This window comes from Thermobia domestica, chromosome 2, assembly GCF_964235325.1.
Source record: "Thermobia domestica chromosome 2, izTheDome1.hap1.1, whole genome shotgun sequence".
In the NCBI taxonomy this organism is placed as follows: Eukaryota; Metazoa; Arthropoda; class Insecta; order Zygentoma; family Lepismatidae; genus Thermobia; species Thermobia domestica.
The window spans coordinates 124,560,077-124,848,158 of NC_137455.1; the positions used below are offsets into that span (position 1 = coordinate 124,560,077).

Sequence of the window (288,082 nt, forward strand, 5' to 3'; positions counted from 1 at the left end):
CATGGATGACGGGTACTTTAAGTGTTATCATACAATGCAACAGGTAGCCTTGAATTTTACGTCTAAGCAATGTACATTACTATAAGAGCGGTATGAGCATTAAAATAGGATTTCTCGAAAAAAAAAAATTAAATGTTAATGTCGATGAAATGTGAATGGGACCATCTGGTAAGAAACGACAAAAAAAAATCCAGTAAATTATTTAATCACACTGTTTTGATCTTGTTGATCACCTGATACCTAAGGCATGGTGTACCATCAAAGAGTTTGTTGCATATTATGATGTAACATCGTTATACCCCTGGGTAATGGTACGTAAGCCATTGCCTATAGGTAAACCAAAAATATACAAGGGGCCAGACTTTCCACAACTGAAAAGTATTTAGGCAATAGTCAAATGAACCATTTTGCCTCCAAAAGACTTATATTTTCCAATTTTACCATATACGTGTAATGGACGGTTTATGTTTGGGTTATGCCGTTCGTGTATGGAACAATTGCATACAATGTGATTCCAAACGTGTCATTACTAGTACGTACTGTACCCCTGAACTTCATGTAGTTTTACAGCTCGGATACAAGATTTTGCAAAATTTTGGAATTCAAATTATCCAATTAGTTTGTTTAAAGATTATGTGAATTCATTCCTAAAAATGAAACATGAATCTTCAGGGTGGTGTAGAAACTAAAAATGACAAGGAAAAATATATTGCAGACTAATATTAACATGAATGCATTCACTTAACGAAAAATAACATTCAATCGAACCCCGGTTTGTTAAATCGTTATATGGGGACAGCTAACAGATTTCTTGCAATTTGTAAGTGCAGAAAAATTTTTAAGTTACCCTTAGGCGTTACAATGTGAGGTACAAACTGTATTACCCAATGAAAAATTTTCAAATGTTACCCTTGCAACATTTTATCACAAGACCATAATTTTATGAACTATTTACTATTGCATGAACATCTTATTTTTCACGGATCGCTTGCTAAGCAAGGTCCTTATTTTTATTGGATCGTTTGCTGTGCAAACTCCTTATTTATTTAACCTCTCCTAATTAATTACTCGAACATTTTATGTGAGCCTACAAATAATTCCGAAAATATTAATTATTTATATTCTCCTAATAAATTAGTCGCAAGAGCAAGTTATTTTTTATGGATTGTTTGCTAAGCAAGCTCCTTATTTATTTAACATCTCGTATTATTAACAGATTCGTTTTCTACGAAAACTCCTAAGAGCAATGTTTGATTGTGAGCCTATAAATAATTTGTTTCCTTTGGAATTTTAGTTGGATCGTTTGTTACTCAAACTCCTTATTTATTTAACATCTCGTAATATTCATTGGATCGCTTGCTAAGCAAGCTCCGAGGAACTGTGTTCCGAAAAATACTAAAATGTGTAAGCATACCAATGATGTTTCGAACTGATAAAATTATTTATTCTATCGTAATTAATTAATTACTCGAACATTTCATGTAAGCCTACAAATAATTCCGAAAATATTAATAAATTAGTTGCAAGAGCAACTTATTTTTACGGTTCGCTTGCTAAGCAAGCTCCTTATTTATACTCAAAATCAACATAGCAAGCATAGAAAGATAAGAAAAAAAAAACAAATTATCAAAGAGAACACTGAAATCATACTAAGGATATTCAAAAATTATACAGAAAATCAACATAGCAAGCATAGAAAGATACGAAAAACCAGAAAATGAAAACAGTGAAGACATACATCTATACTAAGGATATTCAAAGGAAGCACAGAAAGATACGAAAAACCAGAAATGAACCATACATTTGTACTAAACATACTCAAAGACTATACTGCAAATCAGCAAAGGAAGCACAGAAAGATATGAAAAACCAGAATCGTGAAGGCATACATTTGTACTATGGATATTCAAAGAGTATACTATAAATTAGCATAGCAAGCACAGAAAGATAGGAAAAAAACAAAAGAGAACAATCAAGACATGCATGTGTACCTCAATACTATACTGCAAATCAATATACCAAGTCCAGAAAAAAAAATGAAAAAGCGGTAAAAATTTTATGTTCTGCCTAATGTTTGTGTTTACCAAAATGTCCAGTAGGAAATGTTTACATTTATTAACTGTTATCTATTACCTAATCCGTTCACCATGCACCCTTATATAGCATATACTAAATGCTAGCCGTCATACATATACTGTATATCATTAATGCATGGAAAACACATTAAAATCCAACCTGCATGTTTGTTTTTTTTTTAAACAACGCCATCTGTACACATAACATTGACATTAGTGTGTATAAGACTGTGCCTGTGTGTACATGTACCATACCAACTTACCGAGTGTTGTTTGTTTTTATAACCGGCAATACCCCGCGCAGTTTCCGGCCGGCAATATTTTACGCGCCCCGCGTCGCGAAACCTTTTTCCGGGCGCAAATACCGCGCGGCGCGCACCGGTCGCGGTAAAAAACGCGCGGCGCGTACCGATCGCGGTAAAAAACGCGCAAAAAAAGGTATTTATTTTAGTAATATCATTCATTTTACCTATTCATATAAAAATATATCCTTTAATAAACATATTTCCAAAGTTTGAAAAAAATCGACGCCATATTGTTTATGTAAATTCATTAATTTTTTAATTTAAAGTTACATTGTTCTAATCTGTATAGTAGTGTTCATTAGGTCGTAACGATTAAGAAAATATCTTTCTTTACTTTCTACGACCATTAGTTTGGCCAAAAAAGCGAAAAAATAAAAAACTATACTTTTGAAACACCCTGTATAAAATCGAAAAAAAATAAAAAGTGTTCAAATGTATCATGTAGGGTGTCTTTCTATATAGATTTTCACCTGATAAATCGATTTCTGTTGTCCATTTTATCCTACGATCAACCGTTTAGGAGTTACACTCATTTAAAATTATTTTCAATTTACATTGTTCTAATCTGTATAGTCGTGTTCCTTAGGTCCTAACGATTACGAAAATACCTTTCTTTTCTTTTTACGACCAATAGTTTGGCGTAAAAACCCAAAAATGTAATGTGCCACCCCTTAAAAAAACGAGCCGCCACTGTTAGCCCGCCAAAAAATTGTTCAAGTTTATCATGTAAGATGTCTTTCTATATAGATTTTGACCTGACAAATCGATTTCTGTAGTCCATTTTGTGCTACGATCAATGGTTTAGGAGCTATGCCCATTTAAAATTATTTTCAAGTTACATTGTTTTAACTGAACTTGTAGTGTTCCTTAGGTCCTATCCTTCAAGAAAATACTTTTCTTTTCTTTCTACGACCAATAGTTTAGTGTAAAACGTAATACCAGTCCACCCCCTTCCCTTGTAAGAATTTTAAAAAAAAATTAAAATTGATCAAGTTTATCATGTAGGGTGTCTTTCTATATAGATTTTGACCTGACAAATCCGTTTCTGTACTCCGTTTTGTCCTATGATAATTAGTTAACGATTTATGATCATTTAAAGTTATTATACGGAAAAATCTTAGTCTTTTACCATCAGCGCCATCTATATAGTTATAATTGTTAGTACTATACATGCTTTTGTGCGGTTAACACCGAATCTTTTCGGTCTACTATTATTTGTAGAAACGGGAATGCCTCATTCGTTTACCGAGAAAAATATTTTGTCATTTCCCACCATATTTAATTTTCGCACATTGATATTCAGATGTTTCCTGAAACGACATTTGGTAAGTCCAACTTTATAAGAATTATAGAGAACAATATATATATAAATAAATGAAGACAAATGTCTATCAATAAATGTTTATGCATATATCCTGTACTTGAAATTCTAATCATATATCTTATTTTTAGTTCGTAGTAGTAATATCATTTGTACATTTAAATATGTATATTTTAAAGTATTATGTGTCCTGTTCATACATTTCAGGGTTTTATACTAAAAGTAAATTTTCAGTTTTGAAATCTTTTTTTTACCCGTAGACATCATTTTGACCTCTATAGGTATATCTAATTATTGCACTACTAGTACAATTTACCTCCTTCATATCAGTCTGATGAATAAGTAATTTTACATACATATCTTTGGATAGCAACAATATGAGCTAACTGTTGTGTTTTTTCAAGAGAACACTTGTAAAATATTCTAATGTTACACCATGAGCACACAAGCCTAATGATAGAGTTACTTTTATCTCTGTCTCTCTCCATCTAACATACATTTTTTTCTGTTTCTCTCTCTCTCTGTGTAAGTTTCTTTGTTTGTTCTATATGAATATCTAATCATTATTTTACTTTCTTATTTACATTGAATGCTCCCTAAAATTTCAAAAGCTCTATCTGAAATTCATTTGTGTCCCTAATGAAACTCAATTTAATATGGACATCTCATTTATCTGTAGGGCATCTAAAAATTTATTTTGGTTTAATCCCTGATACCTTTTCACACATTTGGAAACAACAGATACGATTTAAAACTTCAAATTCCATGACAGACAATAAGAAATTTCTCTTTGATGTATGGTTGCAATGAAAGAGTGTTTATTTCTATTAGTTAAGGTTCATTATAGCACTATGGTGACCCTATGATGATTTGGGCCATCTTTGAATTTTTTCACAGCAATGAGTCAGTGATACACTGTTTACGTTCACTCTGTAATAAAATATTTCTTTATGATTTACAAGCCCTCCATTTAAAATTATTTTAAAGTTACATTGTACTACAGCTTTGGTAGAACTTTCAGCTTTGATGATGTTTGCTCAGTGTCAAAGCGCTCATTTTTCTATTCCTACACACCAATCAAATATGTCATGACAAATCGTATGTTTGGATTATGTTTATAAATTGTAATAAACAAAACACTATGGTGTTCTCCTCTTTCTTCTTCATTCCATCATTTTATGAGAGCAACGTCTCTCATTTACCCTACCAAGCATAATTGTGGGACGTAAAACTTATGATTTCATTGTAGTTTTACTGTTTCAGGTCCAGGATTCGATCCCGACCCCCCACCAATCATGATATACGTAAACTTCCTCCCACTTTCTTTATTCCACCATTTCATGAGAGCAACGTCTCTCCTTTACCCTAGCCAACATAATCGTGGGACGTAAAACTCAAAGATTTCGTTTTCTCCCACTTTGTTAGCTTTCTGTGTACAGCGAAGCAATATAAGAGATCCACTTGTCTTAATTATCAGTCTTTCTTAGCTTATAATGCATAATTGTTGGACGTTAAAGTAAAATATTTTATTTCCTTTGAAAAGCATGCAGTAGAAACACGTCTCAGAGGAAGGAAATGTAAGCTTATTGGTTGGAATTTTAGTTGTATTCATTCTTTTAATCTATCGTATCTTTTATTCTATCGTTTGTTACTCAAACTCCGAGGTTGAACACCTCATGGTACCTCAAAATGTAGGTCCACGTCTCATAGTATCATGGTGCTAAAAGGGATGCTACGCTACAATCTAATTCAGCATTCATTATTTTTTCTGTGTGTGCGCTCATATTTAATGTGTCTTAAAAAGAACGGGTTTAAAAAGAACTCCTCCATCGCTAAGCAGTTAGCGTGGGAGACCTGTGTTCATTTCCCGGCAAAACGGTTTGGATTCCATGACAATAATTAGGTCTTCGTCTCGCTGTTCAAAAGGATGGTAAGTTTCTCAATGACACCCCCAACTCATAGAATAGATATCTAATATATACATTTACATAGTTATTATTATTGAAAAAACAGCTCCACTCTGTGGATCAACTTGTACTAATCAAAATTTTTATTTTTGCAACACGAAGATTATGGCTTTTTTCTTTTCATTATTCATATCTCTTCGTGTTCTTTTAACAATAACAAATAGACCTTATTTTTCTAATAAGACAGCTTATGTTCCATTTGCTTTTTTATACATCAAGCTATCTCTAAAAACCAGTGTAATTTTTTCGTGTTGAATGCTAAATTTCAGAGCCCTAATCTTATAAGTTCCCCTACTCAGACTAATTTTTTAAGAAATGTTCACTTTCCTTTTCGTCAAAAAGAATGAATGACCCAATGATATATACTTACAGAGTTCTAAAAACCTTGCCCACCCCCACTCTCCGTTGGTCACTATGCTTGACGTTGGGGTAAAGGTTCAGGTAGAAACCGGTGTTGCATCTATTTCTTGAATTCTTTCATAGTTCAAACATGTATATATATATATATATATATATATATATATATATATATATATATATATATATTTGTTATTAGCTGGTTGATAGGGAGAACGAAAATCTTTCTCATTTTGCTGGAACCCAAGTGAGTGGGGGAATGGCGGAAATTTTACCAAGTCTGACAAGAACAACTTGTGCGTACGCTCTCTCTCTTTCTTTGTAAAAGAACATGAAGGAATAAATAAGCATGAAAACCTGTTTCAAACTTATCCCAAAAGATATTTCCAATAACAGTCATTTTTTATTTATTTATTTAAAAAGAAAGAAATAGATTATACTTTTACGTAAGATGATCATTTGTTATCCAAATTCTACATTTTTCATCGCCTTTAAAATGATATTCATTTTAGTTGATAAATCATAATCCTATCTTATGTCTGAATTCAATTTTTCAGTATTAAGCTTCTAATCGAAATCACTGTGTCTTGTTTTACATATCATTAACTGGACATTTAATGTATATTAGCACACAATTCTCTGTGTTGAGTTACCTATAATTCGACTTAGGTTTCATATGTATGCAAATCAAAACAGCAATAATAATAATAATAATAATAATAATAATAATAATAATAATAATAATAATAATAATAATAATAATAATAATAATAATAATAATTTTGGAATGACTTCAACGGTTCAAATTCTGTTAGCTGTAAGGCAATATGTTATGTAATTCAATCATTATAATTGGTCCTCCTGTTCTTCTGCGTATGTCTGTTGATTCTATTACAGGATTTTCAAAATTACTTACCTTTAAGATCTGTTAGAGTCTGTAAATAAAAATATTTTCTTTTCTCTTAATGTCTGTGTCAGACAAACTAATTTTACATTGTACATTGTAACTGATACATGATCAGAGAATAATAATAATAATAATAATAATAATAATAATAATAATAATAATAATAATGTGAATATTATAAATATAAGTTCATGTCTCAAAATACCAATGCTCTTGCTAAAAAATCACAATGTGAATAAAAAAGGAGAAAAAAATACACTTTGCTTTTAATTTCTCGATACAACTTTAATTCTTTATATATATATATATATATATATATATATATATATATATATATGAGTATGTTTTACATTTTTAAACTCTTCGTTTTTTTAATCGAAGGCGCTCCATGGCCTCGATTCTTTTCATGCTCATAATAATTCTTTTGGCCTCTTCGTCTTCCAATGGGAAGAGGTCCCACAAAGATTCTTCGTCTTGTTGTTGTTCCCTTTGTCGTTTTCTTTTCTCCCTCTCTGCTTCTTCTTCTTGTTTCTTTTCTTCTAATTCTTTCCCTCTTTCTGTGTGTGTATTTTCTCTCTCTTCTGTTGTTTCTTCTTCTTCCTCATTTTCGATATCAATTAAAATACAGTCAATATCATCGAACATTTCAATGGTACTGATTGAACCGGCCATCCTATAGGGAAAAAAAAAAGGAGAAAATTATTACTAATTGAAATTTTACAAGTCTATAGAATCTAAGTTAAGTATCCTTATGACTAAACAATTATTAAAATAAAGTAAATCCGATTCTCAACAATAGTATAATCTAAGATTTAATCCAGCCTAAAAATCAAAACACATTTTTTTTTCGTTTTCTTATATTATAAGCGAACTTTTTACAAATAGTAATAATGACATAATCGTTCACCTCTGGTGTTTAAGTTTAATCCCACTAGCGTCGTGTGGTATACAAACATTTTGCTCGTAGTCTTTGGCGTAGGAGACCCGTGTTCGATTCTGGCGGGAACGGTACGTATTCAACATAGGGTCACGTCTCGCTGTTCAAAGGGATGCTAAACTAAAAATCAACAATCATTTTGCTCGTGAATTTTTCAGCTTTCATGATTGCCATGGATAGCCTAAACTTAAAATATATATCCAGGGTTTATTTCTACAATATATATTAGCAATGCTGTAATATAAATCTAGTTCACACCTAACCAAATAGCGTGTATGTCTTTCATACACTCGTCAACGAAAACGTATATGTTTTTCTAACTCAAATGAAACAATTTTAAAAATATCATCAGCTTTTCACATATCAAAGCTTATGTTGGAGTAATAATAATAATAAACATTTTATTTATAGTGTATTCAATTGATTTCTTTCTAGTGAATGTACTCCTTCAGATTAGATACCACAACAACGCACTGAAGCACATTGGGTTGCCTAGCACTTAGGGACTATGCAGATTTGAACCTTTTCTCTGCTTTTTTGTATGGTCAAACCTGATTAATTAGAATTACATTAATAAGAATTTGATTTTAACAGCCAGAATACAATAATAATATTTCCCATCGATAAAAAAACTCCAATCTTCAGTATCCTAACCAAAATAAAATGATGTAATTTCTATTCTTTTCTGTAATCTAATTTCTCCATATATATATATATATATATATATATATATATATATATATATATATAATGCTCCCCCAACAAAAAAAACTTCTAAGTGTGTCCGTCAGTCTATACCCTTTATTTCAATACTAAAAAATATAAATAATAATAATAATAATAATAATAATAATAATAATAATAGTTTAAGCTACATATGTATCAATAGTAGAAAATCGCTTTTACAAAAAAATCAAAGTATGTTCCAAAAAATAACCCAAACGTATGTCTAACCAACACTTCTATTTAAAACTTGACAATATCCCAGCATAGTACTTTTCAAGTCATATGTTTAAATAAATTACTTATTACTCTAACTAAATCATTATGTTAATAGAAGAACCAATTCTTCCAAAGAAATTTAGCAAAATTAATGTATTTTGAGTAAATTACTTAATGTATTCGATAAGGTTCTCGCCTTTTCTGTGAACGATCTCTTGTTCAAGTTCTGATATGTATATTCATTCATTCAATCAAAAATAATTCTTAAAACTTTTCATGGACCCCACCAAAAATTAATTTCTACATATATTAATAAAAATTTCGTAAATATATATATATATATATATATATATATATATATATATATATAAAGTATTTCTCTTCAAGTTATATTTCACAAAGTTCGGCATTAACATCTCTCTCTAGCTATCAAATGTATATGTTTTTCGATACCCTACTATTTTACTGATAATCCATATCATGGACATAAATTTTCTAATGTTCCTCATACTTTTTAAAACTATTAAAAAAAAAAAAAAAAAAAAAAATCTATATATGTCATATCATAACGAAAATTGGAAAAGATTTCATGAAGCTCTACTGGATAGGGTCCCAGGTTCAATCCTAGCTCGCACCACTTATTTAAACAGATTTAAATTATTTTATAAAATGTAGTAAGTTCCCCTATCCTATCTTTTCTCATATATTTAATCTAGCGTTTTTACTCATCTTAAAAGTTCTGACATAACACGTATAAGAGCTGTGCGCCCAAACTACGCTCACAATTACATACAAAAATAAATCCAATCATATACGTATGTACCCGAAGCTAATCGCTTATATATTTTCAAACTTCACACCGTTCTTTAGTCTGCTACAAATATATCAATTCCCATAAAACATGTCTTGCTACAACATTCCTACTCGTTTCTTGTAATATTCAAGAAAACAGAAATACTTTCTATGTAACACCATTGTTTCTAAGATCCCATATCTATTCTAATAAGACAAATATTTATAAAATTTTCCGTGTACGTGACAAATAAATCGCCAATATTAAACTTTGAACATCGACACCCGCAACATGCATATTCCACATCGTATCTTTTCCCTCGTTTACTAAAACAAACACTATACTTTACGAAATCTAATTTCCCTAACCCTATCCAACAATAACTTACGCTCAGTTATAATTGCAAGTTTGCGGTTTGTTCTGTATACTCGTTATTTATTAACCTCTCGTAATAAATTACTCGAACACTTTGTGTGAGCCTATAAATAATTCGTTTTCTACGAAAACTCCTAAGAGCAATCTTTGATTGTGATCCGTCAAATAAATAAATAATTCAATTTCTGTTGAAATCTCATCAGAACAGCAATGCTGTCATCCGTCAAATAAATATGATTGTAAACCAATAATTCAATTCTTGGTAGAAAGTTTCAATATACTCAGGTCCCCGTCTCATTTGGACTAGTTGTTAAACAAGCAAACAATTTTAAATTCCGTTTTAAACCATGTTTCGCGTATCCCCTTTGCTCAAACCACTGCTACATTTGATAAATTTATATGTCGTTTCAACGATATTTATCTTCAAATGTCCATAAATTAACAAAACGAAACAAACATTCCAACTAAATGATTTGATCATCTGCATATTATTATTTTTATTGTGTTAATAAATTGATCGAAAGAGTAAATATTTCCTTACCTGATACTTTTTTCAATCTTCAGTGAAACAATGATGATAGTCCACCCAAACACTTGAAATAGTCCGTCGTGGAAATTAAACTAAAAAAAAAGAAACAATTTATTATTATATTTGAATAAAAATATTGAATAATAACAAAAGAAAATGTTACACTGTGATGCTAATATTCATATTTTGTACGCAATACTTTTCCTCTTAAAACTCAACTATCAATAATTCTCAGGTTAAAGTTATCATTTCGCAAAGATAAATTAAATCTCATCTTATTAAAATGAATAATTAACATTTTCTCGATAATATTACTAATATGTATATTTATCAATTTTCTCGATAATATAAATTAAATCTCATCTTATTAAAATGAATATTTATCATTTTCTCAATTTAGTTAAATCTCATCTTATTAAAATGAATATTAAACATTTTAACAAGGCAAACAGAGTTTTATTTCCATGTGTATATATATATATATATATATATATATATATATAATTAAGGAAAAACAGAAATCAACGTACCTTTAAATATAAGTAACGGTGAGAAAAATTTCTTATCAAACTGCAGCACACGAATAAATGGGTAACTTCAAATATCAGCACTCACAAGTAAAATACTCCACTTCTTTAAACCTTGTTTATATATATATATATATATATATATATATATATATATATATATATATATATATATATATATAACATAACCACGCTAACTTCGAGGACAAATTAGCTTCTTCTTCTTCTCTTCTTTTTTTTCTTCTTAAAATCGTCTCAAAATTAAGTACAAAAATATCGTGTTTACCTTCTGCAAATAAGCATACCTGTTCCTTTAAAACACAGTAATTGTTAAATACCATCCAACTGCGCACAATAAAAGAAAAAAAATATCATCTGATACCTTTTCCTCTAAATCCATACCAGTGTCAAACCAAACAGAAAACCTAATTTTTCTCTAAATACATTACCGCACACATGAGTAAACAAAGGTCTTCCTTCGTTCACAACAACGAAATTCACAGTTGCAATCTGTTATTGGGAGGGTCAACAGGATACGTTGGTTGTAAACACCACCTGTCTATACCAACCGTTCACAAGCTTGGATTTTTTTTTTTTTTCAAGTAAGTTTTCATTTTAGAACCTGTACAAAAAATATCTCTATACCTTACATCATTGATACAACATTTAGCTATCATGCATGAGATCCATACTTCGATTCCCGATAACAAACAACATTCACTCCATGATTTTCGTTGCCTATACATAATTGAGACCACGTAGCATAATCGCTAACGCTCTTGCCTTCGGTGCAAGCGGTCATTGCTTCAATTCCCAGTGGGGCACTCGGTCTAAAAAGTGTAATCGTTAACGCTCTTGACATCGGTGCGAGCGGTGTCTGATTCAATTCCTGGTGGTGCATTCGGTCCAAAAAGTGTAATCGCTAACGCTCTTGACGTTGGTGCAAGCGGTCCCTGGTTCGATTCCAGCTCCCGCCAATTAAACTTCGTGCTGGACATGATCCATATGCGTTAGTTTTTCTTATAGCTCCCATTTTCATAATACCACCATATCATCACCGTGTGTACTCGTGTATAATTCACATGTTCAATTCCCGCTGGGAACAACACTCAATCGAAAAGGTGTAAAATCTTTCTCATGCCAGTTGTCCTCATAAAGGGTTTTTTTTTCTCATTCACATCATGCAAATGTCTGGGGGTGGTACCTAACTTATAGGTCCCAAACCGCTTCCCCAAATCCTTTTGTCCTTTCCTTTCCACGGATTGTGTGCTCGCCAAGGGCTCCTCAAACGTTCAGAGTTAAATGTCCTTAAATGTTAAAAGCCCAAAAAAAATCTAAATCCTAACCTAACATGCCTCAAAAATTGTAATATTTCATTTCATTTATTAAATGAGTACAGGTTTCACGCAATCTATTCTTACATATGTTAATGAAACTAATTATCTCTCTTGTTTCACAAATCTATGATTAGTCATTATCCATTCTGGTTTGTTTATCTTTTCATAGGATTAACTTCTTATACAATAAAATTGATTTTCATTTATGTAACTCTAATATAAAGGTTCCATGTTTCGTTTTGCTATCATATAATTTGTATTCCAATCACAACATTTAAAAATCGCTATGGGTTTACCTTCATAACAAACAAAATACATTCACTCCGTTCAGCTACAATACGTTAGTTCGATTCCGGGCTTCGTCAATATAGTTTATTCATATTCTCTTTTTTTCTAGATTAATTTAATAATAACTAAATGCAACATTACAATTTACATTGAAGTTCTCCATAACCATACGTTTTTAAACACGGAAATTCTCCCAACCTCTCTTCCCTTATTTTTTTTTTCAAGTTAAAGCACTGTGGGCGGGGTAATCTACAGCTGCTACAACAAGTCGGTTCCCATGGTCAAGTTACCAAAACTTTTACAATAACAACAACATATTAAAAAAGCAGAAAAGAAAAAAAGAATTGTCTCTTCTAAAAGTAGAAAAAAATATAGCATGCATTCACGTAAACACGGGTAGTCTATTTTTTTCTCATGGTTTTCAACACACACACACACACACACACACACACACATATATATATATATATATATATATATATATATATATATATATATATATATATATATATATATATATATATATATACAGAATCAATAGGGCTTTTCAACATAATAGAGGGATTCTCATTCTTAGAACGGATACACATAATAGTTCATTCATATTTTGCCTCTCATTCACGTAAACAGGATGCAGGGTAGTCTGTTTTTTTTTTCACATGATTTTTCAACACATATGTACATATATATATATATATATATATATACTCTCTTGGGGTCTTGTCAACACGAGCTCTCTTTTCATGCATGATTACATCTTTCTATAGGTTAATATATAAGAATATCATTGGAACTCTCTTAGAGCCAAAACATCTCATACATGCTTCACTAAACAGCAATTATCAATCACACAAAGTATAAAGGTTCTCTTTCTCCCTATATCTCTCTCTCACTCACTCTCTCTCTCTCTCCCTCATATTATACTCAATTTTCAATACCCCACCACTTACCTCATCTCCTCTTCAATTCAATCATCCCATTGAATTTTTTGTCCACCTGGGGTTGTTTTTCACCTCAAATTACATTATATTACCGGAAGTATTCCCCCCCTCCCGCCTCTATAGCGCATCAGATCATTATATACAATACAGCTGTGTTTATCTAGCCTCAACCTCACCCCTCCAAACTCTATTTACTCATATACTCTTCATTGTTCATCCATCAAAATTTTGACAGTCAACATCTTGCTTATAATCTACTCGACTCATGGAGAACAGAAACTTCATCTACCACGCCTTCGATAGGGAATCTTGTGAATAAATTATCAATTAAAGCCTGATAAACTGAAGATTTCTTATTTGCTTAAAAATTTAATTTTTGTAATTACACACGAAGGTTTGATGCATTACGAAGTTCCCTCTCCCGTCTAGAAAGCGAAAGAGAACGTGGTTCCTGGAAAGTGTTCAGAGGTGAATGGGAATTTCTCTCCTTCTTCCCCTTGAATTACCACACTACTGTTTGCCATGTGCCAAATTACGATGAATTTCAATTAAATTATCATAGGATAATTATTTCCTTGTTGAATTATCAATACTTTTCAGTGGAAAAAAGGATGAAATTTCAAAGTTCCAAATCAAGGTAAGTAGACCAACGTAAAGGGAAAAAAGTGTAAAATTTTCCATATAATTATGCGTACAATCCAAACTTAAAATTTCCGTGTAATTAAGCTTACAGTACAAATTTTATGCCTATTTTAGTCACAAGTTTTTGGGTTGATTGCCCTGTGCTGTAAGTGCTCCATATAATAAACATAAGCTTCACCAATTATTATAGTAGAAAGCAATGGATATATGAAGCCAAGCACTGTAATTTTTTGTTTCTGATTTTTTTTTCTTAAATAACATAGATCGTTTTCGATCATTTTTACAAACCAACTCACTACCAATTTTCCATATATAGAAAGTGCCTCCCTCCATAAAGGAGAATTTAAAAAAATGCTAGGACACATTCTGTTTATTTTCAATAAAGAGTTAATACACTGAATTTCAGCTCAGTAAGTATAACGGCTTGCGAGATACTAATTTTTTTTTCCGCAAAATTTCGGATCCTCACCCTCCTTAGGATATGTAGCTATTATAATGAAAGCAATACAACATCCCAATTTGGATTAAGGCCTAACTACATACCAAAAGTAATTTCATTTGACTTTGCAATTCGGCCGTGATGATCAGGCACACATAGTTACATTCAATTTTTATATAATAATTTATATATTATAGTGATTCAAAAATGTATTTTTTCCGGTAGTTAGCTCCTCTAAAAACTCACAGATCTCGAAAGCCAAGTAGTAGTAGAAGTCCTATTGCTATTATTACAATTAAAAATATCAATATCCAAAAGTGCCTGAAGTTCTTTTTTCACTTGGTTAGATATACTCACCTCAGGTAAGTAGACAGAAACAAGTGGAAAGGAAGGGAAATGAAGGTCTTGGAAGTAAAACGAAGACAAATTTACCAGTCTTCAGAAGATACTGTCTAGAATGCAGTGAGCAGAGAGGGTCGGTAGATCATACTGAGTCGGTGGGTCGCAGTGGGTCATGGTGGGTGGTGGGTCGCAGTGGGTCACGGTGGGTGGTGGGTCACAGTGGGTCATGGTGGGTGGTGGGTCGCAGTGTGTCACGGTGGGTGGTGGGTCACAGTGGGTCACATGCCGTTGACCCACGACCCACTGACCCACTCAGAAAACTTGACCCACCGACCCACTGACCCACTCTACCTCTGGTTCACACAGCTGATGTTGCCAAAGGCTTCAGTGATAGACTGTAGCTTCAAGAGGATTCAGCACCCATGTTCTAGTTCACACGACTGTTGTTACCAAAGACTTCAATGGAAAACTGTAGCTTCAAGAGGATTCAGCATCCATGCTTGTAAAATTCACAAAAGACCTATGATCGGAATTGAGTATTTCAGAAGCATTTCAAGAGAAACACAAAATGTTTGCAAAGAAATATTTTGATGAATTGGCTACGGATAGTAGACTAGATGTATCGGAAGATACACTTCGTGTCACTGTATTTTATCCTATTCTGGATGTATTGTGTCACAGCTTAGCACCCGTTTCCACGGAATGACTGAAGTGCTTAATAGCTTTTCTTTTCTCACCCCAACAACATTGTTGTCTGTATCTGAGGAAGAAGTTCAGAAATCTGAATATGACTTTGCTACAAAGTACAATAGTGATGTAAGCTCAGATTTTCCAAGGGAAATACTGATATTCAGAGATTATAATAGGGCTAAAATAGGTAATCTTTGAAAATAGCTTTGTTCTTAGTGGAGAATGGGTATTACAACTTACAAATGTTACAATGTAATTTTAAATGGCCTAATTCTCTCAATGATGATTATAATGTCGTGTTCTGCCCGAAGGTAGGTGTTTGATCCAAAAATCCCTGGGGAAGGTGAACCCATGGTAATTTACCGTTGCCTTCTATGGGATGATGATGATGTACTAAGGACGGGACCTACAGCTTAACTTAGGATCCGAACCACTTGTGTCTCCACCGGGAATAGAATTCGATACCCCTTTATTACAAGGCAACGAACTTAACCACTCATTTATTGGGGACACAATCTCTCAACACTGGCATGTAATATAATTTATTCATGTAGGTTTTAATTTACTGAAAGAAAATGCATTCAATTAATTCTTAGTAAACCGTTAAGTCATTTTTATATTTTATAATTTTACTTGCACTATGATTGAATTTATTAAATATTTACTCTTATCATTGTAATAATAAAATATGGAATTTTAAAAAATCTGAAATTTTGCCGTCCCCAAAATTCTGCCGTCCTGTGCTCGAGCGCAGAATAACACTTACCTAAATACGGGCCTGTGTGTAATTTTTCTAACAAATCTGTGTATAAGTGTGGCTTCTGCTGAATCCTCGATCTCGAAATTAAAGTTCATAAAGAACGAACTACTTGAAAAGTAATACCTTACAAAAAAAGGTTAACAAATGTTGCTATATTAAAAGTAGAACGAAAAAAAAAAAACTTCAAGACTAATCATAGACGAAGGTTGTTTCATATTTTGCTGATGCTAAAGCTAGGATAAAAAGCTTTCTTAAATGACTTAAAATTTTTGTTGTATTGTAAGGTACCTTGTACGTTTGAATATTTGAATCCATTACAATAAGTTTATTTTGAAATTGTTTCAGCAGTTCTGCAGCATCCCTGATATTAATTTTTATTTCTTAATCATGATTTTCTCTGTAAATAACGTGCAAAATATCATTTCTTATGTTTTTTTGTTTTTCTTTTAAAAAAATCTGTGATTAATACCTTTTTCATTTTGACTAATATTGAAAAGACATTTCACTTACTTTGCACGATTGATATGGTACTGTGCTTTTTAAAAGCCCTGTAAAATTATCGTAAATTGTGAAATGCTGTAGTATGTAAATATAAGTATTCTATCTTATGTTATTCTATTGTTTAAGATTACTTTGGAGAAGGTTTCATGGGAGTCGCGAAGATAAGCGGAAGAGATAAATGTAATTAGAATCTAATACCATAAAATAATTATTATTTTGAATTTTGTTCTGATAGGCATATTTTTATTTTTATACATACTGTTTAGAACAAAAATAGGTCTACTAAACATCTTCAACAGGTGCAGAGTGTTTAAAATTAATTTAAATGAAAGAGGATCGAATTACATATTTGTAATATGAGTAAACTGACCAAATTTGGTTTTAATCCATTCGCTCTTAGAAAAGTTACTAGAGATCCACTATATACAAGAAATGGTTTCTACTATTATACAAATAGATGGATATCGTAAGATCTCCGCAATATATGTAGACCCTATTAAAAATCCCACACACGCTTATTACAAACCAGAAAAAGGGGATCGCTGGCAAGAGGATGTGATAAAATGGAGATCGTGATAGGAATTAGGTTGAGAACCACTGCTTTGGAGAGAAGTATTTCTGTATATATATATATATATATATATATATATATATATATATATATATATATATGTGTGTGTGTGTGTGTGTGTGTGTGTGTGTGTGTGTGTGTGTGTAATATTGTTTACTGGTTTTACTATTATATTGAAAAATTCGTTCGCTTGTGGGGAGCCTCCAAATATCCTCTTGTACCGGGGCCCCGAAGAGTTTTGTTACGGCACTGGCAATAGGTACTTCTTTTGAGTAATATAATACAGTATAGTGAAATTACAATTAAAGATACAGAAAGTACTTAAAGTTATAAGTTTGAAGAACTTGATTTGCTGTGAAATACGTACAAATAATTAAAAAGAAGAAGAAGAAAAATCACTTACACAATTTTTAAATGTTGAAGAATTTTGAAAAGTAAAGGATTCATTGTAATGTCCCAAATGAAAAAAAAAAAAAAATGATACATTTGTTGAAAAGTGCAGAAGGGAAAGGATCTGCGTTAAGAGCATTGGAGTAGCAACTTGCGTTTGTTTGTTGAAACATGTCAGAATGCACATTTCAAGAGGAAACAAGACGACAGATAGAAATAAACAAAGGTTCAAGCTGCGCACGAGTTCTTCAAGCTACAACTTCGGCAGCCGATTTTTTTTCCACTAAGCCTCTTCAGTTGTGGACATAATTTTTGTTAGGTTGATTTTATAAGGACCCATTTTCAACAACAGAAACCAAGCAGGTAGTACTTCTTTCAACAGTAGTTATCCTTTATTAAGTGGTTTAAACTAGTAACAACAAATAATCAACTGGTTAGTTATTATTCCTTCCGTGTTTACTTTTCCCTGCTTTACGCAGTATTAGTTTTTTCTTTCTTTTTAAAAGTAATTTATTGTATTAAAAGTAATTTATACACATGCAAATTAAATACAATAAATTATTTTTACATTAAAAGCTCTTGCCTATTTGATTGTCCTTTGTAAGCTTTATTTTAAGGTATAAGCAATGGCTTTTATTTAGGAACCATCCTGTTATTTAGTTGGTTAACTAACCAAAATAAATAATGGGAGATTTGTCAGAAGATGTACAAGTCTACAAAGGATTTGAATTTTTCCTATCACGCCGAGTTAAGTTACTACATTATATTTTAATATTTTGCCCCAGAATTAGTTATATACGTACTAGTGATGAGCGCAAGAGTCTTGGTCTTGCAGATTTTGCAAGAGTCTTGCATGCAAGTCCAAGACCAAGACCAAGACCAAGGGGTGCAAGACAAAGACCAAGACCAAGACCATACCTGCAAGACCAAGACCAAGACCAAGACTCTTGCGCAAGTCTTGCCCAAGTACCGGCTCGGTGGTAGAGCAGTCACGTGTGGTTATACGGGTCCTTGGTTGGATTCTAGCTTGCGCCATTGGAACGTTTTGGTGGGCAAACATCGTGTACGTGGGTTTTCTCATGGTTTTGATGTTTCCTCCTAGTTTCTTCATTCCACCATTTCATTAATTTCTCATCATTACCGTCTCCCTTAGCCTCGATGCATAATCGTGGTACGTTGAACTAGATATTCGTTTCGTTTCAAAACATATTAGTGGTGTTTTTCTTCCAATACTAAAGAGAAATGTAGTATTGAACATTGGTAATACCGTACACCATAGGTGTCGACTACATGGGTATAGCCTTGGCTCCGAGACTCAAGCATCCGTTGGAAATTTTTAATGTGTGCTCATAAAATTAATATCGAAATAACATTTTCATGACATTGACAAAAAGTTAGTACACGTGACCGCAAGTTTGATTTCATGGATGGATGCTTATACGTTGAATAATTGTTTATCAATATAACTTTTAGCCTCCTTACGACACATCGAAGATTGAGCGATATAACATTATACCACAACAATAAATCTATATTACAAAATTGAAAGTGACTATTTTTGTGACTAGTAATCTCTTGAACCATCCGACCGATCTCGATCAAATTTCAACATGGATGGAGTTTGGGCCTGGGAGTGTTTTCGTCATTTCACTTTGACGGTAAAACTTAGGGGAGGGGAGAATGGGGAGTTATAAAAGAATAAATAAAATTTAATAACTTGAACCAAACGAGCAATCTCGATCAAATTTTTAACATAGATGAGGTTCAAGCCTGGAATGTTATAATGTCAGTTCACTTTGACGGAGCAACGGAGGGGAGGGGGAGATGCACAAAAATCAATACGAATAAAAATAAAAGTGGCTAAGTTTGTGACTCAATAACTCTTGAACCGATCTCAATCAAATTTTTAACATGTATGAGGCTCTTTCCTGGAAATTTTCTTAGAGTTTGTTTCACTTTGATGGTAGAACCTACGGGAGGAGGGGGGAAGAGGATATATATATATATATATATATATATATATATATATATATATATATATATATATATATATATATATATATATATATATATATATATATATATATATATATATATATATATATATATAAAACTTAATAATTCTTGAACCACCCGACCGAACTCAATCTTATTTTCAACATAGATGAGGATCGGATCTGAGATGGTTTCTGTCATATCACTTTGACGGTGCAGTTTAGGGGAGAGGGAGAGGAAAGATATTTGAAAATGATCGACATTAAAATGGAATCTATAGTTTTGGGGATCGCTGAGATACACAATGATACTTTCGGTGCTGTTTAAATCAAAATTCACTCCTGTAGCTTGGCGAAGGGGAGGGATATATAAAAATTATCGAAAATGACGAATATTAGTATCGAATCCATAGTTTTCGAGGTCACTGAGTTGAATACTGAGATTTCCGGTACCGTTTACGACCAAATCCAGCCTCGTAACTTGGGGAAGAGGGAGATACATAATAATGATCAAAAATGACCAAATATTAGTGCCGAATCCATAGTTTTCGGGATCTCTGACACGAACAGTGACACTTGTAATGCCGTTTAAATCCAAATTCATCCCCGCAAGTTGGGGAGGAGGTGGAGAGAGAAACATAAAATAATCTAAAATGACCGATATTAGAGAGCGCTTTACTAATAGTAAAAAGTGATTGACTAACAAAATATATTATTATTATTATTATTATTATTATTATTATTATTATTATTATTATTATTATTATTATTATTATTATTATTATTATAGTTTAACCCAACGAAGTGGGTACTTGATGCTAGTAATCCATATTCACAAGTGAGACTTCAAATAACTTGGAGTTTGATGCCGTTATTTTGTATTTCTAATACAGGTCAACAGTATTTATATAAATTGAGTTTACACAAAAGACATAGACAGTTGAGTCGTTTTCAGTTTTCATTCAAAATATTCTAAAATATTAAGAGGTTTGATTATAACAGTTATTATTTTAATTTTCTCTCCCTCTTTTTGATCAATATTGCTAAAGATATCATCATCTTCATAATAGCTATTCTGCCATTATTGGCAGGTTATTTGCTTCAACAGACAAGGTTCGACGTTCGGTGGTCCTCAGCTAGTCTCTTCGTCTTGACGTAGCAATTTTTTGTTTTAATACCTTCCTTCAACTAGTCTGCTTCGCTCCCTCCCTCTTTTTTCTTCCACAATACTCTCTAGCACGTCCCTCATAATACAGTTCCTCCTCAGCCAATATCCTAACCAATTCCTCTTCCTCCTCTTAACAATATCTAGAATTATTCTTTTTTGCTCCTGCTGCATATTTCTAACACCTTCTCATTCGTTTTCGTTCAACACAGCTAATTCTCTTTTTCTTTTCTCCATGCCCATGTTTCAAAAGTCTGCAATTTTTTCATCGCTTTCGCGTAATGTGAATGTTTCTGCCTCATAGAATACATATTGGAATCAGTAATACAAAGTTTTAATATTTAATTGGAAGTTTGTTTAATACAAGGATTAGCTAATCGTAGTTGAAAAGAAAAATCTGACGTCTTTAGAGTGTAAAAATAAGTTTGCAATTCATGGTATTTCAATAAACTGTGCCGTCTGTTTTTCCTTCATGTGTCTGAGGGGTAGCCTCCCCAGTTTGGGAACTAGTGGAGTGTTGGATCTGTTAAAAAATAAAAGCAGATTACGAAACGTTGTGATTTAGACATATCTTATAAGTAGTGAAGCGTGGGCACCCATAAAAAAATAAAGGTCATCAGCTATGTTGTACACTAGAAACATACATTGTATTTCCGTTACTACTGATGCATTGTAGAGTTTATAATCCCTTATATCCATAGTAAAATTTACCTATGAAAAGCTTGAGATTTCTTAAATGCAAGACTTGCAAGACTCTTGCATGCAAGACCAAGACCAAGACTAAGTGTGCAAGACCAAGACCAAGTCCAAGACCACAGGTTCCAGTGCAAGACCAAGACCAAGACTCGATGTGCAAGACCAAGACCAAGACCAAGACCACCCTGGTCTTGGTCTTGGTCTTGCATTTGCTCACCACTAATACGTACTTTTAATATAGGAAAGTTAAACCTTAAAATGACTCGTAACAGAAAAGAAAGAAAGAAAGTTAATTTTTGTTTCAACACATTCTTTGGCGGCTCTTAAGAAAAATCGCCAAAAATCGTAGTTGAACAACCACCTGAAATGGCGTCATCAAAATGGCGGCCACACGACTTGAAGATAATCCATGGTTCAAATTATTGAGTTAACACCGTTTTTATATCGTTCGTGCCATATTTAAATATGGCGGCTATTATCTTAAAACAAAGTACTATGAAACTGCCAGATGCACAGAGAAACACCTTGACATGCACGTTATAATGTAAAGTGTCACCGTACCAATATTATTTTTATATCTTGAAAACTAAGGGAACTAATTCATTTTGAGCAGCACAAGATGCTGAATTTTGAGCACTTACATTGCGCTGAACAAAATAATATGCGAAAATATTTTTACGAGTAAAGACGAAAAACTTTTGGAAAGTTAATTTGTGCTTTAATACAATCTTCCATTCTATAGCTCCTGAAAAACCTGTCGAAAATAAAATTTTTGTAGTGATCTAAAATGACGTCATGAGTATGGCGACCAAATGTCCGCGTCCATTTATGGAAATACCGTAATATCTCTTCACGGAACTTAAGCAGAAAGTTTCTTCTGGTGCCAAATTAAAGGTAATGCACGATGTAAGTGATGTCAGTTAATACTATTGCCTTACATTGCCGCCATTATATTATATGGTATTTGTCATATTATATATATTTTTTTAAATTTTAATTTTAATACTCGTATATTCGGTGCATGACAGACAACTATGAAACTATTGAATATATCGAATAACACTAAATTAAATGTTATAGAGCAAAGTGTCGTAAATTTTGGAAAGGTAATGATTGGTTTAATGCATTTTTGTGAACCTCTGTACTTCTTTCAAAGTTTATTTATTTTTTAATGACAACCTTGTTTGAAATTTAGAAACTTAAATGCGTTTAGGTGAACCACAACAGTGACATAAAATAATCTTGTTATCGCCAATTTATTTTAAATATATTTATATTTATATATTTCTTGGTGAGAAAATACAAATACTGTATGTTAAGTATCTGTATTATTTCCTCGCAAATTTTAATAGAGCTTAATTTTAGTAGAGCAAATTTTAATTTAAATAATCAAAGTACCTTTTAAAAATCTGAACTTTGTAATGGTACAAAAGCCTGATTTTTTTACAAAATGATTTTACTTTTATAATTGAATCAGTAGTTTTGAAAAGGTCATGAGTCAGAAAGGTAAACTTATGGGAAAATCGAAAAACTGTTTAACTTTAGAAAATCCTAATAGACCTTGAATGATTGACCTTTGCTTTGAAAAGGTTGTTTTCTTGTCATTGTACAAAATGAATAGCTTGTGAGTAATTGGTATTCCAAAATTAATAAATAAAAAGTTGGACTAAAGCTCTTTTCAAACCAAATGTGAAATAAGTGAATATTTGATATATATTTTTGTTTGTACATCATTTATTAGACTTATGAGTAGAACAAATGCAATAAAATGCAAAGTACGTACATAAATATTATTCATAATCTCTTCCTCCTTCAACTTATTTCGTTATAGCCCAATTGACAATTTGTTGGTAGAATTTAGTAATTTCCTCATTATCAGGAATGTATTTTGGGAGTTCTTTGATATCTGCTGTCATCCTGGCGTTGATTGGTCAGTCTGTAGAATAAGCTTTCTCTATCAGTAACGGTGATGTGACTTTCAGAAACCCGGTGATCACTCGAAATGAATGTTCTGTAAACCCATCGATGAACTCTTTTGTTTTCACAACTTCAGAAACCGAATGACAGTATTCAAAGTAGGAAAACTGAGACACACAGAAGTTAACCTTCGGATTTCTAGAAACTGCTTTTCCCAATGAATCGATTGACATCGTTGCTTTTTTTGTACTATTTTGGCCACCATTTCTTGAATTCTAGTGCAAAGTTCTTCCCAGCCGCTGTGACAACAAATCTTCCAACTGCAACTGGTGCTTGGTCTATCATTTTTGTATATTTCGTTGGGGTGTAGAAAACGATCTGCTTTGTTCGTTTTCTTTTTGATAGTGCTAAAGTTCCTGTCGGAAGAGAAACATGAGTGTCCTCGCATTGGAAAGTACAGAGACCGTTTTCCCAGCGATATTGAGATGTTTGGTACCTTTAATTTTACTAGTTTTTATCTTCACTTGCCTGTATGGTTTCCTATTTCTCACACCCTTTTTACGGTTTTATTTTTATTTATTTATTTATTTATTTTTAGAGAGAGAGAGAGACAAAGCAATATCATCTTCACCAGACGACGCCATTTTGACAACTGGCAACACAGGCTTCTACTTTGAAAAGAGCATCAGTCACTCACTCATGCCTTTTTCACAGCAAACGCAGATATGCCAATACTAGGGTTACCAGATCGTGAAAGTGAAAAAAGAGTACACTTAGCAATGACTCTTAAAAAAAAAAAAACAATATAAATGAATAAAGTGTAACTGAAATTTCAGTGTAATAATAATAATAATAATAATAATAATAATAATAATAATAATAATAATAGATAAATATTATACAAGTTTCCCATAATTTATATTTAAAAATAATTGTAATAATGAGTTTGATAACCAACAAATGTTCAATATTCTTTCCACTAAAATACAGTAAAGCTACGATTATCCGCGGAATTGGGTGGCAAAGGATTACCGAAAAAGACAGACTAAAAATAAGATGCAAACACGAAAAAAAAAAAATATTTCAACATAAAAACTATTTTCTATTGTACAAAAAAAACATAATAAAACTTTTAATATATTGTACACTACAACAGAAACCTTTGCTCTACGTCTCAATCACTAAAATAAAGAACAATAAACAAAGGACAATACTATTCTGTAAAAAAAAAAAAAAAAAAAAAAAAAAAAGTTTTGAGTTACGTCTTTTTAAAACAAATCAGTCACTCATCTTTGCTTCTTGCTTTCGGAATACCTTTTCGCAGCACTCGAGGATAATCGCGGCTTTACTGTAACATTTTTTAAATATTGTAACTTTGGATTGACTGCGATAATGACTATATCAATATTAAAAGGAAGGAAATGAAATCCTAATTAAAATAACTACGATTGTCTACAATATTTTAACCACATGCTTAAAACAAAGTTTTACCTTACAAATTAGCTGTACTTCGATGAATTTCTGACTTTCTGAAGTAACTCTCTGTCCTTTAAGCAAAGTTCATAGAATTGAACGCAACTAAAGTCTTTGAAGTTGTACTGAGTCAACAATAGGTTTTTAACTGAATCCACTGGCAGTCTATTTCTTTCTTGTGTCCAAGGGCGCCCATTAGGGGGGAAAGGTGGGGCGCTCGCCCCCTCCTAGTGGAAATTGTACTTGGGAATATCGAAAACCCAATAGAATTTTTACATTAGTTACAGCAAAATTTGAAACTATATTTGAAACGTCGCTTATACTTTCCCCCCCCCCCTTGGAAACCACAACATGGGCATTCTTGCTTGTGTCCACTGTGATTTCATTAAACTGAAAATCCTTTCCACGTTGGCATTGTGAGCAAGTATTGCATAGAAAAACTGACATATCTTCAAAAGTTCAGAATAAACCGATACTTTATTAACACTGAAATAGTTCACCCATTTTCCTTTTCCGCCAGAAAAATTTTCAAATTCGAAAGTTGATCAAACAAAAGGGACTCCTCAATACTAATGCCTTTATCCATCATAAATTCTACACTTTTCTCTATATCTGTCCACTGTGGAATTTTATGGAGCTCCATCCATTGAAAAATGTGAAACTGATCAAAATTTTCAGTCCATTTCTTCAGATATTTTAAACAGCTGTCATATACATACAATAATATCTTTCTTAAAACTAAACACTGATGCTCACTTTCCTGGCTCTTTTTAATCACTTCCTTAACTTTTAATGGCAAGAATTCTGCTTCTTTTCTTTCTGTTATTGTCCTTTCCACGGAAGTGAGAATGGATATGATTTCCACAAGTGAGTTACTCTCATTTTCCATTGCCTGAATGTTATTATGAAACACAAACATCAATGAATGAAGAAACCAGAGGTAACATTCATTTAAAAGGTTTTCAAAAAACTGTTTTAGGACAACAGAAGGATGTTCTAGGGAGAGGAAATATGATTTCAGGGCTGGGAACATCTCGAGTATTCTGTTGATAGCAGGGAACAAGGAAAGCCATCTAGTTTTGGAATGATAAAGAAGTAGTTTGTATTCAATGTCGACAAAAGATGAAAATTCATTTAATCCTTCAGTTCGGACGGTGTAAGTTGAAAAATAGTTAAATATCTTGAACACAGGGCTTTCAATGTCAATTGCCCAACCATCCACACCATGCTGTACACAGTTATTTAAGATATGAGCAGGGCAACCTACTCCTAAAATAGTTTTATCAAGAGAAGTTTGAAGGTGATAAAAAACATTATTAGTCCCCTTCCTATTTAGACCACCAAAATTGCTATTGCAATTGTCCCCACTGAAAGCTTTTTTAATGCATTAACCACAACTTTCGAAATTGCGTCAGACTTTTCATCTGGAATTGATGTAACATCTAACAGTTTATGTGACATACCTGTATTCCCATCAAAGTACTGAATCAAAATAGGACACATCTTGATTGCTCCGTGATTGGAAGTGTCACTTGAAACTCCAATATATTTTATATTTTGAATGTTGAACTCATTTGCTATTATGTTCAAGGAATGAGGAGCCAAAACATTATTTACTATAGCTTCTGCTTTCGTTCTTGCTAAGGAAATGTGGGTGGCAACTGATGAGTCACTGAAAATCGGCTTAAATAATTTCGTTGAACAATCACATGATTTGTAGCTTTGGTGATGAGCCACAGTGTAAAACGCCAATGCAGCCTCTGCTGCCAATACTTTATTTTCTTCTGTAGTGTCTTGTTTTAAGAAGAAATTGTCCACTGTTTTAGATGAACGAGCACTACGTATGTATTTTTTGTGTTTTTCTGAAGATAAATGTCGATTCAAGTCTGCGCGACCTTTATTCGCTATCGATACGACGGAATTAGGGCTACTCACTTCATAGCCAATTTTTGTCTTTTTAAACACGGGGAACTCCTTCTGTAAATCGTCATTAAATTTGCACTTTCGTCGTGACATTTTATCTACCACTTTGATTCAAAGCAATTGACACGAAAAAATCCAAATAATAATGCTCTTGCTGTTTAGTTTATCACAACACCAAGTCGTCAACGCACAGTCAGGAACTAATTGGCGAATTAAAAACGATTGTTCAACTGCTGCCCAGCGTTGTTACCCAAACAGCAGATCATTACATCACTACGCTAACAAAATTATGATCTTTCATATATAATTGTGCCAAAATTAGACTCGCTTTCTTTCTTATTATATTTTACTTAATAATAACTTCGTTTACCCGGATATATTGAATTCAGAAAAATTCGAAGTTTTATTTCCTGTACACGACGTGTAGGAAGTATCAGTATGCGTATTTCATAAGGATTTCATTTCCGTGCAAAACTGGTGACAATCTTGAAACCGAGAAAATATGTGAAAATCAATTTTATTTTTTGGGGGGACGCGATGCGGCTCAAAATCACGACTTCTGCCAAAAGGAATTTGTTTACACTCTAACTCGTTGCTTACACAGCTTTAACTAAATAAATATGTATTTACATGATTTCAGATTTTCTCTTCAGCCATTATGTACGTTTCTGACATTGAAATAAGGTTATGAAATCCGAAATCAGACTCAACAATCGAGGAAGCTTAAAGATGCTATTTGTGTAGATGATATGAAATCGAACGATATATGCTCATTCACAGACATCTGCGTCCTTAAGGAAGGCCAAGAACTCGGCAGTCGTTTTTGTGCTTACTGAACGCCCCTTTTGATTTCTTACTCTCCGCTACAAAAACTGCATTTCCGTGTGGGTGAGAGAGAGAGAGAGAGAGAGAAGGAGAGAAATAACATTTTGGTCTCAACTAAGGTAAAGTATTATGCAGGTCTACGCTATGCCAGATGCTAAGACTGTTCAAGTTATGCTATGTTTCGTATAACTATGCTAGGATTGACAACGCTGCTAATGTGACTGCAGATGCATTATCTTTCTTATCAAATACTCTCTCTTTCTTATCAAGCACTTTTTAAAGAATGGATCACTGCTTGACGTAACAGTGATTTTATCATATGAGTAATTTTTCGTTCATTTATGCTATGCTAGGATTATTATTTTTGTCACTACGAATCGTTTCTTGATTTTAAAATTATATCTAATAATGAACTACAATATAACAAAATCCCTGAACACATAATTTGTACATACAGTAGGGCTATTTGTTAGTTAGCATGTTGAAATTCACATCAATTATTAGCCCACGTAAAAAGAGTACAAAAGAGTACTTCACTGAAAAAAGAGAGAGTACAAAAGTACATGCCTTGAAAAAGAGTACATGTACTCTTAAAAGAGTACGTCTGGTAACCCTAGCCAATACCTATATATTCTAATTTCAAAAAGGTACTCATATCATTTCCAACTTAGATGGTGCATCTACCTTCACAGAAAAAAAAAAAAAAGTGTACTCAATGCAAAATCGCTATTTTATTATTCATAACCTTCTCAAAACTACTGATTCAATTAAACAAAATTGTTCTTTCTTTTTTTAAATATGTTTATGAGGATTTTTTTTAAAAGAAAAACAACGCTTCACAGTTAAAATATTGGATACATGTAACAAAAATTTAGAGAGCATTTACTTAATTATAAATTACAGTAGGTAGCCTCCAACAATTTTCTTTTAACTCTTTTACTACTTTACCGGTGATAGGTGCTGAAACCTGCGGACTCTAGAAATCACAATTTTTGTTTATTCTATTTTGGTTGTAAGTGGATTGCTATCAATATAGAAAAACTCAACTATAATAGTAGTCACTTAGTATGGTGACCTTTGGTTCCTTTTTTTCGCGTCACTACCAATCTTCTCGTTTGTTTCTTACTATTATTTTAATTTATTATTTCTTGAATTATATCAGAACATAACTTTTGAGAAAATCAGGGAATGACTTCTCACTCCGATTGATCCTAACCAAAGTTTGCAGTCCGTCTAAATAATAATTTCAATTCTAGTACATATCATGAAACAACTTTCGGAAATTAGACGAGTTCCAGCTTCTCGACTCGAGAGATCTCAACCAAATTTCGAAATTTGCCGATCACTTGAATAGGTAGTCGGTTACCTTTGTACAAATTTTGGGTCGAGCCATTTCTGGGAAAAAAATAAATAAATGATTATGAAAGATAAGAGTTCACGAATGGTCGATTTGTAGAATATTATGATTATGGGATTCACTAATATAATTTATCTAGGGGACCTCTTAATTTTGGGGTAGTACAATCAGTAACGTGTCTGGCTGTTCTTCACAAATGCAGTTAATTTACCTGACATAGATAGGCCGTATCTCTAAGCTAGAAGAGAAAACATAGGATGACCATTTCAATCCCTGAGGCTAAAAAGGATGTAATCTAGATGGAAGGCCATACATACAAGAAGTGAATATTTATGGCTTCATTACGAGGATTCCGAAATCGGCGCGATACCAACGGCCTTAATTTACAGAATGGGCTTTGGAAACTGAAACAAAGGTTTGAAAAATGTCTTCACAGTTCACTCCCCCCTCCCCTCAAAAAAAAAAAAAAAACTTGCTTCGTGTTATGCATTGAGTTAGGAAAATAAACATATCATGCATTTTTTTATTTTTACTCCCCTAACAGGTTGATATATGCTCACGAGCCCATATATTATATATAAATTTATATATATTTTATATATTATATAAATATATAAAATACATATATAAATCGGATTCCACCACCTCAAAGCCAGCTAATATTCTCCTTTTAGACTTCCAAACTATGCTATGCATAAGTGTTGGAATTCTTATAGAACGACTATGCCCATCCCTCCGTCTGTATGTCTGTTGATATAGGTATCACAACAAAAACAGTAAGAGATATTGAAACGCGATTTTTGCAATCGATTCAGCGTACTAAGAATAGATTAATCTTCTCTTAACCCTTTATTCAAATTTCTGCTTTCAACGTTTTTCCCTTTAAAACGAAAACGATAACAGATAGCGAGAAGCGTTTTTGGTACAATCTATTTAGCGTCTCAAGAGAACACACCACCACTAGCCGCATCAGTCTACCACAACTGGAAGTGGTTGAAATTTACTAGGAATTCCGACAAAAACGGTAAGATATCGAAAAGTGGTTTTCTTGACACTGATTCTGGGCCCCAAGAATGCGTTTTGTCTTTAATTCTATCTATGTCTTCAAACTGGAAGTCGTGAAAATTTGGGATTTCCAGTTACAACACAGATTGCATAATTGATAAAACGAAAATAGATTACGACAAGCAGTTTTTGATATGGATTCAATGTCTCAAGAATATGTTTCACCTCTGATTTTATTTCTCTATTGCAACAGAAAGTGATAGAGTCAAGTAATACTTCCCAATTTCAGTATTAATCTCTATAGAGCAAAAACAGTAAGATGCAGCGAGTAATGGCTCTTTGATATGGATTCAGTGTTCGAGAAACAGGTTCTATCTTTGATGCTATTCCTGCATTTCAACCATAGTTACAGACGTACCATTTGACATTGAGAATTGAACTCCCATAGTTTAGAAGACTAACTGTAAGTCCTTATTGTGAGTCAAATTTCCTGTATTTGGAATGCAATATAGCACTAGTAACAAACAATAATTATACGCAAACTATATCTTTAACAGCCTATTTGGACATTCAGCATACACTCTTAAATATAGAAAGTAAACATCTATCGTAATTAGTTATGTACAACCGAGAAAACTAACGTATGTTTTTCTTTCTTCTGTAGTTCTTGAATTTCTCCATTTAATTTATTCTTTTTCTTTCAAAGCTTGAAGTTTTAACACCTTTTGGCGCTCTCCAAGCTTCATTATTACTGAAGATAATTTGCTCTTTTCACCTTCTTTCTTCTCACCATCTTTTTGAGTCTGTCTTGATCCTTTGAGGTGTTCTTCATAGCTTTTATAAGTAGCTTAATCTTTGATCCTTCTATGAGATAGTACAATTTCGCAAACTTTCGGCATATTTTGTAGCATTTTTCTGACTTATTTTAATTTCCCTGACTTTCAAGATCAGTGTGAACCCTGTATACAAAGTGTTGAGCACTGCCTGCATAAGTTATAAGTATATGAGACATTCGAAGATTGTTAGCAATAAGTATCCACGACAGTTCACACAATTAAGCGATTAAAGCTCACGATGATTAAAATGAAAATCAATGTTTTTTCATTATTATTATTATTATTATTATTATTATTATTTTCTTATACAGAAAACATGATTATGTAGCTTAATAGAAAAAATTAATTTAATGTTTCACTCTCTCACTACCTTAATTAAGTTATATATATATATATAATTTTCCGGTGCAGACTTACGTCCTATTTAGCTATATAATTTATCATAATTATAAATAATAATATATTAGTATAAATAGGTACTTTTTTCGAGTTTCTTATGTAAACTATTACAAAAATTAAATTTATCATAACTTTGCGAAATGTACTATATAGACTAATAGCTTCAACAAATGAAAACTAGCAATTTACACACACAAATGTTAATTAAACTTAAATGATAGTTTACTATCGAAAAAATCCGTATATTGTTTGTTGTATCTTCTATAAATGATGAGGAACAAGATGGACGACATGTTCAGACAGTGATTATTACGGATATCTAAATTCGAAGAAACTAACTGATAATTTGTATATGATAGGATTAGTATTATAATAATTGTGATTCTATAGGTAGTGTTCAGATTTACATTAGTGTTACAATAGTCAAACCACAATAGTATCCATAAACAGTAGCGTACGGTAAAGTTTTATTCGGGAGGGATTTGAGAAAAGTTATATACTATTTAGACAATGAGTAACTTAATAGCATACGACTTAGGTTGGACACTATCATGAATGTAAACTTTCAATAAAATATATATTCCCTACTTCTATCATCCCTAAATACACAACGTATTGTCGGATATGTACTGTTTGTGAGTTAAATAGCAAATTTTATTCAAATTTTCTAGTTATTTAAAATATTCTGCTTGTTTATTTTTCTAGCATATCTTACATAAATATACCTTACTTACAAACTGATAACTTTTAAACCTTCTAAAAAGGACTTTTCCTTACATTGTTCAAACAAAAGGAGCAAAAGTTATTACGTATGCAATATTGCTCTTGCCTTAATCTATAAAATGAATAAATCACGCCGTGTTGTTTCGGTAAACAGTAAAACCACTTATTCGAGATTTACTACAGGAATTTCTCGATGAATACTTAAAAGAGTCGATATTGGCCCATTGTACTCAGCGGGTAGCTTGTCAGCGTCTTCAGTAATAAAAAGTTTCTTTCAGGTGAAGCAGTAGGCACACGTGCACCAGCCAGTAGATTTGTAACATTTCCATGCATTACGACATTGCGTCAATACTGTTCGAAGTAATTCATTTTGTACATTGTCGTTCCACTTTGATTTCCATTGTTCAAAATCAGAAAGTATAGTTATGGGATAACGTATTTTAAGCATCTTGGTAGAACTGTGTGCACTTTCTATGTTCAGTGACAGAGGTATTCTTGCTAAACGGCTCGGGATGATTCCCTGAATATTTGTGAGGATGTGTTTGCAGTTTACAAACTTCTCAATTCTGAAATGACAATCTAGAAATGGTATGAAAACTGATTTTTTATAATATTCTTCTAGATCAGATGCGTTATTCTCCCCATTATACTGGCGAGAAACAATTCATGGTGTTTCAAATTGTAACGGACAATTTGCGTTCTTCAAAGCAAAATTTGAAATCACAGTCTGTATTGGAACGCCAGTAATAATTTATGAACATTGAAGCATCGTCAACATGTTGACATATCTTTGCAAAACCCCAAACTGGATTGAAATTTCTAATTTCAGCGTTATGCATGATTCATAAGGATATTATACCTACAGTACATTAAGACAAATACACATGATCAAAAATTCTACATAAATAATGAATGTGATTCAATAAATAAATAAATACATAAACTTGAGCTTGTGAGATACTACGCTACATGCAATTTTTGAGTTCAAAACAAAAAACACATATGTGAATACAAGGAGTATCATTTATTCAATTATATAATGATCAATAACTAACTAGTCATTAACGTCAACAAGAAGAGAATATCATGCTTTATGTACTATACATTGAAAATATTGATACTTTGCTTTTTAAAGTTCTAAAATTTTTTGAGGAGGTTTCGACCTCCAGAACCCTATATACAGCACGCCCATCTCTTAAGCAATTCAAATTTTCGGATATAATATTCTGATTTCGAAATTGTAGCTGTATTGAGTTATATTAAAAAAGTATTATTTGAGTATATATGTGTATGTATGTGTGTGTGCATATATACGAGATGTTAAATGCTAGATTTTATATCCCCTGCTCTTCAAAATTTAAGATTTCATATTAAATTCACTATAAATCGAACGATAAACAAATATTGAACACTGAAACTGTTAATATATTTAAGTTATTAAACGTAATAGATTTATAATTTCCTTCTTCGTAATATTAAGACTCTCCAAGACGCTATAATGCAAAGAATATAGTCTTGTTATAGCAATGGGGTCTGTTAACTTCTGATTTCGCCTTGAATAAATTGAAATAATAAAACAAAAATATCATTGTAACAAAATATTAAGAAAGAATTATTTAATATAATATATGGTATAATTGAAAGAATATTTCAACCAATCAGACATAGAAATTTCTAAACGAAATCTCTACATAAAAACCACCGCTATCTTGCAATAAATAAATACTAAGAAATGCTCAGAATTTGTGCATAAATAACCAAGATTGTGTGCCGATACAACGCACAATCATTAAATAGTTATTAATGAACAAAAATAACCATCTATACAACACATATAATATATAATAATCAATATATCATTGAAAGAGACTACTAATTGGAATTCTATAGTGTATTGCCCTCATTAGCATACGCAGAATTTTACCAAGAGGAGGAGGTGGTTCAAGCTTCCAAGTTATATCGTTTCAGAGGAATATATATATATATATATATATATATATATATATATATATATATCTTAATATAGTAAATGTTTATTAGGATGACGCAAGTGGGACTGATCTCATTCTCTACTATTGAAACAAAGATAGAAGTTATGATACACATCTCACCGTTAGATGGCAGCAAAACATTCTTCAGTGATTCACATCTACCGGACAAACTTGAAACATTGACAGTGTGTGATCCTTTACGCTGTTTACCAGAGTTTATTTTTTCGTATGTTCAAATGAGGAAGGGGTTACAGTTCAGAACCCCTCCTCCTTCTCGTACGCTGCTAACTGCTTTTTACAGTTGGTAACTTAAGAGTGGACACCCACTTACTAATTTCTTTTCTCAGAAACTTAGGAATCTGTGAGTAATACGAGCACAGTTTCTCACGATATGGGAATATTATCTTTAAATTGTAGAAATATTTTCCCAGAAAAGATCTTAAGAAAAGAAACAGTGTAAATGAACACCCACTTTTGAAAATGATCATATACATGCTATTTACTAAAGCAGGCGTTGTGGTTAACTAAGTTTTCATCAACAATGTTTCTGTTTCTAGGTAAAGTTCACAAGTATGAGTACAAAGAACACATTACCCTAAGCTGATTGAAAACGTATTAAAGTTACAATTTGAACACAAATTTTGAAAGCACTTTAATTAGCAAAGTATTCCGACGATTCTCTGTATGAGATATTGTAAGTTTCGGTCGTTGGATCGAATCAAAATATTTAAATTGAAGTGATGTTGGATATAAGAAAGAAACCTACAAATAGGCAAACTTCAGAGAGAGGGAGAGAGTAGGCGAGATGGTTTTGATGATATATCCTAAGGAAAGGGAAAAGAATGAGCAAGTAGAAGCAAACACAACAGAAAGAGATTGTTTTATGGCATGTTCCTTGGCTGTTTGTACGGTTCTTATCTCTTTAATTTGTCTTCTGCTTGTAAATGGATGCTTTCTCATGATTTCACCAGAAAAAAAAAAAAAAAAAAATCAGCCGCCGGGAAACAAGTTTATGAGATGTTCTTCCTTTCATGGAACACAGCACAGCAGTCGGTTGAAGAAGGAAAAACTCAAATGGTCACGAATAATGTCTTGCATTCCATAAGAAATAACGGAGTTCGAAAATAAGAAAACATAGGTAACGTCTTTATATGTAGCGCAAATATAGGTCACAAAACTGCCTTTTAACTTATGCTATCAACATTTCGTTCATGTTTCTGCAAACTAATTACAGTATTGCTAGTTATCAACTAAAAGAAAGGTGACCAAACAAAGCAATTTCTACTGGTCGGTTTATGTTTTAACATTGAAAAACTTTATTTCAGCTTTTTAAGGACTTAGCCTCAGCACTCATAAGTTAATGAAGCAGAACGAACGAAACCCAACTCACTAATCGAAATGGTATCGAAATAGTATCGAAATGGTAATTTTTTCTTGATTTACACAAAGATACTAGAGTAACATGCATGTGTTGTTTCGTAAACACAATCGAATATGTTATATAATTTCTTGGAATCTTTTAAACTAGAAATATATTCTTTCATATTAATGGATAATAATTAGAATTGGTTAAATAAACAAACTATGTTGCATTTGAAACTTGTTTATTAAAATATCACCAAAATAACTGTATATACTTATTTACATGCAATAATATTAATAATAATACAATAACAAAACACTATCGGAGTCTTTTTTGTACTCTACACATAAATATTTTAAGTTTTCCTTCCTTAAGTAATAGTAAATCGTATAAAACCATTCTTCAATTTTACTTTTCACGCGTGTGCGTGAATCCTTGCGATGACGTGTGCCAATAATAATAATTTCTATAATATAAAACAACCAAAAAGTAAACATCTTTCTTCTATATAACACAATATTATTGTTTACACTGGGATTTGTTCATTAAAAAAAAAAAAAACCAATTAACAGAACGACAATAACAGAAGAAATAATATTGATAGGTTCAAAAAGAAGAAAATGAAACACAAAGATCCTAACCTGATTACTAGAAGATTTTGTAGGAGCAATTTCCAAGCTGTGAACCAGTCAAATCCTTAAGCAAATCCTATTATCTTTATTGTTTCCAAACAACTGCCTGTATTACATTGTTATGTGTCTTATCAGTTACAAGACTATGATCACGAAAAGTACATCATTTGCACAGACAGGCTACTGTTCTTATACTGTATTTCCACTGGGTTTTAATAATAACAATAATAATAAGAAGAAATACTTAATATTTTACAAAAATAATATAAATAGGATTTCAATTCATGCCAATATATATTTTGCTTACTTTTCTTTTTCACATCTTGTTGACTCAATTCAAATTATTGAAACTGCATGATTCCATCTGTTTATGTGGTTTACACACCTTAATTTAATAATTAAAAAAGGAGGAAATAATACCATGTTTAACTTATCTGCATCGATAAAATATTGAGCAACACTAACGCACTGGCATTTACTGCTATAGAAGTTTTGAATATTAAAATGGTTTGAAATACGTACGTAACACATTTCTGTTTACAATAAGCCACGAAATATTAATCTTGAAATTCAGTCAATAAACTGAGCAGTTGTACATCTAGCAGGTATATCTTACTCTCTGGTATTTGAGGTACCTTGTAGTGATGTGAATATTAAACTTTTCTCATATTCGAACAAAATAAATATACAGAAAGATGTAATTGTTCGAATAGTTTCGTTACGAATTCCTAACGAAAATTCGAGGAAAATTACTTTTTGTATGATGTAATGTAACAAAGAAAAGTTAAAATATTTTAATTATAATTCTGTATAATTTTTAATGTTCACTATTCATCTAAATTATCTTTGAGAAATGGAATCTCAAAGACAAGACGGACGGAAAATATAATGCTCAATGACTGGTAGCTATACGCAAGGAATTTTGTAAATCCTTAGAAAATACAAAAAAATAGTATAATTTGTAACCTTGCAACTGAAACATTACCTCTGTATAGAAGTAATTTTCAATTGATAAACTTTACGAACAATATTTGCAGTTTTAACAGAAGGGTAGAAAACAATAAGCCATTAAGCTTTTTCCAAAATAGTAAATGTGCGTAAAACTAGGAAAATAATCATTTTGAGTATAAATACTAGGATTAGAAATGTTCAGAATTGACTGTTACTCTAGCTATATAAAGATAGACAGTACCATGGATACCAAAACTGAGGATCCGGATGGCTCTGTTGGATAGTAAATTATAGCTTGTGCATTTTGTTCAATTGGATAAAAAAGAAAGTAAGGTCTTTCGAAACAGATTTATGGAGTTTCAAATAAGATTCATTTGCATAATTTAATTCGTTTTGTAATTTAACTTAGTAACTTGTTTCGTAGTGTTCAGATTTATGTTTGATAATGCAATTGAACTATGTGTCCTGCAATTTGTTTATGTATTATTGACATTAAGATTGTTTTGCAATCAAATCGTTGTTGCAAAATATCATATACTACCGAGATACTTTAATTATTTATTCATTATCACCGTCTCCTTTAGCCTAACCGGCATAACCATGGGACGTTAAACTTAAAGATTTCATTTCAATCTTAATTATTTATTGTTAAAAATTAAATGTTATACTTTATCTATTTTACTGCATAAAACACGTCCGTCAATTTCTTGATGGTATAGAGACCATAAAATTAGCTACCCACCAATTCATTTTACTTCCTCAACTATCAATGTTGAATTCCATATTAAATCCCCCACAGTGCTTTTTATTAAAATGAGAGAGTTTGAATTTTATTTTACATTACATATGGATGATTGGAAGAGCTTCAGTATCTTATCCTTGCCACATTTACTCGCAACGTACGGAAATGTAAAAATAACACTTGATTGGTATTTCAAACAACATAGTATTCCAACATTAAATTACAATACATTACAATAACATAATTCTGCATTGTTCGCTTTGGTTCTATGTCTTAAAAGTACAATAGGTGTTAATAAAGCCTAGGAAAATTACTGAAAACAGTTAATGCGTTCATTCTTTCCTGCATAATTGTAGTATCACAGATGCTCATTACGTTTTGAATATTTTAGAATCATTTTTTGAAACTATAGCAAGTAGTTTTGAATAGTTTGAATTGTTCTTGAAAATCAGTGCCCTATGCGTTCCAATTCCAGCTACGACTTGATCTGATTCTCCTTGGAGATTGTAGAAATATTACGATTAAAGTAGATCACAAAATTGTTCGCATGCAAAATGAGTACAAACCAAACGAATTGCATGCCTAAATCAACATTGAATATGAAACGACGGAGACTTCGGCAATCAGATATAAAAGTAGAAAGCAAATTTCCAGATATAGTAGAATTTTCAACTATTTAGAAGAAGCAAACGTTTTTGAAAAGACCCATCACACTGTATAAAAATAATTAAAAACACACACACAAAATTTGAATACAATATATACATAATTAAGATAATTTGGCAAGAGCAAATAGAGGATTCTATTTATATATTACAACGAATGAACACAGGTAACTGTAAATCATTTGAAAGGAACTTTTATGGCGGGTTTTAACGTGAGCGTCAATTTGCTCCAGTACTTACTAATTTTACCTTAATTGTAGAATTTAATTAAATGTCTATCGATGCTTTTCAACCAATATAATATTGCAAATATAACAGTGACTTGGTGCCAATGTTATTGGATTGGGTTATAATGCGATAATTATACACTAACAAATTTTTGTACTTCCTTTATTACAATGGAAACTAAATAAAATGTTGAGGTTCGTTAAATATTTTATTTGAAAATGGTGATGACTTTTGGTCGTAGTTAACGATAGTTTTCTTTACACACCATATATAAATTCTTTATGTGAATGAAAAACACAAATATATCATACCAAGACCATCTTTTCAATTATTGAGAAAACTTACTTTAAAATTGGTTTGCCACTTTAAATTCTTAAGTAACGTTTCACTGAATATAATTACTTGAAAACAAGTTGAAATACACGTTTTTAACATTTTATAAGTATGTAGTTTCAATTTATAAACTAGTTTCAAGTCTTAACAAACTGCATATTTCTTATTTTGATAATTAGAATTTTAAATTCAAGTTTATGGAAGTCGATTATGCAATCGATAGACATTTGCAATTTCAATTTCTTCCCTTCTTCCTACATATACATGTGTCGTAGTAACAGGAATAAATTATAAACTATTTGTTCTTCTAATAACTATACCGGAACAAATGTTGAGCACACATCAGCAAGGGTTCATGTATGTATATATATATCATTTCTTGAGTTCCTGAGATGAATACTGTTGCGAACAGACGAGGTAGACAGTTCGGGAGTGGACGAAAGGCCATCAATAGGTGACCAGTTCAACCTGCAATGAAAATACAAGAAGCAAAGAATTAATTTCGTGTTTATATTATATATTTAGCCAAGTGTTTTATATATACTTCATACAAGCAATTAAAGCGAAGTCGATAAATTGAGAACAAACCTGTACACATTTCTAGCAACTAGAAAGTTCTCTACATTTAAAGAAAGAAAAAAGAAGTACATCGACAGCTTTCCTTTGCCACACACACAGAAAATTGACATTTATTAGAATGCTTATCTAGAACGGAATGGTGACTTCTAGCAGGTCTGACTTATCCTGGAATCTTTTGATGTAGTTGAATTAGACCGAGACTAGGCCAAAATTGATGCTACTAAATGATGCATGCATTAGGAAAACAGAAAGTAATTTATTCCGTAAGCGATTATTACCTGTAAAATCAACAAGTAGGAGTAAAATTAGTGGGAAACTAAAAAGCGAACAGGGGTATATTCAAAGCTGGATGGGAGTTACCATAATTTGATGGATTTGTTTATTTCTTTTCCTAGCGTATCCCCATCTTCGATGAAGAAAATGTAGCTTTCCTATTGGATCTAAGACAGCAATTTTTAACTGCCTTAAGTCTGTGGCACACTAAGATTTCAATTAACAAGGGCATTTGGACTCTCATATAATTCGAAGTTAGAAATTTAATAAAAAATAACACTGTAATATTTTTGTTTAATTTCATTTTCTAACACGAATATAATACTTTTCAATCTAGCTTCTATTATTTTTTATAATTATGATCATGCAAGATATTCAAAGTATAAATAATAATATTTAACCCATTTAAGTGTGTTTGATTTTTGTTTAAGTCCGAATGGCTGATAATCAACACTCACTTTTTTTTTTTAAGCATACACTTTTAAAAATAATACAAAACCAATTTCCTCTTGTCTTACTTTGTACTTCAATCATCAGTCATTCCTCGTAGGGGTAAGTAATTATACTTTCGAGAACATCAAACTTTGTTGACTGATAAACACATTAAATGAAAGGATCAGTTATATAATGATTACATGTAAACGCAGCGACGCAAATACAGTACCGGAGCTTTAACGGGATATCGCTGTTTCGTGTCGTTGCTGTTATGTGGTGATACTCATCTGCTAAATAATGGAGCGAAACTAAATCAAATGTTTAAGAAAATTTTTCAATGGTTTCACTCAAGAATGACAAAGCGTTTGAAATTAATGTCTGAAAGTTTTTATCCATTTTACATTGGATTTTAAGCTTAAAAATTTCATATTTTACTCGATTATTACTATGGCTCCTTAGAAAGATTTTTTTGTTAATTAAAATAACATTTCATTTTGGACACAAAGGGCTGAATTTGGATTTAAACGGCATCGGAAGTGTCACTGTTCGTCTCAGAGACCCCGAAAACTAAGGATTTGACACTAATATCGGTCATTTTCGATAATTTTTAAATATCTTCCTCTTTCCTTTCCGTAAGTTGCACCGTCAACGTGAAATGATAAAAACTATTTCAGGCCCGAACCTCACCTACGTGGCAAATTTGCTCCAGATCGGCCTCGTGGTTTAAGTGGTACGAAGTCACATAGTCACTTTAATTTATATATATATATATATATATATATATATATATATATATATATATATATATAGGTAAATATAGGTGTGTCGTTTTTCCTTCTTTTTATCGAAAATGTTTACGAAGTCAGTAAAAAGCCATTTGATTTAGCTCATTTTTAAGAAATCACAGCAAGATTCCTGCTATCGCTGCCTTATTTCTCACAACTTCAATCTATTTTAATTAAATGCTTTCTTTTTATTATCTTAAAGTAACTAAGAGAAAGAAAGAGACATGATTCCTCTCAATTTGTGAGCATCCAGCTTCTCTTGCTTCGCTCTTAAAATATTTTCCAAAGAGCTGATTGGTTTCAGTTCACTGTGAATGCTAAAGGATGATTTTACTGTTGTCAGTGAAGCAGAAACCTTTTTTTCCCTCTTTTCGTTTTGTTTCCAGAGCACTGAGAGAGAGCAGAAGGCAAATCAAATAGATGGATTCTTGTTCCTCGTGAGTGACTCAGACCCCCAATGCTTACGTTCTTCTTCAAGGAGCTTCTAATCAACCCACAAGGCCAGGCCAGGCAGGCAGCTGTTCGACTGCAACAGGCTCCAACTGAAAGCAAAAGGACTTGTTTCTCATCTCAACTAAACTGATAGTTTTCGGATTAACTTAATGCAGAATGCATTTGCGGCTTCTGTTTGGGAAGAATTTTCTTCTTTCCCTTTTAAGTGTTCAGATATTTTAAAAAAGTCAGACGGAGGAACACTGCAAAGAATTGATGATTACCAGACTTCGTGCAAGCATCCAGAAAGAAGTGACACGAATGTAATAAAAAGCTGATGAGCAAAAAAGCAATTATATTATATGTCAAATATTTCTACATAAAATTCGCAGATACAATCCAAAGAACATTTTAACATATAGTTCAGCAAATTATCAATTAATGAGCCATTTTCGCTGACGATTTGAAAAAAATGAAATCTTAAATGGCATATCCTCTCTCTCTCTTTTCCAGTCTCTAAGATGGAGTTCCAAACTATTCTTAGTTTCACTTTCAATTTCTATCATGTTGACCTAGCATCGTAAGGTAGCCTTGATACTCAAGCTCAACAGACAATACGAAGACAAACGATTTTGAAAGGTATACATGATAACTAATAAAAATCAGCTCCAACTAAAATTCCGTACAATTGCTCTATTTACAAGATATTTGAAACATGAGACTCTAAGTCCAAGTCAATAATAATGGGGTTGGGAAGAGAGTCGGTCATGAAAGACGAGTCAGAGCCTTTCCATTAGAAATAATTACACTTTCTGAAACGAGACATCACTCTCATAACGCCTTTTCGGGACGAGACAAGCCCCCAATCTTCTCTCGTAGGCAATTCTAGTGGGGAGCAAAGTGGTTTTAGACTATGGCTACAATGCAGCAATGCACAAATACCTAAATCTAAGATCAGGAAGTTCAACTTGCCCATATCATTTTATATTTTTATGTTTAGGTAAATAAGTACAAATAAAAGAGCTTCTCTTGTATTCTAACCTAAAAATTACCTTAATTCCGTACCCGATCCTAGCATATAGACCAGAAGGTGATGGTACAGCTATCGAAAATTAATCAGGGACAGCCAAACAAGAGAAAGGTACTTAAAAGAAAATTACACCTTTTTGTCTCATACGTTGTATATCTACGTAAGTTTCCAGCTTTCTACATTGGAGTTCATTACCTCTTAATTCAAAGAGCTCCCCAACTGTCTCATGATGCTTGGTCAACATAGAAAATTCTTAGCCCTAACCGAAATCAAGCTCGGAACCACACATGCTAACCATTGAGCTACTAGGGACACTATATGTGCAGATCACGAATTTCCACCTGAATATTAAGTTGTCAATACGAAAACAAACGATTTTGAAAGGTATAAACAGGCCTCTTATTTGTTCGTATTCAGTTGTGTTGCTGTTGAAATTTCTCTCACTTATCAACGATCAAACTAATAGAACAGCAATAATAAATTTATACTGTAAAGTCTCTTGTTAAGCCATTAGAGACAGAAAGGGGCGTACAAAACCAAATGGACTGATTACACTGGAGCCAATAAGTAATAGTCCCCAGCTCATTCTAGCGCCAGTAACGTCGTAAGGAGGAAACTCGAGGCCTCGGAGAAAACTAGGTCGTGCTGTGGTACGAATATTATTATCAGTAGTATAGATCTCCGTTACACCTCTCTCTCGTCAACACATCTATTTCCACATACCATACTTCAATCTCGATTTTTTATGTCATCCCTGAACATGTGCTGCCTTAGACCCAAGCCCATGTGCCCCATTTTACAATCTTGATTTTGATGACGTAGACAAAAGAATGTAAAATATGATATACATATTTATATTATATACGAACTATAGTACTATAGTATTTAATATGAATATATTAAGCACTATAGTATGTAAATAAGCAAATTAGTATGTCTTGACGTTCTAACAACTGAACACCCTTCAAAATTCCACAGAGAACTGCCCCATCATTGCAGGCGGTCATGCTTCCCAGGACACAAGATAGATTGAAAAGATACTAATCTAATACTTAAAAATTAAAAAAAAAATAAAAACTACTTTTTAAAAAATATATGAACCGACTTCATAAAAGAAACTAAAAGGCAAAAAAGTAATGAAAGCGCTAAAAAGCAGACAACAATAATAAAGCGTTTAAAAGTAGAAAATAATTTATTGCTATTTTTAACAATTTGTTTAAGTCGTGCCAACCCAAACATGGAGACATTAATTTGTTCTGCTTGTTGTTATAGATAATGACATAAATTATTTTCTACTTGCCTTTTAGTGCCTTTTTTGAAGTCGATTGTATTCTTTAATAAAAAGTGAATGAATGTCAAATTAAACTTTTGCACTCCTCCTATCGGGAATCGAACCCGGAATCATATGCACCAAACTCACATGCTAGCCACTACATCAGCGAAAAAGCTTGTAGAGGCTCGAGACAAACATGAAAATAGAATATTTCATACATTACAATGTTCGCTTTAGACCCTTCAAACTCCTACACCAGGGGCGTCATTTAGAGGGGAAGGGAGGGGCAATTCCCCCCTGAGTGTGAGATTTATATAGATTTTATCAATAGAAAATAGTAGTAAGTCAGTGAAAACGAGAAATTTTACTTATATCAAGGGGTCTTGCCTTCCCTTCCCGGAAAGCCAAATCTGAAATGTCGCTACTGTCCTACACGCTTCGATTTCTCTCGTTCAAATTTCGTATTTTTACTAACCTCAGTTAGTACTTTACGCATATATATATATATATATATATATATATATATATATATATATATATATATATATATATATATATATATATATATATACACCATGTCTAGATCCCCATTGTTGGGTGAGAAAATTTATTTGTGAAACCTTGCAGTATCTCAGACGCTGAACAGATGCACTTTAAATATTGTTTCCTCGACACAATACAATGCCTGTTTGAATAGTTATAACATAATTACTCCTAATACAAATAAGAGTGTATTTCCAATTTCCGTGCCTCCAAAGTGTTGGCATTCTCAAGATATGCAAGAAAAACACGATTTATCAAATAACCTTCTCCGTGAATCAGTGGTTAATGTTGTGGCATCATAACTGAAGGTTTCTTGGTTCGAAAACTATGAAGTTATAAATTCTTCCTTCTCCATGTTAAGATTCTCCTCTCACTGTTTAATTATCTGATGCTTCAAAGAAAAAGTTGTCCATCTCAATTCGAGAACTGTGGGTGTAATGCTCACAGGTTTTGCTGAGAACTTATGATTTTTATTATGTTTCAAAAATTACAATTTTTCTCAGAATATCGATCATTTGTTTCTCCAATTCAAAGTTTGCATACGTGAATGTATCCCTCTCTGTCCCCATATTTGAATCTCTTTCTCCCTTCTTTCTCTCTCTTTCTATGTCGTCCGTCACGAATTCACATGACCTGAGATCAAATGTACGACTTTTAAAACCAGGTGTAAGCATCTACCAATGGCCATCGTGACTCCCTTTCGGTTTGTTTTTAGGAAGCTGCTGTTATTTAAGCACTTCAAACAGAACATAGACGCGAAAGTCAGTAAAACAGTCACTTTCGTTTGGAAATTTCGATCTCATTTTTTTTTTTTTTTCAATGGTCGACATATCACAGAAAAAGTGCGTGATATTCTAGTAAAAGTTTAACACATTCCGGACGGACTGCGAGCATAACTCGCAGTGAATGTTTTGTCCCTGTAGACGGGCTGCGAGCTATGCTCGCACCTCGTTTCGTGCATTTGTTAATCGTGAGTACGTGGTTCAGATTCCAAGCACTAGGTGGCGTGTGTGTTCAGTTTTTGTCACAACTGAGCTGTAATTACACCTTTGTAGGAATACGCGGTTTTTGCCTATACTTGTGAAAATGGCGAAGAAGTTGTTGAACTTTTTCACACAAAGGCTAATTACCTGTGATTTTCGAATTTCCATGTTTACATAACAAGCATCATTGTTGAAACTCGCACATTGTGTATTTTGTGGCTTTTTTCCAACTATAGCTTACATATTACATGCGTATAGGATATTTTTGTAGTTTTTGTTACATTGTAAAAATTTTTCTCGCTTTGCGTAATTGATATATGTATATATGCAGTAAAAAGAAAATATATACCAAGTGTTGAATGTTACACACCTGTGTAAAGGGGAAGTTTTGTAGTTTATAAAATGGTATAATAAATAGCATTGTGTTGAAAACTGTATTTTCTACGAATTTTTAAAATATGCCAAAAAACCGTCGTCTACAGGGAAAAATCAGGTATTAAAAGGTCCGTCCGGAATGGGTTAACAAGATTGGCATGTAAATAGCTAGGAGTTGACATCGCGAATGTCCTGCTAACATCCTCCTCCAGGGTTAAATCATTCGGAGAAACCTGGCTAAAAAAGTGTTCTTACCCCCCAGCTGTATGCAACCCACCTTACTTCGTCGAATTTCTGGTTGCAGTATATTTTAGGATGTCTTCAGGCGCAGGAATTACTTGCTTTTTAAAAATTAATTAATTAATTAATTATTACTTTTTCAATTTTTATATGTATAACTCTTCCTTGGGAATAGCTTATCCGATCAATGAAAACGGCATCGAAACATGACCAACGGTTCTCGAGATAAATATATACATGCAAACATACACACGTACAGGTCAGAGAACTTTTCTTTTTTTTAAGTCGGTTAAAAATAAAATTCAGTGCTTTAATTTGATGTTTGAATTTTCTAATATGAATATTAGATGCATTTATTTGACATTATTCTGAAAAATACATTTTATTTCACTGATTTCTTTAAGTTTGATAAAGGAAAGAAAAGGTAACTAAATTTCGATGGAAATGTATCTTCTATACGCCACTTTTTATACTAGCGATACACTATATCACCATATACTTGTGTTAAACAATTAAGGATAGAGATACTATATTTCAAAAGTGAAAATCCGAGACATTATGCCTTCATCTTTAAAATGCGCGCAATAAAAGGGGCAAAGTTGCATTCACTTTCTTCCACTGGTGTAGTAAATATTAAAAAAAAAAAAAAAAAAAAAACTAAAACAAAGTATTTAACTAGAAATAAAACTCAATATATTGTATATTGATATAAAAAAATAAATAAAATTCACATATTGGAAGGCAACAACAAACTTCAAACTTCTGATCTCTAGACGGACGTAAAGAGAAATACCGGCAATATTACAATAAATGTTGCTATGGATTTGTCAATTATGCTTAATTCCTTTGTGTTTTAAGCTGCTATATCCATAAGCTGAAGATTTTTTTAAAAATCTATTATTATAGCTAGTATTGAAAATAAGAGTACAAACAATCCACTTCATTAGAGTATGAAGTATTTCTTAGTCTTCAGATTTCCTTATAGTTGAGTGGGTGACATAGCTATTTTAATTGCGCAGTAAAGCGTTTGAGACTTGCAATCAAATCAACGAACGAATAACAGCAACATGAGGTCATACGAAATTAAACGAAAATAAATTTATTTTACATTATTATATTCCCAAAACCAATAAACGATGAAAAGTTTAAAATTATTAAACACTCATATACTTTGTGATTTTTACCTCGTGATTTCTCCTTGTAAATATTCTATTTAAAATCAACAAAACGATACAACCACAAAAAACAACGTCCTACGCAAACGGATTTTTCAGTGGCTTCAAAGTGATAATATCAAGCTTATTCAAGGTAATGGTGTCCAAAACATATTAGTTAAAACCTTCAAGGTGTCTATTTTAAATTAAAAAAAACATATTTTCCAAAATAAACAGTGCCTTGTTAAAACTAAAACAGTTTTTAGTAATACTATAAAACCAGGCATTTTTAAAAATTATGTTCATTCAACCTACACCTGCTAACAGTGTGGTATGGTACATTTATTCTACATCCAAAAAAACCACCCAAAACTAACAACGGTAATGAAAGGCCTGTGTTTGTAAGTATAAGCTTTGCGCTAATAAACTTTTGCATAACATAAATGTCGTAAAAAAAAAAAACTACAAAACATTATAAACACACAAAAGTATCAAAAATTTCTCCTTAATAAACCCCTACCAGTGTACTACTTATATTTCACATCATAATTTTGTAAATATTGTTTATACCTATATCATTTACATTTATGGTGACAGTTTTAATAAATACCACAAATATATAACACTTGTCATTTTATTAAAATTCTAACTACTTAACGTAACAATTTATTGTTGCTTTAAACTTTTCATCGTTTATTGGTTTTAGGAATATAATAACATTAAACGAAAATAAATATATAACTTACTTTAAAATAAATAAATAAAAATAAATTAGATTTTAGAAACGAAAAACATAGATTGTTGTATATACATGTTCTTGATGTGTCGTGGTAGTACAGGTCATCACTTGAAATTGAAGAAAAATGTATTAAAAAGGAAGAAAAACAGATTCTGGATATGTCCAGTTTTTGTTCTCTCTCCTTCAAATATATTTAGAAGTGAAAATTCTGCAAAAACCATCCATAAGCCAGTGTGAAATTGTTAAACAATAAGTGTGGAAACAAGTAGTAGGCTATAACATAATCTGAAAGGTGTATTTTGAACTTAACAGCATTGCCAGGTGGATCATCTAAAATGTGGATTACTATCTACACAGTATATGGCCACACTCAAAGGCGCCGATCCTGGGGGGAGGGCCGTGTGGGCCCCCTATTGTATTTATGAATATACAATATTTGGCATAATTTGAATGCAATTTGTCTTAAAATCCTCATATATATGTCTTAAAATACTCGATATTTACTTTTAGAACATCTAATCGAAGTTTAAGATAACTCTTAAAATATTAGAAATAAACCCTCTATTGGTACATATACAACAATTTCAGCGCGATAGATTTGAATACAAGAACAAACTTAATCTCAAAATAACCTAATTCTACAGTTAATTATAGAATATTCATGTGAAGATATTCTATCTAATATAGTGTAATAGCATAACTTGAAATATACGGATTATCTTTTATTATAACAACTGTATTGTTATATTTTTGCTGATTATAACTATCCCACATTACGTACCAATATCATGTGGAGGGTTCCTAAGAAGCGGAAAAGAAGGTTGAAGATGTTTAGATATAAATAAATCAACACTGTCACAGGCTGTATGTTTACGATCTACCTTTATCCCCAGTGCCTTATGGTGAAATTTTGAGTAAGCAATGGTAGCAGAGGCGGCTCGTGAGGGACATCACACTTGCAAAAATTAAAGATTTTTCTCTTGAAACTAAAAGAAGAAGGCTTTATTAGTGTATTAATTGTTACATACAGCAATTAATATATTAGTCAACCTTTATTGCCTTAATTTCAAGCGACAAGACTTTTTTTTTTTTTTACCAATGTGACTTTCCTTGCGAGCCGCCTCTGAATGATATGAAACTTGCTAGTGTTTTCTCTAAATCCTAGTTCCTAACACCAGCTAATTCATAATTAGCTAATCGAGCTTCCGTAACGTGTCCTATGGATTCAATGTTACATTGTCGAAACAGTTACTCGCAACAACTATTCAGTTCCAGTGTCAAGGAAGGAAAGCGAACGAACAATTTTGAAAATCACATGGAACAAAATGAATTAAAGAAATATTGATATTAAGTGTGTGAGAGCTTTATTTTTAGGTATGCATTGCTTACCTTACATACATGAGATAACCGCCGCTGATTCTCACTCTCCCTGCATCTGTTAACTATGGTAGACAAGAAATACTAACCTTATACTTTATGAAGAGAACCGAAGTAAAAGAGGAAATATTGATATTACTGGACGTTGAAGAGGTTTCATTAAAATTATTTAAAAACGGGAAACGGAGAAACTCCCTCTGTTAAAGAAATAGCCTATGGATCGCCACGCCATCTTTGGGGTAGTGGGGGGTTTTCCCCTTACAAACTGGTTTGGAGTTTGGAGAAGATAGTACTCTACATAAGCCCTATAACGTGGACAACAAAAATGTAATAATTTGAAGAAGAAAAAGTTCTACATCACTCATGTTGGAATTATATTTCTGTAACAAACCGACTGAATGAAACATATGTTTTCCTCCCTTACAATTCGATGTTGGCAACTCTACAATGTTCAGCTGTTCAAACAAGTCACTCAACGTAAAGTCGATTGCTGAAAACCATTTCACCACTCAACCAACAGATGTCTCTCACGTCAAGAAGGTAGAGGCAACACAGCACAGCAGCAGGCGAACTACTTTAGATAAAAAGAGTCTTGGGGGGGAAAAAGGGAATGGAAAGATTGAATTGGAAGCAGGGGTTGGTTGGTTTCTGTAGCAAAAGCTGCCATAAATCAACACACTAAAGATTATTTTTAAGAGGAGCCGTGAAGAACGTCACACTACTCTGCCAGATTCTGTTTCCAACTCTCTTCCTTTTCTCCTCTTGTGTCTGTTTATTTGTAAGAGACGAAGGAACTATCATTTGACTTTCTCTACTGTCGTGTTCTCACAGGAAGATTAATTGTACACAGTATTCAACACCTGTAGATTGTACTTTCAACATGTAGTAAAAGAAAGGCACAACGCCAACAGCATTTTAAGAAGATTCAAAACTAATTTCAGCTTCGCCTGCACAATTTGGCAAACATTAAAAAGTATCAAAATCTACACTGAGCTTCAGCCAAGAACCTATTCGTCAAATAGGCTATCTATGAATTATATTCATTGATGTTCGTAGCAGAAACTATTTTTCTCCGGGAGCAGCAAGTTCGATCTAGGAAAGCAAAGCATTGTCTACAGTATACCGGTATCCACTTCATTTCAATTCATTAATTATTTGGGCGGGAGCTCATGTGGTTCGGATTCCACGTTAATCAGTAGGTCCACGTCTCATATAGCCTCGCTGCTGAACGGGACGTTAAACTCAAAATCAACTCAACTCATTAATTATTTGGCCATCATTTATTCGTGTTTCGAGTGAAATGAAGATTTTTATTATTATGTAAATAAATATTTTTCAGGGGAATAAAGATCATCTTTGGATGTATAGCCGAGTGTAAAAAAAAATACTATAAATTTTACAAGACTTGGAAAAATAAAATGTAATTGTGGTTGAAAAATTCCTGTTCGTCAAAATATTTTTTCCACCTCAAAATGCAAGATGTTCTTTATAGACAGGAACAAACAGTATTTGTAATTGTTGGACTGATATTAAATAGTTAAATTACAATTTTGAATAAAATGTTCTGGAAGTAGAGATACAGAGTTGCCAAATTCTGAAATACCGCAATGCTGCCACGCTTGTATTTAGAACCCTTCTCACCTGGCTGATATTCCGGCCTGAAAGCGTATAATAAACATAATGATAAGAAACAGAATCATGGTATACCAAGATTTAACCATTTAAATAACTCAAAATGTGACATGTCCGCTTAAGTGTTAACATATGATAGCTTTCGATAAGGAACATGAGTTGAAATGAGTCTCTGAATTTTCTGGAGGGAGCAAAACAAGGGGGTGGGAATAAATGAAGCATTTGAAATGAAATGAAATCTTTGAGTTTTACGTTCCACTGTTCTGCCTGCCAGGCTAAAGGAGACAGTGATTATGAGAAACGAATGAAAAAAGTGGGAAGAATCGGCAGAACTCGAGAAAACCCACGCACACGGTGTTTGTCCACCACAAAGCTCACCTGGCGCGAGCTGAGATCGAACCAAGGATCTCATGAAATAAAGCATTTGAATCTACTACAATTTTTATTTCAAGAAACGTATTTGTAGGAAGAGCACGTCTACATTAAGTTTTTTTCTGGATTTCAAAACAATTTTCACAATAACGAAAAAAAAAAACAAGTCAAACTTTGTGCTGTTTAACAGTATTAACATTTAGTGAATGCTATGAAACGAAGTACTCATTCACTCTCTTTGCAATGTTATTTAATCACAGAATAAATATACCTCCGTCAGAAGTTACTACAACGAATCATAACTTAAAATATCGTTATTTTACTGTGAAATAGAAAAAAACAATTCCTGAAAGACTGGTAAAAACTTTCCTGTTATCCTAACTGAACTGGTAGAAATATTTGACTTGTTATTTTTACTATTTAGAAGTACGTAAATGAGTAATGGGGCTCCAACTGCGGGTGTCGAACATGGGTTGGCTTCGTGACCAGGTACCAGGAAACTTTTCAGCTTGATGAAAGCGACGACTGCCTGTTGCTCACACCAGAAAAGAAACTTCTCCTTTTTTCCCTTTTGACTAGCGCTTGGGACAACCACAGAGCACAAACGCAAACGTGGCAACGTCGCTGCATCATAAATCATTGTGGAGGGGAACAACGAAGACATCTTAATCCAAGACTTGAGTCTGGTCGGGGCGGCGGCAGAGGGACCGAAGAGAAGAGGAGTAACGGCGGTTAACAAGGGGGAACCCGGTCGGTCACTGCCCAACCACCCACCCCCAAGGACCCACTGGATGACTCGCACAAGGTCACCACTCGGTCAACTGCAATCTTGAATGAAAACAAAATACTACCACAGTGTGCGTACGCTCATTGCTGGTTTACAGTGCTTTTATTAAAGTGAGACGGTACTTGCAAACAAAAGTATACTACAGAGGCTTCACTGTGAACGTGATGCGTAAGTAGGATGAAAATATATAGCATAAAGCACAATGCGCTATTCATAATACCGACGAAAATCTTTTCCTTGATGACGGAGCAAGAAACTTCTAATGAAATTCCTATAGCGGATACAAGATTTTCTTTTATTAGAATCACACTAGTAAGCCTTATAAGATTGTGATGTTAGTGGAGTACGTCGTTGCTCTACGATAACTCTTGAACGGAAACGAATTTTTGAATTCTGTTTCTTAGAGTATACAGGTAGAACGATTATCTCAGCCGGATTCGTTGCTGGAATCAAACCGTTAATATATTTAGGAGTGACGGTGGCTATTCCATATGGGATACTAACAGCTTCAACTCTGAGTATAGATACTACATACGCATATTCTTTTTTACTACTCTTTAGAAGAGTTTATTTCTACTAGCAACGATAAACCAGTAAATTAGTTTACTTCTACTTGCAGGTTCCTTTTCAACACTGAGACTATAGAAGACGTGCATCTACACCTAACACAGTGGTTCCCAACCGATGTGTGGCGAAATTTTAGAATTTAAAAATCACAAAGCATTTAATAATTAGTTAAAAATCAACTTTCAGTGAGACTGTACCACGTCAATGTCTTCAATAATAGCAACAATGCTTAGTACTACATAGAGTTTGTAGAAATTTATACTCTTACACAATTATAATTTATGTTATTATTATTATTATTAATAATAATAATAACAATAAACAAATAAATATGTCGCGATGTTGTGGACGTTCTGTAAAATGTATCGTCACTCGAAAAAGGTTGTTAATCACTGCATTAGGTAGGGGTAGTCACAAGGAAGGAAAAGCAGAAATATCATAGGCATAGGTGGCGGAATTGGTGTCTAAGGAGCTGGATCTGCATTTTTAATCTTTCATGCCATTACAGTATTGCCTCCGAAATCCGAACGAAAAATTCAAGCAAACAACTCAGAATCCGACCACTGCGCTAGTTAAAATCTATTATAATCGTGGGTTGTCCATATGAGTTTCTGCGAACGTTTCCCCCGAGCGCATGGACATACCTTTGTCGTTCAGTTCGTTGTCGAAAGCTTTAGTGAAAGTATCTCGTGTGATTTTCGCTGCTATTTTAATGTTTTCAATTTTATTAGTTTACATTTTTATTCAATTACTATTTGGTCTAGGAATTAATTCGTGCGGGTGGACAAGAGATGGCGCAACGAACGGAGCGTCCCACAGTTCCGTGTATCCACACATGTGTTGCAAACCCCTGTCATTGGGTATCGTTCGTAGTATAGGGCAGTGGATTAAAGCTTCAACAACACCAGTTTGTAGTTAAGTGAACATGGCGCAATTTGTGCCTGATAAAGTGTTTTTGCGGGGTGTCCTGCTGCATTACTTTAACATGCAGAAAAGTGCGACTGAAAGTCATCGTATTTTGGTGGAAGTGTATGGTGACCATGCTCTAGCTGAGCGAACGTGTCAGAAGTGGTTTGCACGGTTTAGAAGTGGTGATTTCGGCTTGGCAGACCAAGAGCGAGCTGGACAGCCAAAAAAATTTCAAGACGAAGAATTGACAGCATTGCTCGAGCAGGATTCGTGTCAAACGCAGGAACAACTTGCAGCAGCATTAGGCGTTGATCAAACAACAGTCTCCAAACGCTTGAAAGCCATGGGAATGATTCAAAAGATGTCACATTGGGTTCCACATGAATTGAAAGACAGAGACGTTGAAAGACGAAAAACCATTTGCGAATTGCTGCTTCAACGACAGAGCAGAAAGGGGTTTCTGCATCGAATTATTACGGGTGATGAGAAGTGGATCCATTACGAGAACCCTAAACGAAAAAAGGCCTGGGTGAAACCAGGTGAACCAGGTCCATCACAACCAAAACGAGATATTCACTGTGCAAAGGTTATGCTGTGCATATGGTGGGATATGAAAGGTGTGGTGTACTATGAGCTGCTGCAACCGGGTGAAACTATGAATGGAGAACGTTATCGACGACAATTAATGCGTTTGAAGCAAGCTCTGGCCAGAACACGACCAGAATGGGAGAACAGACATGATAAACTTATTGTTCAACATGATAACGCTCGCCCACATGTCGCAAAACCGGTCAAAACCTATTTAGAAAATGTCGGATGGGAAGTTTTACCCCACCCGCCGTATTCACCAGACGTTGCTCCTTCAGACTACTACTTGTTCGATTGCATGAACAACGATTTGATTGGACAGCGGTTTACTTCTTCAGAAGATATCGAAACATGGGTCTCTGACTGGATCGCTTCCAAGGATGAGGACTTCTTTCGCCACGGAATCCGTACATTGCCTGACAGATGGGCGAAAGTGGTGGCTAGCGATGGACAATATTTTTCTTAAGGTATTTATGTATTTTGTGTTTGTACTACAGCTTCAATGTGTGCGTACCAACCGCACGAATTAATTCCTAGACCAAATACTATTAATTAATATTTTACATTAAAATTCAGTTTTTTTGTTAAAGTCATTTTGAAAATTCAAGTTCATGGAATCTACAAACGGATTAACTCATTAGTGCATGAAATTTCCTAGGGATATTTTTTTTTTGTACAGTTTGTTATTTTAGGCTAGGATTACAACACTTTAAACATCTGTAACGGATTCTACCTGAAATTTTAATTGTAGTAGCTGGGAGGTGCCATTAGAAAAATCAGATCACATGCATAGCTACGATATATTTTATCGATATTTTTAAAATAAAAATACTTTATTCTTCATAAAACATTAACACTTGGTTACTTTGGTTAACAGTTTTAGTTGTTGACTGCAAATCGATATTTCTTTATCACTGATGTTATAAAGCTACTGTCCTTTCAATAACAATGGGATTCTTTGAAGCATTTGCCCTGCTGTAAACCTAAGGTTGCCAGCTTGTCGGGACAGAAATAGCATCGCGGAACAATATTCTGTCCGTAAAAGTTGTGGATGTGTGGAATTCAAAGATAATAAATACGACTTCCGATTTTCGATATGTACTAATGTCGAAATCCAGTTTCTATTATTTCAAAGGGGAAGAAATATCTTGATACTCGAAAGGAGTTCTGGAACTGATTAAGTTCGAATTCCAAAGTATCACTGTATGTGCAGAATATACCAACTCTCAATATCAATGTAAAATCACCACCCATGAACACAAACTAAAACAATCAATAAGAAAGCTTTTCTTTTTCACACTATGTTCAAAATAAATATTCATTAGGTCTTACATGAGAGAATGATTGTAATAACAATACAAAATGTGTTTCTCAATATGAAGAATGTTTCTCCAGTGTTGTTAAATGTGCGTTTTGAATGTAAAATTAAGGAAACTTGGTTGATAGTAATAAAAGAAAGAATTTCGTTGTTACTGGGAAACACGAGAAGCACGTGCCTGAAACAGGATTAGAGCGGAAATACAAGGAATCTTCTTCCTTCCGACCCAACCAACCCGTCATCAAACAGTGCAGCTGTTTGAACAAGTTTTAGCATGGTCATTATACTGTTTGCACCCTCTTCACAAAAGCCTTCCTGAGTCAATATTGACACTCCCTGCACACGTTGCTTCCCTGCTTCATCTCACTTTGTAATTAATCTCACAACACCTCTTCACAAAGCTTCTGTCAACAACATGTAATGCCTTCACACAATCCGAGGAAAAAACTTCTGGAATTCTTGATTTCTTCTTACGAGTCCGGTTGTACAACATTAGCTTTCAAATTGCTCGTAGTTTTCTCACGTACAACCACTACAGACGAAATACCAACACATAGTGTGTATAGTGAAATTTCTGTATTATTTTGCTAACTATGAATTTGGTCATCTGTTTTATTTAGCGACTAGACCAGTGGGGAAAGCTAATATAACTTTATTATTTTTACTAGTTGTTTCCTCAAAGCCTTCGGCTCGCCGTATATTGATAGGTTAAAATTGTGCTTAATTAAAAAGTTCTAGTTGTTTACAATTAACTTTCTGGTCTTAAAAATAAACAGCAAACCACGTTCATGTTCAGCATTATCACTAGAGACCGGATGTTAGGCAAAATGCCTATTCTTTAATATTAAAGATATGATCAAAAATAACATTTTAAAGTTTATATAGGGAATTATAGTTTCGATTTAAACCAATTTTATTTTGCCTATTTTGCCTATTTCGACCTTTACTGCCTAAATAATTGCTTTAGTGCCTAATGTTGCCTATTCTATGCATTTTCTTCAAAATGAGCCTTCATTGGGAAAATATATAATTTATATAACATAAATAATACATACATATATACGTGTATTAGGTGTTTGTAAACACAAGCACGTGGTACGTTATAATATATACACAGGGTGAATTTCAAAATGTGCACATACTTCCGAGGTGTTTAATGATATCAAAAGAAGACAAAAAGTTCTCTTGTAGTTTGTCGAATTCCGTGTCGTGTACGAGTGATAGTGATGCCAACTTGGAATCGAAAATCGAATCTTGACAATTGGAATGGAATAGATAGATGTGCACATACATTGGGAGGTGACTCGTGACATGAAAAGAAGACAAAAAGTCCTCTTGAATGTCACGAATCACCTCCCAAAGTATGTGCACACATTTGTGTCTCGCTCCAATTGTCAGGATTCGATTTTCGATTCCAAGTTGGCCCTCCTGTCACTCGTGTACGACGCGCAATTCCACAACATGCAAGAGGATTTTTTGTATTCTTTTGATGTCACGAATCAACTCCCGAAGTATGTGCACATCTTCCAGGTTCACTCAGTATATATGGAATGCATAACAAGCTTCGTTTTTATATATACAATAAAAGAAGATATTGAGAAAGAAGTATGTTTCTATATTCTTTGAGCATTATTTATGACTTGAATCTATTTTTTTTAACGGTATTTAGTATTTATCTTCATTATTTCGAGCTACATTTTAGTGCCTGTTTTACTACCTATTTTTTAAATTTTTAGTGCCTATTTGCCTGCCTATTTTCTAGGTTTTTAGTGCCTAAACATCCGGTCTCTAATTATCACTCTCTATTTTCAAATACTTGAACTGAAGCAATACAGTTTAAGTAGAAATTACATTATCACAATGTAGGTCTATTACTGGATAAGTACGCAAATACGAGTATAAATGCCAGAATCTAAATATGGTTACGTGCCTTGTCCTATTTAAATGCCGAAATCTACATATATATACATATATGGTTACGACCCTTGTGCTATTTCAATGCCGAAATCTAAATATAGTTACGGCCCTTGTTCTATTTTGAAATAATTAAATTGAACAATGCAATTTTTAAGTTGCAATTAAATCGTCACAATAATTTTAAATCTGCAAATTGTCTGCACGTTGACGACGTCTTATTGGCGTCTAAGTGCGACTGTAAACTATCAGGAATTAGCGTTACTAAAAGATTGAACCGCTTCCTTTTTAGAGCAAGGATTAATTACATCAAAGAACTTCGCTCAAGAAAGTAAATTCAGCTAATGGCGAAGATAATTTCGGAAAAGGTTAGTCCAACTTTAGACAAAAAGGGCTTTACAAATGTTTTTTTTTCCTCTCTATTTTAACGAAACTAGCTTATCGAGATTAAAAATATAAATAGAAACTGAATAGATGAAAACCATAATTATTAAGGATTACCTACTTCATATAATGGATTCAGTTTCTGGTGTTGGTAGAAAATACTTTTTTTTTTTTACCTCTACTATACAAATAGTGATAATAACGGCACTCTATTTTAACCATTTCCTAATTTGCTTCTTTTACGTTTCTTTGAACTGTAATTTCTAGAAGGAAATTTAGATATAAGATTGGCCATCCTGTAAAAGGTCTTCACAGCTACGAGTAGATGGAGAAATTCAACTGAAAGGATCGGTAAGATCGAATTCCGTAGCCTTGCAACCTTCAGTATAACTTAGAATATGTGAATGAACTTATCAGGTTTCATTTTCAGAGGGGATGTATCTGGATAATCCCCACTAAACATTCGTATCACAATACCCGAATTTCCGAGTAACTTCAATTTTGAGTTATCAGGAGTTCTTGGGTGTATCTCACAATTTTAAAATTTGGTAAATGTGGTTGCTGATTTTGGTCATTGGGTGAACGCCCTAGCCTCACTGGAATATCGCTTTCGGTGAGATCAGTGAAGTCTAGCAGTGCCGGGTCTGATCAGAGGAAAGATGGGTGACCGTTCGTGCGAATAATTATCTGTTCCGAGTTATTTCTGTTACCTCTAAATGGAGATAACAAGTTTATTCGTATGCTTTCTCTGTTCAAAACTTTGATTGGCTATTTATTGATGCATCAGTCCAACGGCGCCGACTGCATATCAATAGCGGGACGTGTTAGCCTATATCTTTTCAGGAAAGGTCTCGATATTTGATTATTTTTTAGTTAAAGTCTTTTATGAACACTGTCATAAAGGGCTATACTACGATAAAGTACTATAATGATACTATCCGGTACTATAAGGATAAGTAGGTGTTGCCCTAGCTCAGTCGGTAACACGACTGACTTAAACACAAGAGAAACGGGTTCAAACCCGCATCCAAATTAAAAATCTTGTCAGTGCGCCGCACCCACAAGATTATTTGTGTGGGTGCCGGAGCCCCGGAGCACCCACGGAATAGGCGCGCATGCATCAGCCTATTCTCACACGAGGAGGAACAAGTTATGCACACGCATTTTGACAATCCTGTGTCGCGCAGAGTAGGCTAGTTGAAGTACGATAAATATCTGAAGGTTAAAAAACAATATTTTTATTAAACATACTCGATTGCAGTATTATTAGATAATCAGTATTATAATTCTGTCACTTATAATAATTTAGTTTTATATCCTTGGTTGATAATAAAAATAATAATTAAAGTGGTGAACTCTTTTGGGGAGGAATGTTTCATGTCTGTGTTTACTGCAGTTTAGAGATAAGGCCGAACAGATAGATCGTGTTAGCATTGCAGAGTGGGTTACATGAAAGAAAGAAGTACCCAACTGCGGTGTCGATATGTTGACCACACATCGCCTCAAAGGCATGAGACTCACAAACCGGCTGATAGGACCTGGGCCCTATGGGCTCTTACGCCAGTTTTATTTATTTATGTATTTTGGACATTCTTTACCGCCATTATACTTAAATTTATATTGCAATAATGTGTATCACCACATTTTCAATATAAAGTATTATAACTAAAGTCATACATATGAATGTAAACTAATTATTCATGACACTCCTCGATGTGTTAGCTTCGTACCCCTGCTTAATTACATTTGATACAGGGTTAGAAGCTGCGATCATTTAGGCAGAAAACATTTGAGTTGTATATACAATTTATGTAGAATGTTCTGGACACAAACTTACTCTCTTTCCAGGTCTATTCAATTCCAGTAACCTTTAATTAATTAACTTTTCAAGACTTCCTTATTTCAGTCTACGCGTATCCACATTTATATATATATATATATGTAACCTGCGTATAGGCCTATAACATGAAAACATACGCTTTTACTTTTAAAATCTGATACTGTTTTTGGATGGGTAAGGCAAGTTTCACGGAATATGATTTCCATGCATAAGCTCCTCCCTTTGCATGACTTACCACCACAAAAAGAAAAGAAGGAAGATGCAAGCTGTTCATCCAGACGTGGCTAGAATGATTACCAGATTTTTCTACCGACAGAAGGACAGACGATCATATTTCAGATTGGCAAAAGATAAAATTTCAAAATATTCTTTCCCATGTGACTCCCTGCATCTTAAATTTTAAGTTGGTTCACAGATGTTTCCCATCATCACCTATCACACAACACTTAAAGAATAAAGAAAAAAAGTATCCACATGTTTCTTTACTTCTTCACACTTTCTCACAAGTTGTTACATATACAATGGAAACGTCAAACTGAAAACTTCGATTCAGTACTTTTTTTCTTTTTCCGAAACAAGCTTTGACTCCACAAGGAAACTTTAGGCACTTAGAATTATCGAATCATGAAAAGCTTATCAAACAACATTACAATGTTTTAAATCAAATATTTATGACAGTTATGACTTTAAAACACAATTGATAATACCTTATTTATACAAACAATATTACAATACAGAAGGTTGTTTCACGTTTATGGAAATGAATTCGATCTGTAGCAGCACGCGTGAACACGACTGAGAAATTATTGGGGGAACTTCGATTGATTGATTGATTGATGAGGTTTAATGGGGACGAAAATGTTAATGTTGACTTGCAGGGGAGAGCTACATGTTTGCCCTTTTGGACGTTGGTTATAATTTTATAGCAAAATAAGTACACAGTGTGAGAAAAAGTTTTCCCTGTATTGGAGAAAGAGATCAACGCTGTGTTGAATCGCAACCAACAACATGGCCATCCCTTCCGCTGCTGGGCCCTCAAAAAAAAAAAAAAAAAAAAAAGTATTGGAAGCCCGAGTGTTTCTCCGATGTGGACCAAAAAATACATTTCTTGGTGTGACAGGAGAACTTATTGTTTCAAAGAACGATAGGGAGAAGGGCAATTAAACGTTCCGCCGCGACCCTAAATCGTACAATTGCACAAGAAACATGCTCCATATGCTCCACCCCTCACATATCATATATCGAACGCTGTACGAATATCATTTTGTAGCGGACAGAGGAAAATTTGTAGTGATTCAAGACGAGGCATGGGAGTATATTTCGGAATGTGATAGAAAGAGGACTATCTTCTATCGTCCCCTTGAATCCAGTTGTCGTTCTGAATGGATATGTGAATATGTGGGAAACCTTCACGCGGTTTTATGATTGTTGGTGGTTATTGCTATAATGGCAAACTTATGCTATGCAGAGTGTTTGGGGAGATGAAGGCTAAAACGAATGAGCTTAGAAAAAAAGACTAAAACCAAGGAAGCTTAGAAAAAAGGGCTAAAACGAATGCAATTTATTACCAGATGAACATTTTGGAGGACCGCCATGATACTTCAATTCTATATGGCAGTGACATATTTCGCGTTGTCACTTAGAACGACAAGGCATTCGGTGAAGTCAACGGTCACATACAACGAGCGGACGGTACGTGAAATGGGAATTCATGCAAACCATTTTACAGACATTCCTATGAATTCCTCTGGTATAACCCCCATGGATTTCTGCGGGTTCTCTTTGTTGGAACGAACTTAGGGCCGTCAGCAGCCGCGCCTACTTGACGATCTTTGGAAAGGTTGTCAGGCGGAATGAAATAGACTTGACCAAACTGTGCTTCAATCTCGTTTCCTTCAGTGGAAACTGAGGCGCAGGGCGATAGCTAGCAGACAGGGCTTGCACATCGAATACAACCGCTGATGGCGTTGCAATATTTCTTAAGCTGGTAAAGGTGCCAAATTCGTTCCATAAACTCGAAACGACCTTCTGTTTGTAATTTTTACATAACTTATAGCGGTACTATGAGTTGACATGTTGAATGAAATTGTGATCACAGAAAGAAAGAAAAAAGTTCATTTCATCAAGAAAAGTAACTCTCAGCTAGGCATTATGTAAGAAGACGTAACACAACTTTAACGCCAGTCGAAACCGAACTTAATATAGCCTACAAGACTTAAGGAAGTTCACATGTCAATGAGTATATTAGCAAATCTCTCAAAATTCATACAGAAATATGCCTTAAAGAGACTTCAATTTATTTTTTTCCTGTTGAATTTACAAGCATCAAATGACTGACAAATAAACATACTTGTTTTGAAATTCTCGATGTTGTTCTGGATTCACGCTTGAGAATAGATACTGAGATTTCGATGCTTTGACCTTGAAAATAGATCACTAACTAAAATGTATATACTGACATAATGCGAGCATTCGAGAAGCAGTAGGGCGTTAAATTCCTCGAAATTATTCACGAGTAACCACTACATTGATCTAGTTATCAAACGAAATTTATGAGCTCTAGGTCTGTAGACTTATTTATGAATAAATAATAAAAGAAAATTTACACTAAGATCCATCCTACATCTGTTTGTTCCAAGTTCTTTGTTTACACATGTTTTGTTCATCCTACGATACGTATTACATACATGGTAATTGCATCTCCTAAAGTGGTATAATGTCAGTAAGAAAAACAAAACACATCTACCCACAATAATAAAGTACAATTTCAAGTAGTTCAACTCTCTGTTCTCGAATCTGGCATGAAATACTACGCCTAATGAAAGAAGCAAAGAAATGAACGGTGATGAGAAAGACAGCACCGTAAATTTAATAACAGCTCTCCCTCCCACACTTTCTGACGTTCTATTTCATTAGACGTTCACCGCTCCCCTACAGGCAGTCAGTCAGCCGGCGAAAGAATTTTCGGTCCTTTATGACACCATAAAGACTGCCTTGCATAAAATAAACACCTACATCATCCAACCCAGAACCCGTAACTCATCGCGTAACTTGAAAAAGACTCTTGTCCTTCTCCGAATAAGTGAAACCACAAAATGGCTCATATATTAAAACGATGTTCTAAACAAAGTTATCAAGTGCTAAGCCTTCCGGCAGGTCATACAAGCTTCTACAACTCAACGCTAAATAAAGACAACGCCTTGGTACTAGTCTTCAAACAGCGTAAGTAAAGAGAATGGACGGGCTCTCGATGAATTTCCTATCTTCTTCTTTAATTTTCAGCCTGATTAGTGATCTGAGTATGTTTTGCGATTCTTTTAAAATGTTAGGACAATCTATCCTCATCCAATCCAATTCAATTACTTACATCGGATCATTTTCTTTAAGAAATCCATAGGGATTTCAAGTGACTGACTAATCAACGCCTACGCCAAACTGCTTCAATAGGAAATTTTGACAGTACGTAGGATATTTGATGTACGATACCATAAAGGAAAAACTAAAATTTTATATGGAAAGGGGGGGTTGCAATTATTATAACAATATTCTATATCTCGAAATCCCTTAAAAGCCTGACTTACTAAAAATAATACAAAATTTACCATTTTTTTCTTTTGCTTGTTTTTCATAAGTGAAAGCATATAATGAAATGCAACTTACCACAATCATAGATAATATTATTCTACAACAGAAAATATGAACCTGAAGAACTTTCAGTGTTGCCAGAATAACATCTCCCCAAAAAATCTAAGTTAAGGCAGCGACTAGAGGAACGAACTCAATTGCATTTGATTACGTATCATGTTGTTTTGATATCCTGTGAACAACTTTTTAAATAACATTATTATTTAATTTTAATAACTGTATATTAAAACTATTTTTATTACAAACTAAATACAACTATTATTTAAAAAGTAGTTCACAGGATACCAAAACAATATGATAAGGTAATCAAATGCAGTTGAGTTCGTTCCTCTAGTTGCTGCCTTAACTTAGATTTTGGGGAAGATGCTATTCTGGTAACACTGTAATTTCCATGGATGGCAACACTGAAAATTCTTCAGGTTCATATTTTCTGTTGTAACATTATTTATGATTGTGGTAAGTTGCATTTCATTATCTCCTTTCACTTATGAAAAACAAGCAAAAGAAAAAAGGGTAAATTTTGTATTATTTTCAGTAAGTTAGGCTCTTAAGAGTCTTCATCCCAGCGAAATTAAAATACCGCTAATTTTACAGTAATTATGTGATATCTTCAAATAGATAAAAGATAATCGAAATGTGGAAAAAGAGCGCCCTAGACAATATTATTTTACATGGGAAACCGTTATCACGACTCACTTATCTGCTTTCGATTTCGAGCCATTTTGAAAATCAGCATTTATTTTCGCGTTTCTAAACGGCTGAAAACGGAAAGCCACTAGGTGACTTGTGGTAACGGTACCTCATGCAAAATAATATTGTCTAGGGCGCTCTTGTTCCATATTTCAATTATCTTTTATCTATTTGAAGATATCACATAATTACTGTAAAATTAGCGTTATTTTAATTTCGCCGGGGTGAAGACTTAAGACTAGAGACATGAAGTTTGCTATTTAAACTTTTTATTTAAAATGATCAAATACATGTGTCTGCATTTTTGGACATTTCGTCTAGAAGGGAAGTAAAAGCGGTGGGGATGGTTCACTAAGATGCCCATATGGGGTGTTCGAGTTTCGTGCAAGGATTTTGAGTTCAATTGAATTCTATCTGAAAACAGAAGCAGAAGGAAGAACGAAAAATATAGTAACACTTGTGGCGTTTTGCTAGTTACAAAGATATTTTCCAGAATAAAGAAAAGAATGCTTCCACGAAGACGTAGGTGATCTGTCTATCTCTATATATTCTGGTTTTCCTACATACAAAAAAAAAAAAATAAATAAATAAATAAATAAAACTAAAATATTTATAAAATAAATATTACTTATACAATAAATAATTAGCAACTCGTTTGCCTAAGGCAAAATTGTATTGCTTATTAACTCAATGCCTCATTTTGCAGTGCCTATTTCCGAGAAATATAAATTAGATTCCAGGAATCTGAGATTGCGACAGTAACTTTTTTTTCGCGTGGAATGATTACTGTTTCATAACATACTCTTCCCTCCTAAAGAAATAAAAAAAAAAAAAAAAAAAAAACTTCAAACCCACTCTATAATTATTCTGAAATGCTTCCAAGAAAGAATTATTTTGAAACAAAAAATCGCATTCTACTGTAAAATAATGTACTTGCCCTTGCCGATAAGCTGCAGATGATAATTTAAAAACACAACGTATGGTCTTCAAAAGTTTAATGAAAACTGAAGTATTTTGGAAGTAAGTGTACATCTCGCTTCTTAACAATTGAATTTCAAACATAGCATGATGCTGTAACCGTTTAACTGATGATGAAAAGTAGATAACAATCGGTGTAAATGGGAATAAAACATTTCCGATTTAACTAGTTCAATTACGCACTGTGTGATGTACCAGTCATTTCCTCTGACATTATGATAATGCATTTAAGATAAGTTGACAGGCGCTGATTTTTATTAAAAATGCTGCCTTTGATCTATACCATTTGAAATTGGTGTATCTACGCAATAACGTTTCTTTTCTATTTGTAGGAAATTGTGTGTACTGGTAACCTTCTTATACATACAAGCTTGACATGTACGTTTGCTTGCTTGTCCTGTATACAAATCATGTCATCAGTTTGTCGTACCACTAGGTAACTGCAGAAAAGAGATCTGCACTTACAGTCTATTCTAAAAGACTATTTAAAATTTATACATATTTTACTGGATCAAAAGATTCAATATATTTCAATCAAAAATTTTCTTGTACGCCTTATATCTGGAGAACTACATACAGTGTAGCCAAACCCAAACTATCACTTAACTCAGTATGATGTGCTTATTCCGTTAAAGAAAAAAAAAACAAAAAAAAAAAAAAAAACGAAAACTCGATTTAGGGTCCGTTCAAAAAATGTGTGGCCCCTGATCCAAAAATTAACTATTGGCCAAGATCGCAATCTTTTGATACATTTTTGATCATTCCTAAAATTCTTGTATAAGACATATCATATTATACCTATAACAGTGAATTATGTCGCCTGTGAGATAGACAACCCACATCATCTCACTGAGTTCAGGTTGCCTACCGTTCAGTCTGTGAGAAAGGAAAGCTACTAAATATACAGAGAATGAATTAACCTTAAAAACTTACTAAAGCCTAACTTCTCATAAAGACAGTTCCTTATGAAGGCGAAAAACAGCAAATAGTATATGCATATGACTTTCTACAAAATCTATTATGAATTTTACTCCCATTAAACCTTATCGCTATTTACAACTACGGTGTCACGTGATATTTGAGAAGAATATTTTATAGATTGAAGTGAAGTCATTCGAAGCATGTAATGTCTGAAACTATCTGTCGACTGTCCTTAACTGAGCTGGAATTCAACTCGTTATTTTTTTCAGTCATGTACGATTATACGAAATACTGATGTGTCACACTTTTCGTATAATGACTGGTAAAAGTACCTTTCAACACTAAATTTTCTATGGAGCTAGTAATTCCAGAATGAATTGACCAATTTCAATACTGTTTCCAGTGAAGTGTGGAAATTACTTCTTTCTATGAACAGAGTTCTTATTGGATAATTGGTAAAATGAACTTTGTGACTTGTGACGATAAAATACAGTATATGGAGAGCATTATGGTGCTTCTAATGTGTTTCTAACAAACACGATTATATCTTCTCTCTTTCCTTCTCTTCTCCTCTAATCTAAGATTCCCTTTCTCTCTTGTTGTCTGCGTATCTATTGCTAAATCATTGCACTGAAAGATAATTACAAGGTCAATGAGAGTGTATACCTCTATCTAGGTACATGGTCCACGAGCTAGCTCGGCCTACCCCGTATAAGGACACCTTTTACGTTTACTTCGACAGTTAATATATATTCAAATTGATCCAACAGTTCTAAAGCTACTGACAAGGAATAAATAGTAGAGTGCATATGCGTTTGTTCATAAATATGTACTACAACAAAAGTTGAAGTAAAGTAAGCTATTCACAAACCATGTACCGTATCACTACTTCCAATTTTACACTCTGAACACTGTCAATCGGTTAAGCAAACACCATAGGCATTGATACTCACCTAAGTCACGTAACGCAGTTCCACCATAGTAATACCACTGATAAAAGAACGAACACTGGGATCCCTGAGATTTGATGGAGTGAAACACCAACATTTGGATTATCTTGCGGAAGTGCTTCCACTATTTCATTTGTATTGGTGTCACCAACTGCTTTATTGAAACATAGTCTATCCATATTGTTTCTAATTTGTGCACAATTGTACTCTTCTGTCCCATCACATTCACAATTATTTAATTTGGCTGACTTTTCTTGTCGCCGTAAAATTGAAATGCTATTGTTACAACGATGAGTGCATTTTTTACCATGAAACATTGATCTGCAAAATCGGTGGTAATAGTCCAGTGCTGTTGAGCACAAAGGGTCCGCTGCACATATCCACTGCGCAACTCGGCAAGATACAACTGTCTCATTTTTGGTTGCGGTTACCACTTCCGGGCGACAGATTTCCACTCGTCTTTTCGCTTGCATACAGAAATCATCCATACATTTACACTGTAAAAGAAAAAAGAAAAGAAATTAGCCACTATTAACAATCATGATATTATAATGTCAATAACACGATAAGAAATCATTAGTCCATTATTCATCTGAGTACTGAAATGCAGAATTTGCTTCTCTACATACATATATATCTAAGTGAATTTAATAACAGATGGCGATAGTGCAGCAACATCACAGCTTGCTGTAGCATTCACTGAAATATTTGGAGAAGTGCGAATTCTTAAATTCAGTGCCTCTGATCCATATTAATTCATATTTTTCAGTAAAATAATAATAAAATCCTTTATTACATGTTATATTTACAGTTTTGTACAATATTTCGCTTGCTCCATATAGGTGAAAATAGAAGAGCGTATATATATAACACGTGCTTAGTTTGTTTTGAAGTCCTTACCCCTAGGTGGATTTAGCTAACTCTGCTCATGCTAGTCCATCATTCTTCGTTTGGCATGAAACACGTTTATTTTTAATACAAACATTTATTGATCATCTTGAGAATAATCCCAGGAAGTACTGTTAAGTTTTGAGCATTACCTAGTACTCTAGACCTAACAATGACTTCTAACCATTATATTGTTTCAGATAAAAAAAAAAAAAAAAAAAAAAAAAAAAAAAGATATCAGAGGGTTGTGTGACAAACATCATGCTTCTAATCCATCAACTGCTCAAAACTAATGAAGCAATTTCTCGTACATTAGGTAAACTGAAAAATATGTATTAAAGAGTTTATGAAATAAATTTAATACTGTATTAATGAAACAAGCGGCCAACCAAGATGTAAAGGGTCAGAGTTTAATGAACAAATAAGTGAAACTATCTTTTTGTTTGTTTCTTTTTGGAGTGAGTTTTACAGAAATTGGGGCCAGGTGAAATGTTGTACAAGATAAACATACATAAATATAACGTGTAGTAAGGAAATGTTGAAGTTAGGTTTAAGCAGGAAATAGTATCTTACTATCATGAAAGAAAATACCGTACGTATTATACTAAGTTTTACGCTACCAAAAATACCCAAGAATGTCTTGCTATGCTGTATAGTGCGTTACTTGGGGAGGGAAAGGAGGATCTTACAGAAACAAATATACAGAAATAAACCAGAAAGTTTTGTTGTCCAAAAATTCATATATTGAAACAATAAGTAATTCTCGGTGCAAAATACTACAAACATAACCATATGATTAATATTACTACTCATACATTACAAAATACAATTATTATAATAATATTTGCAGGTGTTCTGATAAATGATTGCTATTCGTTGAACGAAAAATTTCATCTCGAGATTTATATCGACAAGATTGTGTATACACACATAATTTACAATATAGCCCTACTTGATATTTCACTGTGGAATACAACAAAATGAAACCTCGGTTAGAGAATGCTGCCCAGCTATAGGCGATATGGAGGGGACTCGACTTGCTTGTTAAACCTGTTCGAGAAATTGAGCTACCAAATAAAGACGCAGGCGTTTCTGTAGATGTAGCTGGCAAAATTACGGCCGTTAATAGCCAATCAACACGTAAATGATAAGCTTAACTAATTACGAGCTCGTTGTTTAGTGCCCTGTCCTACATCGAATGACAACATAATATTTCCTTTCCCTGTAGCTTTGCACCAACTTAGTATTATAAAATTCTTAAAGTATAGGTTAGTGTAAATGAAGTAGTACGCCACTTATTGGTTTATGCATTCTCTTCTTTATTTTTATAATTAAAAAAAAAAAACTTTAATGGCTTAAGAGGTTTACATCTAGCCTAGATACATTTTTTAAAAACTAACTAAAGCTGCCTGTGGTGGGGTGTTCGTAACATTATATTTTCTTTCAAAGATACTATACTAATACAATTTATAACTAATTGAGACTGTTGACCAAGATACAAAGATCCTTTAAGTACTTTTAATCGTAAAAGAGGGAAAGGAGTCTTTGATTTGATTATTTAATTTTCATACTAAATTATTATTTTGTTTATGGTATGATGCCATACCGTCCTCTGCTGAAAGAAAATTAACCATTTAGCCAAACTATATGTACTACATAAATATTGTAGTTTCTGACAATAGAAAATAGCAATGGACTACAATATGGCCTTCCAAGTAAGACCTTTAGACTTATTCTACACTACACTCTCATTGAATCCATTTGTTTCATAAGATGTCTGCCACAGCTCGTTACAGTAACATATAAAAACAGTTATCCTATTTACACAAGATGATCGGAAATGGTTGAAATGCAGACTAAGGATTAACGGATAAATTCCCTAACGGTGGAACGTAGATTTTTTCTCCACACAAATATGCATTCTTGACGAGTATTCTATTTTCCTCATCTCGAAACCTTTGGTCCGCGGCACGAAATATTTCAAACCAACGACGGACGCACTGGGCGTTCAAAAGTTGAGTCTACACCTCAAGTCTTCACCACTTTTTGGTAGTGTTTCTGCAGCATCGTGTCTCAGATTGAACTCATGTAACAAAACTACTCGTAAATTACAGTGATCTAGGCTTATATTTTGCTCGTCGCACAAATTGCAAAACATCTCTTATGATATGTGTGCGGCTATACATCTTCCGGTTGCTCTTCTACTGGCTGCCTGTTGAGGTAAGATTCAACTTATATTATTGCATCGCTCCGATTAATTCAAAATCTAGAAGGAGTACATGTGGACTCTGTGCGTATTTCCGCTCTTTATTTCAGAACACTTCAATTAATATATCTGCAATCCACAAGTCTACTAAGTGCCCTTAAAATAATAAACTTCAGATGTGTATTCTAATATGAGGCCACTAAAGTACAGAACATTAGAGATTTCTTTGAAGTTCTATTCTATTCTCTCGCAAAATCTTCTGAATAATACACTCAAAATTTCACAAACTTGAAATTTAACGATACAAACAATTAAATAAGACTAACTTTAAAATACCGTAGTTCCAGGCCTACTGATCACAGCACATCTTATTCAACAAAAGAGATTAGATATTTTTTTCTTGGATTAATAGGCGAACACTCATGGCTTTTTCCCAGAAAATTGTGTCCGAGGGAGAAAAATGAAAATGTGAGGAGTGCACTGACAAGTAAACCTTACGTTTGGGTGAATCGAGTTGCTGACTGAGACACATATGAGAAAGTAGTACTAAATGTGGTCAGTGTTTCAGTGAAGTTGTAGGCGCGAAGCTCCAGGGGTTTAGGAGATACAGCTACCAGAACATCACATGGAAGTACAGAATAGTCTTCATACAGTTGGAGGTATAAGCCCCTTAAGACCTCTTGTAACGACAAAAGGTAAATAACAAATATATGGGTACATATTAGGACTAGGAAGAAGTCATATAGTAAGGGTATACCTGACGGCAGCCATCTTGAAGTCCGCCATTTTGAATTAAGGTTAAGTTTGTAAAATAGGAATAGGGTCATGTGATACATGATTTAAGGCGCAAATTTAATCAGAAGAACAATGGTGACGTTAAGTTTGATTTACGTGCAATTGGTAAAAAGTTACAGGGAAATCAAATATTGTTGCAGCATAAGTATTAGTCCTTTACCCCACCTTGTAAATTTTGTGTTAATGATAATAATTAAATAAAAAGCAGGTGGATAAATATTAGGTCTATGGTAAGAGTTGCCTTGATGGCGGCCATGTTCAAATCGATTGCCTTTGTCAGATGTGCTCACTGTGAGCATAGCATTTGTGCAAGTCATGCACTCTTTTCTGAACTAAATATTGATTGTACTAATTGAGGACTTTTCTGGAAGAAAGACCCAAGTTCAATTATGACTCAATTCCACTTTGGTCATTTTTCCTTAAATTAGCAACTAGTTTATGCGATAACAAATGCTGGTTAATGATAAAGCATAAATGGTTATACCGTTGGATTTATTGTAAAATTTGCTATTAATAAGGTGTCACTGTTATGCGTTTTGTTTAAAACTTTTGTCTGTTTCAAAATGCCGAATTTGAACATGGCCGCCATCAAGGCAACTCTTACCATAGACCTAATATTTATCCACCTGCTTTTTATGTAATTATTATCATTAACACAAAATTTACAAGGTGTGGTAAAGGACTAATACATATGCTGCAACAATATTTGATTTCCCTGTAACTTTTTACCAATTACGCGTAAATCAAAATTAACGTCACCACTGTTCTTCTGATTAAATTTGCGCCTTAAATCATGTATCACATGACCCTATTCCTATTTTACAAACTTAACCTTAATTCAAAATGGCGGATTTCAAGATGGCTGCCGTCAGGTATACCCTTACTATATGACTTCCCCCTAGTCCTAATGTGTACCCATATATTTGTTATTCACCTTTTGTCGTTACAAGAGGTCTTAAGGGGCTTTTATCTCCAACTGTATGAAGACTATTCTGTACTCCATGTGATGTTCTGGTAGCTGTATCTCCTAAACCCCTGGAGCTTCGCACCTACAACTTCACTGAAATACTGACCACATTTAGTACTACTTTCTCATATGTGTCTCAGTCAGCAACTCGATTCACCCAAACGTAAGGTTTACTTGTGAGACATTACTTGCTAAAGAATGTGCTACTCATAAGAGTGACATACTGTATAATCACAATCTAATTTATCTTAGTTTCAGAGAGAGGAAGGGGTAGACATTAGCCAACTCCGAAAGAGCAAAGCACTGCCGCAAGTATGCCTGGAAGAAACATTGATTGTCACCATATGAAACAAAGGAAGATAAAATAGGCATGGAATGAATGAATATTAACTTTTTCTCATCTCATGATTCTTCTTTACAGCCTAAGAAAGAAAATGAATAACATAGATCTACCTGCTTGTTTTAGTTTGATGTCCTAGGAGTCTGATGTGTACGTTACTGGGACTAGTATATACAAAATCATAAGTCGAGCTCAGAACCGTATACATCAAAACAAGCACCTTAATCACTGCTCAGAAACAATCAAGTAATCTATGTGTAATGTGAAAATAGGAGATATGGAAACAATTTAAGCATTTCTGATAGGATTATTATTATTATTATTATTATTATTATTATTATTATTATTATTATATTATTATTATTATTATTATTATTATTATCTGTTCTTCTTCTTCTTCTTCTTATTATTATTATTATTTAAAATATCTTTCATGCCAGATAAAGTATTGAATATTGCTCAACTTGCCAACAGAATGGATTAAATTTCGATTACATTCTGACCAGATTTTCCTAAATAAATTTATTCTATCTTTTGCATCTCAGTGTAAATAGCGATGAAAAAAAAGAAAACTAATTACACTGAAAAAGAAAACTAATTAATTACTTGTTGCTAAATGGCTCGGTGAAGGAGGCCCGTGTTCGATTTCCGGCGAAGTTCATGTTCGGATCCCATGTTGAGCTCTCCACCCAAGTTATCTCAGTTCTGAAAAGGGACCCAAAACTTTACAACTTCCTATCCCTCTTTCTCCTCTTCCTCCTCCTACACCTATTAATACCACCACCACTACTATTACTATTATTACCAATAATAATAATGATGATGATAATAAGCAGTGTTAGTTCTAACATACTCATTTGAAGTAATAAAATGGGCAGAGCGAACTAGCAGATCTCTAAATGAAAACCAGAACAATCTTCACAGAGAACAGAATACTACATCCAAAGTGTCATTATCAAGAAACGAAGGAAGTCAAGGACTAATCAACATTGGAAATTTACATTACAGACCAATGCAAACAGTAAGAAATTATTTCTATGGAAAACAAGAAAATTCAAAATTACAGAGTATGCACCATCAGACCAGAAATATACCACTTCACCTAAGCCAGACGGAAGAATCAAAAGTAATATCAACATTACAAACAACAGAAGACTTAAGAACACAACAGAAAGAAAAAACACAACATGGGTGATTTCTGGAACAAGTCAATCAGCAACATGTAAATAGACACAAGACATTTCAGTGAATGGAAATAGGACACTTATAGCCAGAAACAGAAGGCTTCATGCAAGGAACAAAACATTAGGTAATAAATACAAAAAATACACCCTGAAAACCATCGTTATATGTACAAGATGACAAATGCAAAAGATGTCAAATATATCAAGAAATATAACATATGACAAATGGATCCTCAATAACAAACTGGAAACAATGAAGATATGACAAAATGGCGAAAATCATACATTAGGAAATAGTAAAGAAACAGAAAATATTAGCAGAAGTACTGTATTATACACACCACCTGGAAGTCATACTAGAAATAGACAAACACAAACTTTACGGGGACAGAATAATACTAACTGATAAACAAGTACATCTAATAAATATCACAATATCAAACACAACAAACCTGCACAAAACGCATAGGGAAAAACGGAAAAATACAAACAACTAGCCTAAAACATAAAAGAACAATGGAAGACCAAAAATCTGAAAATACAGCAATAGTAATATTAGATACTGAAGTAGTCCACAAGATGAAAAATGCACTTGAAACAATTAAAATTAAAGAAAACGTCATACAGATGATACACAAGAGTGTAATATCGGACACCTACAGAATTATAAGAAACTTCCTGCAAAAGAGGAAAATAGAGAGAAGAAATAATATACTTGGAAAAAATGAAATTAAATCTTCCACGTCCCATGCTTATGCCGGCTAGGCTAAAGGAGACGGTGATGATAAGAAATGAATGAAATGGTGGAAGGAAGAAAGTGGGAGGAAACGAAAGAACCCCGAGAAAACCCACGCACACGGTGTTTGTCCACCACAAAGTTCATTTGGCGGGGTATGAGATCGAACCCGGGACCCCAAGCACAAGAGGTGAACGTTCTACCACTGAGCCACCGCGGCCCCCGAGAAATGAATGAACTGATGGAATGAAGAAAGTGGGAGAAAGCGGAAGAACCCCGAGAAAACCACGCCCACGGTGTTTGTCCACCAAAAAGCTCACTTGACGCGAGCTGGGATCGAACCAACGACCATAATATACTTGGATAACCCATATATTACTATATCACCTGTTTAGATGAAGAGTGAAGAAAAACACATCATAACAATAGACTAACATAGAGCAAATACTCGTCAGGAAAGCTATCAAAAATTAGCATAAATTACGGTAGTCCTTCCTACAGAAAATAGTCGTACACATACACAGAACTAGTAGTAACATACATTAATTTGCGTGATTTAAATGCAAAAGTACGTTTCTGTCATTTGACGAATCTACATCTAAACTTCTAGCCTTTTTAATAATTATGTGATAAGCTTTTTTTCCTGTTGCTTTGACAGGACAAAAAGAAAGAAAAAAGCATGCTGCCTTTTTTGTTGAATGAATTATATCTCTTTGCAACTCACGTGGATGTAACACACACACACAGAGAGAGAGAGACTTTCAATGTTTCCCTTGTCATTCTTGTTCAGGGTGTGTCCATATAAAGAACAGGTGTGAATACAAAACTATGTCTTCAACATTACACGCTGTCGCAATGTCGTTAAATTCAATTCTTTTACTTTTTTCCCCTCTCTCTCTGGTTTTCGTACTAAATAGCTCAATTTGTCTTTTCCAGCTACTTTTTCCATGGTCGTCTATAAGTCTTCCTCTTTGCTATTTTTATGCAGATTTCCAATACGGATATTTATTTGTGGAACTGTATTCTTAACCTACTGAACCTGTTTCAACACACATCAGTAATAATAATAACAAATAAAAAAAAATCGCGTGTCCACACGCTTCTTTATTCAACATAAGCCAAATCCAAAGAAACCTGTTGTCACTGGATTTTGTATCAAAAGATATTTATTTGTTAGACTCCAAAGAATGAGGTAATATTTCATAGTGATATTTCTTTACTTCTTTGCCACTATTATTCATTATCATAGATTTAAAATCTTGTTTACATATTTCTTCATTTTTTTCATCCTACGTTAAGCATACAAGCTATAAATAAGTCATAACTGAGCATCATTTAAAGGTAGATTCGATTGCTTTCTTTGGCGATTTTTTTTCCAAAGTGAGTACAGAATTTATTATTTCTTCTTACCGATTTTTTTCCTTTTAGTATATTCTCTCCACAGTTCCAATATTAGATAGTTTTTGGTCCATATTTGGTTCAACCTTTCTCCTTTAAAGTGTTAACCAATCAAAACTACGTCTCGTCGTCTTAACAAGTGAAAGTACACCGCAAACTTGATTGTATGATCAAATTGCTAATTAGAGCAATTCTAATGTTCTTTTAGAAAGTTTACACAAACAGCAAATAGGCTATTTTAGGCTAAGATATGTTTACCTTAAAACAGTTATCAATGTCCTATCCTCTTTAAAACAACCATTAACACTTAAGTACTGGCAATAAACTGCATACTATCATCTCTTGGAAGGCTATGCTTTGACAAATTTTTACGTCATCCACTCAGTGATCGAATTGGGCCGGTATTTGTTGATTAAAGTTGTACATCGTCCTGATTAAGCCTAATATAATTATATACAATTACTAGATTAGGCCTAACGAACTTGTTTCTCAGGCTTCCTTCTTTTACTACAAAACTCTCATGGAATATACATTAGGACTCACCAGGTTAAGAAATGGCGCTGTGAACGCTAAGTATTGGGGAGTTTTGCTCTCAATTTTTATTCAATTTACTATTTACCAGTCATTACTTTTGACAATTTTATTGTTTGTTACAAGTTTAATACACTGTTTTTCATTTTCAATATGTTCATGCACCTCTTATCCTTTCTTACTACAATAACAGTGTGATAAACAATTATATTTAAAAAAGGAAACTTCGGCCATTTTGGCACGTGCCATCTCAGTCATATTCTTATTTCAAACAATTTATTTAAAACAAATTTAGTGAAGCAGTCCACAGGGCTCTAAGGCCGGGACTTCCTTTATAAATCTCCCGAAAGGGAGATAACTGGAACTGGAACTGGACTCACCAACACTGATATTAATAAAAGCTTCAACGTCTCTCAGTTATTTCTTCTAAAGTATCTTTCTTCTTCTTTTAAAACCGAAAATGAATAATACTAACTACGGTCGCCGCTGTACAGCTCTATCAACCACGTCACTAAATTGTTTTGTCCATAGATTGTTTTCAAAATATTAAATTGTTTATACAAACAAAATAACACGGTCAAAGCCGAAATCGTCTGATTTCGCACAAAGTTTTCCATCAGTAGATAATGATTAAAACATTAATATTCTGACACTGGATGCAATTATATTAAACCATATACGACAAAATAAAGCCATTTCAAAACTAAATTTGTCAAGATTAAAATGTTTCCAGGTATAAAATGATTTTAGAAACGATGTGATTCTGAATTAATCATCAAGCGCCATCTTGATTGGACTTCTGTTCCAAAGTATCTCAACAATTTCTATATTAATACTTAATCATGTGTTAATGTGTTGATTATACTTTGTTGAGCACTTTCCGCTCAACTCTTTATCCATTCATCAATAATCATACCAGCTGCATAAGATGGGTCTATGCATATATGCATACCAGTGGTAACTTATTTCCGATTTGACCACTGCATCCTCATTTTCTTAATACCAGGAACATTTTTTGATCTCATACGAAATGGTCTTTCAGAACTGTTCTTAAAATCACCATATTATTGATATTATACTGGTAGTGACAACACTTGTTTTATATTTTCAAATTTTCCTCTAAATTGTCACTTTTAATATAGGCTACATAATGATCTGAATGTAAAGGGCATTTATTCTTATTCTGACAAAGTGTTTTCTAATTTGAGATAAATATTTCTATTTCAATTTTTTAATATTTACCTTTTATACTGTATATAACTTTGACAACAAACAATTCAAAACAAGTAATTTTGTCTAGGTGTCACTTTACATTTCGATTGTTTACATTGTGTTTTCAAGGCTAATGATGTTTTGGTTAACAAATCTTAAGTAACGAGTTGAACCTCTGAAGCACTGGTCATAAGAAACTAGACTAAGTTTCCCAAACTGTGCACCGTGCTGCTCTCCTGACTGACGTACAAAGGCGTAGAGGGAAATATCGTGAAGGTTTACTGAAATGAAACTTAACCTATGTTGTTTTCAAGCTCGACTATACTTTTACTGATGTAGTGTTTGTCTTTCCAAAACATGTACTTATAGTTTCCACACAAAGACATTATTGTAGAGAAGAAAGCTGCTCTCCATTGTGAATACTGGTGATAATAGCAAGGGCTTAATTCTTTGTAATGTTGGCAAAATTCACTTCATTTACAGCCCGCGAGTGGCAGTTAATACATTTCTGCTATTAGCGTTAGTATAATTGCTAATAAGAAAAGTTGGTTTAGTACGTAATTCAACTATACTGAAGCTTTTTTTTTTTTTCATAATTTATTCGTGAATTTAAAATCGTGGAAAACTAAGAACTTCGTGCACCGAAAGCGTATCAGAAATATTGAGCAGTTTGAATTCAACATTCTCTCCCTTTCTCCCGCATACCTCTAACCTCTAACAATACTTTTTCATTCAAACGTGTACTCGCAAATTGAATTTATCCTTAATTCAAATTATAGGTAACTATATCAACTACAGAATGTATTCTTGTTAATTAAATGATTCTGTTGTACTATAAGCAGGAGTAACACGCTCTAAATTTAATAACATATCGATGTTAAAGTTAGCTGATTAGTTCATATAGATAGACCTTTCCAGGCAGAACTGATTTTAATTATCGTTCATGAAATATATACGTATTATGCTTATTTAAAAGTTTACATACTTTCTAAGAAGTCATAGCATACCTCTCGGGGTACGAATATCCCAGGTTGGATATCACTAAGCCAGAATAATCTGGGCTTCCTAATCTCGGTACTCGACGACGTACATACTAATACTATAAGAAATACTTTAGTATGTGGTCTACACATCTCTTTGTTAAGGAATATTTGTCAGTCAATTATAACATCATTGATGACCGGAAATTTCAATTAAGACTTCAAGTCAAAGACTACATCGTCATTTGTTGCACAATGTAAGAAGCTATTGATTAGAATTTTGCTATGATCTTAACTGCATTTCTTCAGAAAACGAAGCTGATAGAAGAAACTAGTTAATTTATACAAAGTGCCAAGTTATAAAGCTATTTTATTTCAGAATAATGTATCGCTTACGATAACTGCAGCGGCCATGATTCTATCGTATACTAAGTTAATTTCCCTTTTCCTCTTCTCTGCGAAGAAATGATGTAAGAAAGAAAAAAATATTAGGAAGAACGCCACGCCATCTTGATTAAGTTGTTCTGCCTTCAGAAATGGCTACGAGAAAGAAAGGGCTGCAAATGAAGTTATCTCGCAGAAGACGAAGAAGGCTTGTCTGCTTACAAGTAAATACACTTCATTAAAGTTTTGCTGCAAGTTGGTATTCAGGGCAAAATGACATAGGCTGAAGCAAATCATTCTAACCTTCGCGTAATTTATTCATTTTTTTTTTTTTTTTTTTTGTCTTTTCTTCTTCCCCTTCCCCCCATGCATATAGATATAAATACAAGTTAGACACTCTGTGCTTTGCCACAGGCTACATCAAATTATACAGCATGCGTCAAACTCAGTCACGGAAAACGGTACAACACGACTTAGCGAAGAAATCCCATTGCAAAACAAAAGATATTTTGTTGTTTTTTAAGTTTCAGAAACAAAACGAGAAAGAATGCACCAATTTGATGGGAAGAAAGGAACATAAAATAATTGTCTCCTTATGTTATTATAAGCTCACACGATGTAATTACACGAAATTCACTCTGATTGTTTATATAACCTTGTAATTCGCTAATGGAGTCTGCTTCTTAATAATTGTTCGATCTTGTGGGAACCAGGTAGCTTGAAAAGTAAATTTACTATCACGTTCGTAAGAATAGATTTTTTAAACATTGGAAACAAATACTCCTAATTAAGTTCCCTTCATACATTTCTCATGAATTTCGGAAACAGCACACATCGCCAGAGAAATTCAAAAGGTTTGGATGCTGTTACACTAAGATACACTCGAATCTTAAACAGAGTAATTTTCAAAACTAAATTCATATATCTTAAACTGCTTATCTTCGTTACAAACGATAAACAGCTAAGGAAATAAATACACAAAAATGACGGAACTTTGGTATAGGTATATGTATGAAAGAAGAATCTTAATCTGGTTTATTTTTGTCGTATACCGATAATATTGTTCTACTCTGCAAAGTTTACTTGAATATACAGGTGGAATACCGTGTTTACGCGTGTATAATGTGCATCCTGTTTTCGATGGGGCAAAACAATATATATACGAACAAGACGCAACATACTAATTTAAAATCAAGACATTATTTACAAATTTCAGAAGTGTTGAACAGAGCACATTTATCAGTATTTCCTTTGGTGAAATAATTATTCAACAATTAATTTTAATTCGCATCCTCGTGTTTGTTCTGAGATGGTGGTGCAATAAAGATGCATTATGTATTTCTAATAAGGGAAATTTTGATTTTATTTGTTCGCTAATTTAAGATAAAAACATTTTTTTGGTCATTTTGGCAGAAGACACAGAATCGAGTAATTACTGAGCCTACGATACGTAAACTTATCATTTCTTTCATAATCATTCACTTGCATCTTGTAGTACACAGAGCATAAGCATGAGACATAGAACGAAAAGGTTTTATTTTCCTCTCCTTATTTGAAGATTTTATTTTCTCCTATTGATCAATCCTCCCTTTCCACTTTCCTCTGGCATAAAATGTTAGCCTGGATGTGAATAGTGGTCTTGTTTCACATTTTTTCATTTACTGCTCATTTCTTTCTGTATTTTATTTATTTATTTATTTCCACTCTTACTTCTGTCCTGTCTGATGAAGCTTCGGTGAAAGAGCTTACATATAGTTTTCTTCTATATCTTTTTTTAAATTTATTTTTTAAAAAGTAGTTTTAGTATTCTAAATTGATTTATTGTAAGATGCACATTACGAATTACTTGAAAACATCCTCCAAGATCTCAGCAATATCAATTTCTACCCAACGTAAGAGAGACGCTTTTATGGGAAACATATGTAGAATCGTAATTTAATAATTATACATATATAATAATTATATACTGAGTATAACCTACACAGTCATGTATAGATTATAGATTAATGCAAATTAGCGAACAATTTTATCGTGAAATCTACCTGTTGTATACAGTGACTTTGTAAAAACATGCGTGGTTTCATATAGATGTCGGAAATTTTCCATGTGTACGACGCAACCTAATTTTTGGGTATAAAAGTTTGAAAAGAAAAGAAGGGAAGAGTGCATGCGCGTAAATGCAGAATTTACAAATGGATCGTTATTTGTTAAAACAATGCCAGTCACTATTTTAAGGAATTTGTACGGAAAGGGTTATTATTTACTGATAGAACACGGTGGTTCTCTTATTCGTAAATGTTGTCTTTCAATGTTGTTTCAACTCGAAATAATAGTCGTGTCCATTACAGACTCAAGAAAGTACGAAAAATAAAAACATTTAAAATATTGATTTGTGTTATATTAACAAATACCGATTCGAAAGCTTTATATTGTAACATTTAAAAATACATAGTTAATTATAGACCACTAACTATCACAAATCTTACAAACATTTTGCTTCTAAATTGCTTACATACAGAAGCACGCTGTGATACACAAACATGTTTAGAAGTAACACAGCAAGTTGATAATTCTGAGGTTTTACTTGGTTATTCATTTGTTTTTAAAGTTACCATTAAATTTCGTATTGTTGCAAAATACTTTTACCAACGTATTTTTCTATTTAACACAACTCATTAGAAAAAGAAATATTAAAATAATATTAACCACTCTTACTAGTGACATACAAAACTTAGTATTCTAAATAATTTGTTGCATTGATCCATAATCTACACATGATTAAATTGATTTTTATATATTATGATAAAAAGGCCTTGTGTCCATCTTTAACACAAACTAAATACAACTTTCTTACAAGGCTGTCTATAATCTTTATTATAAATTAACTAGAAATGTTACTGTTTCGGAAGTATATCACTTCCTTCTTTAGACTACTACTCCAACTGAAATCATTTGTTATTTATATTGTTTGTTATTTATGACTTCAGTTGGAGTAGTAGTCTGAAGAAGAAAGTGATATACTTCCGAAACTGTAACATTTCTAGTTAATTTATAATAGAGATAGTTCTTATAATTATTAAATTACAAGCAAAACCATTTCTCTTACGTGGAATAAAAAGTGATATTGCTGAGATTCTAAAGGATGTTTTCAAGTAATTTGTAATATGCATCATACAAGAAAAATTAAAATACTATTTTTTTTTTTTTTTTTGTTTACAAAAAAGAAAAGAAAACTATGTGTGATATCTTTCGTAGAAGGTTCATCCGACAGGACGGGGTAAGAGCGGTAAATAATAATAATCCGTTTACCAAACATTGTTAGGGTCATTGGAAAACATTAAAACAACCATTAGAAAGACCTAGGTGCAGATGGGAGAACAATATTAAGATGGATCTCGCAGAAATAGGAACAAATTAGAAACTGAATCCACTTGGCTAAAGATAGGAGCCAGTGAAGGGCTTTTGTGAGTGCAGCATTGAACCTCCGGGTTCCATATGCTATAGAGTTAATTGTTAATAATAATAATAATAATAATAATAATAATAATAATAATAATAATAATAATAATAATAATAATAATAATAAGACAGTAAGTGATAAATGTAAATCGAAAGCACTATTGACATTCAGGCTCATATTATATGCCAGATTGAAAGTGAAGAGAGAGGATTGGTAAATAGGGAAAAAATAAAATTTTTAAATAAAGGTTGAAAAATAAAATCTTGTAGTTCCACATTTATACTCTGTGGCGTACAGGAGTCGACGGATGATTAATGGAAGTATATTATTATGAAGCAGTTTGTGGTATGAAAATGTAAGAGAAAACGGGAGGAACCTGAGAAAACACACGGAAACAATATTATTCACCATAAACTTACATGACTTGGAACTGAACCAGAGACTCAGACCAAAACTGTTAGTATACAAAAGTACAGGAAATGTATTATTGGATAAAAAAATCTACATAAAATATATAAAAATAAATAAAATATGTAAATTACAAATAACAAATATAAATAAATCTAAAATAATGGTATATATGTAGTGAAGCGGAGTGGTTTATAAACAAATCAGGGGTAGAGTTCGTGGATGGTAATGCAATTAACATTCCATTTCTGTCTGAAGGGCATGAAAAAGCCTGGAGATAAAATTTTGAGAATACTTGTGCGGAAGGTGCGGTTAAATGCACTATCGTGATTGGCTGTGTAATCTGGCACAAGTAGCTACGGAAGACGTTGTTCAATCTGTGATTGTAGATGTAAATCGAAAGACCAATTAAAAAGAGTATTCCCAACGCAGAAAATTGAACAATGGATGTAAACGAAATTACAGTAATAACAACTACAGGAAGGAGAGAATGTCTGTGCTATCTTTATTGTGTATATTTCCATTTATTTATGTTTACTCTTAGTCTTCTAAATTTCCTAAATTTATTTCTGGCATTTTCTTTTTATTGATGGTACCCGACTTCCACTTCTTACCGCCATACACTGTACAAGGGGTGGATGGGAAGTCAATACCTAATTTTAAATGGTCGCAGTTTTGTAAACTTTTAATAAATTCTCAAAACTAATGTTTTATATTGTTCTAGATTTCCTGACAATCCATGAATAGAACAGCAGTGAAACCTAGCGTGAGTGAGCGAGTAACTAACAAAGATGATGGAGAAACTTATGAGGGCAGGATCGCGCTAAGATAATTAGCTTTTCGTTTTGAAGTGTGGTGGCAAAGTGTTCATGGACCTCGCGCTTTACACTTCATCCTATCACAATCGCAAATTGCAATACAAAATTAATGACAATTGGGTGTGTAGTAGATGGAAGAAGTAGACCACACGAATGGCCTACCAGAAGTCCTGACTTCATGCCGTATGTTCTGTGAGGGTGGGCCAATGACAAAGTTCACTGAACAAAATCACGCAATTTGGAAGACCTAGAGGACCATATCAATCTTAAGAAATGCTCCTCAGAATTTCCTTCAAAACGCAATGTCGATTTCTCCGCTATCTTCGTTAGCTACTGGCACATGCTAGATATCAATGCCGTTGTGCTCTGATTTCTCAGGGAACATAGAATAATATAAAACATCTTGAGAATCCATTAAAAATTCACAGTACTATGGGCAATTAAAATCAGCTCTTGTGACTTCCCACCCACCCTGTATAATTTGTATATTTATATGTAAGATGTGTAATAGTTAACATCCTAACTAACAAAATTTATGCTTAAAAACATCATGGAACAATGATTTCTTTGGCGAAGTCAAATTCTCGTGACAGTAGTTGAAATAAGTAATTTCCATTACATTGTGAGACATTGTAGATCCATAGCGAGAACAAGTCATTGACATTGTGATTAAAAAAAAAAAAAAAAAAAAAAAACCTACATGCCAGAACGGAGCATACTATCTCAATATGGAGGTTTCATGTTTTATTTCATGTTCCATCAGAAGACCTCCCGCATCGTATCTTGTTTCTCACCTGTTTGCTCGTTCTGCTTTGTCTACAGTTGGCTTTAATATGGCGAATGAAGCCTTTGAAAGCAAGAAGAGTTTGCTCCGCACATGATAATCTCCAAAAGTGCTGTAAAGTTCACCTTTCCTTTGCCACGCTTGGTCTAGTCTAGTCCATAAAGGCAGAGCTGTTGCAGCTCCATCTGATAAACGAGTTAAAACAAGAGAACTACGACCCAGTTTATAATCCCACATGAAGTCCATAAATAGATTTCCTTGTCTTTACTACTAACATATGTGTAAGTTCTCATGAAAATTAATGGAAAAGTGACATAACTTTAAAACTGAAGAAAACTGATCCAACAAAATTTTTACAAGGTGTGGATGGAACATGATATTTAAGATTTGATAACACAGGATTTTAAATTCCGTGAAAAGGAAATCGTCTTCATTAAAAGTCAACAAACTAGTGACCTTTGCATCCAAGACATGCGAAAGGAACTACTTTCCTTTGAATGTTAAGTGTCACTTCATTATCCTGCACTATTTTTTACATACGACTGTTCCAAGTTTGAAAAAGGTGAGATTACAACATTATGAGCGTAATGGCCTGTGCAGAATTTCGTCAAGAGAGACGGTCCAATCTTTGAAGTTCATATCATTTCAGGTGTATTGTAAAATATTCTGCTCAAGAGGATGGGATGGGGCTAAAATAAAAAAAAAAAATAAAAAATAAAATAAAATAAAACTCTTCCGTACGCCACTGTATGAGGAAGTTATTTACTACCTAGGTATATTACAGATGCTCGAGCAGCAGGTTAAAAAAAAAAAAATCATACTCAAACTTACTGTTTTTCTGGGTTATCTTCCAGATCTGATTTTTAAAAACTGTAAGATTGATACTATATTCTGATCAGTGCTTTCTTGTGTGTGACAATGTGCCGTGCTGGCATCTTTTTCTGTTTATTTTTAATTGTTATTTTTCTACCCATTTATTTTTTTTATTTATGATATGATATTCTTTTTAAATTTAAATCCATTTGAAGACTGCAACCAAAGTATATTATCAATCTATGTATTAAAATGGTCTAGGTCTATATGCTTGTGGTGAACAAAAGTTTATATGTTTGTCTCTAATCTTTTCGACAATGAGATCTCGCAGCCAATGAGAATGAGTAAAATAACATTTACGGCGTGTACCGATAATCCTTCCCCCCTCTGGGTTTTTTCCGAATCAACTGATTTATCCGGATTTGTTTTTACCGAAGGCTTTTTACTTAGAGAAAGAATTGAGAATCATTGTTGTCACTAATGTTGCCTAGATTCATTTTTTTTTAGAACTCTTGTCTCGTCTCAATTCTCGAAAAGCTTTTCTTTCGCCTCGTATCAATGTTTTTCTCGTCTCCTTTTGTAAATTTATATACAAAATTTATCTCTTGATTTTTTTTCTTATTTCGTCTAAAAATTATCAGAATCTTCCGCATCACGAGGTCCATAAATAGTATGATATAACAACATTTAAACTATATTTAGTGTTGGAATGTAATGTGCAATAACTTGCGTATCTTTAATGTTGATACATACTCTTTATTATGTTCGTACGATCACTTAGCTTTTATACTTTGAGTCTTGTAACATTAAACAGTGTTTGAGACCTAACACTTGAATGAACTAGTGTTGTCCACCAGATTCGAAAATATATATATATATATATATATATATATATATATATATATATATATATATATATATATTATAGGTCTTGTTTCCCATTTGGGACACTACCTACTAATCCTAAAAGCTGAATTGTGAATAAGACTATAACATAGTACATTACCCCAACATTGTTTACTAAACTTAGCTTTCTGATGTACACCGCTTGCAACAACTTTAGTTTATTTGGTATCACACCAATATTTTTTTTTTGTAAATTTTAATACGAAAAACTCAGGGAAATATCAATCAACATACACTGACTTCATCAGTGCTTAATTAAGCTTTTTCAGATTCAAGTGCGCACCAAGGAATTATTGGTGGCAGGGGTCCAATACTACAAGCCACTGCTACGTCTGTGTAATATTGAACGGGTATTATTCTGCACCCGAAATGGCGATAAGTACTCGTAATTGTTACGTACTTCCATCTATATATTCAGAGAAAATGATAGAATTAGATTGTTTTCATAAGAAAAGAAAAGGTGTAGGTGAAGGGTAAGATCAAATCTTTATACTACATCAATAATATCTGTGCTAAACAAGTATAGTTTTATTAAGAAATGAATACTGAGTTAGAAAGTTTTGGGGCGCCGGACCCAATGGACTCCAGCGTGGTTGTGCCACTGGTCAGATTGTCAGAATTACAATTCTATCATCCGACTAAACTAATACTACACTGATTAAAACGAAATGAAATGTTTAGCTTTACGTCCCATGATTATGCCCTTCATTAAGTCTAAAAGAGACGGATGATTAATGAAAATAAATGTTTATGAAGTAATGGAAGAACCCAACGTGTCGTGGATCGAACCAGGGATCCCTCACATTAGAGGTGAGCGCTCTACCACTCAGTAACTGTGGTCTCCCTCCCCCGTTGCACTGATTGATATGCTCCATATTTTGCTAGAACGCTTCTGGTTCACATTTACTATGTCAGAATTGAGTAGAACTTATATTGCTAAATTGTATTATAATACTTCTATACGTAGTCTGATTTTATGTATGGTATACTGAATGAAACACATGTATGTACATATTTGAGAAAAAAGAAAGAAAATAGTTTACGGTAAATAACTGAATTCCATCGTCTAAGAAACTAATTTAACACGTCTTAGCTTTATTTACTCTGCCCTTCCTTTTTTATTTCTTTCTTTTCAATATTTAATAGGTATAACAAACATCCTCTTAAGAAGACTAACCGTATTATTTCCGTTTAACATTACATTTCTCAGCGAATAACACGCTACTCATTAAGGAGGAAAAGACTTATCTTTAAAACTCTCAAAAACTAACCAAGTCGATTTATTCTAGTACGTTACGTTATATACACTTCATACAACTCAGTTCGTTCGACTCATTACCCAAAACTATAATCACTCTCATGATTAACTTGCGTGAAATAGGATAGAAGGATAACGACGATGACAAATATTTGGAACCATGAAAAAAAAAAAAAAAAAAAAAAAAAAAAAAAAAAAAATCTACAGCAGCAGAAAATTCGTCATGGTAATTGCAGCGTTCTTCTCGCCATCCAACCTATCAATTATATCAGTACTAGTCCCTCCACTCACAAGTAATTGCAAAAATTAAGGAGGGCGTAATTTGGTAGTATATATTTATTTATTCATTCTCTATCTATAGCCCATTTTATATATATATATATATATATATATATATATATATATATATTTTTTCATAAAGCGTTAGTATGAGAGCTAATTTGAAAGAGGTCCAAGTTTTCCTCCAACTCTACGGTTTCATGAACCTTTTCCAAAGCTGTTGGTAATTAATTACACTTAACAGCATCCGACGAAAGCTTTTTCAGAGTTCGAGGAAGAAAGAGGAGGAGAAAACAGACAACAAAATCTCTCAACACGAAAGTTTCGCTTTTCGCTTACATGTCAAGAACATTTATCTGTACAAAGGTAGTGGACACTCTTGTCAAAATACCGTATTTAATTGAATGACAAACGCTACCGCACGAATGTCCGCAATGTAGTGTAAAACAGCCAACTGTAAAACAACAAATGTGCTGGCTGGTTTGTGTCAAAACGATTCCGAAATATACAGTGTATTTATTTATTTACAGTAGTACAACACACATGTTGCACATATGTAGATCAACTAACAGTACATGTCATATTGTATTATCAATATCCATCACTATAAGCTTATTTAAAAATTCTAAACAAGATGATTTTTACATTAAGTAAATAAGCACTTTTGAAAATTGATCACAATTGCGTCTAAGAAACTGTAAGCGCATAATAAAAGGCACTGTAGTGCAAAAGGTGATGCAATGTAAGAGTTCAGATTATTATTATTATTATTATTATTATTATTATTATTATTATTATTATTATTATTATTATTATTATTTATGGATTATTATCAACAAATATATACCAGCGTTTTATTTAAGCGGTATCGCATCATAGTTTGCTACACAAAATCCTAGAAATGCGATGCAAACGAAAAATTATATCGCAAAATGCGATGCATCTATGATCATAATTTATTAGTGTGCTATTTTCGCAAAAAAAAAAAAAAAGTTTATTATTATCTTTATTTTATGTATGACAGAATGGTTCTCTTTCGATCTTACATACAGTTAAAGCCCAGTGATTAGTCTTCTTGGAAACCCGACGTTTCCCTTTAGGTGTCTCTTCGCTCTCAAGAACACAATCTACTACTGACTACAAACCAAATTATTGGAAACAGATCGTAGAATTTATGACAAAGACCAATCCACTTCGACGCTTATTCTATTTATAAAGAAAGTGGCTCAATCGACTCTCCAAAACCAAGACTCGAGCTTACTTTTCAAAACCTAGATTACTAACTACAATACGAGGTTTTAGCAGTACTGTTTGCTGCCTTCCTATTTTTTTTTTTTTTTTTTCATATTTGATCATAGTATTGGCATAGAAATATATATCTATCTGTTTTGCTATGCTTGCTTATTTTACATGGAAGTTAAGGAGAAAAATTAGTGTTCGGTTTAAAATGTTTAAAATACGGAAAACGAATTAGAGCAGCAATTGGCTACTGGACTTTGTGTGAATCGTGAAAAATAAAGTTGACTTTGTGGCGTTATTCCAATTACCCGTTTTCAAGTCATTAGGGATTCATAAACAGAAAAAAATATATTGACACATTTGAAAACAGCTACCAGCTTAAACAATCTATAGAATGTGAAAGTTAAAACTTCTTAAAAATATAATTGCTGTTACATTTTCCTTAACTTTGCTTTTCATTATCACGCTTCTTTGTGATGTATAGAAAATGTTTACTATTTCAATGTATGAAATAATAATAATATATTATAAAAATGTTTTTCTTGGCTGCCGAGAGTGCGATGCAAAACTTACAAATTGCGATGCAAATTTAAACTTGTTTCGCATTTTGCTACGCAAAACAAAAAATATTTTTAAAAAACGCTATTTTTTATATATGTAATAAAACCAGATCTTTCCCACAACGTTTTAAAATATACATAAACGTAATAGTAACATTTATTTTATGTCTGACAAATACGTGGCCTTAATAGGACTAGTACATAATTATATTTAAACATGAAATTCCGCAATAAAGAGTCAGATCAAAATGTAATTCAGAATTTGTTAATTTAATTAAATTTTTATTTTCAACATGAGTGGTTCAATGTATATACTTATGATTACTTGTCTACTACATTCATGCATTATTCTCTTTAATCGCCTCCACGGTTATTCACTGTTATTTCCGGTTCTGCTCTTGTAGATTTTCTGTGCATAATGATGAAATATAGTTAGACTTCAAGCATTATATTCAGCGATGCGAAATAGCTTTTAATGTGACGAATTCGCGTGACTCCAAACAGTTTTTATTATTGTTTCACATAATCGTACATCACTAATTCGTGTAATACAATTGTGTTTACTAATATACATATAACATTTTACCCTCTTTACAACTAACTCAACAGTTTCATTTACAAAACAACGACAGCAACAAAAGAGGATATTTATTTTAATTATTTAATATTGGACGTGGACATCACGACCCAAGTAATATTTATTAAGCCTTTATTAAGTTATATATGCTTTAATATTAATATTACACATATTTTAAGGTAAACAAATTGTAATAAATATTTTTAATATATTTGTGAATGAATTTAAATTATTTGTGTATTACAAACTAGTTATATTGGTAAAAATTGTTAAACGAACAGATATTTAAGAGAAACTGTGAAGTTCAGTGATTAAATATTTTCGAATTGGATTGGAGATCAAATATTATTTGCATTTTGTAAAAAACTTTTTGACAAACAATAATTGAACTTTGAAAGCAGGAAACAAACGATTTATTTTACACACCACAATCCTCTGTAGGTGCGAATTAAACAACTTACAAAGAGTGAAAAAGTGGCTTGACTGGACCGGGACTCTAACCCGGGACCTCCGGCATACCGTGCCGATGCGTTAATCGGTTGTTTCCTCTTTTCATTAATATATATGAAATCACAGCCGTTAAAGGTGTTCTCAATATATGGACACTGGATTGTCCAAGCACAGTAACTTAGGCTGTGGTACAAGCCATGTGGTCTGAGTAGAGAGCACCGACTGCAGGAGTGGGAGAACGTTTGCCTGTTCTGAAAGCGGACCGGGTGGCGAAGTGGTTAACGCATCGGCACGGTATGCCGGAGATCCAGAGTTCGAGTCCCGGTCCAGTTAAGCCACTTTTTCACTCTTTGTAAGTTGAATAATTAAACTCATTTAAAATACGAATATACAAAAGTAGAACAATCTAGATCATTACAAAGTCTTAAGCTACATCACATTTTAAGAACGTCTTGTGTATTGTTGAACATGTATTATTATTATTATTATTATTATTATTATTATTATTATTATTATTATTATTATTATTATTAACAAGAACATGTGGTTTATGCATGTGGTTCAAAACTAACCTTCACGCATATCAAATAACTTATTTTATAACGATACAAAAATTGCTTATAATAACTTAATTCACGATGAGGAAATTAAAAGAAACAGACATGCCATAAGCAAGTATATATTTGTCTGCCCTCCCCCCCCCCTCTCTCTCTCTCTCTCTTTATCGCTACATGAAATCATAGAGCTATGTTTGACAACCGGCTGGACATTCGCTAACGTCTCCATTACATAATTTGACACGCTAACTGTAAATTGGAAGGCACTGCCATTCATTTGTAGAACAACAAAGGGAGTGGGAGAGCCGTGCATAATAATTTGAGTTTTATTATTTCCTGTGCAGATGCCAAGAGTTTCTACATTGCTTTAAAAAAGAAAAAAAAAAGTTTCTGTCCGAGACGCTCTGTTTTGAGGGGTTCTTTCTAATTGACTGATTTAGTGTTGCCAGGTCTCACGTAAAACTAATGAAAAACTTCTGAAAGGCGGACACTACATATCACATCGTATACCCCTTACGTCCCGTTTTTTGTATGCTGACAGAGCTTGCTGATTGTATGTTCCATATATTATCTTCTACATCGCATTGTGTATCCATTCTTTTTTCTCCTTTCGTAAAATTATTTTATCTTATTCTATTGAGTTTTCTTTTCTGAGTGAAATCGCATGGATATTATTTATAGAGTACGAAACTATTGACCGAAATTACCAGAATTTCAAAGAATACATAATCAAGGGACTTAGGACGAAATTCCCAGAGTTTCATATTAATAATCTATAAACATCAATCGATTGGAATTTTCTTTTGCTAAAACCTTTGTTGCTGTTGTTTTTGTAAATTGAAAAGTAATGTTTTCGCCTAAACTTATGTACTGTACAACTGCAATCAAATCAGTTGTTTTATTCGGAAAGTTAATGTACAAAGAGATCATATAAGACTTAAGGAACTTTTTGAACCTATTATACAAGATTTCTAATCAGAGAAGGGGTTTTTATATCATTAGTCAGATCAGAAGGAGTTTTCATCGAACTTCTGGAGTCTAACACTGGCTGTTAGGGATGTCCAAAAGAGGGGAAAAAGAAGAAAGGAAGAAAAAAGGAAAAAGAAAGAAAGAAAACTCTAAGGTACAGAACGTTCCGTAGTTGATGTCGGAAGTTTTATATGTGCACAAACACTGGTGAGATTTTTTTTAGAAGAAAATTATTTTATTTATTTATAGGAAAGAAAAACACATTACAAAATATTAGTAATACAGTAACGTTTCTGTATATGTTTGTGCTTTTATTTTTTTTTCTTTTACTCTCGCCCTTATTTCTTTGAAAAATCACAGTAGAGATGAGAAAAATGTACAAAATTGACCAACTGAGACCGCAAGATAGAACTTCCTTTTATCCCATTTATACACGTATTATTTTTCACTACTACAAAGTTAATTTTGATAGATACTTCGAAAAACATTAAATTCAGATAAAAATGATTTGTCTTCATTTAGATTTTCAAATATAGGACCATATCTTCCTGAGGCACGAAGATTCCTTACAGTTTCTATGTTTGGAGAAATTCCCGTTAAAATAAATAAACTGCAAAACTTACATAAATTATAGTAAGTTATTCTATTGAATCATGATCAGTGGAGTTTCATAAATCACGTTACATAATTTATGAAGATATTTAACTAGGGGCAGAACACTTTTGGTCAGTAAAATTTATTTATTCAAAGTATTACTCAACATCGTCACAGAACATATAGCAATAAGTTTTTCAACAATATATGTAGCTCAATTGTAAAAAAAATACTATGTCAGAAACAACTCAAATATTACACTGTGTATTATTCTTCTGGTTTGGTTGTTATTTGGGATAGGGGGTTAAATTACAGTATTATTTGTGAATGTAGAGTTAATAATTTGCCATCGAAACATGAAGAAATAATTTATATAGCTATGGGATAGGGCATAAAATATACTTAGCATAACGCTGCATGAAGTCCAAAGGAAGTATATCCAATAGGCCCTATCTTAGTACAAGTCAATAATAGTGAATATTAGTTTTTTTTTTAAAGCCCGATTTGAGTAGTCTGATGTTTCAATAATTCACGTTCTCTTAACTCAAAACACGACATCCTTTCAAGTACATAGACATGGACATATACAAAGGAATAGAGTAAATTTCACTATTCTTAAAACTCCCACCTGTTATGCATTGGCGATTTATCATACAAAAATCTGGGGTTGAAAACAGAGAATTTTTCTATTGGTGATTGTGAAACTATACCTGCGATCCGCTCTGTGTATTGAAGGATTGAAGCCCTTGAATATAAGTGAAGCAAAGATGGTTCTTTGTAAGCATTTGTACTTAAGCATTTGACGGTGTGTAACTTCAAGTGCCTGCAACACAGGTAAAATGTTTTTACCTTCCAGTCCCTAATTTTGTACTTAAAATTATTATTGTGATGTGTATGCAGGGCCTATTTATTCTTTATATTAAAACTATGCTCACTTGTCAATCTTAATCTTGTTTAATTTTAATACATTGTTGCAGGCATATTTTAGCAATTTTCCGTTAAAAACGAGAAGCAGCTCATAATTTATAAAGTTGCTTATCCCTGCAATGACTCAACTATCTTCCGATATTTAGCTCTTGTCCTTGTTTATTTACGGTGTTTAGTTTAATGCCTCATGTAGGCCTATACGAGTACATTGGTAACGGAATAAAGATGTCTACATTCATCAAATACAAAACTACATGCCTCAAATTTTCTAAACCACTCGGAACCACAGCTTTTCATTCTAAAGCATATAATTGGTGGATATGACTACGTAATAAAATATACATATTGTATGGTATCAATACAAGAATACCGTTGATAAGAATTTCTGTACACATTTAAGATTTCTTCTTTTCATTCGCAAAATAATATTTTTTGTTCTGGCAACGCTGTCCTTTCCCTCCGGTGTAGCAGGTGGTTTGCTTTCCTTATCCAAGCAATGGTCACAGGTCTACCAGCTGTTTTCTGTCCCTCACAAGGAGTAGCTAGCACTGAAAACAGCACAATTCCTCTCGCTTGTTCCTCTTCTCCGAAAACTCTACCTGGTTACAAGGTCATTTCGTTACTTGTCTTTTCTTTTCCTTTTTGGAAAGGGGAATCTCCGATTATCTATTGTAAAAACTATACCTATTTCTTCTACCTTCTCTGCGATGTTTCTATTTTCTAAAGCAAATTTTAGTATGCAAGGGGATTAGCATTTACAGATGCATTTATGACGAAGAAAATTATCTATATACTTTGGGTTTTTAAATAAAAGAGAAAAGAAAAGGCCATAAAATATTTCATATGGAATATTATATTCTACAGGCCAGAAACATGGATACCGGCAAAATCGACGAAAAAAGACTTTCGACAGTGACACAGAGTTTCGAAATATGTGGATGTGGATGAGAACTGAGAAAAACAATTAGGTTGAACGGAAAACCAATTTAAGAGATATTACGACTAGTAGGACAACATTGGATATAACTGCAAAAAGAAACTGCTGAGAAATTGCCTGAAAAGATACTGTATTCTCAATGATGTGACGGTAGAAGATGCCATGGATGGGGAAAGAGGAAGAGGTGAAAGAGGCTACAACTGATGGATTATATTAAAACAGTATATTGTACAATCAAGACGACGTTGCCTGAGGACTGTAACGATAGAAACTTCTCCATTTGCGGCAAGTAACTTACAAATCACAGTATACCTTTGATGATGGCAGGATTATCAAATAAAATACATTATCAGAAATTTCCGTATGGTAATAATTGCTAAGAGTCTTGTAGGATTAATCATATTGCGACTTTTTCAGTCCATACATGTTCAACTTGGTCAGCACCTCGAGTCCCAACACACTTTTATTTTATTTTATTTTTTCTAATTTCGTAACTAACAGTTTGCTCATTCTTCATTGAATGGCCGTACGGCACTTATTCAGATGCTATCTCAATAAGGAGACAATCCACAGTAACCACTCCGCATACGTATTTTGGATAACATGAATAAAGTACTGTACTCTGTTAACGTTTCTAAAATATGCTTCTAATCAGCTGCAGAGGATATATTTTCGACGGTATAAAAATGTATTCAAGAGATTTCAAACGATTCCAGAAATTTTTAGAATACACTGAAAATGCATCACAAATATTTTATGTTGAAAAGTTGTGAAAATTATGTTGAAAATTAAAGATGAACATTCATTATCAAATCAATTAAAGTAGTGTTCCGTATTGACATAAAGATATAGAAAATCTATGAGATTTTTTTTTTCGGAGAGAGAAGGCGGAGACAAGCATATAGCCACAATACAGAATTTTCTCAGTATATAATTAATTTGTGTAGAAATTGAACGAAGAGTACAGAAACGATGTTTTAAAATTACGATTCTAATGGTTAAGAATCGCAATAAATATCTAGTGTCCTCTATAAGGATAAAATGTTTTCACTTAATTTTACCAAGAGTAACAAAGGACAGTAATAAATGGCCTCAATACATTTCGTCTGTGTTAATATCGGTATAAATACACAACAAGTGAAAAAACTGAATTTTCAAAACAAGTATTTAAAAAAATCTAATATGCTATCTGTGAATGTCTTTTATGTCCTGATGAAATAAATTCAGCATTCAAAATGAAAACTAAATTTCCACACTTGAAAAATGAGTATATTGTCTATTTGGAAAATAAGAATATCTTTTGTATAGGAAGTCCAGTCCATCTTCGCTACAGAAGACGTAAACACAGTTTTTAAATCTTCATATTCTACCTTGTTCTCAGCTTTGAAAGAGGAAACTCCGAATAGCAGTAGAAACGTTACTTACAGTAACAATACGGTTCTGTTTTATTGCTGACATTTTCAGTAGATTATGTAGAATTCTTTAAGTTTAAATAAATAAACTTTAGCAGCATAAATAGCAATTGAATTCAGATTAAAAAAAAAAAAAAAAGTCTCAATCTGTAAATGAAGCGAGAAACGCCCGAGCAGACAACGATAAATGTTGAAAGGGAATAGATATGTGGCGAAAACGAATTCTTCACTTGTGTCGAAGGAGTAATGGCGTGATGCTTCGTGAGGTGGGGCTTCTCCAGACGAAGAGACATCCGCGTGATCTGGATGCTACAGGTGCAACGCACATAAATTTTCAACCCTTTTGCAGGCGGCATCTGCAGCCAAAGCAACAATGTACAGTAGATGAGCCGCACAACAACAAAACAAATAACTCAGCTTCTTTTAACTGTTAATGAACCAGCTCATTTGTACATTTGCTCTACAGTAGTGATCCAAAAACTCTGAGCATCTACATTTCATCTTGCACGAATTCTTCAGGAGGGTGGAGCGTTTAATAGAAAGAATAAATATATGTTTATTTCAACTCGTTTATAACTATAGGTGCAGTGTAAGTTAAAACTTACTTATAAACATTCGTGGAACATGATACCACTAAATACTAAATTAATAATAGGAACATTATACAATTTTAATATATTTACTTACTGAACCTGTGCCTTCTACACAGCGCATCACTTACATATGAGCATGAATCTCCTTGTCATTCCTCACAATATGTACATGCCACTTTACAGACACAAATGAAAGACTCACGTGGTTCGGATTCCACGTTAATCAGTAGGTCCCGTCTCATATAGCCTCGCAGCTCAAAGGGACGTTAAACTCAACTCCACTCAACAAGTGAAAGACGTCTTGATAAAAATCGGTAAGGGGTACCAGAAAGAGAAGATTTTTTGATTGTTTTTTTTTAATATCTCGCACCGTTTGCAAGATTTGAGTCTACTTCCGGTTGGAGTTTCTAATTCATGGATGATCAGTGTTTTCTTTCTTGCAGTATGTAATAAGCAAATAAATTACACACACAATTAATTATAATTTCAGTGACATATGGTATTCATTGGGTAAAACACTCAAAACAATAAAGATTTATCTTAGACTGGAGAAATGTATATCCTACGTTTTTCGTTATCATTTGGCATGAAACAAACGCCTGAGAGATATACAACTCCTATATACAAATATGTGGAGTTGGAATATATAACTCGGAAGATAGTGATGCTTTACTTTTTTAAAAAATTTCAACACTTCCAGTGTATCCCTAAAAAATGTAATAAAGAAATAACGGCCACGATTTTTAAATATTCAATTAGAACTGAACAGTCTACACAAAATTTGCAATCCATCAGTGAAAAAACGGCATGCTTCCCGAGAACTCACTGTCGAAAGGATTGGCCATAAACGTTCACATCACAAACATATAAACTTAGTATTTTAATATATAGATAATGGATTATAAAAATATTAATGTTCCATTTGTGGTTAAGAGTGAAAATTTTACTTCTATTCAGTAATTCTACCAATTTTACTTGTAAGATACAAAACATACGTACACTTAAGTCCTTAACGGTATACTAATGTGCCGTAACGTAATTACTGCTGTGCCAGGTGAAAAATAGAATATTGAAATTTACTCGATGATGCAGATCTCCATTACAAAATATAATGCACACTTTATAGAAAAGTTTATTGTTCAGATCCTTGAAAACGCTAACAATAACTATGTTTTGTTATTTGATAGGCAGTTGCAGTTACATAGTGTAGATTTAATGTATTTTTTTTAATGATCAAAACACAAAATAACTTGACATTTAGCTTTTTTAAATGTGTCGTTGGGTTTTAAATGACAGTTTTTCTTCATCTTTGAATTAGAACCCTGGCACTGAAACGTTTTGGCCAACTGAATCGAAAAGTTACGTAGAGTAGAAAAATATCGTAAAATAAAAGTGTAAAGATAGAAGTGTATGAAGACTTGTCAAATGCATTACGCTAATAGTAATAGAGTTAGAAAAGTTGTTAAGAGCCCGTTCGCCACCACACTTCGCCGCCGCGAAATCTTAAATTCAGACAGTTTGTGTGCTGAAATCTGAAAATTATTTAAAAATACTGCTTCACTTTATACAGCGTGTATCACAATTTCCCAAGGCTTCTGCGGACTTAACCGCTTAACGGTTTTACCCGAATTATTACGTTCAAGGGTAATATGTAAATCTGGATTATCCCGAGTTATTACGTTGAAACTATATTTTTCCGTTCGAATCTGTATTTAAGCGAAATGTTTCGTTGTGAGAAGAAAAGGTGCAGGCAGCAAATCTTAAGCAAATTAACCGTCTTTTGTTTTGGTTTATTGACTTTTACACCAGGCGGCAGTGTATTACTCCTGCAGTACCCGAAATATTTCGGGATAATCCCGATTGAATGTTTTCACGTTTTAAATAGCCTCAACTTATAAGACGATAGAAATTTTGCCATGATTCTGTTCAGGACTAAGCAGATAAAGCTTTTGTTTAAATAAAACATATTTTTCAGCACGCAAATTCATTTAATCTTACAATTATTTTATTTTCAACTGTGCCCGAAAAAACTCTGGATAATCCAGAAGTAGTATTTTGAGGGGTTATAACTTTCGAAATTTGGTTCTGGATGACAATTAAAATAGATCGTGTTAGCACGCATTTATGATAGATTTAAAATATGAAATAAAAAAAATATGACCTTGTTGGGACGTTTCTCTAAAACAAATTCGACCGTTAAGCGGTTAATGAAAAAGAAAAATCAAGTGAGACACAGCAGAAAGAAGCGTTTATTAAAACCAAGAACTCGCCAAGTTTTTTGTAGAACATTAGAGACGCTCAACAGCACTTCCTTTTTGCAGATGCGCAAGTCATTGATTCAATTCAATTAAGTCTTGTGCGAGTACTGTCTGTCCTGTTTGTAGTGATTTTCGGTATCAGGAAGTAAATATCAAAAAACGATATCGACAGAATGTAAAAAATAGCGAAGAATCGAAATATCCCTGAAACTTATAGGTGTATAGATATTTAAATCAGCTATGGATTATTTTGACCTGTATAATTAATAAATGCAAAATATTTACATAGTAATAAAAAATGTGGTACATTGTACACAGTACATGGTAATTCATAGCGAAATAAATGTGATTCTAACATTTTACCTTAGACCAGTGATAGGATCTGTTCAATAGGCAATGAAGAAGTGCTATGTTTCGAGGCATAATGGGTACTAAGTTTTATTTTTCGTATAAACTTCAGAAAATGAAGTATATACAGTATAATGGTGAAATTATGATCCGTGGATAACTGAATTAGGATGATTAACAGCTACGAGGACAAAAGGACTAAATGCATACTCATATAATTTACAGAACATTAGTTTCTTTTACCTTTATTTCTATAAATTTTTGAATATAGTTGTAACGTATCTACTCTTCAGAACAAAAAACTACCATCCGCACATTTTGTTATATTCTACACTGACAAGCTAAAACATTGTGGCTACCAACTACGTTTTGAATGAAGTCGTTAGGCTGATGTAAAAGGCACGAGGCAAAGCAGAGTCGCTTGCCAGACAGTAACAGGAATCTCATTACATCAGTCAGTGTGTTGCTTGTATGTAGAATGGGCAAAGGCCGGCGCTATACCCGAGTTTGATAAAGACTAAATTGTGATTGGAACGAACATCTCGGAAACAGCCTGACTTTTCGGGTGTTCACGAGCTGCCGCAGTTAGTGTTTCCCCAAAGTGAAAGCGGTGAAACCAGCACCAAATCACAAGATATGGGGCGGCTACTTCACATCAAAGATATCGGACGTCGTAGACTGTAGCCGTTGATATAACAGGATAGGTCACAAAGTGTGGCACACTTAGCAGCAGACTTTAATGTACAAAGCACGAATGTATCTGAGTACACAATTCACCGTACGCTGTTACATACGGGCCTCCACAGACGACGTCCCACAAGTGTACCAATGTTAACCACACGGCATCATCGATAACGACTGAAATGGGCACTTGTCCATCATCATTGGCCCGCAGAGCAATGGCACAACGTTGCATAGTCCCATGAATCACGATGATGCCTTCATTACATTAAGGGTTGGAACAGAATCTGTCGTTTTCCAGGGAACAGCTGCTCAAGACGAGAACAGTAGGTTGACGACAAGCCTGTGGTGGCTCCATTATGATTTTGCAAACCTTCGCATGGTCATCCAGGATTCGGTAGTGCGTGTGAAGAGCACGATGACGACTCTTAACTATCGGCGCGTCATTGCTTATCACATGCACCAATTCATGAGGCCATATTTCCAACCGGGAATGGTGTCATTCGACAGGACAAAACTCCTTTGTCAAACGCTAACATTGGACTGCAGTGGTTCGAGATAGTACAGTAGTAAATTTCAATTGTTGCAATGATCCACAAACTAATCGACCCCCACCATGGGACTTAAAGGAATTAAGTGACATGTGTGTGCAGATGTGGTGTGTCATGTCTCCAGGTACCTACCAAGTTCTCAATGCTTCTATGCCGCACCACATTGTTGCTGTTCTGCGAGCCAGAAGTGAACACATCAAGTATTAGGTAGGTCGTCATAATGTTCTGACTGGTCAGTGTATATAGTAAGTTAACCGTGACCTTTCCACTTACCAAAAAAGCAATCGAGTCACTTCATTTAGTCACTTGAGATCTGAATTAGTGTTCAGAGTTGTATTCAATATTTCGTATTTCTAGCAAGATTTCAACCTGGAACACTGTAAAACACATACTTACAAACTTAGAGGTCGGTCAAGCCAATAGATTACGGAGGAATCTATGAAGCTACACAAAAGCTGAGTGTAGGAACGGACTTTTTTTTCCTTCGAGAAGCACTCATATGTAGTGAAAAATGTATTTACAGGGGAAGAGGTGAGAAGAAAAGATAATAAAAATAAGAAATGAGGAAAGAAAATTACTGCGACAGGGAAGTTTGCAAGTGCAGTTTGAGGGAGGGAATCATCTTTCCTCCCCTGTAATAGAGTCAATAATTGATAACTAGCAGCTGACCATATATATTTTTCATATATCTACAGTATATAGTAGTAGTAAGTAGGGATATGGCTGGATCTATCCAACGTGTGTGGCAATAGAACAATGGATTGCAGACAATTACCTATTGTATTCGTAATAGTGAAGCACCAGTGGGGCGCCCGGAGACAATGGGTAGATAGTATAGTGCTATAGAAATACACGATTGTTTAAATGACATATGATGACAGGTAATGGTTGTTGTACTATTGTATGTATAGTACTGACACAAAAGAGAATAATAAAAGATGTCAAAGTTGAAAAGATAAATGATTTTAAAAAACCTTGGAAACTTGCTGAACAAAGGGTAGTTTGTTATAAAGAATAATAAAAGAGAAACCTTGCAGGTGTATGTAAAGAGAAACCTTGCAGCTGTATGCGTTAAAGAATAATAATTTAGGTGCTGAACAATAGTGGATTGTTATAAAAAGACTTTTTAACCCGGTGGCGGTGGAAACGCGGACGCGGCGCGGGAAGGCGCGGGGGCGCGAACGGAAAATACACGCGTGCGCGGGCGCGAGCGCGTGACGTCATTTGAAATTTTTATTTAAATATTGGTTTTAAAAAATAGGCATGTATAGTTTTGTTAGCGATGGAGAACCGTCAGTTTGTAGAAGACGTTGATGTGAAGCATAAGTTAGACGGTGAGAATGAATATCCAGATTCTCCAGATTCTACATTTGATGAAAATGAATTAGAAAGATATGAAAACGATAATATAAAAGTTTATACAAGTGATAGTGAGGTTGGAATAGATAATGAAGTGTATGAATTTTCGCAAGATAACTCAGATTTTGAGGCGGAATCAAATGACGAAGTGGTATCAAATGTGGATACGCCGCCATGTTCACCTGATTTATCAGAATTAAGTTGGAACTGTGAATGTGGTGTTAACTATGTGGATGTGAACTGTGTAAGAGATTGTATACTGAAATGGAAACCAAATGACTATTTAATATGCTATGCATGTTATTGGCATGATACATGCGAATGGTCTCATGAATGTTTTTACTGTAATGATGACGTTTTAGACATTCGTGTTTGGTCTGTGTTAGTGAATCCTCGTGTACAAGAGGAATTATTTGACATTTATGCAGAAACACATACAGTTATTACACCATTAACAAGAGATTATTTTAATATTACATTTGGTGAACTATCAGTGGATGTGAATGTACGAAAAGAACTTTTAAGTATTTTTCTTGAAAAAGACAGATCGAACGACTATAGTGAGGTGTGTTAAGAAAACGTACTGTAGATAATGTATTTCGAAAATAATTTTTGTGTATCATGTAGTGAAGAACATATTAGTGAAGTTTGTGTTTTAAAAACTATAAGTGCATACTTACGCTTTAATAATAATATTTCTTGTGAACAATGTTTGATGCATCTTGAACATGAATGTTTATTTCATCATGATATTGGAACTTTTGCTGTAGGATATTTATCCAACGATATAACTGTTATTGATTTATTTGAAGTGTTTGAAGAACACCATAGTGAAATTTCAAGTATAAACTTTATACGCAAAGTGCGTGATTGTTTAAAGAACACCGAATTTGTTGGACAAATTATACCATTTTTCTTAGAACGTAAACATAAAATTTCACCATGTGTTAATGAATACATTATTGACATACAAGGTTTTAAGATTTCAAATTATGAATTTATTATACGTGAATTTTGTTTAACTGCGTGTGATGATACAGTAAATTTGCATTGTTTAATAAAATCACCAGTAGAATACAATGTACTTCCATTAGGTTGTCAAAAACAAATTGAATGGTTAACATTAAACTTACATGGATTAACTTGGAATGATAAATGCGGTTATACTGTATCACACATACGTAACCTTATATATCAACTTTGTAAACAAGATGCAACCTTTTATTGTAAAGGTGCAGAAAAAACACTTTGGATTAAAAGTATTTTTGCACTAGCTAATGTTATTGATTTGGAAAGTAAACAGTGTCCACCATTAAACACAATGCAAGCAAACGTATTTAATGATTATTGTGCTTTTCATGAACAAAATATTAAACTTGATAAAAAATCAGGATGTGCATTTCGTAATGCACAACAATTATGTTATTGGTGGAAGTTTCAACGTACTATAACATTAACTAATGCATTTGCAAAGTTGTAAAAAGGATATATGATATGTTCTTGTAAATAAAAATACAAGATTTTAAATTGTAAATAAAAAAATTTTATTAAACTAATTTACTTGTTTTTCTTTTTCATTATATTGGATACATGATTGAATACAATTTTATCATTTTGTTTAAGATTATTTGTTTTGAACAAATTTAAACATTCGTTAAAGCTTTTCTTTCGTACAATATGATGCAGAAAGTACAACACAAATTGTCCACACAAGATTGAATTATCATCTTGATATGCGGAACTATTTGTAAAATATATTTTACAATTTTTATTTAAAAAAGTTTTTATTTCTTTTGGAAATGGTAATGCTAGGCTATCGAAATAGTATCCTCTTTGATTTTCATCAATGAATACACACACCCAATGTGTTCCACTTGAAGATGAATTGCTTAAATTTATAATAAGTCCAGCCGGTGGTTGCACAGTTTTTGGTATTCTATCAATAGGATAAATGCCATGTACATTTGCACCAGTAACTTTATCACGAAGTAACACTTTTATTAAATCATCCGTGTACATAACTTTTGTTTTTTAAATTCACATCACTTCACTTCACTTTACATCACTTTATACGCGTATATGTTGGAAGACCTAGTGGAGTATATGGAATATTTTCATAAAACGAAATAACATGTTTAAAATATTCATGACAGAGTTTTTTATAACTTTTCCAATAACGATGAATGGTGCTAACGCATAAAAAATACTTTTGACAAACTTCATAGTATGATACCTTGTAACTCTTTGAATAATCAAGCAAAAATATTACAATATACAATGTTTAACACACTTTGTACCAGTAGGACACATGTAATTCATATACTTAGAAGTGAACAGTTATACTTCTTTTATTAAAATGATACTTTTAAAAAGTATTATCAGTATATATATTTCTATCTTTATCAATTTGAATTAAAGAATCAAACTGGGCGTACACAATACATGTTATAGGTTCAGTTAAATTTTCAGAAAAGGAAACTTTAATATTTACAGGTGCATCACGCACAAGGTCCCACGTACAATCATCTAATGTTGCTGTAGGTGATAGAATAAATGCATAAAGAGTATAGCCGTGTGGATATTCTTCAGGAGTAATAGTATGTGCATCATCTTTATAATATAAACCAGTACCGGAAAACAGAGAATGGTAACTTAGAAGGTACAAATTGTTTTGAAAATCGGGGGTGAGGGGACTGGGAGGAAAAGATTTTGATCCAACTTGTAGCTGCAGTTTGTTAACGTTAAAGTGTTGAAAATGAAATGGATTTAGTTCAGATTTTCCATTAAATGCCGAATTGGAAACAAACCCGATAACAACACCTTTAGGTACGTTACCCAGAAAAATATTATCAAGATTGTATGAATTAACGTTTGCAGGAATAGTATACGATCTTGTTTGTACTCTTGTAAGGGGATATTTTGCTGTTTCATGATTCATATTAGTATTGATTTCCATTGCCAAATGAGGTGCAACATCAATGCGACGTATATGTAGAGTAACATCTTCAAGTTTTACTTTATAAGAAGTATTTGCAGGAGATAATAAACAAAAAGCATCTTTACTACGATGTAATTTTATACGAAGACCTACTTTATTTACAAGTGCTCTTGGTAATCCAGCAATATCTGTATACAGACGACCATACATTTCAAACGATTTACTATTTTTAATATAATTAGCACGTTGTTGAAAACCTACATTAGCATTACCAATGCTATCAAATTGTTTAGCAGTATCTTTATACCACATACCTAATTTCAATTGTGTATCAGAAGCATCACGGGAATAATTTAATAATGTTTCAAGGTACGCACGATAAGGATAAAATCCTGATGAAGAAGTAATTAATTTATCATTTAATGAAATGTCAATTTGACTAAATAATGAATGTAGGAAATTATTTGTTGGTGCTACAACATCAGTGTCAGCTAATGGTGTATCATCAGGTTTTGTAATTTTACAACGTACGTAAAGATAAAGATATGCAGTATGAATAAATTCTCCTGTTTCACCGGGAATAAAAAATTCAATAGGTCCATCAGAACTTAATGTTGAAATTGGACGGTATTCAGCATTAAAGCAAGATTCAATTGCAGTTTGTGTCATTGGAGTACTAAATAAATCGAAATCATTGGTACAACATTCCACACTGTTTGAATTAAGTAGTGCCATTATGAAAATATATCTGTAACACGACTTATTTTTCTTTTTACTTTTCTTTTGCTTTTGCTTTTGTTTGTACGCTTACGTTTAGTTGGAGGTCCAAAACGAACAATTGCCGGAGCTTTACGCTTGCGTGGCCGTCTCTTACCACTTCCAGTTAATAACTGACCAACTTTGTTAGCAGCTTTTGTCTTTAATGTTTCACCAGCTTCTTTTACACGTGCACGAACAGATTCTTTAAATGGTTTATCTTCTAATACATCACCCGCTACTTGTATTCCCGTTTGTAATGCTTGTCGACCTAAAGTTTTTGCACCCTGTTTAAGAAATGGTAATGCAAAACGAAATAATCCTTGGAAGAAACTACCTATACCATGTCCCCGTTGATATACAGGTCCTGAAAAGTATGGGATACCATGTCCGTAATGTTGTCTAAATTTCATTTTTAAAATATAATTGATTAATTACTTTTTATTAGGAGAGCGCTTAAAATGAAGTGTAACACTTAGTGTCCCAGAACGAAATGGCAAATTTCGTCCTGCATGGTCTTTTAATAGTATTTCAATACTGTTAAATGAAAACTTTGCAAGTGGAAGATAATGAATATCTTGAAATGTTAATGTTTTTACTTTACCGTATTTTACATTTGATATTGTTGCAATACGTAATAAAGGTGCTTTTGTATCACCTAAAAACTGATATTGTATGATATCAGTATAAATAAAAATTTGATGAGGATATCCAATATCAACATATGGTTGTTTAAATCCACGTTTATACAAAACAAGATCTTTATGTTGACGAAGTCCTAATTGCATTGCTAATGTTGCTGATAATAAGGCATATTCAACACGATCACTACAATCTACTTGTACAATATTTGATATAGAAAATTTTATATCTTTTGATATTTTATTTAATTCATCAATGATATGATGTGCAGAGTGATAATATCCACTTACAATTTTACCTTTTTGTGCTTCTTCATTTTTTATTTTATACCACATAACATTTTCTCCATCGTTAACATTATAACATGTTAAAGGAACATGTAATTCACTTAATCCTACATGCCAATCGGTTTCTGATAATTGAATATTATTTTTTAGTTGATTAATAAAATGTGTTGGACTATTTGTAGGATATACATCAGTACTTGCGTTTGATACAAGTGTAATGTAAAAACTATCATCAATACTTTCAGAAATCATTTTCGTTTAAAGTGAAGTGTTAAGTTTGAAGTTCCAAATTCAAATGGCAATTTTAAACCGCGCTCATCTTTTAAGTTTACTTCAATCGTATTTAAATAAGATTTTACAACTTTAACATATTGTGGTGTATGAAATAGAAAACATTTTACATCTCCGTGCTCAATATTATAGGCACTAACTTTACGAACTACTGGTCCAATATTTTCTTGTTGTTTTACAATATCAACACATACATTAAAAACGTTTGGTATATTATATTCTAAATTGCATGGAAATTTTGCACGTGTTACGGTTGGAACATCTTCATTAACTGGTTTTACAAAAACAGCATCTGTAAACTCTGTTGTATTTTCATTTATAAATCCAAGTAAATGTTGCAATCCGCGTGTCATTCCAATAACACAAAAATCTTTCAATTTTAAAGAATGTCTAATTCCAACTTGATTTTTATTTTTATAATATTTTAACATTCGTAATTCTTCAGGAATCATTTCTAAAATGGATGAAATAGAAGTATAGTATCCTGGTGTAATATCAACATCAGCAATTTCAAGTTCATCATTAACGATGGTTTCAATTACAATTTTTTCATTTTTACCTACATTATAAAAACTAAAAGGAACATTAAGTTGTGTTAATGCAACATACCATTCTCCTTCACTTAAGTGAATAGGTTGTGCTAACTTTACTATAAATGAAGAAGTTGTATTATTAGTAAAAATTTCAGTACTAGCATTTGAAGGAAGAGTAACATAGAAATCATGTTCTATCATTGAACTCATTTTGAAGACTGAACAGAATTTGTTTTAATCCATGAATTCATACTTGATGGATATCCTAACCACTTTACATACATCATATCTTTTTTTCGTTTTAGTACTTTTTCAATTAAAAATGTTTTGTTTGAATTTACATTTACTTTTTGTAATTCTTCTGTGTAAAATATTCCTTTAATTTCCTCATCATTCCAATCTTTTAATTTATATGTAATAGGATTTGTCGGAATACATTTATCAACAATAAAAATTTCTTGTGACCATTTTGGTAAATATCCCTTTTCTAATTTATGTTTATATTTACTAACACGCACATAATCACCAGGCTGAAATTTACATGTTAATTTGTTTTTATTCGTTTTATCACCGTACAACGTATTCAAAACTTGATCAACATTAGAGTAATTTACATTTGCCGGTGCCATTTTAATACTACTATGATACGAATGATTATAATTTTTTACAAATTGATCTAACACATCTATATAACGGTATGTATTTTTAGCCGTAAAATAACGATATAATTTTTCTTTTAATGTCCTTATAAAGCGTTCAGCTAATGCACATTTAATTTCTGAATGTACACTATAATGATTAATTTCGTATTCTTTAAATAAACGTTTTACATGTTGATTATAAAATTCTGTACCTAAATCCGTTTGTACATTAAACACGGGTAGTTTAAAATTTTTTAAAATTTTTTTGATTGCTTTTGCCATTTCAGGACCTGTTTTTGTTTTTAAGGGAACACAATACGCATACCGTGAAAAAATATCGATACAACATAATATATACTTATAATTTTTGTTATACTTTGCAATATTTTGCATATCTGCTAAATCCATTTGTAATGTTTCATTTGGTGCACTAACATAATATTGTTTACGTTCAAATACTTTACGTGCTGGTGCATGTAATGTATATGCATCTTGAGATGCTAACCAATTTTTAATTTTCTTTTTTGATAATTTTGTTTTTGTTTGTAATGTTTTAATACTTGATAAAGAAGCAGGATTTGTATAATCATAATATAATTTTGACAATTTTCCCATTTTTTATTTACATTTTATATTCTTTCCAGTTTTTAAAAATATTTGTTACTAGTGTTGGACTTTGTGATTTTTTAATTTTGCTATGTGATTTTACTATAGGAGTAGAAATAAATTCACGTGGTACATTAAGATCATCCAATAAATTTTTAAACTCGTGAATGCCTATAGGATTTCTTGAATATTTTCGTGTACGAACATCATTTATTAAATCAATAATATTAGAACCTGGTATTATTTTTCCTTGAATACGTACTGTTCCTGATTGATCCCAATGAATTTTATCAGAACTTGTTAACTGTTTTAATAATATATGTTTTCCTTCGTTGTGTTTTTGGTACTGATTGTAAAATGTCTGATACAAAGGGTAAAATAGAATTATTTTTTTCTTCTTCTTGAGATAATGATGATGAAGTTTGAGGAACATCTTTTTCAATAATAGGTAATGTAATTGGATTTTGTGAAACTGATGAAGTATAATTTAAATATTGTTGTAATGCTTGCTGATACAATTTCCATTTTTCTTCAATACTAAGATTACGACGTTGTAAAATACTATTCATTTCTTCGTCTAAACGCGATTGATGTGAATCTATTGATTTTATATTTGCATGCATTTGTTGCATTGCATTTTCAGACACTAATATCATTTTACGAAATTCCGACATACTTATCTTCCAAACAAACTACTTGCTACTGCACCAAGTAATGGTCCTAAGATTAATGGTAAAAATGCCCCACCTTTCTGCAATAAAATTTTCTTTTTCTTATTAAGTGCTGTACGCTGTGCAGATAAAGCACGCAAGATCTTTTTATGTCTACGTAAACGTTGCTTCTGACGCGAATTCAACGGAATGTTTCCTTTTATTGTGTTTTTAGCAACTTGTGAAATAGTACGTATTAAATCACCAGATGCATGTCGTATAATTTGTTTTCGCTTTGCGCTTTTGCATTTGCACAAAGCACGGAGAGTATCAAAGTGTTGTTTCACCTTCAACATCTTGAACTAAACTAAACGTAAACGAGTGAATTACTGTCTTTTACATTTGCATATACATGCAGTGTTTCATTAGGAAAAATATTTGTACGTAATCGTAATGCATCATTTGTTTTTTGAGTCAAGTCAAATAACAAATAAGTGTGAGGTTCACGTGTTACATCTTCGAACACATTCACAACTTGTTTACTATATCGTGGCATAATTTGTCTTGCTAAATATTGTATTTGTAATTTATCACGAGGATTTTTAAATACTATAATATAATGTGCATTTAAACTTATATCACGAGCATGTTTTCCTTTTGGAAATAAATTTTGAACAATAAATATTACTGTTAATTTTTTATGATGTGCATATTTTGTAAATAAGTTTGCAACATCACCATTGGTTTCAGACATTAAGTCATCTAATATTAATAATGAATTTTCTTGTATTTCAAAATTATTCATATCTGGAATTCCTTCTATAAATCGAATTTCTGAACTTGCATCTAAATTTGGTATGACTGCACCATAACACCAAACAATTTCATTAAATTTCATAGTAAACATTTGATCACGTTCATTTAATAATCGATTTACAAAACATGTTTTACCTGCACGTGAAGGACCAGCAATTAAAATGGTTGATGGATGTTGAAACTTTAACATCTTGTATTAAACTGAATGCATACAATAGATACTTTACTTTATATACACTCATTCACACACTCACTCACTCACACAATTAACAACATAAATTAAAAATAAATTAACAATAAGTTAAACAATAAATATTAAAGCTTGAAATGACTAGAATATGAATGAATGACTAGAATAAATGAATGACTAGAATGAAATGTATACTTTGGTTTACAATTTATAAGTTTGCACAGCAAACAATGGAATAAATAAATAAATAAATAGTGAAACTCTACTAATGATTTGTTAAAAAATAAATAAATAAATAAATAAAAACAATCACTTATAAGCCAAGCTAAAATTATTATGGTACATATCCATGAGGTAAACTTTTTGTCTTTGGTATTGGTTCGTCACTTTGTATATCGTCAATACGTTTACGTATTTTGTTTACCTCTTGGTGTGTTTTTGTCTCTTTACGTGAAAAGATAGTGAAGCCCTGTTTCCGCACAATGCTATTTGGATTTTCTATAATTGTACAATTAATATTTCCTGTCACTAATCCATAGAAACTCTCAAAGTTTATTCTTTGAGAGGTCCTATCATTTAGTGTAATTCCCCGAATTTTGAAAATATTCCGAAATTCCCCTGCGGCATTTTTAAGCCGCATACTATAATTTTTTGGCCCTAATCCTATAAACGTTACAAACTCCCACCCTTCTTCAATTTCATCAGTAAGATCACCCAAATAGCTGCCAAGCTTTAACGGAGGTTCCCTATCTTTTTTACACGTAAACATAATACTGTCTGTGTCACAATAAATTACGTCTTTAGGTCCTACAGTCACAAGTAAATCATATAATTCTAGCCTGGCCCATGAAGTAATAAAACCAGCAAGGATGACATTGGAAAATTCCAGAGGTACATTTTCGGTTTCCAAGTCTTTATATGTTAGAATAAGATGTTCATCACCAACTGGAATAACACTATGAACCTCATATCTCGGTGTAGCAAGGTACCTATGGAACTCTGTCCCACTATCAATAATTACACACTGTGTCATATCTGTACGTTGTCCCCATTTTCCGTATAAGGAATTGAGGTACAACTTCGCGCATTGTCTAAGTCCAGGGTTCGTCCTAATATTATCTTTATTTAATTTTATGCCTTCGTGAGCATAGTAATCGTCAATATACTTATTTTTGTCTTCTTCACTTTTACACCAAGCAGGATAGCCTGAAGCTTCCTGCTTCATCTGAAGAAACGTATTCACATAGTCCCGGAATAAACTAGGTGAATTCCGATCTTCAGAACCCATGAGTTCGAATTCCCATATTTCATAAATTTTGACGATTTTATATCCGTTTTCAAGAGCACGGTGAAGCTCTGGTGTACAAAAAGTTCCAGTTAATGCACGTTCAGTATCACTATGTGTGCAATTATCAATAGTTTCTCCTTCCATACATAGCCTACAAAGTCCAAATATTAATCGGCTTTGCGCTACATACGGTAAGATGGGAAAAAAGAGTTGTTTAGGAGCCAATACAGTACATTTTACAATCCCATGAATTTTTCCCACATCTGGGAAAACCGGCCCCTTATGCACCTTAGGTGCCCCCACCGGAAGAGGTTTCCTTGCCATGACGTAGGGGTATAACGATGTAATATCATAATAAAGAATGGATTCATCGTCCGCACAATTCACATAAGAACGAAATACTTCAGTACGGCCTCCGTTGTAGCAACTCTTAGGAATAAGAAAGTCGGCAGTAGTATCACATTGTTCTTTAAGGAACTTTTGTAAATCTACATCTGTGCGTACTTTATTATCCCAAGAGCACTCCCATATTTCATACAAATTCATTTTTAGAATTTCTGTGAAATATTTTCGCCGGATTTCCGTATGTTCGTACCTTTTTTCAAATGTGTTGTACGGACCATGTGCATTATCTATTATGGCATTACGGTTATTTGGAAAACACGTTTTACAGGCATGCCAGTAGCATCCCATAAATTCAAACACGGCATTAAGCTCTGCGCTGTATCCGTCAACATTATACCTTCCAAAAGATTGTTCTCCGTTTCGTCCAGCATGCTGGATTTCTATACCCAATTGGTGTTCCATATACTTTAGCCATTTCATTGCTTTTTCACTGGTTTTCGTTTTATAATGGTACCCCAAAGGTGGTATAACAGAAATACTTTCTTCTGGAAGATATGATGTACGATATGTTTGCATGGCTAAACTTGCAATCGTAGACGATACTAGAAAACATTGTAATCCACCCGTTTTCTCTTCTATGATATTAGTAAATTTAATAACAGCTTCTGTGAGAATTCTCACATCATTTTCACAGTACTCCAGCATTTCCTTTTGCAAATTAAATTGCTCTCCCAATTGCACCCGTTCTTGGTGCCATCCCTCCAACCGCTTTCTTTCTTCACCAGTTCGCGATTCAGGATCATAGTACTCTATTCCCGGATATGGTCCTACATAATTTTGGTTCTCTACTGTATTAAACAAGTATGGAAAATCTCCCTTCTTTAAATTTTCTGAAAGGCCTAACGTCTTAGGTAATTTTGATAGTTTTACACCAACAAACAAATAACTATCTCTAAAAATGATTTTATTATGAATAGAAATACTAAAAATCTTTTGACCCTGAATTAAAGTTTTTGGAATGATATGCTGGGACTCAATGAGAGATCTCAAACAGAAAATGTTATCAAATCGACTACCATTATGACTTATGACACATACTTTACTAAATTGGGGTCTATCTAATAAAATATGTGTAATAAATTCATCAATGGTTTTAAAAGAAAACGAACGGTTACCGTTTTCATCACCACATGTACTGCAGGCTTCATCAATGCCGTTATTCATACCTTTATGACATACATGTCTAGCGCATACCAAGCAAACAACGTGTTCCCGCTCCCCACGCTCATTTTCCGGTTTGAGCATGGTTTCTACGTCAAAGACAATATAAAGAAACCTCTTGATATGAGTAGGTTTTACTTTCTTCACATAACATGAGTGACCTTCCTGTACATGTTCACGACATGTACTACAAAAGTATTCACCACATGTATGATCAGATTTACGTCTTCTTAAATCATAGAGTGCATTACAGTTGATGCAAACTTTCACATATTCACACACATTTTTGCCAATTTTATTACCTTTTAAGTGATTGTCGAAACATTCACCCCTAGTAAAATATCTATTGCATGCATTGCATTTCATTTTATCCATCGTAACATCTACTTTGTGCATATGTTCGCAAGATGAACACATTAACTCACACTTATGATAACGATTGCCACCATTAAAACCCTTTAAACAATGCAAGCAATACTTTTCTTTTCTTAGAAATGACGTTATAGTACGAATAGGACGGAAATGTCCAATAGTTCCTCTTTCATCGTAATAAATATAGATTGGTTTTGCATTTTGTAACTCTGGTCTTTGCACTTTTGTTTTCGGATAACGTACTCTAAATTCACGTTTGCTTTCGGGTACTTTTTCATAAATAATAATTTGATAGTTTGGAGTTAAATGTTTCTGAAACAATTCTACGTCATTCAAATCGCAACCATCTTTAACGCTAACACCTGCCTCAGTACAAAGCTTAATAGCTCTACCTTTTAATGTATCTCGAGTTGGATCTGTTAAATGACTCAAATTTTGATGCGTTTCAATATGCTTTGCTATACCCCAAGCAATACTTTTAGGTAAACAAAGTTTGTCATTATCGGTTCCCGGAAGCTCAACCAAATGTTGTACTAAAAATTCATTTAACGGTAAATATTTGTTTAGTGTGGAATTATTATCTCGTGTTCTTCCAGCACCAAACATGGAATTTACTATATGAAATCGAAAGAGGACATGATTACCTAAAAGGAAGTCTTCATTACTATTTAATACTCTAGTAATGGAAGCTAAAACGGACTTAGCAGAAATGTCTTTGCGGCGTCTCCATGGAACATACACTGCTTTCTTATCCTTACTATTGGAGGAATCAATGTACATTCCAACAAAATCGTTAGGTCTCGCATTGTTGAATACATTATCCAATGCGAAGTTCATTAGGTTTTCAATATAGGCCGCAGGATTTCTAATTTCTTCATTTCCCATTGGCCTTACCGCAATTTCATGTCCCACCAAGTTAAACTTAGTGAAACTTTTTCTGCTTTCATGTACTACTTCGAAATTACCTTCCCCTGTATTTTGAACATCTGTATGTCCGCTACGTTCACTTGGAGGAACGTAACCGGAAGTACTTGGTTGTGGAGAGCCCATTCCGTAACCACGAGTATCCCGTGAACATTGTACACTTGATACCTGTACTTCATTATTTACAACATCCACAGGATTTTGTCCGTTTTCACATAACTCGTTTAATAAAGCCTCCACATAATCAGATGTTCCAAACTCATCGGAATTTACTAAAACTGCGGAATTTTGATTTGTTTGTGTACCATCTGCTGCTTCATTTTGTATTTGTTCATTAATAATTTCATCAATTAAATTAAAATCTTCTTCTTGAAGTATGTTTTCCAAGGGTTGACTTTCTTGGTGGACCGAGGTTACGGAATTTTCAACAGATGGCGACACATTATTATGAACCAAAATAAAACGCGATCCATAATTACAAAATTCGGCTACCTCTGCTGCATTCATCCTATCACCTTGTGAGCAATTAAAATAATTAAAATGAATGAATTTATCATGTGCCCACTGGTACATGATTTGCTCACGGAAAAATCCGTGTACATATAACTCAACAATGTCTGCACTAGACATTGCATATTGCAATATAAGTGCTTGATTATCATAATAAAAATTAAAAAGAGCTGATAGCAAGGTATCATACCTTTCACTGCCACGAAATCCTTGACGTTGCTTATCCATAATACGCCACCAGGTCTCCAACACGCGCTCCTTCGTGTTCAGGCCTTCTATAACAGCAGACAGGTAAATTTCATCAATTTCGTTAAACTCGTTTACGTATGATGCACCGAGAAATTCCATCTGTAAAATATAAAAACAAAAATTAGTTTACATTAAAATAAATACAACAATATATAAAAATATAGTGTTATTCAGTTAACAATATTATTTAGTTTTCTTGTAAGAAGCTCTACTTATTTTTTCTGTTGATCATCATTAAAATTCTGCAAGAACTTCGTTGTTAAAATAGAGTGTGATCATCATTAAAATTATGCAAGAACTTCGTTGTTAAAATAGAGTGTGATCATCATTAAAATTCTGCAAAAACTTTGCTGATAAAATACAATGTAATCGTATTTAAATTCTGCAACAACTTTGTTATTAAAATAAAGTGTAAATCTATTTAAATCACGTTTTGCACAATGGTAAAACAAATTTCGTTTGTTTTAAATAAAATATTATTATAAATATTTATCACATTACAATTTTTAAAAATAATACTTTATATACAAATATTTAATCAAAGTATAAAAACATAATCATTCAAATATGTATAGTATGTAAATATACTTACGATGATCTTCTAAGTAAATCTGGTATGTATTCTAAACTTGAGATAAAATCAGGATTTCTTCCTTACTTCCTTTCTTCTTTTGTTTTTTTCTTCTTTTCTTGTTTTGAATATCAACAACTGTAACAATACAGTTAATATTACTACTCTTTTCTAAATATAATATTTTAATTTTTCTTTTATTATATGTTTGTATAAATTTATTCACTAAGTAAATATTGTGTTGAAGGTACGGTTACCAGCATACATATGATAATATTTCCTTAGCAACGGGGGTATATATACACAATGCCTAACAAAAAAAAAACAGTTTAAACCAGTTTAAACACCTGTAGCAAAGCAAACAAAACAAATTCCTAGCATTAGCAACAAAGAAATTTTTTAAACCCACTAACATAAGGTACAAATTACATCATATTGTGTAATATCACTGTTACTAAATTTAAAATATGTTAAAGCACCTGTGTACGAGACTACAAAACGAAATGCGTATGGGTACGAGATTACAAACCAAATGCTTTTGGGTACAAGACTACAAAACAAAATGCGTTTGGGTACGAGACTACAAACTGTGTTGTAGCTTATACAGGTAATAGTGTTATACTCCATGTTAATATTATTATTATTTTTGACGGTAATTAAATTATATTTAATGTAAAGTATACGTATACTAAATATGTACGGCAAATGATAATACATTTTTATGTTTATGTTCGGAACCGATTGTGTAATACATGTATAAACATGTACACAAAATGTAAATAAACTCTTAGGATTATGTTCGGGAATGTTCGGGAAACTTCGGTTAAGTTCGGAACCATTCGTGTAATACATGTATAATCATGTACACAAATTGTAAATAAACTCTTAGGTTTATGTTCGGCAATGTTCGGAAAACTTCGGTTAAGTTCGTGTTAATTTGTTTAAATTTTTAATTATTACTGTTTTTAAAAATAATGTATACTAGATTAATGCACGTTAAAATCCATCCGCCATGTTTGTTTCTTGAAAGAACGACACCTGTATCATAACATTCACATTAGTGTGTATAAGACTGTGCGTGTGTGTACATGTGCCATAGCAAGTTACCGAATGTTGTTTGTTTTTATAACCGGCAATACCCCGCGCAGTTTCCGGGCGGCAATATTTTACGCGTCCCGCGTCGCAAAAACTTTTTTCGGCCGCATATACCGCGCGGCGCGTACCGGTCGCGGTAAAAAACGCGCGGCGCGTACCGGTCGCGGTAAAAAACGCGCGGCGCGTACCGGTTGCGGTAAAAAACGCGCAAAAATGGTATTTATTTTAGTAATATTATTCATTTTACCTATTCATATAAAAATATACCCTTTAATAAACATATTTCCAAAGTTTGAAAAAAATCGACGCCATATTGTTTATGCAAATTCATTAAATTTTTATTTTCAAGTTACATTGTTCTAATCTGTATAGTCGTGTTCCTTAGGTCCTAACGATTAAGAAAATATCTTTCTTTTCTTTCTACGACCAATAGTCTGGCCAAAAAAGCGAAAAAATAAAAAACTGTACTTTTGAAACACCCTGTATATAAATTTCAAAAAAATAAAAATTGTTCAAATGTATCATGTAGGGTGTCTTTCTATATAGATTTTGACCTGATAAATCGATTTCTGTAATCCATTTTCACCTACGATGAACCGTTTAGGATTTATGACCATTTAAAATTATTTTCAAGTTACAATGTTCTAATCTGTATAGTAGTGTTCCTTAGGTCCTAACAATTAAGAAAATACTTTTCTTTTGTTTCTACGACCAATAGTTTGGCCAAAAAAGCGAAAAAAACTGTACTTTTGAAACACCCTGTATATAAATTTCAAAATAAAAAAAATTGTTCAAATGTATCATGTAGGGTGTCTTTCTATATAGATTTTGACCTGATAAATCGATTTCTGGTGTCCATTTTGTCATACGATCAACCGTTTAGGAGCCACGCACATTTAAAATTATTTTCAAGTTACATTGTTCTAATCTGTATACTAGTGTTCGTTAGGTCCTAACATTCAAGAAAATACCTTTCTTTTGTTTCTACAACCAATAGTTGGCCGTCAAAAGCGAAAAATGTAATGTTAGAGCCCTACATACCCAGCCACCACTGTTGGCCCCCCACAAAAAATTGTTCAATTTTATCATGTAAGGTGTCTTTCTATATAGATTTCGACCTGACAAATCGATTTCTGTAGTCCATTTTATCGTACAATCAATCGTTTAGGAGCTATGCCCATTTAAAGTTATTATACGGAAAAAAATCTTAGTCTTTATGCATCAACGCCACCTATATACCAACACGTGTCAGTACCATTCATGCTTTTGTGCGGTTAGCATCACATCGTATGGGTCTCGTCTTATTTGGACAACCGGCATTTCCTCATACGTTTACCGAAAAAATCTTTTTCTCGTTTCCCGTCTTTTTTTTCTCGGCATATATTAGTGCTTCGTATGTGCTTCAAACATCAAACAAAACAGTTTATCCTAGGTAAGTATTAACATTTTAACATTTCTATACTTTACATATGGTTTCCCATACAGTATAATGCAACTTTACATAGGTATATCTATTCTTTCAAATGACACACATATTTTTTTTAAAAAAAATAGTCACTTAGAATCTTAATAAACAGCGCGCATATACGCCACTGATATCAACAGATAAATTATTCGTTTTCGTTCATGTATTTGTTTTCTCTTGGCTTACACAAACTTGCAGTTTCTGTGTTCAAAATCACGCTTTTTCCCCTCCTTTTAAAAGACCGTAAATTCCATTGCATTCAACTAGGAATAAAAAAAATGCCCTGAAGCAGGTTAACCCCGCGCCTTCCCCCTGTCTTCCGCTCAGCAGCGCACGTATGCATGCTTCGCTCTACCTCTCTCTCTCTCCCTATCTTTTTGCTCGTGTCTATATTGCTCTTACTCTTCAAGTCAAACAACAAAATTTCCCCCGCACCTCTCCTCTCCTCTCACGCACCCAACGTGTTTACGCATCCTTGCAAACATTCTCTCTCTCTCTCTCTTTGTCGCACGCACTCTTTTCGTCAAACTACAAACACCAAAATCCTACCGCCCCGCCATACCACCACACGGGTCACTACCCTGCACTGAGCGTTTATGCATGCTTCCAATATTATTTCTCTCTCTCTCTCTTGCTCTCTTACGCTAGGTAAGCAATCTGTCCACGTTGGGCTTCTTGGTGTTTTAAATCGCCTCATAAAAACCATTCAGGAAATGCGCCGCATTTCTGGTTTGCGTATTTCAATCTTAAATTTCCCGTAACAACGGTTCTATCTCACATTTGTCCAATAAATAAAAGCAAACACAAGTCATTTTAATGCATGTAAATACATTTAAAATCAAAGTTCAATATTTATTTATATAAATGGTAAATTTTAACTTACTTTTTTCCTTCCGGTAATTCCAAAATTATTCTCCAAACAACACACTCACAGAAAAAATACACAAGGCAAGTTTCCACAACGCCAAAAGCACACTATATAATCTGCTCTCATTTCAAACTTCGTTATATATATTCGTTAACCTGGGTGGTTCCAGCGTTCACACACACACACACTTCCGTTTTTTCACAAAAACAAGTACAATAGCTATTCTTTAAAGTTAACAAGAATCTTTTCCAGAAAAAGGACTTTTTCTTTCTTTCTTTTTTCATTCTATCAGGGCATGCTAAATGGAACATTTTTCTGTCTAAGTCAGAAAAATCTTTTTTTTTCTTTTCTAAAAAGAGTTACGTTCAACTCGAAATTACAGGGGGTCCCATCCGTCAACAATAAATGTCACATACGTTTTTTCTCAAATAACTTTCTATATCCTAACAACTTAAAAGATCTTTTTTTTTCTTTCTTTTTTAAAAAGAGTTAGACATACAGCTGGGTTAAAAGTATCATGGCGTTTTCTCATCCACACACAAAAAAAGTTTCGCTTTCTATTGTAGTAATTTTAACTATTCCCACGTTAATTTAAACTGGTCCTTTGCTAGGACACTACACTTTCCCTATGTAACATTTTCAAGGTATTTCTTACATTCTCTCTCCTTCAGTATACTCATTGCTCTTTCTCCATAGGGTGCAAGTTACACTGTCAATTAAGCAATGTCTTTTTATTCCATGGGCAGTACAGTTCGCTCCCCACCTCCAAAAAAAAACCCTGGAACACACACATACAAGCAGGTGTCTCCTATTTCTTTCTTTTTCACATATTTTTTCAGTTTCCATGCATTAGAAATCACAGTCCCCTCATTAAGCAATGTCCAGAGCACAGTACATCCCCCTCCACCTCCAAAAAAAAAAAAAACTGGACCACCCAAAATTACAGTACACCTGTGTATATGTTTCTTTCTTTCTTTAGTAAACATCAAAGGGCTCTCTTTCTCCTACGCCATTCTTACCTAACATATAGCTATGCTTTATCTAGAGTTTCCCATGTTTCACATGTGTGTCTCTCTGCCTTCCAACAATTAAAGTATTTTTAGACATCCATATGTCACGTTTCAGTGACACTTTCTTCTTTCTTTTAATGACACAATGTTCAAATTGTAACAGTGTTACAAAAAGCTTCTCAATTTCAAATTGTATCCTTTTCTTTCATGTTTCCAAACTTTCTAAAAGTCATTTCAGATCTCTCTCTCACCTCCCATGGTTAGACTATTTTCAAACATCCATATGTTACATTAAATTGACAGTTTTCTTCTTTCTTTTAATGACACAATGTTCAAATTACGAGACAGTTACAAGAACCTTCTCAATTTCAAATTGTATCCTTTTCTTTCATGTTTCTCATGTTTCTAAAATTTATTTAACGTGTCTCTCTGCTTTCCAACAGTTAAAGTATTGTGCAACATCCATATCTCACATTAAATTGACACTTTGTTACCTCCTTAATTGACACAATGATGAAATTACGAGACAGCTTCAAAAGAAGCATCTGCTACGATTACAAAAGCTAATTGTCTGCAATCCATTGTTCTATTGCCACACACGTTGGATAGATCCAGCCATATCCCTACTGTAGTACCCTTCTTTCGTTTTCTCCTGCAGAATTATCGACATCAAATTATATGCTGGGCGCCTTTCTGTTGCCTTGTCAAAGGTTTCAATGGAATGGAGAATTACTCCAACTTAACACCGTACTGAAGTACAATAGTTCTGTACTATAAACAGTGCATGGTTTATCAAATACGTTATTACGAGTATTTGAATCTAAATATAAGATTAGTCTTTATTTATTAGGCTTCCATGAGAAGTCAACGATGAGGCTACTTGAATACTTCATAAACATGTCAAAGTGTGTTTTATATATTTGAATTTAATTTCAAAAATTTGTCAATGACTTTATCTAAAGTTTTACTTTTGCAAAGAATCAACATTTGAATTACACATTCTGAAGTCCATGTTGTTTAATTTAAACGAAGGGCATGCGTAAGTAATATGTTCTTCAGCACAGTTCGTAAAGAATATTTTCCGGAAAGGTATTCCTGATGTCTTGATTAAATCAAAGGGAAAGAATGGTAAAGAGATCTCTGTCAAGTATTAACGAAAAAAAAAAAGGAAAGAAAAGAAGTGGAATGAGTGCGTGATACCTTCCCTCGCAGTCACAGATGCATGCTACATAAATTTTAGCTTGCTTTCGCAGCCGCTGTCTGTAACCAAACGAAAGCAACAATGTTGATATAGATCATTAGCATTCTCTGAACTTGAAAAACAACATATAAATATATATCTGGTATCTGCAGCCATTCTTGCTGTTTCACTCATTCGCAAATTTAGAAGGGTTTCGAATTTTCTTCCTACCTCCCAAAATAAGGTCACTTTACCGAAGGATTAATATATTCGGATGATTTTCTCAAAAAATAGCTAACGCCAATTTGTTCACATTTCATAAATATAGATTTTATTAACAACCATACAACACGGCAGAAATTATTCCTTCTTAAAAAAAAAAAAAAAAAAAAAAAAAAAAAAAGAATAGTTTACTCTTGGTGTTGAATTCTTTCGTACAATTTTCTCAAAAATGACATGTGATATTGTTCTTATATCATATTTTTTTTAATGGGAGTTACTCTTGTTTTTCCTTTCCTTTTTCGACAAATACTCTAAAATGGCTGAAGTAATTTTAATCATTATTTCGTACATAAATAATTCATTAACAACTCTGCAATATGACATAGTCGTTTCTTTTGAACAGTCCACAACATATGCTCCACTCCTGGGTGGGAATGTTTTCTTTACACAAAATATTCTAGAAGCGTTCATTATAAATAAGTATTTCAGTAATAACTGAAACATGATATGATTTAATTTAATTTAATTTTTTTTTTTTTAAGAGATGAGAGTGAGGAAGTTTAGTACAGTGGTCCGTACTTGTTTTATTTTCTTTGAATGAATGCGGATTTTAGTGGTTTAATTTTACTTATTTTCTGTTCAAATCTATTCAAATGTCTCTTCCTGAAACTCATGACACATAATTTTAATATTAATTAATAAAATACAATATTTAATATACGAGTATGTAAGATTTCCTATAACTATTTTTATCAAGCCTTGTATCCCTATTGTCAAACTAAACACAACAACACATTGAGCAAGGCTATATATATATATATAATTTGTTTTATATAATATATATAATACAAACACTCACTAAACAGTTTCAACAGAATAACTATGTCTTCATCGGATTTCCACTCTTTCTCTGGAAGCTTGAGGGAGACACAGTTGTTGTGTTGAAACTATCACATGATTGTGTGTTTTATATATATTATCACATAGGCCTAGCTTCGCTCAAAGTGTTGTTGTGTTTAGTTTTACAAATCTAAAATTTACATGTAATACACATTCATTTTCACAAAAGGGGCCGCGGTGGCTCAGTGGCAGAGCGTTCACCTCTGGTGCTTGAGGTCCCGGGTTCGATCCCAGCCCCCGCTAAGTGAACTTTGTGGTGGACAAACACCGTGTGCGTGGGTTTTCTCGGGGTTCTCCCGTTTCCTCTCACTTTTTTCATTCCACCATTTCATTCATTACTCATCATCACCGTCTCCTTGAGCCTAGCCGGTATAACCGTGGCACGTAAAACTCAAAGATTTCATTTCATTTCATTTTCATTTTCACAAAACCAAGGAAGTTTGAACAGTTTTGAGGAAGAAATAAATAAAACCATTAAAACTAGCCATTTTTGCACTCAAAGAAGCTCGAACCTTTTTCCATATGGGATGACGCACGTATTTTTGACAGCCGCTATATTATTTAAAAAAGAAAACTACAAATCGGACGCACAACAAACCCTCAAACATTATGTCGTGGGTTGCAAGGCCAGCTTCTTAACTAAAAACAAGAGCCTAGTTGTATCTGCCAACTATCTCAATTGTACAGTACAGTTCTTCTTTTTAGTTTATGTGTCCTTGTGTATATACTTGTATTACAACTTCCGTTTAACTATGTCTGTATATTTAGCTATGTCTTTTTGTGTGTGACCAGTCAACGACTGACACCCTCAAAAGTGTTATGTTTAAGGATTAAGATTTCCAGGCTGCTAATTTCAACAGTGAACATACGTCATAACCATATTATCATTATAGCACTTATATAATATATTGAAGTCTGCCGAAAAAGTGTCGATGTACTTGTCTGGACACTTTTACGCTGAACTTTGATGTTTAGTTCACTTGAAATATTTAAAATAGGTCTCATTAAATTTTCTCACACGACCACTTTCTGTGATCTTGGAATATGATCACCAACTGCATCACGTGATTTTGTACAGAAAAATTTCAATTTGAACACCCTGAAAAACGTTAGCAACTGACTCAATTCGAAAGAATATTTCGCTGTAATTAGTAATGACGCAAGAAACTCGAATCTTAAAGCTGGTCAAATTAGAAAGTATGCACGCTTGCGAGTTGTAATTTTGCCACTAACTGACTAAAGGAGGCTTTAGTAATGGAAACAAAGTTCTCAGCTAATAATCGAACTTATATACTGGCATCCCACCTAGTTTTACAAAGCATGGGTAAAATTACCATTAAAAAATTGTGATAATTTTGGACTTTTGAAAAAAAAATGATGATTTGAATACAAGAATCCAGGGAGGGTCACTTGCCCCCTTTCCCCCCTCTACAGACGCCCATACATTGTAGCACTATTTTGTATTTATCATGTTTTGTGCGCTGTGCAAGTTACGAGAGCTAGAAGAATCTAACAACCACTCATTCCTGTGCTGCTGCAAAGAAACACTACAATTTCCGATTATTTTCGGTGAGCTCTCTCACTTTCTTCGGAGGATAATTTGGAAGCTACAAACGGCTTTCTATTCTTTTAGTGGGTCACCCCTATTTTCGTTACAGAAACCAAAACGTTTTTGTTGTTCCTGAGCTTTAATGTTCTTCCTGCTAAACACAGAACAATGTTGCCAGAAATTATTTGTTCATAAAGGAGAAAGGTTGTATAAATTGTGATAGTTCCATCCTCATGTCAGGACAATCTAATTATTATAGTTCTGACATTAAAATGTCAGTGTAATAGCTAGAGAATTATTTTCCAAATTAATACGTACTTTTGTTAATAACACAAGAACAATTACGTGTATGTCAATCTGGGTTTAAAGAAAAATTAAACTCTATTCAAATTAGTCAATTCGCTCCGAAATTACTGGCAACGGAACGTATAAGGTAAGAGCTCGAAAAATCTTCTTCTAGCAAGTCCAATTCCTACAATAATACAAATCCAATTTGATATACAGGTCTAAATATCTTGGCTTTAAATTATAGTTACTGGTATACAAATTACAGCAATTGAAGGCAATACTAAGTTTTACTAGTAGCAGTGTGTTTTATGTAAACATACACGTATTGTTGTCTCAACTGTTTTGGATATATCCTTTTAATGATGAGCCGTTCATCTTAAAGTTCATGGTAAATTGGAATCTTTCAACTTTAAAGAATTTACTATATTTTCTTTTTAATCCATCCATCCATATAAAGATCAGAACTACCGTCATGTAAAAATTAGGAATACTAAAAATGTTAATACACCAGACTCTTATTTCTTGTCGCCATGTCAACACGAAGCCTCTGATTTTCCGAGCCCTGTTAAGGGGCAGATATATTTATTTGTTGCGGACTGACCACGTGGCAAGAAAGTTTGAAATCAAAGAAAAAATTGTACACAATAACCTATATTATAATTTCACAGGTCACAGTTTTTTTTTTTTTTTTTTCTTTTTCAGAAAGCGGTTAATCTTGGTGTGCAATTGAAATATATAAGTCCCATTTCACAAAGTTTACAAGTTTCCCCAAGAAATTGTGATAAAGACACTAGAATAACTGTTAAAGTAATATATGAATATTGCTGCTATCTGTATTCTACCATTATTTTATGATCTTATACAGTTACTGAACTTTCCAACTCTTGTACATTCGCATTGCAAGAACAGTACCTTTCTGAAACAAGTTCTCTGATGGTCGGTATTCAGTAGCACAGTGATTCCCAGCCGATGTGCCGGAAGTCCCATGGGATGTGTCGCGAAATTTTTTTAATTTAAAAATCATAAAGCATTTAAAAATTAGTTACAATCAAATTTTGACACGGACTGTACCAGGGTTTGAAAAAACCCGGGCTTTTCTGAAAAAGCCCAACCCACGTGGGTCCATCTGGGTTTTTCCGGGTATTTTCGGGTTTTATTTGGTTTTTTCGGGTTTAATTGAGTTTTATCAAAATATTTCAATGTCTTTGGGGTAAAAGTGTTAAAATGTGATTTATATTTCAAGATTATCATTGTCACAACTTGCAATAATTTTCTAATCACTGCTGTTTTGAAAAAATGGCCGCCATTTTGAAATTTTACGTTGGATCATCGCCAAAATATATACAGCTAATTTAAGTATCTCGTGCTTTTACTCTAAAAATTTCGACTTAAAAGACCGAAAATTGGGCTTTGTAGCGTGCATACCCGCTATTATGAAAAAAAAATAAATAAAAATAAATTGTCACAATTTTGAAATTTTACGTTGATATGCCGCCAAAATCTATACAGGAAATTTAGTGTGTCTTGTGCTTGTACTCTGAAAATTTACACTCAAAAGACCGGAAGTGGTTCCCTGTAGTATGTGCGGTACAAGCAGACGAACGAACAAATGCAGATTGAATCATCCCAGAAGCCTCAGTGACGTTTGCGAAATATGAACACCAAATATATTAATTTAACAGCGTAAAATAAATGGTTTTTATTGTTGAAGTTCACTTTCGATACCTTGTGCGTTCAATTACGAGAATTTCCCGAGCACTTGTTGCAAGAGGGATCTTTCCAGAAAATTAATTTAAGACCATTAAGAAAGATATAATTCACATTTTATAAAATAAACTAGCTTTTGGCATTCGCATTGCAAGGTTTGCTCGGCCTACGGCCTCACATTTCTTATCTATTGCCCTTTGCATCAACAGTGAATTTCGTGAACTTGCTCTTCATATTTCCTGAATCTGCCCACCCGGGGACATCGCCCCCCACACACTGTTTTCGTTCGGCCTACGGCCTCGCATCTCTTGAACCCACAATTCTATCATTTCTTTTCCTATTTCAACTATTTAAAAGATAAGATTTTGTATGCCAAGAAAACGCCCATTTAAATAACAAGGGGATTTCTTCATCACCCTTTAGACCCCTAAAAATATTTAAAATATTCACTTTTGGCTATTTTCCTGTCGGTTAGTCCTGGAATGCTATAATCATGCCAAATTTCATCATTCTAATCCTACCGGAAGTGCCTAAACATTTTGGGATGTAGAAGACGTCCCATATAAATAACATGCGAAAGGTTTTTCAGTTCCCCATAAAACTACTCTACGGTCGGAATTTTTTATTTCTGATGATTCACTTCGTAACGCTAACGAAAACATATAACCATACCGAATTTAAAGTTTTTATTCCAAGTCTAAGTACCTAAAACATGAGATTATGTCCAAAAAAAGGTCCATTTAAATAACATAGGGAAATTCTTCATCCAATCTTTAGACCCCCTAAAAATTAAAAATATTCACTTTTGGCAATTTTTCTGTCGGTTAGTCCCGGAAAGCTACCATCATGCCAAATTTAATCATTGTAGCCCTACAGGAAGTACTCAATAATTTATGTCAGCTTATGTAATTTTATATATAGTTAGGATGTTTCAGAATGTCTTAAATGAAATTAAATATCTTCCAGCATAAAATAAATAGTTTTATTGTTGAAGTATTCAGTTCCGATGCTTTGTGCGTTCAATTGGGGGAATTTCCCGAGAACTTCTTTCGGGACGTGTTTTTTTCCCCTCCTCCCTCGAAAATACAGCTCCCTTTACTGTACATCGAAACTTCCACTAGTACGAAAGTTCGAATTCAGCACTTAAAACAGTAAGCGGTACGTAGTTCGGAACTCTGAGCATCGAGTTTTTTAAAAAAAATTGACGAATTTTTACGCTTTTGTAGGTGTTGATTCTACAGAATGCTTATTTGAAGAGTACCTACAAATAACTGCACTAAACTGTTGTTGTTGGAAAACTAAATTTTACTGAAAAATACTTGTGTTACTATCAAAGGTAAGAAATAATACTAATAGTTTTACTAATGCACTACATGTTTACTGGTAGTACCGGCATCTATGGCTTTAAACGCGTCAAACGTATGAGGGACAACGTCCCTCGGCGTCGCCGAGTTAGCGAGCACACTATTCACGGAAAGTATTTTCTAAAGTATAAAATTGCATTTTTTTCCCTTCAAATAGGCTATAAGCATAATCCACACATTAATTTGTTACTTAATTATCTCAAGCTAAGGTAAGGTTTTTCTTTATTCATTCAGTGCATTCAGAACTTTATAAAGGTCTTGTGTTGAATGTTGTTGTATACCTTAACGTGAAAGCATTCAATTTGCCCAAGGAAAGTCCAAAATCTGATAAAATTCACTTTCAATATGATCACCTTGGTTGTATCAATAATATATTAACAATAAGCTCAAAAACCCAGGTGGGTTTTAAGGTGGTTTTTTTCAGGTGGGTTCAACCCGAAAAAACCCGGTGGGTTTTTTCGGGCTGGGCCCACTTGGGCAAACCCTGGACTGTACCAATCAAGGCCTTTAGCGCAGGATCGGCCTCAAGCAATTTGCCGCTCCGTGCAATAAGTAACATTTGTCTTCCCTTCCATCCATGTCATGATTTTAAGCAAATTACTCCATCACAATTATAATAGCATTAGTGAAAACATGAGATTCACTGAATAATAATAATAATAATAATAATAATAATAATAATAATAATAATAATAATAATAATAATAATAATAATAATAATAATAATAATAATAATAATAAACTATCAGTAAGAAGAGTTGTAGTTCGGTGACAATATACAAGGTTACAATACGTTCGTCACAAATTAACTCTGAGTTACAAATGTGCATTTTAATTAATACGTTTTAAATTTATTTCAGTTTTGTATACTTGATGTCAATTTTTAGAGATTCCTGAAGCCTTACCGCCCCTTGCAAATCTAGATGTTTACATACGGTAGAGCCAGTCCTGCTCTAGCAGCACTAAGGATGCTCAATCTTATATAAAGATCACTACTTAATAGAAACTTACAGGCACACACTATTATCATTTATACTAGGTGTATCAAAAGTTCTGAGCCGTACGTCATACGGTGCTTTATCAGTGTGGAGCCCAAACGGCTAGAACGACTGAAAAGATTCCTCCATTTTAGATTCAAAATCACATATCTCCAAAAATTTCCTCTCTTACAAATTTTTCGTATCTTTATCCATAACAGAATTGGCCTATGGCCCTTAATACAGTTGATATTACTATTAATTTTAAAAAAAATCAAACAAGTGTGTGTCACGATGTTGCAGGCCTCAGTAAAATCTGTCCTCAGGAGAAAAAAGGTTGGGAACCACTAGAGTATTGAGCCTCAGAGGGGAAAGAGGAATAGGAGACACTGTTTAATTTCATCAAATACCGTACTCAAATAATAATAATAATAATAATAATAATAATAATAATAATAATAATAATAATAATAATAATAATAATAATAATAATAATAATAATAATAATTCGATGTTCATGATAGTGGAAGTAAACATTACCTCATTATCATGGTGAGCTATATAACGAGCAAAAAAATAATTTTATTTCGGAGATAGGATAATTACAAAATTTGTCGATTTTTATGTATCGTAGAGAATTGAATGGGAGTCAGCCCATGCTAAAATTAATGCGCACACATAAGATGTCCAATAACCAACCACGGTGGCATAGTGGTTGGCTACCACGTGCGCCTTTGGTGTACGAGGTCCCGGGTTCGATTCCCGGTGGGAGAGTCTTTGTGATTTTAACTGTCCTCGATGTTTCTCTATTCGTATCCCTGTCGTTCTAGGTGATCGGAAAAAAGTCAAGTAAACGAGTAAACCAAGCAAAATTAAGTAATAAGTAGTTCAATTAAGTTAAAAAAGTGGTAAAGCGTTCACCTCTGGTGCAGGAGGTCCCGGATTCAAACCTTGCTCCCGCCAAGTGAACTTTGTGGTGGACAAAAACCGTGTACGTGGGTTTCCTCGGAGTTCTCCCGTTTTCTCCTACTTTCTTCATTCCATCACTTCATTCATTTCTCATCATCACCGTCTCCTTTAGCTTAGCCGGCATACGCGTGGGACGTAAAACTAAAGAATTTCATTTTTTCTTCACCCCATCTGTGGGCGTTAATGCATACTTGTATTCCTCCAAGTTATTGTATTATTACGCTTTATTCGCAATTTACTGACTCACACTAACGAATTTGCTTCAATTTTACTCAGCATAATTTGCATTATCGTAGATGGCACATGTATTTTTCTTTTCTTTTCATTTTAAAAATACAAATTAATATTACAGGTGTTAAAATCTTTTATAGATATATTTTTCTTTCCATTCCATTTTTAAAGCGCATTCGTAATAAAGCAAAAAGCAGTAAGGCAGTAAATGATTAAAAGAAAGAAGTTAATGACAGTGTTAAAATCGCATTTACAAGTCATTGTAAAATGCACAGTATTTTGTACTGAACATGTAATTAACGGAAATGAAGGACGACAATGTTATTTACACAAAACGAGTAGCACTATAGTGGCAATGACGAGACGTTAATTAATCCCCCAATTACGTCCCCCTCTATTTCCGGTTTCCCATGTTATGTCAGCAATCAGTATTCTACAAGAGCAACGAACTATTTTTTAATTTTTTTTTTCTTAATTGTTAGTTTCACCTTAGCTGTAGGCCGTATGAAGTGCTAAGTGTTAAGAAAAAAAATCATACGGTAGATACCAAACAGGATATGCAGTTCACAACCGATTTCTTTTAACAATTGAATACATAAATTGGTTTGAGTCATTATTACTTGCTATACTACTCCAAGTGCTCATGCAAAAAGTGCAGAAACAACTGTTGGGAGCATACACCATTATTTCTGCTTTGCCATTCCTTTAAAAATAACAATTGCTACTTTCGAGATACATCTTATGCAAAACTGAACTACGCGCCAAAATTAAAAAAAAAAAAAAAATGTAGGTAGGAAAAGGTGGTGCATAATTTTTCCATGGGGCAAAATAATCACTTTGAATTTCTCCCCAGATATGTGTGCCGTCCACGTAGAAACGCGTCAACTAGTGTGTTCGGGAGGCCGTAAGTGTGAGCGGATGTTCACTTCACCTTCCCTTGATTGAGTCTTTTTGGACAAGAGAAGCCTGTTTTCAGGGATGCTGATGTAAGGCAAGGGTTGCATTAGCATTGATATATTTGTCTAACAGTGTATCTAACAAATTCACAAGTACAAATGTGCTGAACGTTTGAAACATTGAAGTTTGTAGAGTGTGTGTTCCGTTTGTGCAAGTAAGTGTTATCTTATGACGTAATTATGTGATAGAAACTGTTGGGCGATATGATCCCTCAAAGAATGCATTCTACCCCGTAGCGATCGTTTTGTCCCTTATGTACTGTATTGTTACTATTGATGCTGTTCTTGTAATATTGGGTGATATCAATAAAACGGAGAAGTTACTCATTACGCCCAATTTTGAAGTAGTTACTCGCATTGGTATCAATAAAAAGATAACTGAGCACTAGTCGTCTCGGCTGACCTCGGAGAAGCCCCGCCCGTTTGAAGTAACCACACCTCTATTCTCGAGCCGAGTAACTACTACGCGTTTGATATCAATAAAAATCAAAGACTCCTCTGTGATGCTAGTAACTTCTCCAAATTTGTGGAGCAAGCTAAATAGGTGACTCCGTGCGAAATATAGCAGAGTATATGATTGTTTTACTACGTAGAAAAAATTATAAACTGCATAAAAATGTTGGAAATGGAGATTACAAAAAGCATTATAAGTTTATGAAAGAAAATGTAGAGTGGTTAGCACAACATTTTTTAAGGAGAATCAACCGAAATTCGGGGTGGTGGACTACGTAATGATGAAAAGATGCGGGTTTTCTTCAAGGGCGCCAATCCTGTGGGGGCCCGGGCCCCCAAAGCTCATGTGGGCCCCCTATTGTATTTATGAATATACAATATTTGGCATAATTAGAGTGCAATTTGTCTTAAAATCCTGATATATATACCTTCTGCATCTGAATGCCCTCCCCCCCCCCAAATTTACAGAGAAGTCGGTGCCCTTGGTTTTCTTGCGTTACGTGAGTGATCCGGGATTCCAGGTCGGAATGTCAGGGGATTCTGGTGTGGCTCAAAGTACTGTGTATGACTACCTGAAAATGGATTGTTTCCGGAAGTGTGCGTAATATACAAACAGCAAAGGCAGAGTGGCAAGAACAATATACATTTCCGGGTGCTATCGGAGCACTTGAGTATATACAAGTGGCATTAAAGAAACCTAGTATTTTGGAGAGTAATACGTTAATAGGAAGAGCTATTTCGTGGCTAAGCGGTTAGCGTACATGCCTTTGGCATAGGAGACCCGCGTTCGATTCCCGGCAGGAGCTCATGTGGTTCGGATTCCACGTTAATCAGTGGGTTCTGTCTCATATAGGCACGCTATGAAAAGGACGTTAAACTAATAATCAACTCAACTCAACGTTGATAGAAAGGGTCTATACATGAGAATGTATTTTGTTTATGTCAAGGCGAAGGGGACACGTATGGTGTGGAAAACGCAATCAGATGGACGTGATTTATGACGTGGGTGGCTGGACTATTTTAAAAAGAAAACAAAGGAGCCAAGTGTCTGATTTCCTTCTTAAAGCCAATCTACAAAGACCTTGGACAACACGTGATATGCGCTTGTCGTGTTAATCCTGATATTGCTTTATTCCAATCAACATCCACCAGCTCAAATAGGTTCATTCCCATGGTTTCAGTATTACTTTCTTCTTTCCCGTTTTTTAAATATTTTTTCTTCTTTTTTTATTTTTGTACTTTTTTTATTCTTCTTTTTTTATTCTCGCTCGAATATTAAAGATTCTCTTTTGAATTTGTGTCTCAGCCGTAGATGTATTTGATATTTCGTTGCATTTCACTGTAATTATCTTCAAAGTTTCGGCTTTCCTTCGTTTACTTTCTGGTAGCTGTGACTTTGAAAGTACCACTGGAAACTCTTTTACAATATCCACAAATGCACTTTGATTGAAGCTATCGTTGCTACTTGCCCGTTTCATGGCTTTTAAGATACTACGCCATAGGTTAAAAACAACGAAATGACTGCGCGATGAATGGGAGAAATGAGTAATCACTTCTTTTATTGATACGACTCAGTGCTACGTGCCGAGGAAGCGCGAGTAAACGTTCATAAATCTGGAGCAGACAAGACCTGAGTAGTGGCTTGTTTTATTGATACGAAACTGAGGGAGGAGATTACTCCAGGTGTAGTTACTCCGATTCTCGAGCAGGACTTCTCAGGAGTAGTTACTTATTTTTATTGATATCACCCATTATTTCATCTTCTTGAGCAGTGTTCTTCCAGCGTTTTGAAGGTCCCTTAGCTTATACGTGATAGCTAAACGGCGTGACAAACATCTTGGCATTTGAAGGCGGCGCTCCAAGTTCCCTTTACACGCTGCTAGCAAATGAGAGGCCAGCGGTATTGCTACGTTTATTTTGTACACATGCACGTCTATCGTTTGTTACCTGATCACGCTGTAGTTCGTCTGCTTAGCCATAAGCACACCCCTTAGAATTCGGTAACATCGTGTCAGAGCTTGCGTTTTATTCGTTTAGCTGAAATGCCAAGATGTTTGTCACAGGTTTTAGTAGCACTTTTTCACTCATATTTCTTTAAGGTTGTCACAGTGCATATTTATAAAGGTTGTCACATTGCAAACTTGATACAAGGAAGGTAAAAATACCGAGACACCAAAGTAAAGTATCTGTGGTTTTCATAATACGCTCTTCTACCTTGTAATGAACAGTAAAAATACTGGCAATACGGTCTGCCATCAAATCATTGACAAGAATCAATTATCTTAGTTCCCTAGAACCTATATAATTGCTTTTTTGTTTTGTTTCATGTCTCGAGGATTATAATAAAATGCATTTATTAGTTATACAAGTAAATAACTATTTATCCATATTAAAAAAAAAAAAAATAACAACGGACGACCGTGGGAGAGTAACAAATCAGTATTGCTTGGCATGTTGCTAGAAACAACGCCAAATTGTCTGGGAGTCATATTTCTTCTGGCAACAGAAGATAATCAAGATGGTAGCCTCAACCGACAAAAGTTCCCGAGAGAGAGAGAGAGAGAGAGAGAGAGAGAGAGAGAGAGAGAGGGAGAGAGAAAGCTAACTCTTAAGCTCATAAATCTATGTACTCATCTTGATTACACAGGAAGATAGATGGCAGCAGTCTACCCTCCCTCTCTGGAAGTTTGTGAATAATGCTGACTGACATTTTGTTGCAGAACAAGTTCTCAAACAGGGGATCTCGACTCCCTAGTGAAATTTCACAGCAATGTTAGGCACGATTGTTAAGTAGGATTACACGAATATAAGTCTTCAACCTTTACAATCCATCTGTTACTGTACGATTTCACAAGCAGAACATATACGGCAAATACCTCACAGCAATTTTGAAACTTGATAATCATAGTCAAAGGTGAAGTGCTGCCAATACTTTTCTTTTTTGAGCACAAGCTGATGTTCAACTTTCTATTCAAGAAAATATGAACCTAACGTTATGAAAAGATTAGTGGAAGGTGAATCGCACATCTCAATATCTCCACAAACCATCCTTTTTTTGAGATAGAGTGAAAGATTTTATATTTTTTAGCTGTCAAATATAAGCTAATAAAAATTCATCTTACTTGAAACAAGATACTGTACTAATATAGGGTTGCCAGATTTTGTAAACGAAAAACCGGGACACCAATTTCAGGCTATACAGGGAATTCACGAAATCCGTAACAGGGCATTAACTCAGGTCCCATTGCACAGAAATGTTTGTCTACCACAAAGTCCACACGGCGAGAGCTGGGATTGAACCACAAGCCCCAAGCACCGGAGGTGAACGCTCTAGTACTGAGCCATCGCGGTACTTTTCTCTCTTTTATGTTAATAACACCTTCAGTGTAAATAACCTCATGCTTATATCTACAACTTCTTTCATAAATACATAGACCTACTTCAATGTAAAAACGCACAAGTACGTCACGAGGTTTTAATATATTTTTTTTTCTTTCAATGCGAATTGACATACTCAGTTTTTTTTATGTTTCCGCTATCAGACCCGTATTTCCGCCCCGTATCACATAATTCGATATTCATGGCAATTTTGTTTATTCATGCCCGAAAAATAGTCATTATTTCTTTTCTGAGCCTGAAGCAACCGTTTAAAGAGTCTTAAACAATATAAATCAGTGAATATTTTTGAGTCAAAACGTAAGGTATCTAGGTTTGACAAACTATTTGAATATTGAAACAAGTGTCAAGACGATAGGTGTAAATAAGCATTTTCTGCAATTTTATTTATTTATTTATTTTGTAACTAATCTCACTGAAGTAAACAGATCTCAATCAAAATATATTTTGTTTTTTATTCTATTTCCAAAATTTCCCTTTTCTGTTTCAGGTATTTAACATGTGCTGGCTGTTAACGACAAAGAATGGTGATAAAAGAGAAAGTTCTTTTCTTCAGATCCTGGGAGACACACAGAGTAAGAAAGGACTCTTCAAAGAGATTCCAAAGAACGAACGAACGCTTCGACGACGACTGTGTTGCTTTTGCCCCTCTCACTCAGAATAGCTTATGTGATTGGAGCGTTAACAACTTCCAAAAATAACTACCCGTCGTCGAATTGTCGCCTTTTTTTCTTAGCATTTTCAGTCTTCTTTGTTTTTTTTTTTTTTAATATACGACGTACGTATGTATTCTATTTTCTCTTCCTCTCTTTCTCTCTCTTGATTCTTCTTTTACACACTTCTTTGGTTTCCTCCATCGTGTTTATGGCAGACACATTGACTTCCTCTCTCTCTTTTTTCTAATAGTATGAAAAGTCTCCTATATACATGTGTGTGCATGAGGCCATGACAGCTGCACAAAATTACCTTTGTGTTCTAAAAATGGCTCGTTGGATGTCGTCGCCACAAAGTACTCCAAGTCAAAACTTCACTGAAGGGGAAGGATTCAAAGTTTTTGTTATTATGAGTCCCGTAGTAGTAGAGCTCGACACAGAAGTCTCTGCCGCGATACAAATGCTTCACACCCCGCTCTTCTTACATGCATTTCTTCGCCCCCTTGTTTCTAGCACCTGCTATGTTGCCACAATAGTCAGTTAAATTCTTGACACCGAGGAGGAAAGATAATTTAAAAGTCTATGCGAATTTATGTTCCATATCATTCGCTCTCCTTTTCGCTGAAGTAAGTTTGGCAACTGCGCATGACACCCTTCATTATGACGCATATTGTTCTTTCCATGCTGAACTATAATTCGCTGAATAAAGTGTAGTGTTGCCAACGGCAGACGAAAGCAGCAAAAATATACCTTTCAGAAGCAGAAGTATTCTGCAAGATTTCTTTCTAGAAAAATCATTGTTTAAAAAAACTTATTAGCATACGACAATAGAGATTAGTGGTGTTGAAGCACCTCTTTCTAAGCGTTTTTCGAACTGTGGTGAAGACAGCCTTTTTTTTTTTTAAAAAAAAAAAAAAGCTCGGAGTGTTTTTTTAGTGTTGAAAGTTTTGTAGATAGCCTATTCCTAGTTTTTTAAGTTTTACGCTTGTAAAAACGTTTATTTGCACAATGCCTCCAGTGTTGTCTAAATTGAAAACAAAGACTTTACATAGCCAAGCGAGAGAAATTAAGAATAATGTTCATTCATTTCTGAAGATGGAAGCTAGTGAAGGTGTTAATATTCCAATTAAACATTTTGGTAAAAGAGCGGCAGCTGCAACCTGGGCAGGCCCGCAACTAGGGTTTCTGTCACCCGGGGCAAACACACAATTCGCCCCCCCCCCCAAGGTTTAGTCGAAAAGTATAACTTATGGATTGCAACTGTAAATAACATTCTTAATGAAACCAGTTATATCGATTTTTAAGTACTTTAACCCTCCAATACGCGCGGGCTACCATTGTAGCCCAGCGTTTTTATTTTCCTTGCCGCAAAGTAATTCGAGATGATAACTCATAGGGTGTCTGTGTACCTTTCTATCAACTATCATTCTGCGTGTTTAGGGTGTGGTCAAACGTAAAATGGAAAGGATCTCATTGTTATTCTGCTTGAAAGTTTCATGGGCTACATCTGTAGCCCGCGCGACTATTGATGTCACGGGTGTTCCAAAGTGTCAAAGTTTTTTCATTATAATTTGAGTGTTGATCAGATGGTCAATGAGTTTGCAAAATGCCAATTCTGATGAGAAATGTTTTTAAAACCAATATTTACGATCCAAAATCATTGAGAACATAACAATGCAACAATGAAAAGCTTATTTTTATTTCTGTAAATTTTTCGGTGTAATCCTTTGATGTGGAGAAAAGAAGAAAACTTTCCATCAACAATGAAGCACACAAGAACTCCACACTATATTGTTATGTGTACCTCTCGAATTGGGCACCTTTCTGTATTCTTTCTCTTTCTGTATATATGCACCTCTAAGGTGCACACAAGTGATAGAAAAAACTGATTTGAGCAAAGCATCTGTCTTTACAGTGCATTAACTAGAAAGTTCATTAAATATGAAAGAAATTGCTTCATAAAATATTAATAAATAGATCAAGATATTTAGATTATTTAATATATAGTAAATTTTATACATTATACACGATTAATGTAAAAAAAAATGATTGAAATTAACAATAAAGCATAATAAAGCATAAGTTGGACTGATAGATAACAATTCAAAATGCCTCGAAAAGCTCTCAAGCAAAACTAATAGATAAAGCTTCATACAGCCTTCACTCGCAAAATCTCTTGGTAGGCGTACAAGAAACAATTAAATACACCGAGGCGTGTAAATTATCTTTTCCGCCAAAAAACTGCCCTCTATTTAAGAACATTACAGCAATTGCGTAACATTACAGGGGCCGCGTCTGAGCTAAACTCTTCAACCACCAGCAAGCAACAAAAATCGGGAACTTTTCGCCCCCGCCCCTATTGACAACAGCGTTTTAAACTTCAGAGCTGTTCTCAGTGGAATTATACAAACAAACAGCTCCTTGTGGTAGGAAAAGGAAAGGGGGGCGGATTCTCTGTGGTCTCCCAAGGGAACAAATGCATGCAATATTAGGTTTTTAATGTATAACATTACACCTATTTAGATGAGACTCTCTCTCTCTCTCTCTCTCTCTCTCTCTCTCTCTCTCTATATATATATATATATATATATATATATATATATATATATATATATATATATATATATATATATATGTAGAGAGAGAGAGAGAGAGAGATAATCAACGAAAAGAGGTCCCATGGAAAAGGCCAAGTAAACTTTTGATTTCTTTTAACTTCTAGAATAAGTTCCTCAAAGGAAAGGGTGCGATTTTTAAAACAATTGATATATCTTCTTTCCGGCGCCCCCTCCAACCAGGCGCCCGGGGCACGTGCCCCCTCTGCCCCCCCCCCTAGTTGCGGCCCTGAACCTGGGTCCCGGAACGAACAATTCGAGCAATTGTGAAGGAAAGAGAAGTTCTTGAGTCGTCAGAAGAGCCCTCCACATCATTCTCTACTCCTGGAAAGAGAAGACCAAAACCAGCACCTAAATCTTCAGTGGACAATTTCGATGAATGTGTCATCCGTAGATGTGTGTATGACTATTCTATGCGTGAAAAGCAACTGCCAACACTTAGCAAATTGCACACGACATTACAAGAAGAATTAAATTTTGCGGGTAGTAAAGAGAGTTTGAGACGCTTACTGCATAAGCTGGGTTTTAAGTGAAGGAAGACACCAAATAATAGAACCATTTTAAGCGAAAAGCAAGAGATTTGTGCTCAAAGAACGCGGTTCTTGAGACAAATAAGGCATTTTAGGCGGGAAGGACGACCAATCATATATGTAGATGAAACATACTTACATAGTTCTCATACTCCAGAATATGGTTGGTCAGATGATTCTGGCAAATGTTTTCGGGTGGCTATGTCCAAGGGACGACGTCTTGTGATAGTTCATGCCGGAGGTAAGGATGGGTTTGTTCCTAATGCTTTACTAATGATTAAATCTAATTCGAAATCAGGGGACTACCACGATGACATGAACAGCGATAATTTCATGAAATGGCTTCGAGAAAAACTAATTCCTAATCTTTCACCCAGATCTGTTATTGTTTTAGACAATGCCTCGTATCACAACGCGCACTTAAATCCTGCCCCCACTCAAGATTCTTTAAAAAAAGATATGCAGAGATGGCTTCAAGAAAAGGGGTTACCTTTCATGCCTGACATGACACGACCTGAGCTGTACGAATTAATCAAATTACACAAACCTAAACATGTAACCTACAAAGTTGACTCCTTGCTAAATGAATACGGACATTGTGTATTAAGATTTCCACCATATCACCCTGAATTAAATCCAATAGAAAAAATATGGGCACTAGTGAAAAACTGGGTGGCATATCACAACACAACCTTTAATTTGGATGCGATCATGCAGCTCGCACAATGCAAATTTGAGAGTGTCACAAGCGAAGAATGGGGCTCAAGGTGTCGTCTGGTGGAAGAGATCGAGAATGAGTTTATGGAGCGCGGGGGCCTGATAGATGAATATGAAGATAATGCTGCATCGGCACCTTTCATAATTTACGTGGACCCTGAATCAACTGACACAGCTTCGGAGATTGAGGACTTCTCAGGAGATCCTGAATCAACTGACACGGCCTCGGAGATTGGGGAGAACTTGTCAGGAATAGAAGAATTAGACTAATTAATGCGTGAAGTGTGTCATTAGTCTTAGCCTTAATATGTATGTAGACATTGGAATAAGGTAAGCTCTCTCTTTATTAATAGGCTGTACATGTTATTCATTTACGTTAGTATATTTTTTTTTTGTACAATGCTTGGTAGTTATTCTTTTGGATACTTAGATTGCAACACTGTGCTGTGCAACGATCGCGGCAGAAACAAGTGTGTTGGACTCTATTAACATTATATTTTAATTGTGCGTGAAAATACAGTATATCATCCACGAAAGATTTCAACAATAAGGGTCTTTTAAGGTTACGCACAAAGATTCATCACAGAAAAGTTACATTTTTACAGTATTTGATTCCTACTATATTTCTCGTGTAAAACCCAACTTGCGAATTATTATACCAGCAAAACAGTTCTTTTCCTTAGTGGGCACCTGGGCAGACTGCCTGCACACAACTGGAACTCAATGCAGAACTATGCATATCAACAAAATGTACTGACTATTTTATAATTTAGAAGTCTATAAACCAGTCTAACCTTACAAGAGAAAGATAGAAAGAGGGGCCCAAGAATTAGAAAAACAACTTTTTCTAGGGGGCCCAAATACGCGTATTAATGCTTACCCCCCCCCCAGAAAAAATCAAAGTTACGGCGCTGCTGCCAACTGTAAAGATATTTTTTAATAGAGTTCAGTCTACTACAGAAAAAATAAAGTTTGTAGTTAAATTTAAAAAAAAATCACAAAAGATTTCCCCTCCCCTTCCAAAAAAACCGACAAGTTCCATTATTCTTCGACTTCCCACAGAAAAAGAGAGTTTCTCTATTCATACAACAAACAAACGAACAGAAACGCATTTTTTACATTTTATTATTTTGAGTTCTAATCCTCGAAGACACGGATGCACAGACTTGGTTATTTTTTTCTCGCTGCTTCCTCGATAAGAGAATATAAAATTTACACGTGTATTCATTAAGTATTACGATGCTGTAATCAAAACAATAATAACTCCAAATGACCAGTATTTATCTTAAGGAATTTATTCACTGCCCAACACAAGCAACTAATGTATACGCATTCTAAATCTACAGACTATAAGTAACTCCTTACTTGTCTAATGCCTAGCTCGTGTACCTTTCATGCACGAGGTCCCGGGTTCGATTCACAGTGGGAATGCATCGAATGCACTATACTGGTTGAGATTCCATTTTAAACTGTTGATCTTTTCCTATATATCCTCACTGTAGTCAAAGAGCGTGAACACAAATCAATCAGCTAGTGGAGGTGATATCTCTGTATGCGTAAGTTTTCAAGATGGAATTGAATTCACCCTGTTATCTACGGCTGTCCTGAATTTCGTAGGAATGGTTGTTTGAAACAAAACTTAACCTTCAAATGATTACATTATTATTATTATTATTATTATTATTATTATTATTATTATTATTATTATTATTATTATTATTATTATTATTATTATTATTATTTATTAAGTTGGTTTAATGTCCCATGATTATGACGATGATGATAATGAATAAAATGGTGATATGAGGAAAGTATGGGAAACGGGATAACCCCGAGCGCATACGGTGTTTGACCACCACAAAGCCCACTTGGCACGAGCTGGTATTGAACCAGAGACCCTACACACCAGAGGTGAGCGCTCTACCATTGGGACACTGTGGTTCTTTATTTCGATGCGTCATAAGGGATTGCACATTTCAATGTTTAAGTGGAAACACTGTCCAGTAACTAAAAAGCGCAGTTTTCCTCTCTATTCCATTTATATTTAAGTCTAACCTTACGTTTAACAGAGAGTCTCCTATTTCATTCGAGTAATCTGTTTTCGATTGAACTTTTTGAAAATCGATATATCTAGAGAGGTTTTTTATAAATTGCATTTAGTTGTATTGTTAAAAGCCTTTAGTCATTTCCAATATCTAACTTCTTAAAACATAATTTAGTTTCTACATAATTACTTCCCGGCCATGTCTTCCTTGAAACGCACCTTCTCGGCTGGACCACGCTACGCATAACATCTAGCAACCACAACACTAAGGAATACATGACCAGCACGTAGAAGAGAAATTCTAATCAACAAGAACAGAAAGAAGTAGTTTTTTGGACTGGGAGGCAAAGTTATAAATTTGTTCATCAAGATGTGAGACGTTTTCCTCATTCTTTTGCTAACAACATCCACACCCAAACACATAACTCGTGTTCTGCTGTGCAGAATAGCTTGTGCCCAGAGAAAATAAACACAACGGTTAAACTGTTTACTAAGTCAAGAGTGTCTCTTCACTCAAGTGGCTGAAATTACTTGACAGTAACCTTAACCGACCTCCGAGACACGTGAGCATCAGCCAACGAGATAGATTCTCTTTTCTCTCTCTCTTTTCCTTGATTCTCTCTCAACGTCCATTAACTTTTCTATTTGTTCATCTCTTTTGATATGCCAATACTCTACATTCTAAGGAGTCTGCATAGATTGAATTGTTTGTTATCATCTCCAGCTTCGATATTTTATATTAAAATTAGTTTCTGTACTCCCAGTACCCATATTATGCCTACCAAGCCTCCGAAAATCTCCCTCCCCTATTGTTCTTGATCTTTCTATACATTTATTATACACGTACATTCGAAAAAAAAAAATACCGGTCTGTAAAGAACATCGTATTAAGTATGGTTTAAATTACATTTATTTTAATAAAATGAGAAAGAATATTATTACATTTCCCTTATATATATATATATATATATATATATATATATATATATATATATATATATATATATATATATATATATATATATATATATATATATATATAACTTTATTTTGACTTTTAGAATAGTGCTCTGTGGTCCGTGGTTCGCCAAATATACTGTATATATTTGTAGTATTTTCAAGAAATGCAAAAATTCTCCCCTATTGTACAAAAAATATTATTATTACTAACAATTTTTTTTTCACTTTCAGCCTATATATTCCTTATCTTTTTGGAACTTTACAAATAGTCTATTTTTTACGTTTCAGAAACTACAAATCTACTTCTTAATTACGAAACTGAAAGGAAACTCAGATACACCACAAATGATATCAAACACAGACGGATAATAACACCAAACCAAACAATCACGCAATATGTCCGCCACCATTTATAATATATGGTGTTTGATGTGTCACTTTGAACTGAAGGATAATAAAGATTAATGTTGGAAAGAAGGGATGCTTACAGGCTTTTGTTTTTGTTTCAGTCATTAATGGCCGTTGGTTAATTCAAAGGTCGGAAAAGCAACCGTTATTACTTCCCACGTCATCAACGCTTAACGATGTTGACAAGAGGTAATGATCACAAGATGAAACAAGAGGAAGAGGAGTGGAGTAGTTAGTTCTTTGCCTTTTCTTAGAAGCGCCATCTGTTCGCAGAACACAATGAAGAATTAATGAAATGATCATTACATATATCGCGCGCGCACAATTTGCGACCATGTCTCTTTCATATTCCTCTATAAATTATTACGGCCTTGGAAAAATAAACTCTATTCATAAGCCTATATGCATTTTATATACTCAAATACAGCGACAACTTATAAAAAGTACTGTAAATCATAGATATTTTCTGTTCAAGTTTGTTCGTATAATTAATATTGTCGAATGTGTTAGTTTTACAAAACATTCTTCCAGCAGAGGTGGATCTAGAAGGTGTAAACTGGTAATGATTTTACTATAAACTTCCATAACAGGGCCGGATTCAGGGGGGTGCAAAGGTGCACGTGCACCCCGTTCGTTGTAAATATACACTATCTAAAATTATGTGCTATTAGCAGTGAAACAGCAACACTTTTCGAAACTTTCTGCCATCATGTTTCCTTTTTGGGGCTTAAAAGAAAGTTGAGCTTTGCAAAAGCAATAGTTTAAGTCGATTTCCAAAAGGTTGAAGGAAAAGGATTGACCAAGTGAAACAATATAACATTTGAGAAGACTGAAGAAAGTGGAAGCGAGGAGGAGAGAAGAACATTTTTTTTCCTGCATAACACTTGTGACTCTTTAAAATACTTTTCTCCGTTCTATGCATCAGTGTTATCAGGGGTAAAGAATATTGTCACTTGTCACTTTGAAGAGTTTCCGTGTGATTGGTTATTTTGGTAGTTAGTTACTGGTGCATTGGCGCCCCCCCCCCCCCCCGACAATCCTGGATCCGATCCTGTTTCATAAATATATATATATAAATAATAGCTTAAATTATTTTTGTCACTCAAAAAAAAAAAAAAAAAAAAACCTGGAAAGCCTAGGCCCCCCGGCCCCGGGCTAGATCTGTCACTGTCTTCCAGAAACTTGAAAATAATAGCAAAGATCAAGTTCTTGAAACAAGTAATCAAATTATGGAAGAATTACTCACTTTCATTCAAAGGACAAAATATCTGTTGAACATTGTTATTACGATCATGGTAGTGGGCTTCATAAGACTGTAATGTTAGTAGGGTACTGTACATCCGCTGCTCTACGATAACTTTTACATGAAAGTGAAGTTTTTGATTTTTTTTTTTTAAATAGCTAGAGTAATTATTTCGGCCGAATTTGGTAATGTAGTCAATCCATTAATATCTTCATGAGTAATGTGACTTCAACTATATATAATACTAAAAGCTTCGACTGCCAACATAAATATTTCATTCATCACGTGATCGTCTGTTTTTTATCTGTCGTAAATTTTAACTGTCACATCATGACAAACTGGACAAGAACACAAATCCAGTAAATGGCTAAATGCGTTCATAGAAAGTATATAACTTATAATTTTTGTACATGAATCCTGTGTGTGACATAAGAACGGACCGGAAATACGCCTAAAAAAGAAAAACTGGACTATGGGGCTCTTATTGAGAGATAATTCTGTCTGAGTTTTACCAGTGATAAGTGAGCTCGCTGTGTCGAGACAGATGTCCTTTCCTTTTGTCAGTTAACGCCCTAAACGAAAGAACAATGCGACAACGCGACACTAACAAAAGGGTGGAGTCATCCTATTCTCTCATAGCATAACACCATTTGTCTCTGATTCGAAGTCTACACAAACTGCTGTCTATATATATTTGTCATTCAAAACACCATTATATGGAAATGTACAAAAATCACATCCTGCTAGATAATGAACCCTACAGACTACACCATATTGAATACATTTAAGATGAGAACAACACTTACGAGCCAACACGTCTCCATTAAGAACGGACGAACATATATTTGTCACGAATGTAATACGATTGTAATTTCAACACCTTCTTGCCATTGTTATTGCATGAATATGCGGTACATAAATGGTAATTGATACGTAAAACAATGGAACCATAGATAAAAATAACATTCTCAAAGAAGAGGAATGCTGTATTGTTTTCTAATATTCGTAAGTTTTTACAGTACAAAAGATTATAAGGTGTATTCTCAATACAAGTCTAATATATATTTATATAATGATATTCGTGGTCTATGCTTGTATCGTCATTCCTTTTTTTTAATACAGAAGACTGTGATGAACTTTATCCCTATTCCCAACATTTGCCTCTGCAATCAAGGAAGACCTCAGCATTGGTACTAAACCGTGGAAAGAAATTTTAAAATGGATCTGATCACATTTCCCAACATTCAAAGTGGAAAAATCGCTCACATAAATGGTCAAAACGCCCACTTGCCAAAATGGTCAGGACGCTCAACAAACAAATCGTCCACAGAACAGTCACACCACCCACAAAATAGTTCAGAACCCCCAATGGCTGTTGGACGATCTGCCTTCTGAATATTTCTACTGTTGGACTTTGACCGATTTGTGGGAGCTGCAAACCGTATTGTGGGTGATTGTCTATTAGGCGTTCTGTCCGTTCACGCAATTGAGTGTTCTAATTGTTTTGGTAAGTGGGCGCTTTTACCAATTGTGTGGGTGATTTGTCCGTTCTGAACATTGGGCTTCCTGACCTACATGAATGGGTGCTCTAAACTTTCTACTTGCGACGAAGACAACCACACGGTGGTTCATTCAGTCACACGTTACGTCCCTGCACTCTCGGTATTAATTCAATTGTTGAACAGAAGCGATTTCTAGAATGAATATAATATTCTGCTAAATTTAATCGAGTTCGAAGAATAGTCTCCGTCAATATATTTATACCTAGTATGGTATACGGACAAAATCTCTCGGCAATGTTCTCGCTACCCAAATTTTCGCCTGGTCTAAACCTCGTGAACCAAAACTCGCAAGGTGAAAATGCACAGGTCGAAATCTCATATTAAGAAAATAAGGCAATAACAATATAGCTATATATGAGTTTCTGAGTTCGAAATAACAAATAATAATAATAAGAAGAAGAATCCGAAAATGCTTAATTTAGACAGTAGAAACGAGAAAAATGGCGATAGAAATCGAATGGATATATATATCCACCACCTGACGTTAACTGAAGGTAACATTCTGTTTGAAGTTGGATATACAAACTCATACGTGTCGCTTTGCTACGTCAAGTACATTTTCCTCTGAATAAAATGTAAATTTATTCGTTCAGCGGATCAGGTAGTTGTTCTTATATCCATCAACAACCGAAAACTTTGAAGATATATATAGCCTATAGGGAGAGGAGACAGAATTAAAGGTAAGTTTCTAAAATTAGTATTCAAACTTGCGTCCGTAAGTTGTATATATTGTTTTATACATACGATAAAATATATATATACAATAAATATAAAATATATATATTGAGCCTTTGGCGCGGGAAACCCGGGTTCGATTGCATGTTAATCAGTAGGTCCACGTCTCATATAGCCTCGCTGCTGAACGGGACGTTAAACTCAAAGTCAACTCAAAATGTATATCTTGTTTTAACTGAGTATAATGTATTTTGTTCTTTGATATTTACAAAAGAATTCTTGTTTTTGAAATGTGTTATCAATTTATTATCATAGCATCGTAAGGAACTTCCAGAAATTTCAGTTCGGAAACAGTTGGCTTTATTCGTCTTTAAAAGTCAAGTTGCAGACCATTTTGCAAAGAAGGTTCAAGTTCTCCCACTGATATTATCTATGAGATGAAGAGAAGTCCTACAACTTCTGTTTCCACGAGTAGTAGTGTGAGATTAGATGCTGAGGCTTCCGCTGATTGTAGGGTATAAGTATGGGAGACTACAATGGTATAGCAAACGTCACACATAGCGAGAGGAATAGTAGGACAGCCTCTTCCGACGAATCCCACTTCTATCAGCAGCATCACGATTGTTGTATCTCGCGCTACTATGGTTTACTTGACTGGGGGAAATCTACGGATTGTGGGACGTATGAGCAGCCAATGGCACATTGATGAGGTGTTGGACCAAATTGTGGATCCTTTAGTGCAGGTTCTTCCGGTAACTACTTCTAGCTGCACGCCTTCATTTTGCACGCATTGTTCTACACTTTCTGGCTGGATTCAATGTTCCTCTGCTTTCTTGGCCGGCGCATTCTCCCGATTTCTCGCCGATGGTTGCATAATACATAATGCCTACCAAATCAGCAGCTAAAGATAATAAGCTATGATGTCGTGTCCAACCCAAGGGCATGGCTTTCAATACCTCAGGAGGACATCATAGGGTTCATCCTTTCGATGCTTCGTCATGTTGGAATCGTTCAGATTCCATATGGTGGGTTCACAGACTATTGACCGTCACCAGTTCTACTCCGCTGACGCCACGTTATCATGCTTTGCACAGAACAGCAAGTTTAATTATTTACTCTTGTACCATCAGATCTCTGCTTGCAAACTCTGGAGTTGCTATCTTGTCTCCTTCTAGCTGCTGCATTTTAATGTCGAGCAGTGTATATTTTTGAAAAAAGAAAAAAATGTCTAGCAAAAAGACCTACTATAAAATTCTTGAGTTTTTTTAAAAGTAATAACCTGAGAAATAAAAGCTTTAACCTTTAGTTTACCATTGACAGTACACTGTCAAAAGTGTACATCCGTTCGTCCCGCTGCCACTGTACTGACAGAGGCGAAAGGTCTACTTTTACCAGCGACACACCGGTTGAGAACCAACCTTTTTGGTTTCTTTCAGTATGGACTATCTCTTCATACAATAAGGCACATCATTTTAAAAAATAAGTGTGCTGTTCCTACTTTTTTCTAGCTTTTAACAGCAATAAAAATTTAGGTTTGTGATTTTTAAAAAGAATGGCTTTTAAATTTTAAAAACTCTACGTTTCACAGGATTTTATAAATGTTTCGCAGGGAATGTCATGGTGATTCAACGTATAGTACAGTCCGCATTGGAAGAAGGCGAAGAAAACTCTTCTTTTTTTTTTACCACAGCTAGGAGTGCGGGGGGGAAGAGTGAAATTGAGAAATCGTGTTTTCCTCCCTGTGTAGACTAAACATATCTCGACGGAAATAATTTATGAGCCACGAGCAGGAAGCTATGTTATCTCCAATTCGTTTTAACAAGTGGGCTATATACACAATTTGCCCTCTAACCCCCCACCCCTCACACCCACGAGCTCAAACTGCGCTGTTTGTTCCTCGTGTACAAATCCATGTGGTTCATTTTCCGGTGTGTGTGTGTGGATGGAATTCTTTTACGCAGAAGAGAGTAGAATCAAGAGTAGTAGGTTCGCTTACATTTCGAGATGGCAGCAACAAGCCTTTCCAAAGAAGAAATTCAAGAAGCCCTCTGGGAGGAGACCGACACAGAAGATGTAGATGATTTGGACGTTAGTGACAATGACGAACCAGACATCGAACCCGAGACATTGAGTGAAGACGATTCCGACAGCGACGACGAAACACGTCCAGACTACAGGCAGTGGATTCGACGGGACAGATCTAAACCTTCCCCTACACCTTTCCCTTTCACTTTGCAAGCTGGACCAAAGACCGACAGACTGACTGCATCCTCAAACCCCATTGACGCTTTTTGTCTATTTTGTGATGGTGATTTCTTCAACATGTTGTTGACAGAATCGAATAGGTATTATCAACAACATGTTGCAAGACACAAGCCATCCAAAATAGAGCCACCCATTACGCTGGAGGAACTGTATCGTTTTTTTGCTATCCACCTTAGTATGGGACACAACAGACGAGACAGGTACTCAGACTATTGGAATCGGTCCGGCATCATGTTCTCTCCTTGGTACGGCGAAAATCTTTCCAGAAATCGTTTCTTTCACATTTTACGCTTTCTTCACTTCTCTGACAATAGCAGACCACCTAACGTGAACGACCAGTCCTATGACCGCTTCTGGAAACTGAGGGACGTTTTCGAATATCTACGTGACAAATATGATAAACTGTACCAACCGACAGAAAACTTATCGCTTGACGAAGCCATGATTCTGTACAAAGGTAAAGTGATTTTCAAGCAATATATCCCGAAGAAACGCAAACGATTTGGGGTGAAACTCTACATGCTTTGTGATTCTAAGGGGTATGTTGTCGATCAGATCGTTTACCTTGGCAAAGATAAGACCAGACAGACAACAGAAATGACTTCAACACACGCATTGGTCATTGAACTGACACAGAAAGTTCAAGGAGTTGGCCATAAAATTTTTATGGACAACTTCTTTTCCTCTCCTGATCTTTTTGACGATCTTGCAACAAAGCGTACGCAATGTTGCGGGACCGTCAACAAGAACAGACGTTCGATGCCTGACGACTTCAAAGACCGCTTTTTCAAAACAACACGAGGGGACATACATGTACGGACCAGGGATGACTTATGTGCGGTTTGTTGGAGAGATAAACGAGACGTTTTTCTTCTGACAAACTTTCACAACTTTCCTGTCGACGGTAACTTCCTTGACGAACATAAAAACGCGATCAAGCCGCACATTGTTCTGGAATACAATAAACACATGGGTTACGTTGACAATGCTGACAAGATGACGAACACGTATAACGTGCGAAGACGGACAATGAAATGGACAAAGAAGGTTTTCTTCTACCTTCTTGACCAAACTATTTTAAACTCTTTCATTCTGTTACGTTTCTTTCGACCTTCCCCTGCCTTACGAGACTATAGACTACAACTGATTTACGAACTGGTGGCTCTGGGGACACCACCAGTTCCAGGACCGTCGCACATAATAAGTCGACCTCCACCTCTAAAAATACAAAGGTTGGAAGCTGCCAATTCTAAACATTGGCCCAAGAAAGTTCACGAATGCAAGGACTGTGTGGTGTGCTCCAATAGTAAAAAAAGGAAGAGATCAAATTATGTGTGCTCGGAGTGTAAGGTTCACCTGTGCGTTGATCCATGCTTCGGGGTGTACCACACGCGACAGTGACCCACGTGACCCTAAGGGACCTGAGTGCATTGTACACAAGCTGTGACCAGGCTGTTGGTAAGTACAAGTACTAACTTTCATTTATATTGCATAATTTTACTTCTTTGTCAATGTCTATAATAAAAAAAAGGCATTGGATTGTTACTGGAGATATGTGCAATGTTTCAGAAGAAATATTTATAGTGAAAATACTATTTGATTTTAAGACCTAAACCAAAAAGATTTCGCATTCGGAAGGATGTACGTACATTTTCAATACAATTCTTTACAAACAATATTGAAAAGAAGGGGGTTGGGGGTGTTTTCACCCCCAAATTTAGCATTTTTTTTAGATTTTTTTATCTTTGGCGCCCCGTGGCGCCCCCTGAGTTTCTACCAAGTATGTCAAAGGACTCAAACATTATACCAGGGACCTTCCTTAAGAATACAAAAGTGATTTCATAACTTAGTCGCATTTCGTAACGTCAGAAAAAAATGTTTTCTGGTACACTGCAATGACATAAATTTTACACATTTTTTTCGCATTTGCAAGGTGTCAGAAAATAATTTATAGAAACATTACTATTTCATTCTAAGACCTCAACCAAAAAGATTTCGCATTCGGAAGGATGTACGTACATTTTCAATGCAATTCTTTACAAACAAAATTGAAAAGAAGGGGGTTGGGGGTGTTTTCACCCCCAAATTTAGCATTTTTTTAAGATTTTTTTATCTTTGGCGCCCCGTGGCGCCCCCTGAGTTTCTACCAAGTATGTCAAAGGACTCAAACATTATACCAGGGACCTTCCTTAAGAATAAAAAAGTGATTTCATAACTTAGTCGCATTTCGTAACGTCAGAAAAAAATGTTTTCTGGTACACTGCAATGACATAAATTTTACACATTTTTTTCGCATTTGCAAGGTGTCAGAAAATAATTTATAGAAACATTACTATTTCATTCTAAGACCTCAACCAAAAAGATTTCGCATTCGGAAGGATGTACGTACATTTTCAATGCAATTCTTTACAAACAAAATTGAAAAGAAGGGGGTTGGGGGTGTTTTCACCCCCAAATTTAGCATTTTTTTTAGATTTTTTTATCTTTGGCGCCCCGTGGCGCCCCCTGAGTTTCTACCAAGTATGTCAAAGGACTCAAACATTATACCAGGGACCTTCCTTAAGAATACAAAAGTGATTTCATAACTTAGTCGCATTTCGTAACGTCAGAAAAAAATGTTTTCTGGTACACTGCAATGACATAAATTTTACACATTTTTTTCGCATTTGCAAGGTGTCAGAAAATAATTTATAGAAACATTACTATTTCATTCTAAGACCTCAACCAAAAAGATTTCGCATTCGGAAGGATGTACGTACATTTTCAATGCAATTCGTTACAAACAAAATTGAAAAGAAGGGGGTTGGGGGTGTTTTCACCCCCAAATTTAGCATTTTTTCTAGATTTTTTTATCTTTGGCGCCCCGTGGCGCCCCCTGAGTCTCTACCAAGTATGTCAAAGGACTCAAACATTATACCAGGGACCTTCCTTATGAATACAAAAGTGATTTCATAACTTAGTCGCATTTCGTAACGTCAGAAAAAAATGTTTTCTGGTACACTGCAATGACATAAATTTTACACATTTTTTTCGCATTTGCAAGGTGTCAGAAAATAATTTATAGAAACATTACTATTTCATTCTAAGACCTCAACCAAAAAGATTTCGCATTCGGAAGGATGTACGTACATTTTCAATACAATTCTTTACAAACAAAATTGAAACGAAGGGAGTTGGGGGTGTTTTCACCCCAAATTTAGCATTTTTTCTAGATTTTTTGATCTTTGGCGCCCCGTGGCGCTGCTCGGTTTGTACCAAGTATCTCAAATGACCCCCAAAATTATAGCAGAGACCTTTGGCAACAAAATGCTTTTTACTTTATGTCTCTATACGCAATAGTAGTTATTTTAGAAGCTTTTCTTTCATACACTACAAACTGTTAAAAATCATTTAAATTTCCCGCGGTACGGAGAAGCGTACACCCTGCTGGCCGGCGGTAAAGTAAAGGTTAATGTAAGCGTTCTGTTTTATACTTCGCTAAATTAAATTAATCTCAAATGATATCTCTAGCGAATGAGTTTTGCCTCAAAGCAACAAAGCCGTAACTTCCACACCGAGTGTAAGTTTTCGATAATTCCTTCTTCTTTTTTCTTTTCTTTCTTTTTTTTTTTTGTTGTTTCTTTGCATGAATCTTAATAAATAAACTCCGCAAATATTTTTAAACGGAATTATAATTTAGTTTTATATATTCTATATGTAAGTGAACACTTAAAAACGAAAGAAAAATAATTGTCAATACAAAATTCTATTTATTACGTGTGTACATATCGACTTGTATATGGTGTGTGAACATGTGAGTAATTAGGTACTCATAACACTATCTTTATTCTAAATTTACATTTTACATGTGTATATATAATAACTTACAATTATTTGTCTCTATGTATGAAATCTTCATTTACATTCTATCAGTTGGTCATCACAGAGATTATAACGAACATTTTGTAAAAAAAAAAAAAAAAAAAAAAAAAAAAAAAAAAAAATGCAATCTTATAAGACAAAGTGGTAGAAACAAATCCTCTATGTCCGTTAAAAATAATCGTATAATCTGAGTGGAGAAAAAAGCCATATTTTATTTACTGAAAATAACTACGTATGCCTGTCACGATGGAGCCAATGAGATCGAAAGGAGATAAGTAAGTTCTTAAACCACTTTTGCACCTGGCTTGATGACAGTTCTGTTGTAAGCTTTTGTCTGGTCTCTCTCCCTTTTCCCTCCGCCCCCATTCCAGAACAATCCACGCTGAAGACATTTGACAACCCGGGAATAAAGTATTCTTTACAATGAACTTTCTGCTACCATTACTAAGACGTGTTCCTTTTTTTCCCTTCCTTTTACTTTTTTCTTCAAGCATTGAAATGTTTAGGGGTCTATCTATCTGTCCCTTGGCATCATTTTAATTTCAAAGATTGATGACGTCTTACTCACTTTTTTTGATATCAAGTTTTACTACAACTACAGCGAGTTAAATAGCTATTTCCTTTTCTACTTTAAACGACAGACTGATTGCTGAGAGAGGGAAGTTTCTCATAACGAAACACCCTATGCTTCGTTAAACCTGAAATTAGAGGACTATCAAGCTTTTTCTGGTTTATTTTAACCCAAATAACTTATGATAATTATAGAGAATTCATTTTTTTCAACAAACCCTTATTTACCAATTTTCCCTATTTTTCAGTATATCTTAAAACGGGAAACTAACTACCCCTACATCCGGGAAGCACTCATAATACTATTGTATCGTTAACAACTTACCATATTTTGCAGTGCAATTATCGACATGTGCACAGTAAGTTCCGCCTTTCTAGGTAATACGCGTAAAGTAGTGATTGATATTTTGCTTTTCAGTAAATTACAGGAGAGAAGGAATACTAAATGTTGACACAAATCAACATTTTGTCATTACTAACGACGTATCAAGCAGGTTTTCAGTGAGTATTGCATTGTTCTCCATTACTATAACATAAATGTTAAGAAATCGCAATATATAGACGTCTCCATATTATAGATGTTATTATGCGAAAACGTTTTGAGTACACATATTTTTTTTCTTCATTAAATCATTCTACCAGAATATTGTTTACACTCTGAGGTAAACAAAACTATATGCTACTGTTTTAATTCGTCGTATCCACTTTCAGAGGTGTCTTCCCACTTGCGACAGTCCTATGACAGTCCTGTTAACTGTCCTATGAGCGACCGATTCGATCTGTTAACTGCTCTATGAGTCACCGATTCGTTCATACTAAGATAATGGAAGAAGATAAGGATCTCTCTTCTTTAACTTGTTTCATGCTAATGTGATTTAGAACCTAACAAAATGTACTATGAAAAATTTTGCTTTACCTGAATTTAATACGTGAGAATGCTCTCATTACATTAACAATCTTTTATACGTTTTTCCTAATATTATATTTTTGAATTAATTTCTATGAATACATTGACTATAATTAGGGGAAACTAACTAAATACTTAGAGTAGCTCCGCCTTTGTCTATGATTCTAATATAATTAAAAATATCATGTTAAAATTATACAGAGCATAAGTTTAGATTTAATGTTTATGGCATAAAAAAGAAATCAGAAAGAGGTAGGGGCGCCCGAAGAAAATTTTCTAGGAAAGGGTATCTCCATGCTTGCTGTGTCACGTCTGGTATATCTGATATTTAATATATGTGGTTTGCTATATTACGTATACCTTTTAGTGAGCCAGGGGGACAACCCCTGCCTTTCCATTGGGCACCCATGGAAAAAGGGTCTTCACCACTTGAGGATATCAAAGAAATCTAAAAACATGGTGTATTCGAAGAAATTATTACACAAGTTACAAATCTCTCGCAGGACTTGACAGTTCGACTAGTTATAAGGTACTATTTCAGACTGCTGCACGACAAGCTTTTATGTATAAGTCAAAATAAGGGAGGAAGGCAAATTAAGCAATCAGTTTACGTTTTAGTAGCTTACAATAGGGAAGAAGGTAGTTTAAAGAGTTTGTTTACCTTTTGGATTGTTTAGAGTGAACTGCATTGTAATTAGTGGGATTGGTCGAGAATAGCCAATCAGATGTAAGGCATCTCAAAAGCTGTCTTTTGTCATTGACTTTTTTTTAAATTTTATTCACTGCGAAACTGTTACACGTTTTTTAAGTTTTCCAAAATAATATATATTACTGGGCTTAGTGAGTAATTAGATTTGAATCAAATTAAGTACAGAAAATAGAGCTTTTGAAGAAAGAGGATATTACAACTGGATTTTCAATAATTACATAGAAATATACTTTTCATGGAAATATCCCTGTTGTCTCGTTAAGTTATTTGATATGTTTTATGTCAAATCTAACTCAAAATTAAAATAAGTTTTATTTGCACTCACAGTAGAGGAAAAATATATTTGACGAACAGTATCATTGGCGCGTACATATTTCATACCAAGGTTGTTCGGGCGCTAATAACGCCAGAGGCAAACATACTTTACGAGATGGAATCATATCATCTTCCATCATCTCAATGTAAATGAACCGGTCGCTCATAGGACAGATAACAGTTCCTGTCGCTTCTGAGACTAATTTTTTTCAGATTATTGATTGTTCGTTCATTTTATTAGAGACTCTTATTGAATCCGTATGGAGAGTTATTCTTTACCAAGTTTAGTCAATCTACAAGGAACAACACTAAAGAATACAAAGAATAATATATACTCACGTTCATTAGATTCTTGCCCTCATCAGTTGATGTAAGGGCAATTAGTGCATGCTGGCAGGGCTCGGGGCATCGCGTAGTGGCACCCTGGATAATAGCTGAACAGCCGACCATGTACTCCTGCAGAGCCATGCCACAGCCCATCCTGTACGCGCACTTGAGCCGTGCTTCTTCACACGTTATTTCTTCGCACGCCGCCCGCAGCACGGAGCACAGGGTCGCCAGCAGCACAGGAACGTACATCCCCACCTGAAAACAAAATAAAATGATAATCATATGCCATTCTTTAGGTATACACGAAACTTTAGAAAAATAATATATAACTCAAAAGTACTGAAATTATACATAATCCCTCGTAGGGTATCACTGACAATAAAATCTCATCTAATATTGGACAGGAGTTTCCAGTTTTGCACTTCCTGATCGAATATGGAAGAAATTTGTTACTAGATTCAGATAAGAAATTTAAAAAAAAAATGTTAATTTATTTCATAATTCCTTTAAAAGCTCCACGAATTATAGTCCTGATTATTCTCAATTTTCTAACCTTAATTTACCTTATTTCCCGACATCATATAATGCTGAAATTTTCCACAATAACGGAAGTTAGTGATAATACAATATTCCATTGCTACTGTTTTGTATTTGCTTAATTAATTGAGTTATTAATATTGCACTCTACTAACCATATATCCTATTCCGTTATGCAACTAAAATGCTCTGGAGGTGGATTGCAAAGCATAACACTCAGGGGATCTTCGTAAATTATCCCCACATACACTTAAAAAAAGGAAAACTTTTTGCGTACTTTAAATCTCTTTCTCAAATAAACTACAGTCTCGGCAAGCATGTAGGAAAAGAAATAAACAAAATCTACAATGATAGAATATGTATTTAATTATGACTAAAAGGTTAGAATATAAAATAAATATTAAAAAAACATCCTTTTTAAAAAAAATAAAAAAATAAACAAATCGTACTAAACATAAAAATAAATAGTACTGTTTTCAAGAAAATCAGTTTTTTTTAAATCATGACTGTATAAATAAAAAATAAAAATACTTTCCTTGAAAATAATCATTTTTTATTTTTTAGTATGTACACTCATGTCTGAAATTATTGCCGCATATCTATATAATCTTTTTGTAAGAATATAATTTGATAATGATTTTGCAGGGTACTTTTAATACTGTTACTATGTGTATAATCGGGAAATGTATATTTGTGGTAAATTTCATATGAAAAGATTTATAAATACGGAAATTAGAATGAGTAAAACAAAATGTTGCTAAATAGACAAGAAAGTTTTATTTTCGTTTTATTGTTCTTATTTACTGCTCTTTTGACATGAAATTTGCCACATACATGTCTTTGCCTATTATACACATACTAACATCATAAAAAATACCGGGAGAATTCGTTATCAAATTATATTCCTACAATAACATATTTATAGACATGCGACAATAATTTTGGACATGAGTGTACGTTTTGTTTTATTTTGTATCACTTGTTTTTTTTTAAGTTTTTTAAATGTTTTATTTTCTATTCTTCAAAATTATTGTAAAAGAAGAGTCTATACTAAAATTTGGAAAACAGTAGGTACTGCGAGAAAAGCAAAGCAGTAAGAGTTTTGGATAAATTCTCATTTGAACAATAGAATACGATCACGTTATGGATTCATAAATCATCATGCATACGCTTTGTGGCCCTCATTTCACAGAGCTGTTTACATTAAGGGTGGTATATGACTAATTTTAATATCGGTTTTACTATTTATTTACCAGTTTCATTTACAGATCAAAATCTATTTTAGACTGAAAACAATTTTGCTTCACAGTATTATTTTTCGGATATAATAACCTTTCTTCGAATTTATCTTTGGTCTGTAGTATTCAACCGACTGCAGTACATCAAAAATTTTGCACGGACTCTATGATAAAATATTTACCTCTGCAAGCATGTAACTGAAGCTCCAGTCCAGACAATAAGATATATAGTACTGTATACTAATTTCCACAATACATAGATATTGTTGGACAAGCACTTGTATATACGAAGGAAGCATAGTCATATTCTTATCCCTTCCAAAATTCCTCACCAAAATCCGATGTGACTATAACAAACTGATTCACAGAACTGAATCCTTACTACACGCAACATGCTGTAACTACTGGGATAGTTTTTATTTTGAAAATATTCTTACCGCAAAGGCTATATTAAGAGCATGTAGACATGTTATGTTAACTAACTTTGAATTTACTTCGTTCGTAAAAGAGGTTAGAATCAATGTAAAATAGTACTGCACCTACGATATGGACATGGTCAAATGGCTAGTTTTTTATTGCTTCTTCTCATGGATCGATCAATTACATACAAAACTAAGAAAATGTCCATTGGCAACCTACCAACAAGAACTTTGAAAAAGTACGTAGCAAAAAAAATCTACGGTATTAAACAAAAAAAGAAAACAAGATTTTTACAAGCATCGTGACCCGTTTACAGAATCTCATGTCATGTATTCATAATATTCGAAAGCAGTCATAATAACCCTGCATTTTCCTTTGGTAAATGCTTATATAACTCATGAATATATGCATGACTGTTTCTCTTGGTTGCTGGGTATTCGTCGTCCTCCTGCCTTTCGCATGCACAACAACTGATTTGTTCTGTGCATGTAACGTAAAAAAAAGGAGGAAAAAGAACAAGAGGCAAGTACTTTCATGTCTTAATTATCTTTTACGTGCGTAGTACTGCACAGCAGGCGTCGTGCAGAAGTTCTACTACTACCAGAAAGAAAGGTAAGAAAACAAGAAACACAGTTCACATCACCAACCACTTTGTCTCGCTTTCTTTCACAACACTTAACCCGTATACTTTACAAACCACAATAGGTCGTGGCGTTAATTCTAAAGATTTTTTTTTCGAATCAAAGTACAAATATTGAGCTTCTACTACTATATTAAACGCAAGTGTTAATGGTTTGTAATTGTGATGGACATCATTCTACATTTACATTACTCAAGTTACGTCGCACATTCAGCACACTTTCATCACGAATCGTGTTTAAATTTTATAAATCCCGAATTTTTTTGAACTACAACAGTTGGTATTACTGTTGAAGGTGTTAATGACTAAAGAGAAATAAAAGCAAGGATATCGGAAGAAGATTTAAAGTAGAAGAAAAAGTGATTTGTGGGTCTGTGAGTAAAATAAAGAATAAAGATGACTCGTAAATTCTAAGGAGCGTTTTGATTGATGTTTGGAGATTGTTGGTGGTTAGCGTTCTTGGTTCACAATAAGTTTTTGAGCATACAGCTGTTCATCTTTTTTTTCTTTTTTTTTAAGATTTCTTCCAATTCCACCATTAATTGTACATTCATGCAAATCAAACAATGGTTCAAAATAAATTACAACCTTCCATTCCGAAAAAAAAAAATTGAATTACTTAGCTACACTGTATACACAAATAGATTATTTTTTCTAAAATTTTACAAATAAAAGTAGAGATGCAAAAAAAAAAAAAAAGCCGATTTTCTCGAAAAACAAACGGAAAATTTCGCTTTTTAAATTTCTTTTTGGCTTTTTGTAACCTTCTTATTCAAGTACAGTCTTTGATTCCCTGTAATGGATTCTACTGTATAATCAAACTAGTGTCTTTACAATATTCGCTAATTGTGAGTCTTATGTTCGGTCCGGAGTCGATTTATCTTGATTAGTTTACAAACTGGAAGTTCTTAGACTACGAACAAGTGTAAGTTATGCAACCCAATATATCACAAGTATCAATTTGGTTGCCTAATTACATGTTCATGTACCTGGAATATATAAAATTTTGTAATATATGTTTTACAGGTTGCCTAAATTCAAACTAGCAGGCAACAAACACACGAATAAACAAATACAGAATCATTTTCGTTTCGGTACAAATTTAGCTCATATCTCATTCTCCGTTGGGAAACATTATTGTGAGCTTCAGATATTCGATTAGAATCTAACATAAAGTCATAAGTTCAGAAACGAAAGTAAAGTTATTAATGGCAATTTTGAGTATGATGTCACTGTAACAGTAGTAAAACTTCCTACTCACAAAACTATGGTATTTCTTTTTCTTACTGTTACATCGCGTTATGTTTGGAAATAGGGAATGTGGTATTACGTTTTTAACTGTTTTCCCTCGAATTTCAACGAGTTCAATAAATGCTATGTATATTGATAGATTACACTTCTTTCGTCTAATCTCATACATAAAATGTGTCTATAGCTTCTAAAACGTTCTGGCCGACGTTTTAGTTTATGTAGAAAATTATATATGATAATGTCATCCTGCGAAACTTAACTACCACATCTTCAGAGCAATTACTGCTAGCACTATTAAACTTCTTACTAAAAGATTTTTGTCGTTGAGCTCTACAAACAATTCGTTGGAACTAGAAAACGAACTGCGTCCACTAATTTGCCTTTTTCCTTTCGTATCGAGTGACCAATTGTCTTTTATTGTTAAATTTTTGTTGTTTTTCCTTTTCAAAAGACCGTGTTAAATGCTTTCTGGTGTTATAATACGAAAAGTAAGGTAGAACATACTGTTATTCTTCATTAAAATTGAAATATTCAAATAAGCGCAAAACCTCCCAAAGCCACCAAAAAATTATATAGCCTATGTGTATGTATATATATTTCAAACCCTTGCATCTGTTACTAAAAATATTTAGCCTAAAACTGCCATACTGGAACGCTAGAAAAAAGGCAACAGTGAGAAACCATTCCCTCTGCGTTTTTTTTATGTAACACAAGAAAAAGTTATATGTTTAAAATAAAATTTCAAATATTTTCTTTCTTTTTTTACTTTGTCATTTCTCGTTTATGAGGGGTTGAAATTTTTGATGACGCATTTCTATCTTGCTCGGTCACAAATATCGTTTTCTATTAGTCCGTTTTCTTCTAAGTCCGTAGTCATAATTTAGTCTCTTCTTTTTTGGTCTTCCTCTTCCTTTTTTTACCTTCTACTTCCGTCTTCTCCATTCACTTGCCGACAAAATTATAATTTCTTCTCATAACATGATCATATAAATGTTTATTTTTCTCTTATACTTTCTTCGATGTCTGTCACTTTAACGCGGCCTCTTGGTCTTTCGTTTCTAATCTTATCCAACCTAGTAACATTACATACCACATCTGAGCATTTTCATTTCGACCACGTTTAGTTTCTTCTCTTTAGTCTTCTTTCCTTCCCCAAGTTTCTGCTTCGTACTGCATTGAGGCCTTGTAGGCTCTACCGTTCATCTTGACGGTTATCCTTTTAACATAACGAATACCTTAGATCTACTTCCAGTTCATCTATCCCACCTTAATTTTGTGCTCTATTTCCGCATTTAATTTTCATCCTTATTCACCGTGATCCTAGGTATTTAAAGTATTTGCTTTCTTTATATTCTGTTCTTCCGTTTGTACGGTTTCCTCTCCATCATCTCCAAAGTTCATATATTGAATTTTCTTCCTAGTCATTTTTTTATCTTCTGTTTTCTAAAGCCCTTCTTCACTCTTCTAATTCTTCTCTGTTGGTATTACATAAGAAATGTCATCTACAAACAGCATACACCAACGTGGAGGATCCTTAATATCTTCATATAGGACATCTATGGCTACATTGAATTTGAATATATATATATGGGCTAAATGAAGATCCTTGATGTAATTCGACTCTGACAGATATTCAATCTGTGTAGCCTATACTGATCTTGACCCTTGTCCTAGCTCTTCCATACTTATCTTAACTTAACTTTTCTGGTACATCTCTATTTCTCATGGATTTCCAGATTTCTTGACGGAATACTCTGTCATAAGCTTTCTCCAGGTCGATAAACACTTTCTTTCTTTCTTCTTTTCTTGGTATTTTTCGATCATTTGTTTAGTTCCAAAAATCGCATCTGTTGTTCCCCGACCTGGCTTGAATCCAAATTGTTTCCCTCCTATCGACATCTCCTCGCAAAGGCGTCCCTCAATAATTCCCCCCCCCCAAACCTTCATTGTATACTATTTCATTTACCTAGAGAAGAATAAATGTCTTGGAATATGTTCCTTATTAGAAGAATATGTCCCTTATAACTCATTACATGTGAGTTAAATTTTTGACGAATGAAGCTATTCATCATATTGTAAATAGGAGCATGTTCTTTAAAGATTAATTTAGTACGTTGTACCGCGTGTACATTCTAATTTTTATAATGAACCTGTAGATGTATACATACTGCAATTGTTGAAGTTCGCAATAATTAAAATAGCGTTATTTTGTTAATTGCCAGAGCCACAAAAGTTTCCCGAGCATTGTTACAGATACTTCTTTTGGTTCTTCGTGAAACATCATCTTTTTAATGAGAACTTTTAACAAGATCCAACTGCTCGGCAGTCAATGACCGCTCTGAATCACACAACACTTTCAGCTCATACACACTGGACTTTACTGCTTAGAATACGAAGTACCATCGTTTGAAAAGCATTATTAGGTTCAAACGCTCTTTAAGCTCGGTCAAGTTTACCAAATTCATGTAAGCATCCATTCAGTACATGTCACTTTTATAATTATTTTTCCCAAACTTAATCTTACACCACATATTGTCTTCAGATGTGTTTAAAAAAGAAAAAGAGAAAAAATTAGTATGTATGTAACAGTCTGTGGAGTATCTGTGACTATTGAGCTACTGTTACGGGGAGAAAAAGAATAGGTACAATCTGCGTCAGCAGAATTAAAAACTATCGTTATTCGCTACGAACGGCTTAGTTTTAGTGCCACAAAATTTCGTTTCTTTCGATTTTCTCGAAAACTACTCATAAGAACTTGTCCTCAACTATGTCGTTTTGTTTAGTCTGGTGTTACCTATTGATTGGTGTATGTGTTATTTTTGGATAACATTATAATTAAAGTTTTAGACTTAATCGTAAATTAACCATGCTGTGTGCTGTTGTCCTACTAGTGTCACATAAAGGGTTTGATAATAATATACTTCAGTATCAATTTCATATTAATAAGTGCCAGCATCATTTTTATAAACTTTAAGATTAATTTATATTTTCTCCGTTTTGTCAAAAGCTAGGCATGAGCTCTTACACTCGTGTATATAATGTTCAGCTCAATAAGATCTTTCAATTGCTCGTCTTTGGATACAACTTTTACTTTTAAACGCTAATAATATTGTAGACACAGGCGCAAATCTCGGGGAGCATGAGGGGGACATGTCCTCCCAATTTGGAACTGGGGAACTGTGCCTTCCCAATAATCCGATTTGTAGTGTGTTTTTTTGACGGAGAAATGTGATGATTTGTGTCTCCGACTGCCACTTCATCTACATCGTCTGACATACTCACCTCAAAAATCAGATTCATCTACCGTAATATAAGTATCTTCTCTCCCCGCCCAGAATACGCCTCAAATCTGCCGCTGCGCAATGTTGAAGGCAACTTTGATCTCCTGATCCTCCATAGCATTGTTTTTCAACTTCATAAATATTTTGAACATCGCTTAAAAAGAAAAATATGAGAACGTTTTTACCCGTCTCCCCGCCCCCCTTAATGTTGAAGACAGATTTGCGCCGATGATTGATTGTAGAGAATTTTAAACAATATAAATTGAAAAAAAATAAACGTAATGCAACTAAAAATAAAGACAATATACTAACTGATTCATAGTACCTTGTTTGCTGTATTTGCAACTGTAACTAGTTCGAGGTAATCATAATTAGGTTATTGGATGAATTTGAACGTACAGCTCTATAAAATCTCTATAAAATAACAACTAAATGTATTATTAAATATTAATTTTCGTTTAAATAAAGAAAATTGTTACAATGATAGAATTGTTTTTGGTAGAATTTTCAAGTTAATAATACTCCGGAAAAATCACAAATCAAATTGTTCTTCATTGCTCAGTCAAAAATGAAATCTTTGTTTTACGTCCACGGTTATGCCGGTTAGGCTAAAGGAGACGATGATGATGAGAGATGAGTGAAATGGTGGAATGAAGAAAGTGGGAGGAAACGGGAGAAGCCCGAGAAAACCCACGAGCACGGTGTTTGTCCACCACAAAGTCCACACGGCACGAGGTGGGGTCGAACCAGGGACTCCAAGCACCGGAGGTGAACGCTCTACCTCCCTTGCCACCGCGCCCCCTTGCTCATTGTGATTTACGTCATTCTTTGTAAAAGTATTTTTCTTTCTTCTTTTCTTTTTTGTCCGATGCTTTCTGCACTGTTCCGTGCCAATATCATTTTCCTTTCATTAAATTGCCACTTAATTTAATCTAATATTCTTAACATTAAGGTTGCTAAGTCTGATTTATGAAGAACAAGGTCTCGAAGAATTACTTAAAAAAACAAATCCTTTACTTGAACAAACTGTTCAATTAACTATTCAAATAAATAATTTTATTCGAATAGCTATATTGTATGATTCGAATTTTGACAGCAATTATTATTACTCTTTTCCGAAACTCTTGCCTTGTTGTTCTTTGTTCATAAAAAAAAAAAAAAAAGTTCTCCAGATGGTAAAATTATTTTATATTTCAAACGTTAAAGAAAACACCGATAACTTCAAAATTTATATTTTAGACATGAGAAGAATGAAAGTCGAACTTTCGAATAGAATTGAGAAAATGCATCTTTTACTAATTGTAACAGGGGGAAGTTTACATATACCACCCTGAAAACTTTATCAAATCTTCAACAGGACTCATGGGTGCCGATCCTGGGGGGGGGGGCGAGATGGCCCGGACCCCCCAAAGCTCATATGGCCCCCCTAGTGTATTTATGAATATACAATATTTGACATAATTTGAATGCAATTTGTCTCCTCATATATATACCTTCTGCGTCTGAGTGCCCCCCCCCAAATTTACAGAGAAATCGGCGCCCTTGACAGTACTTTAGTATGAATAGAAAAACCTTTAAAGTTTATATTCGCTAGCCTTATACTCTGCCTACTCTTTTCCATAGTTTTATCTTACGTTCATTTTATTTCACTACTTAAAAAAGAAAAGAAAATACACATTCGAACTATGTAAGTAACCAAAATTTGATTGGTTCCCGAAAGAGTCTGCTAATTCAGTCTGCCTCAGGAGGCGCAATAGTACCTTGAAATCCGAACGCTTGAGAACCCTAATAACTTGGAATACGAACGAAAATTTCGAGAGAATTTTGCCGCCAAATTCGAACGTTGGTTGAGAATCGGACCGTCCAGCACATACTTCGTTTGTGTTTTGAAGCGTACGTTTCTCCTTCGCTTTGTCATTAGGTCTGACGTCGGAAGCTAGAGTGAAAGCACCTAGGATGATTTTCGCTGCTGATTTCATGCTTATGTATCTCTTTGTGTTACGTTTGCAAATATAATAACAACTTAGTGTTTGCTACGGGTTAAGTTCATTTTTATTCAAGTGTTATTATTAGTTAGGATTAGGAATTAGAGTTGTGGGCTTTTGGCATCTACGGTCATGTTAACCCGTAATGTATGAGGGATGGCGTCACTCTGCGATTACACTGCCTGGGGAATAGACTGAAATAGCGATGTCGTCATTTCCTTTCCGTTGCCATGGTGATCGCCATGTTTTTTTTTTTTTTTTTTATACAAACGCGTGAAGCGAATGGTGTATTTTAAATTCTAGTACAAACAAGGACAGCAGCTGTAAATTTATTTACAATTATAAAATGTTTTAACGGCTATAAAGTTGGTGGGAAAGGGTACAGATTTAGAATATGGATATGCGTTTAGGAAACGACGAATAAAATCAAGAAAATTCAAAAAGAAAGAGTAATATGTAAGGAACTTATTTGTAAAAGCTCCACATTTCTAAGTGATAAGGTAAAAATCAAATAATTAATGAAAACGTCATTATCATGTAATCCACCTTAAGAAGCAATTATACACAATATAAACTTCCTAACGTGCAAATTGACAAACTGTCGGCACAAGGAAAACTGTAAAAATATACGATTTTGAAAGAAAACAATGTTTTAGAATAATGTTAATTCTACTGGGACATTTATTTATTTTATTTTATTATTATTATTATTATTATTATTATTATTATTATTATTATTATTATTATTATTATTATTATTATTATTATTATTATTATTATTATTATTATTATTTTGTGATCACTTTTGATTATGGAAGTGCACAATATTAATATCTACAATATTACAAAAGAAAGGGGAGAAAAGCAAGCCTTTGAAAATTTTCAATCCGGACTATCAGTGGATATAGGTAAGATCTTTTCTTATATTCCCTATCAATATTTTTAAAGCATTTAGAAACAGTTCAATAATAATAATAATAATAATAATAATAATAATAATAATAATAACATCCAATTATCAATGGTTCAGCATATATTCTAAACAACTACTAAACATTAATCCTGTTCATGTATGTAATGTTATGATACATATATTAATGAATCAAAAAATTTTCAGAATTACTTAAGGTTAATATCTGATTATGAACAACATGAGTACACTTGTTTTATCTTTTTTTTTGTATTTCTCTCTTTTTTTTTTAAAGTTTCATTGATTAGAAATATTTAAAAAGAAACATAAATATTTCATTCACTATAATGTTTGCAATTCCGAAATATTTCCTCACTGTTTCCGCTTTGCATTTGGGTCTTAAGTATTTAAGCTACTTGTTTAGAAAATAAAATGGCGATCACCATGGCAACGAAAAGGATGTGACGTCACACTATTTCAGTCTATTAGGAGGAAGGAAAGAAGTGGCTAGGGTACCATTCCTGCGTTTGCCTAGTGTGAATGGAATGAGGAAAGTCCTGGATGACTGGCGCGAAAAAGTTTTTATACTTTTTTGACCAAATGTCCCTATTGTTTTTATTATTTATTAATATTTAACCTTAAAATCCAGTGTTTTTATTTTCACTCGAGTTCGTGGGACCGAGGAACGGATTAATTAATCCAGTTTTAATTGTGTTAAAATAATAATAACTGTACTATATAGGGAGTTATTTTAATAACACTGCTAATTCTTTCTGCACGTTACCGACTGTAAATCGCAAGAAAATGTCGTGTCCATCCATTCATACGGAACATCGAGTTGAGAACTGCTAAGACATAAATTTAGATTTCAAAATCAGGTAGCCCAAAACCAAGACAGTGGCGATTCCTACATGGAACAGATTGTTCTCTATTTTTTGTGACTCTAAGTAAGATTAAATTATCGAAAAACCTGCATTTTCTAGGGGAAAGATTCCATTCGCTGCCTCACCACAAGAAAATTCTATGTTGCCTGCTCTGCTGCTGTCGGTGTTAGAGGGATGTTTTCTTCCTCAGTGTATTGGATACAACAGAGTTGAATCTGTTTATGTATTTTTAATTTGCTAAGGAAAAAAGAATTTCTTCATCCTTTTGTATAATGTTGTATGTGATAATGTATAACTTTTTGATAAAAATCGGGAAAACTTAGGTTTCCACACTGCTATTCAAACCTGTGCAAGTGTGACGATAACGGAACAGGAACAGGTGAATGGTAGCTGTTCTTGGTTCATGAATGCGGAAATTTCATCTTTCACATAAATGAATCAGCCAGTGTATGATAGATCAAGTTGTGTTCATTTTGTTCACTGATCTATATGATAACGTATAGATATTTTAAATGGCAGGCCCACCCCTCTCCTTACAGAATTTTAAAACAAAAATATAAACTTACACTAGATATTTTGTAAGTAATCACCATAATTTTATGAAACGGTTAACTGGGTGTTCAGCAAGTGGCAAATTGTCATATTAGTCATGTTTATTTTGTTACTGAAAAGGCGTTTGGAATATCTCAGAATTCGATGATCATGTTTTATGTAAATAGTGGGTGTCATGAATAGTCACAAAATCATTTCCAAGTACTGTGTAAAGATATTCGATTGCACAAGGATTGATGGTTAAGTAGATTATCAACATCTCTATGAAATATTTAAAAATAATAAAATTCTAAAAGCAAACAGAAAAGAGAATGTCTGATTAGTGCCAGAGGTCTTCTTTAACAAAAGCAGAGATCGGATCATAGAAGAGATACAGAAGGTAGTAAGTCAATGAACAAGAGCAACTACATTGAACTGCTGAGTATGATTGTAAGATATGAGTAGTAAGCTGCAAACCATTTGTTGAATGCAACTACGTTTGGTATAACTTCCAATAGGATTCAACATGACCTAAACAGCTTTGTAGCAGAGAAAATGTTTCACGAAATAAGGCTGAAATTTTCAGTTCTCCCTTTGTTGCAATATTACTTCACAAAATAATAGCCGTAGCAACTTTGAACACTGTTACAGGGGAAAAATAATTTCCATGATTCTTAGATGACTACGGAAGTCGATCAGCCGCAGTATTGATCGAACATGTGTAAAAATAAAATGAACTCTCTAACGTCCCATGATTATGTCATTTAGGCTAAAGAAGAAGATGATTATGAAATAATTCGTAAAATGACAATGTGGAAGGAAACGGGAGAATTCCGAGAAAACCCACGAACATAATATTCCTCATGTTAAACGCGTACTAACCTTGTGTTTGACAATGCTGAAGGATGTATTACTATTCATGGCCTGGTCTCCAATCGGAAACAGCAACGCACTGTGCTTTGTAGTACTACCAACAAGCGCTACCATACTTCTCCAAAATTTGCATTTTACTTGAAGATCATCATATACTCAGGGCAGTGTATCTAACTTATGTTTCTTCCAGCACGAATTTTTTGCTATCAACTGTGGTCAGTGAACGAAAAAGAGAATGGTTACTGAAATTTATCACAAAACAAACTTTCTTCAAATACTATCCCCTACTATATTACCAAACCTGTCCGTTTCAAAAAAGTGTGTGGTTCTCATTTCTTCCTCCTTTTGGTTCGTTGATTCTTAGAAATTCCTTTGTTCTTTTTGAGGAAATATAGAAGGCAATATACCAATCCATAAATTCATTTCTTTCTTACATACGTGTCTGTGACATGGCAAAAACGAATCCTCGACTGTACTAAATTGGCGGGAATAACCAAGCGTTACAGTGAGTAAAATACAACAGACTGTGAATCAAAAACTTTTTTCTTTTCTTTCTTTCTTTCCATTTTTTTTAAAGGCCAATGGCACTCCCTAGGGCCACAACAAATTTTTGGAATTTTATCTTTTGAAACCGAAATAACTTTTTAATGCTTGCAGAAAATTGTTTTTCAATTTCAGTATACAGCAGCATCTAGGCTAGTTTAATAAAAGAAGTTATGAAAGCAGTGGCACTTCCTACGGACAACTTCAAAACGCCAACGACAGTATTGTTACAGGCCCATTTCTCGAAGTTACTAATCTTGTAATACTAGTGTAAAAGTTTTCAAAATCAAATATTGTACAATTGTATAATTATTCCATGAAATCATGTCAATTAGAGCTACCAGCATTAGTCTTAAAAATGACTTTTACTATTATTCTAGGATTTCTATATTTTACGACTTGTAAAGAATACAAGACTTGCTGCTTTACTTGTTACTCGTTATTTTTAAAGTTTCTTATCTTGTAAAAAGAGTTGATTTTGATTTTAGTTTAGCGTCCCGTTCAGCAGCGAGGCTATATGAGACGTGGACCTACTGATTAACGTGGAATCCGAACCACATGAGCTCCCACCGGGAATCGAACCCGGGTCTCCCACGCCAAAGGCGCGTACGCTAACCGCTTAGCCATCTTGTAAAAAGAGTACAGTAAAAACGCCAATTATTTAGATTAATGAGTTCTGGACGCAATCCGGACAATTAAATAAATACTACTACTACTACTACTACTACTACTACTACTACTAATAATAATAATAATAATAATAATAATAATAATAATAATAATAATAATAATAATTAATAAATTACGTTGTAAAATAAAAGTTTCTCTAAAATCACTTTTGTTTAATAAAAAGGAGGGCTTAATGTAGAAATGTTGAAAGTAAGTCCACTTTGGCTATAAACAACTTGAAAAAAAAAAAGCAATGTAATACTTACGTACATTTAAAGTAGTATTAGTTGAATATGTCAGACAATGTTTTTGCAAACATTTATTTACATGCTGTTACTATATTGATATTTTTACGAAAGCACACAGTTCGTACTTCGTTATATTTTTGTAATATTTAATTTCCTAATATCAACCCGGATATTAGGCAATCTAGAAGTTCAGAGAGTTGGAAGGTTTACTGTAATTACTTAGATTTTTTTAAGTAAAATATGACTACACAAATTGACAGTGCTAAGATATAATAAAATGAATGTTGATATTTAATAATGTAGTTTATTTTTATTTTTTCGAAAGAATGATTCAACACCATGCTAAAGTGCCTCAAATTAAAAAATGATCCCTCCAATCGCACATTTGATTGATTTTGCAGTATTAACTGCTAATATTTTCTATTTCATAATGTTGGTTGCTCCATTTATATTGCAAGTAACTATAAAATAGTTCCAATAACCCATTTACTCGAATAGAAGTCATGAAAACATACAAAGAAAACTTAGGTATTTAGAAACTTTAAATGTGTGAAACGATGTAGTTCGCTGCATCTTCAGTAATACGTTGTTTTTCAAGCATTAAGTAAATTAGATTACGTCTACATTTCAAATTACAAATACGTGAAATATGTACATCTATGCATTTCACTGGAACTTGTTTCCTGGATTTCATGCCGAAAAATCAGCATACCACGAAATCGCAAACTATAATTAGTTCAAAACGAAGCATAAGATAACTTTGAACTAGAATTAGGTACCTACACTGAATTAATATATTTTTTTAAAACTGGTATATTTTATATGGTTCAGTAATTTGTTTTCTAATGAAGCTTCCTTCACTCTTATGCATGCTATAGCATTGCAGCCGTGCAGACACACATACATATACAAACTATTTGTCGCAATTTACTACACTATATCACATAAATGCGATGCAAACGGCAAGATTGCATGGTAAAATGTGATGCATCTATTATCATAATATTATCGAAGTGAGCTATTTTTGTGATGAAATATATACAGGTATATACATATAACATTGTCTTTCCTTCATGACAAATCTGTTTTCTTTCAATTCCACATACATTTAAAGTTCAATGATACATGTTCTGGGAAAAATCCAACGTCTTCCTTTAGATTCTCAATCAAATAAACAAAGCATACGGACCATATACTATATTGCTCAAGACTGGGTGTAGAATCGAAGACAACGAGATCATGTGCACTTGGACATTTGACTGCCTTTGAAAGTAAAACGCCTCAATTGTCTTTCAAGATGTTTGACCCTTGTTTTTCCGAAACTAGTTCACCAGCAAAAACACGGGATCTTAGAATTACTCTCTTTTCTGCCGTTTTATTTTTTAAACAGTTATTTCAATCTGGTAAGAGATTCATAAATGACACACAGAAATACTGTTTTCGCTATGCCTTCTTGGTTTTTCATTGAAATGACGAAAGAGAAGTTGTGTTCAGCTTAGAACGTTCAAAACATGAAAAGAATGAATTGGATCCGAATAGCATTTAGCTACAATATGGCGTAGACATAATTGAACATTCATGTAAAATTAAGTTATTGTGTTTTTGTCATAAAAATAAAAGTTTACTCCATGAACTTCATAATTCCATTTCCTCGTTTCTTGATGTAATTACGGATTCAGTACCCACAAGAAAGCTCCATGCAGACACATTGAAAGCCATCACCAACTTTAATAATAATCTGTAGAATGACAAATATGGTGTTTTTTATTTTTTTAAACATAATTATCATTATTTTCATCTACTTTGCTTTTCATTATTATTATTATTGTGATATACGAATATTATTTACATTTATAGCAACGTTCACGCAAAACAATAAAATATACAAATTATTATTATTTTCATTTGTTGCCAAGAGTGATAAACAAAACTTCAAAATTGCTATAATTTTTTGGTTTAATTTTTATCATCTCAAGAAACGGGAAGACGACTACATATGAAACATGTTAGTTTCCTTATTTAACCTTTTGTACCTGAATTAAGTACAATGCATTAAAAACTTCACGCCCGATACGGATATGAAAAGTGACTTCGACATGAATTAGGAGAAATGACCCGTTTTTAATGCGATGTAGGTCCATAACATTTCAATGAATCAGAAAATGATTTTTCAAAAATAAATCGTGTATGAAAGTTCCATGGGAAATTTTCTCTGTTTTTCTTATTTATATTTTTTCATCACAATTTTGCGTAAGATATACACAAATCCTGAAGTCTAGCGTAGATATAAGTGAATAATCTGACACCTCATATATTTGGGAGAGAAAAATATCCATAAAGTGGAAATAAAAGGTTAAGCGCCATCAACAATTTCTATCCTGTTAAACTTTGCAAGAAAAATGTTTAGTGGCTTGTTTTCCTGAACTTTTATTATGGCCTATAATATAAGCGTTAAGATATACGCAGAAACAATTTTTACTTTGTTGAAATCTCAATCTATAAACAAGTAGAAAACGCTGCTGTTTCAAAGATGATACATAGAGATGTAGCATTCGCGTCAAATAATGAACTTTGTTACATTTTGTTATGGTATGCACACATTTTTGTTCTATTTGTATTAGGGAAATATTTGAACAGGTGAAAGCTAAAGAGGTGTAAGTCATATTTTCTTGTCTAACACCAAGGTTCTGATAAACTAAATAGCTGTTTCCTTTATTACTAGATCTTTCAGTCATGTTGAAATTTGCCATCTTTCAGAATAAGCTCTGGATTGCTTTATATATTTTCTGTTCAAAGATTGACTTTGTGGTTTATGTGTCCAAGCCTTTTTTTTTTTTTTTTAACAGACTTATACCGCTTAAACTTCCACTCGTCCATTTCTTGCCTTTCTTAAAATTATTAGCGCAATGAGCCAAAGTTGAAAGAAGTAAAACTTATTGTTCTACATATTGCTGTTTTAAATATTTGTTTTGTATTTTTTTTATGTGTATATTATAAAGTCATGGTGTTTAGGGATGCGTTCGAGACGAGACGAGATAGAATTTTCGTGACAAAATTCGAGTGTCGAGACACAGCTCTTCCAATAGAGAACTATATATTTTTCGAGTCGAGACATCACTTTTACAGCACATTTTCGAGACGAGACAGTCTCAAATCTCGTCTCGTGCGCATCCCTAATGGTGTTAAAGGTTTTCATTACGTTTCTGTAACATTTTTTTATTTTAGAGAACAACTTCACGACAGTAAGAAATATATATATATATATATATATATAAAGTGAAATTGGCTCAGATCCAAATCAAAATGAATGCTATTAAATATGATAACAGATATGTTTCTTAATGGGTCAAAAACCTAGGTGCGCAGTTCATATACATAATTGCCGGGCGTTCAAATTTTTGCATTGTACTAAGTTCAAAACAAGTAATAGTTGATTAATAGCAATTTTACAGATACCATTCAACCCACTTTCTAAATCTATAATGTTTTTCATCGTCTTTACACTTATTCACTTTGGAAATAGCGAAGATTCGTAATTTGGTGAATACGACGATAATTTTCTTTAAATAATAATATTGTTAGCAATTTTTCCTGCTACCTTTGTCTTAATTTATTAATATAAAAATGTGCATTTCTTTGCGTACATAATCAATCCAACTAAACTATTTTTGAGTGAATTTCTCTTTTATGTAAAGTAACAAAAGAAAATTAACGAGCAATACGATACGGTATGAATCAAAACCCTTGTACTTTAATAATGTGAAAACATGTACGGAATAACAAAAATTGTTGTGCTTCCCTTTTCCCAGCCAGTTAAAGATTATAAACAAACAATAGTCTTTACTCTTAAAACACCTCGAAAAAGATCTTTTGGGTCCTTCTCGAGTGATACAATCATTACTTTCCCGAGTCTCTCAGACGATATTTATTCCCTCTCTTTATTTTTGTTTTCGTTTCGTTATATGAGTGGGCTTTGCTCTGTGAGTTGGGGAAGTTGTTTTCGAGTATAGCCGTTCTTTTTTTCCAGCGTGTGCGGGCTCTTTCTCTCTGGAGTTAGCGGCAACACCGGGCCGTTTCACGAGAGGGCAACGATGCTCTGGTTCCCCTTCGCTCCGCTCAACAATCAAGGCCGTACCACACGCGTGGAGATTCCGTGGCTCTGCCGCCAGCAACAATAACCCTCTCTCTTCATTCTTTTTGCCTGTTATTCATCCAAAATATATCTTATGAAGAAAAGAATTAGGGAGACGAGAGAGTTGAGTAAGAATTAAGAGAATCATACTTCAGTTATTGAGAGCACAGTGCTCTTAACAGAAACTTAACATTATATGATGGTCATTGAGAAGCAGGAGAGTTCAAGTGATCAACAAGAATCCGCATACCACAACTTTACAGGAAGTCACTCAACAATTTTCCGTATTGTCTCTGATGACGTCAATAGTTCAGCAGCCTCTCTCATCCCTTCAGATCTTCTTAAGGCGTTTTCGTTAACAGGACGTCTTTATTTTAAAATAACACTTATAAATTAAATAAGTTCATGTTTAATTTACGAAATTTTCTCATGCATTAAGTATATAGTTATCATTTTTCGCAAAACATTTATTTTTCGTAAACCTCTGTATGTAGTAATTTCTAATGAAAGACAGGCATCAATAATTACTTCAATTTACTCACTTCAAGCTACGTTGACGAAAAACGATGGGAATTATGAGAAAATAAATCCACATAAACGAAACATGAGCGCTTTACAGACCAAAACAAGCTAAATTCCTGAATTCTCACTAAGTTTTATGAAGATAGAAGCATTTTTAAACAACCCATATCATTTTAAAAAAATGTATTTACAACACGGCAAAATAAGCAATTTCGTGTACTTTATTTTCTGTTCCGATGGTTTGAAAAAGAATGTGCCTACAATAACAAAAAGCCTCAATAGTGTTTTACATAATCTACTGGATATAAAAAGGCAGATCATGTCTGAATTAAATTCCTAACCGGACAATCTGAAAGTAAATCACACAACTGACATATACTGCAGGTTTCTTTTTGGGTTACTTACCTGGCTACTTCGGCTCAGAGGGAGCCGGCAGTTCTCGTTGGTCTAGGGTGCCACATTCACAAACAGCTTTCCGTCACTCACCGACCGCCAACTTTCATACAAAAAGTTCGCACTCGCAAAACTTTTGAACAGCAACTTTTATCATAGGACTGGCTTTGCTACTTATGTATTTTCTAACGGACGGATGTTAATGTACGAAAACAAATCACAAGTCAAGTCACTCACATGCTCAGCGCTCTAGCACAGCCGCCTCGTACACTCGCTCCTCTCTCCGGCCACTGCCGCCGCTGAATTAAGTTGTGCTGTCAGTTCGGGGGATGACAGGCCAGGCCCGCCCCCTCTGGTCCCCCTTGCTCCCCGCGCACAGCAGAAGAAACCTCGAAGCGAGCTGCGTTGCCACACGTTGCAACAACAGACGGAGCTTTTTTATTTTTCGACCATCTTTCATTTCTTTTCTTCTTCTTCTTCTTCTTTATTACTTTTTCTTTTTCTTTCTCTCTCTCTCCCTTTTTCTTTCTTGTAGAAAGCATCATGTCAGCGCGCGGCATGGATTTTTGGGGAAGAATAAACGAGCTAAATACAAGAAATCAAGCGGAAAAACTAGTGACATATGGGATTTTTTTTTTGTTTGCAGGAAAGAATTGATAGAAGGGCTTCCAGGGACTATATGTAAAGGTACCAATTCAGCATTCCGATGGAACCTCTCAAAACTAGTCAGAATAGCCAGACGTGCGGTTGCTTCTGAAATCATGGGGAGCGGCCTGGGGGTGCCAATCCGCCCCAAAGTTAGTTTGGGTTCTCCAAAAAACTAGATATCTTTCTTGGGATCTTTGCTTGAATAATCTGATGACCAGATATTCAATACCTAAACACCCCCTCTCCCCCCGCTCAAAAAAAAAAAAGATAAAAGACAGAAATCAGTGCCGCTGTCCGGATACTAGCCAATGCCCACTCGGTGGAATAATTTTATATTATTTTAGTTCTACTTCCTACATTTTGTACTTTAAGCTTTATGGAGAATCAAACTCAGAAATTCGTTTTTTGTTTGTTTCCTTCTTATTACCAGCTGAATCCGCGTTGTCTATATAACAAATCAGTCTAATATAAGCATGAATTTTCTTCCCATTTCTTCATAATATCTATACAGACGCAAGTGAAGGAAGATACCTTAGAAAGTGAATTAATTGCTATAGATAAATACATAAACGTAATATATAAACGTAGTTTCCAAGATCTTATTATCGAAAGAAACTGACCATAAACATATAAACGATGCATTTCGATATATAGGCTAGTCTGGCCAGCTGGTAGCCGAGGCTGCAGACCGCGCATTTGTTCGGCCTAAGCCTCGCGCCTCATAATTAAGCTTTTGTTTCTTAATACTGTCAGTTCATTCGCATCTCTAGTTCTTGCTAGAATATTTTTTTTTCCCCTCCGGTCAATACCAAGAAAGTTATGGATCATTATCCCTTTATAACTGCGTTAGAACTTTAACTAATATCATTTCTACTTTTTGTTAAAACACTTTTTCACTTCGTTTTAAATTTTTTTTACTAATTATAGGAATACACTATACAGGGTGTTAATGAACTATACCGACAAACTTTAAGAGGTGATTCCTCACATCAAAATAAGAGAAAAAGTTCATATGGACCTATGGCGAAAAGTGCATAGTTTCAGAGCTAAGGCTGTAGAAAATCGCGAAAAAGCTAAATTTCAATAGGTCCTATTTCGAATTCCAGAAACTGTGGATGGTGGTTTTTATCAGTGTAAAGGAAACCACCCATACACAATCCAACAGTGCATATTTCATCAATTGTCAATAGGTGGAGAGGGTATTTCCTACAGGGTGTAATTTTCAGATATGTTTTCAATAGAGTTTTCAGATATACCCTGATTTCAAGAAGGGTCCAAAGTAGGCAGGAGGTAAACCTTGACAATAATGGACATCCAATGCTTCGAAGGGAAGGCGGAAGTGTTAGGAACAGGCAGCTCCATGTTTCTTTGTGCTCGGAATAACGTGTGGTGATATGTATTTCGTCACGGTATATTTCACGTTTTCTTCACTTATAAGCGAGTACAAGAGACCGTGCTGCTGACGATCCTTAACACTTCCGACATCGCGCCAAAGGATTCCGTGTTCACTGCTACCAAGGCTTATCGTTTGCCTGCTTTGGACCAATCATGATGTCAGAGCATATCTCAAAATTCGGTTGATGGCGTGTCTAGGAATTTCACCCTGTAGGGAATAATCTGTACACCCATTGAACAGTAATGAAATATGTATTCTTGGATTGCGTATGTGTGACTTCCTTTACGCTGAGAAGGACCACCATCAACAGTCTCTCGAATTCGAAATAGGGCCTCTTGAAATGTGGCTTTTTCCCGATTTTCTACAGCCTTAGCTCTGAAACTATGCACTTTACGCCATAAGTCCATATGAACTTTTTCTCTTATTTTGATGTAAGTAATCACCTCTTAAAGTTTGTCGGTATAGCTCATTAACACCCTGTATATTTATAGTAATTAATTAGAACTTTTCTGTTCTGAATAGTCAAAATGTCGTCTTTCTTTTCTTTTTTATTTTTATTTTTTTATTTTATTTTATTTTATTTTATTTTATTTTATTTTATTTTATTTTTGAAAGGAAACAAGGATAATTAGTGAGAACATTTTAAGTTCTGAACATTCCTTAGCTTTAATGTACATTGAAAGCTATTATATAAATTTAATTATCATTTTCTCCTTTTTAATTTGATGATTATTTATCTTGCTTACAGAACTTTATTCCTTGTAATTATATATATTTGGTACCAAGTATTCCATTCGAGCTCTGAAATTTCTAAATTTTAATGCTGTTTGTTCTATTTTCTATTTTCAAAACTGAACATCATCATAACTCCACGTCAAAGAAAAGGATGTCTATTTCTCTCTAATTAGTGCAATCGATATAACTTTAACTTGTCCATGTAAAAAGTCACAAATCCGAAAGTAAAAATCAGACTATAACCACCACAGAATCTTTCAAATGATTGGTAAGACTGACAAGCTAATAATTATCGTATGCCGTGCTACTGTGCCAATATAGCATAGTCATTGACGTGCTTGGTCAGTGGCTTCTTTGACCAGTGGCTTGTTTGGCCGATCTTAACGATTTGTGTAGTGTGGCGTGTTTGCCATGTGGCAGCAAGACCGAACGCGTATATGGCTTGTATGTCCGATTTCTTTTATAATTGTCCTACATTGACCAATGGCTTGTGTGACCAGTTTCGGCTATGTTCAGTGGTGCCTGTGACTAAATCCTAAAAAAAACGATGGGGATGGTTTCTCAACTCTCCATAAAAAAAAAATCACTTTTAGTGATTTATTTAGATAACGTTATCAGAAACCTACAACCATACCAAATTCCAAGTTTTCATTCTGATTCTAATTACCTAAAACATGATATTTAATGTCCAAAAAACGCCCAGTTAAATAACATGTGGATTTTCTTTTCCCCCTTACACCTCCAGAAACTGAAAAAAATTAACTTTTGGCAAATTTTTCTGTGGATTAGTTCCGGGAGGCTACAAACATGCTAAATTTCATAGATGTCCCATATAAAAGATTAACATCGGAAAGATTTTTTAGTTCCACATAAAATCATTCTAAAGCTGGATTTTTTTTTTATTGTTGACGATTTACTTAGGTAACGCTAACGAAAACGTACAAGCATGCCAAATTTCAGGTTCTTATTCCAATTCCAAGTACCTAAAATATGAGATTATAGGTCCAAAAAAAAAAAAAAAAAAAGTCCCACTTAATAACATGGAGAATTTCTTCATCCACCTTTAGACTCCTTAAAATTTAAAAACATTCACTTTTGGCAATTTTCCTGCGGGTAAGTCCCGAAAACTACAATTATGCCAAATTTCAACTTTCCACGTCAACCGGAAGTACCCGTTATTTTATGTCAGTGAGTTCATATAGTTTTGTATATAGTTAGAATAGTATTACGATTATTATTATTATTTCCATCTGCAGTTTGAGTTGAGATGGATTGGTTAAGAGTAGGTCGCAACTAATCTGTTTCTATATTATTTTATGTTGTATTTGTTCGTCGCTGTTAGATATGTATTCAAAGCAACATAAAACTAAGAACAATGATAATGTCTATAGTCTAATTCTAACAGAACTGCACTGGATACTTCAAATAAATGTTAATTTTTCCAAATACTGAATATTCAGAAACCTTTATGATAAAAGGAAAGTGTATTTTGTGGAGTTTATGAACTATCATAAGCAAGATACATCGTATTGTAAAATTGCTATAATAACAGTCAAGGGCGCCAATCCTGGGGGGAAGAGCCCCCCCAAAGCTCATGTGGGCCCCTATTTCAGAGATGGAGTGGGTCAGTGGGTCAAGTGGGTCAAGTGGGTCAAGTGGGTCAAGTTTTCTGAGTGGGTCAGTGGGTCGTGGGTCAACAGCATGTGACCCACTTTTACCCACCACCCACCGTGACCCACTGCGACCCACCGACTCAGTATGATCTACTGACCTTCTCTGCTCACTGCATTGTAGAGAGTATCTTCTGAAGACTGGTAAATTTGTCTCCATTTTACTTTCAAGACCTTCCTTTCCCTTTCTTTTCCACTTGTTTCTGTCTACTTACCTGAGGTACTATTGAGGTGAGTATATCTAACCAAGTGAAAACTTCGGGCACTTTTGGATATTGATATTTTTAATAGTAATAATAGCAATAGGACTTACACTACAACTTGGCTTTCGAGACCTGTGGGTTTTTAGAGCTAACTACTGGAAAAATACATTTTTGAATCACTATAATATATAAATTATTTATAAAAAATTGAATGTAATTATGTGTGCCTGATCATCACAGTCAAATTGCAAAGTCAAATGAAATTACTTTTGGTATATAGTTAGGCCTTAATCCAAATTGGGATGCTATATTGCTTTTATTATAATGCATAATATCCTAAGGAGGTAGTGAGGATCCGAATTTTTGCGAAAAAAAAATGAGTATCTCGCAAGCTGTTAAACTTACGGAGCTGAAATTCAGTGTATTAACTCTTTATTGGAAATAAACAGAATGTGTCCTAGCATTTTTAAAAATTCTCCTTTATGTGTGTGTGTGTGGGGGGGGCACTTTCTATATATGGAAAATTGGTAGTGAGTTGGTTTGTAAAAAGAATCTAAACCGATCGATGGTATTTCAGAAAAAAAAATCAGAAACAAAAGATACAGTGCTTGGCTTCATATATCCATTGCTTTCTGCTATAATAATTGCTGAAGCTTATGTTTATTATATGGAGTGCTTACAGCACAGGGCAATCAACCCATAAAGTTGTGAGAAAAATAGGCATAAAATTTGTACTGGTAAGCTTAATTACACGGAAATTTGAAGTTTGGATTGTACGCATAATTGTATGGAAAATTTTACCCTTTTTTTTCCTTTACGTTGGTCTACTTACTTTGATTTGGAACTTTGAAATTTCATCCTTTTTTCCACTGAAAAATATTGATAATTCAAGAAGGAAATAATTATACTATGATAATTTAATTGAAATTAATCGTAATTTGGCACACGGCATACTGCAGTGTGGCAATTGAAGTTGAAGAAGGAGGGAAATTCCCATTCACCTCTGAATACTTTCCAGAAACCTCGTTCGCTTTCGCTTTCTAGACGGGGGAGGGAACTTGATAATGGTATCAAACTTTCATGTGTAATTACAAAAATTAAATTTATAAACAAATAAAAAACCATCAGTTTATCAGGCTTTAATTGATAATTTATTCACAAGATTCCCTATCAAAGGCGTGGTAGATGAAGTTTCTGTTCTACATGGGTCGACATTGCCAACTGACATGGTCGATATGGAAAAAATGTTGTATGGTGATACTTCTTGCTGAGTATTTCAAAACTGACCAAGAAAAATCGTTATCAGACTTAAGTCTAACAAGTAGATTGTCGATGAGAAGTTGCAGAGCAGAAATCGGGTAGAAGTATTATCAATTTCCACGACAGAGTGCGAACGGGGATTTCCCCTTATGAATTTACAGATGACTGATATTAGAAATAGATTAAGTGCTCAAACATTGTCTAACTTGTTGCTCATCAATGTTAATGGCCCACCGCTAGACAAGCTCAAAGTAGACGAGCTAGTTATTTCTTGGCTGAAGGATGGACATCATTCCACTGCGGATGATTTACCGCCAAAAAGTTACCAACAGGAAATAAATCCGATTTCAGATTTGTTTTAAGGTGGAAAATTACGAGTTACGGAAAATGTAGGCTATACTTGTATTACTAATGGCTTATTTGTGTTATTCAACTTTGTACCTACTTTTTAGTAACTCTCTTCTTTGCTTTAGGTAAACTACTTTTGAATAAATATTCACAATAATTGCAATTATGCATATTTGTAACTTAAATTTAACGTGGTGTTTTAGTGATTACACAAATTACAATTATGAGCTTACTTTATGGAGATGCTCTCACATAGGGTATGCGAGCACTTTTATACCCTATGAACAACTGATTTTTTAAGTCTTTTGGAGAAAAATACTGTGAACTGAGAAACCTTAACCTTTTCCATATTGTACAGGGGTATTTTCCTGCGAATAGAAGTTTCTTGTGGAATGCGTTCAGAAATTAACACTTGCAAGAATAATCTCTTAGTACAAGTATATTTTAGGCTCACACTAATTTCCCCCCACCTCGAACTGTTTGAATTTCCTCACTGACAAACACTTTACCATTTTATATCGTAAAGGTCAGATTTACCATTATTGTAGCAGAGTGGTGCTTGAGCGATTGACTAGAAATTCAAACTCCGATTAGTGACAATTTCACAGTCTTGTTTTATTACAAGTGTAAACTCTTTGGTCAGTAAAGAGGAGGCCGTGGATCGTGTTCCGAGTTGATGACGATGGATTTTGGTGAGTCAGAGTAGGTCAAAGTGGATGAGAGTGGTTCATGGTGGGTGGTGGGTCCCGGTGGGTGGTGGGTCAGAGTGGGTCACCGTGGGTGGTGGGTCATGGTGGGTCAGAGTGGGTCACGGTGGGTCGTGGGTCATGGTGGATCGTGGTGGGTGGTGGGTCAATAGGTCGTGGGTCACGATGGGTGGTGGGTCAGTGGGTTGTGGGTCAAGTTTTCATTGACCCACGCCAACTCTGCCCTATTTTATTATGAAGATACAATATTTGTCATAATTTGAGTGCAATTAGTCTTAAAATCTTCATAGATATACTTTCTGTATCTGAATGCCCCCCCCCCCCAAACATTTACAGAGAAATCGGCGCCCTTGATAACAGTCTATTTGTTTCGAAGAGCAGAAGCACGGTCATAACGAAAGTGCTACGAACATTTCGAAGTGTGTGTACCAAGAAGAAAGGATAAACAGTTGGGTGAAAAGAACACTGAAAACGATTGAAAATAAAACAAAATATTTACTTTATTGTTCTAAGAAACTGTTTTATTAGCATGAGATAGAAAATGTTGTAGAAGGGGCGAGAAGGAGAAGAAGAAGAAAAAACACAATTATTGATGATGTTAAAAAGGGTAGTTCTGACTGGAAAATATCAGGAGATGCCGCCTGTTACAGTATTGTCAGATCTCTGTCCCAGTTTGAAATACATTCTACGGGTCTACTAGCCAACGACTAAATGTATGAATCAAGCCTGCAACTAAAGAGGGCCTACGGACGCCAGACCCCCCTAAATTTTTGTTAACCCCCAGATCAAAATACGTCATGTGTTAAACAAATTTAAAATTGAGATATTTGTAAGAAATGGTTTAAATTATTCTCATTGTTACACCAGTAACAATCGCACTACACCAAACTGTTTTATCTTATCGTAATTATTTTATTTAACAATAGGCTAGTAAAATGTTTAAAATTAGTTTCGATGGAAATGAATTCTTTGTTTTGAAATCTATAATAATATCAACATCTCATGTAGGGCTGCCATCTTTCCAAAGCAAAATGTCTTGTCTTGTCTTCGCTTCATTCTGCTGGTCATAGTAGAAATAAGACTAGCATTATTTCTGTCATGATTCTCTTATTTCTACTATGATTTTCTTAACCCTGGAGCTGTATCGCACGAAGATTTCTAAATTTGCGGTAAGTGATATGATATGATATTATTATTATTATTATTATTATTATTATTATTATTATTATTATTATTATTATTATTATTATTATTATTATTATTATTATTATAGTGATTGTATCAATTGGTTAAAATTATTCGATTATTTTTTCTGATATTCAAATATCCGACCATTCGTTTTCAATATTAAAACAATTGTCGAAATAATTATTCGATATTCGAAGAATCTATAATTCGAATATTCAAATAATGAATTATTCGAATTCTATTTGCACTAGTATCAATGATTTCATGCCTATTTATGTCATTAATGGCATATCTAAGATTTAAAAAAATATATAAATAGGCCTATATTCGTCTATATGATCCGGTACATGTCAAAATAGATATTAATCAATATAGATTCGTGAATGGAAAATAGACACTAATTAATTTATCAAGTTTAATGTATAATGTATATATAATCCATGGTGGAGTTCAAATTGGTACGAGTTATCTTACATTTTTAAGCAAGGGCGCCGATCCAGGGGGGGGCGGTGGCCTGCCCCCCAAAGCTCATGTGAGCCCCCCATTGTATTTTTGAATATACAATATTTGGCATAATTTGAGTGCAATTTGTCTTAAAATCTTCATATATATAACTTCTGCATCTCAATGGGCCCCCCAAATTTTCAGAGAAATCGGCGCCCTTGTTTTTAAGGTCTTTAAAAAGTTGCATCGCCATTTTCTACTAAAAAAAATAGAAAAATATTATTTACCTTGTTGTACTTGCAATTAAATCGCCTGATATTTATCTAATAGGTAATTTTTGGTAATATATAAAGGAAGTATTTTTTTCTATTTATAACATTACTTCAGAAGTACCTCAGGGTTCTAGTTTGGTTCCCCAGCTATTTTCTTCTCTTCTTTTTTGTTCATTAATGATACATAAGAGACTATTTAGCATATTAATATTTGTTGTATGTTGATGATATTAAGATCTTCAACTCTTTTTGCTTCAACTTAGGATAATGAAATTCTACATCACAAAAGCAATATTATAGTACAGTACATTGGTTCGAAGTGAATTGCTTATCTTTGAATTTTACTAAAACTCAAGATATATTTTATTCAAGAGGAAACAAAAAATCCTCTTTTTGTATAAATATATAACATTGGTTCTCAAGAGTTGCAATTTATTAAATATATGAATGATCTAGGATACTAAATTACTGTTTAACATACATCTATTTCTATTAGTCGTAACATCTATCACCAAGAAAAACTTAGCTTTGATGAAATGATTGAGCAGGAAGTACTTGTAAGTATATCAAACAATCCCGCGGTTAAACAACAGAAGCCTTTCGTTGTTCCCCAACACTCTTTGGTGGGTTTAAGAACTATTAGGCTAACCCTTTCAGGATCTAGTCATTTTTGGTGTTTTCTCAGATTTTCAGTTAATGAATTATAACTGAGACCATTTACCCGATTGATATGGTTAAGACCTTGTTTTTTAGAAGAAAATGGCAATTTTATGGTGTTAGTTTTATTGCAGTGTTACCAATGGGCAGGGTTCGATTTGTTAATTTAACAGTGGAGGGGGGGGTAGGTGGATCACAATGTTTAGTGCATTTGCATATACATTAGGGGCAGTGGGGCTTCAAAGTTGTAAGATGGCCAAAAATATTTCCTGGAGCCTCCTCTAATCAAGTTATATTCTATGTTCAAATTCAAAATCTAGCTAAACAACACATTCAATTATAAAAACTAACAAAACAATAACATAAAATGTAGTAAAGATAGAGTAATACAAAAAGTACGTACTCCCATGCGCAAAAAATATTGCGCGTATACTGTAACTCACGATTTTTCGCAATTATTCCATTTTCCTTATGTTTATGGGTAAAATTAAGTTATTAGTATGTGGAGATAATAGAAAGCAATCCATCTAAGGAGATATTTCCAAAAAATATAATAAAATAATAAAAATATAAGCAAAAAACAAAATTATGTTCGGTTTTGTGTATACTGGCAATAATGTTTTCGAGGGATTTTTTGCAGTAGCACAGCACGATTGCAGAGGGAATAACTTTAGTTGAATCAAGGAACTGGAAAGTGGACTAATATATTGCATTTATTGGCTTAAATCTAGGGTGTAAATTGTCTACCAAATATAAATTAGCTTCTGTAACCAAGATGTTATACGGAAGTATAGAAACAAAGAGAAAAACTGTTGTCTTAAGTTTGGAAGTGACATGCTCTATAGCCATGAGCATTTATTTGTTAAGAAAAAGACAAGCAACAAAAGGTAGTCTGTGTGGTCAAGTGGGTAGAGTGGCGGACTAGTAATTCTTATATTGTTTTGACACCAGATCGAATCCCATGCGATCCCATCCAATTTTTTCTTTAAATAACATTGTAGAAAGTGTATAATTTTTATGTTAATAAGAACCGACACAATATAATAATGAAATAACTTTTTGTTTTTTCTGATGACGTATTTATTTAGAATTAGTGTATTATTACTAATAGCGATTGTTTTCAGTTTATGGTATGATATGCTTAATCATTCCCTCTCCGTCAGCAGAAGTAACTTCAACTCACTGCGAGTGTCTGTGAGTCAGGAACAGTAAAAAAAAACAAAACATGCGCGACCTGCTGCCTTACACACAGCGTGGCGAACACAGTCACAGCGATAGCTCGTTGTCATGAAGAAAAAAAAAAGCTGATGTTAAATTACTGTTCTAGTGTTTCAGTGTGTGTGTTTCTTTTTAGAGTATTGACTCTCTCTCTCTCTCCTTTTGTTTCATATCCACAAGTGCAACAAATGCAATCATAAGTCTGTGTAAGGAAATAAAGGATGCTTTCTTTAAACAAAACTAAATTAACAGCTCTATTTGTGAGGAACACGAATGCTTCCAAAAGATGCCATGGATATTAATTATAATCATACCGAATTATACAGTAGCGTGAAAAACTGATAATAAAATGATGTAACATGCATAAGCTTTTTTTTTCTAGCGTGACAACACATTAAACATAACAAATTAAATTTTTGGGATTACAAATTATCACCTTAGGCCTATTCGTTTTCACAGTCGAGCGACGAAAGAAGAAAGTGTGGTGATAGTTATAAAAACCGAATACCAGATTTCAATGAATTCAAGCTACAATGCTCCTACATATCGAAAAAATTTTTTTTCGATGTCTGTCCATCTATTCGTCTCTCGGTTCGTCACGCTTTTACATGCACTCAAATAGAGGCCATACTGTTCAACGTATCTGGACCGAATTCTAGACATAACGTTTTAATAACATACTATCTTTCGAATTTTATATCCTTCGACACCTAAAAGTAAGGGTAATTTACTGAAGGATTAAAATTTAAAATAATTCAATTTTCTCAAGAAAAAAAAGCTGTGACGATTTTATTTACTTTTTATAAATATATATTTTATTAACAAATATCCACCGTATATGAATATTTTTTCTGAGAAAATATATATGGTGTAATTTACTGTATAGTATGCGTTCTTTTTCCACAATTTTCTCAACCACATTTCATAAATAAACGTATTATTAATAACCTAACAATATGACAACTCGTTCGAAGGAGTAGTTTACTCTTAGGGTGAGCTTTCCCCCGATGGTTTTCCCATTAATGCCTCAGGCAATTTTGTTCATATTTCGTAAAGAAATGTTTCATTAATAAACTAAGATACGGCATAAATCGTTTATTCCGTTAACATACAGAAGAAGTGGTTTTCTCAAGGGTTGATTTTTTTTTTGACAATTTTCTCAGTAATAACTGAGACAAATTTCTAATTTCAGTAAAAATATTGTCTGTAACACTCTTACAATATGCATAACTCGCTTGTTCCGAAAAGAAAAATCCAAAAGAGAGAGTTTACTTTGACAGTGAAATTTTTCCCGACGATTTGCTTAAAAATTATTCGATATACTGTCAAAATTACAGATAGAAGAGTTTACCTTTGGGGGTAAGCTTTTCCCGATGACCTTCCTAAAAACAACTCAGGAGATGTTTGTTGTTCATATTTTATAAATATATGTTACATAAATAACCTAGCTATATGGTATAATTCCCTCATCCGGAAAATCTAGAAGTGGTATAATACTTTTGACAGTAAGTTTTACCCTGCGATTTTCTCAAGAACGACTCAGGCGATTGTGTTCGTATTTCATAAATAAATGTTTTATGAAAACACTAACAATATAGCATAGCTTGTTTGTCCTGAAAAGATCCACAAAGGATAATTTATTCTTGGGGTGACTTTTATCATGATTTTCTCAGAAATTACTCAGACGCTTTTGCTTATAGTTCGCATACAATTATATCCTTAATAATTCTAATATATGGATCAAGTTATTTCTAACCAAAATATGACCAATGGGTACTTTACTTTTGGGCCTGAAGTTTCTTCTAGCAAAGTTTTCCAAAATATTATTTTATTCGCAGTTTCCCAAATAAATGTTTCAATAATAGTTGCAGCCTAACACGAGTCAGTGTAAGAAATTCAAGCGAGAAAGTACAGTGCGTTTGCTCCGTACCCTTTCTTAAATGTATTTTTAATGTTACACCTAATCACAATTTTCCGAATAAAATCGAAACCTCTTTTTAAATGTGCCTTGTTGTGGTCAAATGGTTCAAGTGCATTGGTTCTGGATTTGATTTCCAGTGAGAGCTAGTGTATTTTCGTCCAAGAGATGTTACACGTCGGTGCAAAGAAAAAAAGTGTTTAAATAAGCCTAACCAAGCTAATCAACAAAGAAATAATACAATGTTACGAAATTATCGTAGAAACATTGTTAATATTAGGTAGGTGCGACTGAAATGTCCAAACGATGATTGTCAATTCCGAAGGTAAAAAAGTGAAAAATACAATGCCAGGTTAATCAGTGGCCTCTAGGTAAAGCTATCCTACTAACATAAGAAGTGATTGAGACGCCAAAACATGTTGTAATCGCTGGGAGACATGTTAGGAGAATACAGAGGTGAGAGAGAGTTTAATACTGCGAATCATGGATAGTCTTCACTTTCGTTTGAGGGCGAATATTGAAGTCCGTAGGCCTACATAGGTTTGCATTGAAATGAACATTCTTTGTTTTCGGCCGGCGGGAGCTCAGGTGGTTCAGATTCCACTTTAATCAGTAGGTCCACGTCTCATATAGCCTCGCTGCTGAAAGGGACGATAAACTCAAAATCACATCACACATCTTTGTTTTCGCCTTTGTTTTAGCCCATAAATGTCTCTGTTCATGAGCTCCTTAGTGGATATGCGGTTAGCGTATGCGCCTTTGGCGTGGAAGACACGGCTTCGATTCCCGGCGAGAGCTCACGTGGTTTAGAGTCCACGTTAATCAGTAGGCCGAAGTCTCATATAGCTTCGTTGCTGAACGAGACGATAAACTGAAACTCAATGTCTTTGTTCATAAATTTCTTTGTGTATGGTTTTGCATATACGTGGCATGGATATTAAATTTTGATTTCTACGCCATATGTATCTAATTACATACACACCTATAAAACGAACACAACAAACTTGGAATATCTACATTGTTTGCGTATGGAAAATCACGTTCTGCTGCACAGGAGAGCCGTGTGTATGGAATTCCATACACGTGGCAATCAACCTATTAAGAAATGTATAATAATAATAATAATAATAATAATAATAATAATAATAATAATAATAATAATAATAATAATAATAATAAACAGAAAACGATACGATCATTTACATAATTTATAAACATAAGTTAACATTTAATAAGCATATAACTGCAATGGAATTGTTGTTTCTCTCTCTCCCTTAACGCAACAGCCCTTATTGTGCTAAGGCGTAGAAGAGAACTCACGATTTGGGGCGGTGTGCGGTCAGAACATCGGATCCCTTTGTTGTTAGTCCTAGCTTTCTAGACGGATGCAGTTATTCCCGATAGAATATACAAGCAAATAGACTTTTGCATTATCCGTCAATGTGATACTTGTGGTTGCTTAACCGTATACAGAGAGCTGTCCATGGAAGAATCGTTGATAATAATAATAATAATAATAATAATAATAATAATAATAATAATAATAATAATAATAATAATAATAATAATAATAATAATAATAATAAATAACAGAAACTCGACAAATATTCTTGCAAATAATAGGAAACAGTTTGCGTCACACTGTTCACTTTGCTAGACACACCAGTGTGCCGCGTTATACCAATTGTGCCACACTGGAATATAGGGTATGGCTTTTTAATTTTTTCCAACTATTCCAACTGCTTCAATTGAAATGGATCTATAACAATAAGAGAGTGAATTTAGTCTTCTTACCCTTCGATTTAGAAATAAGGTTCGCGAGAATTTCATAAAAGAATAATATACTCAGAATTGTATATAGTAGTTTGTTTTATTCGAAATTACATACTTCCTACAACTGTTTTTTGATTGAAATGATTTGAAATGAAACCTTTAAGTTTTACGTCCCACGTTATGCCGGCTAGGCTAAAGGAAAAAAAATCTTTGGGTTTTACGTCCCACGGTTATGCCGAGTAGATAATTTTCAAAGAAGTAGTTTAACCAATCAGAGAGCGAGTTGATTCATTGGTGTTAAGAGAAGGTTATTTGACAATAGGTCTTTTGTTTACAGGAATGTTATTTAACCTTGACGATATTTGTATACAATAGATGTTTTATTTTATTATATTTTATTGATTGTTTATATTATTTTATATTGCTGACAGGAATTTCTATTATCCTTGAGTATACACGTACGCAGGTGGGAACAATGGATGTCGCAGATGTGTGTACATGTAATCTTTTAAACGATTATTGTTGACAGAGAAGTAGTTGAAGAATGTGGTGGGTGGGGGTGAGAGAAGCGTATATTGTTTATAACATTTTCTATTGTGACAGAAAAGTAGTTTGACCTTGATTAGTCACGTACGCAGAGGTTTGTTTTGGAATTTCGAAGAAAAGCTTTTGTTTGTTTGGGGGGAAGAGGTAGAACACAGGTGTGCGTTAAAAGTTTTTATTGTGGACAGGAATGTCGCTTGTCCTTGACAATATTTGTATACAATAGATGTTTTGGAATTTCTAAGAAAAGCGTATATTGTTTGGGGGAGAGGTAGAACACAGGTGCGCGTTAAAAGTTTTCTATTGTATTCAGAGAAGTAGTTCGACCTTGATTAGTCACGTACGCATATTGAAGAATGTTTGGAGATTTTTGGAAAAGTGGTTAAAAGGTAAATGACCGTGAATTTCATAGAATTTTAATTAATTCCAAGAATTTAAGTAATTCCAAGAATTTTATACGAAGATTACCGAAGATTGCCGAAGTTTTCCGAATGATGTTAAAATTTTCAGAACTTTCTTGAACTTTTACGAAGATACACGAATGAATTAGTTTGGGTGTTATAAAAATTATTTAGTTTGGTGTTTGAATAGCATTAGTTAACATAAAAAGTAAAATAACTATGGAAAGTTAAATACAGTTACGTGAAATTGTTTTTGAGTGTTTGAAAATTAATTTAAAAATTTATAAGATGATATTATCATATATGGATGATACTGAAATATTTTCGGAGAAGGACATAAGATGTAAATGCGGTGTAAATAAAGTAGACACGAACTGTATAAAGAAAGCGATACATGAGTGGAAAACAAAAGATATTTTGCTATGTGCTGCTTGTAGTTATGGATATTTTAATGAAATGGAACATGAATGTTTATTTCTGGATGAAAACGATATGAAATCACGAGTAAAGGATATTATGGAAAACATAGATGTGGAAGAAAATATATTTTATACGTATGCGAAATCACATTTTATCGGTTTGCTAACAAGAGAATCGTTTTATAACACATACTTTAAATTATTGAAAAGTGAAGTGTTTTTAAGTGATCTTGTGGATATTCTTCTTGATAAAGATAAAAGTAAAAGTGCTGAATAAAAACAAATATTTTATGCACATAAGTAAAATTTTGGTGTTTGTGAAAAAAAACGCGTTTAAACATTTAACGTTTGCAAATATTTCATAAAAGAAGAAGAAGAAACTTTAAATACTAGTAACTATATTTGTATTACGGAAGAAATTAATGTGTGTGTGTGTGTGTGTGTGTGCGTGTGTGTGTGTGAAGTTTATACAAAATATTATTTACAACACTTGATGTCAGGCAATGTTATTATTAAATATTTTAAGAAGAAATGTTGGAAACTAATACATGTTTAATATTTATCTTTATATTTATTTTCTTATATTATTTGATACATAGTTTAATTTCATATATTTGTATTATATTAATTTTTCATTTTAGTTTACTTCATCTTAAGAAAACATTTAAAGAATAAAATTATTTGGAATTAAATATTATTGCAGACAAGAACATATTTGAAGAAATGTATAATTAAAAACTTTGCGAGTGTTATAATACATAACACGAAAGAATAAATAATTAATATTTCAAAACATTTTAATACGCTCACACAAAGTGTTCGAAACATTTTAACAACTATTTTTATAACTTTCACACATTTTTATATTTTCGAACATTTTAGTATGCTCACACGAAGTGTTCGAGTAATTTATTACGAGAGGTTAAGTAAATAAGGAGTTTACGTAGAAATCATTTAATGGATTATACTCTTTGGGTATTTTTATGGACTTCTACAAGAAGCATATCAATTAAAATTGCACAGGAAACGATCTAACTAAAGTTATACAGGAAAGGAAACATGGAAAAATTACATTAAGATTTATATGTAGTTAAAAATTATTTTGTGTAGAGTTTATATAGAGTTAGTAACACTGTTTTACAACTTAAGATTTTTCCGCTAGAGTGCACTAGTTGTAAAGAAAGAACAAACGATTTTGATACTTTGTTTTAGTTGTCGAGAATATTTTCTTGTTAGAACACGTACTTTTTTTTGTGGTGTTAAGAACCGTGTTTTGTGCAAGAATGAATTGCGCGTGTGATAAATCAAGTATTGATATTAATTGTATTAAATTAGCAATAATTAAATGGGTACCGAACAAAGTGTTACTTTGTGGAGCATGTTATTATAATTACTTATTCAAAAATGACATTAGACATATGTGTATGTTGAAAAGCAAAGAAGTGTTGGACTTGGAAGCTTGTAGTATTTTATTAAAAGAAGATACGTGCAAAGAAATTATGAAAATCTATATGGATTTACATAATATCCATAGTAAGAAAGACCATATTCTTAGACAATGCATTTTTAATAATCTTTATGAAAGCATTTTGTTTCATGTGATAATGTCTGATTCCGATTTTCCAAGACATATTTTTACATAAAGATGTTTTACACGGAGTGTACAAGAATACATTTAAATAATTTGAACGTCGTAGGACGCATGCGCAGTCGTTAAAAGTTTGTGCGCATGCGCATTCGTTAAAAGTTTGTGCGCATGTGCAGACTTGTGATTGTGTACATAGGAACATTACTTAAGTTAACAGTATTTGTGAAGATGTGTAGTAAGCGAGTATCTGTTTCTGAGTATATCTCTCCAAGAGAGAGACAGATTGAGTGTGAAAAGCATCAGAAAATTATTTATCAACAGCCATGGGATCCTGATATTCCTGAAGAAGAACAAGATAAAGTGAAAATATTATATCCTACGCAGGAAATAGAAGAATCGTTTAGAAGATTTTATCGATATGATGATGAAATCCATTTTGAAAAAGTGTTTCCTAATACAGATATTGAAATTGAAGAATTAGACAATGTGAATTGTAAGTGCAATCGTTTTAAAATAAGTGATTTGTGTGTGAAAGAACTTTTTCAGAATTATCAGCTGAGTGAACCATTACTATGCTTTCCTTGTTCAATAAGAATACCAGACGAAAAACTACATAAATGTTTGTTAATATTTAATACTACTTTGAAAGAAACTGTGTGGGAATTTTTAATTCAGAAGAAAACTCGTGACATAGTGTTTGAACTTTACATACAGAAACACTTTAGTTCTTCGAATAAGAATTATAGAAGAAACAAAACTGTTTTAAATAGATTTAATTTAGCATATGAATCAGTTACATTTTCAGATTCATATATTTGTGATTTAGTTGAACTGTTTTTAAAGAAAGACAGAGATGTGTTTGCAAAACAAATTATGTACGTATGAATGTACTTTTCTTTCTGTGAATGAACTGTGTGTGCTGGAATGTATATCAAGATGGAAACCGGAATATAAACTTCTGTGCGATGGATGCTATCAAAACAGCCGTATTATAGATGAACATGAATGCATTGTTTTAGACCGTGAAATGTTGTGTTATAATGCATGGCGTGTTATGGTGCAATCTGATACGCTTGATGAACTGTACAAAGTCTTTTCTTCGTATCATGAGAGTGAAATTGACGATTGGACATTTGATTATGCTTTATTTAATATTTTATTAAAGAAAAACTACATCAATTTAATTTTAGAATTTCTCTTGAAAAAAGATTTCACTTATAATTTTTAATTCATTTCTTTGTTTGTGATAGTGAAATAACTAACTGAAGTGAAAGTTATATATTGGAAATATATATTACAATTTTTATTATCAATGACATTTACACAAATTCAAAATTAAAACAACTTTTTTATTTACTATTCATAATATATATGATGCTTTAATACATTTTTATTTGATTATACATACATATCTTTATTACATTTTTTTATTTTATATATATATATGTAATCACTTTATCTTATATGGAAAAAATAAATATTATATGAATAAAAATATTTTAGCCTTGCTGATTTCTTTAAAATCATTTAGTTTATAATTTTTATATTCAGATACGCTTACTATATAATTTTTTATTCAGATACTTTCATTTTGTAGTCTCGTCCCCAGGTATATTCAGTTTGTAATCTCGTACCCAGACACATTCAATTTGTACTCTCGTCCCCAGCCACATTTAGTTTGTAATCTCGCACCAAGGTGCAATCAATTTGAAATTTTGTACACAGATACATTTGGTTTGTAATCTCGTACCCAGGTGCATTCAATTTGAAATTTTGTACACAGATACATTTGGTTTGTAATCTCGTACCCAGGTGCATTCAATTTGAAATTTCGTCTCCAGGCGCATTCAGTTTGTAATTTCGTACGCAATTGCATTAAGAAAAATTTCGTATCCAGATGCGTTAGAATCTTGTGTTTATTACATGTTGAATTAATAATTATTATAATTTGTAACTTAAACGATAATCAAATATTAATTTCATGAAATAAAAGTTTTTCAAGCGTATAACTAACAACAACAACAACATATATAACAGAAACAATTTATTAAGAAGTTCACAGCGTACCTGTTCTACCGAGTATGCTTTGGCATACGAATCAATAAAATATTAGTATTTTTGAACATTTTAGTATGCTCACACGAAGTGTTCGAATCATTTTAACAACTATTTTTAAAACGTTCACACATAGTGTTCTGAATTTGCAAAAGCAAATGATCCAATTTAAAATAAATAATACGAATCAATAAATAATTAGTATTTTGATCATCTTTAGTATGCTCACACGAAGTGTTCGAGTAATTTATTACGAGAGGTTAAATAAATAAGGAATTTTGTAGAAAGCGATTCATTAAAAAGATACGAAAGAAAAAAATTATATTCTTCCAACGCTGTTGTTCGTAAAACTTTTACAAGAAGCATACCAATTTAAATTACGTAGCATACACTAAGAACAGAAAAAAGAAATAAAATCAACTTAGTTATTTAGTTAATGAATTAAAATATAAAGAGAATGGAAAAGAATTAGTAGCATACACTTAGAACAGAAGAAAAGAAAGAAAATAAAATCAGGTTAGTTATCTAGTTAGTTAGTTAAAATATAAAGAGCATAAAAAGACTTAGTATCAAACAAAAAACAGAAAAAAGAAATAAAATAAAATCAACTTAGTTATTTAGTTAATTAATTAAAATATAAAGAGAATGTAAAAGAATTAGTAGCAAACAGAGACAATAAAAGAAAAGAAAGAAAATAAAATCAGGTTAGTTATCTAGTTAGTTAGTTACAATATAAAAGAAAATACAAATAGTAGCAAACAGAAACAGAAGAAAGAAAGAAAATAAAATCAGGTTAGTTATCTAGTTAGTTAGTTAAAATATAAAGAGCATAAAAAGACTTAGTATCAAACAAAAAACAGAAAGAAAGAATAAATAATTAATATTTTCCCAACAGTAATGTTCCTACAAGGAGCGTAACAATTAAAATTACATGGCAAACACAAACAAGAGAACAAAAATATAAGCAACGATATACCTACTGACTGAAAAATATTACTTAAAGAAAAAAGTATTGCTTAATATAAGAAAGTTTGCTTTGAAAGAAATGTTAAGGTGATACATTAAGAAATATTCAAAAGGATTATTATAGGTATTATAATTTTAGCGGGGAAATTTTTAGTTTAGTTTATCGGTAACTGACAACGATACTTACCGTTTTCATTTATTGTGACTTTCCCCTAAAACATTTACATTAATGAGAAAAAAAAGTTATATTTTATGATTTGATATACATTATAAGGTAGATATTTAATTTGTACAGTATAAACAACACGCATATTTTCATCTTATTTATTTATGTATTGTATAGTTTATGATATATAACGGAAAGGAAATAAAAATATGTTTGACGTGATGTTTACTATCCAACATATACGCATAGCATTACACATATTTACTATACTTAAATATAAAATATAAAAGGTACAAATATATGTATGGCGCAAGAAATGAACCGATACAAACTGCTAGGGTGTATATGTACAATGATGTACTAATACTTTATTATACTCACAGAACTCCTATACTTTATTAGATACTAATATAAATCGTTCATACCAATACTAAATGGTATATTGTATGTTTGCTTTACGTGATATGCTTTATTAGGTACGCTGCATAAAAAATCGGTTTAAAAATGTATGAATATGAAGTGGTTGACTTCATATATACCTACCAATCCTATTTGCTATACATAAATAAAATTAAAGTAAACTATATGGTAGACATCAGGCATACCACTCACTGCATGTCAATGCATGTATTATGTAGGGACCCCGATGTGTTATTTTTAACATTACAACAAGTGTATATTGTGAATGCTATTTTTCTTATATAACTGTATGTTGAGTATAACATATTAGGCATTTTTGTTGACACCCAATGCTTTTACTATTCAGTATGTATTTATATACAATACTGTATCACTTAGCATTCCTTTACATTTGACATTTGTTACATTTACTACGCATTAATCAGCATTTATGTTTCTATGCACAGAGCATGACATTAAGAGAAGATAGTCTTTAATATACAGTATGTAATTGATAATGATAATGTATCATTTATGTAGAAAAGTTGACAATACTATTATTTGTTTGCTAATCGGATGCATGGCACTAGTGTGTCATGGCATGGCACAGCCATGAGAAATTTGCGCGCGCTGTTATACGCGGATGCTGCACGCGGGGCCTGGCGAGTACGGTTTTACGTTTATATTTGCGCCGGACGCACGCGGGGCCGGTGAGTACAGTTTTACGTTTATATTTGCGCCGGCTGCATGCGGCGCCGGTGAGTACGGTTTTATGATTATACCCACGCCGGGCGCATGCGGGACCGGTGAGTACGGTTTTACGTTTATATCCGTGCCAGAAATATACATGCATGTGTGGAAAAATGGATTTATATTATTATATGGTTGTTAAGTAATAAATCGCAATATTTACTTGTTATACGCACATCTATACATTTAACTCCTGTAATCCGTATATGGTTTACACTGATGTTTCCAATCTTACTTACAAACATTAGAATATGTAATGTGCAAAATATTACCGTATGATTTCCCTTATTTCCTTATAATTCCATTGATATAACAACATTTTGTACCAATTCTACTCACTCGATCTATTTTTAAGTATGACCACATTTGAACATAATACTACTCACTCGACTCATTTTTAAGTATGACCACATTTGAACATAATACTACTCACTCGACTCATTTTTAATTTTGAAATTAATATTTTTAATTCATATTAGTGAGTTCATTGTAAATATAGGAATTAACAGCTTCATTGAAATGTGTTTATTTTTAATAATTATATTTTTATAAAATATGACCCTATATTCTTTAAGTATTATGTTATATACATTCACTTTTACTTGTTTATACTGAAAAGAAAATGTCAACTTCGGTTTCTTTAATCATTTTGCTTGTACTGTATATGTTTATTACGTTGTTTCAATAATTACTATTGTGCTGCCAAAATGTCTTGACCCGTGGCAAAAAATGCAGACTAACGCTCACACCCTTACACACCTACGCGTTGAGCGAATAAGGGTTTAGCTGTTGCTAAGCGAAAGAAAGCGAGTGGAATTCCTTTAACCAATAGCAGCGCTTGCAACGGAAGACTATTTTTAGACTATCTATAGACCATTTTGCTCTCAAAGCTTTATAATAAAGGTTCAGATTCCTATTGATGTAATATACTATTAGTATGTTTTATCTCACTCATATTAATTAATTGATTAACTATGGAATAGAAAAATAGAAGAAGTTACGCATGGCGTAAGTCTGGACATGTCATGCAATTTTATTTTGTGTGTAGAGAAGATATTTAATATAAAATATTCTCATATTAAGTTGGTATTCTTTCCTGAAATAAATTTGTGATCATTTTGCACTGCACGTGCAGTACAAATGATTCTTACCCGGTTCCCGAAACAAAGTCCAATGCTGATGTAGCGCCCTTTCTCTTTCTATCTATTTATCTATATCTGTATTTTATAACGTATCTGCAAGCTTGAATATCTGTAGTTTGTTTGTTGAACTCCTTTCTGCTTGTCCCTTTCTTTTTTTCACGTATCCTCTGTATGTGTTTTTTAATCTATCTATGTATTTTATGGCATATCTGCATGTTTGAGTATCTGTAGTTTGTTTGTTGAACTCCTTTCTGCTTGTCCCTTTTTTTTCCACGTATCCTCTGTATGTGTTTTTAATCTATCAATGTATTTTATGCCGTATGTGCTTGTTTTGAGTATCTGTACCTTGTTTTTAATCTATCTATGTATTTTATGGCGTATCTGCTTGTTTTTTGAGTATCTGTAGCTTGTTTTACTCTCTCTTTATGTATTTATGGTGTATCTGCATGTTTGAGTATCTGTAGCTTGTTTTACTCTCTTTATGAATTTTACTGACTATCTACAAGTTTGAGTATCTGTAGCTTGTTTTTACTCTATCTATGTATTTTATGGCGTATCTGCTTGTATTTGAGTATCTGTAGCTTGTTTTTTACTCTCTTTATGAATTTTACTGACTATCTGCATGTTTTGAGTATCTGTAGCTTGTTTTTACTCTCTTTATGAATTTTACTGACTATCTACAAGTTTGAGTATCTGTAGCTTGTTTTTACTCTATCTATGTATTTGATGATGTATCTGCATGTTTTGAGTATTTGTAGCTTGTTTTTAATCTATCTATGTATTTATGGTGTATCTGCATGTTTTTCGAGTATCTGTAGCTTGTTTTTACTCTATCTATGTATTTGATGATGTATCTGCATGTTTTGAGTATTTGTAGCTTGTTTTTAATCTATCTATGTATTTTATGCTGTATCTGCATGTTTTTGAGTATCTCTGATTAAAAACTAAGAAAGTACTTTTTAGTCTTATTGTAGAATGGAAATATCGTAAACTTGCTAAGCGTAATCGTAATTTTGAATATAATCATTTGTAATACCCATGACGTTTGCCTTCTCTTTTGTATAACACAAGTTTGTATCCAAGGAAGATCCCCTAAAAAATTTTACGGTAAACTATAATATGTTTCTTAGATTTTGAACTGATTACGACTTTGCTGTAATACCAAAGAATTTATTTCTCACTACAGTTGATAAATATAACTTAAATAAAGACAATCTATAACATAATATAGCACATAGATTTTAACTATGCGGTATGAAATCTGGAACATCACAATTATTCTGTACTAATTTATATTTTAACCGCGAAATCTATTTTAATATTGCTTTTTACATCTATTTTCGGGTATAGGACATGAGTATCTAATTTCCCTATATTTCAGAACAATATACATGATTTTAAGCTTGACATTCTTCACCAAGAGATTTTGAAGTGTGTAATAAGTCAAGTTTCATGTTTTTAGATTCCATCTACTTCTTTTGGTCTTTTCATTAGATTGATTTAGTGCTATACTGTTTTCTTATGGTACATGTGTTCTTTTCACCATGCAGACTTCAATGATACACTGTTTTCTTATGGAGAATGCATCATTTATTCTTCTTCATGAAGAATTAGTGGTAGAATGCTTACTTATGATACATGATGACTCAGTGATACAGTACTTCCTTGCACTAATTGAGGTCCCTGATTGAATTTTGAATGTACTGATTTAGTAATAAACTGATTCCTTATATTACTTGATTCCTTATATTACATGATTCCTTATATAACTTGAGACTTCATCATTAATCTTCAACGTGTTCATTTTTAATACCCATAACGGCTTAGTGCTACAGTGTTTCCTTATGATACTTGAGGTCTCTCCATCAAATTAAGTCACTGATAGACTGATTTCTTATGCTACAAAGTACCTTACTCATTTAATTTTTATAACAGTCACTCAGTGGAAGTGTATTTTACTTCTATATGTTCTTACTCATTATCTTTTAGCCCGAATAATACAAACAAACCCCCCAAAATTCATTGCATCAATCACAAAAGTTCCTGAATGATTTCTATTCATACTCAAATGGTTCTACTTTGTATGCCTATTTCTGCAAGATACATCTTCCCTAGGTCTTCCTAACGGTTGTTTTCCTCTTTTTATTATAACCCTAACAATGTCTGGTAAACGGAATCTAAAAATAATAAGGTTTTTGGTATTTTATTCCTAAAGAATTGCTAAGCTACTTGGTATATTTCTTGAATTAATACTACAGTAATTCACGTAGTATATTCGTTAACGTTCATGCTTATGTTGCATCCCCGCTTACGGTTTTGCTATGTCAAAATTCGTAAAAGTTTGAATAAAGTTTTCCAGGGTTTTTCTTCTTCATTTAATCATTTGAAGCAAATGCTGGGATGGTACCTTACTTATAGTTTTCAGATTGTTTCCCGGATTGTGTGCTCCCTAAAGAATATTATCCTTCAAACCCATCAGTTTCAATACTCAAACTCATCAGTTTCAATCCTAACTAATACTTTTTATTCAAATTGTGTTTTATCTGTAATATACATTCTGTAATATACACTCTCTCAAGGTGTCAAATTTTCTCAACTTTTTCGTTCTACAAGCACCATTAAAAGATTTTCCGTTGTTTCAGAAATTATCATTCTTCTTTACAGTCACATTTTTAAAATGACGTTAAAAGATGCTTATTTTTAGAAAGAATGTCATAATGTATCTAATTTAATCATTGATCAATCATTTGCTTTGAACCGATTGATTGATTGAAGATAGTATTTTTCAAAAACCAACACATGATTCTCTATAAAATTTAATGAATCACAAGCTATAGCACTAATTCATTTTAATGGACTTCTCCATGATACTTTAACTAAAATTCTATACCGATCCAAAGAATATTTAATGCTCAAACATATGAAATAACGACCATATTTTTACTTAATTAATATAGAATGAGAAAAATAATAGACTGGCATGAAATATTCATGTAGTTGGACACAATGATTCAATTCCAGTTTGATGCAAGCAGTCCCAGTGGGAAACACTCGGTCAAAAAAAGTGTACAATACTTTTAAGGCCATCCACCTTGAATGAATTTTTCTTGGATTTTCCTCATCCACACCAGTTAAATGTCTTGATGATACCTAACTTATAGTTTTTAGATCGTTTCCCGGATTGTGTGCTCGCCAAGGGACGTCATCTCTCAAAACATGAAGGGCTAAATGGTCTTAGATGATAAAAGACCAAAATCTAAATCGTAATCTTAATCCTATTCGATTCCAATTTTTGCAAATCAATCTCAAAATGAAAGACTCACATAAGATTTTTAATATCGGGTCAAGTGTTACAGGATACCGTGTGATTTGTATATTTCAAGTTCAACTAAATATTTTTATTCTTCATTTCTAATAGCAACATAAATCTGAAAGACCCTGTTAGAATTTTCTGCTATGATATTATAAGAACAAAAATACATTGGAAAGCGCAGACAATTCATAGCAAAAGATAACCTTCAAATCTTATAGACATTCAGAATTCCTTCCTTCATTCCTAACAGTATTTTATACTTAAAAGGCTATTCCCATCACTTTTGCTTTCTTCAAAAGAATCCCACGTCCCAAAACCAGACCCTCTTTTCTTAGAAAAATACCCAAACAGTAAAACTCCGCTCAAGGGGTGGTGAAAGCAGAGGAAGGAACAAGAGGTTACCGTATTCAACTAAAACTTGTTCTTCTCAAGTGGTTATGAGTGTGTGTGAAGTGTTTATGAATGGGGAACCTTAAAATTATGAATGGGGAAACGTTTCTGAATCTTTCCATGTTAGCAAATGTAAACAAAGAATATTTTTCAGTTAATTTACTTACCACCAATTTCAGGATTTGTTTTTCCATTAAATTTCTAGTCACCTTCAATAACCGTACTAGTCTCATATGATTACAAATCAATATAATAATAATAATAATAATAATAATAATTGGTCAAGTAGCTAGTGTATGTGCCTTTGGTACACGTGGTTCTGGCTTCGATTTCTGCCAAAAGAGCACAAAGTTAGTTTTTCTGTCATTCAGTTTCCTTAATCAATAGTCTAGTTTAGCCTAAAGATCATAACTGTTAAATAAAATAATAATAATAATAATAATAATAATTAATAATAATAATAATAATAATAATAATAATAATAATAATAGATCTTCTTCATATCCACATTTGACGAAGATAATTTTGAGTTCAACTTGTTTATGTGGTTCGGATACCATCTTATTCTGTAGATCCATGTCTCAAATAGGATTGAAATTTTAAAAAATAAAAAAAAACAATTCAAATTGAGCTGATTGAAATCAGATAATAAGTTGCAGGTTCATGTCTCAAAAGTCTTTTTTTTTTTTTTTTTTTTTGCTGAAAACAATATTTTAAAATAACTCACACATATTAAAATGGGAAAAGAACGATTCTCATTTTCTTGAAATAAAAACATCAAATTTTCAATATAATTAATTTTAAACTAGAAATCACTTTATTTTTTACTATTTACAAATCTTGATTTCTATGTACACTTTTTTTTTCACTTTTTCTTTTTTAATCTTAATTTCTCCATTGCTTCAACTCTTTTCATTATAATTATGATATTAATAATGGATTCTTCTTCTAAGGGGAACAGTTCCCATAAAGCATCTTCTTCATCTTTTATTCTTTTTCTCCTTTCTTTGTCTTCTCCGTTTTCCTCTCTTTCCTTCCTTTTTCTGCTTTCTTCCATTTCTGATGTTCTTCTTTTTTCTTCTTCCTCAATGTCTATTAAAATACAATCAATCTCTTCAATTGATTGAAGAAGTTGAAAGGTAGATTTAGCCTCTGCCATCCTGCAAAATAACAGAAACAAAATTATCAATAATTAAAATTACAAATCTATTTATTTTAACTTAAGTATCCTTATGGCTAATCATTTATCACAAAAGAGGTAAATTTATATCCTCTAAAAATCAGAACTGAACATTTTTAGCAATACCATACTCTCTAATACTATTAATTTTTGATCTTTTAAATCAACAAAATTTCAAAACTAAACTTCAGTTCTACAAATTAAAAGTCTATGTAAGTTTAATTTCATATATTGGTCTTGTAATATGAAGGTATCGTACGGTCCGTTCCTTTAATTATCTAACGTATCATTCTTATTGGTCTTTGGAATAAAATATGCGTTAATTTACATATATTTATACCTTAAGAAAATAATCAAATCAGTTGGACAGTACAATCAAATTATTTCGTTACGAAAAACAAGCACAATTCTTCCTTATTCCACAGGTTATTTTCAAGTGTTTTATCCTAGCTTAGAATAATAACTAAAATTTAGTGAATTCAAATGATTTTTTTGGGTTCTTGGTGATTCAGTAATACAGGGTTCACCTCTGGTGCTTGTGGTCCCGGGTTCGATCTCCGCCCCCGCCAAGTGAACATTGTGGTGGACAAACACCGTCTGCCTAGCTTTTGTTGGAGTTCTATATAATTTTATGTGGTTTCTTTTTCTAAAGTGATGGCTCAACAAATCACAGTTTCCTTTAGCGTAGCGGTATAACCATCAGACGTAAAACTCAGTTATCGTTCAGATTAGATAACCCAACAGTACACTGAATCATATTGGGTTGCCTAACATGTAGGGATTATACAACACTACAGTAAAACATATTGGGTAGCCTAACATGTAGGGATTATACAACACTACAGTAAAACATATTGGGTACCCTAACATGTAGGGATTATACAGACATTTTCTTTCACGGATTATTCTCTCTCCGAGAGATGTCATCCCTCAAGGGGCACAATAAGTTTAGATGTCCAACTCTATATTCTAATTTCGAAATTCTTTTCTATACCCACATGTAATGAAATATACACTTTTCTACGATATATACTGTCAAATCATTCAATCAAAAAAAAGCATTAATGCTTTTCTTTTTCAGACTAGGCAACATATGTCAAGATACCCTTTCATTGAATTGTGTACATGTCATGAGACGTAACGTTATAACATATTCTTAGATGATAAAAAGTTCGGGAAATCTTGTCTTCTGTAAACGGATTTAATCACTGATTATATTTCAAACTATATTCCTAATTCAATAATAATAATAATATGAGTAAGGGTGACGCGAAAAAATCAATGGTAAAGCCTTCGTTTCTGATACAAGGATTACTTGATTTATGTTTTCAGTTTAGATCTTCCACAAACATCATGCTTCTACATTTTTCGTGGAGAACGCTTTCTACTTTCATTTTAATTTAATCTAATATAATTGTGCGAAACTATAGATTTCATTTTTCCAATAACATTACTAAAATGTTTGGGAAATAATTATGAAAATTATGTAAATCAATCGATCAAATTAAGAATACGATATCATATTATAAAACAACAAACAATCCAAATGTGTTTAGCAATCAGTTCTATTTTAGAAAAAAAAAGTGAAATAATATCCTTAAAATTTTTTTCTTATTATCGTTAATAAGTATCTATTTATTCAAGTAACTAACTCTATGGCTTATGAAACCCGGAGGCCGCGTTCACAAAAGCTCTCCACTGACTTCTATCCATACCCAACTGATTCTACTTTGTATACCTATCTCTGCGAGATCCATCCTCCCATTTGCGCCTAGGTCTTCCTAATGGCCGTTTTCCGATTGGTCTTCCAGTCAAGACTTTGAAAGCGTTTCTAACTTCTTCCATTTTAGCTACATGATCCGCCCCCTCCTAGACTTGACGATCCTAACAATGTTGGGTAAACCGTATAAATTATGTAGTTCCTCATTATGAAGTTTCCGCCATTCCCCATTCCCGTTCCTCTTGGGTCCAAATATTCGTCTCAGGATCTTGTACTGAAATACTTTTAGTCTATGTTTTTTTCCTCAGAGTAAGCGATCATGTTTTGCAACCATACAAAACAATGCAAGCATAATTAACGTTTTATATATTTTAAGCTTCGACAATATGAACTGAATAATGCATGAATTCCCTGGTTTTAGTCGCCATTTAATTTCTCCGTGAATTTGATTTTTTTCCTCTGTTAATACTGATCTTAAATATTTGAAACTACCCACTTTATCAAAAGTATTATTTAATATTTTAATGCATCCATAAAATGCAGTATTACGGTCCCAACGCACTTTCGTGTATTTACTTTTCTCTGCATTTATTTCTAAAGCCATGTCCCTGCAAGCATTTCATAAGATCTCTGCATTTATTTCTAATGTTTTCCTATCATCCCCTATTAAATTTACATCATCAGGATATACCATAACTGTCGAATACCGTTCAACTCTATTCAACAATTTAATTATTCTGTCAATATATGAAAAAAAAAACACCAACAGGAAGACCAAATATAAAAAGAAAAATCGTTTAATCTACCATGAATAATTCATTACTCTTTCTGATAAATTCACTAAATATTATGATATATTTTGTTCAAACAACCTAGTAATCACATACAGTATCTAACATCTACCATTTTCACAAAATAATATAAAGATTTCTTTCATTCAGAACAAATAAATGCTCGAATCTTGGTCCATCATACACACAAACAAATATCACTTTGTATCTTTCCACAAATAGTACGATTACTGAAGGAAATATTGTACAAACGTGTTAAAATAGATGTAATTCCGACCTATAATTCAAAACTCGATCTTAATCTTCTGTAAAACATTCCATAAAATTTCATAAAATTTCCTCGTAACTTCTTAGTTATCGGCCATCCCTTTACCGTAAAAGAGCGGTGTTCAATTCTTGGCAAAGCCATGTAGTTCAGATTCGATGTTAATCACTAGGACCTATCTCATATAGACTAGTTATTGCACAAAAAATCGTACTTAGTTATTGTACTTATCGTTAACATAAAAAATCCTAACGTGGTTCACGAGAAAAAAGTTAAATTTCACTTGAGGATCCCGTCTCATATAGTCTAGTTGTGAAAAGGCTATTAATTCGATAACTCAATAATTTTTATAAATGTGTTCGTATATAAAACATGGTTTAATAATACACCATTTGTCTTCCAATCAGTCCAAATATAAAATATGAATTCAACTAATACGTGAAAGCTCGGCACTGATTTCATTTCTTAGCTAAAAAACATTGATTTGGTGTCTACTGTTTGTAATTTACGTTTTCCTTATGCTTGTTACGCTTTCCTAAGTGGGGAAAAATCAACTGGAAGCCTTCAAAATGTAGATATGGAGAAAATGGTAAGAATTAGTTGGGTAAAGCAGAAAAAGAAATAACAGGATGTTAGAAGTGTTGGGTGAGAAAAGAACATTTTTTAGACATTATTAGGAAAAGAAATTGGTTGTGACATTGCCTAAGAAAAGAATCTATCATGAGTGATATCCTAGAGGGTATAATAACCGTAAAAAGAGGGAAAGGGTTAATATTAAAACAAAAAGATCGCACGCAAAAAAAACAAAAAAGGTTAGCGGTGGAGCATAGAAGCTTCTCAGCTGTCCCCTATCAATAAAAGGCAAAATACCTATGATAATGATAAATGTTTGTTTTCAATTAAACTTTAAAAGCAATATGTATTCTAAACACGGTTAATAACCAACTAATAAATGATTTCATTCTGTGGTCTTCAACATTACATATTATATAATAATAAGAAATATATTATTTTTCTTACCTGGTAATTCTTTCTGGAACGTAGTCCGTACTTTGGAAGTGGTATAATCTAAAAGAAAGAAAAAATGAATTAATATATTTGAATTTTTCTATTACAAAAATAATCAGTGTTAAGAAAGAAAAAAATCAAATGAATATTTATTATAAAATTAATTCTTTCCGAAAATGAAGAAATTTTTTCATTTCAATAAACTAAGTCTAAGAAATTAGGAACAAAAATCCAATTCTTTCTCAAAATGCCATGTTTTCAGGATACTATGTCAGCTTGCATGTATTTGGTAAAATAAATGTGATATGAAACAAAAAGAAGTTAATGATTTCCAAATGAATTCATACAATCAACAAAAATTACTCTAAGATAAATTTTCCAATAATAATAATATTAAAAATGTTTCATATCTTGTAATCAATTAATGAAAATGAATTTTTATCTGAATATATTTAAGAAGACAGAAGTCCACTTACCTTTTCAAATATAAAAACAGATGAAGTAACGCCAATAAAAAACAACTTCGAAGCAAGAACACCGTCACAATCTATCCAACTAACTTAAAATGACAGAAATCTTCAAAATTCAGTTTTTATATTGATCAGAAGAAACCCACGCCAATTTTCACAATTCCATACAACAATAATAATAAAAAAGGATTCTCTAAAAAGATTGTAAACCACTTCTCTCTCTCTCTCTCTCTCTCTGGAATTCTATATGGACGATAACCCCTCATAGCAATAACGGTATGGTTTGCAAAACAACATTTAAAAAAGAAAAAGAAAAAAGAAGCAATTCTACCTTTTCCTCTTACTCCGAGGGTAAGAAATCCTGTCCTTCAAACTGCAATAAGACGCCCAATAGTCTACCACCGGATTTTATAGATTCTGTGAGTATTTTTTCTTTCATTATATAATTAGTATATGTGTAACTAAAGTTCATTAAAGTATGGTAATTAATTATGTTCTAAGAACCTCACCAAGTATGTATTTTTAATCAATTTCATAACAAACATTGTATTGCATTTACTGTACACATGACATACATGTCCATGCATTCAACACTTATTTTTCCTTACATCATGCTTCTTGCCTTTAATACATGTGGTCCTAAGTTCATTTTCAATAGTGTATGTAACGTTTCCAATTTAATTCCCGGCAAAAGCCTTTGGCGTAGGAAACCGAGTTCAATTCCCGGCAAAAGGTCGTGTGGGGCAAATTCCACGTTAAAACCTGTAGGTTTACGTCTCATATAGCCTCGGTGTTAAAATACATACTAATCTAAATCAACTCAACTCGATTCCTGACGGATGCCTTTGGCGTAGAAAACCGGGTTCAATTCCCGGCGGAGGTGTATAGTTCAGATTGTACGATAAAACTGTAGGTTCACGTCTCATATAGACTCGCTGCTAAACGGAAAGTTAAACTCAAAATCAACTCAATTCCCGGTGGAGGTGTATAGTTCGGATTCTACGATAAAACTGTAGGTTCACGTCTCATATAGCTGCACTGCTAAAAGACACACTAATATAAAATCAACTCAACACAATTCCCAACAGTTGCCTTTGGTGTGTTAGGCTCGGATTCCACGTTAATCAATAAGTCGATGTCTCATATATCCACACTGCTAAAAACACGCTAATCTAAAATCAACACAAATCAAATCTAGTTATAAAAATTCTGTACCAATCGTCTCGTGCAGAACCCAATTCATATAATTAATAATGGTACAAACTAGTTCAATGGTAGAGCATCTACCTCTGCTGTTGGATTTTCTCATGTCAAGCATGTCCATATCATTTTTAGTGTTCTTATAACAAAAAGTATATTCTATAAATTGATTTATTCACCATCAAGTTCATAAGTCTTCTTAAAGTTCCCCGTTCCCTCCCACTTCCTCATTCCGCTATTTTATTTTTCATAAAGGGAATATTACAACAAAAACGGATTCATATAAATTAGTCTAACAGAATAATTCTCTGACAATAAACTTAATATATTCATATAGTCTCAGTGGTAAAGAGTTCTCTAGTATATGAGGTTCTTGGTTTATTTCCTCGTCAAAACCATTTTACTAAACTCAACATAAACAAGTGTCAATCAATATTATCTAAGTAAAGATTCCTCTCACTTTCTAAGGGCTAGTACCACAGTAAAAAGTCTTGTTCTCTGTTAGTTGGGAAATCCTAGGTCACAAATTATTTAAACATTTTCTAAGTATTTAGTGTATTGCTGCTACAATCCACATCTCCACTGCTTGAAATATCTTGGTTCGATTTCCATTCAAGTAAATTTGTAGTGAGCAAACACCTTGCTCATGAGTTTTCCTCTCACTTTCTACATTCCAACATTTTACTTATCATAAGGGGATTGTTATGATATGATTGTTATAAGTTAACCTAAGTGATATAACCATACGGCACAATATTTACAAATCAATAAATGATTTCGTCATACATCATGGACATTACACGTTGCATATGCATTTTTAATCGTAGGAGTTAATATTCATTTATTCAGAATAACAATTTTATAAACAGGTCTTCCCGTCAAAACAAGTTTGGGCAACTCGGTCCCCCGCCCTTCCACCTTTGCGTTCAATATGGGATCCGGCGCCTCTCTTTCTTTTCCAGCGGTCTTAACCATTAAAAGAAAGAATATTTCGTTTCAATACAATCTTTACAAAAACTCGAGGAAAACAAATTCATGTAACAACCTAACTGTTACGTAAAAGGGGAAGAATACATAAAGCTTTTCCAAGTTCAATGTCAACTTTGGGTTTTATTTTCTCTTTTTTTCTGTAAGGGAGTAAAAAATTTCTTGAAGGACATTCACATTCCTAGGATGCAATCTTCACAAAGCTCTCTAAAAAGTATACAATAATCCCTAACAGTTTCTTTTTTAACACTAACTAAATTGCACAATTGTGTTCCAAAAATCTTTTGAGGGGTACTCTGGTATCTATGTGAAGGCCACTCTGTAATTAAATCTGATGGTTGTATCTAACGGTCAATCCTAATTTTTTTTCACGGCTCCTTTCGGGTGAAGGACGGTCTCACGTCATAAATACCTACACAGAATCACAAGTATATCCTCCAACAAAGATAGATAAATCTTTAAAGAATTCATCAAAGAATTCGTATATAGCCAATAATAAAGCTTTACTTGGCCTTGCATCAACTCTCAAAAACCTTGAGCAAATTGTAATTTCTAAGAATTCAGGTGTCAAGGATTTTTCCAACATCGTTTCACATATTGGCAATAATAAATGATGAAAGAACGTATCAAAACACATCAATAAAGTTTTATTTTTTCAAGATAACCTTCAGTCAAATTATATTTTCTACGAATTTCAACTTTCACAGCCATAAATTGTCAATAAACACATATTTTCACTCAATAAATAACATAAAAAACACTCATAAATAGCAAACATCCCTTTCATTAATCAATAAACAGCATTGTCTCGACTCGGAAATGCCTCGTCTCGCTCTCTGATTGGTTAAACTACTTCTTTGAAAATTATCTACTATGCCGGTTAGGCTAAAGGAGACGGTGAAGATGAGTAATGAATGAAATGGCGGAATGAAGAAAGTGGGAGGAAACGGGAGAACCCCGAGAAAACCCACGCACACTAGGCTAAAGGAGACAGTGATGATAAGAAATGAATGAAATGGTCGAATGAAGAAAGTGGGATAAAACGGGAGAACCCCGAGAAAACTCACGCACACAGTGTCCAGCACAAGGTTCACTTGGCGCGAGCATAGATCGAACCAAGGACTCCATGCACAAGAGGAGAACGCTCTACCACTGAAACACCGTGGCCTCTGAAATTGCTTAAAGGAGAAAGTGACTACTTTATGAAAACTTGATGACAAACACATTTGTTAAAAAATACATGCTTTTCGTGAAATATTGCTTATAGACATGGGCTTTTGGGGACCTAGAGCCGACTATTTTAAGGGGGCCCTATGTTAAGAATAGTTCCAGTGCATAAATTTTCTTTGCTGCCTTCCACAGCCTCATAGGTTTATGGAACTACCGAGAACTATGCTGTAATATTTGAATGTGCTCCAAGTTTACAATAATTAGTTTAGTTAAATCCATTATTAACAATTAAATAATTGCATTCATTATTAACAGTTAAATGCTGCTGATGGAAAGACTTAAATCTAGCGATACCGCGAGCGTAACGAGCGGAAAAAAATTAGCATCGGTCTGGAGCCTATAATATAAGTTGATTACTATATTTTACTGTTAAACAGAGGGATTTTAAAGTGCCCCCTGAGCTTGGGGTCCCGAAGCCTGGGCTCCATTGGCTCCGCCCTTAATCCGCTAATGCCTATAGATTATAAATTAAAGGGGACGGGCAGGGTCCGTTCTAAAAATTCCGGCCCGTGCAGACCGTTAGCCCCTGTGTATATGCTATCTTTGGAAATACAGTAGAGTTTCGTTTATCCGACATAAAATAGACAGGCAGAATGCCGGATAATATGGGTGTGTTAAGGAAAGACCTATTAAAAGTCAAACTATGATATAATTTTACATATTACTCATCTAATAATCATGTTTTGTAAGAAACAAATATAATGCATTGACTCAGGGACGTATCCAGCGTGAGGTCCTGGAAGCTGTCCCTTTCCAAACCTCAAACACTTTTTAATAAACCTACTTTTTTCCTTTTGAGGTTTTTTTATATCAGATTACTTTGAGTCAGTGTTCAAACTGTGGGCAATGCGTTGTTGTTATAACTCTAACAAGTAACACTTCCCCAGTGTAACACTCCGATTTTGATAAAATTTGGCAGGTAGATACTACACATAAAGTAAACAAATAAGTGCTTTTTTATTTTTTGTGGAAAAACGGTTTTAGGGGGCAAAAGCCCTCACCCAAAATTTTGAAAGTTGACGCCCGAAAGGCAAAAACAAGTGGACCAAAGTGAACGAAATTGTGCACAGATATTGCAGACGTAAAATTAGGGAATACGTATTTTGTATTTTCCTGGAAAAAACGGTTAGGTGGGGCACAGACACCTCCAAACCTTTGATCATGAAATATCAAAAGTGTTAGTAACATGTAAGATGTGTGTAAAGGACATGAAGAATTGCAACGACACTTTGTGTATGAACAATACGCAAAAAATAAACGAATACGGTTTTTGATTATTTTCTGCGGAAAAACGGTTCTAGGGGAAAAAGCCCCCACCCAAAATTTTGAAAGTTGACACCTGAAAGGTAAGAAAAAGTGAACCGAAGTGAATGAAATTGTGCATAGATATTTTAGACGAAAAATGAGGGAATACGGGTTTCGTATTTTCCTGAAAAAAAAAACGGTTAGGTGGGGCACAGACTCCTCCAAACCTTTGATCATGAAATAACAAAAGTGCTAATAACAGTATGTCAGAAGTGCCCAAATTTACATGAAGAATTGGAACAAAACTTTGTGTTAGGACAATAAGCAAAAAATAAACAAATACGGCTTTTTTTATTTCCTGTAAAAAAAACGGTCTTAGGGGGCAAAAGGTCCTACCCAGAATTTTGAAATTTGACGCCCGAAAGGGAAGAAGAAATCGACCGAACTGAATGAAATTGTTCACAAATGTTGTAGAGGTAAGATGAGGGAATACGTGTTTCGTATTTTCCTGAAAAGAAAAATACTGTTGAGTGGACCGTGGTGTTGAGTGTCGGAAGGAGTGGACTGAAGCCAATGAAATTGTCTATAGATATTGGATATGATAAATAAAGCCTCTCCTGTTTCACAAGTGTCTCCATCAAATTTATTCAAATTTGGCAGATCAACAACAATCACAAACAGTATAGCGTATTTTATAGTATTTCACGAGGCAACTTTAACTCTTACAATGATTTTCCGCATAAACAAAAACACATCCCGATTAATTTCCTGTTTGCTGTTGATGTGCCAAAATTGATAGGGACATCTTAAAAACACGAAAGTCCTTATTTTACATACAGTCTATACAATATCTACACGCAATTTCATTTGCTTCGGTCCACTCCTTCCTGCACTTTTACGGTAATATTTTTCTTTTTTCGGAGTGGCTCTAGGCTCCAACACTGTTTTTCCGTACAAATTAAAACACATTTCATTTATTGTTTTGCAAATTGTCCCTATACGAAGTTTCGTTGCAATTCTCCATACTCTTTAGGAACTTCTGACGTATACTTATTTGCACTTTTGATATTTCGTAATAACCAGCTAAGAAGATCAGTGCCCCACTCAACCGTTTTTTTTTTTTTTTTTTTTTCAGGAAAATACGAAACACAATTACCTCAATTTACGTCTAGAATATGTGTGCACGATTTCATCCAATTCGGTGCACTTCTTGTTGCCTTTTTGGCCTCAAATTTCAAAATTTTGGGTGGGAATTCTTCCCCCTAAAACCATTTTTTCGCAAAAAAAAACCGTATTCGTTTGTTTTTTGTGTATTGTCCCTACACAATGTGTCGTTCCAATTCTTCATGTCCTTTAAGCACTTCTGACATACTGTTATTAGCACTTTTGATATTTCACGATCAAAGTTTTGGAGGGGTCTGTGTCTCACCCAAACGTTTTTCTTTTCTTTTTTCCAGGAAAATACAAAACCCGTATTCCCTCATTTTACGTCTACAATATTTGGGCACAATTTCTTTCATTTAGATTCACTTCTTCTTGCCTTTCGGGCATCAACATTCAAAATTTTGGATGGGGGCTTTTACCCCCAAAAGCCATTTTTTCGCCAGAAAATAAAAAAAAAACAGGTATTCGTTTAGTTTTTGCGTATCGTATATACACAAAGTGTCGTTGGAATTCTTCGTCCTTTACACATCTGACATATTGTTACTAGCACTTTTGATATTTCATGATCAAAGGTTTGGAGGAGTCTGTGCCCCACCTAACCGTTTTTTCCAGGAAAATACAAAACACGTATTCCTTCATTTTACGTCTGCCATATCTGTGCACAATTTCGTTCACTTTGGTCCACTTGTTTTTGCCTTTCGGGCGTCAATTTTCAAAATTTTGGGTGGGGGCTTTTGCCCCCTAAAATCGTTTTTCCGCAGAAAAAAAGAAACATGTATTCGTTTATTTTATGTGTAGTATCTACCTGCCAAATTTTATCAAAATCGGAGTGTTACTTGTAAGAATATACCGTAATGCCATTGAAACCAGGTGGAATTAAAGCACACTTTTAAATGGGATTATAATTTCGTTTCCGTTTTGTTTATAACATTACTGTATTAGAACGATACACTCATAGCCATTTGCTATTTTTTTTATGTGATATACGTAGCAGACAGTTTTCCTTACATGTCTCTAGAAAATATTTTTTGATTTCGTTTGTGTTACAATGCAGTTTGACCGGTTCATAAATGAAAAGTAATAAACGTTTAAGAGAAATACAGAACTGTTGCATTATTATTATTATTATTATTATTATTATTATTATTATTATTATTATTATTATTATTATTATTATTATTATTGATATTTTTGAAACATTAGAATTACATGCTTACGAGAATTCGTGCCTCCGAAAAGAAAAGCTGGATACGTGCCTGCACTGAATGATAGACGTATGAGTCATGGTATACACGGGCGTGCTAGGCGATCGAGTCCGGAGCATCGAAAACAGACCACAACTTGCAGTTCTTCTTGCCAATTGATGCTGCTTTTTACCTGCTATGATATGTCGGATAATAATGTGGAATAAACGAAGGTCGAGACCATGGCGTATTGGTGTTTCATGCACCTAAACCTGTAAAATATTTGTGCCGAAAACATCTTTCACTCACTAGCTAAATTTGTGGGTATGATCGCACATCTTCCCTTATAAAGTGTAGTCTTATAAAGAATATATATAGCATGCTAAAAACCTAAAGACCAAATTCAATAATTTTCTATAGTTTTCTTTTTTAACAACGGGAAACTTGTTTAATTCATCACGATTAATCACGTTTGATACTAAGATGTCTGTTTCTGTAGTGTCTATATATATTTTTCATACTTTATTGGAGACAATTATTTTTTCAAGAAAAGAGGATGATAAAAGAAGCTATACAACAGCATACACTAATTCTAAATAAATACGTCATCAGAAAAAACAAAAAGTTATTTCATTATTATATTGTTTCGGTTCTTATTAACATAAAAATTATACACTTTCTACAATGCTTTTTAAAGAAAAAATTGGATGGGATCGCATGGGATTCGATCTGGTGTCAAAACAATATAAGAATTACTAGTCCGCCACTCTACCCACTTGACCACACAGACTACCTTTTGTTGCCTGTCTTTTTCTTAACAAATAAATGCTCATGGCTATAGAGCATGTCACTTCCAAACTTAAGACAACAGTTTTTCTCTTTGTTTCTATACTTCCGTATAACATCTTGGTTACAGAAGCTAATTTATATTTGGTAGACAATTTACACCCTAGATTTAAGCCAATAAATGCAATATATTAGTCCACTTTCCAGTTCCTTGATTCAACTAAAGTTATTCCCTCTGCAATCGTGCTGTGCTACTGCAAAAAATCCCTCGAAAACATTATTGCCAGTATACACAAAACCGAACATAATTTTGTTTTTTGCTTATATTTTTATTATTTTATTATATTTTTTGGAAATATCTCCTTAGATGGATTGCTTTCTATTATCTCCACATACTAATAACTGAATTTTACCCATAAACATAAGGAAAATGGAATAATTGCGAAAAATCGTGAGTTACAGTATACGCGCAATATATTTTGCGCATTGGAGTACATACAACAAACGAAAGTTGTCTTTTTTTAAAGAAAAACATTACTTACGTTTTAGTTGAAAAGGCGAGATGCATGTGAACATTCTTCGACATTTCTTGCTTTCTCGGTAGGATTGTCTGTAGCACTGTGACGTTTCAATTTTATCCACGTTGTTGCATATTTTTCGGCATTAAAGAAACGCAAAGGTGGACCATTTATAGATACAAAAAGGAGCTTGCTAAGTGTTACAATCTGCATATGATTCCTCAGATTATTCAATGTTTGATTCATAGCACTAAACCCTCGTTCACATTCTGCCGTTAGTATCTTTATTATTTCCACAGCTTTCAAAAATAATACACACGCATAGGTTTATGATTTCATATATATAGTGATAGTGTAGGTTTCCAGCGTTCTCCTGAGATCAAATTTTCCAGTTCTATTCCTTTATTAGCTATTAAAAAAAGACTACTGTAGATGACAACACAGACTTGTATTCATTCTTACCTTTGGTTAGGGAGGCTGTAGGATCCAAAATTTCAAACATATGTTAACCGCAAGAACAATAAACATTTCTTCCTTCTGTAATGTGATGCACGGGGAAAGAGGGAAATCTCTGGTCCACTTGTGCTTTTGTTAGTACCTCAATTGTTTCTTTTCTTGTCGGCGGAAGAAGAAACGCATTATTGGTATATTGATGCCGGGTGCTCTGAGTTTCAATGGTAAGCTTAAATATCAAATCTTCCTCTTCATCTTTGCTGACAAAGGGGAAGGGGACCTTGCAAATATACTACAGACCTTGAAACAACACGCATCTTTGGTTTTGTTTTCTTGCAAGATTCGTCCAAAACGGTATTTTTATGCGAGTAGCTAGCCCAAACAAATACAGCCTCATGTACCGGAAAAAAGAAAGAAGAAAAGGGAAGTGAGACAGAAGAAGCGTCATCCAAATTTAGAAAACAGAATACTCTAAAGAGTGTGATTTTAAATATTTTCCATGATAAAGGAACTACGTACAGAGAGGGGAAAACCACTATTTCTGGTTGGGACGACATTAGCTAAACCAGAAGCCGAGATGATTTTTCCAGAGGGGGGAAATCCCAGGCACCCCCCTACAAATCGAACACTGCCAATGGGACGGAAACATAGGGAGAAAATTCACAAAAAATTCTCTATCCAAATTTTAAGATATTTTGGAGCCATTACCACTGTTGCCACATGAGTCCAAGTCACCTAAAAAAATTATTTGGTGTGTTGATAACACATATCGTTGGCTGCCATACAAAAACAAAGAAAATATTCTCTCCTCTCTCATCGTACACACGTTGACACTGTTTCCGCTCAGAAGCAAAAACCAATAGTTATACAAGTGCTGCAGCTTTCCTAATTATTCTAATGAAACTTTTTATGATGCGCTATGTTGGCCAAAGACGAGGCTTTCAGACACTGGTACGTTTGTTCCAATGTAACCAATAACGGGAAAAGAAAATTATACTATGAAAAATGGGATATTTTCCGAATTTCCCCCTAAAATAGGGAATTAAAATTTTCTGTGGCTGGAAACACGGTTCCCAGACAGACGATCTCAAAATAAACTTTGGTACATCACTAATACAGATGGTGATCAGAAAAATGGAAACACCTGAACGAAATTGCAACTTACCAGATTAATATGGTGTCGGGCCAGCTTTCGCCTTCAGAACAGCCTTAATGCGACGTGGGATGGAGGCATAGAGGTCGTGAATGGTAGCAAGTGGAATTTTACACCATTCCTCGTGCAGGGCATCGGCCAGTTCTGTGAGAAAGGATGGAGGTGGAAATCGTCACCGGAGTCGTGTTTCCAAGACGGACCACAGATGTTCAATTATGTTGAGATCTGGGAATTGGGCGGGCCAGGAGAGGTGTTGAACTTCATCCCGATGTTCCTCAAACCACGCTGCAATAACGCCAGCTTTGTGAATGTGTGCATTATCATCCTGGAAAATGGCGTCATTGTCCGGGACAACATCCGGATCATAGGATGCAAGTGGTCTCCTAAAATTGCGACATAACCGTTGGCAGTGATTCGTCCGCTAAGTGTGACCACAGGACCCAATGAAAACCATGATTGGCGGCCCACAGCATCACTGAGCCGCCGCCATGTTTCACAGTTGGGCGGAGACACTGCAGATCATAAGCTTCCTTGGGCGTTCTCCACACATAAACACGGCCCGTGGTTGGGAATAGGGTGAAGGATGACTCATCCGACTATATCACACGTTTCCAGTCCTTGACGGTCCAAGTTGCATGGTCGCGGCACCATTTGCGGCGTGCGAAAGCGTTATGGACTGTGATTGTCGAAACAGGGTGGGGGAGGTGCTGATTGAGTTCCTCCGTCACTTGCTCCGCCACTTGCAACGTGGCACGACGGTTCTGCGTGACAATGCGCTTTAATACCCGGCGTGACCTGTCACTCATGATTTTCTTCCGCCCACTGTTCCACTTCCCCAATGTGGTTTTCCCGTGTATTGTGTAGGCCGTCATCACCTTCGACACTGTCCCACGCGATACACCTAACACAGTAGCCACTGCCGTCACACTCACTCCACATAACCGCGAACCAACAATTTGCCCTCTTTGAAAATCTGATAGGTCTCCCATTTTACACTACCTCCGTCTGCTGCAGCCACTGGACACTGCTGTTCCACTGCGCCTGACGTAGTATGGAGACCGACCTAACACATCACCAACAGCGGTCCGGCGCTGCGGGCGCCACGACACCACTGCCAACCCATACATCTGACGTGTTGCTAACTACATGTGTTTCCATTTTGCTGTCACCAACTGTATATCCTACATATATCATGTCGATATCTAAGAAACGAAGCTTGTAATTAAAAAAATAATAATTATGGCAAACAGAAAAGTAAGAAAATCAAGGTTTAGAACCTAAATTCGAATTTTTCGTGCGTCACCTAATTACCCGATCGTAACGATCTGTATTTGTTTTTGTTCAGTAAGGTTCGACTGGCGTAAGTTGACTTGCGTTCGTATGTACAAGTACGGATTTATAAACGTGCATTTTGAAAATTTCGATTTTTTTGACTGAAAAATAAGAAAATTTTAATTGCTCTACTTGGAAACACTGTGTGTTGTGTGAGTTGTTAAAATTGGTCTAAAAAATTTGGTATCTACGTAAGGTGTATACCTGACAAGTCCTAAATAGATCTCTCTAAAACGAAGGAAGTTATACTGAAGACACTAAAAAAATCGAAATTCGAAAATTCACAATTTTTGGAGTTTGGGTTCAAATTTGAAAAGGAAATTCGACATTCAGAGAGCAAAATATACCATCAGGATAAACTATGGTCCAACTATATTTGGCACAGAATAAAAACCTTCCCGATATTTTAATTAGTGTTCACACCGCAGAGGTTTAAGTACGTGACAACCCCGTATGTGTTACTTTGGCCATTAGGTCCCGTAAGGGTTATAAAACAACTAGTTTTTCCTTCTTTGAGAGAGTGTGGCACAAACTTCTCAGGCAAATTGAAGTTGGAAAACGTAGAAATTGCTGTCATATTCATGAAATACCCACGAAGTGTTTCAAAAGTATTTGTATAATATCAATTTTGCATGGTTTTCGATTTTAAAAAATAGCGATTAATGTTTTAAACGTTACGAACTTTTTGACAATTATCAATTAACAATTAACTCCTGAAAAGCCTAGTTGATTAAATTAAAAATTAAAACCAGTTGAGAATGCTCCAAGAGCATTGACAGAACGAACTTAAAAAGGATTAATTTTCTTTTTAAATTTCCCGAAATCCGAACTTTTTGGGCCAATATCTGGATAACGGCAGCCAGCTGTCCAGTGGCCACCGGTAATTATTTGATACCAAAATGTTCACCATCCTTTTAGGTATTGATCAACGCCAACATCATACCTTTATGACTTACGTTTCCCGAGATATGCTCCTTAAATCTCCCGAAATAGGAACTTATTTTTGGCCAATTTCTCGGGAACGGTAAGAGTGACGCGAAAAATTCCATCTTGATGTTCTTTCGAATGGAGGGCTCAAAATTGAAAAATTCGCAAATAACGCACACAGAGACATAAAAACGAAATTAAAGTTATGGATTTTTAGTTTTGAACTTAAAATACACCAGAAATGAACATGTTGCAAAGGTCGATAGGTGTCTAAGAGATCTAAAGGATCAGTAGGAAATTATTTTGCAAGAAATTTTAAATGCACAGAAAGGTGTATTATAGCCTCATATAATTATTCCGTATCAAAATGACTGGAAAGCTAGTCAAAGTGACTTGCATAGTTCATTATCTTTACCAATTGGAACAAGTACTAGTAATATTTATTTTATGCTAAAGATCATAAACTTAGATGTATTTTTTAACACTAGAATATTAGCTTAAGTAATTCGAATTCCATTATTAGATTCCATTCGTTTTCAAATATGTAAAGGGTGCACCGACATTGCGCAAATTTTCCCACGCTTATCAACGATCTAATCTTTAGAAAAATTTGCGCAATGTCGTTGCACCGTATGTAAACTCCCTTTCCTAGTAAATTAAAGAATACTACAAATAAGTTCGTCTTTATTCAACCTAAAAAAAACATCTAGTAGATTCAGTTAAACAATATTACGCAAAGATGAGTGAAATTAAATTTAATAAGTGAACAATTCCAAAACATAGTTGGTTCTTATGTAAACAAAGAACCTACATATGTATACAAAGAACCCTATGTTGTCTACTCATGTAAATCAGGGACGAAGTTATTACATTATATTGATTGTCTTCCTACATATAATACAGGTTGACCATTGTATTTTTATAAGTAAATAACATTCTAACGAGCATGCAATACAGGTTGACCATTAAATTTTTGTAACTAAATAACAATGAGTAGATCTTCGGTGATCCACAGGAGAGAAAACGACAGTTTTATATAACAAATTTGAATATTACGATTTGATTGTAAAGATTCAGGTGGTATTCATCTTGAAAATAATTGCAAAGCTTATGATTTGAAAGCAGTACTCCAAACAAAATGTTGTAAGAAACAAATGTTACGGGTAAGGATTTTACTCCTAAATTGAATTTAACTGATATGTTGCGAAATGTTAAACTCTCACGTTTACCTGGAAGACAGGCAAATCAATCTACCTATCCATCATGTGATTAATCCAGTTTCTGACCTAAAAGTACCGAGCTATAAAACTCAAGAAGTAGGAAAGAAAATAGATGGTGAACAATGGAAGCTACTTCGTTCTGAAAAGATAACACATCTTTCTTGGTTTTCTTACCTTGGTATAGTTTTGTTGATATTAATTATAATAATTTGTTGTTGCTACAAATGTATATGTTTTCGTTTTTTCAAAAGCTATTTTGATAATAACAGTTGTTGTAAGCAAATATGTATCAACTCTTTTATTATTAGTAAAATAAATTAAAAGCAAGATACTAGTGAGCTTGTAGTAATGCCAAGAATAGCCAAGAAATCCTAAAGATGAATTACAGCTGAGTCTCACCTAAGAAAAGTTCTAATCTACGTAAGGAAAGGTAAAACAATACCCCATTTTAATATTTCATATCAGACTGTGAATTTTCAGTAAACAAATTGGCAATTTGATATGAAAATCAAAGAAAAAAAGGAGGGAAGTTTTATATGAACATTTATTTACTATTATTTTTTATCACCTTTTACGCATCTCATCTCTTTTAGAACTTAACCTGGAATGTCATTGTAAATATTGTATTTAGAGTTCGGTGTTCAATATAAGTTATTATATAACATTATATATGCTTAGTAACATTATTATATGAGATGAATTCTATCCTCTAATATATTGATAATATGTCAATCAGAAACTGCAGGACATAAGGTCACAAGTGTCACACATCTGTGACAATGAGATTATATAACTTTCATAATATTTATTTTTGTAACGTTATCTTTCTTTTTTTTCTTTTAAATATGATAATGTACGCGCGTGTACATCACGCAGTGAGAGATTGGATCACCCAATCCAATTTCCAGGTCTGTTATGATAATGATCTTCACACGAATTTAGGACAGAATGGCAGGAGGACAAAATGGCAGGGGACATAATGGCAGGAAATAAAGGCAGGAGAACAAAATGGCAGCGGACGAAATGGTAGGAGGACGAAATGTCAGGTGGACGAAATGTCAGGTGGACGAAATGGCAGGTGGACGAAATGGCAGCGGACGAAATGGCACAAGGACAGAATGGCAGGAAGTTAATTTGGCAAACATTATAACTCCTAGGGCTCGTATTTTTAGGTTTTACCTATTGTGTTTGTTAGTAGGTAACGACTCTCGATTTATTCATTTCTACCTCAAATGTCCAAAGCATATAAATACAGCTAAATTGAACCAAGAGCGTAAAAGAGGATAACTATCAGTTATCCATATCTTAACTTTTTTCTTAAATTTATTTCTTTTTAACCATCTTCCAATTGATATATTGGTTTTATAATAATTCTAAGTAGTACAACGTATATTTATGACGAAAAAAATTCCCGTGGACTCCCACTGAATTTCTCTCAGGGTCTAGCTATCATGTGACAAAGAATTAAATCTACTAACTGCTTTCACACACAATATAATTTTGAAACTTGGGAGCCTAGTGGTATCTTTGTGTCTGTAGTATGTAATATTGCTGATACGTTATTCTCTTGAACATTGTATTGTATTTGTATTTGTATTGTATTGGTATTTGTCGTTTGACTTCAGAAGACTGAGTTTAGCCTGCAAGTACAAGTTGCCTATAGTTAAAACATATCAGATGTGCGATCTTGTTTAATGAAACCTGCCCCTCTCCCTCCTCTATATGAAAAGCCCTATATTGTTATTCACATATGAAATTCAAAGACAAAGGAAATCGTCTTTATCCAGTCATATTTTTATTTCAAGTGTAAGTATTAAAATGTGCTACACATGGTTGCAAGAGGCTGGGTGTTTTTTTTTTTTTTTTTTTGTTAGTACTGAACTTAGGTACCTAATATTGGAACTAATTTTCTTCATGAATTGATGTAAGAAGCGGCCGCGTGATTTTCGATCAATTATTTCATCTCTAGTATCTATGAGCGATGAGATAACAACAGTGGAAGACAAACTTCGTTCTTCTCAAACTTGATACTTTGAAAAACTTATGAAACTAGTTTCGTTATCCAAATACATATTCAATCAAATCAGTTTCAGAAGTAGCATTAATCTTATAATAACGTAATGGCTGTAAGAGTTACCCTGAAAATGTATTTTGTATCTTTTCTTTTTTTCGTAATTCAGAGATTTTTCCTGAATTTTACTGGAGTTATGAGGAACCTTAAATTATCAGGCATTCCACTTTAATTGCTCCACTTTCACCGTAAATGCTTGTAAAAATCCTGTCTCGAATCAAAATTTTCTCGTCTCGTTTTGTAAATTTATGTACAAAATGTGTCCTGATTTTCGCCTTAGATTCATGTAGAATTTATCAGAATTCTTCCAGGTTACGATGAGTCCACGAAAGATTGATATAACGACACTTAAATCATATTTATTATTGAAGTAAATTGTGTAATGACTTGCCGTATCTTTAAACGTTGATAAATGCTCTTTCTTGTGTTCATACCTTATCAAATTGCATATGACATATATACAATTAATCATATGACACATATACAATTATTCATATCCTATATTTTGAAAACGGGAGATCCTATGTCTACCGAAAGCTCTAATGTTTCTTGTGAGTACTCTATAATTTGTTTCCTCCGATGATTTTTGCCCCGAGCTTCCCTTGAATTTGTCCCTATTCATATTTTATAGACTTAAAAATACTAGAGACAGTCACCAGAAAATAATGAGCACACATCCTACATATCCTATCGTCAAAAACTTCGGAACGAGTCGAATAGACCAATTTTAATTCGTTTTCTTTGCCACAGAAAGTATTTGATCCTTTGTACAATACCGAGGTTAGTCTATTCGCAAGTTAATATGGGGGATGTATGTATATTTTTCTTTTTTCTTTCTTTTTTCTTTTTCTTTTCTTTTCTTTTCTTTTCTTTTTCTTTTTTTGCTTCTTATTTAAAATGTTTTGCAAATAACTTCAATAACTTTGGAAACTGTTTGTCTTCACTTGAGCATATACAGATCACAGTGAGAAATAAGGATAAAAGCTGCTTCCTTCTAGTAATACCCGAAAAGATATTAAATAATATATATATAAAAGAAAACGACTAAAACTAATTTCTTTCATTAAGACACTGCTGGTATGAATAGAAAGCTTGCAATAGTAAGGTGTTTGTAGATGACTGTCAATTAGAATTGAAATATTATTAGCAGTTCGGATTTTGGAGCATAATGAATAAATCGAAAATTTATGTTGAAATCTTCATTTATCAAGTAAGAAACAAAATAGTTTAAAACCCGACAATTCAAATTAACTTCCTGCCATTCTGTCCTCCTGCCATTTCGTCCGCCTGCCATTTTGACCCCTGCCATTTCGTCCGCCTGCCATTTTGTTCTCCTGCCATTATTTCCTGCCATTATGTCCCCTGCCATTTTGTCCTCCTGCCATTCTGTCCGTTCCCCCTTCACACGTATTAATGCATCTACTAAAACTCATATGACAAGGTGATCATTTTTCCTTTAATACTGTTGAAGGACATGGTGACTCGGTGGTAGAGTGTTTACTTCTGGTTTGTGGGGACCTTGGTTCGATCCGCGGCCAAGTAAGTCTGTGGGGCACAACATCATGCCCATGGGTTTTCCGGAGTATTCCCGTTTTCTCTCATTTTCACATTCCATCAATTCTTCCATCATCATTCATTTGCCTTAATCATCGTCTTCTTTAGCCTAAAGAGCATAATCGTGGGGCATTAAATCGAATAATTTCATTTCATTCTGCCACGTGTAGCCACGTGTCAACCACGTGTATCCACTGTCAGCCAAAACTCATATGACAAGATGATCTTTGTTCCTTCAACACTTTTATGTATTAGTTGTAATGCGAAGTTCGGCACATTCCGGGAGAGATTCTTTTAAGTTCAGTTCTAATTTAGCTATTTTGTATCGGGACATTAATTTTATATTATTTGAAAATAACTTGTAGCGATTGTTTTTACAATACTTTATTCTGTGGAACTACTTGTATTCATAACTCTTCGGAACTTCAGTAAAACTTTCCACGCTAACAGATAGAGACATCTTTATTAATTTGACAGAATGAAAAGTATCCAAGCAACTTGTAACATTAATCGTACGGTACAACAGAAATTTAAATTTTCACCTGTTGAATTTGACTGAATTATTTTTTTCAATATTGTCGTTCTATTAGAAATATAGTCGAAATATGCTGCTATCTGTTGGTTCTTTAACCCTTTCGTAGGCAGTGGGAAGTGTGTTTCAAAGATGTGAATCTGAGTTTGCAGCTAATTGCTCCATTGGGAAACATTATTCGCAGTACAGTTGACTCATTATCATATAAAAGGAAGGAAAACGCACACCGACACGAAAAAAAAAGTTTTGTTTATGCTTGTGCTGTCATCTATTATCACCTTTGTAAACAGTAGACTTTTTCTATTTTCTCTTCTTTATTGCACTTAGACAATTATTTACCTTACAACAATGTACACTCATGTCCAAAATTATTGTCGCGTGTCTATAAATATGTTGTTGTAGGAATATAATTTGATAACGAATTCGCCCGGTATTTCTTATAATGTTAGTATGTGTATAATTTGCAAAGACATGTATGTGGAAAATTTCATGTGAAAAGAGCAGTAAATAAGAACAATAAAACGAATATAAAACTTTCTTGTCTATTTAGCAGCATTTTGTTTTACCGTACTTATTCTAATTTTCGTATTTACTCGTATAATTCTTTTCCTATGAAATTTACTACAAATATACATTTCCCGATTATACACAAAGTATCAACATTAAAAGTACCCTGCAAAATCATTATTAAATTATATTCTTACAAGAAGACAGTTATAGATATGCGACAATCATTTTGGACATGAGTGTACATTATTGAAATGTGAACTAATGTTACGATACTAGATTTTTTGTACTTTTATTAGTAATCGAAGTTTAAATGCAATTCTGAAATAGCACTGGCAATGGTGGTTTCTCGACCAGTCAGAAAACTACATTTTGGCGCAAAAATTTTCTATGTTCATTTTAGACTTGACACGGGGTCAATATTTTACCGAGTCAGAGCTCTTCATATTCTTTAAGATTTGTCAAGTGATCCAGATGATTGCAGATTTGTAGTCCATATTCACTATTCCAGTACCTTTTATTTCATGTATATCAAATACTATTCAATTAATAAACTGAGACAAGTTATCTTATAAAACAATAAAATTACGTGTATTACCTAGATTCCTAGTAACTAAGTACAATCAGGAGGAAATATCGCTATTCACTTGAGCGACCCCGTAAACTATGCATTCGACGCTAATATCGGTTATTTTTTAAATATTATTTTTGCATGTTACATCCAATGCCGATGGGGGCTGAAATTGGACTTGAACGGCATGAGTGTCCTATTTATTCAACGACCCCGAAAACTATGGATTCAACATTAATATACTGTAGGTCATTTTCGATAATTTTTTTACTTGCCACCCTCTCTCACCCTAATCATAGGGGTGCCATATTCCCAGAGTGTTTGTTTCCAGATTCTAATTCATTGTAATTTCAGATTGTAATTCCAGTTTGTTGGAACTGATCCAGGCATTTCAGAGTTATACTGGATTCATTTCTATGTTCAGCACTATAGATTTGTAGACTCTTAAATAGTGCACTGGGAAGCATCCATGGGAAAAGTTTGTGAGTACTGTAAACTAACCTTAAATCTAAACGCTAAACGTAAGATCGAAAAGGTATCGTCCTATCATTCCTAGAAAAAAATAAAACACGAAAGCATTAAACTCACCTCAAAAGGTACCTTTGACGCCTACTACAGTTACATAGTAACGTGTGTCCTATCCTTACACTATATCACTATTTTCAAGGATAAGTTGTATAGGAAGATGGAGGAAGTATTACAGTATGTATACATTTCCTAGTACGGTAACCTATGTTGTGCTTATATGACAGTACCGCATCACAAAACAGTCATATAAATTTTAAGAAAGGAAAGGGGACTAATTAACATAACTTAGTACTTTGTACTTATCTATCTAACAACCAGCGCTGGATTTAGATTTGGAGGGGCTGTAAGCTACTGAAGATATTGGGGCCCTTTATGTGTCCAGATGAATTTAGGACTCTATATACAGAAATGAAGAAACCAGTGATATTTTAGGAAGCAGGCTAACAGAAGGGGCCACATTACTTACATCATAGGAGCCTACAGAAACGAAGCACTGTTGTTACATGTAGATTTTACTTCGTTTATTGTTTTTGTTATATTTTAGAAATGTGCATTCATTTTTTTCTTTAATTCTTGGGGCCCCCAAGAGTGTGGAGCCCTAAGCTATAGCTTATTTAGCTTATACGTAAATTCGGCACTGCTAACAACTTTCGTAAAAGGACCTAAATGAAAAGACCTGGCTTAACTAAAATATAGTTTCTATATTCGATAAACGTATAAACTAACTTATGAAGCAAAAGCAAAATATCGTATATTGTTGTAAACCTGTTTGTGTCCTTGCCTCGAATATTTTCGTCCTAAGTTTGTTTGCGAAAACCTTTCAACATTCAACCAACGTTTTATCCTTGTAACAAAGAAATAATGATACTTTTCTATTGTCATTTTTAATTTCTTCGATATCAGTTGCAACAACAAAAGGATGAATGGCGTAAGTTTCCTCGCCACCCAGTGGTACCGATTTCCGTATAACTTCCGGGAGCAAAGAGTATTCAGATATGTGTATTTTGTTGACAGATATCCAAGTGAAAATCCAACCAAAGATATCCTGATCCTATGGGATCTATTCAACTCTTGAAGATAGAGGCGTCATTTGGGACTGCAAGGGAAACAATTTCCCCCTCCTGAATTAGAGATATACATACATGTTAATAATATAATAACGTAGTAATGAAAAACGTGAAATTAAAATATTAAAGAACCCTCCCCAACAAAACTTGAAATGACGCTGCTGTTTGTAGAGCACAGTATCCCTCGTCCCTCCACATTGAGAAAAAATTGTATGAGGCGTACTTAAAACCGTATAACTGAAAACGCATGTTTTATAATACTTTCCGTATAAGTGTTCCATCTATACGTATTTTCCGTATGAAACAATACAGGCGGTCGGGATATACATACAAATATAACATATAGCTGAGGAATGTCGGCATGATGTAACATCTAAGGGCACTGCGTATGTAGCATGTGGATAACGTATGCTCCATACTGATTTATGTAGTCAGCAAGAGGATTCCGTATATTTGTGCAATATACCGCTGTCCAGAGAACGGATTTTTCTCAGAACAGGATCGACGTTTACACCGTTATTGTTGATGAATTTACATTATTTTCGCAGTTTCAATTCTTACTGACTCGCGCATGAATTTCTTTCTGTAGTGTATACAAAAAAAAAAAAAAAAAAAAGTGAAAATGTGTTTTTAAAACGTGTCCCAGGTGCCAATTTATGATTTTCAATTTCCAAATTTTCCTACATTTACTGTTACTTGTCTGAGTTTTGTCACCAACTTACACGAATTGACTTCAAAAGAAAGAAAAGAAGAATAATAAAGAAATACATTTATCTTCTTTTGGTATATTATTATGCGGGCGTAGTAGAATTTAAGTGAAGTGTATTTTATACTACTATCACGTAACATCAGAGAGAGAAGAATTTTGAATTTTCATCTGTTTCCACTGCGAGGGAGGACATACAAATGAAATTCTCACGAAGCCCTCCCTAAACATTTGCTGAGAAGAAAAATAGAAAACGCCCTCCTGTGGACACTGACTGGAAAGAGTGGGTAGACGTTGGCTTCTATTGATGCCATGCAGTGCACTGAATACTTTTTGTGCTCTTTTACATCATCGTAAATATTTCTTATCTTAAACGTACACAGACAGTTCGTGACTTCGAAGCTCGTATTTTTGTCACTTATCTCCGCTTAAAAGTTTGATAACTTCAAGGTCACTATATGAGACCATATTTTATTTTATTCTCTTCACAACGGCGATTCTCTATTTCTCTTAAGTTGAACGTGTTTGTTTTTTATTACTAGCATTATTTTTTATACATAAAAAGATGGGTTATATTTTTACCGTGATAACTTGTCGCTTGTGTACGAAATTACTATGAGACATAAGTTGTCAGGAATTCTCAGATTGTAGAGTGGAGCCGTTATATGAACAAAGCGCCAAATTATTATTTTCCTTTCTTTATCTTGTCTTGTTTAGAGTGTGAATATTCAAGTTGGTTATGTAAATTTAGTAATTATTTCAGTAGTGGGAACAATTTCTACAGCGAATGTAACACCTTCTTTGTTCATAATCCGGTACCTACAGGACAAATTATTTCCATGTAGGCAAATCAGCAGTTAGAGGACCAGATTTAAATTCATAAATAAAAATGATGTTTCGGATTCCACATTAAGTTGTAAGTCCATGTCTCATAGAGATTCGGTGCTAAAAAGAGATCACAACTAACGAACTACTAGATATATTATTTTGAAAATGCTGAAACTTATAAATATTTGTGCTATTTGTCACTTAAAGTTGCTGTATTTCACTATATTAGTCAACTAATTGTAAGCATCCATCCTTACTGGGTTTTAATAATTCCGACCATACATAAAAAAAAGAGGAAGAAGAATGTCGTTTAAAAAATATCCACAACCATTTCATTGCGTTTGCATTTATCCGCTGCTCTTATGTAAACCCACATAACCAATAGGTAATGGTTGCATACAGATCAGGCGCTCCTAGAACCTTGCATATTTTTGACCCCCGCCCTACAGATACACCCGAGCCAAAAATCGAAAAAAAAAAAAAACCAGCTTCACATGCTATTAAATCTAGTGAAAATCTACAAAAGTTGGTGCCCCCTAGGTGAATACTTTCTATGCAAAAAGCTCATAAATGACACGCATATTATTATTATTATTATTATTATTATTATTATTATTATTATTATTATTATTATTATTATTATTATTATTATTATTAAAAATAAATGAAGTACTATTCATATTCAACAATCTGCTAATTTTCTTGAAATTTATAATTAAGAATAAAAATTGGTGTTCATTATTCTATAACAGTGTTTCTCAAACTTTGGTCCGTAGACCACAAGTGATTCACGAGTTTTGGCCTTGTAGTGCTTTAGTTGGACTATTAATTCAGAAAAGACTAAAGTAATGAAAAATAAAATTCAACTGACTTTCAATAGGTGAAAATTTTAAACAGAGTTTGTAAATTACGTAATCAAGTGCCTTTCTCCCGTAGAACCGATATTTTATTAAATTTATTACCCTCTATTGTGTATAGGATAATGAAACATCTATACCCTTCAGAGATTCGGGGATACGGACATATCCCCTTCATATCCCGTTCCTCGCCGAATTTCCAAAAATCCTTATGTCATAATTGCTATGCACTGTCAAAATTTCAAGTTTCTACCTTAAGCGATTTGACTGACCTAGGAGCTGATCAGTCAGTCAGTCAAGACTTCGTCTAGTATATACATATATTAGAGCAATTGTAGCAAAATTTCTTCTACAAAAGAATAAACTTTTAACTATGAATTGTAATTGTGTATCCATTAATACAAATACAAAATGTATTGTTTCAGGTATTTACCGACAGCGAAGGTTGTCTATAAGGGGGGATAGAAAGGGCATCCTACCAAATTAGATTTCATTCAACTGTGATTTTTTTTCAAGTTTGAAATTTCTGCTCAAAATTTGTCTGGAGACCTTGAAATGAACGGATAGCCCTGCGGCGACAACACGTAGAATTTTCATGCTTAGACCCTATAAACCAATGTCTGAAACTTCTGTTACCATTTTATTTTCTAGAATTGTTCAGAGTTTACCTTCATAATACTAAAACTTTCTCACAAATTAAATAATAGTAACAATAGTAATTATTATTATTACTATTATTACTATTATTACAATTACTATTATTAAACAGACTTCTTTGTTCTTGTTAATCAGCACGCGTACACGTACTTTCTATGTCGCGAAAACAATACTGACTGTTATTGATAGTATGTAGATGTACCATTCTCATCATTCTCATAAAAATTTCATATGCAAAGCGAGTAGATTCTATGGCATACGCATAGCTAGATAGGTCAGTGATGGTGATGGTCAGACCATTCTAATATACCGTTGGACCACAAGATGAGATTGAGAGATTCTTTCAATATTGTCAGAAGTGAGGAGTCATGCCTCCCTTACCAAAATATCCTAGTTACGCTAATAGTTGACTCTCCCGCAAATGACCGTTTCAGAAATGGAAGAGAATGGAGTTCGACTAGTTGAGACCAGATAACCAAATTTCTACATGTTCAAGCCTGTGATTATATAATATGCATATGCATAAGTAAAGAGTGTCATGGGACAGATCACTGTAGAATAGGGATGGCCACATTTTTTCGAAAAATACTTTTTCGAAAAATGAATTTTTCGAAAACGAAAAATTTTTCGAAAAGAGAAAAACGAAATTTTTTTGAAAAAAACGAAAAACGAAAATTTTTTCGAAAAAACGAAAAACGAACATTTTTCGAAAAAACGAAAAAAATTTCGAAAAACGAAAAACGAATTTTTTTTCGAAAAAACGAAAAACGAAATTTTTTCGAAAAACGGAAATCGAAAAATTTTTCGAAAAACGAAAAACGAAAAATTATCGAAAAAACGAAAAAATTCGAAAAAACCAAAAACGAAAAAACGAAAAATTAAATTTCCGAAAATCGAAAAACAGATTTTTCGAACAAGGCCATCCCTACTCTAGAACATTATTGGCTTCTCTAGAGTATCATTGGACAGGTAAGGTTCTTTTAATTCTCAGAACTAAGAAACCATGCCTCCCTAACAAAATATCCTAGTTACGCCAATGGTAATAGACTAGCAATAGTTAAGATATTCATAGTTGAGGAAAAAAATATGATTCATGGTTTCATATCACTTTTTTTTTTTGTATTTTAGCTTAAAACATCATTAAATGTAAAAATGAAATTAAAGAATTCTTAAGTAAATATGTGTAAAAAAAAAAATGTAATCGATGCATTGCAATATTATAATCTTGAGCCAACATTTAGGGAGTTAAGTACTCTTAGATTAATTATCTTTCCTTTTCATCCTCCTACCTAATAGTAATAAGAATTTCAAGTATCACAAATATGAAGATTTTCATGTGCGATTTAATCTCTAGCAAGATTCGACTCTTATGAACGACGTTCTTTCGTTACAATACAGAAGAGTAAACATGAATCAAAATAAAACCCAGTAAATTAATAATCAGAAAACTGCAGGTAACACATTGTTACATAAGTACATTGCTCAACGCTCAAGTACATTGTCAATTGAAGGTAAGACATTTCACGTGTAAAGATATGTTTTGCTATTGGTATTCAAAGAAAGAATTGTTAAAAAAAAATATTAGATCTACTGAAAAATATGAATAGTCAAAGCCAACATGATATTGAAAATGAGATGAAATGAATCTTTTAGTTTAACATCTCAGCAGAATCCTTTTTAGACGAAAGAAGACGGATTATTAAGATAAGTGAATGATGATGGAAGAATTGATGGAATGAGAAAGTGGAAGAAAACGGAAGTACCCCGAAAAACCCATGGACACGATGTTGTGCACCACAAACTTACTTGGTGGGGACCAGAGATAGAGTGGGTCAGTGGGTCGGTGGGTCAGTGGGTCAAGTTATCTGAGTGGGTCAGTGGGTCAGCAGCATGTGACCCACTGCGACCCACCACCCACCGTGACCCACTGCGACCCACTGCGACCTACCGACTCAGTATGATCTGCCGACCCTCTTTGCTCACTGCATGGTAGACAGTATCTTCTGAAGACCGGTAAATTTGTCTTCATTTTACTTTCAAGACCATTTCCCTTCCTTTTCCACTTGTTTCTGTCTACTTACCTGAGGTGAGTATATCTAACCAAGTGAAAAAAGAACTTCAGGCACTTTTGGATATTGATATTTTTAATTGTAATAAAAAAAAATTTAATAGCAATAGGACTTATACTACTACTTGGCTTTCGGGATCTGTGAGTTTTTAGAGGAGCTAACTCCTGGAAAAAATACATTTTTGAATCACTGTAATATATAAATTATTATATAAAAATTGAATGTAACTATGTGTGCCTGATCATCACGGTCAAATTGCAAAGTCAAATGAAATTACTTTTGGTATATAGTTAGGCCTTAATCCAAACTGGGATGTAATATTGCTTTCATTATAATACATAGTATCCTAAGGAGGTAGTGAGGATCGGAATTCTTGCGAAAAAAAATGAGTATCTCACAAGCCGTTAAACTTACGGAGCTGAAATTCAGTGTATTAACTCTTTATTGAAAATAAACAGAATATGTTCTAGCACTTTTTTAAATTCTCCTTTATGTGGGGGTGGGTACTTTCTATATATGGAAAATTAGTAGTGAGTTGGTTTGTAAAAATGATCGAAAACGGTCGATGTTATTTAAGAAAAAAATCAGAAACAAAAATACAATGCTTGGCTTCATATATCCATTGCTTACTATAATAATTGCTGAAGCTTATGTTTATTATATGAAGTGCTTACAGCACAGGACAATCAACCTAAAAACTTGTGACTAAAATAGGCATAAAATTTGTACTGTAAGCTTAATTACACGGAAATTTTAAGTTTGGATTGTACGCATAATTATATTGAAAATTTTACACTTTTTTCCCTTTACGTTGGTCTACTTACCTTGATTTGGAACTTTGAAATTTCATCCTTTTTCCACTGAAAAGTATTGATAATTCAACAAGGAAATAATTATACTATTATAATTTAATTGAAATTCCTCGTAATTTGGCACATGGCAAACAACAGTGTGGTAATTGAAGAGGAAGAAGGAGGGAAATTCCCATTCACCTCTGAACACTTTCCAGGAACCTCGTTCCCTTTCGCTTTCTAGACGGGGGAGGGAACTTGGTAATGGTATCAAACCTTCATGTGTAATTACAAAAATTAAATTTATAAACAAATAAGAAATCATCAGTTTATCAGGTTTTAATTGATAATTTATCACAAGATTCCCTATCGAAGGCGTGGTAGATGAAGTTTCTGTTCTCCATGAGTCGACATTGCCAACTGACATGGTCGATATGGATAAGATGTTGTATGGTGATAGAGAGATGATACTTCTTGCTGAGTATTTCAAAACTGACCAAGAAAAATCGTTATCAGACTTAAGTCTAACAAGCAGATTGTCGATGAGGAGTTGCAGAAATCGGGTAGAAATATTATCAATTTCCACGACAGAGTGCGAACGGGGATTTCCCCTTATGAATTTACAGATGACTGATATTAGAAATAGATTAAGTGCTCAAACATTGTCTAACTTGTTGCTCATCAATGTTAATGGCCCACCGCTAGACAAGCTCAAAGTAGACGAGCTAGTTATTTCTTGGCTGAAGGATGGACATCATTCCGCTGCGGATGGTTTACCACGTAAAAGTTACCAACAGGAAATAAACCCGATTTCAGGTTTGTTTTAAGGTGGAAAATTACGAGTTATAGAAAATGTGTACTTGTATTACTAATGGCTTATTTGTGTTATTCAACTTTGTACCTAATTTTTAGTAAGTCTCTTGTATGCTTTAGATAAACTACTTTGAATAAATATTCATAATAATTACAATTATGCAAATTTGTAACTTAAATTTAACGTGGTGTTTTAGTGATTACACAAACTACAATTATGAGCATACTTTATGAAGATGTTCTCAGATAGGGTACCCGAGCAGAAGTTTCTTTTGGAATGCGTTCAGAAAGTAACACTTACAAGAATACTCTCTTAGTAAAAGTATATTTTAGGCACACACTAATTTCCCCCCCACCTCGAACTGTTTCAATTCCCTCATTGACAAACACTACCATTTTATATCATAAAGGTCACATCCACCGTTATTCTAACAGAATGGTGCTTGAGCGATTGACTAGAAATTCAAACTCCGATTAGTGACAATTTCACAGTCTTGTTTTATTACAAGTGTAAACTTTTTAGTCAGTACAGAAGAGGCCGTGGATCGTGTTCAGAGTTGATGATGATGGATTTTGGTGAGTCAGAATAGGTCGAATAGGTCACAGTGGATGAAAGTGGTTCATGGTGGGTGGTGGGTCACGGTAGGTCAGAGTGGGTCACCGTGGGTGGTGGATCACGGTCGATGGTGGGTCAGTGGGCCGTGGGTCAAGTTTTCATTGACCCACGCCAACTCTGGTGGGGACAAACCAGGACCCCAGGCACCAGGGGTAAGAGCTCTCGTGAGCCACCGTGCCCCCAACATAATGCTGTGTAAGTAACTTTAAGGTGGATCACTAAGTGTTTTCGGTGCTATGCTAAACGCTGCTTGAATAATGCGGCGTTGCCAAATAGTGCCGAGTGTTTACTGATGCCAGATAATAAAGGAAGTAATCATGGAATTCTGCTTGGATACTTACTGATGAAATTAGTTTTCGACCCTTACCGCAATTCAGAGACAAGTTCCGCCTCTCGAACTGCAACGCTAGAATCCAGGAAGTTTCTTATTGTGACTACCACAGTAAACGTACAAAATTGGCAACATTGCATTATGGTGTTCTGTGCAAATTTCTTCTGAAAATTTATTTCCTTAAATGTAAATTAATATTTAAATAAAATATGAAACATAACATGAAAAACTGCCAAACAAATTATCTATTTCGTAACAAGATTGTTACTTTAAAATACTTTACACATACAAATAAACATTTCATTAAACTGAGCAGTTCAAGTAAGATCTAATAGTAAGTGCCATCTTGTGTGCTCATTGTAAAACGAATCAAATAATTTCTTTTATTTGTTACCCTTTTCGATATCAGACGCAGGGATGAATTCAGGGGGTAGCCCGGGGGAATCTCCCCCCCGAAGAAAATTCTTTCCCCCCCGGAGAAACTTCCAAAATTTCAGTCACAAAATGTAGAGATTACTTCACCCAATTATTTGCTTTTCTTTCCGTGCACGTGCAGACGAAATCCGATTTCTCAATATACATATAAATGACGCGGACCCATTGTATATAAATATTAAACAATTAACATCTAAGATAGAATACCAAAATAGTCAATAAAACCTATATTTCTTAATGCTATGACCGAGTTTCGCAGAACATGAAATTTTCAACTGTTGAAGAAAGGTTTGTATTTTAGTAGATACTGTACTCTCGCCCTATATTATATATTAGTACTGTAGGTAGCACTAGCACAGATTGAGATAGGAAAGGAAAGATAGGGCTTTGATCATTCCATATGATCTCTGATGTCAGCAGACTTCATTCAGTTCTGAAAATGTACAGTTCTTGCATTATTTGAAGGAGAGCTCCTAAATTCCATTTCTCGCATCGGAAGTAACAGACGTAAATGTGTTTTACGATTGTTAAAGTAAACACACCTTTCTTTAACTAAAAATAAGTGAGGTAAAGGGTGAGATTCAGAGGGATCAGGGACGAACAGTTATGACTCCTGGGTTAGAGATTTATATAGAATTTATCAATATAATAGTAGTATATAAGTGAAAGATTGCTATTGAAGGTGACGAAGATCCTGCTCAGTGCCGTGCAATAGGGGAGGGGCAACGGCCCCGGGCGCCGAAGTAAGGGGAGCAAAATTCGGGAGGGAAAAGGAAAAGAAAAGAAGGAAAGAAAAAAGAGAGGAATGAAACACATATGCACATGTGGGCATGTGCACATATATAAAATGAAAGGAAAAAAGTCATAAAAAGTGCTCAAAATCAAGGAAAAGCTGGGTTTACTTTTTAAAATTTTCTCACCTTTCGCGGCTGGTCTGTCGACCTCACTCACACGTACGGGGCTACCGTCGTATACTCTCGCCCCAAGCGCTGATTTTCCATGACACGGCACAAAGTCGTGGAAAATCCTACTGAAAACAGTCCTACTGAAGATTTCGTAAACTAAACTATTGATGTGTATGCAATGAAGAAACCAAGGCTAATATGCTTGATTTAGAATCAGAAGTGTGAGAAAGAATAACTTTTTGTTAAGATATTCCTATGTATGTTTCTTTTAGGACAAAAAAAAAAAATATTTGCGTTAATTTAAATCTTTTTGAAAACTTCTACATTAGTAACAAACAGTAACTACTGAATATAGGAAATAATAACAAAAATAGCTACTGAAATAGCAGTTAAAGTTTAGTCTAAAATATTTTTGCCAGTCTTTATTTAATGTTTTAGATAAAATTAAACGATTGTTTTTTTTTTTTTAATTTTAATCTCTCATTGAATATTTATCAGCAATTAGTCTCAATATTAGGTAAGATGTGCATGTGACTGGAATTGTTAAATATGCTGCTTTCTTGCAAAAATACAGAAAAACAACCCTTCCCCCCCGAGGAGTTCACATTCCCCCCCGGGTGAAGATGTCTGAATTCAACACTGATCAGACGACAGAAACAAATGAATCAGTGTCTTGTGTTGTAGCTGAAACATAACTCTATCTTATAGTACAATATTTATAATATGTAACGTTTCATTGCGCAATAGTTAAGGGAACGAGCTGAAATATGTACTGACTTCCAGGTCACCTTAATGATCCACCTTAATTAATTTTCATACAATTTACTGTTTTTTTTTTTTTTTTAATCGTTTTAAGAACAAATTTACCGTTACAAACATTAACGTTTACCTGTACATAATGAGTTAGCCAGATGTAAGTTGGTCCGCATTTTGGTATTTAACAATGTAGTAATCCTATAACAAACGGAAACTTAGTAACTAATCCTTCTAAGTTATATTGAATGTTTCATGACCTTCAGAAATCATTGATATATATAAATGGCGCCTTTTGAGAAATATTTTACTGCTTAACCCATAACTGCCCGAATTATTTCTTTTTCCTGATTTTATAATATTTTCAGCTACGTTTGTTCCATATGATCGTAGTAAATGTGAAAATAACGAAATTTTTGTTGTTATTGTTGTAATGTGTTCACTGTGAGCCATGTCACAAAATTCCACACACAAAATCTCCCAGGCATAAAAAGTTATCTCTATTTGCGTGTCCATGTGGACATGCTGGGAAGTTATGGGTTAAAGAAAGATAAAAGAAAACCATTCCGTGAATTACGCAAATGAATTTAAAATATTTCAAATAACGCTTACTAATTCCTTGGATATACTCGTATATATATTAAAATTTACCTTGTTTAGAAAGTCGGAGGACTCAATGGTTCCATCCAAAGGCTTGCCTAATGTTTTGGATGCCAGAAAGATTTTGTTCAGATAATAATGAATTCTAATAACCACTAGCTCAGTCAAACCGACCACTGATTCCCGTACACTATAACTGAAGACAAAACGACACTCCAAATTTACAGTCTGGACAATGTCAAAGTTATTCCAATCTTATTTGTCTATTTAAAAAGAGTTTAACAGGTAATGTAGGCACACTTGCCTCGATAACCAAACTTCAAAACTGTAAATACTGAGCAAAGCTAAGAAGACAAGGATTTTCTTTTTTAAAGAAAGATAATTTTTACTGGTATTTTGTAAGTGGGGTAGAAGTTGAAGGGGTGGAAGCGTGAACGTGTAGAAAAGAAGAATGAGAACTATTTTCTGAGGAGAAGGGGGGGGGAGGAAAGAGCGAAAATGAAGACGTTCGCATTTGCAACTCTGTGTGTACTTGCCGACAAGTCATGGTTGGTAAGCTTTCGGAGGGAGGGGCTTTGTGGTCGGCAAAAGAGCCGAAAACAAGATTTGGCGGCTTCAGCTCTTTCATCTTTGATTACCTTTCATAAAAACAGAACACAATGGGGAGAGTGACGCAATGACTTCCCTTCCAGCTGTTCTCCCCCACTCCATTTTGTTGGCATGTAGAGATTAAATATGGACATAACAACCCCTTCAATCAGTTATATGGCGTTGTTGAAATACTGCTTTTTTTTTATTTCTTCTTCTTGCTTGTTAGATTGCAGTCATTCAACACGTTCTGTGCCATACGTAGTTCTTTACTATATTTGTAGGTACAATACTTCTATATAAAACAATAGTACGTGTTATTCCATTATTCATAGTCGAGATACAATCAACTTTTAAGTCTCAAACCGAACATTCTGAGTTAGAATCATCTTGTCTTTTCTCTATATACAGTATAAGAAATGAAGTTGAATTGCCACTTGCTTTGGTAGATCTATTTAGGGGTAAGAAGATTAGGGAGACAATATTTTCAACAGCTAATGTGGGCCAGAAGTGGGCCACTAGAAGAAACACAAACAGCTAAAGCTTATTTTCGAATAAAATGATACTCTCACAGTAGAGACCTGCACGGGCCGAATGTTTCGGCCCGAGCCCAATCCAGCCCGAACGTACCTAGGCCCGGCCCAGCCCGGGCCCGAAAAGTTTTGGAGGTTTTCGGCCCGAGCCCGGCCCAGCCCGATAAGCTTTTCAAAATTCTTGGCCCAAGCCCGGCCCGGGCCCGATAAATTTTAAAATTTTTGGCCCGACCCCGGCCCGATAATTTTTTTTAAAAAAATTAGCTCGAGCCCGATCTTTCTCAAAATTTAGTACTAAATTTGACCTAACCTTCTGAAACATTTTCTAAACTCTGGTTCACAACCTGACGCTTGCCTCCCGAATGGTACCATTGCCTCCTAGAACTTTGCCTGTCATCGAGAGAACAAAAACTCCATTCCTTGTAACAAAAATCTAACTTAATTGTTTTTTAGCATTAAGTGAAGAGGGTAATATTGTTTAGAGACAGGCAAAACATTCCCAGCCCTTCCTTTTATATTTTGAGTTCAGTGAAGGCCAAAGTCAGAGCTCAATTTACCGCATAATGCCTGCAATCCTTTATAGTGAAAGTGGAACCGCTAAGCAACACAAACTGTCAATGGCTATTGCATTCTTTGTAACATTTTTTTACGGACACACTTCTTCAACGTTTGGCTTTATTCCAATTATCGTTTAACGAAAGTCAATAATTATTAAAGAATTGCAATTGATGGGCCCAGGCCCGGCCCGGCCCGGCCCAAAGAAATAACAGTGTTGGCCTGCCCAAGCCCGGCCCGGCCCAAAGAAATAACATAGTCGGCCCGGCCCGTGCAGGTCTCTATCTCACAAAATGAAAATGTTCAACAATACAATGCCCATTGTATAACTGGAAAACCGTGTCGTATATTGAGCACATACGTCCTAATGTGGTGGCAATGGCGGATCCAGGATACTAAGGGAGGGGCTAAACCATAGTTTGCAGCTTTATCCATGTAAAGCAGGATTGAAGCCCATTTTATCCAATGTAAACCTGAGCGTCAAGGGGAGGGAAACAATCAGAAAATACGCAACTAAGTAGACTTGTAAATATTTGTATGTAAAGAAAAATGAAATGAAATCTTTAAGTTTTACGTCCCACGGTTATGCCGGTTAGGCTAAAGGATACGGTGATGATGAGAGATGAATGAAATGGTGGAATGAAGAAAGTAGGAGGAAACGGGAGAACCCCGAGAAAACCCACGAGCGCGGTGTTTGTCCACCATAAAGTCCACACGGCGCGAGCTGGAATCGAACCGGGGACCCCAAGCACCGGTGGTGAACGCTCTGCTAGTAAGCCATCGCGATTCTTCTGATCATACAGATCTTTTACGTATTCCTCCCAAATTCTAAGGATTCTTGGTGGTCAGTGGTTACATTACCTTGTTGATCTTCGATGCCGAACGTTCGTATACTTTTGTTAGCTTTCCCTCCTAATTCTTGTGCTTTCTGGTACATCAGATCATATCTGCCGCGCTATTGAAGTTCCATTATTTCTTCACATATCTGCTCCATGTACATTTTTTTGGCTTTGTCTATTTCTCTTCTCAATTCATTATTCAGCCTTCTGTATTCATTGATGTCCGTGATCTTTGTCCTTCTGCGTTCTTCCATCTTCTTAAGCATTGCTTCAGTTATCCATGGTTTTCTCGGCGCTCTTTCCAACCTGCTAGTGTTATTGTGGAGTGTGTCAAGTAGAATCTGTTTAACTTTTCCCCAACTATTCTCTATATTGTCAACCATATCGCCCATTGCACAGATTTTTTCTTCAATCCCTTCTTTCACATCATCGTTGATATTTCTTAGTCGCTCTAAGTTCCATTTTCGATTTCTCCTCCCAGTTTTCTTGATCGACTTTAACCAGGTTTGCACTTCCACCACCAGGAAATTATGATCTGAATCAATGTCTGCTCCTGGCAGTGTCTTCATGTCTCGTACACTATTCCTGAAACATTGCTTCACAAGAATGTAATCGATTTGGTAGCGTTTCTTATCTCCTGGACTTGCCCATGTGTACAGCTTGGTTTTCCTTTTCTTAAACCACGTATTCATGGACCGGATCATGTTGTCTACAGAAGTCGATAAGCATTTGACGTCCTTTGTTTCTTCTAGAGCCTTTCTAGTTCAACTGTGCCCTCATGCTGCTATCGATATGTGATTTCCAGTACCTCCCTCGAACGGGGAGGGACAGATTGCTGCAGCCGAGATCTTTCAAGTGTTGGATGCAGAAGCGTTGCCACAATGAATTATTTCATGGACTTCGCTGTGCTTGCTAGCCATTCTAAGTAGCCTACGATCTTCACTCGTCAAGAGCAAACGACTGAATGACAAATTGGCAATACAGCTAAGGTCATTCACTTCTTTTCCCTAAGCAAAGGGAGGGTTTCGTCCACCAGAGGGCGGCGGGGGTGAGGCCGAAGTTTAGTTCGCATAGTTTCCGAGGGCACAAGTGTAATAGACAAGCTCTACCTAGTCCAAATGGTCCCACTATCTTAATCGCAGCTCCTTCTCCTACTACGCTGTTGAAGTCTCCCCATTACTATGGCGTTGACTTTACTTCTTCCTTCCTGATGCAATATGTCACTGATCTGATCATACATTACTTCTACTTCATTATCATCATGGTCGGTTGTTGGCATATACATTTGTATTATCACAATATCCACTGGTTTTGCATGTAGTTTTACAAACATCAAGCGGTCACTGCAGTGTTCCAGTTTGGTTACACTTCTTGCTACTTCGTTTTTCATTGCTATCGCGACACCATTCTCGGCCTTATCGCCACCCGAATAGCACATTCTGTAATTTCCCGATAGTATCTCATCTTTCTTTGGCAATTTCAATTCACTCAAGCCCACTATGCCCACTTTACATTTGTCCATTTCCACTTTTAAATTTTCAAGTTTTCCCTCACGTTGTAGAGTCCGTACGTTCCAGGCTCCTATGCTGAAATGACAATTATTACGAGGGCTATCCAGAAAGTAGATTACGTTTTGGAATAAAAAATCAACAAAGTATAGGAAACAAATTTTATTATATACAGATGAAAGCCACACACAAATACTACTTTTCGACATAGTCACCATTCAAATTAAGGCATTTATCGTAGCGATGTACGAGGTTGGAAATTCCTTCGTCGAAAAATTCGGCCGGCTGCGACTTCAACCACTTCGTTACCTCTTCTTGCAGCTGTTCGTCGTCATCAAAACGCTGCATAGCCAGCCACTTCTTCATTGCTGGGAATAGGTGGAAGTCGCTCGGTGCCAGGTCGGGACTGTACGGCGGATGAGGAAACAACTCCCACTGAAAAGATTCAAGAACTTCACGCGTGACATTTGCCGTGTGGGGCCGGGCGTTGTCGTGAATCAACAAGATCTTAGAGCTCAACATTCCTCTGCGCTTGTTTTGAATTGCTCTTCTGAGGTTTTGCAGAGTTTGGCAATACCTTTGAGCGTTTATTGTAGTGCCTCTTTCCAGGAAGTCCACCAAAATCACACCTTTTCTGTTCCAAAAAACAGTCGCCATCATCTTCCTTGCCGACATTGTTTGCATGCATTTCTTGGGTTTTTGGGGAGAACCTGTGTGCCCCCACTGCATTGATTGCAATTTCGTTTCACAGTTCACGTGTTTCACCCATGTTTCGTCACCAGTAACGATGCGATCGAGTAAAGAGTCACCATCCTTATTGTAGGCGTCCAAAAAGTGCAACGCTGCAGCCATTCGCTGATTTTTGTGGTCCTCTGTCAAGATTTTTGGAATCCATCTTGCACAAAACTTGTGGTAACCAAGCTTTTCGCTGATGATTTCGTGCAACAAACTTCGCGAAATTTGTGGAAAACTCAAAGAAAGTTCCGTTATTGTGAACTTTCGATTTTCACGGACTTTAACATCGACTTTTTCGACAAGTTCGGCAGTCACTTTGCTGGGTCTCCCACTTCGATCTTCGTCGTGAACATTGGTTTGGCCATTTTTAAATCTTATGACCCACTGTCGCACTCCACCTTCAGTGATAATGTTGTCCCCATACACTTCACACAGCTGCCGATAGATTTCTATCGGTTTACAGTTTTTTGCTGTCAGAAACCTTATTACTGCACGCACCTCGCCGCTCGCGGGATTTTCAATTAACGCAGACATTTCAAACCGTCACAGTATCTTAACGGAGCACAGCACGAACCTCTCACTAGCACGGCTAGATGCCGACTGAGCTGCGCAACGCTCTGACCCCAAGATGGCCGCGCTAGCCCCGCCCCTAGCGGACACAGACGAAAACGTAATCTACTTTCTGGATAGCCCTCGTATTATTTTCTCCTTTGATGATTCTTCCCGGAGTAATCTCCACCCGGAGAACCGAACGGGGGACTATTTTACCTCCGATTTTTTTTTTAACCTCTGGAAGAACCATCATATTTGTTTATTCTCCTCCTTCGTCCCTTCTGGGAAAAAGATAATGTGGTACTATTCCCATTTCTTTTCCACATCTCCATGCCGTTGACCATCTAGTGGTTCATCCGCCTTTTAGAACCCTTAGTTTCCCCTCCTAAGGACAAGAAGGTGCCCTGACCTCCAACCCGCTCATCCGCCCTCCGAGAAGGCCGTTGGCACTTGGTAGAAGCTGATTCCTTATCCGGGAGTCGGTCGGTCCCCACCTACGTTAGCCGCCGCCAAAGACGTGGCACCGCATGCTAAATCAAGCCTCATCTCCTTCCTTTTTTTACCAGTGGATGATCAAGTGGACAGCGCACTGTTACTCACGCAAACATACGCACACAGTAGTTCTGCTTGCTCAGTGATGTTTGGAACAAGGTTGCAGGTTTTCTTTACTGCAAATGTGTTGTTGCTACTTGAACTGCAAAGAACTCTTTAAACGTTTTTGCTTCAAACCTGATTTGCCTTTGAGTGAAGAAAATTGATCGCTAAAATCTTCATAACTATACTCTAAGAAGGATGAAGGATAAGAAAATTGAAAAGAAAAGGTTGAAATTCGAAAATCTCGGTATAACCGTAATCTAAAGTGGTGGGATCATTGCAGAAGAAATGCACGGGACCAGATGCTTATCAGGTCAGATACCAGATCGGGTTGAGAATTCCCGTAGCGAAAGAGTCATTCAACAAGAAAATATCACTCCCAAATAGCAAACTTAATATTGGAGTAAAGAAGATGTTTGTCAAGTACTATATATATATGAAGTATTTGACTATATGGTTCGGAGACTTGGACATTATGAAAGTTAGAGAAGAAATATTTAGAAAGCTTCGAAATGTGGTGTTGTCAGAAGATGGAGCAGACAAATGGAGTAACAAACGATGTTTTAAAACAGGTTGGAGGGAAGAGGATATTTTTAGCCAGCATCCTTCATAGGAAGGCCAATTGGATTGGACACAACGCCACAGAGGAAATGGCGGAAGGAAAGCAAAGAGTAGGAAGAAGAGAACACAAGTAATTGATTTGAAAAAAAAAAATGGAAGAAAATATTAGGAGCTGTAAGAGGAAGCTGAAGATAGAGAAACGTGGAAAAAACATTTCCAGATCCGAACCTAAGAAATAAAGAGAGAAACAAGAAAAAAGCGTCATTAGCCCTAAGATCTGCCGATAGGCAGAATGCTTAATAATAATAATAATAATAATAATAAATAAGACAAAAGAAAAATCTTTATCATATTTGGCTAAACCCATATTATGCACATACAGACTAAGTTAGATGGGCCTGTAGACCTAAGAGTACTGATTTATATTTCGAAAATAATAATAATAAAAAAAGTGTAAGTTATGGTAGGCAAATAAACTCAATGAGAGAACGAACTATGAGTTGTTTACAAGGTAATTTCCTTGTACTTTTGTAAATAATCGAATATTATTTTTTTCTATTTGTATGTAAGCTAATCATATTCACTGAAAATATCTAGTTTTTCTTCAACAATCTCGTTTGCCTGTCTGATCTACTGTCTGATCTACATGTATTTTGTAATGACTTCTTGTGTAACCATTAGTTTAACAATGAATACATCCTCCACAGGCTAGATTTCTGGAAGATTTCCAGCTTAATGTATATTTAATGAGAGAGTTTTCTAAGAACAACCACTTCCTACACATATATGCATTCTTAATTCCCCAAACACCCTTTCATATACATACATCCTATAGGCTTCCACGAATCTTTGTATTTATTTTTCTCCCTTGTATACCAATACTACGTGACATAAGTACCGAAATTGCCACATCATTATCTATAATTATGAAGTCTATATCAATGATATTCAGTTAAATGTGGGAATGAATTATCATTACATTTACTGAATTATGGATTGCATGAATTATCAGTGCACTATAGTTTATGAATATTGAATGGATTATAGCATTATCGGGAAGTCGTGATTTCGACTAAGCTCTGTCTCAATCTTCCACATACTGAGACCGGTGGGGTGGTCTTGTAATCCAGTTATATCGCAGATAAGGTAGAGTAGTGAGTAACAGTCCATATTGTGAGGGTTGATCTTGCATAATAGTCTCTGCACATGTGAAGTGCACTTGATTCAAGCCCTCATCCCAGTTGTGGTTCGGAGCTCATTGGTACATTAAGGCCAAACTTTAGAACGCTCTAGGAATGCCTCATCACATAATGCTGAGCAAAGAGACTCATCACTGTTCTCTTAATTTCTCTAATCTTATCATTTGATCAATTGTTTATTTTTTTTTGTGTATCATCTCCTTTTGGGTAGAGTAGTGGTTCTCAACCTAATTCCTAACACAACCTCCATTTTATCACATCCTCTTGCGAGCGACCCTTATAATTTCTGGTTTGTAGAGACCGGATGTTTAGGTACTAAAAGCCTGGAAAAGAGGCAGGCAAATAGGCACTAAAAATTTAAAAAATAGGCACTAAAATGTAACTCGAAATAATGAAGATAAACGCTCAATACCATTAAAAAATAGATTCAAGTCATATATAATGTTTAACCTTTTCAGGACGAACGGCTCAACCCTTGAGCCAGCAATTCAAACCTCTCTAGCTCAGCTCCTAATTAACCTAGAGATATGATTTTGGTATGTATCTCTTCAGAAAGAATGGAACTTTCTAATCCTGTGTATATCATTCATGTAATGGGTCCCTCCGTGGAGGGGGAGGAAGGCAAAGTTGGGTGTTTATAGCTTTCCCTCTCTCACTTCAGAATTTGGGGGGAGGTACCCCCCTGATGTAGCTACAAAGATAAAAAATGGCATCCATAGAGACAAATGAACATACTTACTAGCCATACCCAGTCCATGACTTTTGGTCTTGAGAGGAGTGAATAGGAGAGGTATTGAATTTACCCTTTTTCTTATTGTATATTTTTTTATAAAGACAAAAAAAATATTTCAAATTTGAGGAACTCTGGCAACATTGTTATTCATCGTACACAAGAAAAAAATCTCACATTTACGACAGATATTTGGGACAATGATACACAAAAGTCAAACCCGTCGGTCCAATACGAATGGAAAAAGAAATTCGGAACCCCACACCTACGTGACAATCCTGTATATTATTCAATATCCACTGTAATGTACTCTAACGTTGACAGCCCTAGCGACATTCCTAATTATCACAGACTCACAAATCATACCTCGTTGAAAAACTTATAGACCAGCCATTCCAACAATGTAACTTTTGTGTGTCTCGGGCCAAACCAGTAAAAGAAGAAGAAGACGAAAGTCAAAATTTTGGCTGGAAAATCAAATTTTTCGAAATTTGTCGGACTATGGCAACTCTGTTATTTGTCGTACGCAAGGAAAAAAATCTCACATTTACGCCAGACATTGGGAACAACGATATAAAAAATGAATGGTGTAGGTGCAATAGGAGTGAAGAAAAAAATTCGGAACCTCGAACCTACGTGAATCATCCTGTATTTTGCTCGAGAGATTGTGGTATACGCTAATATCGGCAGGCTTGGCAACACTCCTATTTGTCACAAGCATATCAGCTATACCTCGTTGGAAAGCTTATGGAACAAACATTCCAACATGCTAACTTTCGTGTCTGTCGGGCCAAACTAGTAAAAGAAAAAGAAGACGAAAATGAAAATTTTGGGGGAAAATTCAAATTTTTCGAAATTTGTCGGACCATGGCAACACTGCTATTTGTCGTACGCAAGGAAAATAATTCTCACATTTGCGCCAGACATTGGAAACAACTATGTAGAAAAATGAATGGTTTAGGTGGAATAGGAGTGAAGAAAAAAATTCGGAACGTCGACCCTACGTGAATCATCCTGTATGTTTTCGAGAGATTGTGGTATAAGCTAACATTGGCAGACTTGGACACGCTCCTAATTGTCAAAAACATATCAGCTATATCTCGTTGGAAAGCTTATAGAACAGATATTCCAACAAGGTAACTTATTGAACAAACACACACACATACACACACAGAGAGAGAGAGAGAGAGCGAGAGAGAGAGCGAAAGGAAAACAGTTATCACCTCAAAACGCACCGTTCTACTTTTAGCCTGGTCAAGGTCAGCTATAGTTATCAGTTGAACCTAAGGGTCGTAAATATGCAATACATTTCTTTCAACTTCGACGAACAATGTTAGGTGAACCAATGCGAGTTTATTCTCTGCCGTTAGTAAAATAGAATTTTTCTGCATTCCTACTGCACTTACACGGTTTATTTTTTGCACAATTGTTCACAATAACGGGGATAAATGTGAGATTTATTTTTCTTGCATACGACAAACAACATGTTGCCATAGTCCGACAAATTTCGAAAAACTTGATTTCCCCCCAAAATTTTCATTTTCGTCTTCTTTTTCTTTTACTAGTTTGGCCCGACAGACACGAAAGTTACCTTGTTGGAATGTTTGTTCCATAAGCTTTCCAACGAGGTACAGCTGATATGTTTGTGACAATTAGGAGCGTGGCCAAGCCTGCCAATGTTAGCGTATACTAGGGATGGCCTTTTTCGAAAAATCTGTTTTTCGATTTTCGGAAATTTCATTTTTCGTTTTTTCGTTTTTCGCTTTTTCGAAAAATTTTTCGTTTTTCGTTTTTTCGAAAAATTTTTCGTTTTTCGTTTTTCGAAAAATTTTTCGTTTTTCGTTTTCCGAAAAATTTTTCGTTTTTCGTTTTTCGAAAAATTTTTCGTTTTTCGTTTTTCGAAAAATTTTTCGTTTTTCGTTTTTCGAAAAATTTTTCGTTTTTCGTTTCTCGAAAAATTTTTCGTTTTTCGAATAAAATTTCGTTTTTCGTTTTTAGTTTTCGAAAAAGTATTTTTCGAAAAAATGTGGCATCCCTATTCTCAAGATTAAAGAGATTCGCAGTCACGTCCGGATGTGTCCAACACTGGCACTAGTACCCGTAGAGTATATTTCTGATGGTTTGTTGATCAACATGGAGGCTGTCCGATTAGACGAAGAGTCGAAGTCTTCAATGATTAGGAGCAATGGCTGGAAAATCGAAATTTTTCTCCGGAAAGTTGGAATTGTAGCAGTCACAGGAATCGAACAAATAAAGCAGTAGAAGACTGACACAAATGCTTAAACAAAATATTATCCAGAACCCCTGCACATTTCCAGTCTTGTGAAGACTATTGAGGGAAGATTCTATATGTAATCATGTTTTCAGAAGAATGGAAATGCTGAGCATTACTCAAAAGAACGGAAAAGCCATGTATATGAAAGTTGACGATAGGATACAGTCAATACTTCATAATTTGAGAGAACATGTTGACCTGAGAAAATGTCTCAGTCGCTTGAGCTTTGTATGTACATAACCTTGAACAATTACATTACAGAAACAGATTTTGGTACTTGTAATTACAATAAATTCTTGCAATTACATAATTTTAACCAGTGTTGCAAACTTTACCAATGTGTATCACATCTCCAGATCAGTTTGAGATATCAAATTGCTGTAAACTGCATTATGATCTTTACGTCCGTTGAAAACCTTCTATGTTGTTGGATATGATACTCATCCAAGCAGTTATCGAAATAAAATCTTTCTGGAAAAAAAGTCAAATTTTCAATCCCTTACGTGAAGACTAAGGAGCATGGAAGCTTCTCAGTTGCGGCAAGTGACTTGCCAATAATGGCAGAATACCTATGATGACAACTTTGTACCTATTTATTTGAAATAAATCATATCATGATCATAGTATGTAATGTGCTAATGTGCTGTGGATGTGCATGCCCCGTCCAAGTTATTATTTATTACTATTATAGAAGCCTAAAACATTTGGATCTTTGAAGGCCCGTGCTGGCCCACCGGGACATGTCCCGGTGCGCCCTCCCAAACATCTCATTATAAATAAAGGTACAACTTTTTTATATATATAGATCTAATAAATTCTTACATTTATTATTGCTAAAGAACTGGTGGTGAATACAGCGCGTTCTTTACATAAGACGCCCTCGCGAACTACATCAAAAATAAACAGTTTTATTTATTCTTCTGTATGGCACAATTTTGTACAATGAATACATACTGTTACTGTTGGTAAAAAACCCATGAAGGTTACAGTGCGCCCTCTATATAAGGCGCCCTTGCGGAACCTCACCAAAGATAAACGGTTTTATTTATTCTTCTGTATGGCATAGTTCTGTACAATGAATGCATACTATTACTGTTGGTAAAGAACCCGTGAAAGGTACAATGCGCCCTTTATGTAAGGCGCCCTTGTGAAACCAAATCAAAGATAAACGGTTTAATTTATTCTGCGGTATGACACAGTTCTATACAATAAATACTTACTGTTACTGTGGGTAAAGAAACCGTGAAGAGTACAGTGCGCCTTTTACGTAAGGCACCCTTGCAAAACAACATCAAAGATAAAAGTTTAATTTATTCTTCTGTATATTGGTGGATCCACGACCACGTGGGGGCAGAGGGGGCGACCGCTCCCCCAAAGGTATTTTACTTCCAGTTTACTTTCGGAAATAAAAATATTGTCTTTTCAATCTGGCCGATCCAATCTGTGTGACAAGCCTAGCAGAGTCTAATCAAAATGTATGGTACTTAATACAGACATATTTGAATTGTGAATACTTCTGTCCCTAGTTCCTTGAGACTGTCACCATAAGCCGCAAACGAGCGAGAATGATTTATTCGTTGAACGAACAGCTGTAGGAAGAAGGAAAGATGGATCACTCTTTGAACTAAAAATGTATATTTTAAAACTATATCCTAGAAAAAAATGATGTGTGATTCAAAACCCGAATCTTCAATTACGTTTACTTTGAATAAAGAGAAATATAGAATATTCAGCGCTCCTTACCGAAAAGCTCTCTGAATCTAAAAGGAGACTTTTCGGTTGGTTGATTGATTGATATGTATTTATGTCGTTTGTCAAAAGCGATGCTTTACAGAACAAGAACTAGAGTTTAAAGTTGGATCTGAACCACTGCAGTGCGTTCTATGTTCACTTACCTTGTATCGAACCACAGAACCTCATGCATCAATTATCAAAGGTATGTCCGCTAGCTACTACATCAACAAAGAACTGTGACTTTTGGGGTTCAACACGGAAACATTCATTGTGACTTTTAATGGCATTTCATCTTTTCTTAGGAAATAATACAAGCTACAAGCTGTTACTGTAATTATATATAAAGAAGTCTTCGCACAGGCCAAACCGCTTAAGCTAGAAACTTGAAATTCGGACAGTAGATAAGATTTTCGATCTAAGGTATCACTAAGGAAGGATTTTTGGGAAATTCAAAGAAAGGAAGGGGGAATGGGGTGGGAATTATTTTAATAAGATGATCATCTCTCCGAATCCCTTAAGGTTAGAAAACTGAAATTTTGATTTTGATTTCTCATTTAAAATAATGCGTTTCAACATTTTTTGATACTTCAGTAAAATGGGGAAAAGAGGTGTAAAGAAAAGGGGGCGGGGATTGCAATTATCATAATAAGATATCAATATCTAAGAATCTTTGAAGGTTAGAAACATGGAATTAGATATATGGACTTCTCACTTAAAACAATTCAATATATATTTCAGCGTTTTGTATTATTATTATTATTATTATTATTATTATTATTATAAGATGCCTATATTTCGGGATTCCTTACGGCTAGAGACATGAAAGTTGCTAATTTGATTATTCATTTAAAATAATGAAACATGTATTTGAGCATTTTTTGCCACTTAACGTACAGTAGAAAGGAAAAAAAAAAATAGGTGAGGGTTGACTAAAATGCCTTGCGAGGTGTTTGAATTTCGTGACAGCGTTTTAGCTCGATTCAATTATATGTATATGAAAGACACAGAAGGGAGAACGCAAAATATTGTGCCACAATACACGTAGAAGCATTTTCTACATTGTACAGGGCCGTATTCCGAACAAATTGGGGGTCTGGGAGCGAAATCCCACCTAGGTAAAGGCTACTATAATATAATTTTATTGTTGTTGTAGGCATACATGTTTCTAAATGCTGCTTTTAAGAAATTAATTAATAGAGCCAATTTCCAACACCCTCTTCCTCGTCTGGTCTTTTTTTTTTTTTTTTTTTTTTTACATACTCAATTATACCACTGCAAAAGCAGAGTATTCGGACAAAATACCCTATACGGTGTTTAAAGTCCCCAGTTTGATTCCCGTTGAGGGTACATTTCAACGAAAAATGTGGTTCGGATTCCATTACAATCAATAAGTGCACGTCTCCTTTAGCCGTCATGTCACTACCATGGAACGTTAAGCTCAAGCAACAAATCAAAATACCCTATGTATAGAGGTCTACACTTTTGTAATAGTATCCTATATTTGTCTTCTTGCTCTCTCCTGCTTAAGTTAAAAATTCCTGAATGTACCAGAAATTGAATTCCTTACACATTCATCTTTAAATGCATCAATTGAGTATAGTTGGGAGCTTTTCTTGAGAAATGAACTATTCCATGCACACATAACGTCAAGGCTTATCAATGACTCCCCAACTCCTCGTGAATCCTGGGTTCTATACCAATCATAGAAATGTTTTCTTCATCTTTGATACATCAGAAGATTTTGGTACGACTTATGTAGCCGCAATCTTAACGCGCACTTAAGAAAATGTCAATAATGTTGATAAACTGAAATCATGGTGAAATATTGAGTTTAGCAAAACGAAACGTAACGGAAATCCAACATCTTGCCCTCAGGAAATGTTCTTTCCATAGCGCCATAGATCAAAGATCAGATCAGAGAGACAGTGAAAAAAAAATGTCATGGATAGGGGTCGACGAACGTCAAGGCATTCTATTGGATAATGAAATTGATAGTTATATCAAACTTCATGTTTTCTTGCGATCACTTTAGTGAAACAAAGGGAAGCTATATTTATATACACAGAGGAGATATGGGAGAGGCTCGTGGCAGATAACAGGTGACATATAAATGCAATCGTCAATATAGTACTTTGTGTAAGTACTGTGCAAGACAGTGCATCTGATATATTGTGGTGACTAAGTGTGAAGTGAATTATGATACCGCCACGCCTCCGAAACGGAAGTTCGTATTTAATTTAACTCTAGAGAAAGAATATACTTTCATAATAATAATAATAATAATAATAATAATAATAATAATAATAATAATAATAATAATAATAATAATAATAATAAAAATCGGGTCACAAAATATAATCTGAGAATCAGGTTTACGCCTCCCTCCTCTCCAGCCCCGGATTCATATGTGTCCCATTTTTGCAAATTAAAATTCTGGTCACTTTTAGGCTATCTCATCTTCCAGAAAGCGAACCGCACCTCCAAACGATACCTCTGGATCCGCTAGTGCTTCTGTATGGCACAGTTCTATACAATATGCATACTGTTATCGTTGGAAAAGAACCCGTCAAGGCACCCTTGCAAAACAACGTCAAAGATAAACGGTTTTATTTATTTTTCTGTATGGCTTAGTTCTATAAAATGAATACATGCTGTTACTGTGGGTGAAGAACCCGTGAAGGGTGCAGTGCGTCCCGCGCATACAGCACCCTGCGAAACACCACGTTAGAGGGAAGTGGTTTTAATTGTCCTTCTGTATATCAGTTCTATATAGTAAATTCATATAGTCATTGGCGCAAATCCCGAGAGGATGAGGGGGACATGTCCCCAACCTTGGAACTACGGGGGACTGTCCCCTCAATAATTCGATTTGAAATGTGTTTTTGGGGGAGAAATGTGATGATTTGTGTCCGACTGCCACAAAGGAAAGTGAGATGAAATTGATGTCTCTTGGCTTGTTTCATTTTAAAAAAAGAATCGTATTCTTTCATATTTCAAACTGAACTTCGTATCCTGGCGTATTTACGTCACACCAATCTGTATTAATTCAGCTCCCGTTACTTGGACACAAATTGCAATAAGTGTCAGAAAAGGATATGTGCCTCTCCTCATGCTGGAAAATTGTATCAGCTGTAGATAGGGCATAAATCCCGAGGAAATGGGGAGCCTGCCCCCCAATTTCAATACATTAAATTCGTCTTTAATTATTGTTAGTCTATTTATTTAATTCCTGTAACGATTCCTATAATGCTATTGAGATCATCATCATTTTTCTCAAATAATAGTATTCTTGCGTCATACATAATTTATTTTCTTTCTTCATAGTTTTGGGAAAGTCATTATTTAAGTTATTATAAAATAAGTGTCCTAAAATTTAATGCGGTCTAAGTAGAAGCATACCAATTACAAATATGCATGTATTCAGATTTCAGAATAAGTTCATGGCACTGATTTGTAATACTGATATTTACCACTATTTCATCTACATCGCCTGACATATAATACACATGTTCACCTCAGAAAGCAGATTCATCTGAGTCTCATCTGCCCCTTCGCCACCAAAAAAAGCCTTAAATCTGCCCGTCTCCCAATATTGAAGACAACTGTGCTCCCCCAGTTTCTTTGGGAGCCACCCTTGCACCGCCACTGCACTTTATCCGATTGTACACTAATGGAATCTATGACTAACAATAATGGACATTCACTTTTGCTCAATTTCAATCCGACATTTTGTTCTGGAGTATGTCTGTTTTTGCACTTTTCCGAAAATTTTCGGATGGTCATCGCTCCGAGGCATTTCTACACCCAGGTTGGTCTATACTTTTCTTTTTATCTTGGAGACAGGAATTAAATCTTCCAAAAGACACACACACACACACACACACACATATATATATATATATATATATATATTAATCACGTTTGTATGAGCGCCCTCTTGGTAGACTTGTCCACCGCCCTCATTAGTAAGCCAGCGCGGGCCTGGATCTTTGTGGATGTTTGTGATACTGTAGCATCCTTAGTTTGTAACAAAATTTCAGCCTTTTTTTATATTATTCTAAAAGTTACAAGAGTGTAAAGATAAATAGTCCACTAAGTGTGTTCGTGTCACGTTATTTTTTTATTTTTACTCTAAGAGTGTCAAACACGAGTATCCTCTAAATAAATCTTATCTACCCCACTCGGGGAGGGGGCTAGAAGATTCAAATGACACCAATGTACAATCACTTACCTCTGTTTCTTTTGTGGCTCCATCTCTGGATCACCCTCGGCCTCAATAATCTCTTCCAGTGACTGCTATCTTGATGTTTCCTGTATAACACCAACGTGTCGTGATCTTAAATGGTACCACAAGCCAGTCGTTGAATTTCGATTGTGGATAATACTTCGACAGTAATTGCATTTTGAAGAAACACCATCATTTTCACGAGTGAAATGTTCCCATATATTCGACTTTCCCATTGTAAATACTTCCCGAAAATATCTCTTCTTGCAGTTATCTTATATAGTTCGAAACAAGCTCTGCGTTGGTAACTGATATAATGAACTCAGTTGGGTATTCCTCATAACGAACTAATGCTTCTCCCACTAGGCCAATAAACATATCAGAAGTGTTGATATCGTAGGACACGTGTCCTTTCTCTAAACAACAATCTTTTATTGTTACCAAAATATTCAGTCACAGCGAATACGAAACCACGTACCGTATCAACAAAGGCGAGTACGAGATAGCTAGCTAAAAGCAGTCTCAAATAGCTATTACGATTAGAACACGCCGCATCAGCGAAATAAGATACTATTCAATTTCAGTCAGGGAGTAAAGCTTATCTGTATGTAATGATGCGTTTCTTTTCTTTTGTTTATAACTTCAATCAAACCAGGCAGGGAAGGAAATGTTGCTCTTTCGCAACTTCAAATTTCTCATCAGTTTCGTTTCGTCCCTTCGTGTTCCATCTCCTTCTGTTTCGATTTTTTTCGTTTTTCGTTTTCCGAAAAATTTTTCGTTTTTCGTTTTCCGAAAAATTTTTCGTTTTTCGTTTTTCGAAAAATTTTTCGTTTTTCGTTTTCCGAAAAAATTTTCGTTTTTCGTTTTTCGAAAAATTTTTCGTTTTTCGTTTTCCGAAAAAATTTTCGTTTTTCGAAAAATTTTTCGTTTTTCGTTTTTCGAAAAATTTTTCGTTTTTCGTTTTTCGTTTTCGAAAAATCCATTTTTCGAGAAAGTATTTTTCGAAAAAATGTGGCCATCCCTAGCGTATACCACAATCTCTCGAGCAAAATACAGGATGATTCACGTAGGTTGGATGTTCCGAATTTTTTCTCCATTCCTACTGTACCTAACCCCGTCATTTTTAAATATCATTGTCCCCAATGTCTGGCGTAAATGTGAGAATTATTTTCCTTGCGTACGACAAATACCAGTGTTGCCATAGTAGGACAAATTTGGAAAAAATAGATTTTTTCGCAAAAATTTTGACTTTCGTCTTCTTCTTCTTTTACTAGTTTGGCCCGAGAGACACGAAAGTTACCCTGTTGAAATGGGTGTCTCATAAGGTTTCCAACGAGGTATAGCTGATATGTTTGTGACAATTAGGGGCATCTCCAGACTTGCCAATGTTAGCGTATACCACAATCTATCGAAAAAATACAGGATGATTCACGTAGGTTCATTGTTCAGAATTTTCCCCTCCATTCCTATTGATTCTAAACCCTTCATTTTTTGATATCATTGTCCCCAGTGTATGGCGTAAATCTGAGATTTTTTTGCTTGCGTACGGTATATAACAGCGTTGCCACAATCTGACAAAATCTGAAGAAATGTATTTTTGAAAAAAAAAATATTTTCGTCTTCTTCTTTTACTAGTTTGGTCCGAGAGACACGAAAGTTACTTTTCTGAAATGTCTGTTCTATAAGGTTTCCAACGAGGTATGGTTTGTTTATGTGTGACATTTAGGGGCGTCCTCAAGCCTGTCAACGTAAGGGTAGACGAAAATTTCTCGGGAAAATAGGAACAGGATGATTCACCTAGATTCTATCTTCCGACTTTTTTACATAGCTATTGTACCTTTGCCCTTGATTTTTTGATATAATTATTATCAATGTCTGGCCTACAGGTCAGGATATTTTTTCTAGCGTACGACTAGAAACAGTGTTGCCAGACTCTCACAAATTTCGGACAAAATAAATTTTTCACTTTTTCTCTTTCTTTCTTTCTTTCTTCTTCTTCTACGGGTTGGGTACGGTAGCCTCAAAGGTTATCTTACTAGAATCTTTGTTTCATAAGCTTTCCAACAAGGTATAATTCATACCCATGGAAGAATTAGGAGTGGTTCTAGGACCGCCAAAGTAAAGGTCTACGATTTTCTTGAAATTCCTGCCCGTCCTGAAAAGGTTAAAGAATATAGAAATATACTTCTTTGTTATTAATTTCTTTTATTGTATATATAAAAACGAAGCTTGTTATGAATTCCATATATACTGGGTGAACCTGGAAGATGTGCACATACTTCGGGAGGTAATTCGTGACATGAAAAGAAGACAAAAAGTCCTTTTGCATGTTACGGAATTCCGCGTCGTGAACGAGTGACAGGTGGACCAACTTGGAATCGAAAATCAAATCCTGACAATTGGAACGAGACATAAAAGTGTGCACATACTTCGGGAGGTGATTCTTGACATTCAACAGGACGTTTTGTCTTCTTTTCATGTTACGAATCACCTCCCAAAGTATGTGCACATCTATCTGTTCCGTCCTAATTGTCAAGATTCGATTTTCAATTCCAAGTTGCCACCACTGTCACTCGTACACGACACGGAATTCGATAAAATACAAGAGGACTTTTTGTCTTCTTTTGATCACCTTCCGAAGTATGCGCATATCTTTGAAGTTCACCTTGTATATATATATATATATATATATATATATATATATATATATATATATATATATATATATATATATCGGGTGTTGCAAAATAAGTGTTACAACTCTTGGGAGGTGAATCCTGCCACTGAGACAAGAAAAAAAGTTCTCTTGAACTTTCGGCTATCGGACATAGTTTCAGATCTACAAGGTGCCGAAAGCGTGGGAAAATGACTCTCGGACGCCAATAGCTCTGGAACTATCCAACGTAAAGAGGGCGGGTAAAAAATTCACTGAAGAAGTCATACCTGCTGTATTGAATTTTGCATGTTTCACAATCCTACCATGCACGCGCAAGGGATTCCCCAAAGGAACGTAGGGAGTCCCGGATAATCTGCTAAATGAAAGAGGGTCTAAATGGATATGAATTGATGGGGTTTCCATTAGGTAACAATAATTCGTTTGTATTAAGTCGATATCTGGAACAAATACAAAATGGCGGACACTTTCATGCCCGTTGTGTGTGGTTGCATAATCGCCAGGTACGGATGCTGGCCAACAGTGAAGTTCTGAGTACTAAGTGTAGCGAATTTGTACTCAAATGCTCTAGAAAGATATCTGAAGTGTCGGTAGAGTACAACAGATGGAGCAGGGTGATTCACATGTGTGGAAACACGTAACGAAAAATGCCCAGAAATGCACTCATACTCAGTAAACGTGAGTTCAAAGCGTCGGAAATGTAAGGATTAGCATCAAGAACATGAAAGTCAATTCACCAATAATATTCCCTCAAACCGACGCAATATGATGTGCACGGTTGCATACCAATAAGGATGCAACAACTGAGGACAAATTACAATTGTGCAAGGGGACTCACTAAGAAACTGGGTAAACTAAATGAATGTCTCTAGTGGGATCACATGATCGATATTGAAATTCGGACAATGTGTGTGTTGATATCGATATGTAGCTAGTAGAGAAATGTCAACATGTGCCACTACTGGTGGAACACCGTCCCACGTGTGAAAAATAGGAAAATAACTACTCGGGTCTTGAATCTGAGGCCGTGGTCTCCCAGTAGGACTGGAAACTGAGACCACGCGAGCGAAAGCGAGCGCTCTAGCCCTGAGGCTCGAGGAAGCCTGACTTTCTCTGTATACATTTATTTGAGAAGTACCCAATTTCTTTGGCAAGCGCTCTTGTACAGCCTCCCGACATGCTAGTGTGTTACATTTTGTTACTCCTACTGCACAGTTGTAAACAATCAGAGCTTTAAGACGTTTCTTCCTATTTCTCATGTCGTTTTATTTTCCACATGTATGGTGTTCCAACTGTAGTGTTACATGTGCCAAATTGGTTCTATTTAGTATTTATCTTGGCATGTGTACTGTGTGTAAGATACATATTTCTGGAGATATTTTGATATCGAGTAAGTCATATGTCTCAGAAGACGTAAGACATGATACAAGTTTGTTATTTTCACGCTCTATCACAATTTGAACCATGGATTAAGAGATTTCTTTTCATGTCTCGACTGTGGGACAATGTCCCAAACAAAGTGGGACATTGATACAATCTTGTTCTAGTTACGTTCTACCAAAAAATGCACCAGATGTAATAGCAGAATGTACAACGTTATTTTCGTAGTTTCCGCATGTGAGACGGTGTCCCAGCAGTAGTGGGACATGTGAACATTTATTTATTAGCTACATGTCGATATCAACACACACATTGGCCACATTTCAATATCGATCATGCGATACCACTAGAGACATTCATTTAGTTTACCCAGTTTCTTAGTAAGTCCCTTTGCACAATTTCAACTTGGCCTCAGTTGTTGCATCCTTATTTTTATGCAACCGTGCACATCATATTGCGTCGGTTTGAGGGAATATTATTGGTGAATTGACTTTCATGTTCTTGACGCTAATCCTTACATTTCCGACGCTTTGAACTGACGTTTACTGAGTATGAGTGCATTTCTGGGCATTTTTCGTTACGTGTTTCCACACATGTGAATCACCCTGCTCCATCTGTTGTACTCTACCGACACTTCAGATATCTTTCTAGAGCATTTGAGTACAAATTCGCTACACTTAATACTCAGAACTTCACTGTTGGCCAGCATCCGTACCTGGCGATTATGCAACCACACACAACGGGCATAAAAGTGTCCGCCATTTTGTATTTGTTCCAGATATCGACTTAATACAAACGAATTATTGTTACCTGGTAGAAACCCCATCAATTCATATCCATTTAGACCCTCTTTCATTTAGCAGATTATCCGGGACTCCCTACGTTCCTTTGGGGAATCCCTTGCGCGTGCATGGTAGGATTGTGAAACATGCAAAATTCAATACAGCAGGTATGACTTCTTCAGTGAATTTTTTACCCGCCCTCTTTACGTTGGATAGTTCCAGAACTATTGGCGTTCGAAAGTCATTTTCCCACGCTTTCGGCACCTTGTAGATCTGAAACTATGTCCGATAGCCGAAAGTTCAAGAGAACTTTTTTTCTTGTCTCAGTGGCAGGATTCACCTCCCAAGAGTTGTAACACTTATTTTGCAACACCCGATATATATATATATATATATATATATATATATATATATATATATATATATATATATATATATATATATATATATTGTAACGTACCACATGCCTGTGTTTTTAAACACATAATACACGTATATATGTGTGTATTATTTATTTTATATAAATTATATATTTTCCCAATGAAGGATTATTTTGAAGAAAATGCATAGAATAGGCAACATCAGGCACTAAAGAAATTATTTAGGAAGTAAAGGTCAAGAGAGGCAAAATAGGCAAAATAAAATTGGCTTAAATCGGAACTATAATCCCCCATATAAACTTTAAAACTTCATTTTTGATCATATCTTTAATATTAAAGAATAGGCATTTTGCCTAACATCCGGTCTCTAGTAATAAGCTTGTGTGGGATTTTTAATATATACCTATTTTGGAGACCTCACGATATCCACTATTTCTATAATAGTAGAATCCATTTCTTATGTATAGTGGGTACAGTAACTTCCCTAAAAGCGAATGGATTAAAACCAAATTTGGTCATTTCATTCATCTTCCGCTTATCTTCACAACCCCATGAAACCATCTCGCGAACTCCAGGGGTTGCTCCCCCCAGGTTGAGAAACCCTGGGCTAGGGCATAATGGAAGGTAAGACTTAGGAGCACCTCTAAAGGTGCACTAAAAAGAATCCACCTAACTTGGAGACGAAATCATTGATATCATGAATTGCTTATCGTTTACATTTTCGACACGGGAAGTCTGGCTTCCGTTCCCGGTGGAAGCTCTTTTGATTCGGATTCTGCATTAAGCTGTACGTTCGCGTCCAATGTAATTTTGATGCTGAAAAGGATATCAAAAGCAACCAAGCAATGTTTTTCAATATGTTATTTTTCAGCCGAAATATTAACTCAAATTAGAAAATATTAGGACGAAAATTTTCAGATTATTGTAAATTTGCTGTTAAGTTTAAACAAGAATATGCTAATGGGAAAATGTTAATAATTCCTGTTTCCTGCGCTGTGTCGATTCTTTACCACCGGAAGACATAACAACTCTTTCAACACTACAAAAGAGAGCTCCCTCATTTCTATATGGATAGCGTAAGCGCCTTTCGTACGGGAGACCTCGATTCTATTCCTGATTCTATACATAGATAGTAAATGATAAATGTGTATCTCTATGTCTAGTTACAATATTTTCAAAATTGATATTGCTAACCATATTAAAGTTTCACTAAAACATTTTTGTTATAGTAGAACACTACTTTCATAGCTAGCTACTTTCATAGTAGAACACTACTCTCATAGACTACAAACAATTCATTCGAACTAGAAAACCCATTTCGCCCTCTGATTTGCTCTTTTTCTTTCCTATCGAGCAATCGATTATTCTTCATTATTGAACTTCTCATATGTTTTTCTCTACAGTGCAGTAATAAAATGTTTTTTCGTGTTATAATGTGAAAAGAAAGATGAAATGTACTAGTTGGGAATGTTAAATATATAGACCTTTCTTCCCTTAGTTTTTTTTTTTTTTTTTTTTTTTAACCGACGTGATTTCCCTCAAGAGTCGCCACAAGTATAATTCAAAATTGCACCTTGAATACACAATGCATGGGTTCCAGGCGAGAACGAATTTCTTCTTCTTCTTTTTGCTTTGTTTTGAAATATGTTGAACACTAAAAGGTTTTACAGATGAGATGAGGACTTTATTCATTGTAGTAACGAATGCTTGATACCAAGACTTACATCAATCAAAACAACTATTGCTTTACAGTTTTGATTTATTTATTGTCCGTCATTCCATCTCGTATTCCATTGCAAAACTACTTTAGTCCTCCGAATATGGCAGCCACTCTGTAGACATTTGTAAAATATCTTCCACTGGGAGAAAAATGATGGTGTGACAGAGGGTTTCTAGACAGAAAGAAATAATGATAAAGTTCTCGGTAGATGGCGAATGGCGCTGGATATTGCTTCCAGAAAGGAGCTGTAAATCACTGGGTAGGTGGTGTGGACGTCTGGGATTGAAACATGCAGGGCCTGCGACGCGACTTTTGACACAACATTAACAGTGTTGCAAACAGTATAGAAATTTAAGTATTTATTATTATTATTATTATTATTATTATTATTATTATTATTATTATTATTATTATTATTATTATTATTATTAAATAAGTACGAGATGCAAATATAAAAACTGATGTGCCTCTTCGTGGCCGAATAGCTAATGGGTATGCTTTTTGTTCACGTGGACCGGGGTTCGATTCCTAATGGAGGTTTGAGGGTTCGATTACTTGAATAGGCCTACTTGTATTCGACAATTTGTTAATATTACTCTGAATATGTAAACATAAAGTTTTGTATGAGTGAAACAGGTGTTTACCGTCTGTAGTACCTATAAAATTAACATTTATTTAAAACTTGCGTTACTACCCGCTTCGCTGTGATAAAATTAAAAAAAAAAAAATAGTAATATGTTCCGTTAGTCAGTCACCTTTCACTATTATTGAAACGCTCGGTACTATTGTGGGCTGAATTTTGACTTAAACGGCATCGGAAAGAAGTGTCACTGTTTATCTCAGGGGCGGATCCAGGACCGACTTCTGAGGGGGAGGGAGGCGGTGGGTTGTCATACTGCTACTTTGAGCTACTTTTAAGAACTTCAAACTCTGAGATGGGTTTTATTTGTATATATATAAAATAAGCAAGTTTCTTCTTCTGGGGGTGGCGATTGCCCCGATCGCCCCCCTTGGATCCGCCAGTGCCGGAAACTATAAATTCGACACTAATATCAGTCATTTTCGATCAATTTTAGATATCTCCTCTCTCCCCTAAGTTGCACCGTCAAAGTGAAATGATAAAAATCATCCCAGGCCAGAACCTCTTCTATGTTGAAAATTTGATCGAGATCAGTTTGGTGGTTCAACAGTTATTATGTCACAAACATAGCAGCTTTCATTTTTATATATATAGATACACCATATGTATTACAACTGAACTTTTTTTTAAGTAATAATAAATATCAGTAAATGGCTATCGTGTCAAATTATGTGTCCTGATAAAGTGTGGCCATAAGAAGAAGATTGGAAAGCACTAGTATACAGTATATAGGCCTATATATATATAGGTCTAAAGATAGATAGATAGATATAGATATATGTGCTAGTAATTTCCAACTGTTTGCTCCGTGACGTCACAGTTTGCTGGTCATCTCAGTAAATCATACAGATAAAGCAAAGAGAAGACAGCAAACCAAGCGTTGATAGAATACAGTGGTGACAGGCAAACAAGGTATAGTCGATGGGTCGATGGTTTTACAGACACACTACTCGTAAGTTGATGACTAATCAAGTACTGCTAACAGTTGCTTCATTCCATTGAACCTAACTCGTTTTCTTCCCTTTTGCTCAATCTGCTTTCAGTCTTGGATCTGATCGTAAAAGTTCACTCCTACGTCATGCACTGGCGAGATGGAAATGATTGGTACAGACAAAAGTTCATTAAGGTACAGAAAATTTGAATATCAATGTGGGTGAAGTTACATATTTGTCAACAATAGTTCCTAGAGTGTACAGCAGCTGAAGTAGTACATACATGGAGAAGCAGCAACAGCAGTGACATAGACGAATTTCATGAAGCTCTTGCAGAGAGATCAAATATTTTCTGCCCAAACCACTCCCATAGTTCTCCATTAATTGGCGTAAGAGTTCTACTAAAATCGGCGTAAGGGTTATCAGTATAATTACGAATGTCACCACATTTTCACATGTATATACAGTCATGTTCAATAACGCTGTAAAACCGCTTTCACTTTCCGAAACCCCCTAGTTATGATTACAACAAACATACGCGTTGTTCTCTCCATTATATATACTCCATTCAAACCAGAGTATTCATATTTTTCTGAACATTACTGAAAATACAAGATCGATCAGAGAAATAGGCTAAATTTTATATATATAAAAAAAAAACTGTTAAATTTAGTTTTCTTAAAAAATTCTGGTTGGGTTGGCAATCCTATTGTGAGTGATACGTGGTTAAGGAAAGAGAAAACGGTTCCCAATAAAAGTAAAATAAAAATAAAAATAAAAATAAAAACTTAAGGAAATATATTACTTAAGTTGGAGACGTCTGGTCGCTTGCATCACTCAGGCTGTTATACAGATTAGTTAAAACAGAAAAGAACACTGCTTCAAGGGAACAAGATATCATGTTTTTCTCACACACAAATATCAGTTCGGTACATAGCAAAGCAACACACTGCTTGTTCTCTAAAGGAAATTGGACTTTCCGATAAAACTGTACATAAAATTGTGGTTTTTGAAAAATATTCAAGTATTTTATATTTATCTGTGATTACATCATTGTTAATTTATGCAGTAACATTTTTTATTGATACTTTACTAGTGGCTGCGCAGGGACAAATCAACGTCTCCGGCTCGAAGAGAAAAGTATTGTCCTATTATATCTCATAATGTAAAATAATCGTAGTAATGATTATAATATACTGACTTTGAAGTACTATGTAATTCTATAGGTGGATGTAAAGGCAATTTATGTTCCCACCCATATGCTTCCTTATAACAAAATAAACATTACAAAGTGACTTTTCTACGCTCTGATGTTGCAGAATATTGCATTAGGTCATGGAAGTTAATATTTTGTAATATTTCATGTTACATGCTCATCAAATTTAGCTTTAATCGTGATTGTGTTGTGCTTTTATTTAATTTTATTTATTTATTTTTAGCAATTTCGTTTTAAGAAAATGAATGTTCGCCGCAGGCGTAGAAACAACGGTTGACAAAAAAAAAGTCCACATAGCAACGAAACAAGCAATACTAAATTAAAGTTTGTAACGCAATTCTAAGTTCTTTCCTCATACTCATAGTACTTTTATAAGTTACTTTCCCCTATCAAGTAATACAGTGTTATATTAAGGCTATGCAATATTTTAAGGGTACATGCCGAACGAAAAGAAAATATTTTCATTAAAGTATATTATCTATCTGCAAGTCCTGGGAGTGATAGCAGAGAATTTATTATTATTATTATTATTATTATTATTATTATTATTATTATTATTATTATTATTATTATTATTATTACCTTTTAGGTTCGTTCTGGAAATGTTATTTCACGTTTCTCGATTCTCAAATTTTTCCTTTAACTCCCAATATTTTCTGCTATTTTTCAAATTAACGATCAGTTGTAAAGTCCTGTTCTCTTTACTCGTCACTTTGCTTCCATTTTTCCCTTTATGGCGTTATGAAGAAGACAATTTATTCATAAGACGTGTCCAATCCAATTTATTCTTCCTACGAAGGATCCTAGCATTCTATTCTCTCCTACATGTTTTAGAACATCTTTGTTTCTTGCTCTCGCCATCAGCCAGGTAAAGGTATTGACTCCGACGTCGACATCCGTTTCGAATGTAGTCATTGCATTCACCTGCAAGGATTGTGATGAAGAGACCGGAGTCAAGTCAAGTCTGTTTTCCCCCCGAAGGGTGAGGGACGTCTGGCCTTTAAACTGCTACCTTCTCCAATGTGTATATTTTCTGTTGATGTGTTTATTGCGGTCAGAATGTTCTGGGAGTTAAGGTATATTTTATTTCGTATAGATACAATTTATACTGGAGGCAGGCTTAATCATTTTAGGTAGTTCTGAATCATATTCTTAAGACCATCGAGATTGGAGAACAGGCAAAGCCCAACATGGATTCTCGGGCTAAAGTCAAGAATCCCTATATATGGCATGTGTTGGAGATTTTGTTTTCAGCATTGCTGTTGATGGAGTTAAGGGAATCTGAGTTTAGTGAAAATGAAGCCTGTATCTCTTTATCATAAGAAGGTACTCTGTCAGGTGTTGTTGATGTTCTCTAAGGCGATAACTGTAGTGGTCCCCGTTGTTTTTAAGGAGGGTCTACTGATGTGGTTCCTCTTGGTTTGTCTATCGTATGAGATTTCTTCTCCTAGTACTTCGTGTAATCTTCATGTTTCTTGATGGATGCTTCTTGATAGCTCCCCTCCCCAGTATTAGGGGAAGGTTGTACTGTGTGTGATTTGTATATGTAAGCAACTCCTTGGTATAACACCGCTAGGTACCCAGAGTTGCGATGTTGGATATGTGTGTGTGTTCTTGTGTGCAATTCAGATGAATCGTCCCGTTGGGATATGTTTATCCTACTTGCATTCCGACTGTCAGCAATGCCTGCACATACATGAGTGCCTACTCTGTGCTTAGTTACTCAAGAGGGACAAGATTGCATATAGTTTAAACTCCTCCTTTCGGTTTGTCAAACGTCAACACTGTCGGGAAGGGAAGAAATACGTTAGCTCTTGGCTCTAAAACGAGCGGATAGGTACTGTTGTTAGAAGAACAGAACGATCCTATGTTCGAGTCTAAATCTGGTCTTAATACAGACCGGCAAATCCTGTAGTTTTAGTCATATAACCTAACCGGACGTTGGTAGTTAACACTGTACTTAGCGCGGAGTATCCGTCTACTACCTATTCCAATAACTCATATTGTTCTTGTGCAGTGTTGTTCAAATTTCGCGCGGACTGTGCTTGCCTCTCTTAATTCGTGGAGAGTTGCATTCGCTTGAAGTCTGATGATGTATCAGACCGGAGATGTAGGCATATATATATATATACTGTATATATATGGTGACTACTTAGACTCGGTGCTATGAATGGGGGGAAATATTGGCTTCTGGTTGGCTCAGGGATGCTGACTCCTAATTGGCTATTGTTGTGGCTACGAGAAATGGCTTTGTTGGATATCCTTTCCCGTTCCTGAATAGGGCCGTCCAGATAGGGCTGAGTTGAAACCCATTGTCTCTATTGAGACTGTTTCTTTCACGTGAGATAGCTATGGCTTTCTTTATTATTCTGTCCCGAAAATTGCTGCACTTGACTATTATGGTGATATTTGTAAAATCAATTCTGTATCCAAGTTGACACAATCGTGACTTTTCGAGGTAAAGATCCGTTGTGTCGGCTTCTTATGTACATTATATGAAATAAATGAATAAATTTTTGGCATTAACATGTTACTTGGATTTTTTGTTATTTTTTGATGTCTTTGCTTTTACATTTTCATCAAGGAAATTTACAAAGACATTGTCTCTTTTTCTTTTTATCCAATTTTCTAGCACCTTCTTAGAAATCTTGCAAATCGCGAAGCAAGTCTTAATTCGTCAACCCACAAAGAAAGTTTAAACACTACTAAGCAAATATTTTCGATGTGACGGTTGTACTGAAATGATCAAAGATTGCTGTAACATGCTGATCAGCTACAAGTCTTTCCTGACTTTTTTTTTCCTAGCCCCTCCTTTGAACAAATTTTCTTCAAATATTTTTTATCTGAATGAAACCGAAACAACAAAGAAAATGTTTATTTTTACATTTTGTTTATTTTTGCTCAGTAGGTTGCGGGAAAACTACTACTACAGTACTAGCGGCTGAGTATTTATAGAAATCAGTTGTCGCTTTCTTTGATGTCAATTGCGGCTACAATTGAACATTAGTAATTCAAGGTTCGCTGTTGTAGTTGATGATATTGGGAATGACGGTGAATGCTTCAAACTAGACCAACGATAGGTGACATGCGTTGCTATTTTTGTGGAAGTCAACGATTTCTTATCGCAAATATATTAATTTAATTTCCTCTTAACAATTGAGCCAAAATAAAGACCACATTTTTTCGGAACGTCCTTCCGCGATTAGAAAGGAGCTGGTTCCGTCCTGTATTGCGTCGCTTAAATTGTATCCAATTGACAGACTTTGAATTTGGATCGAAGAGGTCGTGAAAACTGGTCATGCCAATGTAAAAAAAAAAAAAAAAAAAAAAAAAATCAATGCTACTACATGAATATAGTCCCTACTCCTTACCCTCAAGTCTATCTCCCACTGATCTTTAGAAACGAAAGAGTTCTACACTGATTTTTAGGGACAGCACATCTGACATCTTGAGGAGAAAAAACTGCAGGTTCAGAGTGCTGTTCTCTATTATAGAAGGGATTCTCGGAAAACTCGATTCCCACTTCCCGAAAACGCAAATGTTTTAAAAGTATTTAGACATCATTTGAGGCAACAGCCTGACGACCAACTGTTTAGTGAGATTTTTTGTTTTGAAATACAATACATGAAAAGCAGTCGTTGTTTCTTCCAATGAAGTGAGTGTATTATGGATCGAATATAGCGTATACCCGCGTACTTCCTAAATTTTTAGGTGGTTATAGGATAGTATCCAAAAATATGCCGTATACCCGCGTATACCCTCCATTACATCTCTGCATTTAGGGATAATTTATGTTTTTTAGTTTAGTGATAACGATTAAGAATACTATTTTATAATATGTACCGGTATCATGTTGTCATAGCTACTCATTTATTCTATATAACATGTGAAGGTAGTAATAGATTCACCAAAAAAACATTGTCTATATCCACAATCGTGAACATCAAATCCTTATTTGCTAAATTTTTATTCCACCATAATTTTAATTATGACTTTTTCTAATCCATTTTTCAGTTGGAAAGTACTCCTTGTTACATTATTAAATTTGCTCTTTTGGTTAGGAAATGGAGTTTCGAATTTGGGTACAATAAAAAGGGTTTAACATGGCTCTAATAAGTTTACGCCACTACTGGTCTGAATTAAACAAAATATGGTTTCATTACACGTAGGTAGCAGATAGAAGAATTGCATAAAACAAAACGCTGCTGTTAGTGCAAATTTCATAAGTAAAAATACTATTTTTTTCATTTAAAAAAATAATTTAACTATGTTGAGTGACTTATTACTTTAAAAAGTAGTGATATAGAACTTTGAAAAATGGATGCAAAACAATTATATGAACTTCTGACGTAAATTGTTTTCTCCCCTTCTTCAAACTGCAATTTATGACAATTTACACTAAGCTGCAACAAAAGATAATATAACTTTGCAAATGGTTTTGAAAGCTTATAATCTCTATTTGTTCTAAACGAACTTGAAAGCGAAGAATTTTTAATTTGCGTAATTCAAATAAACATTTAAGTGTAATTTAAGGCCGTAAAAGAATTAGCATAAAGCAAATGCATCTCCTTCTGATAGAGAATTTCCTGTTTGTAAAAATGTCACCTAAGCTTCACACACACTTAAGAAGCTAAATTATTTTCGTGAGCCATCTTAAAATATCTTCCACCCGCTCACTTGCAATGCTTCGTTTACATCATGACACGGAGTTCGCACATCTTGATCAACATTTTCTACAACGCAAAGTGTTAAAGTCTTCTTTTTCTTTCGTTTCATTTCTAGGAAATAGACCAATGACTTCATCAAGTTTACTTTTCAAGATTTTATATACTTTTTATGTATATACATGGGGCCATTTAATTTACATGGAATGAAAACGTATGTAGGCTCTAAGCATTTTGAAAGTTTATCATTATAAATCTACTGAATATAGGAAGTTTTCGAGGTTCCTTAAAAACACTTTTAATAACTTCTAACACCAGATTATCATTAATAAATAATTTAAAAAGAATAAAAAATTATGTGCTTACGTAAACTCATGGAATTTATCTTTTAACCACTTCTATTTGATTTTGTTCAACATTTGCATGAATACGCATCCCTGATGGCGTTAAATTATTACATCAATTCTGACCCAGGGTCCATAGGTAATAACATTTTAATTGCTATCCATCCTTTGATTTATTTATTTATTTATTTACACAAGTGAATACATTACATTCATTTATCGGCATCTGCGATGCTTCATTCTTAACATACTATTTCTCTAGATTATATAATTACTTCTAAAAAATAAACATTAGTTCGAACGAACAGAGCCGTAGCCAGAGATTTCGGCGCCCGGGTTGAAGTAAAATTCGGCGTCCCCTATACTCACCACCGCAAGCTTTTCTTTTTCTTTCTTTCTTTCTTTCTTTCTTTTTTTCTTTTTTTTTAGTTATAAGAAAAACAGCAGCTATTGTAATACTACACTGAATTTTTATTGAGCTGCTTGGGCAGACCATTGCAACAGCCAAAAGCGATCATTATATATTCTTTTACAAATAAGAGCTGTTTTCAAGAGGCGTATTTTGGACTTTTTGTTAAACTTGACAAAACTACCTTTGGTTATATACAAATCCTCTTGAAGAACAGTTAGACCCTCTACGGAAATTTACAATACAACTATTTATAACGGCTCATACTATCGATAAGAAATGAAATTTCAATACATTAGAAACTATGTGCTTTTAAAATGTTCGAAATGGGTGACAGCATTAATTTCCACTAATAATTGTAAACTTTTGTAATTTTATTCCGTATGTGACCACATAAATTGCATTTTAATTTTGATTCTTTTAATATCAGCAATTAAAAGGTTGAACTTGTTAATAATAGATTTTCTTTTATTACTCTTAAGGGTCGGTGGTGTGATTCTATTGTTTTAAATGTACATGCCCCAACAGAAGATAAGGATGACGATATAAAAGACAGTGTTTACGAAGAAGTGTCAGGGGTATTCGACCAAGTCCCGCGATACCATATAAAAATTATATTAGAGGATTTAAATGCGAAGGTAGGGCGACAGAATGTATTCAAACCGGTTATAGGGAAAGATAGTCTGCATAAGGAAAGTAACGGCAACGAGGTTAGTTCGTAAACTTTGGAAGATTTATGCCCGTTTGGCCTTTTCCCGTTTCGCCTTTATGCCCTCAAAACATATTTTGACAGACAACCGATAAGGATGTTATCTTAAGGCGGAACGGGAATTTCCGTTTGACCTTTTTCCGTTTCACCCTATAACATACAAGGGAATTATCACTTCGTATCTGTAACAAAGAGAGATTTATTTTATTCTCAACTGCAACCTTCCACCTATTTCAGACAAATTAAACTCAAATATCTTTCAAGAACATAAATTTTATATAATCACACCCAAAATAGCATATCAAGTTTCTACGTGGATATACTGTGAAACAGCATCAATATGTGAAGTTACATTAATTTCACCGTTCTTAAGTCTAAAATAAGCAAGTATTAAAGTATTAACAACATATGTAGAATTAAATATACAGGGTTTTCATAAAGTCTGGACGGATTTAATTTGCTTATAATTTTCATAAAAATGCTCATAATGAAATCAAATAAAGTGCAAACGGTAGCGGAAGGATTAAATTTTTAGTTGGCAACACTGTTAGATAAGCGGCAACTATGAACACGTTGAGAGAGGGAGAGGGAGGGCAAGGCCAATTCTGGTGTGTCGAAAGTTCACCAAAGAGTTCAAAAAGCCGGCACCGACTGACACCAGCCATACACTGACGTATTTTTCAGTCGTAGCCATAAAATTTCATGCGCTAGTCTTGTTAGCAGCTGTCAATACGTTAGTGTATGGGACCTGGCGTACGTTTACGTACCGAATTTTTATACGCTGGAAAAGTCTGGGTGCTTTTAACTTCGAGCGTAAATACGGCGCGTAAAAACGGCTCAGATGAAAGGGTTTTCGAGCAGCAGGTGGTCTCTTGCCCTTTCCACGGCCTTCTCCCTGGTCTGGTCTTATTGTTTTCAGAAGAGAAAACCTGTTCTTGTGTTGTCCTCGCGAATCGTTGCTGAGGTTTGCTGGTAGACTCACCAGAAATCATCATTCCAATCTAGTTTCAGTCTTTCCATACAAGATACGATTTCGGCTAAACTAATATTTCTTATTGCACGAAACGATACATTATTTCCTAATTAAAATTCATAATTAATTTTGAGTGCACAGAGAAAAAGGTATTTAAATCCAATACTTTCTAATTAGAATTCGCAAATGATGAGAGCTTCTCCGTGGCTATATGGTCAGCGTAAGCTTCTCCGGAGCAGGACATCCTGTTCGATTCTCGGCAGAAGCTCACGCAGTTTGGATCTCACTTCTCATATAGCCTCGCTGTCTGAGAGGTCGCTAAATTCAAACCCAATCCAATCGAACATGATGTCTTTCGACTACGAATTTAACATTAAATTTAATATTTGACAACCAGTCCCCCCCCCCACACACACACAGAGGTCAAAATGGTTATAAAAATGAAGTCACACCTTTAGAGTTGCTCATGTTCTGATATTAAAAAAAAAAAGTATAACATGACTTTTAATAGCATGTGACCAATTCCCGCCAAACTAAAAATGTCATGCTATTTAGAAAAGAGAGAGAAATTTTTTTCGCAGGAATTTTTTTCGGGAGGGGTCCAAACTCAATATGAGGGTATTTTATACTAAATTCCTAAAATTGTCTTTAAAATTAGGCTAAATTTACACAAAAGTCGAAATATCAGGGGGCAGTCCGGACCCCCATGACCCACCCCCTGCGTACGTCCCTGGCAACCAACATAAAATGTTAGTTCCAGACATACTTTCGTTCACTTGGTTCTCTCCGGTCGAACATGAATAAAAATGTCCCCTGTAGCAAAGGTAAATTACATTTCACTCTTATGAAGAACACTCCTTCACCAAATAATGTTCAAATTCAGCTTTCTGATATTTTGTTTTGTCCTATGCTACTCGTACAATATTTTTTAGAAGAAATCATTATCAGCATAGAGGCTACAGGTACCTACTAGGTATATTTAAGAATAAAAAGTAATAATCCTGACCTTCAACAAGATATTATCTCGATATCTGCCTGATAAAACAGCAAAAAATTGCGTTTGACTATCGAAATTCGGTGAAAATTTTTTGCTATTTCGACCACCTGCTGCTTGTTATTTTAAGGACCTTCTCAATTTTACAAGAACTTGTAACAAAATAGGTTCAGAAAGTCACTATTTTTTCACGTGATCTTAACATTACTCGTGAAAAAGAAAATGTGAGAAACCGCAATACATGGCCTAATGTTTCTTTCTTTGTGAATTATTTCAAACCTAAGATTGTACATATATTTAAATTTAATAGACCTAATAATCCTATTTCGCCATTAATGCTCATATACTAAGTCTAAATAGCACAATCATTGTACTTCTCGCTTTAGTGTGCTTGTTTTTCAGCCTAAAAGTTCTAGTTCAATCCAGGGTACCAGCTATGTTGAATATTTTTCAACATTTTATTATACTCGTCATGATGGGGACTGTACCAACACTTATTTGAAAAGCTTAAGTAGACTCAAAACAGAGCATACCTAACACCAAAATTGAAATGACACCCATTTGCAGGAAACAGGATTACACTCATAATAGTTCATGTTAACTTGTAGTATGCCATTAAAGCATTTCTCAACTTTTGTGGTGTGCTTACTATCAATTCTTCCCAGATAAACGTTAACTTAAGGTCTATTACCACAAAATATTAAATAACAATGAATATCTGACACTTAAATAATTTCTTTCACGAACAACTCAATCATTTTACTGAGCTCCTCTGTGGCTAAACGGTTAGCGTACGTGTCTTTGGCGTGGGAGATCCGGGTTCGCTTCCCGGTGGGAGCTCATGTAGTTCGGATTCCACGTTAATCAGTAGGTCTCGTCTCATATAACCTCGCTGCTGAAAAGGACGTTAAATTCAAAATCGGGTATGGCGAATGCCCGGTAAGCGTCATCTGTCAGCACGTGAGGTGCCAAGAGTAAAATTCGGAGGTGATAATGTTATTGTGTGGTCGTGTTTTTCTTGGAGGGGGCTTGCACCCCTTGTTGTTTTGCGTGGCACTCTCACAGCGCAAACCTACATTGATGTTTTAAGCACCTTCTTGCTTCCCACTGTTGAAGAGCAGTCCGGGGATGGCGATTGCATCTTTCAACACGATCGAGCACCTGTTCATACTGCATGGCCTGTGGCGGAGTGGTAACACAACCACAACATCCCTGTGATGGACTGGCCTGCACAGAGTTCTGACTTGAATCCTATAGAACACCTTTGGGATGTTTTGGAACGCCGACTGTGGCAGGCCTCACCAACCTACATCGATACCTCTCCTCAGTTCAGCACTCCGTGAAGAATGGGCTGCCATTCCTCAAGAAACCTTCCAGCCTGCCTGCCTGCTGGCAGTATGCCTGCAAGGGTGGAAGCTGTTATCAAGGCTAAAGGTGGGCCAACACCATATTGAATTCCAGCAGTACCGATGGAGGACGCCACGAACTTCTAAGTCATTTTCAGCCGGGTGTGCGGATACTTTTGATCACATAGTGTATGTATAAAATTATAGTACTTACTTAATTTCTTAATGACTGAAAATTCTGAATTTAAGGTTACTTTTATTAATAAAAATATTAAAATACACACACACACACACATATATATATATATATATATATATATATATATATAATATGTGTGTGTATTTTGTATGTATGTAGATAAATAAAAAATATCACACAACTAGATACGTAAGCACAAAAAAGAATCCTGGCGATACAAGTAGTTAATGGAGAAATGATCCCAATAAATTTCTTTAAATTCGAAGCATTTCATATGTCAATGAAATAAAAAAAAAAATCACTGGTAGCGATCAGTCTTTGAAAAACACGAAATTCGTGGAGTAAAGTTCTGACCCATTAAGCCCCTATTCTACAACTGTTTCAAATTCAAGAACGTTATTATTCCTCTTGTTTACCTTCATTTTTAATATTCCCGCGCAAACAACAACTTGCGTGTCTCTTCACTCCTTTCATTTTTCATACCTTTATTCTCACCGTCTTGATTAAAAGGATTGGTTAGAAAAACGTGATTAACTAACCAAACTCATCATGATCAAAATGCCGAATACGTACGTATTTAAGACTGTGACCGTTTCTGATTTTGAAAACGCTCTTGTGTACACTGTAAGTCATTACTTGGCAGCATGTATGTCACATCGTTATTAAGAAATCATATATAATATTTTTTTTTAAGTAATAAGTAAAAACTTGTTCTAACTCTTATTGAAACATTTGGATTGCGGGCGTAGCGAGCAAGAAAATTTTTAACAAATCTATTTTCATTTCCAATACTTTCCTTTCTTCTTGCTTCTTCGGCACCCTCTTGCTATCAGCGCCCGGGGCAACCGCCCCGCTGGCCCCCCAACTTAGCTACGACTCTGATGAGAACTATTCTAAATATAAAGCAATCTATTCTACAGTTGCTAAATGGATAAGGGATAACACAAGCACTTATATATTTAAAAATTAGTTGTATTTAAGGTAAAGTATTTTTTACCTTAAAAAGATATTTTAACTTCCAAAAACTTCTTATTATGAGCAAATGTACTATCCAATGTAATGTAGCATGGTGCATTAATATCGTCACTGTTAGAACAAATGCTATGCTTCAAAGATTGTGAAAGAAAACAGGAGAGTGAATTAGTTGCCGCATTTCATATTAGTAAAGTACAACAATACAATTGATATTGTTTTCATTTTGTTATGTTATATTCCAGATTAAGTGTTAATTCGTTTTCTAAATATAAAATTTTAATTATTCTAGATATTCCTTGTAACTTTTAAATAGCTTGTCAAGTCACACTTCAAAATTAAAACTTGGTTTGTTTGTACTTGGAGACGGTTGACTTTCCTTCTTTTTCTTGACCCTTTCATTAAGGACTAGATTCTACAAGAGCAGCAGATGTGCTGAGCATATATTACCCAATAGCAGTGCGCGAATTAGGTTGTGTATATTTGAAGGGGGATAAAATAGTTCCTAACAGGAGATAGTTGATTGCTTTGTGAGGGACCAATGTTTCAATTTGTTGCTTTTGGAAGGGATTAAAACAAAATAGAAGGAAATTCCGGCCCGGGATTCGCACCCTGCCCTAAAGGCATGAGTGGCACAAGCGGGATGGTAGGCCCTGGTTCCATGAGATATGTTACGCCACAGAGGGTAGATTTATTTATTTATTTATTCGAGAAACCTAACAAATTTAGTGAGAAAATTTATTAAATTGAATTACTGCTTTTGCAAAATCATGGATTTAGCTTTTGTTTTTCTTTCGTTCTTTCTTTCTTTTTTTTTAATCTGTCTGATTTAACTTTGTTAAAACATTCTATGGGAATTTTCACATTCTGATACTATGAAAAGAAATAAAAAGTACTCCTACATTGAATATCACTTGCTAGTCCAAATGTTTTTATTGTTTTGTTCTTTCTTTTTATTCGTTTCCTTAATAGCATAATGTTTATAGGACCAGCATTTAGGACAGATCTGTCCTGTTCAAACAACTTGAGCAAACTGGAAAACGATCGCGTGCTGAAACAACAGGCAAAAGGAAGAGCGAAAACTGACCGCTTCTTTTTCTTTTTCTTTTACGCGCCTATTTTTACGCTAGGTGTATGGGCCAACTTACGGACCGAAATTTACGACATCATTTTACGGACCGAAAATGCGCGCTGAAAATACGCTAGTGTATGTTGGCCTTGAGAGTGCAATCCGAAAGTGGCATGCTAAGTTCTTGGAGACAGGAAGCGTCCTGGACCGTCCTCGAAGTGGGAGGCCGCCAACATCGCCTGCAACAGTGAGCAGGGTAAGGGAAAGCATCATCAACAGCCCACAGAAGTCGATTCCTAGACGGTCCTACGAGAATGTGTGGACGAAAATGGCGCCCAGTTGGAGGTGTGGCGATGAATAAACTGAGCTGTCGCAGATTACAGGTAAAAATTTAATCCTTCCGCTACCGTTTGCACTTTATTTGATTTCAATATGAGCATTTTTATGTAAATTATAAGCGAATTAAATCCGTCCATACTTTATGAAAACCCTGTATAAATAACAATAAAAACATAACGTGTAATTTAAAATGCTATTCTACTTGATCAAGGTACATTTCTTATCTCATTATGATTTCTTGTGTTTTATGTGTGGCTTAGTGTTGTCCTGTAACAGGAGAACCCCTTTCTGATTCAAGTGCTGGCTCCGGAGTTTTTGAGTTTTTCTTGAACACGGCTCAACTGCTGACAGTACATTGTTATATTGGTGCTCCAACCAGCTGCTAGTAGTTTCCCATGCACGATGCAGCGAGTAGTTCACCAAACACAGAAGGACCTTTTTCTAGTGCACTGCTGGTTTCGGCAACTTTGGAACCGGTTCATGGGATGCTTACCAATGATGGCGGCGCTGTAGAGATTCGTACAGGACCCACTTCTCTTCACATGTCAACACCCTGTACAGAAAGATCTCTTTCCTCAGACGAGACAGCAAAGAAACATAGGTGTCTGCTCGCGTTGCCTTTCAAATCATGTGGGACCCATCGACCTAACTTGTAGTGCTTTCCAAGTTGATGGAGGTGCTGCCGAATGGTTTCTTTACTCACACTGAATTGTAATCCCAGTTTCTCACATGTCTGGCCACTGTTCACCTCAATTGTTGCCTGAAGATCTTCATTTTGTACAAGTATTGGTCTTCCTGCACGTGGTGCGTCTTCGAGTGTTTTCTCAGAGTCCTTAAACTTGTAAATCCACCGCTGCACTGTTCGTGTAGCCACAACACTCTCATCAAAGGCCTGGCATATCTGCAGCGGCGTTTGATCCCAGTTTAAACTCGTACAGCACACACGCCCTTATGATGCTCTGTGGAGGTCCCGTTTTCACTCTGTCATTACGCAAGTTCACGGTGTAACTGAACTGCCACAACTAGGTAGTATGTTGGATATTCTCACACCAACAACTGACTTTCACTTTATCTCCATTCACATTCAACTCGCGATGTGAAGGCCAATTGAACACAGACCTTCACAAAAAAAAGCAGAACTTCCTTGATTGTTTTTATACATGGCTGCAAGAGTAATTGCTTTAGTGTGTAAAATATAGTATGTTTGTAGAAGGCGCAGATATTCCATCGAAACATCAATAGAAGTATTATACAGTATATTTATTCTTATGTTTATTTCTGTGTATTTGTTCAGCTAACATTTTATTAAAAGTCTTTACTAAACTATTGGCCAACATAGTCATAACATAACCATACCTCTCACTCACTTTGAATTAAGGTTTAATTAATTTTTTTTTTTTTAAACAGTGACGCAAATAACACATTACTCTGAATACTTTGATTATACGATGTTTTATTCGTTCAAACGTAAATATTACTAGCCTTACAAATGTTTTGCAAAATGGCACTAAATTTCCCTATCAAAATCTGAAAATTCCCTTCTCTGGTGTAAGGTGAAACGTGAAAAGGCCAAACAGGAAGATACCCTTTTGGAACATTCAAAAACCTTATCGTGAAGAATACAAAATTCCCACATCGCGACGTTCATAAATACACGTGGACCTCGCCAGATGGAAGAACACACAATCAAAGTGGTCACGTTTTAGTAGATAAAAGAAGACAGTCTAGCATAATTGATGTTTGCTCGTTGTCAGAGGACTCGACTGTGACACTGATCACTATCTGCTAGCAGCGATAATAAGAGACAGAGATTATTGTTAAATAAAAAGAATATTCAACATCTGAAAACGGAGAGGATTAATTTAAAGAAATTAGAGAACCAGGCGAGAGGGAATAACAAATTGAAGTATAACAAATTCTCGTTTTCAGAAGGTTTTGAGAGCTCTAATGTTGAGCACACTCGGGTTCAAATTAGAGATAGCATTAAAATTTCAGCACGAGAATAATTGGGGCACACGGAAATACGTAGGAACAAATCATAATTCGACCAGGAATGTACCAAACTAATGGAGAAGGGAAAATAGGCAAAACTGCTTCGCTAGAAAATCCGAACGATATAACTACACTAAATTTCGTTGACATCAGACGAGAAACTTCCAAAATGTTTAAAAGAAAGAAATGTGATTTTTTGAGAGCTTAAATTAATGAACTTGAAGATAATAGTAAACGAACAAAATTCGAGATATGTTCAAGGGCATCAGCGAATTTAGGAAAGATATATTCGCGCGTATATATTAAAGAGAGACGACAACGGAACAATTCGTAGTGATACAGATAGCAACTTGAATAGATGGAAAAATTTCATTGACGATTTTGCTTAACACGCAGCCAGAAACTAATGTTCGTGGGGAAGGGGAAATTCACAGCAGAGCCATAAATTTCAGAGCCTAGCCGAACAGAAGTAGAAAATGCCATAAAGAAATTAAAGAAACAAAAATCTCCGGGTGTAGACGAAATTCTGGGAGTTAATTTTAGCTAAAGGGGAAAATTTTGGAACAAGATACACAACTCATTCTCCTTATCTGGAACAAGGAGGAATTATCACAAGAGTGGAAAGAATGAATCATTCACAATAAACGCGACAAAGCGGATTGTAATAATTTTCGAGACATTTCTCTTGTGTCAGCATCCTAAAAAAAAATCATTTCAAACATTTTATTAGCAAGATTGATCCCATACGCATATGAAATTATTGCAGATTATTATGGGTTTAGACTAAATCAATCAACTATGGACCAGATATTTACCATTCGACAAATATTCGAAAAGAAGTAGGAATACAATACCCCGGTAAATCAATTATTTATTGATTTTAGGAAAACTTATAATTTATCAGAAGATAAATATTATGCAACATTCTTGCAGAATTTGGAATACTGAAAAAGCTAGTTAGATTAATTAAGTTGTATTTAAAAGAATCCTAAAGTAAAGTCCGAGTAGAAAAGTTCTTGTCCACGAGCTTCCTCGCCGAGAATGGCCTGAAAAAGAAGATGTCGTCGATAATATTATTCAACGCTATAAGGAAAATATAATATAATATAATATAATATAATATAATATAATATAATATAATATAATATAATATAATATAATATATTATATTATTATAATATTATAATATATTGTCGATAATAATATAATATTATCAGTAATATTATAATATAATATAATATATAATATTATTGAAGTACGCTATAAGGAAAATCAAAGGTAGCAATCAGGGCCCAGAGCTGAATGTATTCATCAGGTTTTTGCGTATGCTGATGATGTAAATCTGATAGGAGAAGATAGGAGAACGATAGAAAGAAATGCAGATATATTACTAAATGCTTGTAGGTTTAGAAGTAATTGCAGAATAAAGCTAAATAATGGAAGTTTACTGGGATCGTAATACTGTAAATTATGGATTTGTCAAAGTATCAAATAATATTTTCGATACAGTGGATACTTTCAAGTATCTAGGATCTATATCAACAGACCAAAATCATAACGACGAAGAAAATAAATGTCGACTGAAAGCAGGGAGTTCGTATTATTATTCAGTTCAAAATCTTTTGTCGTCGCGAATTCTGTCGAGGAATTTGAAGCTCAAATATATAGAACAGATGTTGTTGATGGAGAAATGATCGCAACAAATACATTCAAATTGGAAGCATTTCATATGTCAATGGAATAAAAAAAAAAATTGCTGGTAGTGATTAGTGTTTGAAAAAGACGAAATTCGTTTCGTTAAGTTCTGACCCTTTTACCCTCTACTCTACGATTTCGAATATGTTATTATTCCCCTTGTTTGAAATCATTTTTAATGTTCCCGCACAAACAGCAGCTTGCGTGTCTCTTCACTCCTCTGATTTTTATACCTTCATTCTCACCATCGTGATTAATCCGATTGGGCAGAAAAACGTGATTAACTAAGCAAATTCATCATTACAACACTGAACACATATTTTAGACTTTGACCGTTTCCGATTTTGAAAACTCTCCTGCGTACTCTGTAAGTCATTACTGGACACCTTGTATATCACATCGTCATTAACAAATCGTATATAATAACTTTCTTTAAGTAATAAATAAAAACTTGTTGTGAACTTTTATTGAAAATTTTGGGTTGAGAACAAAGCGAGCAAGAAAATTTTTAACAAATTTATTTCTTTGCAAACCGACAACAATATTGATTTAATAGGGCGCCAGTTCTTTTAGGGGGCGCCGCGTCGTTTACTTTTTTCCGACACCTTTTTCTTTCTTCTTGCTCGTTCGGCGCCCTCTTGCTATCGAATTTAGGACAGAATGGCAGGAGGACAAAATGGCAGGGGACATAGTGGCAGGAAATAAAAGCAGGAGGACAAAATGGCAGCGGACGAAATGGCAGCAGGACAAAATGGCAGCAGACGAAATGGCGGGAGGACGAAATGGCAACGGACGAAATGGCAGAAGGACAGAATGGCAGGAAGTTAATTTGGCAAAAATTATAACTCCTAGGGCTCATATTTTTAGGGTTCACCTATTGTGTTTGTTAGTAGGTAACGGTTCTCGATTTAGTCATTTCTGCCTCGAATGTCCAAAGCATATAAATACAGCTAAATTGAACCAAGAGCGTAAAAGAGGGTAAATATCAGATATCCAAACTGAACTTAAAGTCTTAACTTTTTTCTTAAATTTATTTCTTTATAACCATCTTCCAATTGATATCTTGGTCTTATAACAATTCTACTACAAGAAAATATAGATTGAAAGCAAACAAATACAAAACTGAAAGAATGGTTACTATTTATTCTTCAATACTAATACATATCACAGAACAGACCTACAAAATTCCTCTACAGTTAAAGGAATGACAAAGTTTTTTTTTTCTAATTTCCTATAACATAGCCTTTAAATTATAAAAACAGCTTGTAGTTATAAGAATGACTAATTACGTACATCTTTCTTAATTCTCAATAATAACGAATATCGTAGAACAGATTATAAGAAACACTGCAGTCGTCAGAACGGCCAATTACTAACATCGTCATTAATTTTTATATAGGGTCTAACAAAGCTAGCTGGCTAGCTGGGGGCTCCGCCTCCAGACTCCCAGGTCTGCTCGGCCTACGGCCTCGCATTTCTTATCTATCGACCTTTGCATCAACAATGAATTTCGTGAACTTGCTCTTCGTATTTTCTGAATCTGCCCATCCGGGGGCTTCCCCTCCCCCCCCACTGTCTTTGCTCGGCCTACGGCCTCGCATCTCTTAAACCCATAATTCTATCGTTTCTTTTCCTATTTCAACTATCTAAAAGATAAGATTTTGTATCCCAGGAAAACGTCCGTTTAAATAACATGGAAATCTCTTCATCCCCGTTTAGACCCCTAAAAAATTAAAAATATTCACTTTTGGCAATTTTTCTGTGGGTTTGTTCCGGAAAGCTACAATCATGTCAAATTTAATCATGCGGTTTTCAAAACGGAAACAGCAAAAGCGGTTTCCAACATCGAAACCGTAAAAGCGGTTTTCGGTTTTTGAAAAACCGATTTCGACAGCACCAGTTAAAACCCTTTGCGTTCGTAAGAATGACTAAACCATAGTCCTTAATTTTATATAACAAAATATATCATAATATAGACTATAAACACACTTTGCAGTCTTATGAATAACTAATTACATACCAGACAGGCCCGTATCCAGAGGGATCTAGGGGCCGGGCTCCCCTAAATTTTTGCAACCCCCCCTAAAATGTTCACGATGGTGATGAACTATAATACTGTATGGTTGGATCGGGCCCCCTCTAACTTCAGCCGGGCCCCCCTACATTTTTGGGCTGGCTACCGGCCTGATACCTGGTCGTTAACATCTTATAACACATATACTAGAACAATATAAAAACATTCTGCAGTTGTACGAATGAATCGGCTTTAATTTTATATAACAAAATATATCGTAATATAAACTATAAATATACTTTGCAGTCGTAAGAATGACTATCGTTACTTACAGTGTCGTAAACATCCTATAACACATACCCTAGAATATGCTATAAAAACATTCTGCAGTCTTAAGAAAAGAATTGCTAATTATTAACACCGTCGTTAAATTTTTATAATAAAAAGTACCGTAAAATAGACTACAAAAACCATTTGCAATCGTAAGAATGACTAACTACTTACATCAGATAGGTTCCTCAATCTATGCTGCAGATCAACATAAACCTTTTTAGTTTTCTTGACGGGGTACTGTTCTCTTTCGGACTAGGAAATGGTAGAATGAACGGTGAAATTTTCTTTCTGTAGGCTTTGTATGAGTTTCCATACCGTTGGTTGGTTGTGTCCAACCAAATGGAAAAACTTAAGATTCCACCCCTCACATAAGTTATTTGTGCGAAGATTGTTAGACAGAATTGGCTCATGAGAATTCCAAACTTCCGGTGGAAATCTTGGTGACACTCTCTTAATTCTTACGACATCAGAATTCTCAGAATTGAAATATTATTAGCAGTTCGAATTTGGAACATAATGAATAAATCGAAAATTTATGCTGAAATCTTCATTTACCAAGTAAGAAACAAAATAGTTTAAAACCCGAGAATTCAAATTATTCTTTCTGTCTTTATGTCCTCCTGCCATTTCGTCCCCTGCCATTTCGTCCGCCTGCCATTTCGTCCTCCTGCCATTATGTCCCCTGCCATTTTGTCCTCCTGCCATTCTGACCGTTCCCCTTGTTATCAGTGCCCGGGGCGACCTCCTGCTTACCACTCCCCAGCTACGGCTCTGCGAACGAAATAACCAAACATTTAAGAAATAAGGGAATGTCCTATATATAAAAAGAGCACTTTTCATAATTTTCTGGTAGTTAGATTAGTTGTCGTGGGCCAGTAGAATGGCCTGTCAGATTACCTGATTTATCACCATTGGACTTTTACTTGTGGAGCTCCTAAAGGCAATAATATAAGGCGAAAATATTAAGAATTTGGATCGTTTGGAGAAACGGATACAGGATGCATATGCACAAATCACACCTGAAGCATTGCTCCGCGTTCATACAGCTTGAGACACACGTCTCTAAATATTCAAAGCGCAACACGGCAACACATTGAATACATTTTGTAAGAGGTAGTATGAGAAACATGTTATAACTTCAAATTATAGTTTTATTAAATTTGATTATACTACACATTTAATCTTCTCTTACAATTCTAGCCCTGCTTCATATATCACATAACTTCCTTCTCATTTAAACTTGCTAAGTGAGATTCAAAATGGCGCAAAGCAAAATGACGGCCGTTCACCTGACATGCACCATAAAGGTTTTCCACTCGGCCTAACGTGTCCCTACAATTACTAATTCCGGCCACCTATATACACTCACTTTCATTTTATAAGGGATGTTAAGGGACTTTTGACCCACCCTGTACTAATTCGAATATGATAGATATATTTTCATAATTTCGTGTCAGCTGGGAACCATGAGTAAAAAGAAAGAAAGAAAGACAAGCAGACAGAAGTTGGATGGGATTTTTTTTTTTTTTTTTTTTTTTTAAGAACAATTTGATGTCTTTGTTATAGGTTCCGTGGCGACATGGAGTGTGTGATTCAGAGAAAACTCAAAAACAGGCCACAGAAGAGATTACTATATTATTCTGGGTCTTCGGGAATCTGGCGCCAATTTCAGACGCCTACGTCATCGTATTTTATATTGACGACATCCGGTAACGAATTCCCCCTTCCTCCAGCGTCAAAACTTACGATTGTGATAGCTAATAGGAAAGCTTAAAAAATGGATTTTTAACGAAGGTTCAACACACCTGTTCTCACTCATTCTCTCTCTCTGTCTTTCCAATCTACAGCTTGTTAACAACATCTTAGAACCCCCATCATTTGTACCCCTTCTTCCTCTTTCCCGCCGGCGTCTTCCGGCTTGGTTTGACGTCTCGATCATCATTTCAATGATTGCTCCTCGTAGGGAGTCAAAGAGTGTAGGTTTCTACCAAACTATTTTATCTTTCGTTTTTATCGCCCAACAACAAATGAACTCGAAATAAGGGGAAATAAAGAAAAAGAAGAAACTCGATTATAAAGACTCAAAATGGCCGCTTGCCATGTTTGAAAACCAACATTCACGAGCAATCAAGAAGTGTGAAATAACAACACAAAAAAGAAAGGAAGAAAAAAATTGTACATGAGTTCTAAGAAGAATGACTTAAATATTATGTAAATTCTTTAATATTATTATGTGGCATATACCAATTCTAATCAAAAACCTCATATAGTAGAACAAAATGAGAGATGAGTCTAAATCCTCATGCGTGGGTTTCAGAAAAAAAAAAAACTAGTTTTGTAGACTTACGCGACCTTAGGGTCAGAGTAAAACAAAGAGAACTTGAAGAGGTCGGTAATTCAGGTATCCGGAAAGTATTTTGACGAGAGATGCTTACTGTACCAAAGAGATCAGGTCAAGAATTGCCAAGAGATCAGGTCAGTAACTAATGAAGATGTTTTGAAATGAGGATGGAGAGAAGAGGATACTTCTAGCAGGCACGTAGCCAAGGGGTAGGTCCTGGGGGTCCGGACTCCCCCCTTCGGATCCAGAAAAGAAAATATTAAAGAAAGATGAAACAAAAGAAACTAGAAAAAGATGAATCAGCGTCAAAAATATAAAGCCACAGCAAGCGTTTGGTTACTCTTTTTTATGAGGAGCTTTGTGTGGAGAAAACGGAGTGAAGGGAGGTGTCAAGTTGAAAATGGATATTATTGTAACGAAGCATTCTGAATTCCATCTATCTCCATGCTTACCCTATGGACTACAAATGACGATCGATAAAACGGTTCGATAAGATAGACCAGCGTTTCCCAACCTTTTTCAACTTGCGGCACACTACGGGCGTAACTTCAATTCTCGCGGCACACTCATAGATATAGATATTATTATTATTATTATTATTATTATTATTATTATTATTATTATTATTATTATTATTATTATTATTATTATTATTATTATTATTATTATTATTATTATTTGCAACTGTAAAATACCATGTAATTTTTTTCTGTGAATACTGATCACCTTCTCACAGAGATGAAAGCTCGATCACTATGCTAATTCCCCTATGCTAATTCATTATCCTTATTTTTTATTCTAATTTTAAAATAGAAAACAATTTACAATGAAATATACCTGTAGTACTCATTTTTTAAAAATACGCTTTCATTTTCGAAAACTGTATTCAACCTTTCGCTAAGAACGAAGATCACTAAATAACGGATGAACAAACAAATGTCTTGTACTTTCAACTTTGCTGTTTTAACCAAAACGGTTCATATTATTGCAATCACACAGCTTGCGATGCATCGAAGTCAAAACATACCTGTTCAACAAAGTGTTCAAAGTGTTCTGTCATTCACGTGCGAATGAGTGTTCTACGAACGTTCACTTGACGCATACCGTACAAGTGCTTCCATTTCTCGGTGTTAGTATGACTCTCAATTGAAGCGTAAGATAGCAGCTAACTGTGGAAATGTGTACGAGCCAAAATACTGTCTGCTACACAGTAATAGATGTAGAACAATATATTGCAATTACAGTAATTTTTTCGATAGTAGAAATTCATAGTAATGTGAAATATAAAAATATACATTTCTTCCTGTGTATTGCAACTTGGTTGCTATAAAATTAATAATTTTGTTTCGATTTCCTCGCGGCACACCAGCAGTCCATTCACGGCACACCAGTGTGCCGCGGCACACCGGTTGGGAAACGCTGAGATAGACTCTCAGGAAGAACTTAAAAAATGTCCAGAATCACCTATAATATGAGCCGTTTTGAATTCCGCGGCAACACTAATCCATTTCTAGGATGTCTTTACTCCAGAAAGAGATCTCTTTACTATCCTTGACGGCATTAAACGAAGATAAGAAAAAGAAGAAGACAAGTAGAACCGAGTTCGAATGACCTCGGAAGACTATATGTTTTTCAATACCTTTTTATATTCTTTTACTCAATATTTCTTCATAGTTTTTCTTATTAAAATACTTACTAACATATCCTCATTTTAATGTCCTAAAAAAAAAAAAAAACAAAAACAATATGGGTATGTTGTCAGTAGTTTAGATTGATCGATCCCCTGGTGTGTAACCACAGTATTTCATGTCACGCCCTCCACACCATTACGAAATCCTGGCTAAACGAACAAATATATGTTGCCATTAAAATAGTTTAGAATGATCGAGCCCCTAGTGCGATAACCACAGTATTTCGTCACGGACCCCCCTATTGCAAAATCCTGGCTACGTGCCTGCTTCTAGCTAGCATTCTTCATAAGAAGGCCAATTGGATTTGACACATTTTGCGACGAAATTGTCTGCTTCATACCGCCATAGAAGGAAACATGGAAGAACACAACTGACAGTGGCGGCTTTAGCGAGTAGGCCGGATAGGCACGGGCCTACGCAAAAATTTTGCGAAATATATAAACGCTAGTAAATACATTTTCCAGTAATTTATATTAATATTAGATAATTACTTAACAAATAGCATCAACCAGTACTGTAAAACTAATTTCTTACTGTCATTAATCAATCAAATGTGTATATGTATCCATAAACGAGAAAGCGGGCCTACCCAAAATTAAAATCCTAAAGCCTCCCCTGAGGACAACTGATCGATGATTTGGGAGTTAAAAGGAGAGGATGAAGATCGAGAAAGGTGGAAACACATTTCTAGACTTAAGAAAAAAAAAACTTCATTAGTCCCAGCAGTGGCGTAACTAAAGGTTTGGGGGCCTCCCCGCAGACAGCGTGGAGTGGGGCCTTCTTTACGTCCACCTTCACAATTTGGGGGCCCCTGATGGCTTGAGGACCCCCGCAATGCGGGGTCTGCGGGGCCCTTATTTACGCTCCTGAGTCCCAGGACCTGTCAAAAGGCAAGAATATTTAATAGTAATACGTCACCTATTAAGGCGAAACTAATACTAGAGCATATTCTCAGCAATCTTTCATTTTATGGGTAGTAAGATAACAGTACATACTATGGTTAATGCGATATAGCCCGAAATTATTGTTAACTCTTAACCTTGTTGTTGTTATTTAACTACAATATTTGTCCAAAAATGAGGCATGTTAATCGATCGATCAAATCAAGCAGAACAGAATAATATGTTTAAGGATAAATTCTAATCGGCAGTTTCCGAGAAAATCGTAGAAAACGAATTTTTATGGCGTTAAGAATTATGTCGTTTGTTGGCAACGTGTTTTTTTTTTTTATTCTACTGAAACAGAATGTTTATTTAGTTATGTGCTGTATATACATAAAATACATTGTTAACTAGAAGATTGTATCTACTTCTATTCGTTTTCTCCTGACGGTGACCCACATACTCTTAAGAGGCCCCATCACGGTGAAATTAAAATATCGCTAATTTTACAGTATTAGACAATATTATGTTACACGAGATACCGTTATCACGACTCACTTATCTGCTTTCGATTTACAACCATTTAGAAAATCGGCATTTATTTTCGCGTTTTTCGCGTTTCTAAATGGCTGCAAACGGAAAGCTATATAATGTAGTCTATGTATTTGAGATAGATGGATAAGTAGACAGATAGATGTAATTCTCTTAGGAAATAAACCATACAAGAATACAAGATAGATACAAGAGTTCTTACCTTTTAGAACGCAAGACCAATTTTAGCACCTTGGTTCGAACTAAGAACTGTTACTATTATATTTTGTAGCGCCACCTTTCAAACAAATTCGTCTTGAAGGAAAGGAAAACATATGACAGAATATATAATATGGCAGTTTGATTAATGAAATTTACTCCCTATTTTCTTGTCCGGTGAGTACTAGGGTCGATATGGGTATGTACAGAACTGATAGGCTCTGTAGGTTATGACAAATACATTGGACTCGAAGTCAGAAAGTGAGGTGTGTTCGAACTGGAGTCAAAAAGCTGATCGACAGTCCTTACAGTGTTGTGGTCACTCACTTCTCGGGTCACGTGCGCCACTGGAGAGGCTTCCGGTGGGACCTTTGGGTTTATACTCATTTCTTGACTCTGCTGTGTAATTCTATACCGCACACTACAATCAAATCACAGAGATCCAGCAGGATTCTCACAAGAAGTGACGAGAACCGGCCCAGAAGCAGGGATTGTTTAGTTGTGGGGTCACGTATCTCCGATGACCGACGGGCTCCTCGGGCAATGTGGGTATGGGGAGTAGACACGCTAGTTTCCAAATATGCATACCCCTATATTATTTTGAATTTGTTCCAGTGCCAGAGCTCAAAATGGTCAGACACTGCTGATCGCTCTCGCCTATTTCGACCCAAGCGTGCACTGTTAAAAATGGTTTCTTATATTCGAGAAAAAAAATCCTCGTATTTGAGAACGTCCGTTTTTTACCTGTGCACCGAGTAATACATTCTTAAAAGTGAGATTTCGATTTTTTCAAATCATTTTGAGAAATAATGACTCAAACGCGAGGAATTATGTCTCATTTCTGAGGGTGCAAGTGCTTTCTCAATTTGAGAAAAAAAAATTATTCTTTCTTAAAATTGAGAAAGGAACATCTGAGCAAATGAGGCATTTAAACCCCAGTTTGAGAAACACATTTCTTAAACAAATTTGAGAATTGTCTTTCTCAAAAGCAAGAAACGGCACAGAAACAGGGTTCTCAAACACGATGAGGAGAAGGGGAAAGGGTATAAACAAACAATAAACGTGCGAAAAAAAATCAAAGAATTAGTACATATAGAATTTATATTAAATAAACATCTACAGTTATATTATTTAAAATATAACATATTTTAACCTTTATTTCAAGAAAATACATTCCTTAATATCGAAATTTTACAACAAACCCAAAAATTAAGCAGATAAATTCTCTAAAAACTGCCAAACAACGAACGTCCACATTTTCACACACCATTATTATCCATCTCTATCACTGTCTCCCTTAGTCTTGGGGCAATGTAACGAGCAAATGACTTGAACAAAAATATATCTTTGTACCGTAAAAGCAATGGTTTTCCATAATCCTTGTTTACAAGTATACCCATCATCGCTGACGAGCCTGCCACCTACAGACGCATCCCCACGCGGCACCATGCTGCGCACATTCCCTGACTTGGTTAGATAGCATTCGTACGTTTCGTGGCCATCTAGCACAGCCTGGTTGGTGTTTTCGAACAAGACCACTTAAAGTGTATCTGCATCTAGAAATGCAAGTGCACACCTGGTAAATGATTGCTGAAAGTACAGCAAGTGAATTTAGAAAGAAGAATATATTTCATGAATTGCCTCCCAGATAGCACGAATACTTTCGGCAAATTTTTGCTTCGGAGCAAACAATCTGAAAGTTTGCGAAGGCAAAATTTCTTAATATTTATTAAAAGCTTTCAATATGATCTGCAAATTTTCGCTGATTTGTAAAAATAAATTCACCACTGCAATTAATTTGCATCTTTTTTGAAAATATAGCGTTGAAAGTTTGCCGTCGCAAACAGTTTGCAACTCTGTAAAAAAACTTGTTTCGGAAAACTTGCTGAAAGCAAATATGTGATGATATTACCGAGTGCGCGCGCATAGTACCCAGAATTCACTGCACTACATCAACTGTAACAAAACAAGCGGGAAGTGAGAATCGAGAAAAACCAATACATCAGAGGACTCCAGAATAAATTCACTGGTCTCTTATCAGATGTTTTTATTGACCCAGGCAGCCTGACGTTACTTTGTGAATGTGTGTGAAAGTAAGTACAGGGATATGATCGTTGAGTAAGTAGATAAATTGCGATATCCTTTGTCTGCGTTTATCGTTCGTAAGTTTCTTATCTTTGGCAAGTAGCTAAAGATGTTTAATGCTTGCCACTAAGAAAAAGACGGATCCACATTATAAAAATGTTGATGTTTCATAAAGTTAGGTTTCACTTTATAAATTTGCAGCAAACATTACCTGATACATTTGCAGCAAA

At 34.3% G+C, this 288,082-nt stretch overlaps 1 protein-coding gene and 1 long non-coding RNA gene across 2 annotated transcripts; both read right to left on the minus strand.

Moving 5' to 3' along the window:
- Positions 1-7,510: 7,510 nt before the first annotated feature.
- LOC145679728 (uncharacterized) lies at positions 7,511-11,149 on the minus strand. The gene is made up of 3 exons (XR_014130510.1): positions 11,039-11,149; positions 10,521-10,600; positions 7,511-7,605 (listed from the first exon to the last, which is right to left on the minus strand). It is a non-coding gene; the product is annotated as an uncharacterized LOC145679728 (long non-coding RNA).
- A 24,678-nt stretch (positions 11,150-35,827) lies between these two features.
- LOC145675362 (growth arrest-specific protein 1-like) lies at positions 35,828-173,418 on the minus strand. The gene is made up of 4 exons (XM_081745765.1): positions 173,120-173,418; positions 154,060-154,305; positions 66,871-67,364; positions 35,828-39,622 (listed from the first exon to the last, which is right to left on the minus strand). Exons 2-3 carry the CDS (start codon positions 154,297-154,299, stop codon positions 66,876-66,878), a joined length of 729 nt encoding a protein of 242 aa, XP_081601891.1. The 5' UTR covers positions 154,300-154,305; positions 173,120-173,418; the 3' UTR covers positions 35,828-39,622; positions 66,871-66,875.
- Positions 173,419-288,082: the final 114,664 nt, after the last annotated feature.

Bases quoted from the DNA above. Each gene is read 5' to 3' on its own strand.
- LOC145675362 (XM_081745765.1), bottom strand. From the start codon at position 154,299: ATGTACGTTCCTGTGCTGCTGGCGACCCTGTGCTCCGTGCTGCGGGCG. The intron at 67,365-154,059 runs GTGAGTATATAT...TTTCTTTTACAG, and splicing joins AGGGCAAGAATCTAATGAAC to TGTAAATGTATGGATGATTT.